Source organism: Podarcis gaigeae (assembly GCF_964106915.1).
Source record: "Podarcis gaigeae genome assembly, chromosome: 9".
NCBI classification, from domain to species: domain Eukaryota; kingdom Metazoa; phylum Chordata; class Lepidosauria; order Squamata; family Lacertidae; genus Podarcis; species Podarcis gaigeae.
In genome coordinates, this window is record NC_139685.1 from 41738064 (window position 1) to 42026421 (window position 288358).

Sequence of the window (288358 nt, forward strand, 5' to 3'; positions counted from 1 at the left end):
AATTTTATAACTGTAGCAAATAATTATTTGTCATGGTCTTCACTGCAATTTCAAAAATACCCTTAGGAGATTGCCATTTGTGAAATGAGCAAAAAATGGATATTGATTTTGCTTATAATGAATAATCTTTTTAGTAATTGTATTTGGTTTATTAGATAACGTGAGTGCAGCATTTTCTTTTAAACAATTTACTGCCTCAGCTTCATCATCCTTCCTGCTGTCTTCATTGTCATTTGTTAATGTATAATGTACCTGATGTGCTTAGATTCTAAGGGCAAGTACAGTTTCTTTCTTAGGTGAAAAATATGTAGCACGTATTTGGGACTTGTCATAAGAAATAACAACTACCATGATAGGTAATTTAGCCACACTGCAGTTTATACTGAGTTGAACGGTTTTGATTATTCTATTTTTAATGTGTATAGCAACGGTGCGAAAAGGTTTTATTTATGAAAAGCTAATGAAAAAATATTAGAAGCTAAATTTAGAAGTTAACAATTTCTAAAATTAATTAGAGTTAACTTAAAAGTTAAACATTTTCACTTTCAACTATTTAAAACGTAAGTGAAAAAGAGTTAATGGTTAAAAGCTAAGTTGAGCTGAAGAAGGTTCTTCACACAGAGTCTGGGAGGATGGGGCCCTAACTTCCAGCTACAAAAGCTGAGGCTGCTGAACAAACTATTGGGCTGGGGTATTGTTTTTGTTGCTGCTTTTGATATTATTTATATTTATCTTTTGTAACTTTTAGTTTTTCTTATGATTTACGTGGAAATTGTTCAATTTGGTTGTGTTCTTTTTGATATTTTATGTATTGTTTATAACTACTTTGGGTAGTAATTTTACTACCCAATACAAACTTTTTGGCTTGTACTTATGTGATTTTCATGTTGGAAGCCACCTTGAACATGGTTTGAACTATGGGAAGGCGACATACAAAATAAGATGATGCGTGATGTATAGCTCAGTTGGTAGAGCATGAGACTCAGAGTTGTGGGTTTGAGCCCCACGTTGAACAGAAGATTCCTGCATCGCAGGTGGTTGGAATAGATGGCCCTCATGGTTCCTTCCGACTGTAATTTTCAACTCATATCCCAAGGAAATAGATTCTTAACAGAGCACGAGGTGCTCCCGTGTATGAGTGTGAGGCATTAGTACTCGACTGGCAGGGCTGACATCTACCAAAAGAGAATGGCATGATGAAGGAGAAACCTATGCCAGCCTAGCTCCTGAAATGGTGCAGATAATGCTGTTTCTTTTAGCTCTCTAATTATTCCCATCTGCTTGCAGATAGATATGAGACTGGCCAAGGTTATGTTGCTGGCTGGGGTGACTATGCTGTGTAACTTGAGGAGACGGACTCCTCTGAAAGAGTGCAGCAGTTTCCCATGCAATAACCTTTGCAGTTTGGCCTTGAAACTATGTGTTGACATTGTGCCCACATAATGCACCCATAATTTAACAAGCAAATATGTTAAAAGATATCAATAGCAACTTCCAGACTCCAGTTAACATGTTGAAGGTTTTCCATTCAGGACTCCCAGCTATAACCAGGGGACAGTAAAAGTTACTCTGTGAATTTTATTTTATAGCATGTAATATGGCTTATAAGAAAATAAATGCCGCCATTGTCTGCAAGTTTGAGTTAAGTCCTCACTGTCCAAATAAGCAATAATTACAAAAATATTGACTTGTATATTTTGGAACAATTAATGGAAAGGTTGTGATCATGGTATTATGAGTTTTATCTACTCTCCGTCTGTATATGCATTTGTAATGAAAGCATTCAGCCTTGTTGGATGATAATTAACACATGGAAGAAAGAACTAAATGACTAAAGTTGTTCTTTTAACAGAAGTCTTGCCTTTTCTTTTTCTAGGCAATTCAACTGAGCCGGGATGGACAGTACCTCCTTACAGGAGGCGACAATGGGGTTGTTATGGTGTGGCAAGTGTGTGACCTCAAGCAACTTTTTGCCTATCCTGGTTGTGATGCTGGAATCCGATCCATGGCTCTTTCCTATGACCAAAGGTGAGTCAGTTCGTTTTGAGTTATTTGCTATTGGTACCACTTTGTTGTGGCTTCATTCAGCACAGATCTTATATAGCAGAAAAGGATCCATAATAATAAAAAGTAATTTATTTAGTGCATTTGTACCCTATTTTTCAGCTGAAAAGGCTCCCAGAGCAGCTTACATACAATCAAAACAGTCTTAGGAAGAAAAGAAAAGAAAACCCCAGAACAGCACAACAAATTGGGGGAAAGGGACAGGGAGGGAAGAGGAAAATAGAAATAAAAACCCAGGAACCAATTTCTAAAGAGCTGTTCCTATAATGACCATGTGACACAGTTCAGGGAATGCAAGCTGATGAAATGAGCACTTCTTCCCATCTCTCTCTCACTGAGGCAGCCCATTCAGTTCAATTTATTGTATATAGCCAGAGGCCTTACAAAGGGCAAAAAACAAGACATTCTGCTGAAATCACACAACATAAGTCTATAATTTACAACATTTTTTTTAAAATTACAGTGCATAACTGGAATAAAGTTTCATAGAGAAAATTTGGCTACCAGATTTGTAGATGTTTTCAGCTAAGAGTTCAGCTAGGAGGATCAATCTGAGAACCAATAGAGAATAGGATATATAAAAAGGGAAGTTTTTAATGTGTGACATTTTAATGTATTTTTAATCTTTGTTGGAAGCCGCCCAGAGTGGCTGGGGAAACCTGGCCAGATGGGTGGGGTACAAATAATAAATTACAATTACAATATAAAAATAATTCTCTGGGCACTGTATGTAAAGGGCAAATCAACAAATAGAGCATGCTATCCAACCTGACTTCATCCATAAATGCTTTTCTGTTCCATTTGTGCTATTCCAAAGTATCTCCTCGCTAAGTATGCTGAGGTCATCTATTGAAGCTTAAGTTCAGCAAAGGCCGTGCGTAACTCTGGAAAAGTGTCTCAAAATAGTGAGGTCTTGAGTGGTTGCACTTAATTTGAGGGTACCAAATAGAGTAACGGGCAGCGATAATGGATGCTCTGTCTTGGTTGAAGATTCAGTTTCTAAGATCACGAATTAAAGGATATTTCTCCATTCAAGGACTGTAAGTCGTAATCTTGACACTTTTGTGCCCAACCTCCTGTTCTTACTTGTTCCAACCAGCAGATCTTCATGAGAATATGGTCCTCAAAAGCATTTGGTCTATGAAAGTATCTAGCATAGTTTAGATCAATTCTGGTGCTATCAAGAGACCCAACTCACCTCTAAGATGAGCCGACAGAGTCCCAGGTGAAAGCTCCAGTATCTGCCTCATAAATTTGCTTTGTAGATCTTCTCATTCAGATTTGACACGTTCCACCGGGGCAGTCCGATGGAATATTCGCCTTCCTCCAGATTACAGTAGGCCTCATGGAGCTAGCCTTTTCACAGCTGGAGTGAGCTCTGCTTCCCAGCTCTCCCACTGCTGGAACAACTATCCCCATTAGAAGAAATGAGTGATCCATGCCATTCTGTTGGCTAACGTTGTACAGATAAGAGGTTTAGTTCCATTACAACTGGGGTGGCCAAGATGGTGCCCTCCAGATGTTCGACTCCAATCCCCATCAGCCCCAAGCAGGATGGCCAATTGTGAGGGATGATGGGAGTTGCACAGGTTTCCCAACCCAACTTAAACCAGTGCCAAGGTAGAGTGTGCTTCTTTGTCTGAAGCCTTTTATCCCACTCATCCCAGCTGTGTACACTGACAGATACCCAGTGGCAATCTGCGTAAGTTCCAGGCATTCTTTGCCATCATTCAGCTAAGTAGGCATGTGGCTAAATGTGGCTCCCCCCCCCCGCCTCAATTTTCTTCTGTCTTTTCTTCATAGGTGTATAATGACAGGCATGGCTTCTGGCAGCATAGTGCTTTTCTACAACGATTTCAACAGGTGGCATCATGAATACCAGACTAGGTACTGATGTTGAAACTTGCCGGATGGCATAGGTAGGCCTACTGCTAAATGGAGACTTGAAGCATAGGAGTCTCGCTTGGGTAGCTTGCCAGAGCCTCCGTTCTTATAAATAATTAATATAACATCTGAATGTAACTAAAAATTTGCTGGGAGACACTATTTTTTAAAGCTAATTGCTATTTTTGTAGACTTTGCTTGACTTTTTTGTGGGGAAAGGGGAAAGAAGCAGAAAATGGCTGCTGGGGTTCTGTAGCTTAAAAAGAAAATCTATATTTTTAGTCATAGTAAGTCTATTTTGATCCATGTATGGGGAGAGAGACCTAATTAAGATGGCTAAAATTCTTGTACTAGCTATATTATGAAACATGTTTCATGTAAATCTTTATAATATTGAGGAATATTTGATTAATAATGGAAGCTGGTTATAATACTGTAAGTTGGTTATAATACTGCTGTTTTAAACTGGGCTAACCCACACCACATTTTGTCTCTTGTACCTTTCCAATGATTATACTATTTCAAGCACTGAATTTCTGGGAATCGAGAATATTTAAATTATGATAAATGTAATTTTGTTTCCATCAATGATCAAGCATGCTTCTAAGTCAGGAGAATTAGTTTTTTGATTTTTTTTTTAAGTTTGCTGTTTTTGTTGTGCAGTTGAAAAAGAAATCAGCAATAGAGTTGTTATATGAAGTGCAAATCTATACGTTTTCCTCCTCCTCTTCCTTTTAATGCATATCCAAAATGTGGCTTGTTCCTCAAAACTGAGGTATCCTCTATTAGCAAACTGCATAACTTTTAAAATCATGTGGAGATCTTAAAGTACACTTCTGCTAGCTGCCTATAAGCACTACTAGGCTGCAAGCAGAAGATAATTCCAGCTCTGCCTACAGAATCTCTGGTGGCAAGAGTTTTAATTTCCATTGTAACATGGCTTGTGAGAGCAGTGTAGCACAAGCCATACCATATACGAAAATGAGGCATATATGGCATCAGTCCTTGTCCAATCATGTTGAAAACCACAGAATAGCCCCCGCCTCTTAGGTAATGAATTAAAAATTTATACTAAGGAACAATGTTATTTTGGTGTTGCATAAATTCTACTTTTTCTACAAGATTGCTGTGCAGAATTCTGTGAAAATATTTGTGAAAGGGATTGTATTGTTTTGTAGGTCTGTATTGCATAAATTACTTTGTATGTTGTGCTTTATTAAGATTTGAAACTTACATTCCATATCTATATTGGTATATAATTTTCTTCAGCTGCTAACTTGAAGCAGTTCACATTGTTGGTTTTTTTTCTAGCATTCAACTACTCTCTCTCTTTAAGGTAAAAATCTGAAAGGGGAAAACTCAGTTTAGAAAAAATAAAAATAAAAAAGCATTTGTAATTTATGTGTAATGAATCTCTTCTTTTTTTGCTAAGAAAAAAAAACTTGGATAAGTGTGTTCAGTTCTATGAAGAAAGGCTTTTTTTAAAAAAAATGCTACTGTAGTACTCACATTAAATTTCGAAAAGCTCCTGGATGGCTGTAGCAGTGACTTGGAAGCGATTCACACTGGATTGGGGCTTTCTCCCAGGTAAGGATGCATATGATTGCAGCCTCAATCTGAGTGTACAGAAGAAGGCCCAGTCTAATTTCAAAGCCTCTATTCCGATAATGTAAATGGCATGCAAGACAAAAGGAAATCAAGTTTAACACACACATCGGATAGACTTTCTAAAAGAAAAATTGCCAGTGTGTTCTTTTCAAGAATGTTTATTGCAGATCTTAACAGTTCTAAGGTAAAGGCTAATAGAAAATGATTCAGAATTGTTAAAAAGGAGCAAAAGGGAAGTAAGCAAGAGTACATACAATATTGAAACAAGCATTAAGATAAAAGATCATTAAGATAAAAGATCCATCTACCTTGACTGCACATTTAGCATAACTGCTCCCAAATAGTTCCGCTTTTCCTGAAGTTATACAGAGTGGGCTAATGAAAAAAACAAAACGGCCAAAGTATTCTGTGTCGTTGGCCAAGTAGATCATTGTTTTAGTTGGCTTGCTTTGAATATATGGCTCCGTTTAGGTTATGCGACATGCAGCAGCATTCTATTCCAGACAATTTGTGGTAAGTGTTTAACAATGCCAGGAGGGAATTGGTGCAGAACCAACAACAACGGCTTAAAAATGCTTTGTTGGCTGCAGTCTTCATACCAAAAAAATAATGGGAGAAAAATGATTTGCCCCATGATTGCGTTACTTTTGTATTCAATGCCACACAGTTTAAGTTCATGTTTTCTAAACTTTAGTTTCAATATTTTGAAAACAAGTCCCCTCACCCTGCACACATTCACTCAGGTTGTCTTTCAATAATGTACAGATTGCCCACTAGGACCAGTCTTGCCTTTCCAGAATAACTCTGGAACTGAACTTCGTAAGGTCACACAAACAAATTACAGATTTTCAATTGTTGACCCCTGGCAATTTTATATTTAATAAAGACCAGAGTTTGGTGGGCAAGGCTTTTTAGTGGTTCTTCCTATGTAGAAGTTTGTATATCAACATGTGATTACCATGAGATAGTAGATCAATTCATTCACATCCCAAAATGTTCAAAATTATATTTAACACTAATTATTATTATTTTTGGGGAAAAAGAAAGTCCAAATATAATGGTCAAAGTACTAAAAGCTAACATACATACTACCTACCTCTCTTTCAGACAGATGTGAACAAACTACAGTAGTGAGGGCATGTGAATAGTAGTGGATAAATTCCTGACCTAGCAATGGACTTCAGTAGAATTTGTCTCAAAATCCTGCAGTATCATCATGACATGATGAGACAGAGTGCGTAGAGAGTGGCTCAGAAGCAGCAGGAAATAAAGTTTTGAGCCCGACCACAGGAAGATCACGAGCTGCAGCATTTATCATAGTGGTTTGATCCACAACAGCTTGGCCAGAGTCCTGACAGCGCTTGTTGCAGAAAATTTGTCTTTCTTTATCTAGAGCTGTGTTCTAAAATACAAATAAATGAAGAAATAAAAAACAAAAACCTCACATCACTAAACCGTTACAGCTCTCATATTCGACAGCACACAATAAACCCATCTTTCAATGCATGCATTAGTCTGAAGAAAAGGAGAAGTAACATTGGAAGGCTTTTGTAAATTTGCGGTTAGTGTGGATGGTTTCGGAGACTAGCTTCACACATGCATCACACCCAGCGCATTAGGAACAAGCACTGCATGAAAACAACATTCCATTGCAATGCCAGTGAGATAATTTTAATGAGCTGCTTTAAACACCCCCCCCCCAAACAAAAAAACAACCACTTCTCCTTTGCAAGTCTGGTGAGGAAAAAACATGTATGTGTGGCCGGTGTGTGTGTGTGTTTAAAAACACCTGTTAAGCACTCAGACCCTGATTTAGCTGTACTAGCAAGTAACTGGCAGCCCTGATGTTGATTTGAATCAAGGCACTTCTATGTGGATAAACATTAAATTGCAAGGGGACTGGGTATGTAGGTATCTAGGCATGTAACCATTACCAGCATTGTTTTCTCATATAGTTCAGGGCATATTGACCAGAATTGGTTAACATGCTGTTAGGACAAGATATAAAAGTAACAGGAGTTGTTAATGCTAGACTTATTTCTACTTCAAAGACTACATATGCATGCTTGCAAAGATGTTGTGTTCTTCTACATACTATACTCCCCCCCCCCCATGTGAGCAGCTCCAACCATCCACAGGTTAAAGCTCACATAGTCTCCACCAAATCCTGAAATCACAGTGGTGCAGAATGAGCAACAGGGATATCAGGAATGGCTACTGACCATGCCAGTGTTTGCACAGAAATTAGGCAGAAGAAGCAGCTGGGGATAATTGAGAATACTTGTTGTACAGAAAACACTGCATCCTATGAATACACCCTAAATCAATAAGGCAGTAAGTAGGACACTCTGAGTTAAATCCATGCTTAGAGGAGAAACAGAAATCAATGGGGCATTAGTTTTAATGCCACCACTCCACACAATGTGGAGCTGTGGTTATCATCTAAGGAGGTCACCAGAACCTAACTCTAAAGCTTTTCATAAACTCTTCCACTTCAGGCTTCTGATGCGAGAGTAGTTATTCCCACAAATAGAAGAATTCCTGCACATCAGGGTGAAAGCTAAGACGAATCTTTTCCCCATGATATACAAATTTCATATGACCATCAAGGTCCCAGATGAAATGGGGCGGGGGAGGGGGAGGGCAGAGATATTTCAAATATACAATCTTGCCCCACACACTTGCAGCCTAAAATGGTACCACCTGGGAAAGCTTTCATTCTCATGAGTGTGTTAAACAGCCTCAAAATACAAGTTTAGTTATTTCTATCTGCTTTATGAGGGTGACCACAGAAATGCACATTCCACGAGACCATGTTGGCAGTGGTAGTGATGCAGTTTGAGGATTATGGATCAGTAATCCAACAAATAGCATCCCAGGAGAGCCGTTATCTTCCCTTTCTGCAGACAGTTCAAGTTCTAGAATCTGTACCCAAAGACACAGGACACAAAACACCATGCATGGCTGAAATGGTACAAATGGTGCAAACATATAAATGCAATGAAAGCTTGCCATGTGCCTCTTCTGCATCACTTAGCAGACATCCCCACTTCAGACTGCTATCTGGTTACTTCTCCTTTTCTTTCAAACTAAAAAAAGAACATATTTTTAATGTAGCGAGAAAGCATCGTAATTAGTACATACCATTGCCTTGGACCTACTCAGAGGAAAGCAATGCAGGCATTGGGAGAGGAAGCAAAAGAAGAAAGCAAGGGACAGACACTAGACTTACTTGAAGCAGAACCAATAGTATTGCAACATTTATAAACGTAAAGAACCCTATTCTGAAATTAAAAGTAGCACTAGAACTAAATGGCTTTAATGCAATGATAGTCCCTACTCAGAATGTGCCCACTGAAATTAATGGACCCAATGTAGTCATTAGTCATGTCTATCAGTTTAAATGGGTCTACCCCGAGTCAGACTGACATTGGATACAACCCATTATATCTCAAGATTCCAAGGGGGAAACAGCATATTGTATTTTTAAAAGATGCAATTTCATTATTCTACCACATGAGGGCCATGTCTGCTTTAACTCAAAATCTCAGTGAAAGAACTGTTTTGTGAGGCAAAACTGAAAATAAATTGGAATTAAGAAAATTCTGTATACAGCAGAACACAGGAAATGAATGCTTGCTGAATAGATGTGGAGATGATTTTATCACATTCCCTAAACATATATTTTCTTAGGGCTCAATAACAAATAAAAATAGATACTAAAAGTAAAAAGCGAGGATGACTTTGTTATGGCATCTCTCCTCATCTCTGTTTGTCCCCTGTATGCTGTGATTTCTTATATAAATATACAGAAATGGCTCATTCACAGTATACAATGGGACCAAGTTGCTAGAATACTGGCAATAGGTACTGGGGGGATCTTTGCATGTAGCTGGGAAGCCCAAAAGAAAATGTCTGTCAGAATCAAAAACAGATATCCTTCTAGTTGTGTTCACCTCTGCAGTTGTGTGATAAAAAATATTTTACGTATGCCTTCACCACCACTACCACCTCTCGTGCGAAGATGAGCAAGCTGCCCTTGAGCTAAGTGCACACATGCTTCACCACACAGGAGATGCCAAATTCCTCTTACAAATCTTGCCACAGAAGCATGAACAGAAGAAATGCACCTAGTAATGTACAAGCCAACCTGTGATTACAGGTTGGCTATTTAGTTCAGAAGAGGAGCCAAACAGGTAGGCTTTGAACATCTACGGAAATTATTGTATATGTTCTACACCTCAATACTAAAATCATCCTGGCTTTTCCCTTCCCATTTAATTAATGAAGCAAGTGACTATAGTCAGCACTACACATCTCCATATTCTTCTCACTACCCTATACATATTTACTCAGTTGTATTGCAGCAGTTTAATCAGCAGGGAAGGAGTAAAGGCAACAAAAACCCATAAGTAGTGTTCGCAGTGTGTTTCACTGGCTAGAAACAAAACCATCAGGCCAGAAACTCCACACCAATAAGAAGCCAGAAACTGCATTATACTGGAGGCAAGCTTAAAGGCGTGCAGACTAAGCAGCTAAGAGTTAGAATTTAAAATCACTCTGTTAAATAATATATTTTATACCAGGCTTCTGCTTCAGGTTTATCCATAAGTCTCAAAAATACAAAGTATGAAGTTCTGGGGCCCCTCAGACTGTCAAGTCAAACTGTCAAATGAAATGCAAGCAACAGCATCAGTCTAAAGTATTTCCCCCCTTCTACTGCTGTATTTCAATCTAAAATAAAATGCTACTTTTTGAACTGTCATTCATAAGCTGATATAGATAGCTACAAATGTACAATGACAGACAGTGCAACCTCATACTTCTTGCATACCCATGACAGGATTTCACCTAGAGGTAAGTGAGTATAGGGCCATAGGCTAAGGCACCACCATAATTCTTTCCAGAAATCTTAGGATTTTCCCCAAACCTAAAATGACTTTGGTTTCCTACTGCATAACAATGTCTATTGGTGCTGCATATTTGTGTAGCAGTGCAAACAAAAGCCGCTAACATAAGGTAGCATCTTTAAGAACATCATTGCCAAAATGCTTTATTTTATGAAATAAAAATTCTTTAGAGCACAGGTGGAATAGCTGAAAGCTATCTGTGACTGGACACAAAGATAACAGATGACTTAAATAGGTCTGAACTGTTTGTTTAAAGTGAAATTACACAATTATAAAACAAAAAATATGAAACACAAAAAACGTCAGCAGCTCCTTTTAAAGTGTTGTTCTTAAAAATGCATCCACAGCACGGGGGGAAACAGACACAACCAAAAATATTCACTGCTCTTTTTCAATGGAAGGATTTCATAATGGCATTTCTGAGGGCAGGTGGTATGGGGGAGCTGGCAGGTGACTGATAGTAGATTAGTAAAGTAATAAAAATGATGCATTTGCTTACCATGATGACAGAAACCCCTGCGGTTGGGTTATTCTGTTTTGGTAGTGTGTTGTTAAAGTGCTGCTTTAATTTACCTGTTACTTCAGCTTGCATATTATTTTCCTGGGAGGCATCATCCTTTGTAAAGAAAAAAAGAGAACCGCATTTTAGTATGCAGAAAAGCATTGCAATCCCCCGCTCTTTCTTTCTTTCTTTCTTTCTTTCTTTCTTTCTTTCTTTCTTTCTTTCTTTCTTTCCTTCCTTCCTTCCTTCCTTCCTTCCTTCCTTCCTTCCTTCCTTCCTTCCTTCTTTCTTTTCTTTTCTTTTCTTTTCTTTTCTTTTCTTTGGAGAGGGATGACAAATTAGCCTGGACATGAAATAGCCTGGACACAAACTTTTCCACTAAATGAGCCTTGTGCCACATAAAACCAAGAAGGAAAAATCTCTGGGCGTGATATATAACTGTAACCAAACAGTTCTAAATCCCAGTGGCTGCTAAGGGACAGAGATAAGCACTTTTTAGTCTTATGATGTTAATCCAATGCAAAGCTTATCTTTAGATGCCTTCTGCCTTGTGATTGTATCAAAATTGTTGGACTTCTGGCGAACATCATGAATTCATGCTATGATAACATGCAGGCTATGAAAACATTCTCTACAGTATATGCTACTGCCACCACTGGGCTCCTTTGAGAGGACAGGCAGGATATAAATAAAATAAAATAACTACAAAATGAAAGGTAACAAACTGTGAAAACACAGTGGAACGAAGAGTTTTCAAATGAAGCACAATAAATTTATTTCCCAGATACCTATGCCTCTTTTCAGGGGTTCACTAAAATGTCAACACACAATAGGCATGTTCAGGGACTTAGTGAAATCTGAACATATGGAGGAGGGCAGAGGCATGCAGGCAAGCCCTGCCCTTACCATCATGACATGCAACGCCCGCCCCTCATCAGAAAAGTCCAGCCTTTCCCATGTTGTAAAATGAAGGTTTACAGAGGTTTCTACTCTACTTCAGGCAATCGAAGGTAGTCGCCCCTGCAGTGCTTCTTCATGTAGCCAGGCTTTCTGCCACCCACATTTGACACATAAGGTGTGTTCAGGTATTTGCCTGAACATGTGAATGCTCAAAGTAGTTTTGAAACCTGTACAGCAGTGGTAGAAAACCTGTGGCCTTCTGTATATTATTGGTTTCTAACTCCCAGTCAGCATGGCCAATGGCCATGGCTTGTGAGAGCTGTGTAGTTAAACAACCTCTGGAAAACCACAGATTCCTCATGCTACTGCAATCATCCCAATGTAGGCAGAGAGCTCAACAAAATCAGGCACCAGCTCCCAGGCTCCAGTGCTCTTTCACTGCTTGTATACTGCTAAACATTCTGTCCATTCTGGTTATGCATTGTGCAGACCAGAAATTGAGCCTCTTTCCCCTCCTCTCACCCAACATGTCAGAGGCACTGTCGGGACTGACTCTGCTGATCAAGTAGCCAGCCACAAAAATGTCTCCTTCTACCAGAAAACTGACATGGAAGTAGAATTCTGTCATAATCACAACACTGATAGCAGGCCCGTGCAGAGCTTGTCTGAGGCCAGGGGCAGGACTCTTCTTAGAAAAAACCCTCAAAAAAGCAGCTGATTCCTGATGGGGCCCCTGGTCAGTTTAGCCGTCTGAGGCCTGGGGCAACTGTACCCAAGCTGCCCTCTCCCTCTGCCCAGGCCTGACTGAGAGAAACTTCAGTTGTTTTGAAAACAAGGGCCGCCAAGTACCCATGTGAAGCCTTCAAATACAGACCATGCAACTAGATGGAAGATTTTTGGGGGCATTAAAAAACAACAGACATGTCAGACTATGCAAGCACTTTGGAGTAACAGCGTAAAGGTAGAACTTAGCTGGCAGATGTGCCAAACTGCATTTCAGAAGATTAGGACTTAACACAGGGTGGGCTTCTTTAGAATTAATTTTGCATAAACATGCAACATAAGAAAGTAGTTACTCACTGACACCCAGGGGTGGTTTAGAATCTGAGCGGCTGTGTATCGCGCTTCCACATTTACTTGTAGCATCAGACTAATTAACTCCTGGAAAGGGAGGGGGAAGGAAACATGAGGAAAGGAATGAGCACAATTTATAGTCGTATTAAAAATGGGAGACTGCTTTTGTCACAATTTTTGCTTTCGATCTTCATGCTCACGTTTACGTTCTCTTGGTAAATAGTCTCTAATGAAGTACAGTAAGTAAGTATGTGTCCCAATTAAGATTTTTCTTCAGCAGCTTTATTTCTGGCTGTGCAGAAGCAATAAAGTGCACAGATGCTGGGGAAAGGATGCTAAGCAGACCGCAAAAGGAAGCCTCAAGTGCATCCTCACCTTCCGTTTAAAAGCATATTGACGGCTGTGGTTACACTCTAAAATGGGGAAGCACTCATCCCACAAAGCTGTAGCAAGAGGGTTGTGTCAGAGGTTAGCCATATTTTTGAGATAAGAGAATTGCACCAGGAATTCCCTCCTGGGAGGCAAAGCCCATGATATTCACAGTAACACGTTCCATCTAAAAACCACACTGCCATTGACGGCACACACTGCAGGTGGAATTGCTTTTGCCCAGGAACAAATATTGCTGTTTCACTAGTGCAGAATTCATTATTCTTACAATATAGGCCCATGCCCAAAGGAAGGGGTCCTGATCCCCTACAGCAAATGAAAAACATCTATTTCTTATTTAGAAAATAGGAGTCTAGTACCTGTGTTTCATTTTACTTTACAAAAGTGGAAACAAAAATGGGAACATTTCAACCGTGTCATAAATCAAAATAGGCATGAAACGTGAACTTAATCACATTCTCCTCAATGTCACATGATTACAGTCAATTGTTGCCCACATCTAGGCATAAATATTGTACTGACCTATTTTACTGAACTTTGATGTGGATAAGTTCGTACTCTGATTTAGCAGAGCACCTGTCAGCATATTACCTAAAACCTATTAATTTGTCCAATAATTTTCAAGTATGAAACTCCACCACTCATTTGACTTTCAGAAAAGAATGTGAACTTGAGTGTTTTCCTTAATCACTTCACTGAACTGGTCCCACTGCAGTGGCTGATGTTTTAATATCCAAATGAAAGAATAGCTGTCAAGCTAGCCGCATTACCATGGGAGCCCCTATTGAAACTATTTGTCTTGGTGTGTTCTCCCAGCAATGGCTCTGGTGTCTTTCGTACTCTGCAACCAGTTTGGGTAGCAAAGACCAAACCAAAACCCAAAACATAGCTTCATCTTTAATATCATTAATACAGCCTGATACCTTAGCAGAGTCAGTGATATTATCCCAGTATGGAGAGGGAAATTCTAGCTTTCCAACCAAGATCTGATCAAAGAGATCTTCTTGCACATTGTTCTCACTGTGGATCAAAACCAAGAAGAAAAAGCATGTCAATTTAAAAATCATTTATGAAAGCTAAAAAACAACAAAGTTATGTTTATTTATTTTTATTGATTAGTTCAGAATTTGCAAACTGCTCTCTTCAGAGAATACCCAAGAAGAAATATAATACACTGTTCAGAATATAAAACATAATAGAGATCATTAAACAAACAATTAGTCAGATCTGCATCACTCTACCCTAATTTTCATTCTTATACAACTGTGGGCTCAATTTATTTAAGCCATACAAGTAAAGAAAACAGGTTTCTGGCTGCTTCTTGTCAGTGAAAGACTTCAGAACACCTCAGTGGCTCTAATGTGTCACAATTCTCCCTACACATCAAACAGTCTGTTACTATGGGCAATTATACAGAACAGAGAAGAGATGCTAGCCTGTTCTAGCTGCTCCCATCCTGAGCAGTGAAGGAATGTATCATTTTCTCACACTTGGATTCAAATTATATGTTGTGCAGGATTTTATAAAGTAGTATTTATATTTATTTATAAAAGTATTTATATACTGCCGTATCATAAAGTAGCAGGGCAGTGTATGTATAAAATGAAACATAAAACAGCATTCTGTGATTAAAAAGAGCACAAACAGTCATCTGAATTAAATTGTGCAGAAACTGAAGCCTGCCCTCACAGCTCAAGGCAGGAACAGCTAGAAGAGGTTTGCAGTTGTGGGGATACAACTCTGAAATGTTTGGGTGCTTTTCAACTAAGTTTGTTTGGAGGAGACTTATTAAAATTAATGGACCTAAGTTAGTCATTAATTTCAATAGCTCTACCCTGTATATAACTTGGTTGAATACCACCTTTTACTTCTAACATTTCAGTTTCCTTTGTATTGGTATACTGATTTATGGAAGCTGCTTTGCTCACCAGAACTGATTACCTCTTCCTATTGCCATGTCCCATGGCAGAGGTGGCTAACTTGTGGCCCTCTGGATGTTGCTGAACTCCCATCAGTCAGAGCCAGCATGGCCAATGAACAGTGATGATAGGAACTGTCAACAACATCTGGAGGGCCACAGGTTGCCCACTACTGCCCTACAGGATCTGAGCAAACATTTCATTATGCTGTGTGGGCTGTGAATGCCTTTCATGAGGCTAAGGACCATTTCTGCAAAAGGACCTTAGAGATGAGCCAAGATGTAAGAAAGAAATGTTCAAGAAATGTAAGAAAGGGAAAATCAATAAGGAAAATTATACATGAGTTCTGGGCGCCACAGTTTAAGAAGGATGTTGGCAAACTGGAATGGGTGCAGAGGAGGGTGACTAAGAAGATCAAGGGTCTGGAAGCCAAGCATTATGAGGAATGATTGATGAAATTGGGTATGTTTAACTTCGTACACAGGCAACTTAGAGGAGATATGATATCCATCTTCAAATATCTAAAGGGCTGTCACATGGTGGACAGATCAAGCTTGTTTTCTCCTACTCTAGACAAGGACCAAAAGATTCCAGAAAGAAGATTCCGACTAAACATCAAGTAGAATTTTCTGACGGTAAGAGCTGTTTGACAGTGGAACACTGGAACAGACTCCCATGGGAGGTGGTGGAATCTCCTTCCTTGGAGGTTTTACAGCAAAGGCTGGATGGCCATCTGTCATGGATGCTTTAGTTGAGGTTCTTTCATTGTAGGGAAAGGTACTGGTGATCCTCAGAGTCCTTTCCAACTCCACAATTCTATGATTCTAATATAAATATTTTTTGCACTCCTGGAAGCCCCGATATTTGATGAATATATGAAGTGGCTCAAGAACCAGCTACCTTGACCACCAAAAGGCTAATAAATTGTAATAAATGAAAATTGGGAATCTAAAGACACCAGATACGTGAATGTTCTAACACCATATGCTGATTATAGTTATAAGGTGTCCAAGTCCAAGTTCTAACACTAGAGGGCAAGCTCTGCATGCTTAATACAACAGAGGGGTTCTGAAGAAAGAGACTCAAGGACAAGGTGACAAAGATGTTGGGAGCCTTGCCTGCCTACCTTAGACAAACAATATAGCCTATTCATTTCTTCCTGTAACGAATATTGCTCTTCTTTCTGAATATTCTGATGGCAGATAAACTGAATGCATTATACTTAACAGAATAAGGAAGGAAGGAAGGAAGGAAGGAAGGAAGGAAGGAAGGAAGGAAGGACGATATATAGCCTGTGAAATATGAGAGAAGAAACAGTATTTATAATATTTACAATTTAAAGATTGAAAGTGATGTAGCGTAGGGAGAAACAGATCATCCATTTTAAATGTCACTTCATACTACTTACCTACGAAATGGTGGAAATCCACATAACAGTATGAATGTGATGACACCTGCAGCCCAAATGTCGACCTTTAAGCCATAACTGTAAAAGAAGAGGGGGGCGGGTAATGACATCTTTAAGATACTTCCTCTATATGCACTACAAGATTCTGCACAGAAGGTTCTCGGGTTTATTCAAATTTACTGGTTCGTGCCATTTTAATTTCTAATTTTAGCAGCACACTAACACCAAATTTCCAAGCAAAGCTTGACAAAGCTTGCTATTGACCTAGAAGTAAGTAAAGATCAGGCTGAAATTAATTTGTTCATATTCTGCTACCAGATATTATTATATAGAATACATGTACATATTATTATATGGAATATAATAAAATGTCTATTGTCTGTATCTCATGGTATTCCATATATTATCCAATGTGAAAATAATATTTGGCTTTGTTCAGATGTAATGTCAAATGATGGTTTGGTGTTCACAAACTCCTTTCTTCCTATCCCTCTCCTTTCACATCTTCAGCTTGATTAGTAACTTGTGTGGTTTTGCCAAACCAAAGTTTTCCATTTCAGCTGAAGCCTATGGCTTCCATTTAATCAGAAGACTATGGCTTCTGCAAGCCTCGGAAAAACCCCAATACCTGAATCAAGCCTACATAAGCACATACCTGTTTATACAGCGCCTTAGGATAAATGGGTTCGTATCAAACATTAGTTGTACTTAGAGTAGACCTACCAAAATCAGCAGACATTGCTAACTTAGGTCTATAAATTTCAATGTATCTACTCCAAGTAAAGCTTAATTGGATACAACCCACTGATTTCAAATATATTTCCTGTTCAAACAACTATACACAACCACTCTATAACTATTCCTAAAACATATTAAAAGGTGCGCACACACTTTCTTACACCAAACACAATAATAAGAAACCCCATTTTAATAATGCATGTTCACCCTGTCTCTGCAATGATTTCAGGAGCTACGTATGTTGGCGTGCCACAGACTGTATAGAGGGGTCCTTCAACCACAGTGGCTAGTCCAAAATCTCCTAGTTTCAGCGATTTTGTCCCATCTGGATACTCACAAACCTGGGGTGGAGGGGTGAAGGGAGGAGAAAACAGAGAAGGAATAATAACTTGTTAGTGGAGAAACATAGGGACAATACCTTACAGGACTGCTGCTAAGAATTATTGCATGCAAAGTGTATTGAGGGGAAAAGTGCAATATAAATGCTACCCTGCCCTATAAAAGTAGATAAACACACTCCAGTCATTCCAAGTGGAAAATGCATTCTAATGTTCATCATAGGTGGCAACAAGTTTGTAGAAAGCAAGTGATATAAATACTTAAGACCTAATAGCAATACAGTGGTACCTCGGGTTAAGAACTTAATTCGTTCTGGAGGTCTGTTCTTAACCTGAAACTGTTCTTAACCTGAAGCACCACTTTAAATATTGGGGCCTCCCGCTGCCGTTGCACTGCTGCTGCATGATTTCTGTTCTCATCCTGAAGCAAAGTTCTTAACCCGAGGTACTATTTCTGGGTTAGTAGAGTCTGTAACCTGAAGCGTCTGTAACCTGAAATGTCTGTAACCCAAGGTACCACTGTAATATTGTAGTAGACAAGAATGAGACAGACACTGGTCTTGGCATATGAAGGCTACCATTTTATTTAAACCTGCATTCATGTCAATCAAATCCAAAATCAGTAAGACAGAATAACACAGGAACCTAAGCAGTTATCCCACCAATATATTGGCCTGGCTTTCCACGCTGCTCTCACCTGAGTGCACTTCCTGAGGGAAAACCCTGTGCTGGGTGTCATGAGTCAGTAAAAGCAGGTTTCCACCTTGCAGTTGCCCCCACATTGCAGGTAACAACCAGGGCTATGTGACTGTTTACAAGCACCTCCCATTGCAACTCTATGTTGGTGCCCTGTTCCATGGCTAGTTTGTTAGGACACTTGTCCTTTCACCCCAAACATGCCATGAACACATACATACTCTCTCATGAACACATGCACTATTCCACCCACCATCAAACTTGTGACAAAAAAAATATTCTGTCCAGAACAAAGGGCTGCTATATACTATCCTTTAAAGCTGAAACTCCAAGGAAGGTGAAAAAGATGCTTCTCCCCAGCCAATCTAGATGCCATGGGGGAAAAAATGTTTCGTGGCCCTCAGAGCAATCAGTTATCACGTGGGCTAACTCAAAAACCAAGGGAGGGAAGATGGGTCACCCAGTCTGAGTGAGACTGAGATGTGTACTGGCCCTTAATACACTGCAGACATACCAGCTCTTATCTTCAACACACCATTATCAAGGAATTTCAATAGGTAACTGTAAAAGCAAATCAATTGTTTTTTTTTTTGTGGAGAGTCTCAATTAGAAACCATGGGTGGGTGGGTGGAATTAGCAAAGTCTGTGGATAAGTCTAATTAAAGCAGCTGCCTACTTAAGCATGTAAATAGTCTAACAGTCAAATTTGGTTACAAAATCGATGACTAAGAATCAAATGGTGGGGAAGATATTCTGAGCAAAGTGTTAGAAGGCCTTACAGAGCTTCTTATATTCTTATATTACTTACTTCTGAGCTATACTGTCAGGGAACTCTTTGAAGAAGTAAAAGAAAGTACATAAAACGATTGGCGTATAGTTCCAATGGGCATACCATAGATCAACTACATCTCTAAAATATGCCTGTTTAATTGCCCAGTGTGCCTTTTTTCTTAGTTAGCAACATAATAAACATATACTTCTAAGCAGCTCTCTACAAGAGATGCTTTTCCTGACGGTGCTATTCAAATGTATTGGTCTACATCTCTGACCATTCGCCGTGATTGCTGGGGTTGAAGTCAGGAAACTTCAGGAAGGCACCAGGTTGGGAAAAGCTAGCTTATGTATTGAAAAATCTCCCTAGCTCTGTGTGTTATATAGAAAGATTGCTAAAACTATTCCTTTGAGTCATGGCAAAATATGAATGACTTTCCTTTGTTGAAAAACTTCAGAAATTCTGATAGTGCAAATAGATAAGAGATAATCATGCAGGTGCAACAGAGACAACAGTGTGATGTAGCTGCTAAAAAAAGCTAATGCTATTCTAGGCTGCATCAACAGAAGTATAGTGCTCAAATCAAGGGAAGTAATAGCCCTGCTCTATTCTGTCTTGGTCAGACCACACCTAGAGTACTGTGTTCTCTTCTGGGTGCCACAATTTAAGAAGGATGTTGACAAGCTGCAACATGTGCAGAAGGGGGCAACCAAGGTGATCAAGGGTCTGGAAACCAGGCCTTATGAAAAACGATTGGCGTTTACCCAGGGTTCATGTTTCCTTCTGGAAATGAGGCACAGAGGAGACTGTGGTGTCTTTATGATATATGGTTAATTTACACATATATAGAACCTGAGTCTGCGATGGAGGGGTTTCCATCATCAACAAAACTGACAAATTCAAAGCTGGATAGCTCAGTTGCTTAGAACATGGTGCTGATAATGTCAGGGTCACAGGTTTGATCCCCATATGGGACAACTGCATATTCCTACATTGCAGGAGTTTGGATTAGATTATCCTTAGGGTCCCTTCCAACTCTACGCTTCTACCTCAAAAGGGCCTTGTTTCTCCCATAGTCATGGCCTCTCTCTCTCTCTCTGCCTTTCCAGCCTGCAGCTTTTTGAATCCAGCTTCTAGTCCACATGACTTTCTAAACTCTGGCTTTATCTGTTGAGGGAGGGGCCCCCCACCCTGTTGTCATCTCACACAAGCCGCCTGAGCCCCTTTGATTCTTGTAACGGCCCATCACCCAGGAGGTGAGCCTTGATTGGTTAGCTTTTAACACTTGCTAGATCCAGGGATTAGAAGTCTGGCACCCATCTTAACACCCCGAACCTTGATAAAATTCTAACACTTAATGGATCGAGAAATTTAGAGGAGTCTGACACTCTCAAACTCATGACAATGCCCTTTTCCCACATAACAGAAGGACATTCTCCCAAGACCCAAAGACCCCTGCTAAAACAGCTGCAGGAACTAAACAATGTTTACTTAGCTTTAGAAGATTAGTTTAAACTTTTTACTGCATATTTTTAAGATGATTTCTTATAAGAATAATTCTTATAATTTCTTATGTTGTGATTTACCGTATTTTTCGCCCCATAGGACGCACCAGCCTATAAGGTGCACCTAGTTTTTTGGGGGGAAAATAAAGGGGGGGAATTATTTTTTTCCCAGGCGTAGGCCTGGGGCGGGGGAAGCCCGAGCTTCCCCGGACCCCAGCCCCCAGAACAGGCACCTCTCCGCAAGCCATGGGAGCCCAGTGCCGGGAGCTGTGCGAAGCCTGGGGAGTCCGAGAGTGATGGCGAAGTTGCGTGCAGCTTCGCCATTGCTCCCGGAGCTTGTGGGGCTGGGGGCGGGGGAAGCCCGAGCTTCCCCTGACCCCAGCCCCCAGAACGGGTCCGAGAGCGATGGCGAGGTTATGCGCAACCTCACCATCACTCCTGGAGCTTGTCGGGCTGGGGGGATAGCTTCCTGAAGCCTGGAGAACAAGAGGGCTCGGTGCGCACTGACCCCTCTCGCTCTCCAGGCTTCAGCAAAAGCCTGCATTTGCCCCATAGGACGCACACACATTTCCCCTTCATTTTTGGAGGGGGAAAAGTGCGTCCTATAGGGCGAAAAATACGGTATGTATAGCTGAATTATATCATATCGTTTTATTGGGTGAGTTCTTATTGTTGATTTTTCTGATTGTTTATCACTCTTGGGAACAATTATTAGCAAAAAGCCTTTTTCATTAAATAAACAAAAATGTAATGCGCTGCAGTACCTCACAGCCATAAAAGAAAGTCTCATGATTCCCGACAAAACATCACATATAACATCCATTATTTTATATGCATATAGCAATGAAGAACTGGTAAAGTTGAATGCAAATCAGACAAGTGGCTGACATTATATCTAGCAACTAAATGTATTTCAATGATGAGAAATAATTTACATTAAGAAGTATTATGTCATTCCAACCTGCAAATCAATGCCAATCATGGCATCTGCCAAGTAATCTCTTTAGGCTTTCTAAGTGAAAAGTGCATCTGTGCCTATTTATACCTGATTTGATTACTAATGAGAGCTTAAAGTGTCAGATTAGCCCAAGAGCTTCAACTCACTTAAGTGCCTGATGTCATTGTTATTATTGTAAAGCACACAGGATCAACAATCGTGAATCACAGCATGTACCAGTAAGTGAGCACTCAGTTCTTGCATGCTGCAGTTTCCACACAGAGAAACAAATCAAGCATAAGCATTAAAACGGTCACACTAAATTTGCTTTAAGTTATTATTAAAGATATTTTTGTACTGGAAACATTATTAAAGAGATAAAATATTTCACAAAATAGATACTGGTTTTACCACTTTCACTATTCATATATGAAAACTTGCTTACAAAAAAGGTCTGTCTGTCTGTATCTCTCTCTCTCTCCCTGTATATCTCTCTTAATATCCCTCTCCTGGCAAAACAAAATAGAAATCCCTCATATATGATATAGTCTAATGTCTGGATTTAATGTCAAGTCATTCCAGAGTTTGTTGGAAACACTGCCAGTGATTCCATCCCCTAAACATAGCTTTGCTTAGGATGGTTCCAGCTGTGAAAAGAGAAGGGGAGGCATGTCCCCTGATTTCCCTTTCCCTGTGCTGCATCCAGCATTCCCCAACCTCCCAAGGCAGATTTATTTGTTAGAGAACAAGTCCCATTAAAACCAGCTTCCTTTTGAGCAAACAGTGCTTAGGACTGCACTGTCAGCTAATTTGCTACTTATTTGCTAAAAACACACACACCTTATTGAATTTAAAGTAAATACGTGCAAGAAATAGCACTTAAGTTTGTTTGTGTTCGAGTCTCGCTTTATTACTTCAGCCGTCAGGCAAGAACTAAGCTTTTTTTTAGAAGTGCATTTATTAGAAATGCTATCAAATCAAATGTATATCTTTGTGTAGGGAGATTCACATGGTGCCTTCTGATCTGGTTTCGAATGTTCTTAATGTGTGGGAAGTGGAAGCATTAACACAGATCTTCTCATGTTTTGGATTAGGTTGTTGCAATATGCTGCAGGTGTGGCTTTCTTTGAAGATGACTTGGAAACTTCAATTGGTTCAAAATTAAGCAGCCAGATTATTGGATGGGTTCTGTTTAGATGTTATATAACCAGGGCCGGATTTAGGTTTGATGAGGCCCTAAGCTATTGAAGGTAATGGGGCCCTTAATATGTCCAGCTGTCCTTTGTCAACAACAAATTGTCACTGTAATATTAACAATGTAATATTTAAACTGAAAAGTATTGTTATAGATTGTTTTCAATATTTTATGAAAGCAGATGGAATTTAGGCACACCGTTATATGTGTTTCTTTACACACACCCCTTTGCTTCTCAGCACTTAACATATAGGTATGAATTTGAATTAACATGGCAAACAGATGGGAGAATAACATGAAACAGATAACATACCAATAGATTTTCTGGCTTGATATCTCTGTGAACGATACTGAGACCATGGAGATATTTCAGTGCACTGGCTAGATTGTAGACCATTGCACTTCCATCACGCTCTGTGTATTTTGTTGAAGACGTGATAGCATCAAAAAGATCTCCTCCCTGTAATGGTCAGGAGGATCAAATAATTAAAACAAAACAAAATCCATCATATTTTATAACTGCTGAAGGAAAATCAGATTTCCCCCCATTATGCAATGTTGGGGAAATCACAATGGAAGCAATAGGGTGAAAGTTGCACATACCTAAACCTCACCAAAATGAGTGGAACTAGAATGCTCACTGTGTGCTTAACATTGCATTCCTAAACAAAAAAATTTCCTTCCAGTAGCACCTTAAAGACCAACTAAGTTAGTTCTTGGTATGAGCTTTCGTGTGCATGCACACTTCTTCAGATACACAGCACCTTAAAGACCAACTAAGTTAGTTCTTGGTATGAGCTTTCGTGTGCATGCACACTTCTTCAGATACACAGTGTATCTGAAGAAGTGTGCATGCACACAAAAGCTCATACCAAGAACTAACTTAGTTGGTCTTTAAGGTGCTACTGGAAGGAATTTTGTTTTGTTTTGACTATGGCAGACCAACACGGCTACCTATCTGTAATTGCATTCCTATGCACTTTTGCTGGTAAATGAAATATTGTTCAACTACGTAGGGCTCACTTCTTAGAAAAGCACCACAGTGCTAAACTACATGCATGATTTTAATGGAGTTTAGGAGCACCTAACTTCATTATACTAGACAGCAAATCCCTTATGCTTGATTATGAATGTTAAAAATCCCTGTGCCATGTTCACTGGGAGATATAAGAATGCCTTTAAAAGAATCAAATCTACAAAAGTCTCAACTGAAATATAAAATAATGAAATCTTAGCAGACATTTTTCATGGGCATTACATGTGTTGCAGACCTGCCTCATTGGCATAAGTCTCTAAAGTCTGACAATTCTCAACCATTAATTGCAAACAACACAGGTTTGGTTTTTTTAAATGTGCTTTCTAGCAGAGGAAAATATTAAGAAAAATAAATTGAACACAAAAATGCTCTTGTTTAACTTTAAAGGGCTACTTCTGCCAAATGTGAAGTGAAATCTGAAAGTAAGTAAGAACTGGATAAAGAATTCCTACATTTAAAAAAATTGAGGGAGAAAGGAAACCTGCAAATTTATGATGTGGTGGCTGCTTATGATATACATAGGTGGTTACATGCCAATCTAATATTAATTTTAAATTGCAATTTTAAAACAGTGCAGAAACATAACACGATTGCACAGCAAATTTCTACATCTGGATATCCATGATAACTTAGTATGTAAATGCAATGTATATAACAATCATATGTGCCAGAATCAGACTTCAGAAATAATTATCATTTTCACATGTTACAAAATTTGCAGGTTAAGGCACATAGGAACACCAGCTATCACTCTGAACAGGAATTTCAAAAGTGGGCTGGGAACTACTTTAGGATGGGAGAGGAAAGTCTCATGGTGTCACAACATTGTTTTCTGTACCATGACTATTATGCATAGGTACTGGACCCTGGAACTTTCAGTATCTTCATATTCAGTGATGGAAAGCCTCTCACCTTGACCAACTCCATCACCAGGTAGAGCTCGGTTGCAGTATCCATCTCCTCTATTAGCATGATAATATTGGGATGTTTCACTTGGCGCAGTATGGAGACTTCATTTTCAATCAAGTGTTCCTATTTATTATTGGGAAGAGGAGAGGAAGGGAAAAAACAAACCAAGACAAATCTTCCTTGTAACAATGTGGCTTTAAGATATATTTTTCACATGAGAAAGCAGCTTCCTACAGTGCAGCTTTCAACCACTATTCTTCTCTGCAACATTTACAGTGTAGTTATCGAGATATCTCTAGTGAAGCAACATAGGTATAGGCTCAACAATTTAATAAATCCTTTGTTACCAAGGGCTTCCAAAATGTTCCTCATTAAATTGATTTAAAAATGAAAAACAAGGCATGCCATTTTATTAAATCAGGTAAATCTTTAGACGTTTTCAGTTACAAGAAACCAACTGGGTATGCTCCAGGAAGGTCAGCCACTTTATTTTACAGTTAACCATGGTTGCTGTAACACTCTGGAAGACACCAAAACAACCATTCCTGAAACCTCACCTTTATCACAGTACAAACATTCTAACAACATGCACTTCATGCATTTGTGGAAAACCCTGCGGGAAGTACATGTGAGCATTCTACGACTGATGAACATGAGCAGTGCCTGAAAAATTAGATGCGATTTGTCCTACACCATAAAATACCATGGAACAAATGGCTTTGGGAAGTCAATTTGCATCAAATCTGTGAAGTTTCGATAATTTTACCCTAACTATTTAGTTACTAAAAACCCACATGCTGAGCGTGCATTTCCTCCTGTGAAGATGTGGCACATTAGACGTGGCTTAAACAGATCGCACCTTTAAAACCCAATATGTGAGAGCATCAAAAGTCTTTCTGGAACAAACATATATGTCTGCTCCAAACAACCGTGTGCTGGAGAAAAGAAAAACAAAATATGAATGGGTTTTTAAAACATGGTTTATAGTTATAAACCTTAAAAAAACAAATCAGATCAACTGAGAAAATGAGGGGATTTATTATAATTAGTTAAATTAACTGTGTATCAGGAGGAATATAAGAAATATCAAATAATTTGTGAAATTTAGAGACTAGTGATATTTAAAGTGTTACCTATTAATTAAATTTACTGTGCATGGTGCCGCTGATTTAGTGAACTATTGTTTAAGTAGTTACTGACAATTAGTAGGAAGCTTTTGAAGATAGCTTCATCAGTATTTTTGTCTGTGATTATTGGGATGGTTGGGATTTATTGTTCTTCCTCCCCTCTGGCAAAGCTTCAAGAAGTTTGGAAGCTTCTGGAACCAAACAAACGGTTGTTAGTCTTAACTATGCTGAAGAAGAGATGCGCCTTTCAGCAAATATTTTCACCTCCATGAAAATATCAAAGGCTCTTGGTTCTAACTACCTCAGTAAAGTCTCTTCACATATGAACATTTCTTCCCCATGCATCACCTCAGTAAGGTCTCTTCACATATGAACATTTCTTCCCCATGCATCACTGAGGCTGTGCTTAGAATTATCATCTTACATTAAGTTCAGGGTCTTTTCTGTCGTAGCCCCATAACTTTGGAATGTCCTCTCATGAAAGGCAGCATGACATCCTTCCTGTTATGCTTTCGTTATGACTTCAAAGTTTGGACTGTTTAAGCATTCTCAACTGTGTGTGTTTTATTCTGAAATTTGTTGTTTTACATTGTTTATGGTTTTTAATATACTGTGGCTACCATCTGGAGATTTACACTGCAGCTTGGTATACATTATTTTTAAATACATAAAACCAAGAACACTGATAAGACATCTGTTTTCTTAAAATAGGACTGATTTAAAAAGCTGGACTGGTATGTAAAAATCTCTTATTGTGGTCTGTAAGGTGCATTACAGTGCAACTCTTTAAAGGCAAATTCTGGAAACACCTTTACTCCAAAATACTTACCTTCATTCTCAAGACTCTGAAGCAAAATATATCCATATATTTAATGCATTTTCTTTATACAGAACATAAACTTCAATTCCTTTGAAGCAGCACTTTAGAATTTCCCACTGTTGTCCTAGTGATGCTGGTTTGGACCCAAACACGCATCCATTATTTTGTCTTTGTTAAATTAATGATGCAGATGAAACACATTTTCTGCTGACTTACAAATAATAAATTCACGAGCAATGTAAATGCTATCTTGATGAATGTTTTGTTACATCCGACTAAGCATAATTTTTGTGAATATCGATGCAGCTCTACAAAATTAACATACATACATGGTTGGCGAGATTTGCCCAGATGAATTGTAAATTTAAATACTTTTTGTAAGCGAAGCCAAATTTGACAAATTAACTATCTGTGAGCTTAAAACTTTATAATTCTGCCTTTACTTGAAATCAGGTAAGATTACTATGGAAGCATCTCCCCACCTTATAATGCTATAGCTCTATATTCTCTCATACCTTTCCACAACATTTTCCTTTGTCTATAATCTTCAGTGCATACTCCTTCCCAGTAGACCTACAAAGAGCGAAACAAAAGAGGAATATCAGGCAGAAATATCAGGCAAGGATTTATTCAACATGTGGGTTTTTTGTCTGAATGTACAGTGATGATAAAATTGCTTTCATCAATGTGAACAGATGACAGAAAGAAGGTATATCTGCTTTTATTTTGCTTCTCAGCAAGTCATGTCTGCTGTTGCCTTGACTACCAAACGCAGGCTTTCTACTATGATTTTCTCAAGTGTGACCTAATGTGTCGCATTTTGTCCCTGATTTAATGTTAGATGTTCTGTACCTTTCATTCAGCTCTTTTTAACTGGCAGTCATGTGGCAATTTTTACAGGATTGGTATTTCAAAGTCTCAGGGTTAGAAAGGTTCATTTTAACTTTTTTTTTATTGAGCAAAATTTGGTCAGCTATTCTGTAGTATAAAATTTATTAGACCACAAAAATCATTTGAAGACAACCTATAGGAGAAATATTCTGTGGCCATCCTACCGATTTCTGTGAAATTTTGTTTTAAGAAGTCTGCTGCCTCCGTTCTAAATATCATGTCCTGAAAACTACAATGGATAGTTATTTCCACTTATGTTTAAGTGCTACAGGCTTAAGAGGTGAAAGCATTTTAAATCTAGTATTATAGGACTTTAGCAAAAGAATAATATTAAAAATATTTTATGGTATATGGCTTTCAAAATGGTTGCAAAAGTGACCGTTAAAAAGATCAGACAGAATGAAAGACATGGACATTATGGTTCTCAGTATATGTAGTATTATCTCATCAACATGAAACCCCATTTGCAGGCATGCTCAAATGAAAATGACTCAATGGTTGGTAATTACTTTTACTACAAACTCACTGAGAATCCAATTCACCACACACTGCATTATTAAAGGTTTGCGTTGAGGATGTTTTTTTGTTTGTTTTAAGGGGCACACTTAATAAAGTAATTAGCACATGAGAGAAACTGCACATCCATTGAAAAGCAAGGTTTTACGGAATCTCTTTGCCAGGAATACAGAAGATTACACTGGTCTGCACCCACATAATGTGTGAAATGGCTCATACAGTACAGCTGTAGCACACACCCCATTCCTTCCTACTGTATAAGACTTCTTGACAGCAGCAGGATTTAAAAAATGAATAAATACTGTCAATATTGTCCAGTTAGTATGAGCAGCTAAAGCAGTAATAATGGTGAAGATATTTTGCTTCAGGTATAACCAGTTTCATGCTGTACAAGCATATAGCACTGGAATTGCATTTAGTAAGGATGGTTGTTATGGAATAATACAGTGCAGCAAAGCATCCCTGGTGTGAAAGCATAGCTGCGTCTGCTAAGTTGTCATAGTTACAACTGGATACAGATGAGGACAAAAGGGAGGTTGCAGTATCTGACTGAGCAGTATTTGGAGAAGGGAGCACAGTGGGCTGTATCCAGAAGTGTGCAAACAGAATAAATAGAATGATTAGTCTTACCTGAAGTGTAGGTTTGGGCATAGGGATGTTGGAGTCAATGGGATACGACATAGCTCATTGGCTCCAGCATCCCACGAGGTAAATTATGGTAGTGGCAGTGTTCTGTGAACTGCTGAACTAGAGGAAGACTTTGTGTAAGATAGTATTAGCACAGGTATGAGACGTTGTACAAGGCCTTGCTGAAGAGATTGTGCAACACTTTGTGCTCGTGGAAGCTTTGTGCTAAAGTTCTCTTTTCACATGAGAAGCTCTTGCAACACTCCCACTCATGAAAGCCACTTCCAGAATAACCCTATACTTTTAAAGCTGCCCTTTACTTTTAAACTGGAAGATTTTTCAGTAACAGAGCCAGTTATTATTGAATACTTGGACAATTATGCAGAAGTTAGTCGAATGACAATTTGAATTGTAGTAGCCTATAAAAACAATATTCCATTGAAAAGTAGGGCCCATTCACACGACTGAAGAACAGTACACTAGCCACGGTTGCCTTCTATGACTTGGGGGTAACTGTCTGAAGTGGGGAGTCTCCCGTACTTGTAGAGTAACTGGACAGAGTTCATGGCAACTCCTAACACTGGATGCATGAATAGTAACTTGATTATATATATTACTATCATTCATGAATACTTTTCCATTTGGTGTGAGCACCTCTTTTTTATACAGAGTTCATGGCAACTCCTAACACTGGATGCATGAATAGTAACTTGATTATATATATTACTATCATTCATGAATACTTTTCCATTTGGTGTGAGCACCTCTTTTTTATACAGGGGCTCTCCTCAAAGAGGCAACAATACAAATTGTGCCATTTCAGGTGCATTGCCTGTGCATTATATGGTACCCAACCAAAATAGAAACCCTCCTCCTTGGAAGTCTCTAGGTTCCATGTCCAAGCCTTCTGCCTTGATGGGGTCTAGACCTGATAAAAACTTAGTATTCTGTCTTTTCACTGTTTGTAATTATCACCCAATTACTTTCCTGATTTCTGGCAGGGAAAGTTTCCGTTTCCATTAGTATGTAAGTTTTTCAAGCTGTATACTGCTTAGATTTATCGTCCTGCCTGAAGGGTTTTTGGATCTGCAGAAAGCAAGAGAAATATTGTAAAAGCTCCAGGGGCATTTGCTTTTTAAAGCTTGGCTTGGGAAACATAGCGAGGTTTACATAAGCACACTGTATTGAGTGAAGGATTTTGAGAAAAAGTTGCTTAATATTTTTGTAAGTGAAGAAGTCATAAGGGATTTGATTATATTAGCTTGGAATGCTGGTGTTTTGTTTTGGTTTTTTTTTTTGACAGGGGAAAGGAACTATGAAAAATATTTAAGGGTGAACTCAAAATAGCCTCCTGAGAATTTCCAATAAATACATAAATAAGTACTTAATACATTTACATTAAAATGTGTGCAGGGCCATAAGGACTGACTGAATTGCTGGACTAAATTTATTTTCCTTATTTCCAGATTACGTGGGCTTATTTCCTTGGCCTCTGCTTCCCCCATTTGAACTTTTAAACTTCCCTTGCTTCCTCTTTTCTTACTCCCATCACAGCTGGCCCTGCCTCATCTTCCTCCATATTTCCATCCCTAAACCATCTGCTAGATCCATTCCTCCTTCACATGCCCGCTTTGCTAAATCTCCCTTTTCAGACACCTGTCTCCTTTGGCTTGGTCTCCTAAGATTGCTTACATAAGGAACTTCATGGAAAGGAAGTCTCCCATCGCCTCACCACCATGTTCCCAAATCTCCCCTTCCATATTGTTCAAGGGCCTCTCCAACTCTCAAAAGAGAGGTTTTGAGAGTTACGTACATGTGGCTGCATAGGGGAGGACTGGATGCTGCACTTTTGTTCAGTGAACTGTTTAAAGTTAGCATCCAAACCTATATTTCCATATAGATTTCCACTAGAATGTACATATGGAAACGTGATCTAGAGCAGGAGTGGCTAACTTGTGGCCTTCTCAATGTTGCTGGCCTCCAATTCCCATCAGCCCTAGCCTCAGGAATAATGGAAATGGGCATCAAAGAAAAACTTGATCAGCCACCTCTGGTCTACATTTAGATGAATGCATGGATAATGAATGCATTTCCTTTTTCATTGGCTCGGCTTTTTCTTATGCTTGACAAAAACTTGTGGAGCAATTTTAAAAATATGTATTTCCCAAGACCTGGTCCCATCACCTCCTGGCAAATAGAAGGGGAAGAAATGGAGGCAGTGAGAGATTTTACTTTCTTGGGCTCCATGATCACTGCAGATGGTGACAGCAGCCATGAAATTAAAAGACGCCTGCTTCTTGGGAGAAAAGCAATGACAAACCTAGACAGCATCTTAAAAAGCAGAGACATCACCTTGCCAACAAAGGTCCGGAAAGTTAAAGCTATGGTTTCCCAGTAGTGATGTATGGAAGTGAGAGCTGGACCATAAAGAAGGCTGATGGCCGAAGAATGGATGCTTTTGAATTATGGTGCTGGAGGAGACTCTTGAGAGTCCCATGGACTGCAAGAAGATCAAACCTATCCATTCTGAAGGAAATCAGCCCTGAGTGCTCACTGGAAGGACAGATTGTGAAGCTGAAGCTCCAATACTTTGGCCACTTCATGAGAAGAGAAGACTCCCTGGAAAAGACCCTGATGTTGGGAAAGATGGAGGGCACAAGGAGAAGGGGACGACAGAGGACGAGATGGTTGGACAGTGTTCTTGAAGATACCAGCATGAGTTTGACCAAACTGCGGGAGGCAGTGGAAGACAGGAGTGCCTGGTATGCTCTGGTCCATGGGGTCACGAAGAGTCGGACACAACTAAACAACAACAACAACAACAACATTTCCCAAGACCTTCATATTTGTTTAATTTGATATCCAACACACCAGGGTTTGCTTACTTATGGTTATTAGTTATCCTTTACACCCAGTGTAATAGCTGATGAAGTGGACATCAGGCAGAGGTGTCAAACATATGGAATAGATAGATACCTACACAAACTCTTGCATTTTACAGCAAATGATTTACCAAAAGACACCTGGTTGTCTGTGAAATACAACAATTTTCTAATATATGCTCAATGCACAGTGGAGGGGAAAGGCTCAGCTAAGTAAAAAATGAATAGCTGGGCAATTTTCTTGCTCACCGTTCTATGCACTCCTTTACCACAGCAAAATTGCCATCTCCAATCACCTTTCCCACTTTGTATTTCTCAAGAATAGTTGATGTCCCTGAGCATTTGTTTCCATTCAAACCTGCAAGATGTAAAGGGCAAAAAGTAAGCTAAGCATGGATGTGAGCAATATGGATTGTCCCTTGCTGACCTCAACCCTACAGTAGGGCTATATCTTATGCTGCAAAATCGTTTTTTAAAACAGTTATTTTAAGTATCTGTCGCTTCACATTTGCATCTAAAGCAAAAAAGAAATAGCTGGCAAGGCTTAATCCAAGCTATATGACCTTGCTGTGCAAATCAGAGGGTAAGCATCCGAACATATTTTTCATGTAAGATTTTTTTTTAACATATTCCAAAAGGCAACAACATTCCCACGTAAAGATCAACACCCAGCTACCACTTCATTTAGTTCTGTTGTTCAACAAACTGCATTGTTTCAGCTTCTGTTGCAGAGCTATTAAGTGGCAGAAATATCACAGGGTTCTGGTGAGACTGAACAATAAAATAATTTTATAATATACATGAAATATTGCATTATTATTTCCAGTCACCTGCATCACCCTAATCAAGGTGAGAATTCGTTCATGGCTATTTCTGTCACAGGGAAATTACTCAGCAGAGATAGGATGTGTATCTATCATTCTCCACATTCTCAGGCTAGGATACAATTTAGCATTAACACATAATACTGCCTAAATTTTACAAATATGTACGGTACCTTTATCTCAAGGTGTGCTTACTGAAAGTGAAATATTCTAAATTGGTTTTTATGTAAATGAAGGCTAACATTTTGTGTGTCCATTGCAAATCAAGTACAATATAAACATTAAAAAGAAAACTCAGAATACCACAAGATGTTTGGTGAGGAGGTTAAGATAACTTAAATTTTCCCTTTCAAAATGGCCAGCACATTTCCATTTAATCTTTAACTGATAAATTGCCCTGTGTGATGCAACTTTTCTGCCAGAGCAATTTGGAACAGTTCTCCCCTGTATAGTTAATAATTAGTGGTGTTAAAAATTAATGAGAAAATGGTTTCAATTCAGAGAAAAAAAATTCACATGGAAATAAAACATATTAAGTGAAATTCTCATGGATGAGGTTCAGGATATTTGGTCATGCTTATCTGTCTTTTGTGGTGGCCAAGAAGTCTTGTGGGTTTCCTTTCTTGTATTTATTCTACAAATCATGTCATGCCATCCAACATTTATCTGATAAAAATAGGGACATCCCATTCCATAATGATAATGATATTTATACCCTACACATCCTATTGGGTTGCCCCAGCCATTCTGGGCAGCTTCCAACATATATAAAAACATAATAAAACATTAAACATTAAGAAAACTTCCCTATACAGGATTTCAGACAGCTTGGGATTCGAATAACTCCATATTGGCCAACATTTCTCCAATGAAAATAGGGAAAGGAAAAGCAGGACATTCTGGGATCAAATCAGAAACTAAGACAGCTTTTCTAAATCAAGGACATCCTTGGAAAATAGGGACACTTGGAGGGTCTGTCATCTCATCAGTTGTCTGGCTTCTGCAGACTTCCTAGGTGCCCATGTTTCAACTGAAGACTAGGGGAAGACATTGTGAAGTAACTATTTCAATATTTTGGGTTTTTTAAGATCAGGAAGTGTAGACAGGGGGAGGTTGCAGAGTGCTAGAGCAATGTTTACTGGAAAGAAAAGGCATGCCTTGGATGTCTCACAATCATAAGGTAAGCTCAAAATTCTGTAACCACCAACATTCTACATAAATCCTTAAGTGGCCTGAGAATGCTGCAGAAAAATGGAGGCCTCTTTCATAGGGGTAGAAAACCTCTGAGCAAGAGAAGGCAAATTTTGGCCCAGCGCTATCAGTAAACCATTCAGTACCTGGTGACATATATTAAATACAAACCCAATCCTATCTCAATGTCTGCTAGGATTCTTTTCATTGCCACTGGCATGTGAAGGGGTGGTCAATGTCAAGACACCTTAGAGGAAAAAGCTCTAATGAGTTGAATGAATGAATGTATAGCCTCACCTCTATGGATCATCTTTGGCCTAATAGGAAAGTCCAAAGTAATACCAATACAATAGCGTGAACAAGCATATTACCAAAATAGAAAATAATAAACAGTGATTTATTTTTCTAGACTGAAATATTATCTCCAATACAGTCATTTAACATAAAAGAACTTGAAAATACACATTCTTACTTTCAGGGCTCAGGCAGGGAGATAGTTCAGGCACACCATTCACATTGCAAGTTGACCCACAATGTGGTGGAATCTGTGAAAAAATGTGAGAGTTTATGCTTCAGCAGTTCAATATGCTTCTGAATAATTACATTAGGAACAAAAACATCCAACAGCCTTCTGTGCTATAAATTAATATTACACAATCATCTGTTAAAAGCCAAACACAACTTTACTAATATTTCCAATGGCCAAAACATACAACCTCTGTAAAGTAGCTGGTTGGGTTTTTTTAATGACACGTTGCATTCAAAGCAGACTACGCAAACTCCACTTTCCCTGCACTATACAACACCAGCAGTATTTGCTTTGTGCCAAGTCTCTAATACCCTGTAACTAGATATGTGTTCTCTCTAAAAGCACCTGAAAGTAGTTGATTCCTTCTCATTTCTAATTGATTACTTCTTATGATCCATTTAGCAACAACAGAGTGTAAAGGGATGCACATGAGGTAAGTGAATGCTTCCCAAGAGATTGTCTTCCTTTTCATTTCTAACCAGAATGTCACCTGCCTATCCAGAGAATACAAAAGAAGAGCTGAAAACAAGAACAAACCATCTTTAGACAGTTCAGGGAACATATTCATGGATCTCAGTCACTGACCCAGTTTGCAACCATAGGCAGACAAAATACTGTGAATCTAGAACAAAGCTTGCTTTGTTTTGGGGAAACAAACCACGAGCCCAAGCTCAGACGACATGAGCATATTACACCGATTCTGGCTTAACTGCACGGGCTGCTAATTCAATTCAAAGTGCTGATTTTGACCTATAAAGCCTTAAACAACCCTCAACTGTGATACCACAAGGACCACCTGTCCCCATATAAACTGAGCCAGACCCTTCTTCAGGTGTCTCCCCCAGGAGAGTTCCAGAAGATGGCAACAAGTGAATGGGCCTTTTCTGCAGTGGCTCCCCATTTGTGGCATCCTCTCCCCAAGGAGGCTTGCCTGGTACCCTCATTACATATCTCTAGGCACCAGGTGAAAATGTTTCTCTTCAATAAGGCTTTTGGCCTTTAACATGTGACTGTGGGAAGGGGGTTATTGATTTGTTTTGCTTCTGCTTTTGTTTTATTATGCGTTCTGTATTTTCATTTTGTATTTTTGTGTTTTGAACCACCCTGTGATATATGGGTGAACGGAGGAATACAAATTTAATTAATAAATAAATACATAAATTTCAAGCATAATTTTCACTCTCAATTAATAGTTTCCCAAAGTGCCAACTAAGGCTTTATTACAGCTCCATGTGTTTTGCAACACAGGTCAATTTTTCAGGAACAATCTGAAAGTTTCAAATTAGGTAGCATAGCTGAAGCAGCTCACACAAACATTTCTACCTATCTGGCACCACAAGGAAGGCCAGGCAGGTAAATGATATTTACATGGGCTGCTTTTGCAGAATTTGGAAGTCTCAAGATTACTCTTTGAAGAGTATGCGTTCTGAAATTCTTTTAGCTAGCACTTTTGAAAGCAAGTTTCCCCTCTTTAAATTCTCTCCAATTTCTTTGTCTCCCTCCTGGTTTTCTTGTTTCACTTTCAGATAATGTCTTTGCCCTTTTCAGTCTTCACTGTACTCTCATTTAAAAGATTATCACACAAACTTTCATCACTTGTCACAGGGTGCTTAAAATACTTCTCTAGCCTGAGCTCAAGATCTGTCAAAATGATATTGGACAGCACAAGGGAATGCAAGGTCAGCATTTTCAGTGCCTGGTTATGCAGCAAAATATTTTAAATCATTTCGCCAGCAATAATGACAATAATTCAACTGGCAGATCAGGTTTTATTGTAAGATTTCCCAGGACACCAATATGTGCCCAAAGCAGTCAACAGAAGCTACATTATCAAGATAGCAAAAGGAACACAAACTAGCTCACTGACAGCGAGTTAAGTTTAAGAAAGACAAAAATAACACTGTCTGCCAGACAAATATGCAAGATGGCTGCAACAACATCTGTACATTTTTTGTTGATGATGATGCCCTGGATGGCTCCTGCACCAAAATAATACAGCATAGTTCTTTCAGAAGATATTTTTGTAATAGAACCAGAAACAAGACAGACAAAATAGATTACTATTTATTGCATTGACTTATTAGTTATTTTCTGCTCAGTTCAGTTGGTTTGTTTAAAAGCACAGATTTTGTTTCCTTAAAAGCAAAGAACACTTCATAAAAATTAGTATCATGGCTATGAAATTTAAAACTAGGGTGGATGAAAATAATCTTTCAGATAACAAACAACTAACAGCACAGTCTAAACCATGTCTACATAGCACTAAATTCTAATGAATTCAATGAGGTTTATGACCAAGTGTGTGGGGTTAGGATTAAAACCTAAACTATTTTAGACTTTTCAATTTCAGTCAGTTGTCACAGGACACAGAATAACAATGGTAATCTTTAGATAATGTATTATGTTGTTATCTCCTTTCCAAGTCACTAGAATTGACTACATTATTCAGCCTAATTGACAACATTTGCATTTAGGCTAAGCTATGGTTTGGCACTATATGAAAGATGCTCCGCCATATCAAGCAGGGAGTATATTTGCAGTCCCATGTGATTCTAAAATAAAGATCACGTGGTGGTGGGAATATGGCAGCATCACGGCACTTGGGACACAATGCAGCAAGGAAGCGGTGCCACTAAAAAGGCACTGCTGCCCCCTCCTCATGAGCAGTCCTTTTCAGCATGGCACCCTACATGCCTTATGATTTGAAGGGCTGAGTAGAATTATTTTGGCAGTGTTCTCTGATTGGCCTTGTGGTCCCCTCTTTTTTGCCAACTCCATGCAGTCTGTTTTATGCTGCAGTTTGGCTGATTGGTGTTGGTCATGACTTGCAGGTTGAATTAATGACAAGCACCTAGAGATACCTGCATAGATGGAGGACAGCCCCAGCTACAAGTCAACTCAAGATAGAGTTGCAAGGAGATGGTCCAGAATGCTGGCCAGCAGGAACAGGGTTGTACACAGTTTCTCCTCTCAAGAAGCTGGTGAGGAAGAGCAGGGCTCAGCCAATCAGCTGGCTTAAGTCAATTGCTCTTTTGCTCCTGCCCCTAGCTTGGTTAAGAACTCCACAGTCTGCATTCTCAGCACAGCCTAACATATTTGTGCTGCTTCTTCCTTTCACAACTCCATGGTTACTGGAGCTGACACCAAGGGTACCCAAAGCAGCTCTCAATTAGCCTCTTTGGCCAACAGTAAGGAAGGCCAAGCACTCTAATATGATATAAATTCTTCTCTTTCATCTCTAAGAGTCTATTGGGCTTAATGAAATTTTTCAGAGGAGGTTAGCTCTAAAGAATTAACATATTAGAGAATTGTTGGATGCATTTTTTGTTGTTGCTGCCGACATACGTAAATCAAGATCTATTTAAAACTAACAAGAGTAATACAATTTCTAATTGTCTTTTTTTCCCTTTCAGACCAGTCAAAAGAACATTGTCCTGTATTCTTCTGGATGCAATTATATTGGTGCGGCTGCCAAATTTTTCAATGAATCAGCAATTCAGTATTTGTGCTGAGTAGCAAAAACGAAGCTGCACAAATTATAGCCCTTGATTTCCTATCCTTGTAAGTAGACTTTCCAGTTAAGGCAGTGGGGTGGGGAGTAGGGACATTTGTTGCGGAGATGCGGTGTTTTTCTGGTAAGCAGTAGTGCTATGAAACAACAAATCTATTACTTAAATGAATAAATAAACTACATGAACGTGATGTAGATAGCCAGTCCTTTTAAGTAGTATAACCTGAATTGAGGGTCTTCTAGCAATCCAAGCCATGTAACAGGCAAAAGGAAGTACACACAAAATCAACAAGTTTAATAATCTACAGCTCACACAATTAAAAAAAAAACCCCACAGCTTTATTGCAATTCAAATGAAGTATTAGGATATAAATCCAAATAGAGATGACAAGGCAAGGTTTTCAACTGATTGTTCCTTACCAATTTTGCTAAGATGAGTACTAAGTTACAACAGAGGGAAAGACAGAAATTAAAGATGGAGACATGCATATTCTGCCATGCTTGAGCTTCAGCATCACTAAATGAAGAGACATGGCAGAATGATCCAGGCAGTGCACAGAAACCAAGTATTTCAAGGAGACCAGCCTACACATTATTTCATCCTAAGCACAGCTCAGTTGTTATAGGGATCTCTTAAGGAAAGGATAAAATAACTAAGTCACTTAAAAACAAACAAAAGTTTAATTTTACTCCTCTTCATGGACAGCACGTGAACAGAACAAAATTCAAGCAGATACATAATAAATTTTTTTCAAGAGTATCCAACTGTTCAGTGGTATGTATACTTGTAATTCTTGTATTTTAGGGGTTAAATTATTTGAACAGCATATATTCCTGTTGGACATTTTCCCAGAAGCATGGGTGTTGGGAATGCATTCCAGATGCAGACACAAGCATTGTCACAAGCCATGTTCTAATTCAGATATATCAGTTAAGATTACTCAGAACCCAAGTGAACAAAGCACAGCTGAAGTGTTCACCCAAACAGCTGCATACTGGAGAGATAAAGGATTTTAACTACCCTAATTCTCTTAATAACCAACCGTCTTTTAAGACATGCACTAAATATAAACAACTTTAGCATGCAAAACGGCATTCCTCTTTCTATGGTTTTTGTTTTTACTGTGTGTGGTTTGCTGCATGGCCTTTTTTATTAAGGTTTAGTCGATTATGGTGCTACACTGTTCTTATTTTTAAATGCTGCAAGCTGTCCACACCTGACAAAAATGTTGTGTATAAATAAACAAAATCGACAATGAAGGATGAGATGGAGCTTACTGACTGTACTGACAAATTTTACTAAACACAACTATGAGTGCAGCCCTAACCCCTGGTGCCTGATGGATTGGTAATGGAAAGGAGCTCTGTTATGGGACAGATTTCTCTACCATGGCAGATGGCTCAGCTTCACCTCCATGGGCAGTAGGCTTCCATTGTCAATTCTGCTAGTGGTAGTAGGCAGCAGCAAGCCCTGAAATGGGGAGTTTCAGGGTGCCAGAGGCTTGGGATTTGCCAGATACTACATCCCATGGATCCTTGAGGGATGGGCTTCTTAGCAATGGTAGCCTGGAGCTGGTGGAGGAGTCCCCCCCCCATACTTTCCACCCTGGCTGGTGGATCCTTTGCTGCTCCCTGTTGCTCTTTGCCCCATTTAGGGCAGCTCTCTAAGCCAGTGGATAGAGTTTGAACCAGAATAATAGATTATTTTACTCATTGCAATATTGAGTTCAGTTTACATTTTAACTATTCTGCAACTGCTTTCATGCATTGTACATTGCAATGGAATAATATTTTTTTTATCATTGCTTAATATAGCATGAAGCTGGTGTTTTCTTGCAACCACAAAGGCAATATTCCAAAGCAGAATTAGTATTTAAGCTGAAATAGGGCAAAATTTCTAAAACATACCTTGAGTCCCCGAAAGCTGCCTGGGCTTGTTGGTGAAGAACTAGAAGATTTTGTTGATTTGGGAGTTGAAAGCTGGCTACTTGGAGCTCCGTTTACTATTGGGAATAACAAGGGCAAAAGAAGGAAAAGAAGTTGTTATCGCCAATAAAACAGAAGCTGAAATTCCTGTTAAGATATGATATGTTCCTTTTAGATAATATCCTGTTAATCTTTGTTGAACAGAGCAGCTAGCAATAAAATACACATAAAGGTAAGCATTAGCTTAAAAGCAGCACGATGCAGTGACCAAGGGCTTGCTAAGACCAACAAGCACACAGCTGAGCCTTCCTTCTTAAGATCTAAGATTTCTTTCCACAGCTGTGTTCTATCATTGGTTTCCCCCCCCTCTCTCTACCTACTCAAAGACACATTTTTTTCTGGCACATTGCCTACTCTTTCCCCTTCATCTAGCCACACTATCCTTTAACTTTTCTACATCTCAGAACCTCTTCTATCAAAGCTTTATAGCATTCAGACTCTCGATCTTGTCTACATAGCTTGCCCTGTCCCTACAGCCTATTGTGATGTTTCAACCACAGCCCAAATGACTTTTCACTTGACTCAACAATGGAATTATATCAACATTCTATGGTGCTGGGTACATTCTCCCACAAATTAAAAATGTAGGTGATGGTGAACATTTCAAGGTTATCAGGTCACATCAGCCAATGGGTACTTGAAAAATAATCATGGCCACAGAGCAGTTTAATATATTACAGAGTACACTGCATCCAAATTACCAAGAAACAATTATAAAAGCAAAAAACCCAAACAAACCCATGTTTATTTTCTATGTGATCATTTCTCTTAAAAATAAAATACTTGAAAAAATTATTTGCATCTCCTTCCATGTTGAAATATGCCTTTGACAAGAACCAGCTTCCCATTAGTATGCTTTTAAATATACAAATACATTTCATATTTTAATTTTGAGGGGTTTCTATATATGTGAAAATATGTTGCTTCCCCTTCGGTTCAGTCTGAAGTGGGTTCCACCATTTCACACAACTTAAGACTCTTAATATGACCATCTGTTAGCTTATTTGCAAGGCTCTCTGATGAACAATATATTCCATGTCTCCCAAGGAAGAAGTAGTAAGAGGAAATGTTCCAAAGAGCAAGATTGATTTCAACTGCAGCTCAGTTAAGGACTGCTGCTCCTTTAAGAAAAAAAATTAGCCTGCCAGCTAGACATTCGGTTTCCATGGAAATGCTAGTTACCACCTACACTTTTTCAGCTGTGTAAAGAATATCTATAATGGGTAACAGAACATTCATTTAACAGGCACCATTGTTTTTGCTGTGTGAATGCCTGCAGTGATGAACCTCTCTGAAAACCAAGTCTTCCAAACTAGCTGCTTTTAAAAAGGAATTTACTTTTAATTCTTTAATATTTAGGAGCCAACCTGCTGATGCGACTGCACAGGGAACCGTTATTCTGTGGCATTATGTATAGGTACAGTAAATAAATAAGTAGAAGTTAGCATCTTTCCACCAAGATGTAAGAACCAGCTTCCAAGATGTTCTAGAAAGGCATGTCCAACAAGTCGATCACAATCGACAGGGACAGGTCAATCACCTCACATTAGTGGTCGACCATGGGCTAGTAGTGACCCTGCCACCCGTCCCTGGTGTTAGCTGTTTGCTTCGTCGCTGCACCAAATTGTAAGCACATATTTTTCTAGCAAAAAAGCTCCACAACTTTGGCTCCCCCCCCCCCAAAAAAAGCTTAACATTGGCAAGGACAATTGTAGATCACTGCCAGCTTTTTTGTACTGGGAGTAGATTGCATTCTCTTGGGAGTTGGACATGCCTGTTCTAGAAGAAGTTAACATTTATGGGAATAGGACAATCTTATTCTATTGCTGTTTTCACTTCATCCCCAGAATCTCTGTTTTAAAAATAGTTACCTATAGAAAACACATGTTTCTGACCTTCATATGTTCATGCATACACCTTATCCCACTTTTGTATTATTACACTCCCTAACACTAATCCTTCCAAGGTAGCATTGTCCCTTTAGCCTGAAACTATGATTGTGGTCACACTATGCCTTTTGAGCATGTTCATAGCCCATTATTTTCCACAAAAATTCTGGGCACTGTCGTTTGCTCCCTCACAGAGTTACCGTTCCCAGCAATCCATAACAACAGTGCCCAAAGTTATTTGAGGGAAAGAACGGGCTTTGAATGTGCTTTAAAGGTATTAGTGTACATTACCTGAGCCAGCCTCAGAGTCCCAAGCAGCACAGCTTCCCACCTGGCCCACAAACAAAACATTACAACATGGAAAGAGAATTTCCTCCCCCTTGGGGCTGCAAGAGGGACCTTGAAATCCTGTCACTGTCCTTATCACCCAGAAATTAGGGACATCATACAGGCGCTGCTTGATTCTGGGACTCCTTAGTTAGGGTCCACACAGAGACACTCCACCCCACAGAAAGCAAATGAAAAACTTCCTCATAACCTCCCAGTAGCTATGTTCAAGTGGGAGGAAATGGTGGACTAGCACAATATGCAACCTACCTTCCAGAAGACCACATGGGATAAAGGCAAGCAAGCAAACTCCACACACAATAAAAAAACACACGGAGACAAAATGATTTGCTTTTTCACTCTGAGCAGAAGCAAGGCAGCTTATTTCAATTACATTTTTCTATTGCAAGCTAGATAAATTCCCATTGTTAAGTCAGGTAATATCAAACTTTGATGCCACCATGGACCAAGCAACTGGTGTACATGGATCAGTCCACAAGTCCTTAGCTGAAGTTAATTAGTGTCTTAATACTCACATGCTTCTCTAAATAAGTGGACATAGTGTTTTAAAAGACACAGTACTCTGTTTCAACTTTGAGCTTTATTTGCATGCCATACCACACTTAAACTTGAATTTAAGTTTTGGGATCCATTGCTGTCAGCTAATATTGCTCATTTCATTTAAATATACTGCCCCCCCACCCCGTACTACTTGTGTACTGGCCAGATTATATCTTAATAAATTTAGCTCCACTGTATACTAACCACAGGTGTCTGATGCCTAAGTTCTTCCTTTCCAAGGTCTACCTAGAGACAGGATAAACTCACCATGTCTTAGTTTTACAAACCATAAAAACACACAGTGCAAGATAATAGGCACACAGAAGCAGATGGAAGGGTTAAAAATGAAAAGGTAGGAGACAAGTGTTGGTACACAGCCATAACTGCCATGGCTCACCTGGGGATTTTGCTGAAGAGTAAGCACTGGAGTAATGGCCACCCCTCTTTACTGTATTCATTCAATTGACACAAAGGAAAAAGACAGGATATAGGTTATTCATAGACATGAAAGGAAGAAAGATAACATAAAAAGGGGAAAAGCAAGAAGTGGTTTTCCAGAAAGGCTTACAGTGAACCTATATTTACTACTATGCACAGTCCAATTTAAGGTAATTTAAGAACTAACAGAACTGTAGATCCAGATAAACTGAGTTATTTGGAAACTGTCGAGTTGTGGGAAAGGTAGGGGTGCCATATTGGAGATGGGATGAAACCACCTGAAGCAATTAGGTCTGTGGAACCTACAGATCAAATACTAACTTTATAAATGCATCATGAATGCTCAAACCTTTCGCATCTCCCCAAACCTTGGGCCTGAGCCTATGGTGTGCGGATGCTACTTCAATAACCTGTTTGTGATAAAGTCACCTGGTAACTGCCCTCAGCTAACCTGTCAACTTTCACCTCAGGTGGTTAATTATGTGTCTCTCATTTCCAGACGCCTATTATGTTCCAAAGTCTAATTTCTCATTATGAACCGTTACGCCACACAAATGAAATATGCCATCCAAAAGCTGAAAAAGCCTAGAGGGCAAGGTAATATGCTTGGGTGGGTGGAGGGACGACTTTTAATATTTTGCCTGGGAGAGAATCTCATATGACTCTGCAGTAAGAAAACCAGCAAGTCTTTTGCTCTATGTTCAGGTCTTTAATGACAAGAACAGCCAATAGACTTATTCTGTCTTCTTCCTTATGTACACTTAAGTCCAAACTTCTGGATGGTACTGTTGGGCCACTGTACTGAGTAGCTTTTTGATTCAGCACATCAACAATCTGTTGTTCTCCGGTTGTCAGTGAACCACTTTCCCTAAAACATTGATATTTTAAAATACTGACCCTGGAGCAGGACTGAAAGACATAATCAAAAACATAACTGGGGCAACCCCCCCTAATATAAACTGAACAAGCACTGTAAAAAAAAGGGGGGACACAAAGAGATAGGAAGGAGGAAGATGCATTCTGTGTTGGCTAAGTATACCAAAGAGAAAAAAGGAGTAAGAAAGTCATGGGCCTCAAAAAGAAGAATAGAGTGGACGAAGGGAAAACACTTAAATGTGTACAACTGAATTTATTCATATTCATCCTCTGCAACCCTTGGATCTCCCTCAGGCTTGGGGAACGTGTAATTTTGCCTCACCTTTTTGGATGAGATTAAGGTGAGGGACGCGGGTGGCGCTGTGGGTTAAACCTCAGCGCCTGGGGCTTGCCGATCGCATGGTCGGCGGTTCGAATCCCCACGGTGGGGATTCCCAGCTCCTGCCCACCTAGCAGTTCGAAAGCACCCCTAAGTGCAAGATAAATAGCAGGAAGGTAAACGGCATTTCCGTGTGCTGTGCTGGTGCTGGCTCGCCAGAGCAGCTTCATCACGCTGGCCACGTGACCCGGAAATGTCTCCGGACAGCGCTGGCCCTCGGCCTCTTAAGTGAGATGGGCGCACAACCCTAGGTGCAGGGGTACCTTCAGGTGAGAAATAGGGGGTCATGGTGGGGCACAGCCATTAAGGAAGAGCACATGTCAAAAAAACACTTGTTACTACATAAACTTCCATGGGCGCCAAGGTCTTCCTCAAGAGGCCCCTCTGCAGGTTTTAACTGCTGCCAGTAGTGATGTAGGTGGTGATCTCAGACAGGGCCTTTTTAGTGGTGGTACTTTGCCATTCTTTCACTGGTGGTGCTTTTCTGCTATGGACTTTGTTATTTTTCAGTCAAGTGTCAACCTTTTTATTTGCCAAGGGTTTCTAGATGCTGTTGAACAAATGATATTTAAATAACTATTGGCTCTAATTTTATTGTTCTGCTGTTTTAAAATTATTTATTTTATTGGTAGACATACTGTGTGTGTGAACTGCTGGGGATTGATGAGCAGAAAATATATTAATTAAACAAACAAGGTTCTAAATGCACATTTCCCCCATCCACCCAGGCAGCTGTACCTGAAGCTGGTGATTTACTTCGACGTGAAGGTCCAGGGCTTTTAGATCCAGGGCTTTTAGATCCAGAATACCTTGATATCCCGCATGAACGGGAATAAGAGGATTTCATAACCCGACATTCTGTAAACAAACAGATGGATAGCAGAAGAAATATTTTTAGAGTTGCAATCACTTCCAACAAAACCACCTACCAACTAAATTTATCACCCAAACATACTCATTTCATAAACAGTTTTTCTCAAATGAACCAAAAGGAGTTTATAAATTTGTAAGCTTATAAACTTGTTGACATCTGGTCAAATGTTGGAAAATTATTTTTTTCCAGGTTGCTTTAAAACTAGATTTGGCTTTTTATCCTGTTACAATAGAAAAGTGTACATATGAATTTTATATATGTCTCATCTCTGTTGGAAAAGTAGATCATTTATTTTACAAATAAAAGAATGTTAACATATTGCATATTTCATCAAAACTGACCGGAGCAAGTCCTCTTCCACCTGTTCACACCAGTGTCTTTCCGATCCAACTGTAAGCGTCATTATTGTGCCCACTGAGACTGCAATCTGTTTGCTGATAAATAGGCAACACAATGTACACTAGAAGTTTTAAACTGAAAGTTGAACTGTCCCTTAGACGACTGTGCAGTTAGCTATTTTAATAAACAACAGTCTCTAGCAAATCTGTTTTCTTAGGTCCTTCAGCAGAACTCTATGATTCAGGTTCATATGGATCCCAGGGATTAGAATGCCTTAATGCTCCATATTGCCTCTCCAAGAACCCTTTGTGTCTTATTGCATCATCCCATCATCTTCCCATCATTGATGTGCACGGGGAATAATGCTAGTGGTATATTTTTCTAGATGGCATGGTTTCTTTAAAATGGACCACACAAGACCCTCACATTTGCAGGAATGTATGTTCTTCCCTCACAGGTCCCCTTTACAGAGTTTAGGTTTTCACAGCGGCGGAACTTGGGGTCTCAAATCTCCCACAAAAAATAGGTGCCCCCTCCCGCTTCTTGTGCTCCATTCTAAATCATAGTTGCTGCAACCCCTGTTGTGCCCCCAAGGCTCCGTGCCCAGTGCAACAAAAGCAGTTACGGTCCTCTAAACCCACCTCTGGTTTTCATCTATGCTTCCAGTATGGAGGTCCTGGGCTGCCCAGACAACAAGAACCTACTCTCAGCCTTGCTGATGTGGTCCAAAGGAAAGAAGAACAATACATTTGCCACCAGCCTATCTGCATTTGTTGTCAGAAGAGGGCATACAAGGCAGAATCAAACTGTCTTAGGGACTTGATTCTACTCTGGATTTGTGTAGCATTTATTCCTTAGCTTTTTCTTCTCCCAAAGATATCCCACAAGGCACTGAAGGTTTAGGATCAGTGTTCGCCTAGATTGGCTACCTTCCCAAATTGATGAGCCTCATCTTCCCCTCACTTCCCTCTACATCATCTGCAGAAACCACCTTCTTGACCCTTAGACCCACTATTGGTCTTGTCCACTCAATCCACCATAGCCTGTCTTCGCATGCAGTGCAAGTCCCTAACTCACCAAGGGTTTGAGACCCATTGGCTACCTTCACCTGGTTTAGCCAGCAATGCCATTTCCCAGGGTGTGGCCACTGTCGCATGCAGCTTCGAGGAGCCACAGGTGAGAACTGAGTAAAGGGTGGGGATCAAAGGTGGACAAACTACTCCAGAGGGAGCATGGCATGTCTTCTACCAGAGGTACTACTCCTCCCCTAACACCTGATACACCCCATTTACAGTCTTTATCAGTGCAATATATATGGAGGGGGATATGCAGTCGCAATGTCACTCAGTGCTTTCATAAGCACTGGAAGCTTATGGTTCAAAACAAATGTACAGACAGTACTTACCACTGTGATCTAGTACAAAATCATCTTGAGCATAACGGTATTTCTCAGGTCCACAGGCAATGAAAACATCATCATCACCAAAAAAGTCTTGCAAACAGGTAACCTTTTTTAAAAAATAAATAAATAAAAAGCAAAGAAGAATATTACTGAGTGGACCAGCTAAACTAAGAAGAGAAGTTTACATTTTGTGCTACCTTTCTGCTTTGCACATAGCAAGGGTGGGCAACCATTTTTCTGTTAAACACTGCATTTCCTGAGGAAGTAATTAGTCAGGGGTGGCAGGAATTACACCTTCAGTATCCCATCTCAAAATCAAAACATTATAGCCATTTCATTTTTTAAAAAAACAAATTCCCTGAAGATTTGTCTGTAACTTGGCAGACAATTTAATTTTGACTGCATCTACTCTGAATGAACTACTGTGCCTACAAATTTCATTCACTTCTGTTGAAAGGGGAACAAAATTGCAGCTATTTTATAAATTTCCTAGTAGTGCTAGAGAGTACAAATGAGCTCAGCTATCATCAACTGCATTGAGATATCTCGGCAGAGCTGGTCATAGAGGGAGAAGAATGGGACAAATGTGCAAAACTGGATCCTGGAGAGGGCCAAGAGATCTAGGAAATGCTGGTCTAGATGGTGGGAATGTGCCCAGTTTGTTGTTGGCAGAGATTCCCACATCAGTGTTATGCGGTGCCTTGACTGGCACAGTGGAACTACCTGACTTGACTCTGGCAGCCCACCCTGTTAGTGAAGTATCTTCTGTCCCGAAAAGGAGGAATCCAAGACTAGAGCAGACAGTGAGACAAGCCATGTCAACTACATGTCCATCACTAAGAACGCTGCAATGGCTATGCTGGTGTAAGCAGACCCAAACAACTCGTAGGTGGGCCTGCTGGCTTGCCTAGTCCCATATTTCGGGACAACTGTGCACTTTTAATTTCTGGAATACAGAGTTTAGCTGAAGGAGTGTTATTTTTAATGTAATTTAAGTTTATAGGGAATTTTTAAATTATGTCCACTTCTTCATACAGATGTTGCATATGTTGTTGTTGTTGACTTTGCTGTCTGGTCTTTCACCACAAAAAAGATTGATTGGTTGATTGATTGAACAGTGCCCACTCTGTCCTTCAAAGGGGAGCTCAGGAAGCGTGTTAAGTGTCAAGACATTTTAGCTTACTCCTAACCATGTATTTCAGAGCTCTGCTGTGAACTTCTGAACTGTGTAAACTGTGGTCTGATCTACATTTGGGCATTGCAGTGAATTTCGGAATAAAGCCTTTAACAATAACTGAGCTGGGAGTCTGAGTACTGCAACCATGAGTGGGAACCAAGGCACTAAAAGACTGAAATTGGGAAGCCTTTGATGTGCCTCAGGTCATGGTGAACTGTTTTCTGAAATGCTGAAACTGATTCCTTTTGCCTGCTCTCAATCTCGCCACCATAGTTATGAGATTACCCACCATGGGGGATGATACGCCTGGATAATGGGAGAGACTATTTTTTGTGGCTATTATTCTGACTGGCTCTGGAAACACTGATGTAACTGCAACCTGGTCGTGTATTTTAAAAATAACTTTTTTATGTGACAATTGTGTTGATTCAGAATAAATGGCAGGCCTTCTTTACACAGCTATGTTTAAAATAAAATGAAAACAAAAACAAAACAGACAAATTATGAACATGCCTGAAGACCACATGAGTTCAATATTAATTTCCCTTATCTCCCCCCCCCCACCTCATGAAATAATACCAGAATTTCAAAACAGAAGGGGGGGGGGATGAAGTAAACAGAAAAGAAAAGGAAGAAAAAGCTATTGGTGATTTGGGGGGGGAGCGTATGAAGAATTCTGTGCATGTTTACTCAGAAGTAAGCCACACTGTTTTCAGTGGGGCATATGCTCTTGCAATCCTGGTTTTATCACTTTCAGTCCAATTGTCTGATGACAAAACGTGCATTCATTACCCTCTATGATAACAGTAAATATGAGCTGGAGTACAGGGAAGGTTTGTTGCTGCCTGCAGTAGAAAAACACTCAGAATATCAATGACTTTCAGCACTCTCAAAGATCATTTGTACAAGGCATTTGAAAGCAGTGCAGTTGTCATAGCAGCTAAACCAGAGATAAAAGCTGGCTGAACTTACAGTAAGACCATCTGTAGGCTGAAACATGTAGCACTGAGCATTTGTTTGATTCTATTATCAAGCTCAATGACACAATGTTCTCTCCTCCCAGTATCCGGTTAGCTTTAGCATAACCTCATGATAAAGGATAAATGTCTACATAAGTCTGGAGAAAAAGTAATTCACCTCAACATAGTTAAGCAGTTTTGACAAGACAAATACTTAACTCTTTCCTAGCCTGCCTGATCACCAGGAATATCTATCCTCTTTACAGAAAAAATAATAATTGTTCCTCTCTTTGTAAAGGTTTAAAATTAACCATACTCTAAGAGAAATCATACCCGTCCAACTCCCGAATATCATTCAAGCCATCATTTGTTGTGTTCATTGTACAATAGCTGGAAAATGTGCATGCCCACACCACGAGACCACAAAAGAAAACCGAACACCCTAAGCTCTAAAGCAATTTTGCCCCCTTTTTGTCCATTTCTCTTTGTCTACTTATTCCATGATCTAACACAGATTGGGAAAGCCCTTTTGTGCAGTGCTAGGCATGCAGCTGATCCTTTTACAGTAGCATAATAATAACTGTAAAGAAAATACTAAGAAGGGGTGAACATCACAATGAAGAACAAAGGAGGGGGATTTGCAAATGTAGGAAAATGAGTACTTTTATTTGGAATTTGAAGAGAGGTGTATTGCAGCTATGAAGCTCTGCTTTTTTGAATGCAGTCTCCAAGTTGAATATTGAATATGGCTACCAAAATCTGCATTTTATGAATGTTATCTTTTTCAGATTATGAAGACGATAAAGTAAATATCCAAAAGGATTATGGTTTCTAATGTAAAGATTTTCTGCTGACTATCTATTACGTATAAGTGGACTCCTCCAATGAGCAGCAATTTCATTATGTTTACATTTGCACATGTGGAATATATTATTTGAAAAGTTTCTGAACAAGCAGCAAGTAAAAATGCTACTAGACACATCCCCATGGATAAAAGAGCTTCTCAGCCATGCTTTTGATCACCTTCATTAGCTTTCCATTTAATTTTATGTTTCCATCAGTTTTGGAAGTCCCAGTACTGAAGCTGATTTCTATTGTGTTCATTTCACTTTTTAAAGAAAAGCAACACAGCTCGTTTTGTTTATAAGCTAGAGCAATCCTGGTCAACTGCGCTATTCTTGCAAATCTAAAAGCTTACATCTAGGGCTTCTGAGTGGAACCATTCCAGGATAGTTACATTGCTTCCAAGGTGCAGTTAAGAATGGTCTCCTGAATTTGGCTCGCTTCCAAGTAAATGAAAACAAGCTTGAACTGTTTCAAGGCAAATAGTGGATGACATTCTTCTTTCAAAAGGAATAAAGCCTTGATGAAAAGAAAGCAGCCCTCAACCTCAGATGCAAGCTGTAGTAAAACATCAAGCTAGGGAAAGACAGTTAAATTCTCTTTTGTGCAAGATCTAAATGCCACCTATGGCCTTGGACAATATTAATGTCAAGGAAACAGGATATGGTTTTAACGTTTTGAAAGAGGAAATGCTCAGTTTAATGGACAAAGGAAAGGAAGCCTGAGTCTACAGCACACCCAATAATAATTGGCAGCGGAGTGTGTGTGTGTGTGTTTAGTTGAGAAATAATGGCAAGCAGCTCAACTAGAAATACTCAGGACTATGCTATACAGCTGCAAATAGAAACTGTTTAAGTATGCTGTAAATGTGACACTAGATGAAGACAGTGAGCTATCGCAAATTCAATGTATTTTTCAAAACGTTTTTCAAAAAAGCATTTTCACAGTGTTTTTTAATATATGTGTAGATTCAGTGCTCACTTTGCATGTATTATTGAAATATAATGGCAGTATCTTATTAGGGACAGCACCCTAGCCTTAATCACAATCTCCTCTATTGAATTCAATATTACAGGTACCAACAATCCTCCAAGCAACATGGCTATACTCCAAGCAGAATACTTTAGGTTGAAGACAACAGAAAAACCTAGTAAAACCAATGTGACTTAACTCAGTCATTACTTTCCTTTGATTTCAATTGCCCTACTTCAAGAATGACTAAGATGGGGTTCAACTTACTGTAGGAGCTTTGAACATGGTTTATTGTTCTTCTCTGATACATTTACAATTTTTTTAAGGAAGTGCATGCTTAATTGCCAATTTACACATTGTATTTCTAATCACCATTCTGTGCCTGTTCTAATTTAAAGAAGAACTCCCTCATCCTCTCGCGTTAGTACATCCCTATTAAAATTAATGTATTGTTTAGCTAAACTGTCTGAATCGATTGTGTTAATAGTTTGGGGCCTTAAAGTGCAAAATGCAAGGAAAGCTTGCTGTAGAAATAGGTCAGCAACTCATTTCCCATTTCATATCTGCCACCAACAAGCCCAGGCCTAGACTTAAAAAAATTATCTCCGCAGCCTGCAGCATATAGTAGAAGGTGAAAAGGCCACTTCAATTCCTCCCTGCTGAATAGCACTGCTTGCTCAGACTGCAGATTGTTTACTGTCAAAGCGTCACAGGCACTTTTATAAAAGGACCTGCATGGGGCAGTGGGAAGGCAAATGGATGTAAGTGTTTTAATTCTTGTCCTTAAACACTAAACCACTAGATTATCTAGGGGCTGAAACCAAGATACAAAGAAACACACAGTGTTAGCTTAAAGCAACTATAGCTTAATGAACTACATTTTAGAAATAAATTCTCCATAGCTGATGCTTTCTGCCCACAAACAACCCATTATACAGTCAGAATCTAGAGACAGCAGGGTGTTAAATGGTTCTGAAATATTAATGCATGATAAATTGGGGATTTACCAAAAGGGTTTGGCAGATCAATTTGTACGTATAAAAACAAAAGGCACCAAGCAGTTTATCTGTTGCTGAAGGTATGCTACTAAGCAAAGAAAAAAGCAAACACAAATACCTATTTGAGCTATCTAACAATACAGGTTGCACCTAAAATAAAACTCTTGCTTACAATTAGAGTATTCCCAAGAAGGGAACTGCAAGAAAAACACTTATCCCAGTATTTCTAATACATAAATGACTCACTGGCCAAATCAATTTAGTTTGGAATAAAAGATGCAAGATTAAACCAATTAAAATGTCGAAATGCAAATTTGAGTTAGTCCTGTCCTCACAGGACAGACTGCAATTACAACTCCAGCTGTGATATGAGGCTGGAAAGAAACTGTGAAATAAAGCTAGATGTGTGTGTGTGTTTTAAAAAATAGATTATTTTATTGTATTTATATTGTTTGACTGAGAGGCACAATGGAAATATTTTAATTAAACATTTCTATAAACAGGAATTCATGTTTAATACATTTAAGGTTCACATAATCATCAGGAAGAGGCCAATTCACTGGTACAGTGCATGCTTTGCATACAGATGGTCCTAGGTTTAAATCTTGACCTCTCTAGTTAAAGTGATCAGGTACCGAGTAATGTGAAAGACTGAGACCCTGGAGAACCAGTGCTACTCAGAATAGATAATGCTGGGTTAAACAGTCTAACCTAGCACAAGGGTGTTCCCTATATAGCTATCTATATTTCTTGAGTAGGCACCTTCTTTGCCATGTCTCTAACACAAATTACGATTTGCATGGACATTATCTTAGCATAAAGGTAAAGGGACCCCTCATTGTTAGGTCCAGTTGTGGACGACTCTGGAGTTGCAGCACTCATCTCGCTTTACTGGCCGAGGGAGCTGGTGTTTGTCCACAGACAGCTTCCAGGTCATGTGGCCAGCATGACAAAGCCGCTTTTGGAGAACCAGAGTAGCACACAGAAATGCCATTTACCTTCCCGCCAGAGCGGTACCTATTTATCTACTTGCACTTGATGTGCTTTTGAACTGCTAGGCTGGCAGGAGCATGGACTGAGCAACAGGAGCTCATCCGGTCGCGAGGATTCAAACCACCGACCTTCTGATCGGCAAGCCCCTCTATCTTAACATAGATGCCATCTATTCACATTTCATGTTTTATATTGTTGTGTCTAGACTTTACACTGACTGTAATCAGGAAGATAATTCATAAGAGGTTAGTTGAGAGCAGCTGAAGTCCTCCCACTTGCACAGCATAATCCTATACATGGCCTAAGTAGACATTATATTAATGGTGCAGTTAAAATACACCATGATGTGGCTGCTAAAAATCAAAGCCTCCCCAAAAATCACAAACTGCCTCCCATGCATAAGTTTCCCATACTATTTTCTACCTTTGGTCCATGCTTACTCCTGACAGGTCTCTGTCGGTGTCTGGTTATGATGTTTCTGGCTGCTGAAAGTAGGTGGGTTATGAGTTCTATGTGGTGTAAATGGGCATTATTGTCTTGGAAGATGTTTAGTAGGGCCAATTCTGGGGTGATTTCTAATACTTGCTAAGTTATTTTACATAGCAGTGGCAGTTTTAATCTGAAATCTTAGGCGCAGTACTGCACCCGGAACTCGGAAATTGCTCGCGCTAATGAAATGCCCTGTTACAAAATGCGCCTAGAAAGACAATGGGAGTTTCGAACACTGGTAACAATGAATGGGTGCCAACTGCAAATAAATATTAGGCAAGCCTGACAGTTTCAAAGTTTGTTGCTTTGCTTACTAAATATAATTAAATTAAACATGCTAATTTAGATCACTTACTAAGACACAATAAAATTCTCCAATGCGAATTAAAAATGTTCCAGTGCAAATTATCCTAAAACCCAATCTAAAATTCTGGGTGACCTCATGTAGCAGTTTCAAGTAGATGTTAAACAGCATGGGAGCTAATTCAAACTCTGAAGAACCACAATAGAGACTCCAAGGGGCTGAACAGCATCCCCTAATTGCTACCTTCTGAAGTGAAACTACTGGAAAACAAGCCCCTCTGTTCTCAACCCAGTCCCCCCAGAAAAATACCATGGTTGACTGTTTCAGAAGCTGCCAAGAGATCTTGGACAGTCAGCAAAGATACTCCTCATCCATCTCCTGAGTGTTGTGGTGTCCATGCCAAAATTGGCCCTGAACCCCAAATGGATATAGAAAATCAGTCTCTAAGCACGCCTGTATTTGGTCACCGTCCAACTGCTCAAGAACCTTGCACAACACAAAGACATTTGCAACCAGCCTATAGTTGTTCAAGTCTTCTGGGTCAAATCTAGGGTGGATACTGATTACAATCAGAAGAAAGTGGATCTATTCTAATTTCACGCAGAAAACCTAACAACTGCTTACAGTCAATGCGCATGCTGTATCATTTGAAAATGAGCCAACAACAATATTCATGATAGACAGCAAGGGAAAAGAAAGGATACAACCCCTTGCTACCAATGGAATTCTAGAATGAGTAAGAAATTGAACTGAAATCATTATTCTTGGGTTTGTTGCCTGATCATCAGACAACCCAGGCAATATGACCAAAAGCATCTAAGAGTCTGCCAGTGTCGAAAGACTGAATATCTTTCTGTACTAGTTATTATTAATCAGGCCACTACGGCATACAAAACACAGCAGAGATTACAATTTAATATTCCAGTACAAATCCAAAAAAGATTATTCATGTGCATCTATTTGAGGACAACTTACAACCTTACGGACGAATGAAAACAGTGATTTGGAAATTGGAGAGCCTAACAGGGTGGTTAATCACTGAAAACATTCGGATTACTTTCACAGCTGAAAACAGCATTCAGGAAACAAAAAATATAAAGCACACCCAACAGATGTGTCTTCATTTAACAAATTTATAAAACTTCATAATACAGTACTGAAAGAAACTCTAAAGAGAGCTGATAACTATTAAGGCTGTGCATCAGCGTCAGGCAAATCCTGGATATCAAACTTGAATGATTTGGGTTTATCTGGGATTTGCCCAGAGTGGTTTAAAGCAGCCCTGGACCAGTCCGAATCGAGCCTACCCAAAGTGATTCAGGTGGGGGGTGGTCATGTGACTGCATGTTTAATTAGGATTTTAAACCCTAATCAAACTTGGGGTCGGTGGCAAGAAAGGGGAGAAAGAGACACAGGCAAGAATCTCTGCCTGTGTCTTTTCCTCCTGACCACAGACGATGTGTAATTAGGCTTTCAAACCACAATTAAACAACTAGGGCTGCAAAAGGTCCCCAGTTTGGTTCAGGGTCTGGAATGGGTTAGGTCCAGTTCATCCTGGGTCAGACTGAACCTGACTCAAAGCACCAAATTGGGCCCCAGACTAGATCAGGTGGACATGCCCAACCCCAGTATATATCCACCACAGTATTAGCAAACATCACAAGGTGTATTGTTTATTAGTACACATACAAGTGTCTAGAGACAATGACATTTGATTATTATAAGCTAAAGATAAGCTGTGCATTTTGGCATATTTACTCAACTCGTGAACATCTCCCAAACTTATACTCTCTAAAGCAGGCACCCCCAAACTTGGCCCTCCAGATGTTTTGGGACTACAATTCCCATCATCTCTGGCCACTGGTCCTGTTAGCTAGGGATGATGGGAGTTGTAGTCCCAAAACATCTGGAGGGCCAAGTTTGGGGATGCCTGCTTTAAAGAATATACAGCAAATCGAACCTATTTAGTTACTTCTAAGGATTAGTCTCTAAACTCAACTGTATTTAGAAGCCCAGGCTCACACAAACCACTTGCCAAATGCAGGCATGGGCGTAGCCATGGTGGGGGTCAGAGGGCAGCTGCCCCTCCCCCCGATCAAATAAAATAATAGAAATACTTAACTGACCGACCAATTATGTCAGTTCTGCGCCCCCTAACAAAAGTCCTGGCTATGCCCATGAATTCAGTTATTTTATCATGCATATGCAGTATGCATGACATACATATTTAAAAAAACAGACAGCTGCTGTATAATGCTACAATATACTTTATAATAATAATAATAATAATAATAATAATAATAATAATAATAATTTAATAATAATAATTTATTATTTGTACCCTGCCCATCTGGTTGGGTTTCCCCAGCCACTCTGGGCGGCTTCCAACAAAGATAAAAGATACACTGAAATGTCACATATTAAAAACTTCCCTGAACAGGGCTGCCTTCAGATGTCTTCTGAAACTTTACATTATATATTCACAGATTCTTTCACACATATATAAAGACACTAGGCATTCCCAATCCAGTTCCTTTCAGAGCCTTTGGGCCAGAACTTCCATCAGCCAATGGCAAAACAGTGCAAGTTGCAGACAAAAAACATTTGGAGGAGAAAGCTATCGTACATTATCATTTTCATTTTATGAATGCACTGGTGATAAAAAGCCAGAGATTTAAAATGCCAACCGATAACTGTAGAGCCATCTAGATAACCAGAAGAATGTAATGGAAATAAGAGCAAATTATGAGGTCAATAGAAAGATTTATTGATTGTACCACATGTTCAATCTAATGGAGTGAACAGAATTACCAGAGAGGCAGGTGGTACAGGGAATGTTAGCTATAGAACTGTAGTAAAAAAAAGTTCCAAGCAGAATGAGAGGCAGCCCAAAGGCGGCAGATTATCATCCATCAAAGCAACCTTCACACCATGGAGGTCTGACAAATTGGCAAGGATATTATAATATACGAGCTAAAGAACAGGATGCAGCTTAAAAGAATAACAAAGAAGCCGCTTTAATGAGAGAAGATAAAGTTGGAGGTTTCAATGGAATGGCATGCAGCTGGTTAAAATTGACAGACAAGTCCAAAAGGAATAGTGCAGGCTAGCAAAACAGCTTCCCATGCACCCTGTCCCACTCTCCCTAGCTATTGTTCTTCATTATTCACTTTGTTCCTACTTCTCTCAATTATTTTTCTACTAGGTGTTGATATTATTTTTATGAGCGATCTAGTTTTCTATCATTTTTTAAAAAAAATGTAATTATTTGTTCTCTTTCAGCTTTTTTCCCAGTTGTGGAGCTAACACGTGATCTGCAGGTGCAATTTTGAGGTCAAAATAGACCTGACATTACAAGGGTCACTTCTTTGAATGACCCTCTTGGGGATGGTGTTCTATCCTAACCTGCTTGTAGTTGTATTTGAAATTATGTAAAACATAACATAGTTGTGTTTTTAAAAAGAAAAAACCCTAATGTTTTCCCATCAATTAGGACACATGCCTATAAATTCTGCAAACGAAGCAGTCTGTAAGCTAATTTTGCAGCTTCACCATATGATCTTGTGCACAGTGGAGAATAACATGGAATGAAGTGTACTGTTTTGGGAATGAAGGATAATACATTGATGTAGCACTGGGAACCAACCTTAGGCCTAGAACAGCAGTCATTTGTATTTTATTTAAAAAACAGAAAACTGTAATAGACAACTGTTAATTCAGTAACCCTTTTTAAAGTCTGCAGAGGTAGTGCAAATAAGAACAAAGCTGTATCAAAGCAAAACTTATTTACTAATTTACCTTCCAGCTAGCATGCCAGAATATAAACTAGACTGCCAAACAAGCTAGTTGATGAAAAGCATTGCATTTAGCTCCCTTCCTCCAGTTCTTAACAAATGTGTATTAACCTAGACTGGATGTGGAGCAGTCAGTTTTCTTGCAGCAGCTGAGAGAAAAATGCATCATGAACCCACATGGTAGGATGTGATTCATTCCATACCATCCTTTCCTGTTACAATCATTACTGCTTGGCTTCAGTTGTTCTGCCATATAGTTGGGTTATCATTCAAGTGGTCAAAATTTCAACTTGAAATACTTGAAGGACTGCCTTTTCCCAATCTGGGACCTGTGTTCTGCAAGGGAGGGATGGAAGATGCCTTCTTGTGATCTTGCTGATGGGCTTTTTGGGGGAATGTGGGATAGGAACCTTCTTGCTGGCAGCGTTTCAGTTATGGAACTTCCTCTCTCTGGAGATACAGCAATCACCCAGTCTAATAAAGATTTTTAGAAAGCAACTTAAAAACACATCCATTCATGTCGGCATTTGAGTGCTATTTAGGAGAACTAGGCTTAGGGTTGCATTTAACTGGACTCTGTTATAGCCTTGAAGATACAGATCATTTCATTCTGCCTAAAGGCAGCTACTGCAGCATTAATATATTTGGGCATTGCTTCTTTTGAACTTATGCCACCAAAGAAGATTGTTACAAGCCAAAATGTGTCTGTCAGCATCAGGATACATTGAACACAACCAGATTATATGGTTAACATATTCTGAATTGTGTAGAGATGTATTATCTTCACTTGTGTTTGTATAGGCAATATTAATATCTATGCAGTATTTGGTTCATGTACTTTACAACTCCAGAAATGTATTTAAGCTTCGATATATAATCTTTGTTTATGCAAATGTTATGCGTTGGATTTATGATATAATTTTAAATGAGGCACTTGTTTGTGTTATGTGCATTATGTGTCCTGGTTCTCTGATAATGCCTTTCACTTGCATGAATGGAAGACAAAGAGTGTATTTTAGCCTACTGCAAAAATATAAATGTTACATTCACTGATCTGCCTCTGGAAATCAGTAAACGTGTTAATGAATGAATTGCTGGTTGACTAGCCATCTAATTTCCAAATTATAGAGGGAAAGGTGTTGACATTTACAAAATGGAAGCCTATGGGATCACTTACATTCCAAGCTGAAAAAACACCTAGCATAATGTTGAAAACTAAATAAAACAGTAATATCCCAAGGATACGATACCCTTTCCCTCCACAATTCACAACTGGTGGGGTTTTATGGGTTGGTGTTTTTGGTTTTTGTTTTAAAGCAGCAGCCTGCAAGAGTAAAATTTTGTCCTTGACTGGTTTTCTCCTGTTTGGCTTTCATTATACCACAGAGAATCAAAGGAGAGAAAAGCTTCCGTAAATTGACAAACTATGTATAAGCTACATTGGGGTTTTGTAAAGAGTTTTCACTTGGCTCTTCCAGTTTAAATCTAGTTCTCTGTAGACTTCAGCAGTCTTTATCTGAAATGGAATTAGCTAATCTAATCAAATCACTAAAATACACATAACAAAAAAATGCAGTGGAGCACAAGTTATGAGGGGGGAAATCGAAAAATTGTCCAGTAGCACCTTAGAGACCAATTAAGTTTGTTCTGGGTATAAGCTTTTGTGTGCATGCACACTTCTTCAGATACACTGAAGCAGAAGTCACTAGACCCTTATATATAGTGGGAGGGTGGGATGGGGTACTTTTCAGAAAGGTAGTAAGAGATGGGCGATTGACTCAATGGGTTATGAGGTTTTGAGTGTAATTCAAACCATAGAATCTGGGGTTAAAGTATATAGCCTTTCACTCTAAAAATAAGTTTTCCATTAACCTTTGAAAGCATGTTTCTACTAGCTTTAGGTACTGTTTCATTACAGAAGCCTAGCATCCTTCCTCAGAGAATTATCAAATAGCAAGTGTCTCCTTCCACCTTTCTGTCACACAATCAGGATCTGTTGCCAAGCTAATATCTTTCTGATAAAATGCGAAGGTTAAGATTTAGACGCACAAATACATTATCTACTGTTTATTAACAAACTGAGCTGATTTAATTTAAAACCAGGATCCCTGCTTCAAGTGAAGTGAATGCAAAAGTGGAATTAAACTGTGCAAAATTGAAAACTATATGGAAGAGGGGACAGAATTATCCCGAAGTGGAAATATCCTAAAGGTTTCCAGCCAGCCAGTCAAGAATAAGAGCATATCACACTTTGTGGAACATTTTGTTGCTGGCCCCATTTGGGCACTGCAAACTAAAATTAGTAGTGGATTTAGATTTTGTCATGGTGAAACCCTTGGCATATTGGAGTAGGGACTTAGTGGAATCTATTAGCCGGCTTCAGTAAATTACCAGACTATGCTGTGTTGTTAATAAGTACACATGTTTCCCTACCAGAGAGATCAATAACTGCAGCTGAAACCATATTGTTTAGAGCTGCCCTAAGGGACAAAAAGACATGTTTTTGGTTTGCTTTTTTTAAAAAAACTAGTTTGTATTCCCCCCCAATCTATTCCACTCACGGTGGCAGTTTCAGCTGTGCCTCATAAAGAGCCTAGAATAAAGCTTGGAGGTTATTTCTACAATCAAGATTCTGGGGCTCAGTTATCAACAATGGTATCCCAAATCCATTATGTTTCAGTAATATTTGACTACTACCTTGGGTAATTGACACTGTGGGTGTCCATGGTACTGTGAATTCAGCACACCACAGATAACACTCCTGGTGATTATATGACCTTTTCTCACATAAGGAAAATTAAGCAATACGGGAGTCCCAGATACATGCTGAGTATTATTGAACGTCAATAGATGGTATAGCCTTGAAGAGTGCAATATATTTTAAATATATATATTTTAAAAAAAATATGTACACCTGAGTCTTTAGGGAATGACAAGGCAAAGATCTGAAATGAATTCAAGTAAATAAGTGCCACATAGGCTCAATATTTTCCTGTTTGAATAAGATTCAGTCAGTAGCTGAACAAAGGAGAAGCACTATGCTTCCATAGGCACATGATACTTGGACCCATTCTGGTTGACAAAAATTATTCCATAATCTGCTATTTATATTCTCCCACAGTAGCTTGCGGAGCAGTTTACTTATATAGTATGGGCTACAGTTTTGCCAACAGGGTCTGCGGAGAGAAAGAAGGCTATACCTTCTCATATAATAGTATATATGTTGATCTGTGGCTCCAGGCATACTGAGTGATTCAGCATAAATCATATTCTTTTACCAGAATGCATACTTTAACATTTGGGAGGAAATCTCTCTTGTTTTAAGAGCTTACTGTGTTTAAAAGTCTCATGTATGTGTAGGTGTTCAAGGTCTTATTAAATTCAAAAATCAAACCCTTTGTTTGTTTGTTTTAAATTCATCTATTTCTTATGATGTCAAGGAGGACATATCACAATATATATTTTTATAACATGCTGAACTGTGCATTTCAAAAAGAGAAAGTAGAACATGATTCACCATTTAGAATTGAGCTTCTAACAAACTCCTTTCAGTCTCTTCCAACATTACAATGATATATTTAAAAAGTGCTGCCCAAGCAGATTTGGAGGCATGAGCAATTTACCTCATTAGAAAATAAGTTCAATCAGTTGGTAATTGGAAGCAAAGTGCCTTGTCTGCCAAACTCTATAGTGTGCTTTCATCATGTTAAACTGCAGGAGGACAATACAACTAAATGAACTTTCATCTAGGCATTGCCGCAATAAAAGAAAAAGGCTATTTCAATTTCAAGAAGGCAGGAATTGTGTTATATTGTCCAGTGGAGTAAGGGGAAGATGTTTGATGAGATTAACTTGACAAGTACAGCTCAACACAGGCAAAGGTTCACTCTGGGTCACTTGAATATTTCAAGTAAATTTAAGATTGCAGTCTTGTAAATTCATCTTACCTGTTTTCCATCCAGTGTGCAAATTCTCTTGACAACTCCAGAATCTAACTTAATAGCTTCTGTTATATCAGTCAACACCTGGTCAAAGGAGTGAGCAGTCTTTTTATTCAGCAAAATCCTCACAGCTTTCCGTGGCTTCACTCCACTCCGTATAACGGTTACCAGCTTGGGTTTAATGAAGTCTTTGCTCTCCTTCAGTTCACTTCTTGCAGATGTCAAAGATGTGAGGGATCGAGATGACACAGATTTTATGTTGACAGACCAATTAGGATTAACGTTCTTAGTGTAATCAACTTTCCGAAATGGCTCGTTGGATGCACAGACATAGCTTTCACCTGGTGTAGAAGATGGGAGACAAAACGCAAACATTATTATTTCTTTCATTCCATTTATTTCATTAATTTCCTTTGTATTCACCTGATATATCCCATCTACCTCATAGGTTTGAGAATGATTTCGATTTAAACCTATCATTGCACAAAAGTTAAAAAGAAACCACCACCCCATCATCTTGATTTCAACTAGATATCTTTCAGATATCAGATACTAGATAATAATTCACCTATTAAAGCTTCTTCTTCTTCTTCTTTTTTTTTTTTTTACAAAGATGAATCTGGCTGAAAATTAAGCTCTTATTTCATTCTTTACAAATTGCACTTCATTATTTTAATATTTGCAAATTGCATTCCATCCCTCCATATACGAAACTTTACTTCATAATCCTGCTTTGACTGGAGCAGCCCTGTGCATTATAGCCACAGAACACATTCAGACCCCTTAGATCAGGGCTTCTCAAATTTCCTATCATTAGGCTCCCTTGAGAGATTTGAAAAATGCAAGTGCTAGGTAAAACTGCATACAAAGAATTAGGAACAGAACATAGGAAGCTGCCTTATACTCAGACGCCGAGGTCAATATTGCCTACTTTAAATGGCAGCAGTTCTCCAGGGTTTCATGCAGTTCTTTGAAGACACCAGGGATTGTATACCTAGCATCTTTTGTATGCAAGGCAGATCCTCTGTCACTGAGTAGTAGCGCTTGGCTGTCGCTACCTGGAACAGAAAGTCCTCCTTATAATCCTTCCTGCCCAGGAAAACAAATCACCACCCTAAGCAGATATTGCCACATGCAGTTCAGTGGCTCATGACAAGTGTCAGCCTCAAACTGCCCAGAGGTTTCCAGCTGGAGCCCCTGTAGACAGTAGTACTATTAGTGTAGTTTCTGAAATGGAACAGCTGACAGGTAGCATGCAGATATCCACACAAACACAAAACTGGAAAGGAATTAGAGTTCAGTGGTGGAGCATCTTGGTTTATTTATTATTATTGTTTTCTATATGCTAGTAGTAACACCTTGAACTTGGCCTGGTTGGCAACCAGTTCAGATCTCTGAACACAGGTATTATATGCTGACAAGGTCTCACTCCTGTAGGGTTCATGCTGCAGCACTCTGCACTCTGCACTCTTCCAGATCAAGTGCGAGGGAAGCCACACACAGAACACATTGCAATAATCAAGTCTTGAAGTAACCAGTGCATGAACTACTGTAGCAAGGCCTTTCCAGTCCAGGAATGGCTATAGCTGTTGAACCTGTTGCATTTGATAAAAAGGTACTTCTAGCTACTGAAGCTATCTGAGCCTCCAGTGACAGAGCTGGATCCAGAAGCATTTCCAAGCTGCAAACCTGTTTCTTCAGGGGGAGTGAAACCCCACCAGGATAGGCAACTGACCAATGTCTTGAACCCGGGAACTACTCACCCATAGTGCCTCCTCCCCCTTGCCAGGATTCAAGCTCATGTTGTTTTTTCCTTATCCATTGTGTCCAGGCAATAGCCCACGGACTGCACGGCCTCTCCTGATCTAGATGTTATGGAGAAATAGAGCCGAGTGCCATCAACATACTGATGGCACCTCATCCCAAAACTCCTAATCATAACTCCCAATGGCTTTCTGTAGGTATTAAATAGCAATGGCAATAAGACAGTCACCTGCGGCACCTCATAACATAGAAACGCAGTCTTCCAATGCTGCTTTCTGGATTTGGTTCTGAAGGCAGGATTGGAACCACTGTTATGCAATGCCCCCAATTCCCATTCCTAAGAGCTGGTCCAGGAGGATACCATGGTTGATGGTATCAAATGCCAATGAGAAATCAAGAAGCAGAAGCACTTCCCCAGTCCCACTCTCTGCAGAGGTTATCCATCAGGGTGATCAAGACAGACTTAGTTCCATGGCCAGGGCCTGAACCCAGAATGGGATGGATCTAAATAATCTGTGTCTTCCAAAAACACCTACTACTGTCCCACCATGGCCCTCTCCATCACCTTCGCCAAGAAAGGGGTATTGGCAACTGGCCAAATGCTGTTCAAAGGGTCCAAAGCCAGTTTCTCTAGGAGTGGTCACACCACTGCCTCTTTCAGTGCAGCACAGACCACCCCCTCGTGTACCATAGCATTAACCACATTCTGGACACAACCATACCATAGCTGTCAACCGTCCCTTATTTGGCAGGAAACTCCCTTATCCCAGCGCCGTTTCCTGCTGCTGTCCCAGATTGATGATGTCCCTTAAATTTCCCAGGTTTCAAAGGAAGCAGCTCCTCTCCCTTACTCCCTGCCGGCCAGGGAGGAGGGAGGCTCCAACTGTGTAGCTTGGCTGCGTTGCTCACCCAATAAGGAGTCTAAGAACGACTGGGGGGGTGGAGCTTGCATGCCTTGTGCCGATCAAATCGGCCGCGTTGTCTGGGGACTTGCCTTTGCTCAGCGCTTCCCAGCAGAGAGTTGATGGTGGTTTTCCTTGCTGCATGCCCTTTGCCAGGTTGCTGTGCTGTGGGAACCACAGCTTGAGGCTTCATTTGGCTGCTGGTTGACTAAAATCCCTTATTTTGGCTGCTGATCCCTTATTTTTGAGACCCTTATTTTGAAATCTGTAAGTTGACAGCTATGAACCATACCCTCTCTGTTTGATAAGCCAGGAGGGACAGGAGTTGAGGGGGCACATAGTCAGGTGCATTGTCACCAGCACCTTGTCTGCTTTGCATGCAGAATGTCCCAGGTTCAATATGCATCAACTCCAGGTTGGATTGGGAGAGTTTCCTTCCTGAAATCCAGGACAGCCACTGCCAGTCTGTGTAGAAAACTGACCTAGATGGATCAGCAATCTGACTCTGTTCTGTGCTTTCCATTCTAGAGATTTCATTCTTTTCTACCTGCTCCTTGCCTGGTGTAGCTGCAAGGCCCATAACTACTCTGAGCTCAACACCTGTATCGGCTTGAGATGTGCCTTTGGTGGAAGATTTGAGAGATACCTATCTCTCTGACCTGTTTTAATAAAGTTATTTCTTTCTATGCAATGGAAGTACATGGAAAAGTACTTGTGAAAGAAGATAAAAGGATTATGTTGAGCCATTTAAGTTTTTAAGAGTCAGTTTCCCACACTGTTTTGAAACTTATAATAGGGTAGCATATGAAAACACAGATCAGATATAGATAGTAACCTCCTCCTCTGATTGCATCATATGATTTATTTATTTCAGTCTGTATCTCTTACACTCCCTGAGGTTCATGATGTGCAGCAAGTTTAAAAACAGACTGAAAAGTACTTTTAAGATTTAGAAGTTATAGAGAAGCAAGGCCTGAAGAAATCATCATTTCCAGTACCCATTATAAAATGCAAAATACACAGACTCCAAAGATCATTTTGAGAACATTGTCCTCACATTTACCATGTTAGCTTGAATGTGATTAACTTCCAAGTTGGTCTTGAGTCTAATAGTCATGATGGGAGTTGTGAAAAGACAATGTCTACAAGGTATGAACACATTAGGGCTGCACAGTGTTTGTAAAGCTTAAAACTAGCCCTTAGCTTACACTTAAAGTACCGTAATGTAGCAGGAAAATGCAAACCTTTGGAAATTTCAGCTTTTTAATCCTCCACAAGATTACAGTGCTGCATTCTGCATCTTTTATCAGTCATGTAAGGGTAGTTCCACACACAACACATTCAGTAGCTAAGCCCAGGTGCTACAGAAATATGAATGACAGCTGCCAAGTACACATCCATAAAAACTATGTACCTCTGCATCCGGTGAAAAAGGTCGCACAGGGCTTTTGTGCAAACAACTAGTCAAGAAGTGCTTCAAGTCTACCAGCTCAATGTCACTCATAAAACTATCCCAATTCAAGGTCAAAAGTTCTTCCGATTCCATTGTAAATATGCTTACACTATATATTCATTTTTAAACTTTTTGGCAGTAAGCACTGTCAGCTGTCTTTTAGTTCTCATAGTAGTACTTCATTCCTATTTACATACATAAATGCATTGCCTCTTTTAGCTGCCTTGCCTTCCAGCTTTTCTGCTTTTGTCAATATCTATGACATCACCGGCTAAACCTGTATGTTCTCAAATAGTCGCTTCACATACTCGGCCTCCCAAGTATATAAGCCACCAATTTAGCTCCTTGTGAAATCACTGCTTCAAAATATTCTGCAGATATTATCCATACCCACAAAAAAATGTTTCAAAGAGACGTTTCCACATATAAAGGGGTGGTTCCATTTTATTTGATGTTGTCATGTATATTATCGTCACAAGGACTGTCAGGTTTCACGCACATCTTGCCAACAAGCTTTACATCCCAAAATACAGACATACAGTGGTACCTTGGGTTAAGTACTTAATTAGTTCTGGAGGTCCGTTCTTAAACTGAAACTGTTCTTAACCTGAAGCACCACTTTAGCTAATGGGGCCTCCCACTGCCGCCGCGCTGCTGCTGCACGATTTCTGTTCTCACCCCAAAGCAAAGTTCTTAACCCAAGGTACTATTTCTGGGTTAGCGGAGTCTGTAACCTGAAGCATATGTAACCTGAAGCGTATGTAACCCGAGGTACCACTGTATATTTTTGTTACCATAGCATAATGTAAACAATTGTAAAGATACAATCCTATACTTACTTGGGAGCAAGTCCCACTGAATTTGGTGAGGCTTACTTCTAAATAAATTTGTACAGGAATGTGCTAGAGAGTATTCTCTTATATTTGTGTGTGCCTGAATTTAAATTTTCCTTATGCAATCTTTTTAATGTTTTTGTTTAAATCATTGCGCCTTTTTCTTGATTTGCTTTTCTTTTATTCAAAAACCTTTGTTTAACATACAAGGTTTTGCTCAGACCTCTATGGATTGGATCCAGAGTTAGCTCTGCTTAAAGCGAAAACCACTGAAAATCAATGCAACTTAAATTACTCATACTTAAATCCCAATGATTTATAGGTATACTCAAAATGATGATGATGTCTGGATTCAACTCATTATGTTTGACATTACCAAAATAAAATAAATTAATAATAATAATAATAATAATAATAATAATAATAATAATATAGCAAGTATTTTGCATCGGCCACAAACTCCTGCTTATAAATGCTACCAAACTGAAAGTAAAGAAAAGTGTAAGGCGTAAATGAGAGAGAAGCCCTGCTAGTGAGTCTGGAGACATAATGAAAGTTTAGAAACACATCAGAATGATCCCAAGAGGGAAAAGCAGTCAAGGTGACTTGGAAGACTCTTTGGACCATGATATCACTGTATTTCCTGTGTATTTCCATTTCAAACAGCTCTGTCATTAGCAGTCCCCAAACATATCCTGAAACTACATAAGAACAGAAATGCCACTACATTGTCAGAAGCAGGGATGAATGAGAATTTCAATTTGGTATGCATTTAGAGCAGACTCTTATCAAATGTGCACGTTCTAAAACAATGTATGAACTGAAACAGAGCACATATCTAAATTTGGTGATGCAGTTCGGCAAGTGAGCAATGTTTTGCAAAACTACATATATTAGGGTGAACATGTGCAGAAAAATTAATTTATTAGTGAAAATATCATACAAAAATCTCTTTTTTAAAATAAAAAACCCACAAATAGCTGCAAAATGTGGATGATTGAGTTTAGGATTGTGCACCTGTGAAACTGAGAAAACCAAAATTGACAGATCTTTCCATCCCGAATCAGAAGAAAAAGCAAACTTGGGTATCAATAGGACAATCACCTGACTCCAGATTGCACCCAGCAGTCCATCTTACATACACACTTAGCAGGCAATGTCCCAAGAGAAGTGTATCGGAAATCTAAGCAATGACTATTTGACACATTCTGAAAACTGTATGCCAACTATGTTGAACAACTCAGCAGATGTCAGGCAAATATCTGCCAAGCATATTGACATTTCAGCAATACTTTAAGTTCAACAGTCTGAAAGATTACTAAGGTATCTAAAAGGATTAACAGTTAATATCCTCTGTCAATGTCCAACCAATATGCACATCAACAACCCTACCACAGACTTGACACTGCATTAACTGATATAGGTCTCAGAGGTGGATTTAGGGCAGTCTGACTGGTTGCACTCAGTGGCGAAGCTACCTGCTCCAGCACCGGGAGTGGCGTACATCCAGGGGCGTGGCTGGCACGCGTCCCAGGGGGCGTGGTGCACATCCTGGGGGCGTGGTGTCCCACCCGCAGGGGGCGTGGCACGTGTTGGGGGTATGCGATGAGCACTGAGTGTCCCGGGTGTGGGGGCGATGTCACCTCCCCGGATGGTACCCAGGGCGAACTGCCCCCACCTTCATCCTCCAGCACTGTACTAGGAGCCAACCCTATAGAGCACTGTGTAGTGAACTGAGCAGAATGGAAGGTGAGCGGCAGAGAGGAAATGAATTTTGGCTTCATGCAGAGCACCGTTGAAATTTGATAGACCAAAGTCTGTCCCTGTAAGTCTAGCAATCAAATAATAGACAACTGTTACCGAAGTTACAGTGATAGTTGAACAATGTAAAGGAGTTATGAAGGAAAGTCAGCACTAGTGGTAACAAAAAATCTAGGTCACAACCCTATTCCTACATATGTGGGGTTAAGCACCATTGAACTCAGTTATACTTATTTCTAAGAACAGTGCAATCCTATATGGTTTGAGCATAGTCCCCCAAACATATCCTTTGTATCTGTGGGTGAGATTAATTAAAATGCATGGGTGACAATAAAGTTGCCCAATTTTTTAAATGTAGTAATTTCTCAGTAATAATAGTTCAGATGCATAAATCTACTTGACGCCATGCATGCCAAAGCACTTTTGGACAGAATTTTACACATTCTAGGCCCTGTAGAGAAAGTAAAGTGATAATTAAGAAGGAGTGCTGAAATGATTGTCCATCATTTTATAAGCCAGAGTGCTTGGATTTAAGACAGACTGGTTCCATTAATGCTTATAGGGCTAAGTTTACAAAAATCCAAGCGTTTAAGTTTAAATGGATTGTAGCAAGTACTCAGTTAATTATATTTATTTCCAAATGGTACTTAGCTGTTATTTATATGAAAGCACCTTGGAACACGCATCTGTGAGACCTTAAAAATTTGCAACTAAGCTGAAAAATAAGATAAAAATGGGAAGAAAAAACTATAATAAGGTTTATTCAATTGTATTTATTATCACATTTGTTTCAATTAAGAGCCTTCGAATTTGCAAGGCTCTCCTAGTAGTATTCAACTCTGAAACATTGTAAACAGCTGACTTGCTTGGATAAGCTAGCAAGTCAAATCCTCATGGGACAGGTTAAGAGAAGTGCAAATTACGATAATCACATAAAGCAGGATTGCAGCCCTTTTCACCTTGGAAAAAAGGCCAGGCTGATATTTCAGACATAAGTGTAAACTATGAAAAGACATAACTATCTGAAGCTGCAATCCTATACCCAGTTCCCTGGGACTTACTTTTGAGTAGCTATACGCTGAGGACTACACCAACAATTTTATCACCTCCAAAACAGGTGACTGTGTTAGTTTATACTGTAAAGGGAAATTGCTAGCATTTGCTTCCTTTCCCCGCCCGCATACTATAGAACACAAATATTTTGTTATGCTCCAAGGGAAACCTGCTTATTCATGACCATATTTTATATATCTTGTACACATAAAAACACTGAATTTGATTATATAGTTTATTACGCAGTAGATGCTGTAGTCTGCATAAACATTCCAGTGGTTTTTAAGCATATGATTTTAATCTCAAAGGTTCTTCACTTTCAGAGCAAAAAACAAAACAAAAAACCCTGATGCTGCACTTATTAATTCCCCTCAGAAAGCTAACATCAATTTGCAGAAATAATTTCTCTCTTGGGCTATACTCAACATTTATGCTTTTGCTAATGAAATATTTTTATGCATTGGTTACACTGGGTTCAATGATGCTAAGAAATGTGTTATAGGCTTGCAAGGCAAATTTAAGCATGGCAGATGATTTAGCCATACATTTCAAATAAACAAGTGTATCTTCAAATAGGAGATGAAAGGTCCTCAGTCCAAACCTATTTAGATATTAGTTTTTTTATGGTTCCCTTTTCCAAAATCTCTCATTAAGTGATGTTTTTCTATCTACCACTCAGATACATTTACAATTTGCTGGAGAACTAGTAAGCTTTTGTATATGAGTGTTTGCAAAAGTTAGGTTTTAGATTAGGAAAGCCATTATCCACTTACATCATTATTGTGAACAATATCCAAAATTGCCACATGTAGCAATATGCTTGTAGAAAGTAAACAAACAATACTCAAATGTATCCCCTTTAAATAAGTAAAGTGCACAAATTTGACACTTACATGTCAACTATGGGTATTATATGGACTCAAATATGTACTAAGGTTCAAGACAAAACCAAGTACAGTGGTACCTTGGTTTACGAACTTAATCCATTCCAAAAGTTCATTCTTAAACCAAACTGTTCTTTCCCATAAAAGTGGGGGACTCAATTTACAAATGGAACATATTCAACAGGAAGCTGAACATTTTCTGCTTCCAAGGCAGAACAAGTTCACAAACCAAAACACCTACTTCTGGGTTTACAGCGTTCTTAATCCAAGTTGTTCATAAACTAAGCTGTTCTTAAACCAAGGTAGCACTGTTTGAGAACTACAGAACTAGTAGTGTACTAATAATACACTGTTAGTAACCATCTGAAATGAGCCAGACTATCCCGAAGGAGTGCCTGCCATTCTGTTGAAGCATTTTGGCAGAAATATGAAGATGTTGACAGTTTGATATTTACAATGCATATATATCAGCTAAAGATGTAGGATGATGCTGGCAGTTTTTGACTAACGTCTTTTTATGCAGTGATATAGCTACAGACAAATAAATCAATTCTGAGATGTTATACAATCTTTGTTCCTACCACCTGCCCCTATGATTAGAATATTTACATATTGACTCCCTTTCCTGCACCAAGAGGATTGTATTCAGTGACATGAGGTATTCCAGAGTTCCACCGTAAAGAAATTGTAAAATATATATATATTCAGGAACATTGCTGGCTTTTATTCATCCATACAATATTGCATCCTATAAAGAGTATGGATTAGAAAAGTATTGTGGTTTCTGAAAATGAGGAAGAAACAGAAACAAGTGTCTCAACAATACTGCATATGACTCGTCAGGCAAAAATTAATGTCACTAACACTAGGGAGTTTCTTGTCAAAAATATTGTTGATGCCATCTGCCACTGAATTAAACATTAGGAGCATCTTACGACAAAGAGTGAAAGTTGCCAATGGAGGTATGCTAATGTTCCAGTAACACAACCACTTTGAAACAATCCTTGCACTTCACTCCCAATATAAATCATGCACATACAAATGACTGACCCTCAACATTAGCAAGACATGACTCTATTCAGACCTGTTTTAAATTGAGCAGAATGTCAACTAGTAATTCTTGCTGGTTTCCATCTTTAGTAACACGGTGCCTCATCATAATATGCCAGCACATGAGGATGTTAAGTAGTCTAGAGAAACATACACAATACTTCTGGAAACACCATCTGAAGTAAAAATATTTTTTTTGAAACATATATCATCCCACTTTCATCATCTCATTGTCATCTCTAAAGCTTCAGGCTGTGCTTACACAATGAGTTCCTTCTGCTTAAAGAAGCCACTTCAATCGCTTAACAATCAAATTCTTATATTGTACAAGATTTAAGGAACAGGAACACACATTTCTCCTTAAATATCTTGCCTGTTCATCTCTTCATTTTCTCTCTTGAGTTTCTTTAAGATTTATTAAATGGCCAAGCTACCCTAAGCAGAAGGCTTTAACAACAACAGCAGCAGCAACAACAACAACAGCTGCAGCAGCAGCAGCAGTAGCAACAGCAACAACAACTATTAATAATATGCATATTATGCATAGACCGTAGCATCACTGTAGTCCTCAATGCCACACACTTGCTGCAGAAATGTAAAGATGTTTTGCTTTGCCATGTTAACATGATTATATTTTCCCCTCGTCAACCAGCAGAAGTACTAACATACTTCTTTTTCTCTCTATAAGTAGACTGTTTCTAACAAGAACATAAGAAAAGTAATAATAATAATAATAATAATAATAATAATAATAATAATAATTTTTATTTATATCCCGCCCTCCCCAGCTGAAGCCGGGCTCAGGGCGGCTAACAACAATAAAACAGTACAACAGTACAACACAACACAACACAACACAACACAACAATCTAAAATCATTCATTATAAAACTGGTTCAACTCAAACCAGTGGCAACCATTGGGCCAGAGCTCCGAGAAGATTGCCGAAGGAGGGAGTCAGGCTGTGCCCTGGCCAAAGGCCTGGTGGAACAGCTCTGTCTTGCAGGCCCTGCAGAAAGATGTCAAGTCCCGCAGGGCCCTAGTCTCTTGTGACAGAACGTTCCACCAGATCGGAGCCACAGCCGAAAAAGCCCTGGCTCTAGTTGAGGCCAGCCTAACCTCTCTGCGGCCTGGGACCTTCAAGATGTTTTTATTTGAAGATCGCAAGTTTCTCTGTGGGACATACCAGGAGAGGCGGTCCCGTAGGTACGAGGGTCCTAGGCCATATAGGGCTTTAAAGGTTAAAACCAGCACCTTAAACCTGATCCTGTACTCCACCGGGAGCCAGTGCAGCTGGTACAGCACCGGGTGAATGTGATCTCGCACCGAGGACCCTGTAAGGAGTCTCGCCGCGGCATTCTGCACCCGCTGGAGTTTCTGGGTCAGTCTCAAGGGCAGCCCCACGTAGAGCGAGTTACAATAATCCAGTCTGGAGGTGACCGTCGCTAGGTCAGGGCGAGAGAGGTAAGGAGCCAACTGCTTAGCTTGGTGGAGATGAAAAAATGCCGCCTTTGTTATAGCTGCAATCTGCGCCTCCATGGAAAGGGAGGTGTCGAAGATTACACCCAAACTCTTAACGAACGGTGCTGGCACTAATTGCACCCCTGCAAGAGATGGGAGTTGCCCCCCCAATCCCATATCGTCCCGTCCCAGCCACAGGACCTCTGTCTTCGAAGGATTTACTTCAACCGGCTCCCACGTAACCATCCAGCCACAGCTTCCAAACATCTGATCAGTGTGTCTGGGGCCGAGTCAGGATGGCCATCCATCAACAGATAGAGTTGGGTGTCATCGGGTGCATAAAGATGCATAAAGTATACGGGATTAGACCTATGGGTCAACCAGTATGAGTCAATACACTACTTAGTTATCAGGGTTAGAATCATCCTTAAAGCAGAAACAAGAGACTCCTGTAGCATTTTAAGGACTGATAAATTATTTATTTATTAAACTTATTAGTTGCTTTTCTTACAAAAGCAGCTCGAAGTGGCTTACAACAGCAAAGCAACGAGCACATACATTAAAAACACCATAAAACAAACCAAAACAAAAATAATATTGAAGGCAACCATGTTCGTAGAAGGTGGGATTAAAGCATTTCTTTCCTTCAAGGAGGCCGCAAAAAATTAAAAGCCTGATGGGAAATGTTGATTGGCACCTCAAGATATGTAATGATGGCATGAGCTTTTCCCACTTTATCAGATGCTACAAGATACAAGCCCTTGAACTGCCATTATCTACAATGTAGAACTCATTAGAAACAGCTCTCCCCCCACCCCCGCCAGAAAAACAGCTAGTGTTTCCTATTGAAAGCTACAATAACAGTTTTTATTGATTTCTGAGACTGTTGCAGTGTTGACTGCAGCAGTTCTGCTTTCACAGCTCTCAGAGTTCCCTTTCTATTTTCAGTACCCCAAGAGATACACCTGTCTGAGCAGTGAAGCTTTAAGGACAGTCAAAATATTTCCTTCCTTAGACTAGGAATTATGTATCAAAACATATACTGAAATTTAGTTTTCCTACAGGATACAAATATTTTTAAGATCTCATACTTTCTGAGTTTGCAGGATGCAAGAGAATGTTCCTAGAAAATAGCACTAATTTTGCTCATATGTATTTTTTTCTTGATCACCCCAAGATAATCCCCTACATGAAACTTACAACTAAGCTCCCACATTCAAAGAGTATAATAGTCAAACTTTTACTACCTTATTTGTTACTTCAGAGGCAAGTCAACTGCTGGTTTCTTTTTAAGGAGGTTATCATGTCTTTTTCACCAGTTAGAAGACAGATTCATGACAGTTTAAACTAGTGTCCAGTCATTTTAACAGGACTGAAAGCTGTTTGTGACCAACAAAGCAGCACACATTAGATCTGAATATGAATTAATGATGTGCACAAGTTGTGAGCGACAATATGCCAAATCTGCCAGTCTAATAAGTAAGTATTTAATTGGTCCCAAAGTATTTTTCCACCCTCCTCTTGACTAATGAGTATCAGAACAACCTTTTCTTGTTAAAATATGAAATAATGCTTCATAGTACTACTACTCATTAGAGAAAAGAAATTTCCCCATATGGCTTATCAATATGCCTGTTTTTAATGGCGTTCATCCATGCATTTGATGTCTCTACAGATGCCAAGTATATTGGCAGATCATAGTGAATAAAGACTGAGACATGAAATCAACATGACATTTTCTTAGGTTATCAGAAATATCTCATAACTTGGGAAATTGCCCCTTTGCCCAAAAGAACCACTTAGAGATAGGATACAAGAATAGAAGTTTAATCAAAATCTGCATATAAAGAAAATCACTAACAATCCACGTAGGAAGTGAGGGTCACAGTATCTGGAATGAAAAGGCATTGTTGCACGTATCTTTCCAACCTATTCAACTTATTATGACAATATCCAATTGCAACATGTTAAAGTTAACTATAAAAAAGATGAAGCAATTGCTTTACCATTGCAACCATTAGAGTAAAATATAAAGGAAGGTACTTTTATTGCAAATATTCTATTTGCAGATAAATATGTATATTAGATTAGGTGTGAGTTGAGTGGTTAATGTGCCTTACAAATGGCCATTGTGTACATTCAGTACACCTCATGGAATGTGACATAATCTGTCCATGAGGAGAAAATGATGCATGTTTTATTGTCAATATACATGTTCCGCAACTATTGTTGAAGAATGTGCATATTATTTTCAAGAAATACACCCTTTGCTTCTATCTCTAGCTCAGAAGTAGGGCTGGTTTTCAACATTGCAATATTTCACTATATCTGAAATAAGGAAGGAACTACACAGAGGAGAACAATGTCCTGGCAATTGCTACTACTTAGGGTATAAAACCGATAAATAAAATCATCTCATGGTCACTTTCAGCAGCAGGCAAGCCAAAATGCATCCAAATGAGACTTTTGGTTTCGGGCTTAGCTACCAAATGGTGGTATTGAGGACAAAGTACCTGCCACCATCATAAGACAGCACAGGCCACCACTACTGACAACACCATGACAAGGCCTTGCAGGCTGTCACCACTTTTGCCACTACCACAGGGTCTTATAGGCCACCACCAAGACAAGGCCTCTTAGGCTGCCGCTGCATCTGCCACCACCGCCCACTGCTGTGGGAAGGCTTCGCAGGCTGCTGATTATTGTGCCACTACTGCCAGGCTGCTACTGCTTCTGCCTCCCACCCTGGCCATTTCTGATTCTGCTGCCACCAAGCTGCTTCTGCTACCTAGCAGGCCTGCTGGCAGTCTGGCAGTCCCAGATTATTTGTATTCACTATGTCTCATCTCTGTACTTTGGACTGTCCTGAATACCACCAAGTATACAAAAAGTCCTATTCGGATGCATTTTGACTTGCCTGCTGATGAAACTGAGTGTGTGATGATTAATAATATTGTCATTTATCCATTTAGACCCCTAAGTAGTAGCAGTTGCCAGGACATTGTCCTGTTCGCCTCTGTATAGCTCCATCCTTATTTCAGACATTGTGGTAGATTGCAATATTTAGCTGGTGATATTGTGAGGTTTAGCTGCTGATAACATTGCAGTGTTTAGTTGGTAAAGGTAAAGGGACCCCTGACCATTAATTAGGTCCAGTCGTGGCGGACTCAGGGGTTGCAGCGCTCATCTCGCTTTACTGGCTGAGGGAGCCAGCGTACAGCTTCCGGGTCATGTGGCCAGCATGACTAAGCCGCTTCTGGCGAACCAGAGCAGCACACAGAAATGCCGTTTACCTTCCCGCCGGAGCGGTACCTATTTATCTACTTGCACCTTGATGTGCTTTCGAACTGCCAGGTAGGCAGGAACAGGGATTGAGCAACAGGAGCTCACCCCACCGCGGGGATTCGAACTGCCGACCTTCTGATTGGCAACTCCTAGGCTCTGTGTTTTAACCCACAGTGCCACCCGTGTCCCAGTTTAGTTGGTGAGTTATTGCAAAGTTTAGCTGGTGAGTTATTTTGATGTTGAAAACCAGATATCACCTAGCCCTTACACACATTGTGATTCGCGATATATTGCCAGCTCAAATATTATGAAACAATTAGCACGATGTGAACTTTAAACCAGTTTTGGATGATATATTGATATATTGCCCAGACCTACTCAGAAGTAGGCAACCTGTTGCTGGAAGGCAGTCAACCATCTAACTCTGTGTTACTTGTAGTGTGCCTTCCTGCTGACCTAAAACATTGTGCATCTGTTCCTGCTGAGAGAGGTGGGGAAGATTTGACCCTCCTCTCTCCTTCTAAGCAGTGATGAAAAAGAAACAGGACTGCAGATACAGTCACATCCGCATTCATAGTGGGACTCCGTTTACATGCACTTGCACATACATCTTATGTATAATAAAAATGTAACTGCACTGGAGGATTTGTAGTGCTGCATCACAATCCTTGATTTGCATGTAGTCAAGAGTGTAGTCTCCATTGGAGGATTTCTCATACCTCATCACAACCCTCAATTTGCATGAAGTTGGGGTGGGGTAGGGAAGCGAGAGAGAAGGTGTGTTGAAACAACAACAGAGGCTGTGGAATAGGAGTAAGAAGCGAGGGTCACTGAGAAGGGGAAAGTGATGGCTTAAAACGACAGTAGAAATAGAATTTCATGCATTGTATTTTACTCCTGGTATTATGTGTCATATTCAACATGAAGTTCCAGAACAGGTTTTTAACAAACACACACTCATCTAGGAACAACATCCAACAACTGAACTCGGCCTTCTCTAACTGAACAAGTCAATTGACAGGCTTGCTTTCAATATTCTGTTCATCTTAAAGATACAGTAACATGTATCACTCCAGGGTGTGTGCGCAAAGGGCTGTTACAGAAAAGGAGTACGGGGTGGACCAAGTGCAAGGGAAAGTTTAAAAGGAAGGAGGAGGTAGGTGGGTAAAAGGGGATGGATGTGATAATGGTGTTTGTGCAAAGGGGCTGCAGAATGGGGTTGGGAAGGTGGAAAGGGAGCTCAGTAGTTGCATGGAGTCAAAAGGGGAGGATCTAGGGGGTTAATGTGGAAGGAGTGGCAGGGGGAATAAGAGAGAGTAGGGGCACAGCCCCTAGTGTGCATGCGTGCATGTGTGTGTGTGTGTATACATATACACACAAACAGAGCATCCATCCATATCCAGACTGTATATGACTGTATATGAGCAAACAGCATGCTTCTTGAAGAGTATATATGTTGACTGGCGAATGACCATATCGCCCAGAGAATGCACAAAATGCTGTCACATTATGCACATTCCCCAAGGCCTGTTGGAGACTGTGTATATTGACTGGGAAATGTGCATAATTTGCTTCTAATGGACAGACTATTTGTACATTCTCCACGTGGCATGATTTATGTACACATTCCCCAATTATACACATTAACTACTCAGCTCAGCTGACCCCATATGATAGATCTACACACACCTCTTTGACTCAAGGTAACACTTCATGCATTTGATGAAAAAGACTGAAGTCCATTAAAATTCATGCTATAATAAATTGGTTAGTCTTTAAGTTTTGTAGTCATTCCTCAGAAGTATGAGTAAAATCTCCCATGCAGAAAGGGTAATCTACATTTAGTAATGCACTAAGACGACAATCCTAAATACAATTACATTTGTCTTAGTGGGTCTTACTTTTGAGTAACCATGCATGGGATTGCATTTTTTTTAAAAAAAATCTTCCCAAATTATAAAGGCTCTTAGAACACAATCAAAATTCTGACTGTCATTTCTAGAGTTGAAACAAAATGTTTTACTAGCCAATTGTTCAAGCAAACAAATACCTGTATAGTGTTTGTTTGAGCAAGCTTCCAAGGTGAGAGCTCAGCAAAAGCAAGAAAGGAAGAGAATGATGTAGGAGTTCAAGAACTGAAGAGTAGGCGGACTTTCCCACTTATTAGGCAGCAATCTTGTCACTTGCATCTGATTTCCCTTTAAAAATCTACAAACACACCTCCTTTCACCATAGTCATGCAGACTGCTTACTTGGTTACATTAGAGGAATGTTTGTCAAACAGTGGGCCAGAGACCCCCATTGGCCATCACTGTACTTCTGAGTAGGTCATAGTTCTGCAGCCCATCTCCCACATGGCCATGCCGTTGCCCTTTAATTGTTATATGCCAGCACCAACAGATTGCTGACCATTTGTCTGACCAATGGACTACGATGAAGTTATATGGGCAACATGATGAGAAAGAAACCCTACTATGAAATCCAAAAATTATTCATAGTTAAGGACCTGAGGAACATAGAGGTGGATTGCATGCCCATTGTCTGTATCCTTATTTCGACATGCCAAAATTATTTTTTTTAAATTATATTATAATTATATTTATTTATAATCATATTGTAAAAAACATAGGTGTAGCAGCTCAATAACAGCTATAAAATAGGACATGTGCACTTTACAGAGTACTATGGCAACTGAGACATCAACAATAATAAACTAACAATGTCGGTGCCAAACTGGTACAAGATAATTTGATACTGACTTTTAGTTCACCAATTCCAGGTGTTGTTTAGTTTTAAATCTGAAAGCCTTTATTCTATATGGTGCATGAGGCCCTTGAGCATACTTTCCAGAAGAAGAATCTTGCCTAGGCCAAAAGCTTGCATATTTAATTTGCCCAATAATGGTCAGTTTTAATGTCATTGGTTTCATACATGGCAAGCCTTATGGGTATATAAAAAGCTGCATAAATGTACTGCAAGGATCAACATACAAGTGTGTAGCTTTGGACTAAGTATATAAATTGGACATTACCTTCCTAATTCCCTTTGGAACCAGAATATAAACAAGGCATCCTTATGTTTTTGCTATGTTTTGCAGTTCCATATACAAAGTAGCGAAATGAGAATGAAGTACCAAATAACCATTTTACCTACGGTACTTTACGCTACATAGAATTACAATAACCTTTCCCTGCCCACCACCAAATATATTTCATATATATTTGTAGCCTCTTGCTCAACAAGCTTTCCTAAAACAGCATGTTTCTACTTGTATCGGTCCTTTAAAAAGGTCCAATGTGGACTGTGTGCAAATAAAAATAAGAAAAAATAAATGATGGTACTGGAAGGGAATGAGTTTAGGGATCAGCAGTTAATTCTGAAATTTAATTTGATTTGAAGCCTACCATTACTATTTGTGCAACATGCAAAACTAGAACGACTCAACCTGGAAGACTGAATGTTGACTATACCATGCATATATACATACACCATACACAAGATTTCCAACACTTGTTTTTTTTTAGACCCCAGCTGTTTTCACAAGTGATACTAAGCTCGTTTTTCTCCATCTCTACACACACCTGCATTGCTCTGGTGACCTTTTAAACACACAGGCACTCAAATTTTAGATCAAGGGAGTGATGTATGGGAAAGGTGGGGTTATTTTTCAGCTCTTTTATGCCTTCTCAGCTAAGGAGCCTGCTGCAGATCACCTGATGACCATTTATAGCTGCATACATCCCAGACCATTCAAGAGCAGGAGTGCCTATCCAGATCGAGTGGGTGTGTGCAAGCATGGGAACCTCTGAGCCAGAGAGCAGCCTCGTTCATTAACAGAGGCAAATGAGCATCAGCTGGAACAGGGTGACATCATCGAGAAATCGTGGGTAACAGCACGAGATCTGTTGGAGACACTTGTGAAAACGCCCCCTGACGACCGAGTAGGTCTTCCCCGTCCTACTTGGGCGCAGGTGTTTCGTGCTCCTGCTTACCGTCCACCAGCTCGTCCAGGTTGGAGAGTTTCCGGCTGCCGTCGATGGTGTAGATGGTGCGGACGCCTTGGGGAAGGTTGACATTGTCCGACAGAGACCTGGTGAGCTCGACCAGGAGGGCGTCGAAGGAGCGGAAGCGGTCGCTGGAGATGGGGTAGACCAAGCCCTTGAAGTACTTGTCTCCATTGCGGTAGAAGCGCGCCTTCTTCGCCTTCTTCTCGGAGCTAAGGGCCTGCAAGGTGCGCGTGCGGTAGAAGCTGCAGTGGGCGCTGTGCGCGGGGCTGGGGATGAGCCCGTTCCCTTTGGGGCCCGAGCTGCTGCTGCAAGTGGAGCTGCCCCCTCCGCCGCGGCGGGAGCTCGAGCGCTGCTGCCTTTTGTCCCTCTCCTCGAAATGCTCCAACTCAATGTTCCTCCGCGGGCTGGCCATTGGAGAGCCGTGTCGCCCACACCGCAGCCCAATACAATACCAACCCTCCCCTCGCAAGCGGCAACCCCTCCACACTCCCCACCTTAAGCCTCCACACGCGCCCTGCCCAAAGAGATGCCTGCCCGCGCGCGAGGGGATCCTTTACCTCAGCATCCCGCCAAAAAAAAAAGGGGGGAAAAAAAGAGGGCGGGAGACTGCGGTCCCTCAGAGGCTGGGCGTTAGGAAGAAGCAGCCGCCTTCATCCAAGCAGGAGCAGCAGCAGCTGTAGCTGTAGTAGCGCCAAGCTGTGCCGGGGACTCCGTGCCCATGAGGGGAGGGGGGAGAGAGAGAGGAGAGGCAGCAGGTCGCCCTCTTAAGTCACGCGCGCAGGCACCACCACGCATCCCTCGCGCCCTCTTGCAGAGCCCCTGCTCAGCACCTCCCGCCTCGGGGACGCCCGTCATGAGCTGCTGAGAGGCCGCCAAGCCTCCAGGCTGCTTCCATTCAGCCTTAGGCGGCGCCCGCCTCGGGAAAAGCGGTGCTGGGAGGCGGAGAGAGAGAGAGAGGATGCCGCTGGCCGCGTCCCACCCTCAGTCAGTCGGCTCGCAGCTACTGAGGAGAGGGAGGTGGGGACACGGCGCGTCTGTTCCGCTCGGGGCCAGCGCCCCCCGCCCCCCTCTCCAGAATCCCCAACTAAATACGATGCGCTAAGGGAGGGGGGGGGAACCCACCCACAAAGAGGACGCCTTTCTGCAGGGCGCCTAAGCTATCCAAATCCCTCCTGCCGCTGCTGCTGCTGCTCCAAATGCATCCGCGCGCCCGCGAAGGCGCATGCACAACCCCGCCGGCAGCCGTAGCCGGGCTGATCTCCCGGGCGGCGATAAAACAGCGCCGCACTGTAGCGTCAGGCTCTTAAGAGGGGTGCGGCGGTGCCGCCGTGCTGGAGAAAAATAAATAAAGGAAAGCAAAAGGAAACAGGCTTCCCCTCCTCGCCCCCTTCCTTTCCTGTGCCGGCAACCTCTTCGGAAGCCAAGCGCAGAGAATCCAACAGGAGGAGCAGGCGGCGGCTGCAACCCGGCCAATGTGCACTAATAGCAATGCAGTATGTGATGTGACAGGGGCAAGGGGAAGTGTCTGCTGGGTCCTAGAGCGACTCGGGTTCTCAGCCATCGCAGCTCTTCAAGGCAGGTTCTGGTTGCCCAAGCTGCATTGTGAATCCCGTTATGCACTGAGTGAGCCCGATCAGGGAGCTCAGAAAGGAACGCAGCAAGCTGGCTTCTATCGAGTCAGCCCCATTGATCCATCTTGATTGGTATTTTGCACAGTGACGGGCAGCCTGGTTTCCAGGCAGGGAATCTTTCCCAGCCCTGCCAGGGATTGACCCCCCGGACCTTCTGCAGGCAAAGCACATGCTCTACCATCTACTGCTAAGTATGCTTATAAATGCAACATCCATATGCATCTTCGGGATTTTACATAATGGTTTTTAAATATGTGCTAAGTTTAATAGCCCCTCAATCAATATTCCATTTTGATGCCACAACTAGAGACTGCCATATTTAGAGCCACAAACTACCTGCTACTTTAGCCACATTCCTTATCATAGGAGCCAATTCCTAGGAGCAGAGATCCCTTTGGCCCCAATAAAATATTTGAGGGGGCTGCCCCCTCCAAACTGATGGGCATTGCCATTCAAATGTGTGTGTGTGTGTGTGTGTGTGTGTGTGCATGCTGCATCATGTGATCCATTATGTGGGCTGGGGTTTCCTAGACCAGACCAATGCTTTATTCAAGTTGGTACCCCTGCTCCTTATTGTTTCCATTTTATTGTTTCATTGTTTCCATTTGGAAATAGACAACAGCTTGTCTAAAGAAAACAGGTGTGTTATCATTCACATAATATATTACTAGATTCCACGAACCAAGGTCTTAATCCTCTGCCACTACAGGGATGACAGACGTGAACCCTAAAAGCACTCCAAGCTTCCATCCCTTGTGCATAGTGACTGTGGAGTAAGTCCACTGAACTCACTTTGCTTCTCCGTAAAGATACCTGGGACTGGGGTGCACATTGAATGAGAATGGCATAATACTATGGATGACCTTGACTAGCACAAAGGTGGCAAGATTGGAATACTAACATTCCTAACTCATGACAAACGAATACAGATTGTATTTGTTGTTGTTTTCAAATGTGGCTAGAAACGCCCCAGGTCTGGGGGAGATTGTTACCAGAGCCCAAGTGCTAAAGGGGAAAGCACTCTGCTGATGCTCAGTGGCACTTGCCCAGCTAGCTTGCATGCATCAGGTCTGACGCTGCATTATGGGGCGGGAAGTTCTAGAATCTGAAACATTAGCATGGACCCTCTGGGTTTTTGCCACACAACTGATGGACAAACAAGTCTAGTTGTAGAAGATCCATGATGAGATAGATAGCCTATTTAATAATAATAATAATAAAGTTTTAACACAGAGGTGACAGAAAGGAGGTGAGGCAAAATTGCATTGGGAGCAACAGCTTTCTTAATTCTCCCATGTAGTGTTCCAGATTGCAAACAGCTTCTCTCAGGAGAAAAGACAAGTTTTTTTTCCAGGGATGGGGTTGACAATATCAACTGGGGAAGTGGCATGGATGCTGAACACTTTATTAAGCTTCTGGCACAAGGTTAAAACACACCTTATTTATTGTATGCCTCCCAGAGAACTTTATAGTATGGGATGACAAACAAAAGTCATAAATAAAATAAGTAGAGGGTATGCATTATGTAATGATAGGAGACTGATCTGTTTTGTTGCTGTCATGATTATATAAGAAGCAGGGTTGTTTTTGGACTTGGCACTGGTCCCGGATGCTTAAGTGGTGGCTATGGGCAGGACCATTCTCTTCTGCAATACAGGATTCATCTAGCCAATATAATTAATTCTGATAATCTGCAGACCCTTCCATCACAAGTTTATATTAGAGTGCAGGGGTAGATTTGGGATACAGTACATGATAGGGAGCAGATAACCATGCAGGTTAGAAGCTCAGTATGAATTAATCACTGCAATGTACTCAATGTAACACTACTTTTAAAGACCATTTGGAAGCTTCAGTGGATCTGCCATGTAGCAGCCATATTACCAGCCAGACTTAATACCTGGATATTTGTTAAGCTAGTTCAGAGGTCGGCAACCTAAGGCCCTGAGGTCAGATGCGGCCCAATCACCTTCTCAATCCGGCCCATGGACGGTCTGGGAATCAGTGTGTTTTTACATGAGTAGAATGTGTCCTTTTATTTAAAATGCATATCTGGGTTATTTGTGGGGCCTGCCTGGTGTTTTTACATGAATAGAACGTGTGCTTTCAGAGTTGGTTGCATTAGCCACAACTATATGAAAGACATAAAGAAGACAGCAAGAAAGGATTCAGTTATACAAGATCTAGGTTTCAAATGGAAGGGATTGAAGGGAAAGTGAAATTACTGAAGGCCCCATGCAGCATGCTATTAGAATGGGAGATAAAAGATGAAGAAGTAAAATCAGTTATGATTAAATGGGCACAAGATGTAGGTCACAACATTATGATGGAAGATTGGGAAAAATTATGGAAACCGATTTAAAATTTACAGGTTGGGGAAATAAGGATGATATGTTTCTGGATAATATGTTTTGCTTTAATTTCGAATAAAAAAGTTTTTTTAAAAAGAGTGTGTGCTTTTATTTAAAATGCATCTCTGGGTTATTTGTGGGGCATAGGAATTCGTTCATTCCTCCCCCCCCCAAAAAAAAAATAGTCCGGCTCACCACATGGTCTGAAGGACAGTGGACCAGCCGATGGCTGAAAAAGGTTGCTGACCCCTGAGCCAGTTCCTAAGGCATCCCACTGGTGACAATTTCTGGCAGAGTTCAAGGTGCTTGGTTTTAAGATCCTAAATGGCCTGGGCTCAGGATATCTTCTCCTGTTAACCTCTCCATGTGTTAACAGACTGCAGCAAAGCAGGTTGGGTCAAACTGATGCTAAGAGTATAGTTTATTTATACGTATATATACAACCTGAGCCTGGTTTAATTAGCGATGATTGGATTTTAACACTTGTTGGATCCAGGGATTAGGGGTGCCTGGCACCCACAAACTCATAACATTATGCTAGGATAACGATAAGCATCCAAAAAAACAGGCAGCAATCTGAAACCCTACTACTGCGATGATATTGGTAACAACATCTCCTCCAAAGTAAATGACGAAAGGAGCAACACATAAACACACATACACTTGGGCTGCATTTCTAACCCCACTAGTCGAATGCTGCTGCTGATATTCAGAGGAAACAGGATATTGTGCAAAGAATATAAGAGAACAACAGACACATTGGGCAAGACACCCTGCCCTCTCATTTCAACAGTAGCCCCAGAACTATCTGCCTCCCACCAATTATCAACACACATCTTTTCGGGCATAAGGGGTGGTATGCAATGCTAATTCTACTCACATTAACCTATTAAATTTAGTGGATATGATTCACTTAGGTTCATCAATTGCAATGGGTTTTCTCTTGAGAAGGATTAGTTAAACAGTCAAAACACAATTTTTAAAAAAAAGCTTTTAAAAAGTGAAGAAAATGGCATAGGATAGCTTCAATTTGCCTCCAAAATTCTCCCCCATCCAAAAAAACCCCAGGTTCTTTAGGTAAGCAAAGGCCCACCTTTTTCACAACCATTTTAGCAAAAGAACAACTCTGGGCTCTTGCATGAATTTCTCTCACTCGTTTCTCTCACCTGTGGGTTGTTGTTTACAATGTGTTTACAAGAAAGTCAATAAAACTTTCCCCACTTTCTGGCTCAGTCAAGGTGCCTAGACAAAAATCCTTCACACACACACACACACACACACACACACAGAGAGAGAGAGAGAGAGAGAGAGAGAGGCAATGAATGAAACTGCATACTCAAGAGTGCAAACAGCTTGGACCCTGTTTCTGGGGCTATGCAAGAACTGCCCCACTAGACTCCTCTTCCCTCCTCCCACCAGCTTGGAAACTTAAGCCTTCTCTTTTCAGGTTCTGGCTTCGGGAAGAAAGAGAGAAGCAGGAAGAATGAGATAGGAATCCTCCCTCCCTCTTTCTATGCCTGGTTAAAAAATAAATAAAATGAAAAAACTCCCTTCTCATTGGAGACAGAGGATGCATTTATTGCTAGTGAATTTTATGACTGGCCAAGCAGAGAAGGTGGACAGAAGCCTATTGGGCACTGGAAATGTGTTGATATTATTGTGGGTGACAGGACAAAGACTGGACCATGGCTTTCAGCGTTGGTAGGGTTCAGAATCTTGGCAGGGCCAAGCTCCAATTTGCCCATAAGAGGAGTCCCTCTTGAAAACAATGGACTGTTTTGCATGCCATGGTAAACCAAACCATGGCTTACCAGGACCTGTTCGTTCCTGGACAGGAGCTTGCATCTATTTTGCTCCTCCCTGGTCCTTTTAGGTCAGTACAGACTGGCAGATAAGGCAAGATCTGGCTTAGCATGGCATCTGAACCCAGGATCATGTTTAAGCTCCTTCTTCACTAACCATGAGCTGATCGTGGCTAAGGAGGAGATACCTCTGATTTAGTGATAAAGAGTGGGTTTTCCCGGGGAAACTGCCAGGACAAATGGAAAACTGCTTGTACTCATGCTTTCTAGGCACAGACACAAGCGGAATTTGGACGAGCCTGAACCCAAATAACTCTCCCACAGCCCTCTTTCCATTCTGATCTTTCATATCTTTTTTCCCTGAGGAGGAACCAGCACCATATATTAGTCTTATTTCAAATTTTCCCCATTGACATTCTAGCATTTTCTTTTTTTAAGCTCAGTAAACTCCCATATTTTGTCCTTCATTTTGGAATCACAGCTGTGTGCATTATCACAATTGACTGCACTGCATTTCTTTAACCACCCTTCACGTTCCCCCTTCACTCTGCTCAATTTACCCTCTAGCTTCTTCTATCTTTGGCTGCTTTCTGTTGTTCTTACTTTTGTTTATAACCTTGTATTACATAATTTCTCCCCCCTGCCCCCTGCCTTACTTTATCTGTTTGAGCTAAAATATCCTTTGCTGAGTCAGAGCAACTGTGCACCATGTTATGATGTCACACCTGTGCCAATTCATTGGCTAGCTGATGAAAACTGGACGCACCATTTTTGCAAGCAGAATTCTGTAGAAAATACACGTATTTAATGTTATTTGGTTTTACAATGAAATGACTGTAGAATGGCAAAGTTGATTGCATTTTTCTGGGTTTATGCTGGGGTAGTTCAGAGACCTAGCATTTCTATCTGTGTTTGATTTGTATGGTTTTTTTGGGGGAAAGATCTGCACTGTGGTTGACAGGCTTGCAAGAAAATGCATCCCCTAAGTGAGAGGGCTGGGAACTACTGAATATAATATCTTTCTGTGAGTCCTACAAACAAATAAAATGTTAAGACCTTACCATCACAAGTATATATTAGAGTGTGGAGGCAGATTTGGGATGCAAGATAAAAGAGGTGAAAGTTAACCAAGCAAGTAACAAGCTCAATGCAAATTACTTGTTATTCCTGTGTTTTATTGTATATTTTCAGCTGCTTTGAGCACAATCCTTTATTGACAAGCAACATACAAATTAAAATTACAGAGGTTATCAATTATTGCTTATTAATTTTACAATGCACATGCATTGATTTTCCTTTAGGGATATGTGTGATGAATATCATTCAAGTAATAATGAATCACATTTTTTTGCCTTTGATTTAAGAAAGGCCATATAGAAAATTAGGATGAGGAACTGAACTTAATTTCTCCAACCCTACAGTATATGCACTTACTTCTGAATTTACTTTTGAGTAGACATGCATATGATTGCCCTGTAAGTCCTTTATTCTTGAGAGTTACACATGACTGGTTAACAGTACAATCTTGCTCAGGTGAATAGGGCATTAATGATAACAAGCAAATGTCAGGAACTTTTTTAAAAATAAAAATAATAAAGGGGGCATGGCTTAATACAAATAGTTGCCATGGGGCATGGCATAATGCAAAACTGTTTCCCATGGGTGCACAGCATTGTAATGGGAGTAGATGTATTAATTTTGTGGCTACAGGATAGAGCTTTGACATACATACACATATATTAGCAATACGCTTGTGTAGGCATAGGAGATCATATCTAATGATTATGGTGGTTTCTCGGGACTCTGTATTAAACCTCTGTATTATATACTCTGGTTCAAGATGCTTGACTTAAGCAAGAGTCTTTTAGAAACATTTTCACTGTAACTGTCAGGTTTCTGGATCAGAAAACAGGACAGGTACAAAGAGTGAGAGAACATTCTGCGGTTAAAAAGGAGACGTCAGCCAGTTTCAGGAGGCCTTGTGGTTTTAAAAAATCACTAAATGTAGGGATGAAAACCTTCTATTGAAACAATATATTGTCATTCGGTTGGGGGGGTAGATATTATTTAACCAACTGTATCACTAGATTGAGCATAACATCCATAAAAATATTTGATGCAATAGCAAGGGTATAAAAGGAATAAGGACATGGAAATCTGGGCTTTTGGTCACATCCAGAAAGATTCCCCACCAGTCTGGGAAAATCAAGGCCATGGAAATAATCCTTTCTACTTTGCTAAAGATGTTGTAAATGTTCAGTGCTCTTGCATGAAAGGGTGCGTAAGATTTTTTTTTTAAAAAAAACACCTTTCTAGCTAGTAAATAAAGTGCCCAGTCAGCATTTAACAATTTGCTTGTTGATCATGTTTTTTACTGATCCAGTTGATGTCTTCCTAGTTCTCTTGCCTACAGGTTAGGGGTGATGCTGATTGTATGTAAGCTGTGCCCCCTTTGCAGCTCTTGAATGATAAATAATTGTTAACCCCTAATAGCATAACACAAAATGGATGCCACATGTAAAGAGCAGAAAAGAAGAGAGAGGAGCACAAAATGGTGCAGGCAAGCCACCTCCATCAGCTCCGTACCAATGGAGAAAAGCACAGGGCACTTACATCAGTGGTAGAAACAAACAGAAGCCCTTTGCACCTCATCTACGCAGAATGGAAGGGAAACTGGGCATTCAATCCTGGTATTCAATGAAATGTGGGCATGTTTAAGGAGGCATGTTCAATAAGGAGAGGTCAAACCAGTAAAAACCGGAACAGAGCAGGAAGAGCAAACAGCTGCTCATGCACTCCAAATTCTGAAGGAATATTTACTGAAACCTCCATAAGCCTTTAGTAAATTGAAGGGACACGGGTGGCGCTGTGGGTTAAACCACAGAACCTAGGGCTTGCCGATCAAAAGGTTGGCGGTTCAAATCCCTGGGATGGGGTGAGCTCCCATTGCTCGGTCCCTTGGCTAATAAAGCAAGATGAGCGCCGCAACCCCAGAGTCATCTGCGACCGGACGTAATGGTCAAGGGTCCCTTTACCTTTACCTTTAGTAAATGGAAACCATGGAAAGTACTGGCAGGTATACTGGCACACCAGGATGCCACAGTGCCACCCCTTGTCTCTCTGAGCAGTAGAAGAGTTCATCATTTTGACTTTATAAAAATAGGGTGTGATCTGCTGCTCAGTTCAACTTCTTGTGCCCAACTTAAAACTGCACAAGCAGTTTGCAGCTATGCAGAGAATAAATAAATATAGTCCAGAACCTCCTTATAGGTTCTCCAGTACCAAGTTTCCAATTTCACTTCCATTTATGGCCTTTATTATTAGTTGTACTTCTGGCTGTGTTTATGTTTGCTAGCATTACCCTTCTTACTAGGATGCTTTCAACTTATATTTAGTTTGTATGTGGGATGTATCAGGTTTCAGCTTCAATAAACGGTAATAAAAATAAAGCTCAGAAATGTTTGCTTTCTAAGCTAAAGTATTCAAACCTAGAAGGGAAAGACATCACTTTTGCATTATATATTTTAAATATCATATGATAAGTTAGACACTGATAGCTTGATTAGTATTTTTGGCTTGTGTGATTCAGCAATTTTTTGTGGTAACCAGCTTTTTGTGCAGCAGGAAAAGTCAGCATATCTAAGAATTCTTTTGTTTGTTTATGCAAGCATTAGAAGCAAACAATATTTATTGCTGAGAGGGGATTGCATTATTTTATAGTGGCAGCAAAAAAAAAAGCATTTCTATCTTTTTTGGGTGCTGGAGATTTAAGGAATATTTGTGTCACATTTCAAAAGCAAGATTTTTTTCCTTAATGCAAAAGGTTCAACTTCTCTCAGCTTCCATCTTATCTGTATAGAGAAAGTAGGTGGGTGCACACATTTATAAGCATAACACATATAGATATAGCACCCTAACCTGTATGAGGCTTGAGTGTTCTTGAGTTGAAATGCTTTTATTGCTCTTGGCATGTGAAATGAATTGAGCTGACACTCTCAACTCCTATGGGCTTGGCAAACTATAAAGTCTCAGTATTTTTTATTTATTATGTAAGCAGAATCACAGCCTTGCTCTTTTATACACTGGCAGATAACCGTGATAATCTGAAGAAGCCCTCAGGACTGTCCCACAGTTCTATCAAATTCATTTAGTTTATTTGCAAACAATCTGGATATTTTGTCACCTTCTGAAAACCAAGCATATTTAGAGAATGAATGTTATTCAGTATTGGTCAATTGCTCTTTATTTTTATTTTTTTAAACTGCCATATGAAAGCACCAGACAGATGAAATATTCTAGTGGGCAAAAGCTGCCTCAGTATCATTAATATTAACCAGAAGCCACAAATCCAACCAAAAAACATTGGATGCAATTCTGTATAATGTTTCCATAGGTCAGTAGCAAGTACAGTGGTACCTCGGGTTAAGTACTTAATTTGTTCCGGAGGTCCATTCTTAACCTGAAACTGTTCTTAACCTGAAGCACCACTTTAGCTAATGGGGGCTCCTGCTGCTGCTGCGCCACTGGGGCACGAGTTCTGTTCTCATCCTGAAGCAAAGTTCTTAACCCGAGGTAATATTTCTGGGTTAGCAGAGTCTGTAACCTGAAGCGTATGTAACCTGAAACATATGTAACCTGAGGTACCACTGTATTCGAAATTGTTTAAGATAATGGAATCAATGTTCTTTTGTTTTGTTTTGTATATTTCCATCTCATGGAAAGCAACCAATCATTCTGTATTTAATTATATTAGCTTATATTATGTGAAAATAATGCTTAAGCAGTCCCTATGAGGCAGATGATTGCTCCTCTGCCTCCCTTCATATCCTTCATATCCATTACACAGATACTTGTGTATATTACAATCCTACTAAGTGGCCTAGCAATCATGTAACTGCCCCCCTTTTGCAATAGCCATTAGGAATTGTAACGTTGGTTTCGACGATGCCCATGGGTCTAAACCAAGCCTGTGAGGCAGCATCTCTGAGATGAGGGGTTGCAGTGGAGGGAACCTGCAGACTTGGTCGAGCCAGTTGCTTTGTTTATTTGTTTTTTAAGAATAATTTTTATTAAAACATTTCTTAGGTTACAAAAGTACTTGCATTGTCTCTTTCCCCCCCCCCCCCCCAGGTCGTAGAGTTTTTTCTACAGATCAGTTACATTCGATGTGGGACATTAATGTTGTATGCATATGGAGTACCCCACCTGAATGACCAAGAATGGCATAGAGACCAATGGGTGGGCCTCACACCTCCTTACCTGGCTGGAAGAAGCACATGCACAGCTGGCGGCTTGCTTGATGTCACTAGAGCAGATATTTTGCTTTAAACAGCAACACCAATCTCTTCAGCTACGGGGCCTGCTGTGTGAATCCAACAAAGCAAGTGGGGCAGGTTTGTAAATCACAGAGCCATCCGAATTAGACGATGTCTGGCTAATTTTTGCCAGTGCAAATTACTCCTAATCCAGACTTTGTTCAGGAGCCTCTGGGAGAGACTATTGCAGATTGAGCTGCTAGCTAAGTGTGGGCCCAAATTCTGAGGATTGGACCCCCTGTATCACATGACCCATATGAACAAAGTTTGGAATACAGTGGTACCTCGGGTTACATACACTTCAGGTTACATACGCTTCAGGTTACACACTCTGCTAACCCAAAAATAGTGCTTCAGGTTAAGAACTTTGCTTCAGGATAAGAACAGAAATCGGGCTCCGGCAGCGCGGCAGCAGCAGGAGGCCCCATTAGCTAAAGTGGTGCTTCAGGTTAAGAAGCAGTTTCAGGTTAAGTACGGACCTCCGGAACGAATTAAGTACTTAACCCGAGGTACCACTGTAGCTGGAAGTTTCTCTTTGCTGCATCCTGCCACTTTGTTTTGCTTACATCAGCTTCAGTTTCACTGTGAGTCCCATCTGAACAACAATGAAGGACTTTTGTGTGTGTAGCTCAGCTGAGGTCAGGGGCTTATGCCAGTTTAGCCCTAGCTGAAACCTGGCTCAGCCAGGGAAGCCCAACTTCCACCAGATCCAAACTCTCTCACCCCAGTGGATCTTGGGTTTGGATAGCACTGCAAAGCTCCCTTCTTTGGATTGTGATCAATGTTTATATATTTAAAATGCAAAAATTGCTTACTTAAAATCAGTGGGGTTTTTCTGAGGGGGGCACAGGGGTATGCATACCCCAAAACATTTTGTGAATCTAAGTTTGGCCTTATTGAAGGGCAGTATTTCAATATGAGTAGGAAAATGAGAGTACCCCTAAACATTTTTTTTCCAGAAAAAAGCACTGCTTAAAATAAAATATCCTGTCCCCTCTCTCTAGACTGATCTTGGCTAATTCATCACAAATGCCACTTCTCTGATCCTTCAATGGCAATTTGTCTTGCGGGCGGCTCTCAATGTAGATAAATAATAATAAAATAGTAATGATTTTTCCTTAAAAGCATTGGAGTTTTATTGGTAAAAATCAGCACTGGATCAGGTGTTTCCTGGCAGTTAGTTAATTTCATGACTGGTTTAAGACCCCCTAAGCAGCACAGCCAGACCCTCTGGTCATCTCAGGGATGCAGTAATTGCCTGGAAATGGCCTCTCTGGTGGCAATTACTGCACTTACATGGTGCTTGTGAAAGCTTTACTACTGTTCCCTCCTCCTCCTCCCTGTGCTAGTCTTGTGGGGAAAACACAGCTTCCTCTGTACATGCTATAGGTTCTTATTAGATTTATTTATGGATGGTGAGGTGCCATATTATGCTTCTTGGCTATTTTTTCTTCTTCTAGATACCAGCAACCCATAACCACTTCACTTTGTTTCTTCCTTGTCTCTCCCTCTGTCTCTGTGTGTCAAACATTAATGCAGAACTTCAATATTCTCCTTAGGCTACCTTTAATAATAATAATAATAATAATAATAATAATAATAATAATAATAATAATTTATTTATACCCCACCCATCTGGCCACTCTGGGTGGCTTCCAACAAAACACTAAAATACAATAACCTATTAAACATTAAAAGGTTCCCTAAACAGGGCTGTCTTTAGATGTCTTCTAAAAGTTTGGTAGTTATTTTTCTCTTTGACATCTGGTGGGAGGGCTTTCCACAGGGAGGGCGCCACAACCGAGAAGGCCCTCTGCCTGGTTCCCTGTAACTTGGCTTCTCGCAGCGAGGGAACCACCAGAAGGCCCTCGATGCTGGACCTCAGTGTCCGGGCAGAACGACGGAGGTGGAGACGCTCCTTCAGGTATACCTTCACTTCCCTGTGCAGGAAATAATAGAAGGTTGGAAAGGGGGGGGGGGATATTTAAAATACATATATTTGAAATGTTGCTTTTTCACATTTCTGACTTCTAAAGCAGCACGTTTTTCTGGTGGAGTAGAAGTCACAGAAGATATTTAGCTTATTGGGCTGCCCCCTATGTACTACGGCAACAGGGCCCTAAATAAAACTTTAATTTTTCTAGGCTTTTGTCCTAGCTCCTGTGCTGAGAAAATGAAAGAAAAAAATAGGAAAGTGCACAATACATTTTGAGGCAGTCAGTGACTGGCTCTAGAGTTAGAAGCCTTTCTGTGTAAAGCAAAATTAAGAAGCAGAAGAGACTTTCATTGTCATGATCAAGCAGTATAATGCTGTTGTTGCTTATACGTCCCTTCTCTATAGGGTTCCTGGGGTAGTGCTACCCATGTGCTTCCTTTGGATTAGAAAACACTGGAGATTTATGGCAGCTCTGTAATATTTGCTTTATATGCAAATATATGAGCAGAACATATATGGAAGCAAGCAGGAGGCACAATTACATAGGCAAAAGCTCCCTCAGTTTTCCTCTCTGAAAACTGCCCTCTACCTTCAAGGTGCCCTTAGCCAACTGACTGCTTTCTCTCCCCCTGCCTTTGTTTGTTGTTTAGTTGTTTAGTCGTGTCCGACACTTCGTGACCCCATGGACCAGAGCACACCAGGCACTCCTGTTTTCCACTGCCTCCCGCAGTTTGGTCAAACTCATGTTGGTAGCTTCGAGAACACTGTCCAACCATCTCGTCCTCTGTCGTCCCCTTCTCCTTGTGCCCTCCATCTTTCCCAACATCAGGGTCTATTCCAGGAAGTCTTCTCTTCTCATGAGGTGGCCAAAGTATTGGAGCCTCAGCTTCATGATCTGTCCTTCCAGTGAGCACTCAGGGCTGATTTCCTTAAGAATGGAGAGGTTTGATCTTCTTGCAGTCCCTGGGACTCTCAAGAGTCTCCTCCAGCACCATAATTCAAAAGCATCAATTCTTCGGCGTTCAGCCTTCTTTATGGTCCAGCTCTCACTTCCATACATCACTACTGGGAAAAACAATGGCTTTAACTATACGGACCTTTGTTGGCAAGGTGATGTCCCTGCTTTTTAAGATGCTGTCTAGGTTTGTCATTGCTTTTCTCCCAAGAAGCATGCGTCTTTTAATTTCGTGGCTGCTGTCACCATCTGCAGTGATCATGGAGCCCAAGAAAGTAAAATCTGTCACTGCCTCCATTTCTTCCCCTTCTATTTGCCAGGAGGTGATGGGACCAGTGGCCATGATCTTCGTTTTTTTGATGTTGAGCTTCAAACCATATTTTGCGCTCTCCTCTTTCAACCTCGTTAAAAGGTTCTTTAATTCCCCCTCACTTTCTGCCATCAATGTTGTGTCATCTGCATATCTGAGGTTGTTGATATTTCTTCCGACAATCTTAATTCTTGCAAAGCAGCAATCTGTTGTTTTGCACCCAGACACACACATCTGTTTCCTTTCCTTATCTGGGCAGGTGGAGGAAGTGGGGGAGAATTTTCTCCAAGCACTAATGGTTTTCAAAGATAGAGAGAGAGAGGGAGGGAGGGAGATGTTTTAAACCCTCTTCCAACCATTAGCTCCCAACAGCTGATCATTCTGGGCTATTAACCAGCAATCTGCCTAACAAAGGGCCTAGTCTATTGGGACTAACCATAATTGTATATTAATAGTACTAGTCTATATGCATGTTTACGCCAAAGCCACTCTCATGGAGTTCAGTGGACCTTTACTCCCAACCATGTGTGTGTAGGATTCCAGCTGGTGTAACATACTTTGAATGGGATGGGAAAATACCGAACTAAATTTTATTTTGTAGATATTCCAGGCTTATGGTCATGCCGAGCTTGTAACTGTAGAAAGAGACAAAGGCTGATGCCAAATGAGATTTATTTACTGAACAAAGGTACGTACATTTGAATATGGCATGCAAACCAACCCTAGGCATGCTTACTTTAAAGTAACCCCTGTTCAATTCAGTGGTGCTAGGTCACAAGTGAGTGTAGGATTGCAGCCTTAAATCACAACAGGCTTGTAGTTGCATCTCTCCAGCAGTTGGCTTCTTAATGTTAGGTCACACAATATATTTAAAGAACTCTTGCACCATTTTAGCACTCATGACTCTCCCGCCCCCACTAAAGAATATTGGGAACTGTAGTTGGTTACGAGTGCTAGGAATTGTTGGTTAGTGAAGGAGCCCCTTAGCAACTCATAGCATCTGTAGCTGACAATAGGATTCTTTTCAGGAAGCCAGGACAGTTAAAGTAGTTTGAGAGTGGTTTAAATGTATCTTGTGGATGTGACTTTATTGTGATATTGAGAGACTAAAAGCTGGTGGAAGCATGGCTCCAGCTTTCAGGATATACACCCGGGGTGGGGGTATAGTGCTTATTGGGTTTCCTTAGCCTCTCTCCACTAGGGCCGCCCCTATCATTAGGCAGGATGAGGCAGTCACCTTAGGCAGCAGGTGCTGAAGGGACAGCAGTGACAGCCCCCTGGCTATTTTCTTCTTGGAGCTGTATGTGCCACATGGCCTGGCCTGCACCCCATAGCTACTCTGCTGTCCCCTCTGCTACCCCATTGCCAACTTTGAACTAAGATTCAGCTGCCAGCTCAGTCAGCTTCTGTACACAGAATGGAGGGTTCTATTATCATCCATGATTATTTCTATTGTTTTATTTTCCCTGTGGTTTATTTTTATGCACACTGCTTATCTATGCTAATCATTTAGGAGCCTATAGATACCACAAACAAACAAACAAACAAACAAGCTTGGGGATCAGTAAAACAGTAGGAAAATGGATTTTTAATGATCATCAACCCAGATAATGATAACTGAAGCTTATGGGGGAGCAATTATGGACTGCAATGTAAGTGGGCTGAGGAATTTACTGCTTTCCCTATTTAGCCCTCTGACATTCAATGCTTTCCCTCCTCTTCTGTCATCTCTGAATCTGCTTCTTCAGTGATAATGGGAAATATCCTAGCCTGAGTCAGCTTTGGGTGAAGTAAAAATATGTGTTTCTGGAAGTGCGTGTCATAGGCTGCTGCGAGACGGACACACAAAGATATACACACATAACCCGACACACAGAAATACAAGGGTTTAAGATGTTTTATGCGAGGCTGTGCTATATGATGCAAGCACTGCCACCTGGTGGTTTCAAATGAGTCATATATTGTTGCTGCTCTTACAATGGGACCATGTAAAATAAGGCTTTGTACACACCACCAATTTAAAACACAGCCAAGTCGTTTTTGTTCTCATTTCGGACTGAAACTGGCTTGACAGGGAAATGCACCATAAGAGAGGATTAGGTAAATACAGATTGTGGCTAATGCCATGTGTACAATGCTTCCCAAACCAGCAGTGGGAGACCACCTGATGCAAACTAAATGAGTGTGAGAACAGTCCAAGGCCAATGTATACAGGATATATAGAATGTTGTGTAAGTGCAGGGCTAGCCCACCCAGGAGGCAAGGTGAAGCAACCACTTCGGGTGGCAGGATCCACAGGGACAGCAGATCCTCAACAGCATAGCTAGCCGCTCGAGTTCATCAATCCCAAGAGAGACGTGTGGCTCAGGCATGCTGCAGGCCCCACGGTAAGTGCCGGCCCCTGCGGTGTAGCGCCCAGTGCCAGCCACATTTCGTTGTGTTTGTTGACTGAACTAAAAAGTTTGGTGAGCCCCCAAATGTTTATTTTATTTTAAAAACTCATATTTTTGCCATTTTGTCACCCCTCTCAGTGACAAACTGCACCCACCACCACCCCTTCCTACGCAACTGCAGATCCTGATGTAGACCTTTATTCCTCTTGTTCACCTTGTTCATGATGTAGATCTTCATTCACCCCTTCTTACCTGGCAGGAAGGGGGAAAGCGTTGTGTGGTTCATCTCAGCTGCCAAAATGTCTTGGGCCAGCTGTGTGTAAGTGCAAGGGAGCTTTATATCTTTCCCACTCTAACATCGGCCACTCCCACCAGTACTTATCGGTTTTTAAGACTGTATGTGATATGGCATCTGTGTGTGTTTGTGTGTGTGTATGTGTGTGTGTAATAGGAAAAAATCACAACATTTTTTAAGGCACAAACAAGCCCTTCAGTAGATCTAAAGTTGTTACTTGTCCACTGCCTGTGTGTGTGTGTGTGTGTGTGTGTGTGTGTGTGTGTGTGTAAAGTAAAAAGGTAAAGGTAAAGGTACCCCTGCCCGTACGGGCCAGTCTTGACAGACTCTGGGGTTGTGCGCCCATCTCACTCAAGAGGCCAGGGGCCAGCGCTGTCCGGAGACACTTCCGGGTCACATGGCCAGCGTGACAAAGCTGCATCTGGCGAGCCAGAGCCGCACACGGAAACGCCGTTTACCTTCCCGCTGGTAAGCAGTCCCTATTTATCTACTTGCACCCGGAGGTGCTTTCGAACTGCTAGGTTGGCAGGCGCTGGGACCGAGCAGCGGGAGCGCACCCCGCCGCAGGGATTCGAACCGCCGACCTTTCGATCGGCAAGTCCTAGGCGCTGAGGCTTTAACCCACAGCGCCACCTGCGTCCCTCGTGTGTAAAGTAAGGCTGCCTTTAAGGTTAAAGCTCTCAAGCATGGCTTAAAAAGAAAGGAGGACATAATTAAAACAGCAGAGATCAACAGTGTTACAAACAGCAAGGATGCAACAATGAAACTAGCAAGGAGAGCAGTAAGGCGAAAAGCACAGCAAGGAAAAAACACCCTTTTAATAGCCTAGGAGAATTAAGATATTTATGTACCAAATTTATTAATCGCTCTATAAAAATATTTTTAAAATTGTAGTGTTGTCCAAAAATTATTTGAGACAACAATATACAATGATAACAATATTAAAACCTATGTAAAATCTGAGCACTGATAGGAAGCATGGCTGAGGTCACCCCTCTGGGAAGGCTTGCCAAAATAAGAAAGTTTTAAGCAGGCTAAAAATTGGAAACTACAAGAAGTAACAACAGTGAAGGAATGGCAGATGATGGATTTTGGGGAGCTAGCTGACCTGACCGGAAATGTCTGTGACCAGAGGGAGGAGGAGTACCAAGAGGAGTGGAAGAAATTCAAAGACTATTTAGCTAAATATCTTAAGATAATATAAATAGAATTTCTTGTGAGTACAATAGGCCTAGGATTTGAAAATGTGATGTGTAAAATACTATGTTAAAGTTAAAAATGAAAAAGAAAGAAAGATGTTAATTAACTAAGTAAATTTTATGTGAAAATAGTTTTGGAAAACTGTTACAATGATTTATATGGAAACTCAGCCAGGGGGATTTGAGGAAGTCACCTAACAATGTTAACAAACGTGGAATTACTGTAATCAGGATAAATGTTTGTTAGTTTATTTGTATGTTTTTTGATTTCCTTTTTTCTATCTGTTTGTTATAAATTTGGAAAACTAATAAAAAAATTTGAAAAAAGAAAGAAAATTTTAAGCAGTCACCATATGATCACTGCTTATCTAATTTGTTCAGGGAGGGAATTCCATAAGAAAGACTGGTGGTGTGATGCTAAAGGCCCTGCTCTGAGCTGTCATGAAGCAGAGCTCAGATATCTTAGGCACAATCAGAAGAGCATCTCCTGATGAGTGCAGTAGCCAAAGAGGGGGTAAAGTGATCTTTCAGGTAACTGCACCCTGAGTTGCTTAGGGCCATGGACACAACTACCAAAATCTTAAACCTGCCTGGCCCAAAAGTGTTATATGCTGGCTGTACGTTGCTTCCGTCAGCAGTCTAGTCACTGCATCCTGCATCGGCTGCAGCTTCTATATCAAACTCAAGTGGAACCCCATATGGTGTGCATTGCAGTGATCCAATCATGAAGTTACCATCTGCAACCAGCACTGATAATAACAGGTTCAGCACCAGCTGAGTGTCCCTGAGTGTCCATGATGAGGGAGCCGTCACTGGAAAGGCCCCGCCTCCACTTGCCAGCTATCTCTCTTCTGCAGGTGGCAGCACATCTTAGATGGGTGCACATCTTAATAAACTGTCAGGTACCCATATGAGTAGGTGATTCTGCAGATACCCTAGTCCTAAACTGAATGGGACATTATAGGTTCAAACCAGCATTTGAGTTGTATTTAGAATAAAGCAGAGGTTAGTAAAAATCTTTTACTACTAGCGAGCTGTGTATCAGTAAGTAATCTGGTTGCACTATTCTGAGGTTTGAAGTTTCTGAATAGCTTTCAAAGGCAGCCCACACACAATGCAATATGTTATGTAATGTATTTACATAAGCTACTTTAACAATGCTTAAAGCTAATGCTGCATAAAGTTATTTTTCCTGCTCTGCTGGGGTTTTTGGAGGGTAGAGGAGAGGTAGAAGCACTCACAGTTATGAATAGTTTTTCAATGAATAGTTTTATTTGCAATGAATAGTTTTTTCACCCACACAAGTCTGTATATTATGTAATAGTTTACTTTGCAAACAAGAAGGTGACATTGTCCTCCCCTCCCCAAGTCAGTTACGGAGTGACTTGCCACAAAGTCTATGGAAACCTTCTTCAACATTTGCTGACTCAGTAACAACAACAATATAAACAATGCCAATGTGGTATAGTGGTTAGAGTGTTGGACCTAGGACCTGGGAAACCAGGGTTCAAATTCCCACACAGCCATGAAGCTTACTGGGTGATTTTGGGCCAATCACTGCCTCTCAGCCTAACCTACCTCACATGGTTTTTGTCAAGATTAACTGAGGAGAGGGAGAACTGTGCATGCTACCTTGAACTTCTTGGAGGAAAAAGGTAGGATATGAATACAATAAATAAACATCCTGATTTTCTGTCCTGAAGGAGACATGTTTATGTAAAACCAAACAAACAATAGGGCACATATTTCAACTGTAGAATCTAAGGACACTGGAACATTACTCATTTAATCATGTGGGTTCACAACGTTAAAATGCTTGGGCTTGTGAGCTACCCTACAGGGTTAATATCTTCTTTTAAACTAGAGGTTGGGGCTGTTATAAGAACCTACAAAGACTGGATTAGGAACTAGATTACCTGCATCCAATTTCAAAGCTGTAACAAAGTGTCATCATACCTTTTGTTTTGCCACCTAATCTCCACCAGTGGTTTTGAATAATTGAGGTGCAGTTAGCTACGCAAGGAAGAGAAGTCTGCTACGAAGCCCAGACAAACTATCAAGAGAACCTTTGCAGTCCTCAGCATCGCTAGCCTTATCAAAGTGAGGTGATTGGACGGCAGCAGCAAATCCATCAAAGCCAGATGCTCTTCCCCCACACAGCATTAGCTGTTCAACCCTAGGCCTGCCCTGGGGTGAACTGTTCAGTAATATACCTGGGCAGATGGTAGCTTTCAGAGACTGGAAGGTAGTTTGAGGGGCTGCCACTACCCATTTGTGCACATATTTATTTTTATCGTTGCTCTTCTGTGGTCTTTGGCCAAACCAGTGTGGCATATGTCATATTACTTTTAAGCTGCACACTGGAAAAGTTGAAGCTATTTCCCCAAATACATAACTTTTGCTTGAATAGAATAGAATTTATTATTTATACCCCACCTATCTGGCTGGGTTTCCCCAGCCACTCTGGGCAGCTTCCAACTGAGTATTAAAATACAGTGGTCTGTTAAACATTAAAAACTTCCCTAAAGAGGGCTGCCTTCAGATGTCTTCTAAAAGTTTGGTAGTTGTTGTTCTCTTTGACATCTGGTGGGAGGGCGTCCACAGGGCGGGTGCCACTACCGAGAAGGCCCTCTGCCTGGTTCCCTGTAACTTGGCTTCTCGCAGTGAGGGAACCACCAGAAGGCCCTCAGCACTGGACCTCAGTGTCCATGCAGAACGATGGGGGTGGAGACGCTCCTTCAGGTATATGCTGTTATACGCCATCCCCAATCTCTGCCGGCTGGTGACAAGATTCATTCATATATATATATATAATTTTTTTATTAAATTTTCTTTTACAAATTAATCAACACAATCTTGTTCTTATATTTCCAATTTTTGAACTTCCACCAGCTCCTCCACCAATCATCCAAATTTTCTATTCATTACGCATTTTTCATGACTTGTATTGCCAGTTAATAGTAACTTATCACTTCTGGTTTTTTTTTTACAATACATCTTTGACAGTCACAAAGCCTCTTTGAAACCGACTAACGTTGTCTGTACATCACATCTATTTTCCAGATAATCCGTAAACTTTCCCCAGTCCTCGATGAATTTGTGGTCTTTTTGATATCTAATTTTCCCAGTCATTTTATCCAATTCTGCGTATTCCATAAGTTTCATTCTCCACCCTTCAAGTGTCGGTAGATCCTCTTGTTTCCATTTTTGGGCCATTAGGATTCTTGCCGCTGTTACTGCATATTGAAAAAGTTTATAGTCCCTTCTGTTAATCTCTCTTCCTGTTATTCCTAGCAAAAAGGCTTCTGGTTTCTTTACAAATGTGTATTTAAACATCTTTTTCAGTTCATTATAGATCATTTCCCAGAAACCCTTAACCTTACATTCCCACCACATATGAAAGAATGATCCTTCTTTTTCTTTACATTTCCAACACTTATTACATGTCTTATACATTTTTGCTAACTTAATCGGTGTAATGTACCATCTATATACCATTTTCATGATATTTTCCTTTATCGCCGAACATGCAGTAAATTTCATATTTTCATTCCATACTTTTCCCCAGTCAGTCAGTTGTATATTATAACCAAAATCCCTGGTCCAGTGAATCATAACCGATTTAACCTCCTCGTCCTTCGTTTGCCATTCCAGTAAAATTTTATACATTTTTGACATTATCTTAATATCATTATTTATTATCTCTGTATGACATTTCGATTCTTTTTCTGTATATCCCCTCTCTTTTAAATCCTTTTTAAGGCTGGTGACAAGATTCCATGGGGTTCCAGGTGCTCACCCAGGGTTTGTGTTTCCATCAGAAAATTAAGGCAGAGTGGAAGCTTATTATTGACACACATTAACACCCGAGTCTACTGTGAAGAGTGTTCCCAGCATTCGCATGACAGGAGTCCTTTGTTGCTCTCCTAAGAGAAGAGGAAACCCCAAGGGAAGAAGGCTCAGAGCTCAAGGATTGGTGGTGGGGAGACAATGAGGGAGAAGAGGGAGAAGATTGGGAGGAAGTGTCGGAAGAGGCAACGGGGCTTAGTGAGCTGGGAGAGACAGAGATGAGTCTGGCTAGTGAAGAAGCATGGGTGTCTCCCAGAACCAGGAGAGGCATGAGGAGAGCAGCTGAGAAATTAATTCACACAGGTGCCGTCTCAGATTGCTTGGGGGAAACTCTGGAGAGGAGAGGACTTAGGAAGCTGTGGGGAGGCAGGCACATTCAGTCATCAACTGCCTCATGGGGGTTCTAAAAACCAACTATGCCAGGCATAGGCAAACTCTGCCCTCCAGATGTTTTGTGACTACAACTCCCATGATCCCTAGCTAACAGGACCAAAGGTCAGGGATGATGGGAATTGTGTTCCCAAAACATCTGGAGGGCCGAGTTTGCCTATGCCCAAACTATGCTTTAGGGCCAGAGCTGTATAATTTAACAGCTTGTTCCTCGCAGAAGGTTTTTTTCTGTCCTCTATGTTGAGACCACACCTTTGGCTTATTTGGATAGAACATTTGCTAAAATTGTCATATGTTGTTCATTGTGTATTACGTTGCTTATTGCATTGTTTGTAAATGGAAAGTCTTTCCTCAAAAAAATATTGCATAGGACCAAATGCATTATTACTATCAAAAAGTAAATATGTGATTTATAAGGTGATTTTATCTGTTTCCACTGCTGAGGAAAAAATAGGTAAAAGTATGAACAGGAAAATATGGTGCTATTTGAATTCTGGAAATTGTGGTAATCTCTCTATTATCCTATAGATTAAAAAAATTTAAAATCCAGCTGTGGATTTTTGACCTTATACACTTTACTGTATTCAAATATGTATGGAATTTCATTTTGTGATGACTTTTGATTTTAAGGAAATGCAACCAACATAATCCTAAGGCTCTAATTCTGTATTTACTTACTCAGAGTAGCCCCACTGAACTTACTTCTCAGTCAGCATGTACAGGATTGCACTTCGAATGTATTACGGTAATTTAAGTATGATTAAAATTGCTTTTCCTGCTGATTTGTTTTGGTATGCATTGGGTTGATTAGGTACTTCTTGGCTTCATGCTAGCAATTGTTACTTGCTTTCGTTTTCTGCTTATTGTAGCAGATAAGACATCTGGGGATGAGTCATGCGGAGAAAAAAAGAAGCATCTAGAATCCATTTGCTTTCTTAAAACTGCATGTGCATCTAGGACAAGTACGACTTGCATTTTTCTGTCAGAGCAGAGATATTTATATAAATGAAAGGTCATAAGCTCCTTGTGCTGAATTATGCCACACTGTCTTTGGGACAATGGCAAAATAAGGAGACATGAATGGCATACTTCAGCAAAAATGAACATAATATATGAGAGTGAGCGAGTGAGTGAGAGAGAGAGAGAGAGAGAGAGAGAATGCTTTATTACCACTGGTGTATATGTGTGAATTGTTTCGATCCTATTGGTTTTAAATTTTAAAGCCTGGAAAGTCTGGGATGAGCTTCATTGTTGTTAACATGTCCATGAATTAAGACCTTCATCTGAGACTCTTCTCCATTTGGCAGTTAAGTGGTGGCTACCATAGAGAGGCCTTTTCTGCAGCAACATCCTGGTGGTGGGATTCTTTTCCTAGACAAACTTGCCCCATTCTGTCATTGGCATCTTTCAGTCTGCCAGGCATATTTGCACAATTGTTTCTAATAGTACTTCCTTGTCATTGTGTCTATGGGTTGTAGACCCATGAAATTAATGGATGTGATTGACTTACTCATTTTGGGGAAAAAAATATATAAACATAATAAAATCACATGTTTTATCACATTGCATGCTAAAATTACATGTGTGGGTAGGGCTGCCTAAACAAAAAACCTCTTAGCAGGCACCCATAATGATACAGCAAAGGCACTTGCCTAATATTAATGTTCCAAAGAGCTACAATGAAAATTGTGTGGAAATTGTGGAGGGGGAAAAAAGCAGTTTCTCAGATTGAAGTGGCTGAGTGGGCACGTATTAGATAAGGCAAACCTTCAAGTAATGTGGTCCAAAGTGGTTGAGGACAATTTCACTTCAATCATCAAATAATAATAATAATAATAATAATAATAATAATAATAATAATAATAATTTATTTATTATTTATACCCCGCCTATCTGGCTGGGTTTCCCCAGCCACTCTGGGTGGCTTCCAACAGAATATTAAAATACAATACCCTTACCCCTTATGTGCCACAACCACTTCAATCTACAATTGTTAATCTGTGACCTTGAAGGCTTTTAAAAGGAACTAGATGAGTAAAAAAATAAAATACAAATATCTCAAATCTCTAAATACATAACAGATATTTGGAATCTTTGGAACCAGTCTGATTTGAGAGCTACTGTGATACACCCAGGAATAGCTCAGTCGGTAGAGCATGAGACTCTTCATCTCAGGGTTGTGGGTTCGAACCTCACGTTGGGCAAAAGAGAATCCTGTGTTGCAAGGGGCTGGACTAGATGATCCTTGTTGCCCCTTCCAACTCTACAATTCTATAGTCTAACATGGTGCCCTCCAGATGTTGTTGCTGTACCATGGTTTTATTTGCTATGAAATTGTTGGCAGTGAAATGGCTGCGCTGCCACCATTGGCACAGTTTGCCCTACCCATCCCTGGCATAGAGGCAGGGAGATCATGTCATTTCTGTGACCCAGGTGGGAGGGTGACTGCTCCCCTTATAGTGACCTGCCCACCTACACTGTGAGCAGTTGCCTTCCAGGGCTGAGTGGGAATATTTTTGATTACCTTTAGTTGATCTTGGTGTGCCCCTTTTCATCTGATCTGCACTGTTCTGGTTTGGGGTGTGTGGCTCTAATTGGCTTAAGCTTACTGTCACAACTTAGCATTTAGGGTGGGCTGGGAATTAATTTTAATATGAGATGTCACCGCAGGAGCCTCCTTGGCAGTAGGCATAAGACAGGGAATCAGGGCACCTCCCTCAGCTTATCTTCATGGTGAGTTGAGTTAGGAATGAGAACCTTGCCTAGGTTTAAAACAGATGATGTGGTTCGAGCTAGAGGTTATTGCCCAAGACCAGAGACAAGGGCCACTGTATGCCCTTCATGGTCTGTGCCAATTCCCTGTCTACAGTTATTCATTCTGCCCTGCTGCAATATCTTTAATAAAGTTGTGATCTTCACACCAAATGCCAGTCTTGTGAGTCTTTACTCCAGACAGGGGTATGCAGGCAATGCTAGCTGTATTATCTGATTTTTAGAAAAGGGAGGATGTTGCCAGACTTTGCTCCTGGTCAGAGAACATGGCCAAATGGAATCATTGCTACTTGGTTCAGAAAGCAAGCCTGACTATAGAGCTCAGTGAGCTTAACCAGTTACAGTCCCCTTCAATCCCCTGGAAGATGGGCTACTGAGTTGCAAACTGGGAATCCTTGAGCCCTGGGGCGGCAATCCCCCTTATGTTGGTGTGAAGGGGTGGTGGTGGACAGGTACACACATATTTTTCCTTGGCCTGATGCAAAAAGGCTGGCTTGGGCTCATGACCAATTCATGCATAAAAGGTAAAGGGACCCCTGACCATTAGGTCCAGTTGCGGCCGACTCTGGGGTTGTGTCGCTCATCTCGCTTTATTGGCGGAGGGAGCCAGCGTACAGCTTCCGGGTCATGTGGCCAGCATGACTAAGCCGCCTCTGGCGAATCAGAGCAGCGCACGGAAACGCCGTTTACCTTTCTGCCGGAGTGGTACCTATTTATCTACTTGCACTCTGACATGCTTTCGAACTGCTAGGTTGGCAGGAGCAGGGACCGAGCAATGGGAGCTCACCCTGTTGCTGGGATTTGAACCGCCAATCTTCTGATTGGCAAGTCCTAGGCTCTGTGGTGTAACCCACAGCGTCACCCGCATCCCTAATTCATGCATACTTGGATATTTATGTTTTGCCCTTATAAATCAGTGCATATTCTGACAATGTCTTTATTGCTTTCTGTGTAACCTGCCTTGTAACTTCCTTAGCTGAAGCCATTTTAAGAAAGGAGTTGAGAATCTCAATTGAACACATCCTCCGTTCAATTGAATATGCTTTGTGGATTTCATTACTTTCTCAATTTATTAAAGGGATGACTTTATCTTCATTTCCGCCTTTCTGATATATTTGTTATAGCCCATCTCCTTAATAACTTTGGCTGAACAATTCACTCTGCCTTTGGCTGCCCTTCTCCTTTTGCCTGCAGCACTAATTCACACTCCACTGCGTATATTTTTTTATTGCTCGCTTCGCCTCAATTTCTTTTGCAGCTTAAAAAAAACACCACCCTCTCAAATCCTTGACCCGTCCATTATTGTTCCACGTTTTTATGATTCACTTCACTGTTCATGTTCAACACTCTTCTGGAATGCCATTCAAGAAAATTAATCTTGATTTTTGTTGTTGATATTACAATTAAAGTTATATAGGAAGCATTTTCACCCGTGAGGTCTTGCTAATGACTTAGGAGGCGGAAGACGAAAAACTATTGGTCTTAGCTAACTATATCATAATTGGACTGGTCAAATTAAATAATGTCAAGCAAGGAAAAGCAGCCGATTGAAAGTAGCTAATTGAAAGTGCCCATAATTTTACATATCTGTGAAAGACATTGCATTTTTGAGAAATGATGGATTGTGGTCAAGAAGACAAGTTTCAAGTGTCACCTAAGCCATGAATGCATCAGTGCTCTGAGATTTTGTGATGAGCAGCTAGAGATGGAAAAGGAATTTTATTAATAAATAAATGTAACAATTAAATAGTTGAATAATTAAGTAAGTTGTCTTGCAGGCTCATTTCCCCATGTATAAAAGGATAATCTACACACTTTCACCCCAGAGTGTTTGAAGCTAGACATAAAACTGGACACTCTCTCTCTCTCTCTCTCTCTCTCTCTCTCTCTCTCTCTCTCTCTCTCTCGTATACAAACTGCAATGTCTGCTATCAAGCCCATTTAACCATTCTTCATATCTTGAATTCTAGATGCTAAAACTTGCTGTGTCAACATGTAAGTGTGTAGCCCAAGCTTAATGCCCCCAAAGGTGGTGTTATGACATATTTTGCAGTAATATTAAAATCAGGGAGACATGTAAGAAAAAGGCAAAATAACTGGGGCTGATTGCCCTTTCACTTCTTTTCTCAGGCATATTAATGAAACACGCAGTTGACATTATCATCACATTATACATCAACATGTATTCAACTTGTGAACTGCTGTGGCTTTCAGATTACTACTTACCATGATTCCTGCTTTATATTGTATGCTGTACTTGCTTTGCATTCAGATATGAAAAACTGATGCAGGTACAAGGTAGGGGGAAGAGATATAATAGTCCAAGTATGGATATTGCCAACCAGTATAGGAAAAGGAATAAGGCTTGCACTGCCTGTTCATCTCCTCCATCTTCAGCATCACAAGGGAGTGAAAAGACACATATATTAGAATATATCATTTCTGAGAACTCAAACACAATATGATGGAGCCTTAGGCTGCAATCATAACCCTACTTATCTGAGGTGCAGCAGGACTGAATTCAATAGCACTTACTTCTAAGTAGACATGACTAGTCTTACACTGTTAGGGCTGCATGTCAAAGCATGGAAATCAGTTGACTTAGTCAGGGCTGTCAGTGCTATCCCCAACCATGTCTACTCAGCAGTAAGTCCCACTGAGGCATAGTCCCAGGTAAGGAGGCTAGGACTGCAGTCTATGGGTTGTATCTGGTGGTGTCTGCTATAGGCTCTGCTACAGCAATGCCTCCATAGACAAACATTGGGATACTATCCATCCCCCATACCTACTGAAGCTTTCTGCACCATGTCTCATTTTTTTCTCGAGAGCCCCCGAACCTTGAGAAGCAGCTTTTCAGGGTGGGCGTAAGTGGGAAAATATTTGACACAAGTGCAATGCCCAGACTTGCCAAAGGGTGGGCCCTTCAGAAATGCAGTTCTGCTCACTTCCTGCTCCTTCTTTCTGCCCACTTCACTTGCTCCCAAAGTCTCTGCTATAAAACGCCCCTGTTACCCTGACAACCTCTTCCTCCAAATTCTTCTGTTTCTGTCCAGTCCTCAGCTGGGGGAAAGGACAATGGTCAATTGTGCTTCATGGCCCTGTATTTAGTTCTCCTTGTGTTCTTAATGGCATCAATATTGGAAGTCTCCTGAACAGGAAAATAGGTTCAGTCTGTATTTTTCACTGGCCTGGCATCTTCCCATCATACTCTTAAAAAAGAGCTAAATTCTACCCCTTTACTAAACTTAGGATTTGGTGTGTCTGCCCTGCCCCCATTCATAACAATACACTGGACTGCATTGATAGCAATCTCTTAAGAGTATAAAATAAAATTTTATAATGGTTATAATAACCAGGGTTAAGACGACTGAATATTTAAGCTGTCAAAATACTTTGTTATGGCAGCAGTCCTGGAAGCATTTGGCAAGTGCTTACCCCATAATAAGCTGATAGTCATGTGCCTTTGGGATCTCAATCCACACAGCACTGATTAATTTATTTATGCATTTATTTCACAGCATTTTTAGCCCACCCATCATCAACAGATCTCAGGCCAGGTTGTTACCAGGTCATTTCAAAGCAACGGGGATACATCCTCATTAAATGAGAGCTGATAAAAATACAGAGTTAAAACCACCAACACCCCCTTTTAATAAGCATCCTCAAACCTGTTACTGGCAGTGCTGCTGAGAAATGATATTTACAAACAGGTACTGCAAAAAGCAACTTAAAAGAACATCAGACAGTTTTCCAGCCAAGAGTTAACTCAAGAAGAGGGATCAATAAAATGGTGTGTTTGTGAGATGAGGAACCATGCCCAGAAAGATTTTGCTCCAGCTGCTTAGGAAACCAGACCTCAAACCAAGAAGAAGCAGATATAGCTACAATATCTAAAACAGAAAGAAAAAAGTGCTAAACACCAGCAAAATGTATTAAATGTACGGACCGGAAGACTTTAATTTATTAAACAACATACAAAAGTTAAATAAAACCAACAAGATAAAGGCATTCAAATGACAACCATAAAAAACAACCTCAGGGCAGGAAATAACTGGATTTGAGTTAATCTCTAGACCAAGGTAAGAGTGCTTACAATAGATTTTGCTATTTAAAGGTAAACTTCCCCCAATCATGCATAGTGTATGAGGTTTGTTCATGGTTTATTTTTAGTAGCAAAAAGGATGCACAGGTGAGGTTGCTGAACTGGACTCCCAACCTGCTGCTTGTTTCCCCTCCAAGGACTTTTGCCCAGATACTTCCTGTATCAGAGTTAGTGGGGAAGGGCTATAGCGCAGTGGTAAAGCATGTGCTTTGCATGCAGAAGGCCGCAGGTTCAATTCTGGTATCTCCAGGTATAGCTGGGGATATTCCCTGACTGAAACATGGCCCAGCCTGTGCTGGGAGGTGCCATTTGCTGTTCTGAAGCAGGCCAGTCCTGGCATCCAGACATTGATCAGGTGCAAATCTGCTGAGTTCTCAAGGCTGCATTGAGTGCTCTCAGCTTACCTGATAGAAGACACCATTCCTCAGCTTTTCCAGACAAACCTGTTATCAAACTGAAGTTTTGCTTATATACCAATGAATGAGATTAATCACATATAATTACATATATGATTTCCATTGGACTTTATTAATTTTTCTTTTTGGTTTTATGTCTTCACTGCATCCTGATTTTTGTAACTTACCTTGAGGTGCCTTTCAGAACATTTTGAATTAAATATAATCAGGAGAATAAAGGCATTTCTCATGCAGTATTTACTAAGTTGCGGGCAATTCTACCAACTTGCAAGCTTCCTCTTTCTGGTCTCCTATCAATTGCAGGTCACTTGGATTAAAGTGGTCCAGACTAAGTAGTGTCTTATCCAGAAAAACATTGCTATTTTTAACCAGGTAATTAAATTAGCTGGTCATCCATTGAGAAGTAAAAGAAGATTATCTTTGTCTGTGATGGTTCCAGGCTTCTATTTTGTCCAGTGCTGCCATTTCACTTGAAAAATGAATTCTGCAATATTTTTCACGTTTTAGTTTCAAAAAATAATAATGCTTGATTTCAATGCTTAGCTGTACATTATCTGTATTTTCTAAAACATATATAAAACCCACTATTTCCTCCATGCTTTACCTGCAAGTTCACAGGGCTTTGTGTAACAAGGATTCTGTTAAGTCCATCTCACTGACTCTCTGATGGGCATCAAGCCATTTAGGATTGGGAATACAAAAAAACAGCCCAGCCATTTCTGATCAAGGGATTGAGATGAACTGATTGGCTATATCCAGTGTTTGCTTTGCCTTAGTAAAAAGTGTTTATGACTGTGCAAGTTATAGGAACACAGGAAGTTGTTTTATGCTGAGTGAGATCATTGGTCCCTATAGTCCAGTGCTGTTCACACCAGGGGCCCAATAGGCACACGAGACTGGCCCATTTGGCCTGCATGACGGCTTTCAGCTACCCACACCCACCTGTCATTTCAAGTGCTATCACGTGACTTCAGATGTGTGACATATATGCCCTGTTGAGGGCAGCCGGAGCTACCAAGTGCATTCCTGATTGTTCCTTGTCAGTCTGGTTTGCATGTGACACTGTTTGAATTCCAAGCTTGAGTGCAAGCCCTGCTGCAGTTGGCTCTGCTTTGGAGCTCTCAGTCAGAGCTTGCCGCTGGAGCTGATCCATGTATAAGGCAAGTCCCACTTTCAGCAGGAATCTTCAGCAGGAATAGGCCTGGCTTGAATTCAAGGAAAGGAAGAATCTTGCATCCCTGTTTCCTTTGCAACCATCACTTCAAAGCCAGGGCTGGAAAGAAGAAAGGAAGAAGATACTTTCTTTGAAGTTCAATCACATGCCAACCTGTCAAAAAAAATGACCCATGGAAGATGGGCTAATTCTGGATTTCATCCAGTTCCCTATTCCTGGTTTAAACTGTCTGACAGCAGCTCTCCATGCTTTCAAGAAGGGAAATTCCCAGTCCTAACTGGTGATGCCAGGGACTGAATCTCAGGATGTTCTGCATGCAAAGCAGAAGCTCTACTACTGAGCTGCAATGATAGAAGTGTACAAATCTCCTGTGGTAGGGAGGGTAATCAATCTTCCCTAGCTATTTAAGTCTCCTTCCTCCCTGATAAGCTGTTGCCGAGGGTTGGGAGGACTCTTTGGGCAGAACAGCATATGATGCAGAGCTTGGTGTGCTGTGGCTTGTGTGATCAGCGGCACTTCCTCCTGTGTCATCATTGGATACAACTTAATGACGTCTCCTTCCCAGGACCCTGGCATACACATTCCTTCCACAAATAGCACTGGTTGTCTACACAGCTGTGGCACAGATAGAAAGTGTTTTCATCTCTTCTTTGGAACTGGGTGCCTCACTTTTATAATAACAGAGAGTTACAAATATCTGTATTTTTTTTAATGAGCCCCTCCCTTCTAAAATCTATGGTAAATCTTATTTTAGAATTCTGCTATCAGAAATGAGTAATTACACCAATGCATAGGGGAAAGAAATCTCTGTAACCCTGTTCCTGAAAACAGGGATGAAAATATCATTTGGTATTGCACTGTTAGGAAACCATTTTAAAGTGATTACAAAGCGGTATCTCATGGCATGAACTTTTAAAGACCAATATATCATTGCAGATGTTGGGTGTGTGGTTATCAAAGAAGTTATTTATTTATGGCATCCCTGGAAACGTACAGCCAGGGGCTGGGTTATTGTCCTCTGAGGAGATCTAAAACAATATGATAGAAACTGCAGCTGGAGTTAATCTTCCTTTTCCTGGGCAGGACAAAGATGTTGTTCCATGATAGTGGAAAGAAGGAACAGTCTAAATAAATAAAAGAAAAATCTATATTAGTTGCCTGTTACATTTAACATTATGTTATATTTGATATATGATAGCTGTTAAAGATTACTCATTGTGTCTTGAAATCTCCCCTCGTTTCTTGATGTGTATACTTGTTCATATTGGATATTTAGAGTTCATGTTTGGAAGCAATAATATTGTTGGCATCCATTTGTCTCGAAAAACAATGGAGTGCACCTCCAGGGTTGAAGTCAAACTGCTGCTTTAGTAGTACCAAGGTGACCTCCCCTGGGCACAAACCTGGGCAGTGTATATGGAGGTCCTGGGCTGTCGAGACAACAATCCCATCCCCTCTCAGCCTCGCTGATGTGTCCAAAGGAAAGCAGAGCAACACGTTTGGTACCAGTTTGGCTGCAGCAGTTGCCAGAAGAAGAAACACAGGACACCATCCAACCATCTTAGGGACTCCACTCTGGATTTGTGTAGGGTTTACTCCTTAGCCTTTTCGTCTCCCAAAGGTATCCCACAAGGCAGTTGAAGAAGCAAATAACCAAGATGTAACAAATAATGCATGACCTTAGTTGAAGTTTTGCTTGCAGGTAAGGTTCAAGCACCCTGAAAGTAGACAAAGAGGCAAGAATTTACATTCTGCCTCTTTGGTTCTTTTCTTCTTAGCAGTTAGTCCTTGTCCTTCCTAGCATCCTATGATGTAGAGGCCTGTTCAACTGCAGGACACGGAAGGATAAAGTGGGAGAAAGGTCACCTACATAAGCAATACTGTGGCAGAAAGAGCAGAGCAGTGTGATGTATTCTGTGTTTCAAGAGAAACAGATTATACATATTTCCAAGGTATATTCTATGTCTAGTTATTATTGCTATGCAAGCTAAGGCTTCACTAAGACAGCTAGACTAGATGGACCATTGGCTCAGTCCAACAGGCTTTTCTTATGTTTTTGTGAAGTTGCTCCTCCCCATTGTTCTTTCAACATATAAGCCTGCTAAGGCTTCCTTTTATTGTTTATTCTTTAAAAGCTGAATTGTACATGTGACAGATGAACAGAACTGGTCCCTCCAAGGTTTCATATTCCCAAACATCTTCTGGCAACTTCTCCTCATGGGTCCTTGGCATTTTTTTTTTGCAGCCAGGTATTTGGCACAATGTTGCATTCAAAGTATATATAGCTTAAATATACTACAGAACTTTATCTGACGACGGGGAAAAATATTATATGTAAGGCAACAGGTGGGTGGAGCAGCTGGTATGAGAAGTGAGCAGCCTGATCACACACACACACACACACACACACACACACACGGGGGGAAAAACCCAGAGTAGGTTGCGACACAATAATTTCCCTAGGAAATTGCAAATCTCACAATCTGTTAATCAGAGCTGATGGTGTAAGTGAGTGTGCCAGGCAGCAAGTCTGGGAGATACTAGACTTTGCAATAAGTGCTCCGTTTGAGACCTTCAAAGATCTTGTTGGTTTTCGCTCCAACCTATTGGCATCTCTAATGCAATCCCACTCATTTAGGAAGGTAATTCATGGTCAAAGTGCATGACGAGATTTGAAATGTCACTGTAACTTCCACTGTTAACCGATTTGCTGAAGTGTGTTAACTGGCATGGTAATGCTCTGCAGCACAGATGGCCTCCTTAAAAGTTTTGAAGGTGTTCAAATAGTTGCTAATAGTTAGCATCATATTTAGTTTAGCATTTGGCCCCATTCCATAGACAGCTTGGGCTGGTTTTGTGTCAGAAAAAACCTAAGGAGCTGCCCTTCTTTCTTTCTTTCTTTTTCTTGGAAAGCTGGTGAAACTGAGTAGCTAAAATGCAATGTGCTCACATTTTATCACGCTCATGAGCTCAATGGAAGCATGACCTGGGAGATGCATGGATGCCTTGCCTGCTGTTTTTTTCTTTTTCTAAAATCAACCCTGAACCTCCTCCCCTAGTCTGAATGGTGCTATGGTGCTGGGGGAAGGAAATCCAACCCTTTCATATCTGGGCCAAGATCCTGATACAGCTCACTCCTCCTGAAGCTGCTCTTATTTTTATATTCTGCCCTGATGTTTCCTCTGCATGGCTAACAACTTTAGCGGAAGGCATTTGGGTCTGGAACCATAGAACAGGAAGAAAGGGTGTGGCCTCCTTTGTCTTCACCACAGCCCCAAATGAAATCGCCCTTCCTATGGTTACTTTCAGCAGAAGAAAAAAGACATTGGGAAATGCATCCATGCAATTCCTGAATCACTTTTAGTTTGGCCCTGGAGTCCCAGCCATCACCTTTCATCTGCCTTGTGGGATGACACAAGCTTCCTTAAAAGGATTGATGGCTTAGTATATATGAAACCCCCCAAAATGAACAACATCATCATCACCGCCATCTATTCTTCTAGGAAAAAAAGCACTGTTTAGGACCGGGGGGGGGGGAATCCCTGAGTAGCCCCTATATTACTCATGGGTTCTCTAGTCCAATTTCTATCCATAGTTGGATCACTTGGATCAATTATTTGATATTGTGTTTTAATGTTGTAACTCATCCAGGGACCTTAGCATGAAGGGCAAGTTCCTATTACTATATATTTTGTTTGCACAGATGAACTCTCATTGCTGTTAGTGCAAATCATGTGTATTCGGAACAGTAATATCCTTTCTGTAGATAAGAGGCTGTGATTCATGAGACATCAGGAAGATCCTTTTTCCCCCTTTCTGACAGCACTTATGAAAATGATTCACAATAGATACATTCACCTAGAACTCTCCCTGTGTGCTGAATATACTATTCTCCCCCTTCCCACACTGTGAGTAGCAAGTGGGAAGCTCAACCCAGCCATCTCTTTGATGTTCATCCATTTCATCATGCCCCTTAAAAATTCTGAAACACTTCTTCCTTCAGAGCTTATCAAACGACTCTCCCTTTAGACCTCCTCAAATACCTGTACCTCATCTTTTCAAGTTACTCAAGCTGCTTCCTTTTTCCCTTGCCATAACAGCAGAAGCTATTAAGAGCTTCCCTGTCAATCACCCAAAAGCCTCCCAGGAGATCGGATTAGTATTTGAAGTCCAAGCTGAGAACCAGACAGAGTGCGCTGTAGCAACACACCGGGCGGGGGGGGGGAGAGGGGAGGGAAATGCGTTAGAGAGAAATTCTTATTTCATGACAAGTGAAACAGAAGTTTTAGGTGGAATTGGGGGAAATAATCCTGTGCAGGTTCTGAGATTATTATCTCCCAAATAATACTTTACCCAACATATTACAGAAACTTTTGTAAGTGGATGAATATTCAACTTTTGTGATCCTAATACTACAGAGAGGTTGGCAATTATACTTGCATTTAAAGCTTTGAGGTCTAGTCAGGGTCCCTGATGTGATGCCGGATGAGTGAAGAGGCAAGCAAGTTTGCAGTGATTATTTTAAAAGGTATTTCCACCCCCCCAAAAAAAAATCTGTTGGACTAGGATAGATAGTGTATGTGTAAGCTTGGGAAGTTATTCCATATAATTATGATTATATGTGCAAAAACATATCATCTTATTATTAATAATAAAATGTATTTATACCCCATTTTTACCTGACAGGACTCAAGGCGGCTTACAAATAAAAACAGGAAACAATAAAAACCCAGGAAAATGTCATATTGAAAATGTTAGTGTCTTGATGTAAGACAAAAGTGATGAAATAGCAGCTGTATTTAAATTAAGGCTGTGGATGCACTGTATATTTAAAGCACACCCTCGCCAAGAATCCCGGGAACTGTAGTTTGCTAAAATGGTTGGGAAATATAGCTCTGTGAGGGTTTGAAGCAGGAGTTTAACATGGAGTTTTATGGGTTCTCTCCTGGACTGGTTTATGATTATAGGCTCCTAGGGAATCTGGGATGAACCCCAAGGGATTGTTTTCACACGCTCCAAGATGTCCCACCACCCATGAATTTCCCCGGACATATGAAAGGAAGCAATGTCTTTGAAGAGAACTCCATGGTCATCATATGGCCTCACAATACAGGCCCCAGCACCAATGCAAGCAAATGCTGAGGGCTCCCACAACCAGTGGAAAGCATGATTCAGTTGCAGGAATGAATACATTCACTTGAATACATTCCGAAATAGTTGGAGACTGTTTTGAGGACCAGTCGCTGCATTTTTAGAAGCAATAGAGGTGCAAGGTGAAATTTACAAGTGAACACAAAAGAAATTTTGCTTGTAAATGTAGGATATGAGTCCCCTGTCTCTTCAAATCCTGCATTTGTTTAAAGTGCTTTGCTTTGCTACCCCGTCATTTGCTATCCTGGGCTCCTTGGAGAAAAAACTTGGTATTGGAATGTAATAAGCAGGCTTATAAAATTAGGAACCCCTGTTTCCACTGACAAGCCTTAAGGGGGGAGTGGTTGCTGGAAGGGGTTGGACTGAAATATCAATGTTATGTCTTGAACTAGCCTCTTGACATCAGAGGCTTGGCCTTGAGGCCCTCTGACTGGTTTGGCCTCATCCACTTCTCAGTTCTGTCCATTGTGCAATATGTCACTGCCCTCAGAGTGCACAAAGTAGGAGGTTTGTTGGCCCTTAGTTTGGCTGAGAAGGAAAGAAGATTGTCAGCGCATGGATGGTCAGTGCATGAACACAATATATGTACTGAGTCACCTGCAGACACCAGGGATTCAAAGTGGGATTTCTTGCATGCAAAGCAGCTGTTCTATAATTGACAGATCCATCTATCCCTAGTCATAGCTCAGTTTTAGTTCTCTTAAGTTTCTCATTTTTCCAGTCTTAAAATTGGTTCGCCACATTTCCGCAGCATGTTGCAATTAAAATAAAAATCATGAAAAATCCTCAGCAGATTTCTCTCACAAAAATACATTTTTTTGTAAGTAGTTTTCACTGATATACACATTTTTGTAAGGAGGTTTCCAGAAAATAATGCATTTTGAATGCCATTTTAATTTCCCCCTAATATATCCATTTTTGTAAAATTGGTTGGCTGGACAACTGTATCACAAAATTCAGAGAAGTGCACACTTTGAAGAATGAATCCATTTCAGTTCTTGTACTGTTCACCTTTAACTGTGGACAGAGTCAAATTCCCTGTCCCCATCTCTAGCTACGATTCTTTCCCTACATTAAAGACCAGTGGCACCACACATTCACACTATTATTGTGGCTGCAGGGGGCCACAGCTGGGGGGGGGGAGCTGTCATAACTCATCAAAAATCCACACTCCTTCAATAGAAATACCACCCAGTGCATGTACACAATTTGCTTCCCTTTCCTCCTCTGAAAACCTCTTGCACCATCTCTGAAATGGTGCTGACGGATGGGACTTGCAGTCAAAAACATGGAGGGCACAAGGTTAGGGAAAGCTGCCGTAATTGCATTTTGAAAGCGTGGGAATTCAAAGAGCTATTTTAGGATTCTAAGGGGGGGAATTCTAAGAGAGATAGTTAAAGAGAAATCTAGGTGTTACTGCAATGCTGTGGACCACAGCCAGCATCTTTGAATGTGCAGCAGCTGTATAAAGAATTCAGCCCCAATAAAGAATACTCTGAACTCGAAATGAAATGCAGGCATCTCAGTTTTGTTGTCCTTAGCAAAGCCCTTTCACACAGATGGCACGCAGCAGGCTCACCCACACATTTCCACTACCACAGAGAAAAGTGAGTGACACACTGGCAATTTAGGAAGAGAGGAAGTACTTGGTATAAAATAATTTAGTCATATGTTTGTTGTTACTTCTTAACTATTTAAAGTTATACCCTGCCTTTCCACACTAGGTGGTCAACAAGAGCGATGTAAAAAGACAGGGAGTGGTATCTAACATTCTTGGTCCACTAGTGCAATGTTTCCATGTTATGTAACAATGGAAAGCAATGCAACAGTTTGCATTAGGGGAAACTTGTTGCACGACAGATGGTGCAACGAAGTTACAAGCAAGCTGCTTATGCACGACCTTCTGCAACAGTGTCCTGCCGGTGCTGAACATTTCCTCAGTGGAACAAGAATACAGTGGTACCTCAGGTTACATATGCTTCAGGTTACATACGCTTCAGGTTACAGACTCCGCTAACCCAGAAATAGTGCTTCAGGTTAAGAACTTTGCTTCAGGATGAGAAAAGAAACCGGGCTCCGGTGGCGCGGCAGCAGCAGGAGGCCCCATTAGCTAAAGTGGTGCTTCCGGTTAAGAACAGTTTCAGGTTAAGTACGGACCTCCGGAACGAATTAAGTACTTAACCTGAGGTACCACTGTAGAATGCTAAGGGACTTCAGTGTTTTAAGATTTTCAAAATATATTTTTATTGTTTCCCACCCTAGAATCCTTTGGGAGGAAGACAGGGATATAAATTTTATAAACAAAACAACTAACTTAGCAGCACATCATTGGACGCAACTCCATGCAAAAGCACATTAAAATATATTTTTAAAAAAAAAAAAACTAAAAAAAACTGAAGTCAAGGAGTTATTTAAAGGAGTTATTTTGCTATCAAAATGACAGCAAAAGCAGACAGAAACAGCATAGCAAAAATATTCTCTTTAATTTCTGTTTATTTGACCTATAGACCATAAACTTCAAATACAGTATAGGGTTATCAGGACAGGAATAGCAGAAAAGAAACAAAGCAAATGCACACATGTTGTGCCTTTTAAAACGGGAGTGTAACAAAACCCACAAACCACCAGAAATCCTAGAATATTTATTATAAACAGATTGATTTGATTGTATTTTTACTGAGAAAGATGAAGTTAAACATGGCATCTTCCAGGAGGTGGCAGCATTGCTAAAGGAAACAAGCGTGGCATTACCACTACAGTTAATGGAACCCAGCTGCTGCAAACTGGTGAAGAAGGCTGGCAAAAGAAGTTACATTTTGCCTTTTCCTCCTGATGGACTGAATGATTCTTTGCATGTCATCAGTCAACACAGAGGTCTCATATGTGGTCAACATCCATTGTCTTGGGCTTACACCTAGGGATTCTTGAGGAACTTGACACTTGCAAATTCCTGGTATGAACTTATTTGATCCATACCCCTCAAAGTAATGCACCAGTCGAAATTTAATAATAATGATCCCCAAATGTCCCAATGCACTTGTCAGCGGACATAAGTATAAAGCAACTGTTGGAAATGCATATTTTGAGAGATGATACATTTAGGTGTGAATAGTTGGGTGGATCTATTCCCCCTGCCAAAAAAGAATAACATAAAAATGAGACCAAACATATTTATGGGTGAGTACACATGGAATATATTTATCTGTTCTGTTAGTTTTATGCCAGGCTTCCTCAACCTCGGCCCTCCAGATGTTTTGAGACTACAGTTCCCATCACCCCTGATCATTGGTCCTGCTAGCTCGGGATCATGGGAATTGTAGGCCAAAAACATCTGGAGGGCCGAGGTTGAGGAAGCTTGTTCTATACCATCTGTCCACCTAGTGCTCTCTAGGTGGCTCATGGCATGTTAAATCTGATAAACCAATAAAGCAATATTAACAATACAAACTATTTATAGCAGTAAAGTGGTACCTCTGGTTACGTACTTAATTCGTTCCAGAGGTCCGTTCTTAACCTGAAACTGTTCTTAACCTGAAGCACCACTTTAGCTAATGGGGCCTCCCGCTGCCGCTGTGCTGCCGGAGCATGATTTCTGTTCTTATCCTGAAGCAAAGTTCTTAACCTGAAGCACTATTTCTGGCTTAGTGGAGTCTGTAACCTGAGGTACCACTGTAGCAGCTAAACACTTTGCACCAGCAGAAACACAAAGGGACAAATATAATAGAAGATTGGGGGGACGGACACTAGTATAAAGGCTATTTAAAATGATAGTAACACAGACCAGAAACAGACCGATCAATGTGCACTTTGCAAGTTGTATGACTGAAGAACAAGCACTCCAGTTCTTAAAGTCCTGATGAAACTAATGTTAACTTAAAGCGAGTTTTCACCTGATGCCACATTCTGGCATTTACATACAGCTATTCTGAGAATACTTCTCAGCACCTTCCATGAAACACTTCCCACCCTTTCATGCTGGGTGCCATATTGCATCGGTGCCAATAAGCATCCCATTAGCTGTCAATATAATGATGACAAATTTGTATTGCCCATTGGAATATGATGAATAGTACACTAGGAAGCTGCTTGAGGGCTGCTGGCTTGCTCCATTATCAGGAAATGATCTCTTCTTAGTACTGGTTGAAGTACATTTTCATAACTTTAAAAAAACAGGCATCGCCCCCCCCCCACCACTCCATATATAACATTCAGCCTTTGAAGTCATATATCACACATTTATCTGCAATACTATTTCTTCCAAGCTGCATCTGAGGACAGACTCTAGTCCTTGAAAACTCGTGCTAGAAGAAATCTGATAATCTTCTTTGAGGTGCTGCAGGACCCTGTATACGTATAGAATGAGCATGAATTCAATTTGTATCTGAGTGGTTATGTCTGCATTATGTTCAGCAAGGAGGTGGTAGATCAGAATTGAAGTTTCTATGTGGCACATAGAAATTTTAAGGACATGAGCCCCCATTCCTTATTTGTAGCTTTGACCCATTCATTTGTCACAGGGTTGGGCTTCCCACCATGTAATGGTTGTGCAAGATTACAAGTCTTAAGTTAAAGGAGGTTTTAAATTTTTTTGGGGGGTTGCTTTTATCTAGCAGCATGTCAGTCAAGCGGCTGGACACCCCTCCACTCAAACCATGGTCCAGTTTACCTTGGGGCATGTATACAAAACACACAGAGAATGCAGCACACAACACACAAGGGGGATAACACACAGTTCCCTTTATGCATTGATCAAATGAACATGCAGAGAGGGCAGGATGCTCTGTGCACCTCCAACACCATGCCTTTGAGTGTCAGTTTCTAGAAATCACAAATGGGGAGACTGCTGTTGTGCTCAGTCCCTGCTTTTGGGCTTCCCATATGCATCTGGTTGGCCACTGGAGAACAGGATTCTGGAATGTCCCATTGCACTAGCAGGACTCATTGTGTTGCCTTCTGGTGGTGTATCCCTTCCAGTGTGTACAATTAAAAGCAAATGTCTATGGACTTCATATGAGATGATTCTGAAAATGTAGTGGCAAAAGTACTACGTGCTTTGAATGAAACAAATAAATGCCCCCCCCCCCCCCAATTTCATTAATGGCTAAATTCATATGATGAAAGCTTCCCCCCATGCAAAGACTGTGCCTTTCTCATTTACAAACAATGATTTTGAAGGAAGACTATTGCAAAGCAAGCGTCACATCCTTGCCAAGTATTGTTTAGTTCCCATCACCATGCTCATAAAAAAATATATGGAAAATATCTGTACTACAAAATAGAAACATACAAATTAATTGCGCCCTCGAGCTTACAAAGTATTTCCATTTTGACCCTTAAGCATTTTGCACTTAGGTTGGCACACTATTACATTTCTTCAGCACTAAAGAAGCAATAGAATGCTGCTTGGAAAATGCTAATTTTCTCACAAATGCCATTATGAATGCTGTGAGAAATGTGATTGTATGAGTGTCAGGAACATCTGTTGGTCTCTATTGGACAGTGCCTGTGATGTCACTAACAAACATATTCTCCCCTGGTTTTGAGACCAAAAGTCCTACTATGAAATAAACAAAAACTGTTGAGAGCAAGTGTGCTACTGTTGCTTGACTGTAGCCAACACAGTATAGCATTAAAATTATTTCTTTTATAAGCATTTGGAAAGGATCTTTGGGAAACAAGGGCTTAACTCTGCTTGGGAACGCCTTCCCAGATGTTCTCCCTAGCTGGTCATATGAGAAAGAACTTCCCTTATTTGCTTCTCTGATGTCATTGCCTTCCATACATTTCCCCCATCCTTATCAACAACGCATAAATGTACCAGCGGCACTTCCAAACTCCTGCTTGCTATAGTCATGCTTCAGCCTGGCTCTCCCCACACCCCACCTCCAGTTTAATATTACGTTCAGTCCCTCTGAACCTGACTTTCAAAGCAGAATGCAAGCTTGGATTTGAATTCTGGATTAACAAGATTGGTTTCACATGAACTTGATGCCTAAACCTGACACCCAAGTAAGTAAAAATAAAATAAAAATCTGTTATCTTTTCTATGGGACCAGAAGGACTAAAATAGTATTTCTGTACTGGGGGGAAAGTATTCACTCAGCTCTGGCATGGTGGGTTGTTGTGTTTTGGTTGAAGTCTTTCACACATGTAGGCTGATTAAGTCCCACTGAAGTAAACAAGGTTTCAGCAGCCTTCTTGTACAAAATTGCAGCTGTTTTTCAAAAATTGTCCACAAAATGTATTTGATTCACATCACAAGAACATCAGAAGAGGCTGCTGGATCAGACCAATGGCTCATCTACTTCAGCATCCCGTTGTTACAGTCACCACCCAGATGCCTATGGGCACTCTTTCCTCCTGTGGTTACCAGCAACTGGTGTTCAGAAACATAACTGCTCCCAGTTATGGAGATAGAGCATAGCCATCAGGTCTAGGAGCCTTTGAAAGATGTATCTTCCATGAATTTGTCCAATCCTCTTTTAAATCCAACCCAAGTTAGTGGTCTTTGCTGCCTCCTGCGGGAGCAAGTTCCATCATTTTACTATGTGCTACGTGAAGAAGTACTTTTTAAAACCTGTCCTGAATCTCCCACCACTTTCTTACCAGGTCCTCTTCTCTTAACTTCACCCATTGTCCCCTACAGAATAGTGGGACAATGTTCTTGACACTATCAAAACTGTTGGGCTATTTGATGCTCAAAGATTGCTTTCATGCACTGTATTCTTGTCTCAACAAATCACTTCCCCTCTTGTAGTTCTCCCCCCTGCAGTACTCTCCTCTTTTAATTTTAAACTGGTATCCAATTGTTTCTTTAACCAGTTTGACTCGTTTTGTTTCTGTTCCTAAATCAAATTCTCCTCTGCTCTCCTGGTTATCAAAATTCTTCATGAAGTTGCTCCACCTTTTCTCCTCTTCATATCCAAATGATCTGTTCCTTGCCTTATTCATTCACAGCTCACATCTCAGTCATCTCTGGAGACTCGCTTGCCATCCTTTAATTTATTATCTACTGGAGATATATACTTCCAGTACATTTTTGTGCCTACTATTCAAAATGATGAAAGAACTGAACTCCAAACTTTGTTTCGTGCTTAAATAGAATTTTAGGCTGTGATCTTGTCAACAGTTTTATTGCAGGCTTCAAAAGGACCAGAGCTGATTTTTTTTAGTGTTTTATAATTAACAGAGCCTCTTCAGTTATTCCCAACATCTCCTGAGCAGATGGCGTGTTTTCTCCTCGTTATTTATTTAGAAAATTTATAATCCACTTTTCAATCAAGAGATTCTCAAAGCAGAGAACAGTAAAACAGAGCAATAAAACCAATAATAAAACAACAACATAATCATGATGAAAAATGGGGTGGGGCGGGAACTGCAGCAGCAGAAATTAAAATGATGCTAAAATCTACCCTGGAGATCTGAAACTGCACCTGGGAGCATTTCTGTAAGCTCAGATAGGGGGACTGTTAGCCAGTGGAGTGGGGGTTGGGGTTGGGGGAGCACACTACAGCCCTTTTCGCATGTACAATTTCATGCAAATGATATAATTTGAGCAAGGACAGTGGGTTTGCACATGTTCACCCTATTGCCACAGTCACACACCTTGCTAGCCCTCCCCAATGCTACTGGTGCTTTTGGATGTCTGCAATGGGGCAGCTTGGGTTGCCCCCATAAGCTGGAACCCTGAGCACTCAGAAGATTGAAAAGTGTGTGTGTGTGTGTGTGTGTGTGTGTGTAACTGACAAATTGTAGCATTTCTTAGCAAAGGTTTCTCAGGTTGCTATCAGCCAAGTATTCTGTTTTCCTCGGAAATATGGAACGGTATTCAACTAAGTTTTATTCAGAGTAGACCTACTGCAATTAATGGACCTAACATAGACATGTTCATTGATTTTACTCTGAGTAAAAATTAGTTGACTACCACCTGCAATGTGGGAGATGAATAACCCCATATATATCCAGAGCTATCTAACCTCAATTTTAAGTGACGTTTAGCAGAGAATACATGTATTTTTGTTCCTCTGTGTAAAATGAGTACCAGAAGGTGATTATGCCCATCATGCTAGATATTTGCGGCATCCTGGATTTTATGATGACATGAGTGACAAATCCACTCTCTTACTGTTTCTTCTTTGGCAAATTATTCCATTTTGATGGAATCTTGTAGGGCTTTCTGCATATCTAGCTTTGCACAGAAGTTCATTATGGACAGCTTTCAGCCAATAAGCTCTTAAACACCCTATTTCCACTAACTTGAGCTTGGCTTGTGCTGCTACACCATCTTCTGTACTGAATCCAAGAGAGAGCTGAAATGTTCTTTGCTGCACAGCACTGTCACATTAAGAAGCAGTAACAGAATTTGAAAATAACATTTTTATAGGAATAGTGTTCACTGGTAGGTAGCATTGGGAGTACAGAAGGGCCAAATAATTTTCCAACAATTGTAAATACTTGGCTTTTCATTTTGAATCCCTGTTTTGTTCGCCTGATCAGATTTCTATGGATTTCTTTCAGATATTGAGTTCACAACTGCATCAGAGCATTGCATTGTGTCATTTTAAGTGGTTGTTATGGACTCTATGTTATGTAAAAGGGTTTCCTGTAAAGGTTTCATTATCTAGAGAGAATATGTATAAATTGATACACTCTGTACATAGCTAAATTCTATAACGCTAAATCAGTGTTTGAAAATGCTGGTTGCAGAACAGTCATATCTGAAAGATTGTTGTGGGGGATGTATGTGTTCAATAACTGCTTTTGGGTGACTAAATTGCTCTCCTTATCATTTCAATTGTTTTACAAACTTTTACTGCATTAACCGTGAAAGCCTAAGTTTATTCAGAAGTTAGCCCCACTGCGTTCAATAGGACTGTATTTCTAGGACTGTAGACTGACATTGTTGAGATTCATAGTTTTCTTTTTTATGACATTAGCAGTGTCGGCAGTGAGAAGGAAGTTTGTTTCCTGCTTTAACTAAGTGTTGATTCCCTAGGGGTGAGTAGGAGTGACATAGATATTAATGAAACATAGATTAATTTTTTTGCCACAGAAGCCTTCACACTCTTGCTTAAGGATTCTTATTGTGGCATCTTGTGCTTTCTTGAACCTCATAAGGCTCCTGCTGTAAACAGCCTGCTTGTTAATCTGCCTTATTATTGCTCCCCATTTCTTGTAAATAATACATGCCAATGGAGGCATCCAAGGCAAAGATGAAATAATCTTAATCTCATTGGAAGCTTGATCCAATCCCACTTTGTTTTTAGCTAAGAGTTTCAGAGTCATAAAACAAGGTTACAGCTTTTGTCTACATAATCCTGAGACACATTCCTAAACTTAAGAAAATAACATATGGTACAGATTCGAAGTTCAGAAGATGACTAGCTGATTAGCTGGTAAAGCATTGTTGGTGTTTACTGCTTATGCTATAAAGGAATGGAAATATAATATTGTGGCAGTGTCTTCACTGGCAGAAGGTTCATAGTTTGACATGCTACAACCTTTTATTGAATTTACCTCTGGTGTTTAGCCAGGTGTTTTTAACCTAAGGCAGGGGTGGGGAGCCTCTTTCAGGCGGGGGGGCTAGATTTTAATGAGGCCACCCTTACAAGGGCCACATGCCAAGGCTGTATGGGGCCAAAGGCAGAAGTGAATTGGTGAAAGACAAAACAATAATTAACAAGCATAACAAACACTTACACACACAGAGGTATCCCTTTTTCTGATCTTTAAGGGTTAACCCCACACCCTACACTTTCATCTACCTGAGCACTGGGGGTGGGCATGGATGGAAATGCTGACTTTGACTATTAAAGACCAGGCAGCATATCTCTTATCTCTAATATCAGCACTGGAGGTTCCAGATTTCTTTTGCTGCAGGGGCAAGGTGTCCCTCCTAGTCACTCCACAACGAACGGCAGGGAGTGTCGGTATGACCTTAATGGCAGCTGATAGCATCATAAAATGGAAGTGGGTGACCCTAAAAGTGGCCGTTGGGCAGCGAATGCAGATCTGCCACCTTTCCCAATCCACCACCTGAGACTCACTTTGGCTCACGGGAGGGTTGCATTGGTAAATACTAATCTAGATCATAATGATAAGACCGCTAACTTGATAACGCTTCTAGTTGTTTGTAGTTGGGTTATTGAGGACAAAGACAGCAGTATAGTATCAATGAATAATGTGTGGCTCCAGTACCTTAAAGAAATGGATGAGACGGGCAAAGCATGAAAAGGGGTCAGCTTTCAAATGAGCCAGTTTTTAAGGGGTGCTGTCTCCTTTTAACATTTCCGAAGGTCTTGTCTCAAATCCCCCTTAAGAAATACGTCACGCACATCCCCATCTGCTCATAGCAGGTGCAGTTAGGATGCAGAAACAAAAACATTATCTAATTTTCATGATTTCATTCCCTTTCCTAGGAATTTGGCAGATCACTTAATCTGCCTGTGTGCCTCAGTGTCAATCTGTGAAATGGAGAAAATGTTTTATTCCTTGCTTCCCAGACATGTTATCAGGTTAAGTATATGATGATTACCATAAAAGGGCACATTAAAGATGGAAGGTGTTTAATGTTGTAATCCTAAGAACTGTTGCTTTGATTCAACCCCCCATGAGGCACTGATTTGGACTGCCCCATTTCTTTTCAGTGTCAGAAAGCTTGCTGGATTTGGGCCAGTGTTTCATCCTTGGGAAGTGCATCCCTATCTGGTGCAGAGCTATCTAATTCCGTGTTTACACCACATCTATAGTCACTTGTGCAACACTTGTGCCCCAATCTAGCTAAGGAGAAGCACACTTCCACGATCATATCCCTCACTGGCTAAAGAACCATATGCACAAATGAATTCTATGAGGTTATCCTCCATAAACCAGCAGATGGGACTGTGCAAGCAGAGCCCTAAAAAAGAAAGAAAGAAAGAAAGAATTTCAGTCATGGACTGGAATCAGCAGTAGAGTGGGGCATGGATCAGTCTCCTTATCACCCTTGCTTACCAGACAGTTGAGTGGCTCAATTTTGGGTTTTAAAAAAGGGTTAAGTGTGATTAAACCCTGCTGCCCTGTGCTCACTGTTTTATATCAAAGCCCTAGGAAGTATAGTTATAGCAACAGACCTATCAAGTTCCTGTATGGATTCTTTGGCTTGGAATAACAGAGGGGCACAGATTTCAAAGGCTGTTTGTGCCCTGGCCTAAAGCCTATAATGAATCTCTTTGGGTGCTTATTTATATATTTATGACACTGGCTATCCTACTCTGCAGTCTTTGGATTTGCACAGCAGTTTGCAATGAAACAAGTAACATCAAACACAACAAAATCTTCAACAGGAAAACAGCAAAACCAAGAAAAGCAGAGTTAAAAACCAATGGTTCTAAAATGCCTGGGGAAATCAAATAGCTTGCTGGTGGGCTCTTTAAGAGATACAGCTATGACCTATGATCTGAGTCAGAGGTGTGGCCTAGCTGGAGAGGTTGGTCCCTACTCTATGTAAGCTCCCAGACCTCACCAGAAACAAATTTTGTTAGCCACTAACTCAGCTTGCCAACCTAGCAGTTCCTGCCAACCTAGCAGTTCGAAAGCACGTCAAAGTGCAAGTAGATAAACGGCACTGCTCTGGTTTGCCAGAAGTGGCTTAGTCCTGCTGGCCACATGACCCAGAAGCTGTTTGTGGACAAACGCCGGCTCCCTCGGTCAATAAAGTGAGATGAGCGCCGCAACCCCAGAGTCGGCCATGACTGGACCTAATGGTCAGGGGTCCCTTTACCTTTACCTTTAACTCAGTTTGCAGTGAATGTCTACAGAAGAAACTGAAGACAACACCCAGAGAGCCTACTTGGAAACATAATTCTCATACATATACATCTTCCATAAGGTGTAGTGTACCAATGTTTGCCTTTGCCAACCTTGTGCATTAGTCATGCTACCTAGGGCTGATGGGAGTTGTAGTCTAGCATATTCAGGTTAGGAATAAGGAGCAAGGCACATTGAACTCAGAGCTAAATTGTTTTACCTTCAAGGAGCCTGCAGATGCCAGTTTGTACTTGAACCACATTTTTTTTTGTACACTGGATGATAACTCTCATTTATAGCAAATACTGTAAAACTTTTTCTTTCCATCTTGAGATGCTTTTAGACTTTGCTAAGGTAGGAACACACCTGAGAATGCATTCCAACCCGAGGCTATTTTAAGGCACAGGAAGTAATCTTACTGGATCAATCTAACATTTTTCTCTCTACAGAAATCAACTAATCTAGTAAATGCAATAGTTGTAAAAGAGATTAATTTGCATACTTTCTCAAATTCTTCACTGGGATGACACAAATAAAAAACATCTATCTACAGGTATATAACCCTTTTATCAGGTGACACCTGGTGATGTGTTCAGTGTAAAATTGTAAGGCAAGCTGTTACTGAATTATAGTCAAGGTCAGGGAAAACACATTTATTTTACTTGTAGCTGTATCATTATCAGTGGCCTCTGATGATAGATCCACTTGAAGTAAAAACACAGCTTACCCTGGTGAATTTGATTTATTAACATTGCAACTGACAAGGTTGCCCGTTTGTTAGTGCTTATTTTATATTTGAATAGCTTTCAGCACATAAATTTGAGGTATTGCTGCAAGTTACTTAGCATGTTTCATATATCATATGGAAAGGCAGATCTGTACAATAATTCTCTTGATATTTCTATTTGGGATACTACCCTCTTTTTTAAAAAATGGGCACAATTTCTAGGATGACATCTGAACTCATAATTCAGAGTGATTCCATTTAGACTACACTACGAAATGATGGCTTCACCTTTTGGTCTCCCATTTTGATTTTTGGGTTGAAAGTATTAGAGGGAGCATATGTTGAAAACCACCCTCTTATTGTGCAAATAGTCAGTTCTTATCAGTCTTGTTTGTTGACATTCGTTTGATTGTTTCTCTTATTTGCTGCTGATTCGGAACCATTTTTTTCTGGGACTCTTCTGAGGCAATCCATCAGGAATCATGCAGTGAAATGTGGATGCTCTAACGTTACAGAGGAAATCAAATTTGACTATGTACGGACTTCACTGAGATCAGACTAAGTTCATTCAGAGGGAAGGCAATGCTGATTGAATAGGCAAACATCCTGCCACCCTCCTCCCCATTTCAAAGCAGGCATGAAAAATCATAAATAGAGGGTTGCCCCCTTTTCTTTGTTAGGCTGTATATGAATCTTGTAGTGCGTAAAGTAAATATGACATATCATAGAGAACAATAGGAAGCTACATAATTGTTTTCCTCTTTAGTTTTGTAGCACATTGGCTCATGGGGAACTCTGTTCTTTGATTCTTCTTAGAAATGAAAAATACAGCTTGTATTATCACAGCTTCTTATTCTATTCAAGTTGTATCCTGAATAGTAATAATGGCCAGCAAATATTATTTTTTGAACAAAAAGGGCCAAGTTAATTTGCTTTTTATGAACTTTGCACAGGGATTGGATCCAAAGGCTGCATGGCAATCCATCCACACTGTACCTTTAAAGCACATTTTATACACATGTTTACCCACAAAGAACTCTGGGAACTGTAGTTTGCAAGTCACAGAACTACATTCCCCAGCACCCTTAACACTACAGTTTCCATGATTCTTTTGGGGGGAAACCACGTGCATTAAATGTATGTTAAATGTATGGTTGAATGTGACTTCCAAAAGCTCTTTGTGCAATCAATTTCCACTTGTACTAATCCCCTCTGCCAAACTGGAGCCCCTCCGCAGCACAGCCCACGTTATTCAAGAGGGCACCAAATCCACTGGAAAGGCTTTTGAGGGACACAGGGGGCTTGAGTGGAGCAGAGAGGAAGAAAAAGATGACTTGTATGGGTGGTTTTCCAGTCACTCAACCCTTGAGTTCAGCCCATAGATCTTAACCGATAGACTGACATATCTGAGACAAAATTTTACTTTCTTTATTTTCTTACTTCTCTATCCCACCTTTCTGCCAAGGTAGAGTACATGTGGTTCCTAAGAGACCTTCCATGTGGGAGAATAGTCTGATAGAATATGATTAAATGTCACCCATTTAGATTAGTTGTCTCTGGAAAAGAGGCCACTAATAAATTCTGCGCTTAAATCAAATCATAGTTGCTGCATATATTTTCAAGCTAAATTGTTCATTTATAGACCTTTGTATTAGCTTTATTTGTGATGACGAGACAGTCATTGTATAATTACCGCATCCTAATACAGAACATGCCCAGTGTACTTTATATGTAATACAAATTCTGTAGAATTACAGTGAATTATAAATAGACTTTCAACATCGAAAGTAGGTTAAGATATACAAATTTGTTGTTTTAACCATTACAGTTATTCTCTAGTGAATCAAAGTTACCTCAAGTAATTTTAATATTGCATTTTAGTTTGTGTTAATCTTATTGAAGAATAAATATGGGTTTCCTCTTATGCAATTAGTGGAGCCAAACTATTATGAAAAGCACCGACATGTTGAATCATACATAGAAATTAGCTAGGGGTATTTCATTAACAAACTAATTCAGTTATTTCTACAGACTTATGGAAAATGATATTCACCTCTTGGGGATAACTTTTGGCAGGAGAAGACAGTTTTTCTTGGCATCTACTGTACATCACTTCAATCTTTGGTTAGTCAGTTCTCTCCTTCGTGATGGATGTTGGGCACACGCTTGTTAAGAAAGTATTCAGCAGTTTATAATGCTAGAGCTTCACTGATCAGACGTTCCAAAGGGCATCCAAAACATTTGCGTAATGAATGTGTTTGGATGAATAGGAGAGCTGTGAGCTGAAAGAACACAAGTAGGACACATTTAATATCAATAACCAATGGTTCATATAATGACAGCTCTCCTGTATTTCCTGAGTTAGGCAGAATCTATGCCAAAAATCTATATTGTTCATCAAAGAAACTAAAGTCAAATGTTAAGAACAAACTGTGCATAACCCAATTGCTTGAGCATACCAGGAAAAGCATGTACATCTAAAAACCCAATTAATGGTGTGTTGGGTTTCACTCTGTGGAATGATGAAATGTGTACTAGGGTAGGGATGGGCAAATATGTCATTTTCGGTTTCTCTTGGTTTCTTCTTTTTCCAACCTTAACCAGCTCTCCACATTTCTACATCAGTTTGCAAGGGAGGGGGAGTCAATGATTTGCATGATTTCCCCCTCCAATATATATTTTTATATGCAATTTTGCCTCAAACACACATTACTTGGCTGGAGACCTGCATTGCAAAGGTCGGATAATTGTAGATTTTGAAGGACAGCTGTGTTTCAATTCACATATTGTTTTGGAAAATGTGAATTTCATAAAATCACTTTTACATGTAAATGCAACCAAATTTCTACCCCATCTCTAATTGGGGCACATGTGGGATGAATGGGTGAGACTAGAGCTCCATTCACCTTTGTTGCAGGACATAACGTATTGGCCTGAATATAAGCTGCAGTCCCCCCCCCCCCCAATTCCGAGCGTGAAAAGTTAAAGTGTGGCTTAAATTCACGACCTTACAAAAATTGACTTTTACGATATTGCTGCTGAAACAGACATATGGTAAAACGGAACAGGTGTGAGTGCTTGCGGAATTTTAAGGGAGTGGCTTATATTCGGGTATTGTGTTTTTTCCTTCTCTCCCCCCCCCCCCCCAATTTTAAAGGTGCGGCATATATTCATGTGTGGCTTATATTCAGGCTAATATGGTAAGTATGCAGATGGAGGAGTGGGGCCATACTTTTAACCCCACCCCTGACATTGCATTCAAAATACAGATGCTGCCCCATGCCTGCTATTGGTTCCAGGAAGGAAACCTCCATTGATACCACTCCATTGAGGCTTCCCTCTCAGGACCAGTAGCAGGTGGTTGGTCAACACCAGGGTAGAAGAGGAAAGGGTTAAACCTCCTTCCCTGTGTGTTATGGAAATCCCCCACATGCCTGCTATTTTTATTTCTTAAGTGGACGTGATTTCAAGTCATGCTTACTGTCACATCAAATTTGGTTCTCAGTTGGTGAGAACTCTGTGCAGTGTGATGTCTGGGGCACATCAAGCTGAGGATGTGCTTCCTAGAATGTACTCAGCACTCTTTTGTGGTCATGTTGGGCATTTCCCCCCTGTATAGTGGTACCTCAGGTTAAGTACTTAATTCGTCCCGGAGGTCCGTTCTTAACCTGAAACTGTTCTTAACCTGAAGCACCACTTTAGCTAATGGGGCCTCCTGCTGCCGCTGTGCCGCTGGAGCACAATTTCTGTTCTCATCCTGAAGCAAAGTTCTTAACCTGAAGCACTATTTCTGGGTTAGCGGGGTCTGTAACCTGAAGCGTCTGTAACCTGAAGCGTATCACTGTAATTCTCTCTTTCTCCTTGTCATGGAAATCCAGAATTTTGTGACATACAGATTTTAAAACAAATCGTAGTTCCAGTGCAGATTTCCCAATCCTACTTATTAGTATTGGAGCTTTACCTGCTATTAATATTGGAGGAAAAACTTCCGTTGGCACAAATAGAACCTCCCCCCCCAAAAAAATCTGGAGTAGGACTGCAGCAGGGGGCAAAGGCCTTACAACCCAACACCCACCCACCTCTCCAGTGCCAGGATCTTGTCCCAGAATACATTCCCCACACATGCTATTTAAAAGCCATTCGTGCCATTGCTAATTGTGAGAATGGTGCCAGAGGTTACTTTAGGGGAGTGCAACCAGTTTGCCCACACTGGGTGCTGAGTTGAGAGGACACCACAACAATGACTTGGAACAAAAGGTGAGAGGTGGCAGCGGGGGACAGGGGAGGAATTTTGGCGTCGCACAGGGCGCAGTTGAAATTCAAAAGCCCAAAGTCCACCACTGACGACACTGGCATTGTAGAAAAAGTGACATTAATGTCCTATGTGTAACTGTAGCCCATTTCCCCTAAAAAAAAATAGACATGTTTTCAAACAGAACAATAATGTTAACATCTTGTCCAAATATTATACATTTCATTGGCAATGTAAGTAGATTTCTTGAGTGGAGATTGCACTGCTTCAGTGTCAGATGTAATGTTTTAAGTCCTAATTTTTAAAATAATTGTTTGCTGTTATGTGATTGCAATTTATTATGCCTTAAGCAACCTGAGGACACTTTGGAAATTGAGATGATTCGTTTTAAGTGTTTTATCCTAGTGAGCAAAATTTTAATCATCTGGTTTTCTAATCCCAGCTCTGTTACTGGCACAGTCTGTAAACTTGGCAAGGTCAGTTCATCTGCTCTGGCTTCAGTTATTCCAGCTACAAAATCATTAAGAAGGACTCTCTGGTAGATGTGTTTACTTATGTGCTTTGTGGATATTATAAAGAAGTAAGAGACAGCTATAAATTGTTGAAACCAATTTTCTTTTTAGGATTCTGCATGCCAGTATCTAGTATGCAATATTTTATCATAATTAATTATGACCAGCAGAGGAATGAGTTATAAAATGGATAATTTACAAACCTCTTGGCCACATCTGTATCAAAGCTCTATAATTTCGCTTTCCCTCGAAACCTCAAGTCCCAATGAAAAGTAATTGTCTCTTTACATGTAGGATTGATTCAATGACCTCTTACAATGCAATCAGTCCCACTAGTAGTAGATGTTGTTGTTGTTAATTAAATTTCTATACCACTATTCATCCGAGGATCACAGGGTGGTTAAAAAACACAGCAATACATAATACAGTGTGTATATATACCAAATCTTGCCTCATTACTTGTTGCAATATTCTGCTTCATCAGGTGACTAGTGACAATATAGTTGATATTAATAGCATATTTTTAGTAGAGTGCATTTGCTTCAGGAACATTATATCCACACCTCTGTGTTTCCATGACACCACATTCAGGAGTACAATCACTGTGCAGTATTGGAGCAGCCATAGCTCAGTAGTAGATCACTTGTGCTGCAAGCAAATTATATTTGGTTTGATCCCTAGTAGCTAGGATTAAAGGGATATCAAGATTGTAGGGCTAGGCAATACCTCTCTGCTTGCCATATTGGATTGCTGCTGTCAGTCAGTTTAGAGTGGACTAGACTTGGTTGAAAGGCAGATTCATAGGTACATAAGCACAGTGGTGCCTCGCAAGACGAAAAACCCGCTAGACGAAAGGGGTTTCCGTTTTTCGATGTGCTTCGCAAGATGAATTTCCCTATGGGCTTGCTTCGCAAGACGTTTTCGTCTTGCGAGTCTTGTGATTTTTTTCGCTCCCCCCCCCTTTTCTAAGCCACTAAGCCGCTAATAGCCTTTTAGCCGCTAAGCCACTAAGCCTTTAATAGCCGCTAAGCCGCTAAACCGCTAATAGCGCTAATCCGCTAATCCGCAAGACGAAAAAACCGCTAGACGAAGAGACTCGCGGAATGGATTATTTTCGTCTTGCGAGGCACCACTGCATTCTGTTTCCATATGTGGATGATCCTTTTGGCATTATTTTCTTGTCAAATAACACACTCGGAAGCTTCTACTTATTGAAGTTATCTCGAATTATATATTCTACATACCCTAAAATGTACATATTCTTAGCTTTAAGTGGTGTTAAATACATACCGGTACTTCTCAGAATAGCAGACACTTATTTCTAGTAATCTTAATCTTCTTTCAGTCCAATTATACAATTGGGTGTAAAACAATACTGATTTTATTATGTCTTTCCAGGATAAATTACAGCTTGCATAAATTGTAGCGGTTTTCTCTTAGATTATTTGAGATGGAGTGCTGCAATTAATTCAAGAAGGTGAATAAATGTCACTTATATTCTGATATCTCCTCAGTAAAATTCAGTGCTTGGAATGAACTAGCTGAGTTGAACAAAGTTCACTAAAATAGTTCAAAAAACTACACCTGAAAGTAGTTCCCATATTACCAGGTGAACTAAAGGTGAATTAAGTTCATTTTGGAGCACAACTCTGAATGATTTCGGATTGATCTTCACATTCAGTCTCTCCCTATCCACCCCCACCCCGGCAGGAGGCATTTTAATGCTTATTAGGCAGATATTGAGGCATTGCTGTTTCTAAGAATGCCTAGTCACTTAATCCTTGTTGTTAAGCAATGAGAAGGAAGGGATATGAGGCATTTCCTGTATCTTTCTTGCTGAAGTGATGCACTCTCTTCCAACAGTAGCAGCTTACAGTGAGAAGTATTGGTACATAAACAAAGCAAATGTTTTGTATACAGATTCTATACAGTATTTGTGTAAATTATTCACTGATCTATTTTAAAATATATATATATATATTATGTATTTCACATATGATTTATATCATAAATTATCAATTTGCAATTCACATAAAGCTGATAGGATTAACGTTGTGATATATTTTGACATCACAAAATGCATTAAGACTGATAGGCGATAACTATGATTCAACATGAAATGACTATCATACAGTTAGTTATCTGTGCATCTTCTAAACAATATATCAGTTTGGCAAATAATCTATTGTTCAGTTAGGAAAATAAAAACTTATTGCAATGGCTGAAACCTTCACTCAAAATTAATGAGATGCAAGGATACACAAGGTCAATTTATTATGGGATTTAAAACCATGCAATGTATGGCACATATCTTAATGGCTCTTCTAAACAATTATTGACGATAATGATCAAGAACTAAGCTGGATGGAGTTGATTCTCCATATGCCAGCTGTGATCAGAGACACAATAACCCAATTTTGGAGGGATCTAGCCAGAGCAGATATTTCATACTGGTACACAAAGGTGTGGGAATCATCTCTGCTAGAAAAAAAATGACATATAAACTGAGATTCTCTAGAGGTTAAAAAGTAAGGACCAATTTATTTTGGTATGGTATGATTTTATTGTTGATGATAATAATAATATAGTACACAACCAATCTCTCCTCCCCCACCTGACCTATAAATGGCTGTGGACAATACAATAAAATAGGAATACTTCACAAACAATGGTTTGCTGAAAATGCAACTCATCATCCTGGAAAATAAGGGATAGCCATGTTAATAGTGTTTTTATTTTTATTAAGTATTGATTATGCAGAATCCTCAAATCTGAATTAGAACCAAGCTATAGTGGGCTTTGAACTGGCATCCTAAAGCACATCGGGCAAAGATTCAACCTCTTTGTACTGTTTATTGTACAGTCGCAGCAGCATGGACAATTCTTTACCCTTATAAATAAAGATTTCTTCACCTCGCAGGGGGTTGACCTGGCTTGTGTGACGGAGACCTGGGTGCACGAAGGGGAAACTGTTACCTTACGAGAGATGGCACCCCCGGGTTTCTCCGTCCTCCACCAGTCACGGACTGTGGGCCGGGGGGGAGGGGTGGCATTATTAATCCGGGAAGATTGTTCTTTCAAATCTCTACCATCACCATCGATCCCTGGCATTGAATGTGTTGGCCTAGTGTGGGGCTCCGAGGTGAGCTTGGCTGTCTGGCTGGTGTACCGGCCACCTAGCACACCAGCAGCCACCCTGTTAGGCCTGCTGGAGGCGGTGGCCGGCTGGGCCTTGGAGTTCCCTAACCTATTGGTATCGGGGGACTTCAACATCCATGCTGATGCCACTCCCTCCTCATAGGCTCTGGACCTGGTGTCTTCCATGGCAACACTAGGGCTCTCCCAGTTTGTTTCGGGTCCCACACATCAAGCAGGCCACACGCTGGATTTGATCTTTGGCATCAGTATAGATGTGATCATGTCTCTTTCGATGAAGGTGCCATGGTCTGATCACTATGCTCTGAAAGCCAGGATTGATTTTCCACCCCCACCCTGCTTAGGTGGTGAGCCAATTTGGGCTCGCCCACAGAGGCTGATGGACCCTGATAGATTCCGTCAGGCCTTGCGGGACCTTGCTCCCCCTGGCGACTCATTGACTGAGCTTGTTGAGGGCTGGAATATCCAGCTCCTAGCAGCCATCGATGAGATCGCACCTAGGCGCCCTCTGCGAGCCCGCAGAAACCGAGCTCCCTGGTTTACCGAGGAGCTTTGGAAAATGAAGCGGGACCTCAGATGGCTAGAGCGAGTATGGCGGGGTGCCCGTGACGGAGCCTCAAGAACATCTTATAGGGTTTTTATGAAAACCTACGAGATGGCAGTGAAGGCCGCTAATAAGTCCTACTTCTCGGCCTCCATTGCCTCTGCTAGCTCTTGCCCGGCACAATTATTTAGTATAATTAGGTCTTGAACGTCCCTTGAAGGACAGCCAAATTTAAATAACAATTTGACACACAGCTGTGAGGCATTTGCGAGCTTTTTTGCGAAGAAGGTCCTGTTGCTCCGCCATAACCTCCCTGCCAATTTGGATACAATAAAGGAACTGGAGGCCCCTCGACTGCCCTCGGGTCCAGTATTGGACCACTTTGACCGGATATCCCCAGCCGATGTGGACAGACTCCTCCGAGCTGGAAAGCCCACCACCTGTCCTCTTGACCCGTGCCCGTCTTGGCTGATTAGAGCATGTCCAGACGAGGTGTGGGCCCCCCTCGGTGATATCATCAATTTGTCCCTTGGCACCGGGATATTCCCAGGGGAACTGAAGGAGGCAGTGGTGCGCCCGCTCTTAAAGAAAACATCATTAGTTCCCTTAGATCAATCCAATTAGCGCCCGGTTTCGAATCTTTCATTCCTGGGTAAGGTGATTGAGAGAGCGGTTGCTGAACAGCTTGGTAGGTTTCTGGATGAAACATCGGCTCTCGATCCATTCCAGTCCGGCTTCCGCGCTGGTCATGGGACCGAGACGGCTCTGGTCGCCCAAACAGATGATCTCCGCAGGCAGCTGGATCGAGGCGGGTCGGGGCTGCTGATTCTTCTAGACCTGTCAACAGCCTTCGACATGGTCGATCACGAACTCCTGGACCACCGCCATGCCGACGTGGGGATCCAGGGCACAGTCCTTCAATGGCTGCACTCGTTTCTCTCTGGTCGGGGACAGAGGGTGGCGCTTGGGGGGGAATTGTCATCGCGCCACTCCTTGGTGTGTGGAGTGCCTCAGGGTGCGATTCTCTGCTCTCCACCCTCAGCTTCATCAGAAGTGAGTCTTATAAATACTTTGGTAATGAAGAAATTTAAGTGGTTTAACAATTTAAATAGCTTGCATACATATCTATCTGATGTCTTCAGTATCTGATGTGTTGACTCTGCGGCAAGGATGAATATCCTCTCTGGTTCACAGATAAAACTGCACACTGGGAAATCTCCCAACTTGCCCAAAGTCTGGCAGACTCTCTGTGACACGTAGTGAAGTATGAATCATATGCTTTAGATCATGTACTCTCAAGACAGCCTACGTTGACATAATAGGATTCAATTAGCATAACATGACCTCTCATTTAGTTCCAATTTTCCAAAGTTAAAGCACTTCAAAAAGCAGTCAAGAGTGAATATAATTGTATTTTTTTTTAATGACCAGGTCATGGCCAGAAATCCTTTTCTTGAATAGCTCTGTTCTTCTGTCATTGATTCTATGCAAAGAATCAGTGCCCACATTCCATCAGTATCGGAGGAAGAAAGTTCTATTTTCCTCTGCTCTTCTGGTGATGTCACAGAGCACAGATGCTTTCTAGTAGAACGCTAGGATGGGTTAGTAGAGTACCAACATGTGAGTGTGTTTCAATCTATTTCTGGTTTTTTCCATGTATTTTTAACTGCTTCTCTCGGACTCTATTTTTATATATGTTATTTTAAAGAGCTGGAAGACCAGCCCTCCTCCCATTTCTTATATGAGCCTTTGGCTTCTGAGTGAAAGCCCCACCCTAAAAACATTAGCTTGGAGCTACGTTTGACTAAATGTATTGCCAGGTAAGTGGCTTAGGATCACAGCCACTCCAAATTCAGTACAATACAAATGACTTAGTTAGAACTTTCATTTTGGCTCTGAAGCAAAGCTTTTGCAATAAGTTCATGCATTGTGCAGTGAGTCATGTGCCATGAGATCGTAAGTGTGCTTACTAGAAATCCGGGAGATGTAGGTCCAAAAAAATTTGCTTAGCGTTACAGCTTAAAGTCGTGCTCACTCATTCCCTTCAGGTGTACACAGAACACATGGCTAGGGTTCTGACCTCTGCACATTCAACATATGCATGAAAAAGCTATGTCATATGTTTAGAAACTCTGAATGTGAATGGTTCCAGACAGCATGGGAATCTTGTCGTGGACTGGTTGGACACAGAGGAATGGTGGGAAGAACCATCTGGGGAACCCCCAAGGGAAGAAGGCTCAGAGCCCAAGGACAATGATGAGTGGTCAGAGGGAGAAGACTGGGAAGACGAGGTGTTGGAAGCTGAAGAGGTAACAGGGCTTGGTGAGCTGGGAGAGTCTGTGGCAGAGAGAAGTCCAGAATCAGAGGCAGAAACTGGAGCAGGAGAGGAGAGAGGCCAAGAGGCAGAGACGAGTTAGGCTGGTGAAGAGTCAGGGATGTCTCCCTCTCCTGCTACAACAGGCTCCACCCCCCGCTTGTCTCCCAGAGCCAGAAGAGGCATGAAAAGGGCACAGGAGAGATTAGTACACCCACACATAGTCTCTGATTGTTTGGGAAAAAACCCTGGAGAGGAGGGGACCTAGGCAGCTATGGAAAGTTGGGGACCTTCAGACTCAGCAACTGCTTCATGGGGCCAAGACCTACTGGACATGAGTTGCTGTGCTAATTAGGCCTGACACTCCTATGCACATCTTGCTTTTGCTGATAAAGAGTTAACTCCAACTTACACAGTGTGATTTACTGTTGGCTTGTTGACAAGTCTACATGCACTGAGTCATTCTTACACATCTGCTGAACATGTAAACGTTGAGGTAGGGGGAACCAGTGTGCATGATCCTGCTCCCCTGCCACATGTCTACATGGAGAGAAAGAATGAACTTAAGAACTGAGCAATCAAGTGATGAGAAATCAAGTATTTTACATGCAAGTATGAACGGTTCCAAAATCTTAAGGGCACCCACCCAGAGCTGCGACTGTAATCCTGGTCTAATTAGTTATAATCAGGCTTGAAAACAAAAAAACAACCTGCCTGCAACCTAATAATAAGAATTTTATTTTCATCTTTACTTTTCTAAAATGTCCCTACATTTGATCTACTGATATAGTGAAGAGGCAACTGCAGTTAATTCATAATATATTTTATATTTCCAAAAATGCTGTTTTGATCTACAATAGCCTGTAAATAAAGTGTCTTCATGCTACGTTCTCAGCTCTGTAGAATTCTGAAATCTCTGTTCGTAAATAAGTGGTCTCTTGCATGTTTTTGGATTTGTGATAACATAACATAATGTCGGCCCCTTGAGAAGAAGGGGTGTTTGGTAAGTGGATGCCATTTATACTTTGCGTGTCCGATATGTCATGTACTTAATACAAAAAAATCCCCAGTTTTGATTGAGGCCTCGAAGGGGGATTATAATTCAATAATAGGAACTGAATTTCCAGCAAAAGGCTGTGATATCATTCAACATGACTTGATTGCACTGGGATTTGGGTATGTCTGAAGGAAACAAACTCTTCTTTCCTCATTGCTATGATCTGTGAAAATGTGTCAACAAGAGCAGAAGTTATTCTAAGTATTCATTTTCTGAATCCCTGCTCTAAAAACACACGTTATCCCCAGTTCCCCAAAAGCCTGTCATCATTTCCCTTAGTGACACTTAGGATGCGGATTCTCTCAAAGCAAAGTTATTAGTGACAATCAATCTCTTAAAAAGCACTTTTATTCATGATGACAGGAACTTTACTACACCACTTCAGTTGAGCAGTGTGTTCCTTTGATCTGGTAGAAAATCATCCTATGGGCCAATAACACTGGGCGTTGAAGGTAGTGAGAATGCTGATTTATTCAGGGGGAAAATGGAATTGTGTTCTCTTTCCATGAACAAGAGCCTTTTGCACTATCCACATAAAACAAAGAATGTTTAATTGATTGATCATCTATCTTTCACCCAATTAAACTTAAATACACTCACATATTACCGAAAAGGCCCTCAATATGTGCCTTTTCAAGAAGGAAGTGAAAGATAACTTAATAATCAAGACCTATTCTTTTTTTAAAGAAGGAAACCAAACCTTCCATATACCAGAATCACATTTATCAGTCCAACTGACTGAACATTGGTTCCAGTGATTACAGTTGAAGCACCACTAATACAGCAACAAAGGCTTTAATAAGTTGATTAATCTATTTTAAAAATGTTGGTTAAATGCCTGCTCCCTTGGACAGCTCCCTCCACCTTCTATAAAAAATGAAAATGAAAGGCAAAGCTGCCTTAACAGGAGAAATTTGAGGAGCAAATTGACATGGTACTTTAGCTGTTCCCCATTAAAAATGTGGGGAGAGACAGCTGGTCAGATCTGGACTTTCTAGTATGTACCTCAGTCGTCAGAGTACTTCTCTCTCTCTCTCTCTCTCTCTCTCTCTCTCTCTCTCTCTCTCTCTCTGGCTACAGTTGAGGTTGGGCAGGATCATGGCTCTTTCCCATGTGCCCCCTGTCTAAGCTTCAAAATATTTGCCTGAAAGTCTTTTTGTTAATATTACACCAGAACAAATGCATGCAAATGTTAGTGAGGCAATTTCTACAGAAAGGGATTGGTGAAATGAAAATTTATGACAGCTATTGAATATGCAGGTGAACCAAAACTGATTGAGAGTGTCAAACCACTGGGCTGTTTTATCATAATTTGCAATTACTGGGTAACACCCCCTGCTCCAAAAAACATAGTTTCATCTATTATCAGCTGACGAAAACTGACCTACTTTCTAGCCTAGAGTACAAAGGTAATTGTGCTCAAGACTATTTTCCATGGTTAACCTTGACATTTCAAATGCAGAAGGAAATTTGTCATTAAATCTTAAAGATCTGTGTTCTGACGAGCATAAAAAGGAATTATTCTAATCTATTCTCCTTCATTTTCAGATTACAATATAGGCATCACCATGTTGCAGTATGCCATACTCCTCTTAAGGTGAACTTGGAAGAAGTAATTATTTTCAGTATTGGTCAGGAAAGGGAACAACAGGTAAGGAAAAGTGTAACTATACAGCTGAATTAAACCTATTGTTACTTTACAAATTATTAGAACAAGAATTGCGAAAGCAATCAAGTTTGTGAAGCATATGTTTCTTATTTGGTGAAATCAAAAGAAAACAGAATCAAACCTGACTTGCGACAAACAACAGTAGCTGTGCCGCAACCAGCTCCTGTTTCAATAAACTAGGAGAGCCCTGCCAAGATGCTGAAGACTTACGCCAGGCATCTTTGCTTTTGAATTTTTCAAATTAGGCCATGCAAATTCTGTTGCCAAAATGGGAATACAAAAGATTGCACGAGACGGTTAAAATCTAATCAGATATTTTCTATAGGTTGCCTGTATTTAAGACAATAATCTTTACTGTAGAGGTTAATTTGTCAAAAGATATTAAGCTGGGGAGGCAACCTGCAGCCCTCCAGATGTTGCTTGACTACAACTTCCATCATTCCTGACCAGTAGTTATACTGGCTGGGCTGATGGGAGCCGGAGTCAAACAATAACTGGAGAGCCACAGATTCCCACCACTGATATACAGGGTGTAGTCAAGAGGGATAGCAAGAAGGAAAATGTGTCCAAAAGTGGATAAACATACACATTCTATTTATCAGTCTAAGCTATGGTGTTAGGCATTTAAAACACACTTGTTTTAATATGAACAAAGACAGCACTGTCAGCTGTAGTATTACAAGAAAAATAATGGAGACAAGAAATACTCAAAATTCCAATTTGTCAACTGTTGACTCATAGCTGTGGTGTTTTTAGAGTGAAAAAAAAATCAATAATGTAATTGCAACTGATTGCTCTTGCTGGGCTACTTCAGTTTAATTACTTACAGTGCAATCTTACGTATGTCTGCTCAGAAGTAAGTCCTTTTGATTTCAGTGAAGTTTATTCCCAGGTAAGTGGGCATAGGAATGCACTCTCAGACTGTAATCCAAATCACAATGATCTGGGAAAACGTAATGGGACTTACCTCTGAGCAGGATTTTATTCTGAACAGTTTCCAGTTCTTTATTTTCCTGTGGAAAATAAAATTAAGGAACAGTGAAAGGTGACTAATATAACGTTAGGAAAAATGAAATATGACTGCTACAAACCTACTTGCCTCTGAGATAAAAATATAGGGTTGGTTCCAGACTGCAATTATAAGTGTGTAATAAAAATGTGACATCAGATGGCACTGTAGCGCTCAATGGCAAATTGCATATATATATATATATATATATATATATATATATATATATATATATATGTGTGTGTGTGTGTGTGTGTGTGTATATATGTATGTTAGCATTTTCATAGTTTTTTTTAAATATCTGTGTATATCCAGCCCTAGTTAAATGAATGGGGCTTAAGCTATGATTTACTTGCTGCATAATCTTAACCATTTCTACTCAGAAGTAAGTCCTATTGAATAATCACAGGTGTGTGGGGTTAAGAGCACAGCCTTAGTCATAACTTAATTGCCATTTATTTTGGCAGGTCCAGTTTAAGCAAGAATGAGTCTAGATCCAACCCATATGTCATATCTCTGAGTTTATAGTAAGGGATAGAGTTTAAACCAGAGATGGGAAACTGTGGTTCTCCAGATCTTGTTGCACTACAACTCCCATCATTTCTGACCATTGAACATGCTAGTTAGAGCTGATGGGTCACAGGTCCCCATCCTTGGTTTAAGCAGTGCCCTGCTCAAAATTGAAATGTTGGCAGAGTACCCATGATTAAAAGATGACGACATGGAAAGTCAGTGGTGTAAAAGCAGGTTTTTGTGGTGAAGAGACACCAGTGGAAACAATAAAATACTCTTTCATACTGTAGGCAGATAATATTCACTCTTCTCACTATAAGATTTCAGATTGCATCCTTAAGGTTCCTCCTAATCTTCTGAAGTGTTGAATTCAAGAGAAACTATGGCTACTCTTGTAGCAGGGTATTTTAATGTAGTTTGTGTGTGTCTCCAACAATTATAAAGACTTTCTAGATCTGTACATAACCAATGTAATTAATATATTTGAAAGAAAGAACTTGGAAAGGGAAATGATGAATACTTATTCAATTTTTCCCTTTTCTGTATCGCTGCAAAGTTATAATTTATTTTTAACATATAATTATTAAACTAGGACAGATGAATAAAGATGTAAAATAAGCATGCAGAAGGAAACCTAATACATCACATAGGTATTTATAGCCCACAGACACTAGCATTATTCTTAATGAAGATTAATGACCCTTGCTTCTTACACATGTAGATTCCAAAAAGTGTACACAGGGCTGATTAAGCAATCCAAGGTTATTGCAAATCATGTAATGGTAGTCTATAAGATAATATGTGTCCTCAATGGATGTGACTGAGATTTGTCTGTAACATTTCCATTGAACATTGAGAGGGATACCTTCCAAGGCCTATGCCAAGGTTCCTACACCTGAATTTCAACAAAGTTGTGGCCTAATTAAAACCCATATACTGTTGTCATGTCTCATTTCTGGGGGGGGGGGGGGGGGGAAGGCTTCAGGGACAGGATTTAGTGCATGGACTCGCAAATACAGTGGTACCTCAGGTTAAGTATTTAATTCATTCTGGAGGTCCGTTCTTAACCTGAAACTGTTCTTAACCTGAAGCACCACTTTAGCTAATGGGGTCTCCTGCTGCCACCGCCGCAACACGATTTCTGTTCTCATCCTGAAGCAAAGTTCTTAACCCGAGGTACTATTTCTGGGTTAGCAGAGTCTGTAACCTGAAACATATGTAACCTGAAGCGTATGGAACCCGAGGTACCACTGTACCCTACAAAATTGGATGAAAGTTAAGAGAGAAGATGCTTGCACTCTTTTCTTTCAAAGCATGTAGGAGATAATCCAAATCACCAAGTACTTTTGCAACAGTTGAATTTTTTGTTGTTACATCAAATGTGCTTGTGAGCTTCTTACTGTTGGGCAAAGAAACTATGTTATCTTGTATGTTTCTTTGTTTTCATTGGCTGCCAGGAAATTGAGAGCCAAATGTGTGGCTTAACTCTGAATGTCTCCCCCCCCCCCTTCCTGGTTTATAGCTAAATAAAACTGTTCCGTACTTAAACTTTAGAAGAGTAATGGCTTTGAAAGTAGCACAGAGCAAGAGGGATGATTTCAGACTAAAATTCGTGATGGTGTTATTCATTTGTTTTGTCAACAGAAAACATGGCGATGCACCCAATTCTTAGTGATATCCTCGAGGAGCCCACAGAAAATATGAGTGACCAGAATTTTCATAGCAAAATCATTGGGGAGTCAGAAAGAGCTACTAGTGCACCACCTAAATTATCATCTTATGTGGGCATTAAACCCACCCAGTCAGCAAAAACTCTTAACAAGACCTCTCTGGAAGAAATATTAGACATGTTGCCATTAAGACCACACTCTGAAACATGGAGGTCTCTGAGCGGTATAAAATCCTGTCCTACGAAGATGGAGTATGGATGGGGAAAAGGTGAGATATATATTTGTGAATATACTTAATATGGTTTCATATAGAATGACATACCACTCTTGACCAAGTTTGATGTTCTTCCTACTGTGAGATAATTCAGCTAGGCTGAATTCGAACCTCAGTGAAAGTCAATAAAATTGTCTTCATTTGCTGCAACTGTTCATATATGCCTCAAAGGTGGTCATCACACTATTTCTACCCTATTTAACAATTCTATATCTGTATGTTTGTATGTGTTGTTGGTGCACATGAGTGCCCCAGAAAGCACTAACTGAGGCTTAACTTTCTTTAGAAGGGGAGCTCACTGCAAAGATATGGTACTTTTGTTATTTTTTATTCATTTAGAAATGAACCTAAGGCTGGTCAAGCTATGCTGATGAAGAAATTCCCAAAAGCACAATTTCCTGGAAGTAAAAATACAAGAATAATAAATCATTAATAATTTGTTGCTTTTTCATGACACTCCAAATCATGAGGTACTGCCTGAGGTGACTACCTCACTTTACCTCAAAGCTGGCCCTACCTTTAGGCAGACTCCTATTCATAACAAGTGATTTCATGGTTCCTTCCAGCAGCTCAGAATTTATTTTGAGGGATTCCCTGATATATTATGAGACATTATTTTCCATAGCTTGTTTATGGCTTATAGCCCACCCTTAAATGTTTTTACTCAGGAGTAATTCCTGAACTCAATAGGACAAAGGGCCAAACTAGATATGGCCATTGTCAGGTTATTTGCCCTAGTGTGCCTGATTAACAAAAGAGAAAAGTTGGTGTAGCCCACTCCCAACCCAAATGGCACGGAGAAAGATACATGAAAAATACTTTCTGGGTGGAGTTGAAAAAGACAATAAAGCCCTTTTCTCTTCACGGTGTATTAAAAATATACTAGCACTTTAGGTCAAAGAGAGACATTTTTTATCTTCTTGCTCTACATGTGAGCAATTCAATTGATGTCTACCCCAGCAAGTCACAGGTGTGGAAACAGGAAATCTATATGACAAAATGAAAAAGGCTGGCTATGAATAGTTGAGAAAGGGTATGTGTGTTTTTACAGACATTTTTTCATAGAGTATGCATAATTCTTGAAACTCAAATACAGAACTGAGAAGAAAAGTTGACACAACCATATTCCACAGAGGCCTTTCTGCTCTTTCTTCTCTCCATGCTGTCTTCATATTTCAAAAAATAAAATCCTTTTAATTTATTTATGTGTGTGTATATATGTGTGTTTGTGTATAAAAGTTGAGCTCTGAGAAATTCTCAGGGGTTTTTTAATGCTCAAAGATTGCTATACTTTTATTGAGTCTGTATGCAGCTGTTAAAAATCTTGTTTTAGAGGTTGTGAAATGACCAAAGGATTTTAGTTGTAAACTGATGTATTTACAAATGGAATGTTTATATCCAAGTATTTCATAAATCTATATCTTTGGTTGATGCAAAGTAATCCAAAAAGTTAATTTCCATGTCTGCATATGTAATATGCTGTGTAGAACCTTTTCAGCAGCAGTCCCCTAACTGCAGAATTGAAAGCAAGAAAGAGTCTTGTGCACCTTAAAGACCAACAAATTGATTATAGCACAAGCTTTCATGGAATAGTATCTACTTCATCAGGAGCATCAAGTGTAATACTCAGCTGGTAGCTGGATAGCTCTTCTTAATTCATGACTGTGGCCAACTCAGCTTCATTTGCCTCTCTCTCATCTGTCCTTCTGGCCAGCATTGCCTCCACTTTTCTGACACTCCTTCACCTCAGAAATTTCAGCTTTGCTTTTGCAAGGCAGCTGAGACTTGAACAAAAACACGATGACAGGCAGGGATTATGAGTGCAGCCCATAGTGGACATAGGAATGGCATCTGTGGCACTCTGCCCTTTATGGTAATGGTTTTTATAGAAGCAATTAGCTTCCTTTTCAGGCTGTCCTGTGTATAAGCAGTGTATAAGTATAAACAGGCTGTCCTGTAGAAGTATAGAAATTTTTTGTCTGGAGCCTTTGATAAAAACTGGAGTGGTTTATATGTAAGAATGTTGGGATAACGTGCACACTACACAGTTACTGGGCAACTAACCCTGTTGAACTAAGTGGGGCTTACTTCTGAGTCAACATGGGCAATGTTGAACTGCAATGCCCTTTTCACGGAGTATTCAAATGATACACATTTTTTATGTGGCTTGGGTATATGGTAACTTGATTTTCAGTGAATGCCATAAATATAATGAAACAGAAGTTCATGGTAGTTTTGGTGTAATTTTCCATCCAGAATTCTTTCCTCTCTGTGTGGGAAGAGAACAGAAGGAGTTCTTTTCACGTATGCATGTTGTTGAAGTCTCCAGAATTTTTTTCCCACGGTCTTGCATATTTAAAAACAAGAATTTTGTGCATACGTCCCTTGTAAGCCCAGCTTCTGAAGCTGTTTACGTTTAAAAATGGTTTGCTTTACAAATATATAATAAAGAAATTTTGTGTGTGTGTGTGTGTGTGTGTGTGTGTGTGACCTACTTGACTAGTGGGTCTGAATCCATAATTAATTGTACATCTACATATGTGAATTGCCTGAGTTGGCAGTTTGTTCTTATGTCGGTAGCTTCTTTCTGAAATGTATTAAACTCTTTCCAACTTGGAATAACAATATCAACTATTGCTTTTGGTGCAACTCTCCTATTATTGTTAATTATTTTAAAAAACATTTCCCCTTTCTACTTTTGATAGAGAAAATGTGGCTAAGTGATGTATTTACCGAGGTTGGATCACTGAGTAGAGCCATGGAACGTGAGAAAGATAAACAAAAGCTATCCATTGGGTAATGTATTGAAATGGTTGGAATAGCAATTCATATTTATCTCTACTGCAATTCATTTTGAAAGGGCACAAAGAATAATCTTGAGCTCTTATTGTGCTTTAAGTCAGGCTAATAATAATAATAATAATAATAATAATAATAATAATAATAATTTATTTATTTATTTATACCCCGCCCATCTGGCTGGGTTTCCCCAGCCACTCTGGGCAACTTCCAACATAAGATTAAAATACATTAAAAATTACAATTTTATATAACCAATGCAACTTTTCAATTTGCTGACAATAGAATTCCACTACAATTTAGAAAAGGAAACCTCACTTGCTATGTATCCATAATTTAAATGAAACTATTCTGATGGTGAATGTGTTCATTTAATTATTTAACAGCACAATTCTATATATCAGAAGTCCCCTTGAAGTCAGCAGGCCTGTCAAATCTACAAGTTTAATTGTACATAAATGCTGTATTTAATTGCATTGTATTGTAAAATAATCTTTAGGCATATAGCAAGTAAATTTTCGCTAGGTATGGTAGGCTATCTTGCAACTAAGCCTTGTGACTAGATCACAAATATTAGACTCAACAGAAAAGTTGTAATTTGACTACTTGCTTGTGTGCTTAGATGTAGATGAGAGAGCTTGCAACACAGAGATGCACAAAGGCAGCTACTCAGCATGCAGGATGAGAGAGACACAGTTAGTGGTGCTGCATCCTTTGCTGGTGCCCGGGGCATACAAGCACATGAGCTGGGTGGAACCAGAGGTGGAGCATGAAGAGCGAACAAAACCTGCTGCCCCAGCCCAACCCTCACCGGAGGGCACAGAGGATTCATGAGGACGCGTTGCGCTGCCTGCCTGCACATCCCCTCCAACATTGGCCAGGTGGCCATTTAGTGAGGGGGGCAAGGACGCAGTGGCAAGGCAGCGCAGGATGGGACACATTTTAGAAAAAATGTCTTCAAAACACTGTGTTCTTAGTGCTCTACATCTACATGTGGATGTTGTATCCCAGTTGAACAAATGCTTTCAACTTTTCCTCCGGACATTATTGGCCCAGTAATATTTATGACAGCAATAACACATGCAGTGCAAACTTGGAAGTCTAGTCAGAAATAAGGCCCATTGAGCACAATTGGACCTCCTCCCAGTAGAGTAAATATAGAATCACAGCCTTGGTATGAAAATAATTCAATTCCTAAATGTTTGGAGTCCATTGCCTCATTGTCACTATGATTTAATATAGGCAAATATTATTTGCAAATGGTTATTGCCTAGCCATTTAAGTTTTGTAACCCCATATTTCAGGGGAGGGAGGGAAATTGTATAGTCTTTACTGAGGGTACTCAGTAAATTTATAGCTGTGTAAATATTTCAGCTGTGACACATAGCTCATGCTGGTAACCACTACTTATGATGATGCTAAGACAGTTCTAATGCTGCTGCTGTCAATCAGCAGCGCCGCCCTATGATATAACAAGCCATTGCATAGTTTCATCCAATGAAGTTATATTGCCATAGGCAACTGGCAATTTGCTTTAAGGCTGCTGTTTCTGCTTGTGATCTCACACATGGGGGTCATCTCAGAACCTTTGTTCCACAATTTGAAATGTGATAGAGGTACTGTAATCTACTTCTACTTCTGCACAGTTTTGGAGGGTGTTCTGAGCTGCTAATCTTTCAATGGTTTAATGAACTCCAAGCATTCTGTCATGAAGATCATTTTTTAAAAACAACAATAACTCCCAGTTGAGCCATGTTGCTTCTAACATATCTCTTTATTAATGTCTAATACTGACTGACAATAAAATGGTGTATTCTAGAAATTCTGAAAGTCTCTTTTGAAAAATAAATGCTGAAATATAGAGAGATGAATGCATTTTTGCATTCTTCACTTCTGTTTTGTGGGATAATTATATTCTCTTGAAAAGAATACTGTGCAAATGAATGATCACAGTGAACAGTGTAGTTGTGCATATAGGCTTTTGGCAGTTTCACATACATACTCAAAGGATAACAAAATTATAACTTGTATACAATTTCTTTTCTGTATGCTTGCATTGATTCTTTTTGCTCAAGTTGGTGTACTTTGTATAAAGCCAATTCACACATCCAGTTTAAAATTAACTGATAAAAACATATTTTCCATCCGTAAGAATGCCTGTTTGAATTTGTCAGCTTTGATGATTTTCTTACAGCCCAATTCTATGCATGTTTACTCAGAATTAGATCCAAAAGTCCAATGGGGAGTTATTCTGATTGAATGAAGCCACCCAACTACTGTAGGGGCCAGGCAGCTGGAACAAATTACACCACTATCTCACCAGTTACATTTTCTGGCCAAGTACAAAGTGCTGGTTATGACCTTTAAAGCCCTGAATGGTTTGAGACTTGGTTATCTTAAGGACTGTTTGCACTGTCAGTCTGGCCATATCATAATATCAAATTTGAAGACCCTTTTGAAATGCCTCCCTGTAAAAACAATCAGGTTGGTGAACACCCAGAACAAGGCCTTTTCAGTAGCAGCCCCTCAATTAGAGAATTTGATTCCAAGTGAGATCAGGCTTACCTTGCTAATTTTAAGGTCCATTTAAAGACCCACTTTTTCATCACGGCTCTTGGGGGCTAATCTAGGTTATTGGATTTTATTCTTTAGAGCTAAAGGCTTAATTGCTGATGGAGCTAAATTAATGCAATAAGCTAAATTAACGCAGTAAGCAGGACTCCCAAGCTCAGGCTTTTATGTTCCTAGGATGGAACTGGATATTTTAATTGTTTCAACTGGTTTTCCTGTTGGATTTTATCCATTTACAGTTTTGCATGGTTGTAAACAACTTTGAGACAAAGGTGGTCTGTAAAAGTGTTGGGGACAGGACGATGAACAATCGTAATGAACAATAATTACGATGATTGTTTTATTATTAGGCCATTCATCTGTATGCTTTTTACTTTGTTTTTATTACGTTTTTATCATTGATATTCTGTTATGTGTTTTTAAGGTTGTACACTGCCCTGGGATGTTTTGACAAAGGGTGTTATATAAATTAAAGTAATAATAATAATTATTATTTCTTTAACTCAAATTGGTAGTATTTCATTTTGGGTGGGTTCTGCCCAGTACATATAAGCATATTATAATAAAACAAACTAGCACCTTATAACTGATTCCAGAGAAGATAGTCTCTGAAAACTTTCCTTCCTTCCTTTCTCATTATGCCCTGCATGACACCTCACACACTTCAGTCTCAAGAAAATCTGAATGAAAAATTAATATTTCATGAAAACATAAGTGCTTTAGTTTGACATTTAGCTTTTCCCCTCCCCACCCAGACAGCATTTTCATGTGAAGTTGCTGCCATGTTTCAACGGTGGCTTTTGCCTTCAATCCTAAGCAAATGGGAAAGTGTTGATGTGCTGTTTCTGGAACAGATCACAAAGCAGATTGGCATTGTGCTGGTTATGGGCTTAGCCCAATTCCACCCACTTGTACAGAAGGGAATGTCAGCGACGGCTCAGGCGGCTTTCCTTCTTGTAGAGTTATCTGCATTACAGATAGCTAGAGAATGGACAGATGCTATTAAACTTTATTTCCGAGCATAAACCACAGTTCAGACTTGGAACACAGTATGTTTGCAAAAATCAATACCAAGTTTTATTTATTTTTATTTTATTTTTAAAATGTATTGCTTGCCTTTCAATTCCATTAGAGCACTGAAAGTGGTTGCAGGGCACATGCTTTCTCAAGCAATTCCTCACTGTTCATGAAATGTTTCGATTTTTGAGATTATATAAAAGGCATGTACTTGTACCACTGTTTCTACAAAACACATTGCTTTGTTCCTTTAAAAAAAAATTAAAAAAATGTACAAGAGTTATTTAAGTAGAAAGATAAAAAAGAAAAAAAGAAATAATGGCTGTTTGTTTTGTGCATGTTTGTTTTTGTGTTTAAGCAGCCGTAGCAATTTGCTTGGATTATCCTCAAATGAACAAAATCAGACTGCCTGGATTCCAAAACTTCAGAAGGGTAAATCTTTATTGTTATTTAGCAGTTTCATTTCATTTTAAATAACTGCCAGTTACTGTAAAAGTGTTATACTGCATTTGTACATTTAAGACTATTTCTACCTAGGGGTGGAAGTGACATATTTTTGAAGGAATGAGTTATGGATAATGATCGTAGGGAAAGAGTTTTTTGTTGAAATACATTTTGAAAGTTTCATGTTTGTGTGTATAGATAAAGACACACACACGAGAGAGAGAGAGAGAGAGAGAGAGAGAGAGAGAGAGAGAGAAATATTTCTGAATACAGAGTGACACCTAATGTTAGCCATATTCAGAGCTGACCCGTTGAAATAAATGGACTCAGGTCCATTTCAATGGATCTATCAGTTTGTCCATTGAGTTCAATAAACTAACTCTGAGTATGATTTAGTTGGCTATTACCTATACTTTATTGAGATTTGTTATCTAAACTATGATTTTCCCTCAAAAAAGAAGTATTTTAACTTCACTTCTGCCCATTGATGACCAAACAGTATCTGCTATTTTATAGATTATACCAGATCTTCCTTCATCAATCCTCAGCTGCTTGCTTTACTCTTATATACTTCTTCCCAGATTTGAAAATGCTCATGGGCATGTCTTCCTATATATTATCTTGTCTCTGTCTCTATACACACCAGTGGCTAGATCTCTCGAGCTTGCTACAGTTTCTCATGTCCTAGTTTGTGTAGATGGTGAAAAGTTAGGACTGGAAAAACTGGCAAGAAGATGAGCAAGGTTTTTGTTTTGCCGTTCAGGTACCGAGGAGCATGATTGCCCTCATTCAGTTGGAGGCAAAGCTGAAATAGCATGAACCACATATCCAGTAGCCTCCAGTGTGACCCAAGCTTGAATGTGCACCCAATTGCAAGGAAGCCCTTATTCACATGGTTTTCATCTTTTCTGGGAAGAAAAGAATAATGCAAATCAGGTCTCTGTGTAATCTGGTGCTCCCACGGGAGGCTGGCTCCATACAGTCGAGGCTACTCTCTCATGCCACTCCTTCGCAATGCTTGTTCAGTGCAATCAAAATGTACGAACCATGCTAGCCTTTGTGTGGCAGAGCTAGGTAATGGTTTTATCCTCTTTATGCAGCTTCATGTTGATTTTGTATGGAGTGGAGGCAATTGACCCACTAACCAGTATGGCCTCAGCCAGCCCCCCCCCCACCTGCCTGCCTGCAATTGGCAAGCCCCCAGCTGGCTCCAGCCCACTGGCCGGTGTGCCGGGCGAACTCCAGGCCTTGGTGCAGCATGAATCTGCGACCTGAGCTTCAGAAGCTAGGGCACGCTACTCAGCAGAGTAAACCCTGCTCAAACAGCAGGAGAGGCTGTGTGAGCATATTTACAAGCAGTTTATTCAGCGTACATCAGGACAAAAGGAAACATGTCTGATCTCCTTTGTGTCCAAAGCAAAAAAAACAGCATAAGCAAAAGCTATACACAAAACGGAAGTTCCCAGCATACTGTGCTGGAGTGTAAACAGACATGTGACACACAACAATCATGCCTGTTCCTTAAGGTGGAATGGAATATCCCAACACGTCATACTCTATCCAGGGGGTGCCCCTGCCTGTCAGCTTCCTCCTCCTCAGTCTCTGGGATGTGCCTGCAGAGCCTAGCAGGCAGGAGGATGGTGACAAAACTAAAATCAGTTGGCTCTTCCTGTCATTGGCTCTGGCTCCACCTGATGCTTGGACCTTCTCTCCTAATGGTCCCAGAGTGAACCTGCCACCACTTGCATTTATTTGTATGCAAGACTACGTCTGACCACATGCATTCTGTAATTGGAGAGCCCTTTCCTCTAGATCAGGAGTAGTCAACCATTTTATACCTACTGCTCACTAATGCATCTTTCTTGATGGTAAAATTTTCTTACCACCCACCAATGCTCGATGGAAGGAGGATTCAGCTTGTGCCACAGAACCCCCTAACGCCCACCTAGAATCCTGAAACACCCACTAGTAGGCTGTAGTGTAGGGACCAGGTTGACAACCCCTGCTCTAGATGGTTCCCACTGAAGTATTTGTGTCACAAAATACACATATTCCTCTTAGAAGTCTGGAGATAGTTCTGAGTTTGGTCATTCTTAGTGCTGAACAGGAGGAATGACAGCCATCATCTTGGTGTGTGTGATTTAATCTACTTGTCAGATCCTCAACAGTTGGAGAGCCACAAGTTAACAATATCAGCAAATCCACATTATCCCACATGATACAATGCTCTTCATATTTTTGGTGTGAAGGCAACATTTCTCAACACACTTCCCACAGTGTAACTAAATATTCTATCTTTATTAATTACATCTTTATGTAAGAAAATTGTGTCTCTTTTCATTACTTGACTTATGCTTTGAAAAAATTGCATTAATTTAAGTAAGGATCAATTTGTTATTGCTCGGTGAGCCCAGTTATTTGCAGTAAATGCATACAAATTAATTTGGATATGGAAATACATTTCCTGTTTTATGGCAAGTCATCTCTTCAACACTTTCATTAAGTAGAGAACACCGTAATTTGGATGTATACAAAGGCTGTTTATTCCAAATATTTCATCCACATAAATGTTTTAAACATGAGTTGGCACAGACGTTTTGCATAAAATGTGCTACAATGCAACTGCCTTTTGAAACAAAACAAGGTTGTTCTGTTTGCCTGTTAAGTCAGCTCTAGCAGTTCTTAGAAATGTCATTTATTAAATGTCACGCTAATTGCTTGTAATATCAACCCCTGAAAAGCAAACCTTTGTGAGTGATCTTTCAGAAGCTTTATTTTTCTCTGTTCTGTCTGTCTGGTACATTTTGAAGAGAATAAACAAACAAGATTTACCTTTGATACAGCACCACTCACTAAAAATATAAGGCTGACTGACTGGTGCATTTAAGGATATTTCATCTCTGCGAATAAAAATGATGCACCCATTCTAAATTAATCAAATGCTTTAAAATTAATTTGATGAAATTAATATTCTAAGATTGATGCCATCATTTATCATCAATATGCTATACTCTGAGTCAGGTTAATGAGTTAGAGGGAAAGTCCATTCTTCATTTGGTTTCTCTGCTGTAATAGATGGCCAATAATGAAAAAAAGAAAGAAAGAATAAGAAGTAAGAAGTACCTGCTAGATCAGAGGAAAGCTCCACCTGGTTCAGCCTCCTCCTCCTTACAGGGGCCAGCCGGATGCTTCGGAGCATCCCAAATGCAGGGCATGGAGGCGATAGTTCTCTAAGATCATAAGATCAGCCCCAAAGCCTATCTAGTCCTGCATCCTGTTTCCCATAGTGCTCCACCAGATGCCTATTGGAAGCTTACAAGCAGGACACAAGTGCAGTCACCCATTCCCTGCTGTTGTTTTCCCAGCAGCCAATATTCAATGTACACTCAGGTAAGTAACATGACAGTGGGCTAAGGCAGAAGGGTATTCTGGGCCTATGTTGTATGGTAAGGGTTAATATTTGTTTTTTTGATGAACAGAAGCCAGCTTTACAATCAGATGCTGCTGATTGCTTCTAATGCTATTTATATCTCCTCCAGACTTATTATCTATATTTCCTGGAGGCTTATTTTGAAATGGTTTTTATGTGCCACTGTAGCTATTGGATTATTCAGTGTAACTCACTGTACATGTGGCTATTCTTGAAGATGGCTTGGAAACTGCAGGTGGTTCTGATGGCATTTCCACTCCCCCATAACATTAGTTCTTGAACACTTGCCCTGGCTGTTTATCCGTGAATGAACCTAATTCAAAGCATTCACCTTAACATAAAAAAACCCTGAATGGCTTGTGACCTGAGGAGGTGTCCTCCCATCACAACAATGTGCATTCAGTGTGGGATGCCAGTGCTCTCCCGCCATATTTTAAATTGCTGTTACCCACCTCAAGGTTACCTCTGATGAAGGGCAGGGTATAAATCCTGTAAGTAAAGAAATGAGCAAATGTTGGTATATGTTTTTGAGCTATTAAAAGTAACCATTCCTATCAGCAGTGCCAAGTTTATCATAACGTGGTCACTTAGTCGCTAGGCCCCCAAAATGAGAATCATTCAATAATTATAATGTTAGGAAGTACTTGTATTGCAGGCTGGCACTTGTCCTTGTTCTGGCAGGTATCTCAGATACTATGGTATCAGCCTAATTAAGAGAACAAAATGGAAATGGAGTGAAATCTTCTGTTGAAATGAACTGATGGAAGGTACCTGTCCTGCCTCAGTAGAGACTCATTCCTTTTAGTATAATTGACTTCACTTGTTGACATTTCCTTGGACAGATCAGGGTGGGTTTTCTTTCCATGCTCAACGGATACAGATATAGCTACCTACGAGTAGGATGGAATTTATCATGGCACTGGATTGACTGCTTCGATTGGCACATAATTTGTCCCTTTCGTTATAAAATAGGTCTTGGCTCCACTCCCTGCAATTTTGAATGTTTTGGTCTGTATGCACTTTAGGGTGGTATAACTTGATTGTTCCTTTTCTCTGCTTGTGGTGCACTGGACTGCATAAATAATTCTGAGGCTGATGGTAACTGGATATTAGCTTGATAAATTGAGCTGTACTTGGTAAACTGTTGATTCTTTTTAGTACCATAACTCACTGCCACTGTGAGTCTTGCACAAATTGGCTGGTTTTAAGATGAAACAATTCTGAAAATTCTTAACTTTGCGGGCCAGGTGTTTTCTTGTTTTCTGTGTGTGTGTGTGTGTGTGTGTGTGTGTGAATGAATAGACAGAAATATTCTCATTTGTATGTTTTCAGCTGCAACATTTAGTTGACTAAGCAATGAAATACCTTTTGGTTGATTAAAAAGCTGCCCCAATTATTCGGGAGAAAGATAGCTATATCTATGTAGTCAATTAGGTTGCAATTAATTTATTTGTTGCAATTAACCTGGTAGTAAATAATTTCAAAACATTTGTTTGTAAGAATGTCTCAATTTATAAGAAATAAATTCACAAATAAGTAAATTTATAGGAAATAAATACAATAATTGTTCATGCAAGTACTCCACAAATTCATGACTGGCATGTACCTTCTTTGAACAGGCATTCTTACTTTTTTCTTACACAAATAGAATGCCTCTTTTAAGATAGTGACACTTAAGTAGATCATATAGAATCCAAGAAAATGCTCCCCCCCCCTTGTTTGGCACTCCTCATTCAATAAGTCAAACTGTGTGATGTTTCCTGTACAGTATGTCTTGTGCAGGGGCTGGGAGACACTGAGCAAACCAGATCACAAATGCCTTGCAATGAAATAGACCCTGCAGACAGTAGCTGGCCATGCATGCTGGCAGAACAGGCAGACACTGGGGATATTCAGAGTACTCTGCCAAAAGAAAACAGATATGCACTCATGTGATTGTTTGCCTGGTACAAGGAAAGGAATCCTCTAGGCATACATTAAGTGCAATATAACTGTGAATGCAAACTGTGATACTGGACTTGTGGTATATCAGTAAATTCACAGGGAAAACAGTTTTAAAAGGAATGCAGTAGGTGTTGAAAGGGCATACAGAGAGCACTTTTTTGGGGGGGGGGGGAGGTGAAATGTAGTCATAAAGTTGCCTGCATAGCACAAGGGAAGGAAGTGTTGGGGCATATACTGAGTGCGATATAGCCAATTGCACCTACACAGCCTGTGCTTTGGAATTCACAGCCAATTGCACTTGTGCAGCCTGTGCTGTTGGAATTAGCTGACTTGCTTCATGACCTGAGATGAGAACTTGTGCCTTGCACACCCAGTGCATGTGATGGGCCATAATAGCAGAAGCACGGCATCTTGGGTGGACTGACAGCAGGCACTAGAACATGTGTTTGGAACGCATGCAGTTTATGCTTCTTCTCCCTTCCAACTTCTTAAGCTCCGTGGAATTAGAAGACAACTCTCCTTGCCTGAGTGCTTCCGTATTTATTTCCCTTCTGCTCTAGCCCAACTGACTGAATTTCTCTGTTCATTTATGTGCTGCTAGAATTGAAAGAGGGCTTGGTTAGGGACTTAGAACATGGTCTGCAACTCCCATGAGCCCCAGCTAGTACGGTTAATGGTCAGAATTTATGTGAGCTGTAGTCCAGCAACATCTGGATAGCATCACATTTGCTGGCCCTGGGATAGAAGGAGGGAATTCCTTCTGCACTCTCCACCTGCCTTCTGGGCCCCTTACATTGCTGACAAGAGCTGGGCTGAATTCTGCAGGTCTGTTGCTACCCTTTATTCACCATGTGGAAGTGGCACCCAGAGATGGGATGTTCCTACTCACAGTTTGATTCTTACTTCTTCAGCTAAAATCCAGTTTCTCAGATACCATAATCCTCCTGGAAATAAATGCCATTTAAAAACATGACACATTACCATACCATTGATAGCTATATTGCATCTTATATTATCAATTGCAATGCTTTTTGGAATTCTGATCACTTTCACAGTCTGTTACATTTAGTAGCTTCTTAGATCCAGTGTTTATCAAGTTTTCTTTGTTATAGATGATCTCTGTTTTGCAAGAACTTATGCATGAAATGGGTTCTTATAAATGACTTAGTGATTTGACATCATAGCCATGTTTGTGCAAAAATGGAATTATTTTCCTTTATTTACAGTTCAAAAGAAAATGAACACAAGTTCAGCCCTGTATACAAGTTATTTAGAAATACAGTATTTTGATCTATTCAATTATATTCTTTCGTTTTAGACAACTCGATTAGGTGAAATCTAAACTGTCCAAATCAACCCTTCAAGACACCGCAATTCAAATAATTAGGATTTGAACTGACATAAGATCCTCCCTCCTCATTTTTCTAATTATACAGATAAACTGGTAGCTGCTAATTCTATCTTCCAGCACTTAATTGTTTGTAAGTGCCTAAAGATTAAGGCTAAATGTCCAATTAAAAAGGTATTAAACTATTGTGAGAGTTTATGGAAAGATAACAAAAATTTTGAATTAAATGGTCACCGAGGAATAGGGCTGCTGAAATTGGTTGGTTCTTCCCAGTTCTTTATTGCTTTGCCGGAAGTAAGACTCTGAAGGATTAGATTACTGTTATAACCATGCAAGCGTTTAACTTGAGGAAGGGAATTAGACAAGTATGGAATGATTGCAGTTGAGCTTTTGACTGGCAGTGACAAGATAAGGATATAGTATTTATCTTTTTAAAAACATCACAAGAAAATAACACTTGTGTTGTTGCTTTGACACAGTAAAGCATATAGGCCTTGTAATTCAACCCAACTGGGCCTGCCACAACCCTATAATTTCTGATTTTCGTAGAGCAGGTATGAGGAACCGTTTTCAAATCAGGGTATACATTCTCTTTTGGGCAAGCTTTTGAGGGCCATGTGCCAAGGGTAGGTGAAGCCAGAGGCAAAGATGTGTGGAGCAGCAAATCCTAATTTTACAACAGTTTACACATAAACAGCTTTCTGTTTTATCCACCTAGGCAAGCAAGAAGTACTACCAGAGTTCAAGGACACACTCAAAGACACTCAAAGAGGGGGGCATTAAAGCAGGTCTGGTGAGCGGTGTGGCCTGGGGAGAGGGGCATAGTTGATGAGAGCCCTAAAGGCTAGACAGAGAGAGTTGAAGGGCCATCTTTGGCCCCTGGTCCACCACCACTACATGAACAGGACACAGCACACGCAGCCTCCACCATCCTGTGAAAACCCCTTAATCCCGATTTTATTTTATTCTCTGGTAGATTTACAAAAAGAAAAACACACAGCAATAAATACATTTTAGAAAGCGGCATTATTAGACATAGACACACATAGCATTTTTGCTATCTCTGCAAAAGGAAAGGCCATGGAGAACCAATAGGATTCTCCCTCACAGCTGTCGCGAACTATGTCACCACCACCACTGCGTGGGATAAGCATTGGCTCATCCTTTTGCGTGGACAGGCGGAGTCCCCAGATCCCGAGCGGTCCCCCCCGTCATGTGGAATAGCGACACAAGACAACGTGCTATGGGATTAAATTGGCCACAACTTTATTAAATTTCAAATGCTCAGGCATTGGGCGTTCTCCCTCCCCAGTCCCCAGCCGGGGACCTAGGGAGCATCAGGGTTATCCAGTGTGTGTGTGGGGGGGGATGAGCCGGCTCTGGAGAACATATGTTCAAGCAGAGATAGCCGCCCCCGTTATGCCGCCGCCGCAGGGGAGAGCAATGATGACCTTTCGGCGTACGGTCAAAGCCTCCCTTCAGAAACCCCTTTAACGGGGAACCCTGGTATCGCCGCCGCAAAGAGGAAGATGGACTAAAGGATTCCGCCCAAGGCCTGATACTGCCAAAGTTGTGACGTTTTGCTACGGGAAAGGCGAAACCTGCCAATGCAGGGAAATTCCTTTCCAGCCCTTTAACAGCGACCTTAATGTAGCAGCGTCCGCATACCTGTGAAGAAAAGTTAACCTGCAAAATAAGACATTAACTGAGGGTGGGTAGGGTGGGAGAAGCTCTGGAGCCAAGTGAGGATTCCCAGGTAAGATCCTCCCTCTATTGTGTTAGGCAGGTAATCCCTCCCCTACCTGGCCTGGTTTCCTTGGCAACACTTCCCCCAGGTGGGATTGGACAATTGACTGAGGTAGGCGGAGACCTCCAGGTATCCCACCTGAGGGAAGGCAAAGCCAAGCCTATGCTGATGGAGCCGCTCCAGATCCAGGGGCTGCACGCATCCACGCAAAGGGCGCCCCCTGCTTTAAGCGGGGAGCGGTCATTCCCTGAGCTTGATGGTGGCAGCACTGATGGGGGAAATAGGGACATTACAGGATCAGATCATGAGCTGGGACAATTTTCATAATTCCAGGACTGTCTCTGGGAAATTGGGGCACTTGGAGGCTATGTGGTGGCATGGTCAGGTTCTGTTAGGATAACAAAACATTTGAATAGGACCTGATGTCTTTCCCAGTAATGGTTCTAATTGGTGTTTAATTCTATTGAAACCTGGGTCAGCTGACTGGCCATTCTCATGCTTCTGGGCTCAGCATTTCTGAAGCTATAGATATAGCTCATGTTGCATAAAGCCCTCCAATGCCTTTTACTTGCCAGTTTTATAGATGTCAATGCTGGATTCCTAGGGTTGGTTTAACAATTTTGCCTTCAGCAGCCAAGAAAGAACAGATGAGGTGCATAAAGATGGAAATATGAACGTGGTTGTTTTTTGTTTGCTTTTTTGGAGGGGGGGGGGTTGTGTCAGACTGGCAGAAGAAATGTATTCCAAAGTATCCACTGTCTGTTTTAGAAGCTCTGAAGGTCACAGAATATCCACAGGTGTGTTACGATGAAAACTGCTGAAAATTGACCTCTTTCAGAGCTCTGGCAGAGGCATGTGGCTCATCTTCCACAGATTCTCCTCCTTATAGCATCAGACAGAAAGACTGGAAATATTTTAAAAATAAAAGTCCAGTTATGCTTTTACTCAGTTTGTATCATTTGGGGGTGGTTTTGCCCCCACACATCTTGCTGCTAAGTTGTGTTGTCTTGATTATTACGGCATTGATGTATGGTAAATTTCAGTGATCTTCCCAATAGGAAGAACATACCAAGACTGGAGAGGGGTAGTATTATCAGATACTATGCCTCCATACTCATCGCTCACTAGTAAGGAACATCAAGAAAGACTGAAAGCAATAACGAAAAGGCAAAGGCACAAGATGGTAAGTCATAGTTGGATTTCTCTGCAGCTTCTGAAGTGTCCCATAGAGTTTAGGAAGTATGCTCTGACACCATGGAGCAGGTTTATAAAGAACAGAAGTTTATTGAGTGGTCTTAATCTGTGTATGCTTGTGGAGAGCATTCTTAAGTCTTCAGAGTTCATATTAAAGAATAGAGGAGTTCATATATGTGAACCTAGTGAGCTTTAGCTGTATGTTTTCAAACCTCAGGCCATACTTGATGTGCATAGTATATGCATATATGTTTTTCCTAGTGGGGCAAATAAAAAACAGAGCAAAGGTGGAGATTTTCTCAGGGAAAATTATGTGGGGTGGAGATTTAACTCCCTCACCCTATGCTACTGTTCCATTCTGCGTTGCTGCCCTCTTCCTCCCCTACACCCCTGCTACACTATGAAATTTCACAAACATCCAACTCTACACAAGCCTTCACCACAATTAAATTTTACTTATAAACATAATCTCCTCTCATACACCAACCCTCTCCTATATATACAATCCCTCACTGAACACCTCCACACACTCCACCCTGTGATGAAAGCCCCCTTGCACACACTGCTTCACACTGACCCTGATCCAACAAACAAGCACAGGCCAACTCATACAAGGAAAGAATTCACTTGCAGTACAGTAAGACCCAGCTGCTTCATAAGGACCACAGCATGAGGCATCTTTGCTGTTCCCAGGCATATCTTCATCCCAATCTGGATTTGAGCCTGAAAAACTAGGGGAAAGTGGGTGTGTGGAGTGTAAATTGTAAGTACCGGTAAGTACAATTTGTGACATTTGCACAACATCATTCCTAATTACGGGACATGTCTCTTAAGGCATTTGCCTTGGCTTCCAATTTCTTGGCTTGTAGAGCTTGAGCCAACATGAGAGCCTTGGCTTTGGTCTTTATACCGGCAGGTTTTTGGTCACTGAATATTGTTAGGTACAATATACCGTACTTAAGTTCCCTATATTATGTGGTGCTCAATTTACCAGTTCCACAATCAATGAGACGATATCTTCAGAACATCAGAGCAGTTCCATCAATGTTAACACTAGTTAAGGGGCACACCACTTCACTGGAGGAAAATCAGAATACTATATTCCTTCAATTAAAGTCATAATAATAATTAGAGAAGCAAATTGCTAGCACTGTGCTGTTTAATTTGAGAGAAGCACCTCATTTAGAGTAGTTAACTTCTGAGTCCTTAAGTAATTATTTAAACAAACTCACTTTAAGAGATAACAGCAAATCTCATGTAGAAACAAAGCCAATTCATTTATTGAACTTTGCTACTGAGCATTTAACATGTTATCTTTCTGAGGCTGTTATCTCTGTAGCTGAATTTGTGGAAATAGAACCTAATCATTCAGCTGCGAAAGGCTATTCACTGAGGTTTATTTACAGAAGTATCGTATATAGCTTCATTTACAGAAGGGATCCCTTCATTTAAAGGGATTTATTGTATAGTGGAATACACAGGGATCATACTCTAACTAGCAATTATTAGAGGGGTGGCGCCTGAATTAATATTGCTTTTGGTTTGTCCTATTTTTCTTAGACTGATAAACAGTTTCTTCTTCTTCAAGGTAGTCTTTTTTATGCCCTTAACCTGGCCATCCAAAGATATTTCATTGCAAATTCAATGCTGTACAACAGGGGTGGAAAACCCCTGGCTCGTGGGCTTTAGGTCTCTGAATTTTATTGTTAACCTTTTGCCCAACCCCCTTAGCCGAATGGACACAGAAAGCACAGCCGCTGACATGCATCTTAATGTAAATCTATCATATTTATTAATGTAGCCAAAAATGGACTTTACTTGCTTGATGTGAGTGTTAAAATGTGAGTTTGGTGCATATATTTTCTAATTAGATTAATTACATTGTTTATTGCAATGTTTATAAGAAGTCCCATTATGACTGAGCATGTTATTACCAAGGTATCCTAAAATATTGATGATGAATGAGTGTGTGAAAATACACAATTGTGATTCGAACTAATGTGACCTTGGCTCAGCTCAGAATACTTCAGGTGTCTTTCTCAAGGAGGAGTCAATCTCTTTGCAGTGGGAGGGTGGTGTGTGATGTGGGAGGGATTTTTCCCTTTGCAAAATCCAAACCTACAACCATTGAAACGGGTCACTCATTTGCTTGGCAATATGTTGTTAATATGCCAGCCAGCTGACAATAAAAAATGTCAAAAAACAGTACGTACGTACGTGTGTGTGTGTGTGTGTGTGTGTGTGTGTGAGAGAGAGAGAGAGAGAGAGAGAGCGCTCCTCCTCCTCATCACTTGAACACACAGTACTCCTTAGGCAATATGCATACTTCAGTTAGCAATTACCAGCTCACTGAGTTTGCAGCCAACTCTGAAATAATTATCAAAAAATGTAAACAATAATGATATTTTTAAAAAAACAACAACTGAAGGACAGAACAGTACAGGTGATGAGTCTGTATAATTGTAATCAGAACTGGTACCTAGAATCAGATTGCATCCCTAGGCCTGACAAATATAATTAAAAGCCAGGCAATTGGTGAATGGGGCAATTGCCCCATTCACCAATTCTTGCCATCTGCTTCCTCTTCTACATGACTTCTTTCCCCCATTCTTATATAACTTCCTCTTCCTGCATGAACAGGGAAGTGAGTGTGTGACAGCAGTACTGCAATTACTACTACATCCTCGTCGCATTGATCTCATTCTGGCACAATTTCCTTCACCCAGCATTAGCCATGCTTTAAAATAATATTTATTTATGTGTGGTTAGGTAGCTGTCTCATATATATTTGAAGGGTACCCCTTCCTTTGTGACCATTTTGTTCCATGAAAGATCTGTCGCAGTGAATACTCATGCATGTCTCCTGAACAATTCTGTTAATCAGTCCTTTTCTTCATAGCGGCGCCGTCGAGAAACTAAAGTGAAAATATGCTCTGAAGAGCCTCCAAAGCCTTCAAGAAAATCTTACAGGTGCTTTCAATTATTTTTCTGAAACAGGACACAACCTAGTTTGCTATTGGATTGTTTGCCGTGTGTGTGTGTGTGTGTGTGTGTGTGTGTGTTTTAAATGTCAGGTATCTTAAATTTCCAAAAGCAAAAGAAAGGAACAGGTTCAAATTATTTTTGGTAACGATTTAAGGCGCACTTCAACTCTGCAGGATATAGAGGTTCTGCACTGGTAAGTGGATCCTAGGGCTGTTAGACAGTGCTGCTAAGTATTGGAATCAAGCATGCAAACAGAAGCTGTGCTGGAAGGTCAAGCTACTTGCCACCCAAGCCGCTGAATATGTGGGGTGCTTGGAGGCCAAATGAGTCATAATGTGAAATGGTGAGAATTGCATCAAGGGCTGGGGCAAGAGATTCTAACCCCTGCCTCCCCAAGTCCTCTTCCTTCTATTACTCCATGACTCCATGCCTATGACTCCATGCCTTCTATGGCTCCTTTTTCTTTCCACCCCTCTTTACGTTTATTTTGCCATAGTGGCAGTCTCTATGCCTCCCCTCCTCCCCTCAGCCCCTTACACTGAGAAATGGCAAAGGGAAAGTCCTTTCTCAGGGTGAACCACCGGGAGAGTGCCTGGGAGTTGCTGCTGCTCTAATACCTAGCTATTCTCTTTAAACTGAGGGCTCATCTGCACTACACCTTTAAAGCAGTATCACACCACTTTAAACCATCATGGCTTCCCCCAGAGAATCCTGGGTACTGTAGTTTCTTAGGGGTCCTGAGAGTTGTTGGGAGAAACCTATTCCCCTCAGAATTCCCAGAGTTCCCTGGGAAGAGAAATTGATTGTTAAGCCACTCTGGGCATTGTAGTTCTGTGAGGGGAATAGCAACCTTGATGACTTACAGTTCCCAATTGGGTTTGGGGAGAATAAAGGAAGGAATTTATACAGATGCCTTCTGTTTCCTATGACCAGAAGGCTCCTATAAAGTCAACCTATCCAAAGGGTAAAACCAAATAAAAAATAAATCCAATAAATTCAGGGGAACACTGGGATGGTGTGCAGAACTCCACTCTGGAATGAGTTTATTCTCCCCCTTCCCAATAGTCTGTGAAGGGCATGCATACCATATGGAGAGCATTAGTGGACAAGGACTGGGTTGGATTGGGCTATGCCATTACCTGGCACTAAAACAGAGACAGACATTATCAGTGGTTGGTACTATCCTCTGCTGTGTCATGCCATTAACATTTTGCAAGCTGGTTGTGTTAAAAGAATCGAAATGTCACGTTTTTCACCCAACCTTCTGACACAATGTTTATCAGAAAAGTTGGAACGACCCTTTAATGCTCCTGTTTAGTATTCTTAAATTCAGCTGCCGTTCAGGAACGCATTACAAAATGTAACAAATGAAAACAGAAGAAAGTGCATTTCCCCCTAATGTGCCTAAGCCTATTTTATATCAGTTTGACACACATAAGCTTCAAGCTTTGCATTTTCAATTATATGCCTTCCTTAATTACCGGTAGTCTGTCTTGAAACCCCGTTTACTGAAATATTTATTTGTAGGAAGGACAGGGAACTCTTCCCTCTACAGATGTGGGTGCTCTGTACCTCCCACCATCCCTGACCATGCTGGCTGGGGTTCCTGTGAGTTGAAGGCCAACAAAATGTGGAGGGATACAAGTTTCCCATCCCTGGTTTATATGATCAGATCTATCATTGTGCAACTACAGCATATTGCACCATGGTTTCTGTTTATTTCTTTTGCGGAGGCCGTTAAAACATCTGATCTAATTAAAAAAAAACACTATTTTTTCTGATTATGATGTATATGTGATACATAATTTACATGAGATATAATAATTAGTGACCTAGTTGTCCCACAAGCATGACATAGTAGAAACTGTAATAAGTTAGATTCTTTATTCTGTTAGTGATCTTTTTGTAATGTTATGTGTGTCTGTATTTTTAACCCTTAAAGCTAAGTAATGGAATGTCTATGATAATAAATTCCTCTCCAAAAAGTTCTTAAACTAAGATTAGAAATCTCCAGAGCTTAGTTTTACTCAAGTGTCACAATGACTTAACCTTTGAAAAGAACTGTTAATGTGATCATTCAATCCCATAAGATATGGAGTGTGATATTAATGCATCTTCACAGGGAACTCTGGCTAAACAAAAGCCATCTCTTAGTTCATTCTGTCATTTATCTGTTTGAAGAATTTTTATTCCACTCTTCAGCCAAAAAAACACATGGCACAAGAGGAAAACAGATTGGAAGGGAGAAGGAATAAAGCTAACTCTGGTAATGCTACTCTTGTTGATTATTACTATATTGGAATATACTGTTATTGCACAACGTTCCTCAACATTAATGTGGTAAGGGGGCATTTTGAACTTACCATCTATTGTGGTATAGTTATTGCCCCCCATCAACTTTTTTTGTATGCTTCTCCACACCATCATCATTATTCAAGCACACCAGTACAAGTAGATAAATAAGGTACCACTGTGGTGGGAAGGTAAATGGCATTTCCTTGCACTCTTGTTTCCGTCATGGAGTTCCGTTGCACCAGAAGCGGTTTAGTCATGCTGGCCACATGACCCAGAAAGCTGTCTGTGGACAAATGCCGGCTCCCTTGGCTTGAAAACGCGATGAATGCCACAACCCCATAGTCGCCTTTGACTGGACTTAACCGTCATGGGGCCCTTTACCTTTTACCTTTACTGGAATTATGTAACCCCCTTTTCTATCACAAAATTGCAACTTTTCTGAAAGATGTGGGACTCAGCAGTACAGCTGCAAATAAAACGTTTTAAATGTGTTGTAAAGTGCAATATAAAAATGTGAGACTAGATGGTGACAGTGAGTTATGCCAAATTCGATGTATTTTTCAAAACACTTTTTCAAAAAGCATTTTCACAGTGGTTATTTTTAATATGTGTGTAGATTCCACCCTGGAGTGGATCCTTGATATTTTCATTTGTGTGGCATCATCCTGGTTTCTGTTTGTTTAGCTGGTAGCCCCAAGAGATCTACATACCTTTTGTACTCAGTTCCTTCCCCCAAACCACGTTTGGATTGATTCTTTATTTCAACAGTTGCTTCTTGATGAAATTGTGAAGCTACCATTCAAAGCAGATAAATAAAATAGCCCCACCTTCACAACTGCAGGAAGCAGGAGAGAGTGGGACAAAGGGAGGTAGAAGACATAAGCTTGGGCCCTGTGACAGTCTGGAAAGCCATATCATCCTCTCATAAAAAGACTGGGCTGCCTGGGTCCATCATAAATATATATGGTATAGCTCACGTACATTGTTCATATGTTGGTTTCTGTCTCTTTCAGCTTTAGTGCTCCAAATGTTGCATTCTTGTTCAGCACAAATTGTATGAATTTTTTTGCTACCCTATTGCAGTTTATAAATAAACCATTTATTCTCTGTTCAAGTCCTCCAACAGTTTGCTGCTAATCCTCAGCAGATTAATATGCTTTCAGTGATAATCCTTTCATCTGCTGAAGTTCAAAGATGCTGAATCACTAAAGTTAGTAGGCTGACAGAACTTCCAGTAAAATGGTACCAAGAAAGTGACGATCCTTTGATGGATTTCTTTTAATTTTTAAGGTTAAAATTGTAGGTGGCATAAAAATATCTGGCATTCACAAACCGTCTTTCAGCACCGATAGAACACTTGAAATTTCAGCGCAAAATATTATTTGCCATTTGTCTGCCTCCTCATAGCTTTACATGTGGGCAACCTGCTCTATAAGATCTTACACTAAGAGATGTTGGTGAATAAAGAGCGGGGAATGTATGGATGGTTAATGCTTTGTATAGATTCCAGAAAATTGCACAAGAAGCTCTGAATGCGGATGTGCTCAGTTAGGTTCTGCTGTTGTGTTTCCCACAGGCATCTGGTTGGCTACTGTGAGACAGGATGCTGGACTAGATTGGCTATTGGCTGGATCCAGCCAGCTCTCCTTATGTTCCTATTTGAGATACACTTTCCATGTCATCACAATAAATTGAAATTACTGGTTTACTGTGGATGAACAACATGCTGGCGCATACAATCCATTCACTCACCCCTTTTTCAAAACAATCCAGTTATAGTTAGATTGAGATCTATGTTTGCTACTCTTAAGCAAACCAGGAGTGCAAATCAGGATTTGAAGTTGGCTTATGAATTCTGACTGGCTTGAGAACAACTGGGGCAGGATCCTGGCTTTTCATGCCACAACAAGCTAGCCTCATTTGGGTTTACCTGTGCACATGAAAGGAAGATGCTCATTCACAGTAAGTCCAGGAAAGCCAGGAATCCTGGCTTATTGTGATGTGAAAACATGGCTACTGGACAGCGACAGAAAGAGCTGCAGGCCTTATGATAGGAGAGCTAGGCCTGTACAACCTGCCGGCTCTCCACTGCTGCCTACTTCTCCAGGTCATTGGGCAAGACAACATCACACAAGGGACACTATAACCTTGGGATGAGGCAGGGAAACTGCACAGGTACTCCACACATATTGCAGTGGCACTAACTCATACTTTGAACCTGACTTGTGACACACAGTTGGCACGAAAGGTAGGCCATCAGTGATTTAATACATCCAAATTGTCTTATGTGGCATAAATTCAATCTACCACTTAAATACTTAAGAAAGGTTTTAGAACTATATAATGAATGTGTATGATGTCATACTCTGTTGGCTGGCAGTGTTTTGTATATTCTTGGAGGCCTGCATAACCTCTTTTTCTCCCCTTCATTCTCCTTATCTGTTTAGTCCCACTCCAAAAGAGTGAGTGGGTCGGATGGAAGAGAGAGAATGGTTGCAAAGCAATGCAGATATTGAGAGTGCATGTATCTTTGGGATGGAAAGAAATGTGCGGTGCAATCCTATGCATATATACTCAAAAGTAAATCCCACTGTGTTCTACTGAACAAAGTTATGATGGTTATTGGTTTTATGGTTTTAACATTTATGTTCTGGTATCTTGCATTTGATTGGAATATTTATATACTGCTCTGCAGTCCCTTGGGATAAAAGGGTTTATACATGTAAATGATGATGATAACAACAACAAATCATTTGAGGAAAAGTGATAATTTGTTGTTTTTCCTTTTGAGCTTTCTTACGTTCAGAATATAGGAGGCAATTCTTCCCTTCTATATGATGTTTCTGGTTTAAGCATTTATGTTGTGAACTTCTGCGGGATACCATTTTGAACACGAATAACAGGTTATAAATATTTTAAACAAACCAATCATTTAATGAAAGTAATAAGTGTCTAGTAGTACAAATACACACACACACACTCTCACAATCAATTCTTAGCTAAAAATGAGCATGCCTAAGCCAAATCTGTCTGTGTTTTGTCTAAAAGTAGATGGCAACTTAGTCAGCAGAACATGGTACTCTTAATCTCAAGGTTGTGGGTTCGAGCCACATGTTGGGTGACAGATTCCTGCGTTGTAGGGGGTTAGACTAGATAACCCTTGTGGTCCCTTCCAACTGTAGAGTTCTATGATTCTATGAGCTGTTGCGGGGGGCAGTAGGCCTGTTGCTGGAATTTGTAGGTGGGGAGTGTGCTGTCTTGTTGGCCACTGTGGGAACAGAAAGTTGAACTAGATAAACATCTGGCCTGATGCAGCAGCTGAGCCCTTGCTGTGTTCTTCTCGATAACATCATGTTTTCTCTTCATATCGCTTTTAGGTATGTTCTTTATGCTGTGGTTTGTTTTTAAACCTTGCATTCTTTGTATAACCCCCCAACTGTTCCATTTTAGAAGAAAAGACCACCAAAAGATGAATGCCATCTTCAAAAAAAATGCAATTGTTCCCAGTAGGCCTACAACCCATATGTGACGGAAGGTCCTCACAATTTCAGTGAATGTAGCAGAAGTTCTACTTCAAGGTCACTGTGCAGCAAGTGGAAGCCTCTTGGCTCAGTTTAACAGGACATCAGCCAACTCAAAGCAAATTGCAATTACACTAGAAATTACATTTGGACAAAACAGGAAGGCTGGGCCTGTTAAAGGAGGCAGAATATTTGCTTTGAGAGAATGTGGGTTGGTAGGTGATTGGAGAGGGAGGAGGCAGACATCTGATTTTGAACTTGGCAACCCCTCCAGCTGCTTTAGTCACATATTTTCAGCTCAAAATCCATTTGGCCTTTACAACAGCCAAAATAAATGTCCCTTAATCACTTCCAACCTATTAACAGATGGGTAAACAGCTTTTATAAATGGGGCATACAAAATACTTCACAATCAGCCAAAACTAATTAGTGGCAATAGCTGAACCAAAATGTTTAATTCAAGTAATATATATATATCAATGTAGATGAAAGTACAGTTTATTTTTTTATTTTTTTTTAAAGTCATTTCAAATATTATGCCTTAGAAAAATCACAATGGGCTTCATTTAAACGTGATGAATTTAGAATTCTAATTTGTTTCAGCTTTTCTTCTACATTAAGGCACAATCCAGTGGTGAAGATCTGCCAGCTGAAGGACTACTGTATAGTAAGGGCAAGGGCCACCATTTGAGGGCCACATGCCGATGGTGGGGAGGGCCAGAGGCAATAGTTGGCAAAACAACAAATGTGCATTTGAACAGGAGGCTGGTTTCTGTATTCACCCTTCCCCATCCTCCTTCCAGACATGCAAGAGGCATTATCAGAGTATAAGGACACATTCCAGCCAGCAAGAAACACTTGAGGTTTGAGGCAGGACCAGTCTTTGCATTATGCTTATTAAAACAGCTAATAAAAAGTTACAGATAGGTAGCCGTGTTGGTCTGCCATAGTCAAAACAAAAAAAATTCCTTCCAGTAGCACCTTAAAGACCAACTAAGTTAGTTCTTGGTATGAGCTTTCGTGTGCATGCACACTTCTTCAGATACACAGTGTGTATCTGAAGAAGTGTGCATGCACACGAAAGCTCATACCAAGAACTAACTTAGTTGGTCTTTAAGGTGCTACTGGAAGGAATTTTTTTTGTTTTAGCTAATAAAAAGTTATTAAAAACAACAACAATGACTGAGCACTAACTGAGTTTTACAGAGGCAGTCTGTGGGCTGACATTTCTGATCTCTATAAGTTGCTCTGGGAACCTATTTTGGCTGAAGAGTGGTGTAAAACTGCTTTAGAAAAACTATTACTCTGTTGTTCTCCTGAATTATCAGTCTACTGCTTCCAACACATGTCTGTCTGTCTGTGTATGTATGTATGTATGTATGTATGTCTTTTTATGCAGTCACTAAAAGGGTTTGTGTGAAGAAAGGCATGAAAAATAATATAGATTAAAGGATGACCCATGTATTCAAATTAGTCACATAAATTTGGTGGATGTTGGGGTTGTTTTAGAGTCTCAACTTTAAAAAGATTGATTCAGAGGAAATGGGTATAAATTGCAACTTTGCAATTTATACAGATGGATGCAATTAATACAGATGATTTTCTGTATTTCAGTGGAAATGTGCATTTTGTTAACATTTGCATTCATCCTTGTTTCCATACATGTTAAACTCCCCCCCCTGTTTTTTAACAAAATATTTTGTAGGAGAAGGCGTACGCTCAGTATAGTTCATGAGAAAGTCAAAAGGATTGGGCCACACTTGGATATATTTGAAGCTTTCAAACACCTCCGAAAAAGACAAACCAAGGATAAATATATTTCATCTGCCATTATTATACAGAAAACAATCAGAGGATGGCTTGTTCGTTGCAAAATGCACAGATTGAGGCTGAAGGTATTGTATCAGAAGCTAGGTGACATGCCATGTCTAGGATTGCTATGATTAGGCTTAACTATGAACCCTTTGCATTAGGTAGATCAGCTGACCATGATGCTTTTTATGCATTAATACTATCCGGGGCTGGCACTGCCATGAGACAAGGCAAGGCAGTTGCCTTGGTGCGGGAGTCTCTGGCTCTGTGGACTGTGCCCTGTGCTTCTTGGCTTTCTCTTTCTCCGCTATGCACGTGCTGCCTGTGCCCAAATGCCCACCTCCCAGCAGTGGTGGGTGGCATTGGGCACCTGGGCAGATGTGGTATGGCTGGTACACAGCAGGGGTGGCAGTGGCAGGAGGCAGCATTTTTGTTTTGCCTCTAGGGGCAAAATGTCCTGGACTGGGGCCCTTATATCATTCCAGCAATTTGATAGGCAGGAATCTGATACTGCCTGAAACCACAATTTCAGTTAGATATACTGAAGGCCCACAGGCTGTGCCCTTTATTTAAACATTGGTGCAGGTATATAATGGTTTGCATATAATGATAAGTATGGCTTAGTGTGAATGATCAAGTGTGCAGTTATAGAAAATGAAAATAACATATGCTTCCTTCTTCCCCAGTCCTACTGCTGCCATGCTGTCCAGACGTAAGCAATGGTTTGCGTTAGCATTATGTGTGAACCCAAGGTCATAGTATTTCTCACTCTAAACAAACCATGTGTTCTTGGCTTGTTTGTTTGGGGAAGAGAAGTCACAAACCCTGGTTCGCACATAACCCTAAGCCAAACCATGACTTCTGGGTAGTGTGATGGCAGCAAGGCTGGGGGAGAGGCAAGGCAGATATGATTTTTCAATTTGTGTGTCTCCATTCTTACTTGTTCATGCTTAATTGTAGCTTGGCTTACTATTGCATGAGAAATGCATAGCACCCCATATCTGGTTGTAGTTAACGGTAATTTTTAATCCACCTGCATTGCTTTTGAAGTTTTTTCTAATGTTGCTTTACATTGTCTTGAAGTTTTATGAGAGGGCAGTATATAAATACTTTTATAATTAAATAAAATACATATAATATTTCCTTGTGTTCTCCTGTATCACAGTATCTGCTGTTGCACATTGGTAATATTTCCCCCCACCAACAAAACACTAACACATGTTGCTTCTCATTTTATTTTTTCACTTTTGCTTTGTAGAACTTCTACAATAGTTTGAACATACTTTGATACTTGCCTCATCACATTCATTTATGTGTGTGTATCCTGGTTGTGGTTGTACATACTTGCAGGGGATTTGTCTCTGTTCACCACCTCTAAGAGTTTTTTATTTTACACACTAATAATTTATAATCCTTTCCCTTTGAAATAAATGAAAACAAAATATTTGTGTAATTGTAGGCTAGGAGCCATGGACCAAGTTTACTAGCTGTCGTAAAGGAATATCGCAAAGTGATGTTTCGCATTAAACGCCGATGTGGAATCTTGGATCCAACTACACCCCTAATATTTGATCAACTAGAAGACTATCTTGACCACAAAAGATGTATGTATTGGTTATATTATATTATAATTTCAGAGCAAACCATTATTGAAATTGCAGTACCTCTTGCTTTTTAAAATGCTGTCTATATTACAATATTTCAGAATTCCAGAAAATGCAACCATCTCTTGTGCTTTCCAAACTTACAGTATTGTTTCAAAGACCTTTCCACCATAGATGAAATACAGGCTTATGTATTAACATTATAAGACTCTTATGTGGAGGTACCATAACTCACTGGTATAGAGCACAGATACACTGTCCCAAGTTTCCTGTTAAAAGGATCAGGTAGCAGATGATGGGGAAAACCCAGTCTGAGACCCTGGGAAGCACCTGCTGGCCAGTTTAGACTGGTGTAGTCAACCTGCTGCCCTCCAGACATTGCTGGACTACAACTCCCATAATCCCCAACCACTGGCTATATTGGCTGGGGTTGATGAGAGTCCCAACAACTTCTGGAGGACACCATGTTGGCCACCCCTGATTTAGGCAACACTAGGAGCTTCTAGTTAATTGAGCACTGAGATGCACAACTGTGTGTTGTTTTGTCAGGTTCTATGGTTAGAACTGCATGGGATGGTGGGAGTCCTATATCTTCCAATGCAGTTCACCACCAAACAGTAATAAAGCACAGGGGGCGGGGGTGGATTTAGTGATTTCCATTAGAGGGCAGAAGAGCTTTACTAAAAATGCTGTCCATTGTTTTATTGCCTGCCCTGCCCCCCCAACTCATTTCTCCATATGTTTCTCCCACTCCAGTCTGGTATCCAAAATGGGAAATAAGTCCAGCTGGAGGGAAGTTTTGGGGAAGGGACTCAGGGAGGGGATAGGGAGTGACAGGTAGAGGAAATATTCAGCATCCACTTTGCCCTCAGCTTCTTCATTGGAAATTACTATGCACTGCTGTTTGGTGGCATTCCTAGGTTCACCACAGTCTTCTGTAGTCCTGTGCTACCTCAGCTCCAATCTGAATGTTATATCTCCCCTATGGAAGCTGCCTGTAAAGTCTTTCCACATGAAAGGTGATGGTCACAGCATGCAAAGGCAACTTACTGAGTGCCAAGGGATGCCACGTTTGCATATCAGTGTGGCATGTCCTTGGCAGGAATGGCACTGGCACACAGGAACTACATGTGACTCAGTCCTGACACATGCATTAGCAAATGCTGAAACATGATGTGTACTGTGTGGAGTGCTGCCAAGGTCTTCTTGGCAGTCTCCACGAGGAGGCTGTAATGTTTACATTGACCCTGAGATAGGAAATGATGGAGCAAACTGGCAAGCGATAGGAAGCGATGGAGCAAATTGGCAAGTCACTCAATCTGAGTATTCGCAGTGAGATAGCTTGAGAAACAGGCAGGTCCATCTACAGAGGAAAACGAGGCGCTTGGCAGGCATTTTCCAACACAGAATATGGAGTGAACATATGGCCAATGTGGCAAAGCAACAGTCTATGCTTGATATAGCAGCATCTATCACACTAGCGATGCTAAATGTTGAAAAGGGGGTAATAGATAAATATAAAGTATTACTTTGAAGTTAAGCAGTGGAACTAGTAAAGTAGCTGAAGTAGCAGTGATCATACCATTCTATGTTGACAGTGAATATATCTAGTGACAGCGAGGAGATCTAGTGCTGGGCTGAAATCTGTACCCCAGCAATTTTCATACAATTTTCTGAATTGTATGTATGTGTATGTTTTCCAATGATTGGGTTAGTCCTTGATGTGGGTGGGTGTAGGCAAATTCTATTTGGTGTTGGTGTTACCTTTAATATGAGTTGGCTGCTGATGAATTAAAGAGCAGGTTGGCTACCCTCAGCATCCTGGTAGAAAGCTTGTCCTGTAAAATGAAATGAAAATAATAATAATAATAAAACCCAGCGACTACTTCTTATTTAATGATATGATTACCAAGCCTCCCTGCCCCCCAGCCCAATTCTTAGAATTTGCCTACATCTTCAAAATATTAATGGGTACAGTTACACATAAAAAGGATGAAGTTAACCATTGAATATCTTATATCAGTACATGCATATCCAAGGGGGTGTGTGTGTGTGAGAGAGAGAGAGAGAGAGAGAGAGAGACAGACAGACAGACAGACAGACAGAACTGGAGCGGCACTCTCTGAATGCAGACTGCAATAGTGGAGGAATCAACATAGTGAAAATGGAAATATTATTACTATTAATAATAATAATAATAATAATAATAATAATAATAATAATAATAATAATAGAATATTTATACCTTGTCCATCTGGCTGGGTTACCCCAGCCACTCTGGGTGGCCCCAACAAGAATATTAAACAGAATAAAACTTCAAACATTAAAAACTTCCCTAAACATGGCTGCCTTCAGATGTCTTCTAAAAGTCAGATAGTTTGTTTTCTTGACATCTGGTGGGAGGGCATTCCACAGGGTGGGCGCCACCACTGAGAAGGCCCTCTGTCTTATATAGAAACAGTAGCAAGAAATATATAGTTTGACAAGGCATGAAATATTACTTGTCAGGGATTGGATGAATACTGAGGGGTGGGGTTGGAGACTGACTTGGAAGAAGGGATCAGTGAATAAGGGGAACCTGTAACAGCCAGAAGACAAGAGGCAGAGGCAGGAGAACATGCAGGATTGGAGAGTGAAGGAAGCAAAGATAAGTCAGGCTGGTGGAGAGTCAAGGGCTTCTGCACCCCTCCTCCTTCCCCCTCGTCTCCTGCCCCACTGTCTCCCTGGACCATAAGAGGATTAAAGCGGGAGGAGCAGAAGGTTACACAGAGGCAGAGTCTTCACCTGCTTTTGTGCAGCCCAAATAGGGAGGATACACAAGCCAAGTTTGGGGGCAGGGCCTCTTTGTTGCGGCAACTGCCTCATCAGGTGCACACCTAGGACTATCTGAGAGAAGTAGGATTGATGGACATATCTCCCCCTGACTTGTAAGTGTACTTTTGACAATGACAAGTTGATTTCTCACTCTGGACATTCCATGCCTGACAGCACTGTGACATTATTGGGAGCAGGTGGACTGGCACTCTACCTGGGCAGAGAGTTGTAGTCTGTAACACAGTTTACCCAAAATGTTCCCATCCTCACTATTAGAAATTGGGTTAGACGGAGCAAATTTAGCTGCCTCAGGTATGGATATATGACAACATTATCCAAGTCAGGTGTAGGAGCAGCTTTAAATGCCTCAGGTGAAAGTGTGGCAGCTTGGTCGGAAGCCACTGCCAACCCTGTAGCACCTGAATCAAATACTGCAAAAGGATTACTAACAGGAATGTTAAAACTCAAAGGGGATTGTTGGAGAAACGGGGGGCCAGACTCAATTCTGCTCTCTTTAGATTTAGACACAGAGAGATAAGTCCGGGACTACCCGAGTGTTTGGTATTACCCATTATAAAACACAAATAGTTTAAAAGTATTGCACCCCTCACTTTTTAAAGCAATATCACAAATCCACTGTTAAAACTTACATAAAACAAGCACACTGTTGATAAAAAAATGTAAAATATTATATCCAGAAAGACTGTTCTTTTAACAAGGCACCCACTTTTATACCCTTCAGCTTGTTCTTCTATTACTTGATGGCCAGAAGAAATGCACAGCCTTCAGAAACAGACCTTGGTGACTCAATTCACTTCCACCTAGTAGTCATATCATTCCTCTGCAACGCTTTCATGCATGGTGTCCAAAATGTTTTCAAAAGTCCTGAAAGCTCTGAAACTCCACAAGGGTGTCTACCAGGCACCAGAGTTTGGAGATGAGATGAAAGAAGAATTTTATACATTCAGTTTTGATGAGCTAACAGCCTTGTTGGCCTAAGTGTAAACAGAGTTTGATTTCACCTATGGAGATGGCGTCAGACCTAAGTTTCCAGCGTCTTCTCATAAACACTATAATTGAACCTATATCTCATCTGGAGATAATTCTGTATAACAACAGAATGCATTTATTTTATTTTGCTCTGAGCACTTATGGCTGTTGAATAAAAACCACTCAGCTTTAGCTTTAGAAAAATCTTTTTGAGTAGCTAAAGCTGATCCATAAAATAAAATAAAAAATGCATCCTGTTCTTGAATTTGTGTTCACACTGACAAACACATGGAGTGCTCTGAAGAAGCAGGCTTTCCTATTCCTTTTAATTAGGGATATTGTGGGAGTTCACCTGAGCCTGACTTGGATATGACATTTCAGGGTTCAAAAACCCCACCTCAAATTTCCCTGCTCCAGTTAGATTAAAAAAAAAACACCTGAGAAAAAAACACCTCTAAACAAAAGAGAGGAACTCCTATACTCTCCTTCTTGCTTCTTCTACTTCCTTGGCCCCCCCAAAGCCACCACCTACCCCCGGCCCTCCAAAGCACTTCCCTGTTCCTTCTCTTGTCCATTGGTAGGGAATAGGAGCAGCAGTGGAATCAATGAAAGATGAGAAAGGAGAATTGTCTCTCTCTCCAGTTTTCTCTCCCTCCACTCTCCCATTTATGCAATGAGTTATAGTCTATGGGAGGGTTAAGACCTGCAATTGCAAGAGCTCCTGAAAGACCACCGTATAAAGGAAAAGGTAAAGGGACCCCTGACCATTAGGTCCAGTCGTGACCGACTCTGGGGTTGCGGCGCTCATCTCGCTTTATTGGCCAGGGGAGCCGGCATGCAGCTTCCGGGTCATGTGGCCAGCACAGCCAAGCCGCTTCTGGTGAACCAGAGCAGCGCACGGAAACACCATTTACCTTCCTGCCGGAGTGGTATCTATTTACCTACTTGCACTTTGATGTGCTTTCGAACTGCTAGGTTGGCAGGAGCAGGGACCGAGCAACGGGAGCTCACCCCGTCACAGGGAGACCACCGTATACTCCACCCCTATACCATGCTATGTGTGGATGACTCCTTCTCTCACTCATTCTTTGCTTTGTATAATTTGTTTTGCATTCTAGTTTACGAAACAATGTTTACCAAGAGAGACTTCTTGAAAGAGATGGATAGAAATGAGCTACCTAAATTCTTCAGAGATTGTGGCCTTTTCCCAACCCTGGCTGAAATAAACAATACAGTGAAATTGGTATTAGAAGGTAAGAGATTTTCTGGATGTTTTTGTTCAGAGGCAGTAGAGAATGCTATTCTTAGGCAAAGGGGGGTTTAAATTGTTGAAGGAATGTGCACTTCGTTTATTTAAGTAATCTGTAGAAGCTACATTATGCTGCTGAGTAATTCAAATGAGCCAGTGGTTGTTAGAGCTGTATAAAAAACAAAAATGGGCTTGGAACCTGACTCACTTGGACAGCCGGGTCACCTTGCCCTCAGAGGCTTGGACAGACATTGTGCTTCATCTTGGAGCTGAGGGCACCTCATTTTCTGAAGACTTGGATGGCTTCTTTATTGACTAGAATGAGAACATCAATAAATGCCTTCCCCACCATTTGAAGGAAACTGCAGGCAATGTACGCTCTTCTCAGGGGATGAAGCCTGCTATATTTCAGAGAGATAAGTGTAGATGTTTCTGACCAAAGAGAGCATTGATTTATTTATTTATCATTCTCTCCCCCCCCCCATAGTTTTGTGGGCAATTTGTTGTGTTCTATGTCGTGAGTGTTGTGTGGCTGTGCAACATTTTCACATGCATTGTTAAGTGCAGTGCTTTCTGCGCTCTATAAAACCATATGTGTTAGTAAAAACCCTCAGAGGACAAGCCACCTTAATCTTCCAGGCATTCTAGGTTTTTTGTATCTTATTGTTGTGGCTTTACCTTAAGAGTAGTGGATAAGAGCTATGATGCCAAGACTAGTCAGAAGTGCAAGATGGTGAGGCCCAAGGCTAAACCAGTTGCAGGTAGTTCTAAGGGTGGAACGGGTGCTACAGGGGTATACTGTGTGTATGACATCTGTATGAAAAAAATTCCTTCCAGTAGCACCTTAAAGACCAACTAAGTCAGTTCTTGGTATGAGCTTTCGTGTGCATGCACACTTCTTCAGATACCAGAAGTGTGCATGCACACGAAAGCTCATACCAAGAACTGACTTAGTTGGTCTTTAAGGTGCTACTGGAAGGATTTTTTTTTGTTTTGACTATGGCAGACCAACACGGCTACCTATCTGTAACTGGACATCTGTATGGTTGTTGCAGTTACACAGATGACTGCAGCACAGATCATGAATTGGGGGAGGATGTTAGAATTCCTGCTCCATGATTGCAGTCATGGGATTGTTGTCTATCACATGACGGTATATGTTTTGACTCCACAGAGTGGGAAGTGACGGAGACAGGATGTTTGTGTTACTGTGTTCCATGAAGTGGGACTATTGTCCTTTATTCCTTTTCTCTTTGTCGTCTGATGCTAGAGAGAAGGAAGGAGCCATGCTGCAGTGCTCCGTGTGTGTTTATATGTAATTAAATTAAAAGATTAGCCAAAATGCTGAGTTGCTGAGGTCTGTCACACAAGTTGTGAAGACTCTGCAGATCCCTAAGTGTGCCAGTGTCTGTTGACATTGGTTGCTGTGATGTTCGGGCAGAAGAAAGCTTTTGAAGCTCCTCAACCAGGAGGGAGATAACATGCCAGTCAGGCATGTGTCTCTGCCAGGCTCCTACTCAAGTGTAGGCTGAACTCCTAACAGGATGAAGATAGATGAAGTGGAAATACCATATTCTGTTCCCCACCTCAAATAATGCTGCCTGGTTGATGGAGCTCATGGTTTGCTATAAGCTGCCTGAACACACCATCTTGAGTCTAGAGTGTGATTGGTGCTGAGAAACTCTTAGGTGGGCAGTTTTGTGTGGCAAAAGGTGGCCTATTATATATCCTGGTCCCAAATCCTATAGGTCTTTAAACATCATAACCAATAGATTGAATTGTGTTTTGAAACAAACAAGCTACCTATTCAGCCAGTTGTTTTTCATGTGTCCCTTCTGAGCCCGTAAATGTGTAAATAAGCAAATATTCACAAAAGACAGTAAGACAGTAAGACAAAAGACAGCATTGGAAAAAGTAACTCAGGAAGAGTAACTTGAAGAAGATTCACAGTAACCCCCTTCACACACAAAGCCATGTGAAAATTGCTCTCCCATTGCAATCATGAATGATATGCCTTGCAGCTTTCAAGGGAAGGGGGCTGTATACCAACAGACAGGAAAATCCACAAACTTCTTGACAAGGTCTGATCAAGGAAAAAGGTGTGACAGGCTTCTTCTGTTTGTATTCTGTATTGCTGGTCAGTTGACTGTAATAACTATCTGACCGGGGCAGAGAGGACATGCAAGACCCTTTAGGAATGCATCCAAAATACTCCTCATCCCAATTTCTCCCCAAATTTTTGGAATTTTGATTTGTGAATATGTTCCAACTGCGTGTGTGTTTTTTCAATTCCTTGACCATGTAATCTGTCCTGATAATGTGTTAAAGGGTGGGATATAAATATCAAAACATTTTTCAAAGTTTTCTTTTTTTAAAAAAAACCTTTAAATATTCATCACCATTTGCTGTCTTGAAAAAGCTTCTGCTGAAAAGGGCATGGAGGGATAATAGCTACTGAGGCTGTGCAAAAGCTTTAGACAAGGCACAAATTTAAGGTAAATAGTACTGCTTCACCGGGCCACATTGAAAGTAATATTCATAGTGATTCACAATATAGACTCCCCCACCTCCCAAAGTTTTGGAAGTGCCTTGGAGCTCTGAAAGTGTGTTTTTGTTTTTTTACTTTTTCAGGCCAGCACCTCCAAGCTCTCCATAAATTAAAAACAAACAAACAAAAAAAACCCCATCAGAGTGGGGGAGGCAGAGAAAATGGTGTATTTCTGTGACTGGTTATTGTAGGTTCCGGAGCTCTCTGTTTACTTCTGATCATAGTGGTTTGGGGCATGAGACAGGCCCTTTTCGGTGGTGGCACTTAGGCTATGCAACTGTCTCTCCTTAGAATTCCAAATGGCCCCCAAATGACAAGCATTTTAAATGTTCCTTGGAAACAATTTTGATTTGTCAGGTTTATAAATCAGGATGTTTCGTTTGTTTGTTCCCCTGGTTTTCCGCTCAAATTTTTGTTGCTGTGTTTCCTTTTTTTCTGGTTGGTCTTGTTTACTCTTTATATGAATATTGTTTTTAAGTTGGATTTCTGATCTTCATCTTTTGATGGGCAAGTGGCTTAAAATATTAATATAAAAATGCATGGTTCCAACAAAAATAATGTTACTTTAGCCACATGCACTTAAGTCTTTGGATGAAATTCATGAGCCATGCAGCCCAATCCTGTTCATGTTTATTTACAGATAAGTTACCCAAGTGTTCATAGGACTACAGTCCTCAAAGTATAAAATTTTACCTGTACAGTTGATATCCAATGATACCAGCACAAAACCATTCTTGTTTTCTTTTTAAAAAAAGGTTGGGTAAATTATTATTTGGACAAAGGGAACTCAAATCAAGTGTTCTTCTGCTCTTTTGGGAATGTTTTAACACATGCTTTATTGTTTCCAGCCATAGCTTCAAAGGCCATAGATGAGCTTTAACTTGAATTTCTAGCAGCCTTGGTTGGTTTATATCACAATTTCTGTGTAGTTAAAATGTTTTTTTAATGCCAGGCAAATCTCTGGGGGGGCCTCTTTAAAAGAGCTAATGTTCCCTTTGGCACTGAAATCCACTTACCTTAACTGACTTCAGTTATATTTCAACCTGATTCCTGGTGTCACAACGGTAATGTTAATTGTAGCATCCCAAAGGCTCTTAGTATTCATCAAATATTTGATTTACATTTTCTAATAAGGCTTTTGGAATGCATGAACAGGAAACCTGTCCTCTACCATGATTCCTACTACTGTCTCCTTCATTAACATTGCGAGTTGTTTTTTCTAAAGTAATTAAAATATGTAATTGAATACACTAGAATAATTTTGGAAAATTAGTTTAATTATTCCACAGGTTCTACTGGGAAACATTGCATCTTTTATTATAACTGAATGGGTAAATGTGGCTTTTTAAAATCCCACTTGTATTTCACTAGATTATTATTTTTAATCATTTAAGCAAATCCTGTGGATAGGCAGGATTGTCTCATGGTTGTCCATAAAAGTACAAAAGTGCTGTTGGATAACTTTCCATCTATACCTAAAACCAATAGCCACCCAAATTATTCACTCACTCCTGCCCTTGACACAACGCTCGTAAGGTAAGTCTAGGACTGATTTCAGCATTGTATATTAGAGAACGTGACTATGTACTTTTTCTGAGGTAATGGCAGTGAGTCTTTCATTTTCAACTGAAGCTACAGCAACTTAATTCTTAAAAACAAAACAAATGCCTCATCCTTCTAAGGAGACCTGTGTGCTTAATCAAGCATCTATGTCATGGGTAGGCAAATTAAGGCCCAGGGGCTGGATCCGGCCCGCGGACAGTCCGGGAATCAGCGTGTTTTTACATGAGTAGAATGTGTCCTTTTATTTAAAATGCACCTCTGGGTTATTTGTGGGGCATAGGAATTCATTCATTCCCCCCCAAAAAACAATATAGTCTGGCCCCCACAAGGACCCCCCACAAGGTCTTAGGGACAGTGGACTGGCCCCCTGCTGAAAAAGTTTGCTGACCCCTGATCTATGTGCAACAAGCATCCAAGTATCACCAGCATAAATTATATAAATATCAAAATATGCATCCAATGTACATCTGAGTGTGGATGATACCTATTTGCATTGCATTGCTTTCTTTGAAATGTTAGTTTGAATGTGGATCCCTATGCACACAGATGCTTATACATTCAAATGTGTGATTCTCATGCACACAGAGGGCTGTATGTGTGGAAGCATGTTTATTCTCTCTTTTCTTGCAAGGGGATAATTATGCAGCTTGGACCTCTCTACAGAGTTTGTATTATAGTCTACAAAGTGGAATATGTATTATACTTATGGTGGAGAGGGCATGCTTGAAGCTCCTTGGGGAAAATAATTAAACAGCCAGATAAACATTCTCTTACTTTATCTTTCCAAGAGACAAGCCAAAATGTAGATCTTCATAACTACTATATAGAACTTTGTACTCAAAATTCTTTCTAAGTGAATGGCTCCCTTAAGCAAACTATATTAGGGAGGTAATTTATGTGAGAAAAATGGATGCCAGCTCCTCTTGCTGGGCAACAGCCACAGCTTGAGTCATCTTCCTCTTTTGGCACAACTCCTATACCTTTCACAGTTGTCTGACCTGTAGAAATTTAGCGGGTGAAACTTTTGAAGGCTTGGAGCTAGACTGATGAGGAAATTTCTCTATATGCCAAACTGCTATTAAGGGCACTGCGCTGGAGCACTGTCAAAAGAAAAAAGTTAGCAACCCTATCCATAGCCTTTTGAATTATAACATGTTTTGTCACAGTCTTGAGTTATCAACAGTGGTGCTGAGAAACCTAATGGAAAAAGCATAACATTAAAGGCTGTAGCCCAATTCCAGTCCTTGTCTCATGTAACATCCCCCTCCCCCAGCAAGTTGCTTTGGGAGGGCAATGGGGCAGGATTTACCATTAAGCAAAATAAGCTCGTGTTTAGGCAAACCCTCCAAGTGTCCCTATTTTCCAGGGACATCCCTGATTTAGAGAAGCCATCACAGTTTCTGATTTGATCCTGGAGTGTCCCACTTTTCCTTAGAATGTTCCTATTTTCATTGGAGAAATGTTTGAGGGTATGGAGTTATCCAACCCCCGAGCTGCCTGAAGGCAATCCTGTATAGGGAAGGTTTTTTATGTTTTTACATATGTTGTTTTTTTAAATTAATATTTATTAAAAATTTTGTTTAGACAATAAAAGACTTACATAGTAACATTGTATTTTCTGTTATCCACATTTCATTCTCATCTTTGGACTTCCTCACATCTCTTGTTCCTGCCTTCTAAACTCATATATTTGCTAGCAAATTGCTAACTTGTTTCAATTCATATAGTGTAGTTTTCCAGTATTGAATCTCAAATTTTAGAATTTAACTCACTTTTTTAAAACTTTAATTTTAACATACTATTTATCCAAAATTTATCTTTTCTTTCAATTACTTATAGATTTCTTTTCATTATAACTAATTTGTTGGAGCCATCTTATTACCGATCTTACATCTTTCTTAACATTCATACAATTTACAATATTTTTCTAGATAGTCCTTAAATTTCTTCCAGTCCTCCTCCACCAGTTCTTCTCCCAGGTCTCGGATTCTGCCAGTCATCTCCGCCAGTTCCATATAGTCCATCAGTTGCATCTGCCATTCTTCCAGTGTGGGCAAATCTTGAGTTTTCCAGCATTTAGCGATGAGTATCCTTGCTGCTGTTGTAGCATACATAAAAAAAGTTCGATCCTTCTTTTGCACACTCTGGCCGACAATGCCTAAAAGAAAGGCCTCTGGTTTCTTAGGGAAGGTATACTTAACTACCTTTTCCAGCTCATTATATATCATTTCCCAGAAAGCCTTCACTCTAGGACAAGTCCACCAGAGGTGAAAGAATGTTCCTTCAGCTTCTTTACACTTCCAACATTTATTATCAGACAAATCTTTGCAAGCTTGACTGGAGTCATGTACCACCTGTATATCATTTTCATAATGTTTTCTTTCAAGGCATTACATGCCGTAAATCTCAGACCTGTGGTCCATAACTTTTCCCAGTCAGCAAACATAATGTTGTACCCTATGTCCTGTGCCCATTTTATCATAGCTGATTTGACCGTTTCATCCTGTGTGTTCCATTTTAGCAGCAAGTTATACATTCTTGAAAGTATCTTAGAGCTGGGTTCTAACAATTCTGTTTCTAACTTCGATTTTTCCACCTGGAATCCTAACTTTTTATCTGACTTAAAAGCTTCTTTGATCTGAGCATAATGTAACCAATCTCGCACTTTCCCCTTTAGTTTCTCCAAACTCTGCAACCTCCAGTTGTCTCCATCTTTTTCTATTATTTCCCAATATTTCGGCCATTTGGCCTCCATATTGAGTCTTTTCGGGGCCTTAGCTTCCATTGGTGATAACCACCTTGGGGTCTTATTTTCCAGTAATTCTTTATATTTTGTCCAGACATTGAACACTGCTTTTCTGACAACATGGTTCTTGAAAGCCTTATGTATTTTGACCTTGTCATACCACAGATATGCATGCCATCCAAAAGCATTGTTAAATCCTTCCAAATCTAAAACATCAGTGTTTTCAAGAAGCAGCCAATCTTTCAACCAGCAGAAAGCTGCTGATTCATAATACAACTTTAAGTCTGGCAGGGCGAAGCCCCCTCTTTCTTTAGCATCAGTTAATATCTTAAACTTAATTCTGGGATTTTTGCCCTGCCAGACAAATTTAGAGATATCTCTCTGCCACCTCCCAAAACACTCCATTTTATCCACAATCTGCAAAGTTTGAAACAAAAACAGCATTTTTGGCAATACATTCATCTTAATAGCAGCAATACGTCCTGACAAGGAGAGTTTCAGTCTTGACCAAACTTCTAGATCCCTTTTAATTTCAGACCAACATTTTTCATAGTTATCTTTAAATAAATTCATGTTCTTCGCTGTTATGTTTACCCCTAGGTATTTTACTTTTTTAACCACATTTAATTCTGTCTCTTTCTGAAACCTTTCTGATTCTAAAGAGGTCAATTTTTTTTCCAAAACCTTGGTTTTTTGCTTATTAAGTTTAAATCCCGCCACCCGACCAAACTCATAAATCAGTTGCAATACCCTTTTGGTACTAGGCTCTGGCTCCTGTAAAGTCAATACTAGGTCATCTGCAAATGCTTTGAGTTTATACTGTTTGGCTCCGACCTGAATACCTTCCACCAACCGGTCTCCTCTGATCATATTTAAAAGCACTTCCAGGACCGATATAAATAACAGGGTGGAAATAGGACATCCTTGTCGTGTTCCTTTTTCAATTTTAAACTCTTCCGTCACCACATTGTTCACTATCAGTTTTGCCTTTTGCTCCGAATAAATTGCCTCTATCCCATTCTCAAACCCCCGCCCCACTCCCATTCCTTCCAAGTTTTTCTTCATAAACTTCCAAGAAATATTGTCAAAGGCCTTCTCCGCATCTATAAATATCAGGACTGCTTTTGTATTGATATTTGTTTGCAAGAGTTCCAAAATATCAATAATGTTCCTTGTATTAGCAAACAAATGTCTACCTGGGAGAAAGCCTGCTTGGTCCTTATGAATCACTTCATTTAACACTTTTTTAAGTCTACTTGCTAAAATGTCTGCAAATATTTTATAATCCACATTCAGGAGGGAGATGGGGCGGTAGTTCTTAAGTTGTGTCTTTTCAGCTTCTAATTTGGGTATCAATGTGATGAAAGCCTCTTTCCATGACTCCAGTGCCTTCTTCCCTTCCATGATTTCATTGCAAACCTCCATTAATGGATGTATCAAATAGTCTTTCAATGTCTTATAATATTTGGAGGTGAGTCCGTCTGGCCCTGGAGATTTGCCTAGTTGCATGTTCTGAATGGCTTCTTCCATCTCTTGTTGTGTTATTTTATAGTTCAGAATTGTTCTATTTCGCAGAGACAACCTTGGTAAACCATTCTTCTTTAAAAATTGTTCTATCTCCAAATCGTTTTGCGGCCCTTGTGTAGTCTGCCTTCTTTTGTTACGTTTTGGCTGTGCGATTTGTCCATGTTGGTTGATACCACCCCGTTCATATCTCCCATCATAATGATGTTATCATAGTTCAGATAGTCCAGCATTATCTCATGCAGCTTCTTATAAAATTCTGATTTCCCCTCATTTGGTGCATTATGTTTTTACATATGTTGGAAGCTGCTCGGAGTACTGGGGCAACCCAATAAGATGTGTGGTGTATAAATAGTAAAATTATCTTTATGGAATGGGAGGTCCCTATTTTCATGGAAGAAATGTAAGAGGTTATGGTTTAGGGAATTAAGGGAAGTGGGGCACAACATAAATTTTCCATTGCCAGATTGGCATAAACACATGGTTCTTCCTTGGTGGATCATAGCAAATGCTTTATACCAGTTTATAGTGTATAGCAGTGCCAGCACCTCAATGGTTTGCTTGTTCTATTAGATGTAACAAAGGGATTAGGACAATGAATAACTTAGTAGCTTAGTAGTGTATTACATGTCTTCAAACAGAATTTTGCTTTTGCAGAAAAAGCAATACTTCTCAAAAAGCTATTCAGAAGTTATTCAGAAATAAATTATTAGTTTTTCTAAACTGCTCAGTAAAGAAAAAGAGTATGCCTGATTGAAACATGCTCAACATACACTGTATACGCTGTGTGGCTTGTCCTTTAAAACACTCTGAGTGACTTACACGGCACTAAAAAACAACTGTCCTTCTCCTCAAGTTTACAATAATATATGTACGTGTGTGTGTGTGCCTGTATTACACACAAATGAGAGTGCTCTAAAGGAATGAAAACTGGCTGAGTGCTTCTAAGCACCTCTAGTCTCCCATTCTGTGTTCTGACAGCTGGGGCCCTGTGTGTAGACTGAACATGTAACATCACTCGGATAAAGATTGACCTTTGCCATCTCCTGTCATATTATTGCCGGCGAGGAAATTCTCTGTAACCTGAGCCTCCCACGTCTACTTAGCACTTACTCTGCTTATGACAGAAGGAAAGATGTTTAACTTAGAGGGTAGAATAAAGGATTTTTTTGAATTAAACTTTTCCTTACAGATTATCAGACGAGGAACTGGGGATCTTGAAACGGGAACTCCAGTGTCAGCATCCAGGCACCTTACTGCTGCTACCACTATATTACTCTGTAAGCAAAGGGAACAGCTGGCTGGATCTTTGCAGGTCTTAGGGGGTATAGTGTACCTTTCTGCCCTTGGGGAATCAAGTGACTTGAGGAGCCAGTAGGGTCCCTTACATAGCCGGGCTGAGCTGTTCCACCATCCCTGATGGGGAATCTCTGTGTTGGCACAACTGAGGACATGAGTGCTTTCTGCAATTCTTTTTTCCATGCTCTAGGATAAAACAGGAGGTGCAGGAGGCAGTGACTAGAAAAACATGCACACTAAGGAGTGTGCCATGGTACTGCCTCTACAAAGCTTATGATCTGCCACTTCTGCTTCAGGCAGGCAGGCAGGCAGGCAGGCAGGCAGGCAGGCAGGCAAGAGATTGGTGTCTGGGAGTGCCCTTGCTGATTGCTGTAAGGCTCATATCTGCTGGTCGTTGTTTTCTGCTAAATCCAATTTTATTAGACAAGAAAAAATCCATTGACAATGTAGTTATGAGCATTGCCTGTGGGATGGCATTAAATGGACAATGAACAGCCCATCATTGGTGATTCCTTCTGTTTCCCCAAATGGAAAGAGATAGCCTAGAGTGCCCTTATGAAACACTGCTTCATCTCAGTGTAGCATGAGCGAGTCCTTTACTGTGTGGATGACAGTGAAAAGGTAATGGATTGCATCTGGAGCAACATAAAGTGTGGACCTACAAGAAAAGCAAGGTAGCTGCCACAGATATTACCACGATCAATTCTAAGTTATCTTTGGAAAGTGAGAATGCAAAAGACACTGTAGTATGGTTGTTTCCAAATCCTGAAAGTGGAGGAGAAGGGAACAATTTTTTATCCTCAGCAAGAAAGGCAGAATTGGACCTTCCACGTGGCTCATAGCTTCATAAGCTTTTGTGTGAAGTATGAAGAGACAGACATTTTAAGTGTTTCATTAGTTACTGCCTGCAGTGTACACAGCTGTGAACTTGGAAAAGAAATAAGGATTATTTTCACGAAGGAACCTTCAGTAGCACTTTTGTGTGCGTGTGCAGTGGTGGATTACTGAAGTAAGCTATTAGTCACCTGCAACCAAATGATAATTAGCTGGATCTTAAATATTGCTGTGTCTCTCAGTTTTTACTGTAGATTCGACTAGTCAGTAAATATGTGCTCTGTATTGTAACAGAGCCATGCATACACTTGTATGGATGCAAGTTACTGCAAGAGAAATAACACACACCAGCTGTTGCACTTGCAGTGAGAAAAGCACTTCAAGAATACAAAATTATCTTCATTATGTGCATTATCAAAATCTGATCATGCTCTAACAAGGGTATAAAGGTGCACAGCATCTTCAACAGCAGTTCTTGTGAATCAAGTTTATGTATTTATTTATTTAAAACATTTTTATTCTGACCTTCATAAAATCATTCCAGGGTGTCTTACAACAGAAAAATAATGATGCAAGAAATGTAATCCATTAAAGGTAAAGGTAAAGGTACCCCTGCCCGTACGGGCCAGTCTTGACAGACTCTGGGGTTGTGCGCCCATCTCACTTAAGAGGCCAGGGGCCAGCGCTGTCCGGAGACACTTCCGCGTCACGTGGCCAGCGTGACAAAGCTGCATCTGGCGAGCCAGAGCCGCACACGGAAACGCCGTTTACCTTCCCGCTGGTAAGCGGTCCCTATTTATCTACTTGCACCCGGAGGTGCTTTCGAACTGCTAGGTTGGCAGGCGCTGGGACCGAGCAGCGGGAGCGCACCCCGCCGCAGGGATTCAAACCGCCGACCTTTCGATCGGCAAGTCCTAGGCGCTGAGGCTTTAACCCACAGCGCCACCTGCGTCCCGAATCCATTACAATCCATTACCAGTCAACAAATATAGCAAAAATAGCAACAGCTGACCAGTTCTTAATAATTGCCAATAGTGCAGTCAATTGCTACAGAGCAGTCTTGCTGGTGCTGTGCTAGGCACGTTGCAATGCTCCTTGTATTTCCTAAACACCTGTCAGCCTGCTGGCACTGAAGCTCTTAGAAGGTGCTGCACGAGGGACTTTGACAGGGGGTTGGGACAACCCAGCAGTCAGTCATCTGCCAGGAGATTGGCAGGTGGGTTGTCCTGTCCACCTGTTAAAATTGGCCCAAAGGGGTGGGGACAGGTGGGGTGGGGACCTGGTCTGCTTAGCCAAAAAGGTCTGATCTAAATGGAAGGTGCTGCCTTTTTGAGACTATACCAATGGCCCTAAGGATAGGACATAACCTAATCTGCTGCAGCTCCACACTGCACTCCTGTGCAAGTCTCAAACACTGTTCAAGACTATTGGGCAGTTTACACTAATGCTCAGTTATGACTGATGCAGATGGGCAGAGCCTCATGGTCACACTCCTGACACCAGTGTGGCAGCATCTCACCTAAATGGGACAGGGCAGCAGTGAGATTAGGGCTGTACGAATGTACTAGTGGGTGCACCTGTTGGTTTCTGCTCTCTTCACTGCGCAGCGAAATGCTTGTCACAAGACAATGTTTACATTCCATAGTCAATTGCTGTTGGAGTTTCTCACGGGAAAGGAGACTGGATGTGACGTACACTGGTTTCCTGTTTTTCACTGTTCTTTGCAGTTCAGCTGTTCTCTCCGTGCTTTAGAGGAGAGAGGATGCTTTCTCTGCTCCGGCAGAGGCAAGATGTTTTTCTGTAATCTACCAGCTTTGAAATGTAAATAAAGCAATATAGAGTATGTTGGCACGTACTCCTCATCATTCCGCTGTGCACGGGACACTGCACTTATCAACAGCACCAGGTTGGCTCTGTGTAGCCCCAACCTCACCACAACTGTGCTCAGCCCCATTCTCATCCAGGTAGATTGAAGGTTTCTCCCCAGTGTCAGGAGGGCAACTCTGTGGCTCTGCTCCACCACACCAACCACTGCTGCTAATTCCAGTGTATGGTGTACAAGTTGAACACGCATTTGTGAACACTCATGCATAGTGGTTCATGACTAAAGAATCTATGAAAATGAAAGAAGTGGTGAAAGTCTTAAGGTATTTTTAAAAATGTATCCACTCTTTCATCCCTGCTAATAGTTTGCAATATTATCTGTCAATTTTATACAAATAACAGTTTGGATACAATGGCTCCATTTAAGCTTAGTTCTTGGGGAATAAGCCCTATTGAATATACCAGGGCTTAATTCTGAATAGGTGGGCTGTTAATTTAACATGTTCTTTCAGCCATATAGCATAATTAGCAATATCTAAATCAATGGGTGTACTCTGACTTGGTTGGATATCGCTCATTGTCTAGTGGGTTGGGGGTTTTTGTGAGGTTAAAAAAGTGTATTCATTCTGAAAGACAATTACATGTAAAAATATATATATTACCTTGCTTAGTTGAAAAATGATTTCAAAACTCCCAAGGGCTATGTTATATTTACATGAACTTGCAAGCTAATCAAATAGGTCATTTTATTCATTGTTACTCAGAAAACCCCAAAGCAAAAGCAAGCTTGAAAGTCTTTAAAAGATATTCAAATCCTCGACAGTTGGAGCACTTCTGTTACAGTATAGCCAAAGCAATGAGTCAGAAATTCTTTGAAAGAGGGTTAAGAGCTAAAACAGCTGGATTGCTGAATGGATGGCAGGAGGCAAAGGTTGAGGCAGCTTGAATCTTATTTTCCACTGTGATTTTGTACTGGTAGGAAGTCTACTAGACGGGGGAGGAAATAATATGCTGCAAAATGCCGAAACTGCCCTGTGGCATCTTCTGTACAAATATATACATTTAGTTTCTTCCATGCTCACAAAGAAAAAGTCAAGCCACTGCTGAGTTTGTATGGCGTAATGCATGCTATTCCTTCTAAAGCTACATTAAAGATTGCATTCTATTTCAAGGAAGTGTTTACAGTTAAATATTGGTAGAGATAATGAGTGTTATCTGACACTTAACTCCTCAGAGATCCCTGCACTCCTCTGTAGCCAAGGGCACCTGAAAATAATAATGTCACTCAAGGACAGTTAGGGGAGGCCAGCTGGAAGGCGATGGGGATAGAAAAACATGTGTCAAGGATATGGACATGCCTTCACTAAAGTACAATGGGGTCCACAAATGCCTTTGCTCATATCATTCCTTTTACTTGAAATGGAAGGCCATTCCTTGTTCACTGACAAGTAGAAGGCTGAAAAGAGGTATATAAATAAACAGCAGTATTAGTAGTAAAAAAAAATTGAGGAGGAGAAGGAATTGGGAACCAGTCTCCCAAAGACTTAAGAGAGACTTAACTGTATCCTTCCCATTAAGGAAACACATCTTGTTTCTTTCTTTATGCACTCAACTAATTATGGTCAAGAATTATATAGTGAAAGCCTGTTTCTAAACTAGATAACAAGGTGTATTTGCAAGTTATTCTAGCTGTGATAACTTGCAACATGATTTTATATCTAGGAAGTCTGCTTGTTAGTAGAAACAGTTATCAGGGTTTGTAAAAAGAGTTTTATTGCAATCATGCACAAAATGCAAACAACAAGACAAAAATTAGTAAAAATGCGAATAAAGGGCCTTACATCACTTTCTTTGCTATCCATGAGGTGAGAAAACATGAGGGTACACCGGCAAATGAAAGCTTTTAAGACAGCCATATATCCCATATTAGTGGTGACAAAGAGTCTATGAGATGAATAGTACCAGCATGCGAAATGAAACCCCACCATACCACATAGGTTTTTATACCACAAATATACTTGTAGGCCTTGAAGAATCTTCCATGGTTGTGCTATAGACATCCTAGCTGCCACCAATCGCCATGTGATATGTTTTTTGGAATTTAGTTGTTGAGTATGTTTTTCCCATAGATTCAGGGATGAGCAGTGTCATAGGCACAGAAGTCTTCAATATCTTAAATTTCTAGACTTCCCTTCATCCGAGGGCAGTTTACAATGCAAAAACACACACAAAAAATACCATAGTAACAAACGGAAACAATACCCCCCCACACACATTTTAAAGGGTCATAGATAGTTTACTTAGCCAAAGGTCTGGGGATAGAGGAATGTTTTCCCCCGGCTCCTAAAGTAAGGTTACCAGATTTTTTTCAATGAATCCAGAGACCCTATACACACATACATATATACATACTACATTTTCGGGACGTTGATGCTGCAGCAATGGTGGTGGCAGAGGACCGGCTGCCACCTTGACCTCAACCGCCACGCTTCCCCTTCCTCCGAGGCTTCTATCTCCTTTCTCCATGAGGCTGGGCAGCCCAAGTTCTTGGTTCTTCGGTGGTAGTGGTGGGGAAGCAGTGTGCGGTGGGTTAGGAATGGAAGGTGGAGAAGGAGGGCCGAGAGCGGAAGCGGCAGCAAGGCTTGGGCAGCGCGATGCCTCCCTTCGCATCGGAGCAGCCCCAATCCCATTCCTACTTGTGTGCAAGCAGGAGGGGGTGGGAATCCCTCAACTGAGAGATCCCTGCCTCCTTCTTGCACGCAAGCTCTGATAGGCAGCATGAAGCCTCCCTTCACAGCTTAGTTGCTGGCGTCAGGGAAGGTGGAGGCAGCCTGGAAGCTGCATCTTATTTTTTTTTTTAATAATATTTTATTAGATTTTACAAAAGATTAACAACCAGCAAAAATCAACAAAAGTCACTAAAACAACAAACATCAAAAATACAAACAAAACAGAAAAAACAGAAAAAAGGAAAACATAAAGAAAGAAAACTTAGCATGAAAAAAGAAAAACTCTCTTTCAACTTAATAACCTTCAAAACCTTATTTTTCTTTCTTCCACCCGCCTTCCTTTCTTGTATTCCACTTTAAAAATTAGTTCAGCAAGATCATTCATTATTCATTTTCATCCTTTATCCCTCCCATTTATACTCTTATTTATCTTAATCACTAGAACCCCTTCATTTCATTTTCAATGCCCTCAACATTCATAAATTTTACAATGTTTTTGTAGATAAGCTTTAAACTTCTTCCAGTCCTCTTCCACCTGCTCTTCTCCTTGATCTCGGATTCTGCCAGTCATTTCTGCCAGTTCCATATAGTCTATTACTTGCATCTGCCATTCTTCCAAGGTGGGTAGATCTTGTGTCTTCCAGTACTTTGCAATGAGTATTCTTGCTGCTGCTGTAGCATACATAAAGAATGTTCTATCTTTCTTTGGCACCAATTGGCCGACAATGCCCAGGAGAAAGGCCTCTGGTTTCTTAACTGGAAGCTGCATCTTAGAGCCCACCTGTACCACCATCATATGGGGACTTCTGAGTAGCTCCTGAAGCCAGCCAGAGGCAACTACTCCAAGCTGCTGAGACTGCCACTGCTGCGTTTCCCAGGGACATTAGATGAAATCTGGGGACATTCCAGGGATAGAATTTGTTCGGGGACTTATTCACAAATCCGGGGATTGTCCCCGGGAAACGGCGACGTCTGGTAACCCTATCCTAAAGATATTCTCTCCCTGGGGAGAGCATTTGACAAGCAGGGAGTCACCACAGAAAAGAACTTCTTGTGTTGCTGCCCTTCATAAAGAAGGGCACCAAATGATGACTGGAGGTCCAGGTCAGTTCATATGGAATCATAATGGTGCTGCCTTAGATATTACAAAGGGCAACTGTGTCAATATGTGATGCCACCTGTGAATATTCTGTTATACATTCAAACATAGATTTATATGGCTTAGAATACTACAGTACATGTTATTCCATTTACTGTCCAGTATGGTAATACTGAAATATGTTTTCCAGAGTTTTAAGACCTGTGAGGTATCTGGTTGATAAATTCAGTAATTCCCTCTATGCAGCAGAAACTTATCCCTTTCCTGAGGCAACCTCATTCTACAACATTAATTCAAATTTAGTGAGATCCCTCTTGGCATGTGCCCTCAAGTATTGATTCACCAATATGTTTGTGAGCTTCTAGTCATCTACTTATTTTCTATAACTTTAATTCTATGGGCAATTATTTGCTTACTTACACAGCCTCAGTCACAGCAGACAATACAATGCTTCCATTCTTTTATTCCTGAAACAATTGATAAATTAGTAAATTTGAATGGTTGACTTTCAATCTGGTGTAATTTTTGATACATTTTTTAAAAAATGAAATTTGGTACCCACTAATATAGACCCCTACTCTTGGCCTCCAGCTCTCCAGTACCTAAAACCAAAAAATCAACTTTATTTTTAAAAATGAAGTTTTTATTGGTTTTTATATTTGGAAAAATAACCTAGAAGCTATTTTACCTGCTAATCTTCTGGTTTGGTGAATAGGTAAATGAAGGCAGGAATAATTAAACTAGTCTCCTACAAGTCCATTTTATGGGTAGGGATAAAAAATTCCCTTTCCATTCAGTACCCTACTGGTGGGTAATTAACATTTCTGTTAAGTTCTAATTATAGTCCTTGTATCTCAGCCATTATGCTAATAGTGTTATTCAGTAGTATGTGAGATTGCATTCATTATCACTGGTGAGTTAAACCTTTATTAAAGAAGAACTCCCTCAGGCCCCATTCTGGAGTTAAGTAATTATTCATTTGGTTTTATCCTTGCAATTAGCTTATATACTGTAGAGCTCATTATTGAGCTTCTATACCTCCCTGAACAAGATTAACCCACCATGGTAAATAAATGCCTAACAGCTCCAAAAGTGCTGCTTTTGAAGTATTTTATTATGTAATGAAATAAGGAATTTCAATGCATTGGTGCAACATCCTACTTCCCCACACAGTCAAAGTGAAGGAAATTACAGTTCTGTGGGACATTTTCGACTCAAGTTAAGCTGCAGAAAAAATAGATCAGATCACAGCCATGGTGAATCCAACTGTTAAGATGATTGAGCTCTGCTTTCCGTCAGTGGCTCCTTATATTCCATTAGGTGGGTGGAGGTGTGGGCTAGGAAAATGAAGCAGAAGTAACCCAGAACAGTCTATATTCTTGTTTAAAATATTTCTTTGTTTTATGGACCATCCCATCATGGTCTTCTCCTTGTTGCAATTTAACAATACAAAAATACTGTTTCAAAATGGAAGTCTGTTAATGGTTCCTACAGAATCATTACAAAAATTATGGCATTTAGTTGGATGATGAAACTAACAAATTTTGTGTGCTGTAGACGAAACCCACCAGCAAAAGAAAATATTTATGTAATGCGGTTTCTGACAGTATTGGATATCAGCGTAATGCTAATATCATGATTATTATATCACAGAACCCATAATTTGTAGACATATAAATCCTATTTAATGGAGCTTACTCCTAGGTAAGTAGAGGTTCACAGTCCTAAAGTCTCAGCTTCCTGGTAATTTTCTTCTATGCTTTTTTAAGAACACAAATGCTTTTATTCATTGCTTTTCTTCTGGGGGTACGCATACCCTTAAACATTTTGCGAATCTAAGTTTGGCCTCATTGAGGGGCAGTATTTCAATATTAGGAAAATGAGAGTACCCCCTAAACTTTTTTTATATAGAAAAAGAAGCAGTGCTTTTATTAGTGGGGGGAAATCCAAGCTTATAAATTCTTTGGAATCCCAGTACCAAATTGTTCAGGGAATGATTCCCATGCACATTTCTGTTTTCCAACAATTTGCTTCAGAAAGCTTCTTCAGTCTTTCCTCAAGCAACATCTTCAGAGTTCATGTAGCTCCATTGCATTCTCCTTTTCTTTCGTGAAATCTTAAATGAAAGTAGTCCTCTTTCTCGATAAGCATTATAGAAGTAGTAGTAAAGGAACTGATGATTCACAGGTTGGAGATGAGCAGTATCCAGTGCACAGCGGAATGATGAAAAGTACGTGCCAACATGCTCTATATTACTTTATTTACACTTCAAAGCTGGTAATTTACAGAAAAACATCTTCCCTCTGCCGGAGCAGAGAAAGGCATCCTCTCTCCTCTAAAGCACGGAGAGAATCACACTGAACTGCAAAGAACAGTGAAAAACAGGAAACCAGTGTACGTCACATCCAGTCTCCTTTCCCGTGAGAAAACCCAACAGCACTTGACTGTGGAATGTAAACATTGTCTTGTGACAAGCACTTCGCTGCTCAGTGAAGGAAGCAGAAACCAACATCCTCCCCCTTTCTGTGAACATCACTGGGCAGCGTGTTCGTACAATATCAGTACAAACCCAACTTCTGCACATAGGTACAGTGTTGATCCCTTGATACAATCTTGGACAATACATCAGCAGGAATTTCATTACCTGGCATATAGGACACAGTTACGAGTCCCTTCTGAATACGCTCCCTAGCATGTTGCAACTTCAATTGCAAGTGCTTCGTGCTTTGCTTACAACCTTCAGAATTCAGCAAAGCCAAACATGCTTTGTTGTCCTGGTAAACCTGGATTGGACATTTGACAGGAATTTTCATGTCTTTGCACAATTGTAACAACCATTCACAATCCTTAAGTGAATAAGACAGTGCATTCAGTTCAGCTTCACAAGTACTTAAGCTAACTGTTGTTTGCTTCTTGCATGACCAATCAAATAGACCCTGATTGTACTTATAGCAAACTCCAGACGTACTTTTCCTGTCTGTAGTGTCACTTCCAAAACTTGCATCTGCAAATATCTCAAGACCACCAGACTTTTGATTGTTAAATCTCAGTCTGTAATGCATAGTGCCTTTCAAATACCGCGCTATGCGTTTCAGAGCTTTCCAATCCTTAACAGTAGGATTGTTGACTTGTCTGCTTAGCAAATTACAGCTAACAGCAATGTCAGGTCTTGAACATCTGGCAATGAAGTTTAGCTTGCCTAGCACACTTCTGTACAGTGTAGTATCAGAAAATGCTTCTCCAGTGTCATCTACCTGATAACCTGTTGTCATCGGTGTGTCTACAGGGTTAGCATCCATCAGGTTTAGTTTGCTTAACACATCAGCAATTTTACGTGACTGGTGTACTAGAATGTTACCATCTTGATCTCTCTCTATTTCCAGAGATAGGTAGTTGTTTACCTCATCAAGATCTTTCATGTCAAAGTGCTCTTTCAATTGAGCTAGGGCATTATTGTACATTGTGACATCCTTCCAAAAGAATAAAAGATCATCAACATAAAACAAACAATACAGTTTCTTTTGCCCCTCCTCTTTGACAAATACGCATGGATCAGCTTTCCCTTGCTTAAAACCTAGAGAAAACAATACTTCAGTGAGTTTTGTGTGCCAACACCGTGCACTTTGTTTGAGACCATAAAGGGACTTCTTCAGAGCACAAACAAATCCCTGTTTTACCTGTACGCCATCAGGTGGAAGCATATAAAGTGATTCATCTAGAGATCCGTACAGAAAAGCTGTATTCACATCATGGTGACTAATGTGTAGATTCTCTTCTGCAGCTAGCTTGAGCATAAGCCTAATGCTCTCATACCTCACGGTGGGTGAGTAGGTCTCGTGATAGTCTTCACCTGGTACCTGTGCAAAACCTCTGGCTACCAATCTGGCTTTGTGTCTGACTATCTTGCCATTTTGATCTGTCTTCGCTTTGAAGACCCATTTGCTTCCAAGCAGTTTCATTCCTGGAACTACTGGAACAAGGTCCCATGTTTTGTTCCTTTCCAAGGAATCAAGCTCAGCCTTCATGGCATTTAACCATGGCTCAGCTTCCTTTGAATCCAAATCCTGGATTTCTTGGAAACTTGAAGGTTCAAACACCTTCTTGGAGCTTTTAACAGCTGTTACTGCTATCTTAGCAAACTCATCAGCAAATCTCTTTGGAGGTCTGCCTTTTGTCGCTCTCTGTGACCTACGAATTAGCCTTAAGTCTTCAATACTCTCCTCTTCCTTCTTGGGAGAAAAGTGACCTATTGTGAACAATGGTTCCTCTAATTCTTGATCAGAGCTTTCAGAGGGTCGCATAGAGGCTTTCGCACTCTTGAAATCCTCTGAATCACCCGATTCAGTTTCAGACTCAGAATCAGAACCTTCATCAGTGGGTGTGGGTTGTTGCGGTTGCTTTTGACTATCCTCAGTTTCATCACTGTCATCAGGATAACATTGGAAAATTCCCACATTCTCCCCCCACTTGGCATTGTACTCAACACTTCTTGTGAGCTTAATTGCCTTAGAGTCAGTCATCATTATTCTGTAAGACCCTTTCTGATAACCTAGAAAGATACCATGCAATCCACGCTTGTCTAACTTGGAGTTTTGTGGTGAGTGAACCCACATGTCAGAACCAAAAATTTTCATGTGTTTGATGTATGGCTTCTTGCCAAACATCTTCTCATAGGGGGTACAACCAATCGCTGAAGATAACCTGCGATTATAACTGTAAGTGAAACATGAGAGAGCTTCGGCCCAATAACTCTCTGGAAGATTGGCATCATGCAGCAAGGTTTTTAACCCTTGAAGCAATGTCTGATTTGCTCGTTCCGCAAGTCCATTCTGCCATGGCGAGCGAGGACTAGACAAATCGTGTTGAATTCCTTTCTCAGTCAGAAAAGCTTCAAACTGCTGAGAAGTGAATTCTCCCCCGCGATCACTGAAAAGAGTCTTTACCTTCTTACCATGCACATTTCCCAACCAAGCACAGAATTCCTTGAACCTTGGAAAAGCCTCTGATTTCTGCTTGAGATTGTACACATAAATATACCTGGAAAATGCATCAATGAGAACCATGAAGTACCTGTTTCCACCCAAAGAGGGCGCTAGTGGTCCAACCAAATCAGCATGAACAACCTGGTATGGTTCTGTAGCTTGCCTACTAGATACCTTACCTTTCGCAGCCATTTTTACTTTGTTTGCTGCGCATGCCTTGCACTTCATGTGGTACCTGCAGGGTTTAATAGTCATACCTTCAACCAAGGCAGGCATTTTAGATACTGCCTCAAAATGCAAATGACCAAATTTTCGATGAAAATCGTGAATACATTCTGCATGCAAACTTTTGTTAGAACCTGCAATGCAACAAGTGTCATCCTGCACAACATCATCAAAATACAAAACATACAAACGATCAACATATTCAGCATGCAATACATAATCATTTTTCTTTGTGATGATGCACCTTTTGTTCTTAAAGGAAACGTCAATTTTCCGCTCATTCAGCTGTCCAACGCTGAGCAGATTATGCTTGGCATCTGGCACATAAAGCACATCCTGTATCGATAAGTCCAAACTGTGAAGAACAACAGTTCCGTAGCCTTTACTGGGAATTGTGTGGTCATCCGCCTGGTGAATCGCACCTTCCTGCGGTGTAAAAGACACGAACAGTCGCTTATCGTTGCACATGTGGTGGGTCGCCGCTGAATCAACAACGAAGAAAGATCTAGACGTCTTCTGGACCTCTGCAACTTTTGGAGTGAAGCGTGAGACCATTGCCTTGTGCTGAGTTGTCCTGGACACTGGACCTTTGCCTTTGCCTCGGCCTTTTCCACGCGATGAGCTTTCGCTGCGCTGCTCTGTCTTGGCCCTGGGATATCTGCATTCCCTCTTCATATGGCCTAGACGTCCACACGTGTAGCATTTCACTGCCTTCAAAGCTTTGGCGCCATCTGGTGGTTCCACTGCACTATGGGATGACGTCTGTGAAGTCTCCCCCTTGCCCATGCAGCTATCACCCTGGCGGTCTGCTCCATTCAGAATCATGGCAGTATCACTGGCTACTGTGAGTTGAGCATTTGGCTGATTGGCATCAAATTCCCCACTTGCCTCATCCAGCCTTCTGCAGCTAGCCATCATGACTTTGGCATTAGCCTTCTGCGTCATCTTCGCTGCTTTAAATCAGGCTGCTTTATACATGCTGCGTCTGTGTACAGCTGCTTCAATCCAAAAGCAAATTCAAAAACAGCCTCTGCCTGTGAACCTGTGCCTTTCTGCTTAACTGCTTTGCTTATCTGCAGCTGCTTCAAACCGCATTCCAAAGGCAAGTTCAAAAGTGAAAGTTCTCTCTGCTGTCTTAAATTCATGCTGCGACACTGCTGCAGCTGCTTTACTTTCGATTTCCCCCAGCATAGGAAAAATTTATCCTTCTAGCCTTTTGCCTGTGCCACGGCAAAACCGGCTATAAAAGTTCAAAGTCCAGCCATAAAGCCATTAATTAGAAGCTGGCAGGCTGCCCGGAGCTGTATCACATACCTCATCAAATCATCTTGACGCGCAGAGATATCGTCCGATCCGGCCCTCTGCATTCCGATCCTTTGCCGGCACTCCAATTCTTTGCTCCTTTGTTCCTTTGCCAGGAGCCCGACTTCTGGAGTCCATTCTCAAAACACTGCGTTTTTCTGGGCCCGGAACCATATGTTGGAGATGAGCAGTATCCAGTGCACAGCGGAATGATGAAAAGTACGTGCCAACATGCTCTATATTACTTTATTTACACTTCAAAGCTGGTAATTTACAGAAAAACATCTTCCCTCTGCCGGAGCAGAGAAAGGCATCCTCTCTCCTATAGAGCACGGAGAGAATCACACTGAACTGCAAAGAACAGTGAAAAACAGGAAACCAGTGTACGTCACATCCAGTCTCCTTTCCCGTGAGAAAACCCAACAGCACTTGACTGTGGAATGTAAACATTGTCTTGTGACAAGCACTTCGCTGCTCAGTGAAGGAAGCAGAAACCAACAATTCTGTGGAGTTTGTTTCAGGTTTTTTGTAGCTTAGCATGACCACAACATATGGTGACAAATATAGTTAGAGAGAACACTGTATTGAAAAGGCGATTTTCAACACTTTCATAAAACTAGAGCTATTGTAGACTTGGATACTTAGCCATCCATATTTCATAACCATTTTTTTTCAACCCTTAGGGATTCAAAAATTTTCGTTCCCATGGTAATCTTGGATTCTGAAAATACTCATACTTTCCATAAATGGATGGTAAAATAGTTTAAATAAATAAATGACCAGCTGTCTGGTAGTTAGGCATATATTTGATTTCCATAAGACATAGAAACCTACTGCGTCTGCCAATCAGAGGAAATGAAAGTAAATCAGTCATCAAAGGTATAATATGTTAAACATTTGCATGGTCATGACCTCTCTGTCATTAGCTGATCCTTTTCTTTTTATCATCTTTACTTTCTGCTGCTGTTCCCCAGTTACCTATAGTACTGCTTGAGGTGTTGGTCTGACATAGTTGAAATATATATAAAAATAAAAAATTGTCCAGTAGCACTTTAGAGACCAACTAAGTTTGTTCTTGGTATAAGCTTTCGTGTGCATGCACACTTCTTCCGATACCAGGCATGCACACAAAAGCTTATACCAAGAACAAACTTAGTTGGTCTCTAAAGTGCTACTGGACAATTTTTTATTTTTATATACAGTGGTACCTTAGGTTACATACGCTACAGGTTACATACGCTTCGGGTTACAGACTCCGCTAACCCAGAAATAGTGCTTCAGGTTAAGAACTTTGCTTCAGGATGAGAACAGAAATCGTGCTCTGGCGGCGCGGCAGCAGCAGGAGGCCCCATTAGCTAAAGTGGTGCTTCAGGTTAAGAACAGTTTTGGGTTAAGTACGGGCCTCCGGGTACCACTGTATATTTCAACTACAGAACTGCTAGCAATATATATATATATATATATATATATATATATATATATATATATATATAGGTTTTGGTGTCCTCGGGTGTCTTCCCGTGTAAAAGTTTTACACTTTTACACGGGAAGACACCCGAGGACACCAAAACCTGCATTCCTGTACCCGTGAAAATCTACGAAAGCATATATATATATATATATATATATATATATGACTTCAACTGGGAGTCTCTCTCTCTCTCTCTCTTTGGCTAAGCCCCAGTAACATACTATCTGTGTGCAGTCCCATAGTAGCTATACAGAGCCTGAAGAGGATGTCAGTGGGGGCCGAGGAAGCCCCAAAGAGGCCAAAGGCACAGCAGGCCTTTGTTTAAAATCCCAGTGGTTTAAATACATTTCTTTATTATAGGGAGGTCTTTGGTTCTTCCATACATACCTTTGGCAGTACAGTACTATAGTTGCTGTCTTTCTTCCCCTGGATTTTTCTAGATGCTTCCACATGGCATCGTTTTCACTCCAACACTATTATGGAATATTACAGTCATAATTCAAAGTGCTGTTTTCTGTCACAGAAATTCTGACATTTGTGAAATATATGGACTGGTTCAGCAACATGTTCATTGTTTTGCACAATTTACTGCTTTTATGTGTGGCAGGTAGAGTGAGTGGTGCGTATGCTGAGTGACAGCCACTTTGAGCCATTATGTTGTCTTTTTTGACAGGTGGCCTGTCACTGTGGTCTCTAACATGACAGATGGTTCAGACCAACACAGTTACCTCACGTAGTTCTTTAGGTACAAGGCGAGAACGTTCCTCTGTAACCAGGCCTTTGGCTGATTAGCATTCTATAGCCTTTTAAATGTGTTTGTGGGGGGGGGGGGGTGAGAGTTTTTGATTTATTTTTGTTTTCATTTTATTATGTATTTTGTGTTCTCACTTTGTATTTTTAGGTTGTGAACCACCCTGTGATCTTTGGATGAAGGACATTAAAATGAATGAATGAATGAATGAATGAATGTTCCTGCTATCTATTCTCCTAATCTCCCTCAGGGTCCACTTTCCAGAATACCAGATATTATATGGCCTGCCCCCATTCCCCCCTCCCAAAGGGGTTGTGAGTGACCTGTACACATACTCATAAGTCCAGCATTTACTGGTTAGTGGAATGTAGGAATGGAAGGGGTGTGAATAAAGGCACAGAACATTTTTCAATCTGAAAAAATCTCACCCTTGGCATGGATGGAAGAAAGCACAGACAGCCTCCAGAAAACAGAATTGTGATTGGTTGTGTTGCTAGTCTGCCACAATTTTCCTTCATAGGAAAGCAATTTTGCTTAATAGGAAAGCTATAGCACTATAATTGCTGCTCATGGGTAGGTCCTAATTCAAAGACTGAGATGCATGAAGCTTTGTGATCTTTATGCAGAACTGCAGCATCTATTTGACATTTATCTCGAATTGAAGCAATAGCCGCTTCTTCATTCATGGATTTTTGTACGGTAATTCATTCATGGATTCTCTTGTGCTTTTACCCTTCCTACGTTTTGCTCTCTCCCCTCCCCCATAAGACTCATGTTCTTTTGCATAATGGGAAGATTAACAGATGTCCTAGGCAACAGCTTTCAGAAGAATGAGAAAATCACTCTCATGTCATCCATCTTTTGCTGCAGTCCAAACAACTGAAGGGAGCAGAATACTTTGGTCATTTGATTTATTGCCAAGTTTGCAGTCATCAAACATGTGTAGCTTCTGTGTATAACAAACGATCAATGTCATTCTAAAGTAAGGAAAATAGGGACAGAACTGGCATGTTCTTTAATATTCAGTTTATTTGAACATGTACAATTAGAACATACATAGAGGCCCTGCACTCTCAAGGTGTCTTCAGCCAACTCACAGCATTCCCTCTCTATGTAAATGCACACATTTACACCTGCTCCTTCCTCAGCTGCAGCTGTCACTTGGACCAAGTTCTGTTTCCTAGCTAACAATTAGCTCCTGTTAGCTGACTATTCAGTGCTACTAACCAGCAGTCAGCCAGGAGCCTTGACACTAATGCCTTTGAACTTATTTGGTTATACATCCCATGAGACAAGGGTGAGGGGAGAACAACATTGAGAAATTTTTAGAGAAATCTATATCTGAGCTGAAATTTCCTAGAAGGCACTTTCCCCCTGACATTTTTCTTTTTTCCTCACCTACCAAAGGAAGTCATTTTTCAGAATGCTCTCTAAATACTTCCCGCCATTTTGTTGACTTAGTGTTTATTTGTTCATGTGTTATGGATTGTGCATTTAAATAATAATAATAATAATTACTATTTATACCCCGCCCATCTGGCTGGGTTTCCCCAGCCACTCTAGGTGGCTTCCAACCGAATATTAAAAATTTCCCTAAATTCCTTCAGTTGTCGTTTAAAAGTAAAATAGTTGTTTATTGCCTTGACATCTGCTGGGAGGGCGTTCCACAGGGCAGGTGCCACTACCGAGAAAGCCCTCTGCCTGGTTCCCTGTAACCTCACTTCTGGCAGCGAGGGAACCGCCAGAAGGCCCTTGGCACTGGACCTCAGTGTCTGGGCTGAACGATGGGGGTGGAGACTCTCCTTCAGGTATACAGGACCCAGGCCGTTTAGGGCTTTAAAGGTCAGCACCAATACTTTGAATTGTGCTCGGAAATGTACTGGAAGCCAATGAAGATCTTTCAGGACCAGTGTTATATGGTCTCACCCGCCGCTCCCAGTCACCATTCTAGCTGTATTAATTGCAGTTTCCGAGTCACCTTGAAAGGTAGCCCCACGTAGAATGCATTGCAGTAGTCCAAGCGGGAGATAACTAGAGCATGCACCACTCTGGCAAGACAGTCCGCAGGCAGGTAGGGTCTCAGGCTGCGTACCAGATGGAGCTGGTAAACAGCTGCCCTGGCCACAGAATTAACATTTGTGGGAGATTTTCTTGATTTTCTCTTATGTTTGCTATAACCAAACCAAATGTTTAGGTGCATATTCTTCATGTCCACAAATGACATGAAGAATTATGAGACGCCATTTGCTCACAGCTCTAGAAATGACTTAGCAGTCATGATTTTGGGAGGACAATATATTATTATGGATTATGTAACTAGGATTAGCTAATCAGTGGGATTTTAGCTAAGCAAAAATCTTTGAGTATGTCATCTTCGCTATGGTGCTTTGGATTGGGGCTCCTGTTTGCAAGAGGAATCACCACAATTTAATTTGAAAGACTTCCGACATTAACATGAATATAAATTCCTGGCTGTCATGTGGAGACAGAGTTGTCAGACTGGGCATTTAGAAAAGCATTCCCCCCCTTCTGGTAAGCTTTAGTTCATGTGTCAACTATCTTTCATCATGATTCCTATATACTGCTTTATAGATCAGGCAGTTTGTGCATTTTCATTCTGTTTTGGGCTTATTTCAGATAGATTATATTATTTATCTTCCTACCCCCACCCCAGGACTCTTAGCTGTGCTTTAGTAGTTTCAGAATTTTAGCTAGTGATTTTGGTAGTTCGGCTGCTCCTAGATATTAGAACCTGGAATTAAATTCCCCCTTAATTTTGTCTATTTTCTTGTGACTATCACATGACTTACTCAAGCATGGCAAGGTAATTCAGTTTTTACTCAAAACTCAAAGTTCATGTGGTTTGGAGAGAGAGTTGAAAATTGATCACTGGATTGGATTGATTATTGCATTGATTAACTGCAATAGGAACACACACACACACACACAGGTGATTGGGAACATGGGTCGAAATAGTAATGTATTACTTCTCTTAATTTCAACAGAATTTAAAACTCTCCACATGCAGGTCACCCACAGCTATTTTTACTGAATATTTTTTATTGATTTTTCAATATCGTTCCAATAACAGACTCATTATAACAATGCCATTTTTAAAAAATAATTTAAAACAAATGATTTTCCAATATCGCTCACCCACATCTATCTTATCCCATTGCTTAGAAAATAAAAAGGCTGATCCTATGGGACAGATAACACCTTCCTTGCACTAGTACTGTATGGGAAAATATATTTTGTGCTTGGTGTTCTGCAGAGGGGAGGCAACCATTTTTAACATGACAGAGATGGCCCACTTACTTCCATCCAAGACTTACAGGGTGTTATTCCATATACTGTCCTCAAGCTGCCACATTCTCTCCTGGTTTCTCTCTGCATCTCAGAAGGTGGGTGCTCCTCACTGAAAGGAGGAAGTACCTAAGGTGGCTCCATAGCAGTCAGGCTTAATGTCATTTGGATGGCCACTCCTCTGCCAACCCACTTGGTCACTCCCTTGGGTCCAGCTCTCAGCCCTCTGGACTGCTGTCTCCCTCTCCAAGATCAGATGCTTCTTGGGGTCCTGAGTTCACTTCTTGTACCCTGCTAGGACCCTTCCTAAGGTGGTCCACCTGTAACTCCCCAATCTCCTACAGTTCTTCCTCAGGATCTAACTACCCCTCCACCCAACGACCTCTCCATGAGACTCATGACACTTGGCACATGGTCATCAAGCCCTCCTGAGTGGGAACCAATCCCAGCAGGTCTTGCAATCAACACCAGATTTAAAAGACACCAAATATAATCCCCACTTGCCAAGAAAAAAAAAGAGGGAGTACATTATAAGTCTCCTATATGTGATGTCTGGTTTGGGGCGGAAGAGTGTGGGTTGCAGAAAATGTACTCATGGTCCAAATAAGAACACCTCCTGCCACCTAATTAGGCCTATGAGCTAGAGGTTCCTCAGGTGCTAGAGGAGCCGTTCAGTTATTCAGTTCAGCCCAAATTGCAATGCTATGAAGTTACAGCAGCTTCACTGACACTTCACAGAGTTTGGGAGGAGCAGCTATTGCATAACATGCTCACATATTGCTATATCATCCCTTCCCTTCTGTTACAGGAACATAAAGGGGATTATATTGTGACAGAAGAATAGGGCTTCATGAATGGCATTTCCAAATTGGAAGTTCTAACTTTTTATTTATTTTCTTAAATCACAACCCCTTGCTGACCTGCATTTGAATTTTTTTTGTTGCTAGCATTTTCACCTTTCAGCTGTTAATGCTGACCTTCTGAGTCTTCATTAATACACTTGCAGTTATTATATCCCTGCTTAAGTAGAAAACATTGTAACCAAGCAACAGATGCTCCATTAATTTAGGAATTAGGACAGTCTATTTTGGCTCCCCTTTTCTTGGTATACGAGCACAAAATTTTTCACTTTGATGAATGAATTGCTCTGTTTATAATTTTTATTACTAATGAACAGAAGTGTTCAATAAAAATGACATGACAAAAATGCATGACATTCACTTTTTTCATGTCGAAGTAAATGAACCCTCTGTTTTAGTGATAACAAATTTTCAAAGTTTATATTTCGGAGTTCTTAAAACTAGTTTGACTACCAATTGAGACCAAAACTTTTGGTCATAAATTCCAAAACAGCTTAGTTTTGTTAAAACAGAGAAGGAATCTGAGAAGCAAAGGATAAGTCAGAAGTTCATATTTATGAATAGAGCTGATTGCATGGCATGGCACATTTAGGGTAGATCCACACCATACATTTAAAACACATCCAACCCACATTTAATGCACATGACTTTCACCAGAGAATCATGGGAACTGGTGCTGGTAACTGTAGCTATGTGTTCCCCTAGCATCTTTGGGGAAAGTCATGAGTTTTAAATGTGGGTTGTACGTACTTTAAATGTATGGTTTGGAACTGACTATATTGTCTCTGGAAATTATTCCTAAGGCAATTCTGATTAGTCATAGTGGAATGGCCAAAAATCTTTTTAGTATACGGCCTCGGTCGTGTATACCTAAAGGAGCGTCTCCACCCCCATCGTTCAGCCCGGACACTGAGATCCAGCGCCGAGGGCCTTCTGGCAGTTCCCTCATTGCGAGAAGTGAGGTTACAGGAAACCAGACAGAGGGCATTCTTGGTAGTGGCGCCTGCCCTGTGGAATGCCCTCCCTTCAGATTTGAAGGAAATAAACAGCTTTGTTGCTGTTGTTTAGTTATCTTCTCTTTAAAAGACATCTGAAGGCAGCCCTGTTTAGGGAAGTTTTTAATACTTGATGCTGTATTGTTTTTAACACTTGGTTGGAAGCCACCCAGAGTGGCTGGGGAAACTCAGCCAGATGGGTGGGGTATTAATTATTATTATTATTATTATTATTATTATTATTATTATTATTTAGGGTTGGCCCAATGTATTTTGATGCTTGAAGCAGGGGACAAAATGCTGCCCCATTCCACAGACAGACTGGAGTAGCAGTTAAATCTTACTCCATCAGTCATGATGAGACATCTGCCTAAGGACAGCAAGCTATGTTAGGGGGCACAGGGCAAGTCACATAGTTCACGTAACACTGTCCTTCAACACCTCACTGCTGTCTGCTTCTCTGTCTTATGGTACAGTGTACAAAGCAGCAATGGGGTATTGCTGGTGTATATTTGAGTCCCCTGTAATCTGCACAATAGTAAGGGTGGTGACGCATCTTCTCAATTTTGTCATTGCATCCCACTAGTTTACATGCAATGACACCTTCCCCTCCTCTGAAAATTGTCTATGATACAAATGTTCTGTGAGGGTCAGTGTGGCGTTTGCCCGTTCTTTTGGAAATGTCTGTACAGGGGGAGAGAAAGAGTTAATAGGTAGACCAATAGAAAAGCCAGAGGCAGAGCCTACTTGTTTATAAAAAGGGCTTAGCCCGAGGTTTAAATAGTTGGTTTGTTGGGAAGAAGCAGTTGGGAAAGCAGTTGGCAGACAGATGGAAATAAAGAGGCAGTTAGTGCAGTTGGTTCTTGTGTGAGGGGAGGCAGAAGACTTAGAGACAGGATAAAATAAGACTAAGAGGGTAACAGTGTTTCGAATGCATTTGAAGTTTCTTTGTGTTTGCAATAAAATACAATCTTCATTGTTAACTTGAGAACCTGACTGAGACTAAGTGATTTACTGGGGAGAACCTGGTATGGTGGCAGCGGATTAGTGGTGTATGGGTCAATAGTCTGTGAGATGACCCGGGGGCTCCATACGAATGCCACAGTTGGGAACATCCTATTCCATGAAAAATGGTTTCTGGAATAATGCGAGGAGTAGAAATCACAGTTACAGAATGTCGTGCCTCAGTTTACCTCGCTATCTGCTGCTGACACTTAGCCATGATTTCTGGCTCACAGATGGGGCTGGAGGTGAGCAGGAAGATGGGAAAAGCACCAGGGTTGGTAGACTAGAGAGCAGACAGGTTCTGGTGCTTAATGTAATGGGGTGCTTGTTTGGCTCACACATTGCAGAGTTAGTTGAAGCTCCTTCACCAGGAGCTATAAACAAAGATAAGAATAACAATAATTGGACAACATTGTTATCGTCTCTTGAAACTACCAAACCATATAATATGTAAAGAAAAGTGCATTGAGGAAATCTAAAAATGCAAATCAGGGAAAGAAATTGTTATACATGCTGTCAAACTATGGAAACACATGGAATGTTCATTAACAGATGGTCAAGGTTTTACTCAAAAAAAGTTTAAAACCTCAGCGCTTTTACATTTTACAAGCCATTATCTCCACTGTGAACACGCACTCTGTCTGAAGCCCCATGCAACCAAGGAGACACCCATTAGAAGAACAAAACTGCTACTGACCATTAGTGGCAAACATACTAACCAGTGAACATGAACCTCAGAAAACCATATTATTTCAGCAAGCACCAGAGCCTGTCTATTCAACTCACACATCAGCTACAAACTTTAAATAACAGACTTTATCCCAGATCAGACCCTTAAAACATCTTCTGCTCTTTTAAATAAGCTATATTTATTTATCTATGTAATTTATATTTAGCTTTTTATAAGGCCCAGGCTAATTATTTTCTTGCTTCCATAGGACAATACAGATTTTGTTGCCCTTCATCCTGTCTTCTTAATGCAATATTATTGTGGAGTTGTTGTTGTTGTTGTTTTTAATTATTGCATGTTAATTATTGTTAGTTGCTGTTTAGAACTTGCTGTGTCTGCTCTGAGCAGTTTTTGAACTGCAAAAAGTGGTATAAACAAAATCTCCTCTGCCTGAGATGCAAGTTTAGTGCCATCAATGCTGGAATTTGAGGATGTGATTTTGGGTGTCAGTGATGCCTCTGTCACCATCATCCCAACTAGATCCTGAATTACTGCCATGTCAAGCACATGGAAGGAGAACAGTACATTTAGTTTTGCAAATAAACAAAATGGCAATAGCTCCCTTCTGCTATTTCTCCCTAGCAGCTAGTATTAGGAGCTTTAAATCGAAGGGTGGTATCCAATTGCCATCAGTGCAAGGGGTTTTGCTCTCCTCCTCCACTGCATGCTCTGCATCCCACCCTCAATCTTCTCCAGAGCACTGGGGGAATGCTCATAAAACAGATTTAGGAAATGTGCAACAGGAGGAGAGGGAGCAAAAAATGCCACTGAGCAAGAGGAAATCCTTGTATTGATGGAATGTTCACATAGTACTATGTTAGATACGACCCTATAGCTTTAAATCTGGAATATCCTTGTAGCCAGTCAGGACTAAGAGTTAGCTATTCCTTGACCTATTCTCCACGAACATGCCTAACCATTTATGCTACTCCCATTTTCAAACCCATGTAGCTAATAGCTGATGCCATCTATTGCGTCAGTGCATTTTAAAAATTAATTATGCTTTGAACACTCTGAAAATACTGCTTTCACAAAGTAGCCATTTACACTTTTCAGGTGCTGATTCAAAAATAAAGAGCATCAGTAAGTCTCAAGCAGTTGAAATGACCTTCATGTTGTATCCACCTCGTGGTCTCAAGCTTATAACTGCAGCTGCTCCCAGGTCAACCTGGCTGAAGCCAATAGTCGATGGGGAAGATGGTTACAAATATTTAGGTAAGATTTTATATATAAAATCTGGCTCTGAATATTCAAAGGTTTTTCCAGTAGTGTTGTATGTACATCTGTATTCATACCTCTGTTTTGATTAGAAATTGATGTAGTCTATTTAGATGCAGTTAGTATTTTACAGGCTTTTCAGCAAAATCACGTCCTGGAGACAGAAGGGAACAAGCAGTTTCTTGAATTTGTTTAAAGGATAGTATATCTTTATAAATATTTGAATTTCAGTTAGCAGAGGAATTGGGGCAAACTTTTAAATTTTCACTGTAAGAGGGAATCATGCAGAAGAGCATTTGTTCTGAAGATCTTCACACCTTCCATGTATGATGCATAAAGCTGGATTTTAGAAGGCGGCCAGGGTACAAAAGAGCATATCACTGTGGTGGCTAGTCGCCTGTGTACAGGTCATGCTTTGTAGTGCAGCAAAACCCTAATTCCTTTGCAATATGTTTTGGTGGTCTAAAACATGCAATGGGTGAGTTACTTATTGTTTTATGCAAGTATTTCTGTGCCACTTTCAGAACCCACAAAGCATCTCACAAGAAAGCAATGTAAAACAACAATAATTAAAACAATGAAAGGTTGTTGTTGCTTGTGGGGTTTTTTAAAGGACCCTCCCCTTAAATTTTCAGTAAGTATGCACCCTTGTATGGAGATCTGGCCTTTTATCACACATTCTTTGCTAACATGACAATCCATGTTGGGCTTTTGCAAGGTGTCCTTGATGCCACTGCATTTTGAAGAATGCTTGGAAACTATAGGTACTTTCAAATGCTGCTGCTAGGCTGTAGGTGAGGGCCTACAGTTCAGAGAAAATGACAGAGAATAGCAGTATCATAATAAACGCAGGCAAGCCTGCATTAAGAGCTGCATGGCTGGCGCTGACCTGTGACAGGCCTTTCTCAGTGTGGCTCCTCACTCATGGAGATGCATCTGTCACAGCCTTACAATTTCATTTCATGTTAAAGGCATTCTAAACTAGGACTGCACTATATGTTTTCTTCCACCTCATTCCATTAATTTAATGTTTGTATTTCTTTTCATAAGAGTGATGATATAGCAGTTACAAGTTTGTTGTGCGATGCGAGTTAATATTGGGAGGAGATAGGTATTATAGTACCTCAGGGGCAACTAATTTGCTGGAAGTGTTTTGCTGCATTTTCTTTACATAATTTAAACAATTAAAATTATAAAATGAGCTTTATTTGAAGCAAATTCCTCATTAGGGATGCTTCTGAACTGCATAATTTCCTACCTTGGAATACAGATTCTGAAATGACAGCAATCCCTCCCAATAGTTCTCTGGCTCCCATTGTAAGTCTTATTATGGATGGCAGGCATTTTGGGAAAACAACAGATCCCAGACCCCTTGAGACCACTTGTTGTAGCAATGTCACAAACATTAGAAAAGCGTTCCCCAACTTGGTGCCCTTCAGATTTTGCTAACTAGAACCCCCTCCTTTCCTGAACATTGACTATGCTGGTTGAGCTTATCAGAGTTGTTGTCTAAATCTGGAGAGTACCAGGTTGGGGGAAGCAGCATTAGTGGAAGTGGAGGGGAGAATCCTTTCTTCCCATAGGCATCAAGTTGGCCATTGTGAGAACAGGATTGTGGACTAGATGGACGACTGGCCTGATCCGACAGGCCTCTTCTTATAGTCTTTTGTCTCTCAAAACAAGAGTCATGAACCTTCTCTGCTTTCTCTCTCACCCTTAAACTTGGCCTGGTGGGCTTTTACTAACACTATTTGTGGACAGCAAGGTTTTCTTCAGAAAGTAGTTATAGATAATTCCACCCTAGATGACTGGATAGTGTATCTTTTTGAGTTACAGTGGTTATTAAACTAGTTGACAAGAGAACTGCAGGAGTTGCCTTGAAAAGAGATTAGTCTATTAAAGAAAGTCTTTCTGTAGCACAGCAACTGCTCTCCCTGTAAACATTTTTTGAAAGATAGCACTGGACATTTGCTATATGATCCACTCTTGATACTTAAAAAATGCTGGCACAAGTTCCAGACTTTCTTTTTGTGTTTCTTGAATCTGCTCTGATGACTTCAGTAAACTTTCATCAGTTGTGTGTACAACAAATAATTGGATTTTATTTACAGATTTCTATTTTGTATTTACAGAGAGAGCATTGGTCTGATTACTTGAAATGCAAGTCTCAGGCAGGGATTAGACATTGCAAGAACTGTGTTTTCTCTTCCTCTGTAATATCCAGTATTACAAAACTAGTGTTGCATTATCAGTACACTGTGGGTGGAATCCAGAATTGCCCTTGTCCATATGAAAGGGCTCCTCCCATTTGCAGAAGGGACTGAGCTCCTGTGGACATTCCTACTGGATGAAGGAGAAGGGAGGAGATTTTTTTCCTGGTCTCCTTTTTCCTCTTGAGGCCTGCTGTACCACCTACCACACTGTTTTGCAAGGTCCCACCACTATCCAGAGCAGACTTTGGGCAGGCTCAGGCACCTGGAGGGGGAGGGGAAAATGGTCTCAGTAAAAAAAAATGGCCTCCTATTCTTCTGTCAGCAGTGTCCCCTGAGTGGAGTTTCTCTTACAGGAACTCTGAATATAACCGTGTGAGATTTTTGCCTGGTTACCATTCATTGATTGCCACTTGTGGGGAGAGTGGAGGAGCAATTTGACAGGTATTATGAAGGGAATGATGAGGAGCAAACATGAAGCTGCTGCTTATAAAGCCCAATTCTGATTTCAGTGTGTTTGCCAGTAACATACACTCAGAATTATGTCTTGTTTCTATCGTGCTAAAGATACTGCTTGTATATTTACTCTGCTGTATACGGTGGCACTTCTGTTTAGATTTATTTTTTATTTGTAATACAGTATGTGGATTTCCTTGTCAATTACACATGGCATTTGGCTGTTAATGATTTTCACTATAAACCATAAAAACCATGTTGCAGCCATACATTTATCAGATTTGCTCCGGTAATCAGTCTTTGAGGCAAACTCAAAGCGGAATCCTGCAATGCCAATCTCAGAGGTAGTTTTAAGGGAAGAATATGAATTCCTTTAGTTCCTGGCTTTCTTTGTTGAGAATGACTTGTGAAGACAAATATTGATTATCTTGCTGGGAGAAAGAAGTAAAGTTATAATAAGATTAGAAAAATAATTGAGCTATTTTTCTAGAAATGAATTAAACATCATAAACTAAGCATTGTAGAGCTTTCCCCTAAATCAAATTTAGCTTTTAAAACATCTTAGCAAATGCAACGATGTTCAACATCCCAGATTCAACATTATACTTTTATTAAAATTAATACAGCTTTAAGAAGGGGATTACCTAAACAGAATAATTCATTACTTTCCTTTGTTATCCTATTTCCAGTGGATTGCTGGAAAGGAGGGAAGGCACTTGCTAAGAATGTGTTAGAGGTCACTTTTATGAATACTAAAAATGGGTGCTAGAGGCTAACAGCCTAAACCCACTTTCCCTCAAGTTATAGGTGATCTAGATAGGGGAAATCCCCTTAATATTAGCATTACTAATCAGCAGAAAAAAGAAGGCAGTTTTGCAGTTTGAATTTGGGCAGAGACAGAGCCCTGAGACGTTTTTTCTGGAGTTGGCAAAAACATACATGCTAGAAGTGCCGTTGATCTTCGAGGAGCTAATGTGGTGTGTGTTGCCTAGAATGCGAAGCTGCTTGTTTCAGATTGGTTCTGAATCAAATTTGATTTGAGTGGGCCTCTGGGCAAGGTTGAAAAGGTTGAAAATACCCAACCCAGAGCCACCTATCCTGAACACCAAGGACGTAGAAAGGGGTGTGGGGGTGCAGTCCACCCTGGGTGTCACCTTGATGGGGTGACAAAATGGTGGCACTGCTTTCCCCCGCAGCTGTAGGGCAGCTGAGGCCAGGAACCCCATCCTTCCCTAAGGGCGCCGATAATCCCGTCCCTGGATGGGGTGCGCTGTGGGGCCTCAGCCACCCTATAGCTGGGGGTGGGGGGAGGCAGCGGGCAGACAGCGATCCCTCCCTATGGGCACCGAGCACCCCATACTTCCCCTATGGGCGGTTCACCCCACCCCTGGGCGTGCAGCCCCAGGTGCCCAAGAGCCTTCCTCTGCCGCTGCCGAGCACTTCTTCAATTTCTGCCAAAATGTGCTGGATCAGAGTCCAGGTGTATAGATCTGCACTCTTACACCCAAATCTTTCATCTGTGATTCTAACAATCGGAACCGCCATGCATTACATGACAACAAAAGACTGATGAAACTCTACATCAATACTGGCAAAAGCTAGACAAACATCCTGGTCCAGAGAAACATAAGGGCACCAGAGGTCTGAACCTGATATCTCCTCTGTGATGAAGTGAGTGGGGCAAGAACAACCACTAAATCAAATTTCAGAACTACCAGCAATCCTGAGACTTAAAAAATAATAATTAGTATTTTCTATTTTTTTCAAGCACTGAGAAAAACATATTCATTTGTGAAAGTATGCCATTATGATTCTGGTGAAATAAGAGTAGTATGTCTCTCCCCCTTCTGAGACAACTGTTTCCTGACTAATCAGACAGAAGAACAGCTTCAAAATTGCAGTCAATTCAATAAATTTAGGAATGTCAAATCTGTGATTCATTCTTGTAGTCTTTGGAACAGAAAAACAACTGATAAGATTGATTTCCACCACTCTGCTATTCATTTGATGGAACTGCCGTTTAATTTGAGCTTGGAAATATATTTAGTATTTACTGCAGGGCTATATAATGATAGCCTATATATCTGAAGAGAAAAAGTTGCTGGGTTCCTTGCACCTGATAAACACATCTATAAATATAGATGTGACATCCTTGCCTCTTCCCTCTTTCTCTGAGACGGAAGCATGCAAATAACCTTGTATATTCCTCAAAGTGAAATGCATGTTACATTTGTGGTACCATGGAGAATACCAATGCCTCCCATTTTCAGTTGTTATCTCTGCCTTGTTCTTTCCTAAGGATCTTACAGCTTTGCCAGAGATTAATTTCAACATTATCATGACCAGAAAATTATGTACTTTTCAGTATATTAGTGCATTCCATTTTGGTGTTTTTTTTAAATAAATAACAGGCAAGTTTGTCTACTGGACATTTACCTATCTTGAATTCCAAAGGTAGGAGGAGCAAACAATAAAGATCACCTTGCCTGTCCTGCAGATTTTGAAGGTTCATACAATGAGGAAACAGGTGGTTCTGCTTCCAGCTCCACAGTAGTTTTTTTTGTTTTTTGTTTTGCAAGGGGGGGGGGGCGGATTCAGTGACTAGAGCTATCTATATATAGTATATTTAAAGCACAGTTGCCCCATATATTTGTATAATGGAAATATGATCTTGGTGGTTTTATTTCTAACCCCTTTTCTAACAATGGAATCCACCATTTTCACAGCTGCTGTACACTGGGTCAACATTTCCACCAAGCTATCCACCACAATCCCAAGATCTCTTTAATGGCCACTTCAGTCCTGATTAGTGTATATGTGAAGTTTGTGGCTTTAGCATTTTGCTGTTTGGTATCTTAGAAACAGGATATTGGAGCACTTGTGTGATTCCAAGATTAGAATGCTGGATTTTGACTTTGCTCCACTGTTGGCTTTGTTAAGCATAAATGTATCAGTTTTAAATACAGCACTATTAAATATCACACTTCTTAACAAATAATAAGGTAGCTTGCTACTATTAACACTTTTTTTTGAAAGAGAAGACGACTTGACACTGAAAAATTACAAGTTGCCTTCAGGTAAAGAGCTGACGTTCTGAATCAGTTTTTTGGCCAAACCTAGCACTACACTTGATCATGCTGACCAACTTTCTGGCTATATTATTTCAGAAAAGTCATAGTATTTCAGCCACATTCCTCCCATTTAAGAGAGGAGCAACAAAAATTATGCCGCAGTTTCCGCCTCTTTGTTGAACATACTAGTAGCCTCAAACCCAAAGTCAGCTGTTAAAAGTAGTAGTTTTGAAAGGCTGAGTCCACCAGTGTTATTGCTTGAAGGATTGTGTCATTTGGAGGAGCTACAGCTGAACTGCATCGCCCCCCACTTACTTTCAGAATCATTCACCCTCCATGAAAAGTGAGAGGGGTATCTTTCAGGAGGGTGGTCTTACCTTTAAAAATGAAGTGGTTGAGGGTTTTCCCTTTTTCTCTCTCTTTTGCATTAAATAAGGAAAAGACAAAGCCCTGGGCCTCCTTGTCTTTAGAAGCAGAACCATTTCCTCCAGATTCTGAGAATTTGCTGAATTGCTGGAGGTTAATCAAATCTTGGGGTTGGAGTGGTGATTTGCAGCCCCATCAAAACTTCTTTGCAGAATACTTCAGTCGAGCACTAGAAGGAACATCTGTCACATGACACTTTTCCTGCACCCTGAATTGATATGACTCAGGGACTGGTTTACCATCCAAGAGAGAATTTTACCTTGATACTCATCTGTTAAAGAAACAGGAGTTTAATAGTTTTTCTGGGCCCATGCAACCACTAGATAATCTAAGGAAAACTTTGGACTCTTGTTATGAATCTTAGGTTTAGTGGGATTTGTGTTCAAATGACATGTTTTGGACTAATTTGTAAAATCACCAGTCTTCCAAAGCATATATCCAAAGTTTAGAACTGTTTTGGAATAAATAATACCTGGATGTATCTTTCTATTTCTGGATACTCCTGCCACATGTGCTGATATGTTCTTATAATGGAACATCCCCTCTTACACATGTGAGAACAGTTTGGTTTTATATTAGCTAGGCATCTAGGTGTTAAGTACCAGCTGTGTACAATTTTAAGAGCTCCTTCTCTTGTTGTTGTCGATATTTATATGGCGCTTTTACCGACAGATTTTTCCATGCCTCTTCTTCAAAATGGAGTTTAATTCTAAGTAGCCAAGTATAGTCTTGAACTGTAATCAACTAATCATTTGCTGCCCTTTCATGACACCCCAAATCAACTTCATGAGGTGGATGGCTCACTCTACCTAATGGTAGGGCCATAAATATGACATTACAAGGGCTGATTTCATCAACATATGGTATAATACTGCTTTCCATGACTCTAGAAGTTCAACTATATTGTATAACTAACAGGGCTTTTAATCAGTAATGGAGGCCTAACTAAATAAATTTGCACTAACTTCTTTTTAAATGTTGAAATTCCTAATGATAAAATCTGTGGCATGGTATGGTATTTGCTCCTGCATGGGTTGAATGGGAAATGTTCTGTCATTACAAGCTGAACTATACAGTGTTTTAAAAGGTGAGTTACAAAAAATAGCAATGGCAGACCATTTACATTAATATGTATGTGTGGCAGAATATATGCCAGAGTCCTTGTCACTCTGCTTTTCAAGGCTACATCTGATATTTTTCTGTTACAGTAATAAAAACTGCAGCTGTTGCTAAGCAAATGGAATGAATTACATTTACAAGAAAGTTTTTCTGAGTGAAAAAGAAGATAGCTCAGAGGAGCTGTATTGTAAGCTCATGAATGACTTTATCATTTTTATTTTCATTCCCCAACTGGACTAAGACAAGGTGATCCTTGGGCTCTTCAAAATGGTGGAATTTAGTCCAAAAGAAGGGGAGCTGGAAAGCAGTTCTCTTTTAAAGCTTGAACAATGCTGTGTCCAAACAAACCAGCCTCTTGCTAAGTTTCCAGTTCCTTGGGCTGGGAAATGGTCTGTTAATCATATAGCCATCTTATAAAAATAGCCCTGTGATCTTGCTGTTGCCACTGTTCCTTAGCAATTGTGTTTGCCTAAGGAAATTTAATTTTTATATAGGTAATTAACACTGTTGATTCTCTTGCTGGCACCACAGATTTTGCACAGGAAACAGCTTGTTTTGTTTCATTTTTCCCCTTTAAAAAATATATCAGATTCCAGTGTTACAGCAGACATTTGTTAGCTCCCATGCAGCCCCAACAGTGCCACCAAATTATTAGGAGGCTTAGGAAAGAATAGATCCAGTCAGTATTAATGATGAGTGAGTTTCCCTTAGCATTTTTCATAATTCATTATTCCCCCTCCCTTAACCCCCCCACCAAGCTTTCTTGGGGGGAAATGGGGTCCTAGGATATGGAAGCACCTGTAGTTCATTAGTACAGCACATGGTTTGTGCAGAAGGTCTTAGGTTCAGTCACTTGTACAGTATTCCTAGGACAGAAGTCTGCCTGAGCCTTGGAGAGGTGCTGCCAGTCAGAGAAGATAGTATTAGCTTAGCTCAGCCTTCTCCAGATGTTTTGGACCAGAACTCCAATTAGCTGCAAACAGTGTGATCAACGGTTGGAGATGATAGCAGTTCAAAAGGGTGGTTGTGGGGCCTGGGCAAATGGTTTGACTTATTTCTGTAGCAGTTAAACTATTTTCTGTAATCTGAATCCAGATTCCAGGTATGAATCGATCTGTGGGTTGTGTGATTTGCCTGCAGAAGCTGTGGGAAGCTCAGGGAATTAAAGTCTCCATCTACATTTTGAAACAAGATTACAAGCTGACACTTTCAAAGCACTGATTTTAACCACTGGTTTCAAAATTGCACTGATTTTTGTTGTTGTTGTTTCTTAGAATTCCCAAACAACTCCATGTACAAAGCTTCTAGTATTTTATATGTGGATAACTTTCAGTCATAACATTTTTATCATACCATGGCCACAAATTCACACGAATTCACATTTTTATCATACCATGGCCACAAATTCACACGAAAGGCTTTGGAGACTTTAATTCCAGTGTTGACAAAGTCTAAATGACAACATTGTGAGTGGCTGATTGTCATTTTGAATTCCTTGGATCAAAATAGACACATTTTCTTCATTAAGAACATTACAGTCTAAAACTTTACGGGAAGATTTATAATCACTGAAAGGAGAAAGTAATCTTCCTTTTGTCAGCGTATACAACCAGAGAGACTCATTAGAAAGTTTGTGTTAATGGATGCTCACTGCAAATATTGCAGTAGTTTGTTTCTGTTACGACAAGTCACCCCAAAGGAAGCATGAAATTCTTATCAATGCCACCATATAAATACTAATTCTGATGCACTTTACATTTATATAAGGGTTTCTGTTTGTGCAGAGCATCATAATGTAAGAAACAATCAAGATCAGCCCTCCCCTGCTTTGTGTCACCAGCTGAGTGCCTTGATAATAATGCCATTTGAGATTGTTGTTCTTTTCCCCCCAATGCTAATATTAGCACAAAATGTAATCACAATTATTTCAGATACTAATTGCATGCTCTCTCTTTTGGCAATTGAAAGTTGTCTTCGAAACATGCTTTATATAGGTTTGGATAACGCCTGTTAATAAATGGTTTGGGTCAGCAAGTAGTCTTTGCATGTTCTTCTGGTACAGTAGGTTATGATGCTCACCACCCTTCTGAATCTCCTTTGTTCCTGGGGATGTGGATACCAGCTTGGGATCAGCCTGAGCCACAGAATGGCCAAAAGAATAGGGCTGGCAAGAAATTATTGGTTAGCTGCTTGGCAGATGTCAAGGCAGTACAAACTACTGGAACTAGGGCAGCTTTGCAGGATGGACAGAAGGCCTCAGTACTTCAGAGTTATGTGCAAACTTGTCCATAGAGATTAGCCATGTTCTTTCATTTGCTGTACTTCCTATTGGATTGCACCAGAATCTTAGCACCCAAAACTATATAGTAATAAATTAGGTAAAGGTAAAGGGACCCCTGATTATTAGGTCCAGTCATGACCGACTCTGGGGTTGCGGCGCTCATCTCACTTTATTGGCCAAGGGAGCCGGCGTACAGCTTTCGGGTCATGTGGCCAGCATGACTAAGCCGCTTCTGGCAAACCAGAGCAGCGCATGGAAATGCCATTTACCTTCCCGCCGGAGCGGTACCTATTTATCTACTTGCACTTTGACGTCCTTTCGAACTGCTAGGCTGGCAGGAGCAGGGACTGAGCAACGGGAGCTCACCCCGTCACGGGGATTCGAACTGCCGACCTTCTGATTGGCAAGTCCTAGACTCTGTGGTTTAACCCACAGCACCACCCATGTCCCGTGCGCCACCCGAAAATCTCAAAATGTGAAGGTGGTTAAAAAATGGCCACCAACATCACAGCTTCAAACTCTTATTCAGAGATCCAGAAATATCATTTGAATTTTTTTTTTTAAAAAAAAGGCTGACATAGAATTTATGATCTACTCAGTGCTAAAGTTTATCACTGGGGAAACAGATGAAAATGGGAGATGCAACACCCAACATATGGGAGACACATCTACTCAATGGCAAAGTTTCTCATTGGGAAAATATAGAAATTAGTGTATTTATGTATGCATGCCTGAACTGGCCTAAATTTTTTGTTGACTTTGTGCTAGAACAAGTGATAATATATACAAGATACTTTGGCATAAGAACTGCACTGGAGCCAAAGTCATGCCTTGCTATTCTGTTCCAAATTATTTGCTAATTAGTGCTACACAACCTATCACCTTATTTCTTAATAAATAGAGATCGTATCTTGCCTTTGAGTTGCTTAAAGAATAACAAGTCTTTACTTTTTTTCTCGTCTTGCTAATACATTCTATTTTTTTTTAATAAATTTTTATTAGGGGTTTTTACAAAATAAAGTACAAAGATAAACAACCTTTCTTTTATCTCAACAGAGTTTTCATGACTTCTTTGGACTTCCTCACATCTCCCGCTGCCATTTTCATCATCATAAATTTTTCCCAGCAATTTATCATCTAATTTGCAAATTTTATAACCACTTATTTAAATATAATCCTCTGTAAATTAATTTCTCTTAATCTCACTTTACATCCCATTTCGATCCGATTTTGTGGTGGCCAATTATTTATGATCAAACATCCTACTTAACTTTCCACCAAATCACAATATTTTTGTAAATAAGTCTTAAATTTCCTCCAATCTTCTTCAACCCTCTCTTCTCCCAGGTCTCGAATTCTGCCAGTCATCTCAGCCAGTTGCATATAGTCCATCAGCTGCATCTGCCATTCTTCCAGAGTGGGTAGATCTTGAGTTTTCCACTTCTTGGCAATAAGTATCCTTGCTGCTGCTGTTGCGTACAAAAAGAATGTTCAATCCTTCTTTGGCACCATCTGGCCGACAATGCCCAGGAGGAAGGCCTCTGGTTTCTTAAGGAAGGTATACTTAAATACCTTTTTCAGCTCATTATATATCATTTCCCAGAAGACCTTCACCCTGGGACAAGTCCACCAGAGGTGAAAGAATGTTCCTTCATTTTCCTTACATTTCCAACATTTGTTGTCTGGCACATGGCATATTTTGGCTAGTTTAACTGGGGTCATGTACCACCTATATATCATTTTCATTACATTTTCCTTCAGAGCATTACATGCCGTGAAGTTCATCCCCGTGGTCCACAACCTTTCCCAATCCTCAAACATAATATTATGCCCAATATCCTGTGCCCACTTTATCATGGCCGACTTAACCATTTCATCTTGTGTATTCCATTTCAACAGCAAGTTATACATTCTTGAGAGTACTTTAGTCTTAGGTTCTAACAATTCTGTTTCCAACTTCGATTTCTCCACCTGGAATCCTAGCTTTTTATCCTTTTTAAAAATTTCTTGAATCTGAGCGTAATGTAACCAGTCTCGCACTTTGTCTTTCATTTTTTCCAAACTCTGCAATTTCCAATTGTTGCCCTCTTTCTCTATTATTTCCCAATATTTCGGCCATTTGGCCTCCATATTGGGTCTTTTTCGGGCCTTAGCCTCCAGAGGTGATAGCCATCTTGGAGTTTTATTTTCCAATAGGTCTTTGTATTTTGTCCAGACATTAAACACTGCTTTCCTGACAATATGGTTCTTAAAGGCCTTATTGATCTTAACTTTGTCATACCATAAGTATGCATGCCAGCCAAATGCATTGTTAAAACCTTCTAAATCTAACACATCAGTGTCCTCTAGAAGTAGCCAGTCTTTTAGCCAGCAAAAAGCTGCGGCTTCGTAGTACAACCTTAAGTCTGGCAGGGCAAAGCCCCCTCTTTCTTTCGCATCAGTTAATATCTTAAACTTAATTCTGGGCTTTTTGCTAATACATTCTTTGCTAATTTTTTGCTAATACATTCTAAATGCTGTGTTGTGTCCTTACTAAGTGTTGAATTTCCTTGTAGATATCCTATTAAGATTAATAGAATTTTAGCATTTTTACCATTAATACATTTTCAAATGGATTACCTTTTCAACTATATAAAACAGCTGCTTTTTTTAGCTTAAGGATCAACTCACTCTTCCCAAATGGGGTGGCTAGTTATGGATTGTCACAAAAGTGGATGTGGTTTAAATAATACTGCAATATACCTCACCACAGTGGAGGAGACAATATTAGAGATGTGTGTCTGGACTCTTTCTTTGTTATTTAAGTGACTATGCTAACACATGAGAAGGGAGTTTGATCATACCTGCCATATGCAAGAAACCCTAAGTGTTTGGTGGTGCCTGCCTTGTGTCCCAGAGGTGGGTGGTAGGTTATTGCTTTGTTGTTTCTCTTTATTTGTGCCTTTATCTTGTGAACCACCCTGAGATCTGTTGATGAAGGGTGGAATATAAATCAAGCAAGCAAGCAAACCAACAACCAACCAACCAAGAAGAAGAAGATAGACAGTAGCTGGCATTGAAAACTGAGTGTGTGAATCCCAGCAGAAGTTCTAAGGCATCTCAACCATCTCATGGGCTTACATATCCCATGTCACAGAAGGCTAAGAATATACATTAGCTGCACATTTTATGTTGTAAACCACCCTGTGATTTTCAGGTGAAATATATACATTTCCTGATCGCCTCTCTTAAGCAAGAACAGAATAGCAACAGGTAACTTCTGATTCTAGCAGATAAACTAAGTCCAGTGCCATCTAGTGATGAAACCATATAATAACACTATAGGTAAACGTACACCTAAAGGTAAAGGGTAAAGGGACCCCTGACCATTAGGTCTAGTCGTGGCCGACTCTGGGGTTGCGGTGCTCATCTCGCTTTACTGGCCGAGGGAGCCGGCGTACAGCTTCCGGGTCATGTGGCCAGCATGACTAAGCTGCTTCTGGTGAACCAGAGCAGCACACGGAAATGCCGTTTACCTTCCCACTGGAGTGGTACCTATTTATCTACTTGTACTTTGACGTGCTTTCGAACTGCTAGGTTGGCATGTACACCTACACACACACAAATGATGTATGTGGAATTGCCATGGTGTGTTGTGGAAGTGAGGCTCACCTAGGAGAGCTGGTGAGAGAGGAGCAGTCAATGGATGCCCTCTGCACTGGAGATGGGGTGAGGGAATAGCTATTGTAGATGGTTCTCTTGGGATCTGGAAAGAGGATCTTTATATATTTATTTTATATCCTGCCTTTCTTCCCGAAGAAGCCCAGGGCCACACATAACAATTGATAAAACAATTAAAAATCAATTGCATACCAGATGCGGATTTGGAAATATCTCCACTTGACAGGCTTGTAGAAAGAGGAAGGTCTTCTGTAGGCATCAAAAAGACCACAGAGATGGCTCCAGTTTCATATTAAAAGGGAAGGAATACCAAAGGGGAGGTGCCGCACCACCAAAGGCCTGAATCCTACATTGTGATAAGATGATATCTGCTAGAGAATTGTTTTCTCATAGAACAGTGACCTGTTGTATATATAAGGGGAAGAGACAATCTTTCAGATATCTTGGTCCAAAGCTGTACAGAAATAGTTTTGTAGCCTCTGTGAGTAGAGGCTGTTATAAGCAGTGGGCATATGTATATGCCAATGGCATCCAAGAGTTCAAAGTGGGGAATTGGCTGATGGAGTCTTTGACAGAGAACCCGAAGGCTGCACACTGCCTTGTTGTGCATGGTGTGTGGGAAGCAAGGCCAAAATCTGATGCCTCACCAGCACTCACCCATTGCCTAGGCTTTGAGAAGGAGGTGGGTGGACTTTAGGATCCTGTCAAAGTCCTCACGCCTCCTTGCCAAAGACCAGCGCCTTGCTTACCCGGCTTTGGGAAGGCATCAAAAATTTTGGGGGAGAGCATCAAATATTGTTGAGGGCCACCAGGAAAGGCATGAAGGGCAGCATGTGTACTGGACTGGCCCTGGTATAGGAAGAATATTGGTGTAAGAGAGAGAGAATCCCCTCTTTCTCCTACTGCTGCTAGCACATTTTCTGCCTTAATTTTGAGGGGAAGAGTTTGGGGAAAAGATTGGACCCCCTTTTTGTTGTTGTTGAAAATTGATCTTTAGATCCTATTCAGCACTTACAGCAAGCTGTTTTCCACTTCATTGGAAAAACATCTTAGTATGTGAATCCCAATTAGAAATTGAAACGTCTTTGTATTCTTGCATCAAACCCTAAATACCTAAATTGTATTCTTGCATCAAACCCTAAATACCTGGTAAGAATTTTAACTAATTTCTTCACAAAGTAAATTTTGCTTCTCACATATCTCAAGTCTCTCTCTCTCTCCCTCCCTCCCCCCCCTCTAAAAAAGAGAGAATAGAAGGTGGTAACAGATTATAACTTCATAATTGTAACTAGAATCTTTTATGCAGTTCTGTTAGGTTTTCCACACATACTGCCAAAAGAGGTTTTTCAGTCTGTGGCTTCTTCCAGTTATGTCTTCCATCTGTTTCCTTTCCTTTATTCTTTCATCATTCTGGTTTCTAACTTCCCCCTTTGGCTTAGGGTGCTTTTTACAGAGACTTTTTTGTGTTAGAAAACTGCTAGCTTGGGCCAAGATCCCACATAGTCCAGCACTTTACCCCATGACACTCTTCAAACAAATGTCCCTGGAAATTTGCAAATCAGATATAATTTGCAAATCAGATCTGCTAAACGGGGGGGGGGGGGGGGATTGCTCCAGAATGTGAAGGTTCCATTTTTTAGATATCGTTATGAATCTGCACTGATTAGACCCCTCTTGCATAAATGTGTCGTTCCTTTTTAAACCCATCTAACCTACTGCCTATCACAGCAACCGGGGGGAGGGGAGGGGTGCGTCAACCATATTATTAATGTATTGCATGAAGAAATGCTTCTATTTTGTATGTTTAATCAGTCTCATTGGATGGTTGTGGTGTAGTGTTTTGAAGGACGTGTGGTTCCAGAATTGGCCTCCACCGTCACTTACAGACTCATTGTTAAAACTGTGTTTTATGGAAGACAATCTTACTAGGCTACGAAGATCGCCAAAGAAGAAGAAGAAGATTGTTTTGAAGCACTGAACACTGAATATTCCTTATTCACTTTCCCATGCCATTCTTATCAAAAATATTTTAAAATGGTGCATCCTCCTCGTTTCTTTCCTTATAAAGTAAAATGGCACCAATCCCACTTAATATTATTGGGGAAACTGCTGCGTCTTTGAATTCAAATGTTATCTTCTTAGTCCAATCTAAATGCTTAATGACACATCAAAGAATTCTAAAAGATTAGTGAGGAAACAGCCACCTTTACAGAAGCCATGCTGATTCTTCCTAAGCAAGGCTTGTTCTTCTGTACTGCTGCAGGACCAATCTGATTGCTTTGGCCCATAAGCCACATTAGTTTCACTTCAGAGCCTTAACACAGTGTGCATTCCTGGGATGACCTTAAAATGACACTTCAAATGTACTGGTAAATCACAACCATCTGGACATATCTGCAATTTTATTTCACAATTTTCTTTTTGTGAAGAACAAATTGACTGCAGACTTACATATCCACAGTTCAAATTTGCTTTTGTTTGAGAGCTTTATCATCAGCAAGAATGTACAGGGGGAACATATTCATAGCCACTCACAATATTTGGACGCTCAGTTTCTGAAAGCTGCAATTTTATGTTGCTACATCTTCATTTCTGCTGAGATGATTACTTCCTCACCAAGATAAAGGATGTCTGGCCTTTTAGCAGTTAGATGGAATATTTCCTTTTCTGGTGGATAGCCACATTTAAATGATTGTAGAATGGTTCTATGACTTCCTCTTCTGCTTTACATCTTCATGGGAGTATTCCTGAAGCATTTGAAGTGAGGACAACCAAACTCTCTTTCTGTTCCAACTGTGCCTGTGCATGGTTTTTGCTCTGCTCGACTCAGGTCAATTTTAATTATTTAGAGTTTGCCGTCACAACATGGGCTCACTAGTTTTCTATGTCTGGAGAATCTCTCCTGCCCTCTAGTTGTCAGCTTTTCTGCTGCATCATTTGCTTTCTCAAGTTTCCTAAAAAGTTATATTCAAAATAGCTCATGGAAAAATCAAGGATAACAAGTTACTTTAAGATGCATCTTACATTGACTATGGGGACTAAAGTTTGTATATTCTCTCTCTCTCTCTCTCTCTCTCTCTCTCTCTCTCTCTCTCTCTCACACACACACACACACACACACACAGGGCTAGTGGTGGCATAGTGGGTTGTGGGTTAGGCTAGGACATGGGAGACCAGGGTTTTCATCCCTGCCCAGCCAGCAAGCTCACTGGATTACGTTGGGAGAGTAAACCTGTCCTCACAGGATTGTCAAGAAGGTAAAGTGGCCAAGGGACTGATACTGATGAATTGGAAGAATAAAGATAATCAATGGATCAACAATATGGCAACACTCACAACTTTTGAATGGACTTCTTACAGACATAGACTTTGTTTGGATAAATATGACAACATTTGGAATGAGTTTATACAGAATGTATCTACATCTGTAACCCCCTTTGTGCTCTTAATGGCCCATCACCTCAAGAGGAAGCCAGCTTGGCTTATATTTTATATTTATTGGATCCAGGGCTTCAGGAAGGAATAGGCTGGTTTGACTAGCTTTTAAGGCTTGCTGGATCCAGGGATCAAATGCGAGTTTGGCACCCACAAACTCAAAACAACACACCACAGTAACCTTTGTCCGCATTGTCCTCAATTGAGATGGAACTTCATTTGTATGCTCTTAATATACCAATAAATCTATTGATTTTGTGTTACAGTGGGTGGACATCCAATATTAAAGGCAGCTGATATTCGAGTTGCTGGAGCTTTAGTAGCTGCATCAATGCGAGAAAGGAAGATGAAAGAACAGGAAGCAAACCAAGCTGCTGCTGTAACAGAGAACAGTGTCTAACATAGGATGCAATTCATGCCCAGTTGTAATAAATAGCATCATCAATTTGATTATAAAGATACTGGATTGTAAACAAACTTCAGTTTCCTCTGATGAAAATTCCCAGTATACAATGGAAAGCATTTCATGTTTAAATTATCAGATGTAGACAGAAGATAACAGAAACATCGCTCTTGAGCCCATACTATACACTAGATTCCTATACGGTTTGAAACAATTTCAGTAGGATTTAGAAACCTAATGTGTAAAAAAAATAAAATTAAAAAATCCCATGCTTATTTGTTTGGATCATAATAGGCACTGTTCTTTTGTTTTTGTCTTTCTGTATTCTGTATGGCATCGTCTAACATCAAATAAATGTGTCAGTGTTTTTTGCCCGAGAAATTTTACAGCCTTTCTGGTGCCTTTTGATCTCAAAGTTGTTCTGTGTGCTTTTCAAAACAAACTAACTTGCATCAAGCGCTTTAACAATATATTCCCCAAATCTGCAAAAAGACGGTGTAAGGTCAGTAAAGGAAAGCCTTTACCTTTCAATAGTCACTTTTCTATAAATAAATTGGCACTTGATCCTCATCAAAGAGCAAAAAATATTGGATATGCTCTCTGAGTGTCCATTGTAGTTTTTTGAGCCAACTACCTGATGGAAGTCATCACTTATATGTAAATGAACTGTCAATGGTTTGCCACTGTTGGCAATCACTGGACTGTGAAGGGTATGTCTTAATAAGAACCAAAGCTCTTCACAGACTTTGATTTACTGGAAATAAAATAGAAAAGTCCTCTGGGATTACGAAGGACACTTGTTTCAGATAAAATGTCTAGACAGTAGCAATATATCTGGGGCTTTTATTATAGCAAAACTGCAAATTAGAATGGAGTGCAGAGAAAGTTCCAGTGACCCAACTGAGTTCAAAAACACTGCTTCCCGCTGATCTTTCCCCCCAAAGCCTAAAGACATAGTAAGATCACAAGCAAGCCCCTCCAAACAAAAAATAAAGCAAAGCATTATGTCCAAGGTTTCGAAGAGCAATGTTTATTGAGCATTCATTTGATTTGTATGCAGGGAGGTTAGACAATGTTGGCTGTTTAGTGAGCACTTGTCCTGACTTGTTTGTGGGGAGGTTAGATACTGTTACATCAAGCAAGTGTTCTCCCACACTTCCCAGCGCATGTTCCTGTCGCGATCCTTATCGCAAAAAATCAGGTCTTTGGGGGAAGCGAGTTTGTTGTGCCAGACCTCCCAATCAATTGCAACTGTGCGACCTGAATTTGATGGTATGTGATTAGATCCTGCCCAAAGATAGCAACAGCCTGGAAGCACCCAAAGTTGCAGTTCACCAATATTTTTTCTGATCAATACTAAAAAAAAAAAAGAGATTGTATCAACATAAAAAGGCCATGGTTGGCAGGCAGCTTGAATAATTTTCCAGTTTAAGAGCTTCTCCTTTCAAAATTCCAAGTCGACTTTTCTACAAATACTTCTGATGGGAGAGGGGATGAAATCATACTGAATCAAATTCCATTAACATAGAAATGTGAATGGAATGCTCTTCAATAGAAAAAAAAGAGCCAGCTATGTATTCTAAAGCAGGAATGGGTGAATATATCAATTTTATTTCTCCCAGTTCCTCATTTTTCCAATCTTAAGTTCTGTTCTCCATATTTCTACATTGTTTTGTGTGTTTTTTTAAAAGCCCTCATGAAAATTTACCAATCTTTTTCTGTGTGTTTCTACTATACACATTTTTATTTTATGTTGCCTTACAAAGCAATTTCCCCCAACGTAATGCATTTTTGAATGTTATCTTCACTAATACACACATTTATTTACACATTTTATCCCAGAATACATATTTTTATATGTATTACTTGCTGAAGAACTGCATCTCAAGTGCAGATTTTGAAGGAAGGCAGTGTTTTGTCCCAAGTATGGTTTTGGAAAATGCAAATTTGATAGGCTTGCCTTCAGATGTGAACAGAATCAAATTTCAACCCTATCCATATTCTAGAGTTAAATTACTGCTCATTTAAAATGATCTTATCAGGATCAACCCATGCATTTTTAAATGGATTATTCAACCTACTCATTTAAAAAAGCCACCCCCCCAAAAAAAAACCACAACTGGAATTGGATCAGGAGCTGCATCAGAGACCATTCGTTCATTTAGCCCAGAACTATTTGCTATGACTCTTCAGGGATTCTGCAGAGGTCTAATAGAGCCCTGCTGAGATCCTCATGACTGGAGGTGTGAAAAATTCACCCAAGGAACATTTATGTGCAAAGCATCTTCTTTACTTCTGAGCTATAGTCCCCTCTCCACACATCCTTCACCCACCAGGCTGCCCTCCTGCTGCACACACAGGCACACTCCTGGGATATACTGACTGCCCACAGAGATTCTCTCCACAGTTTGTGATTGAGTTCTGCTACAGAGTATTTTTGGAAACAGTACAACATACTGTAGTGAAGATGATTAGAATTGTGCTACCTTTTAAACTGAACGGTTGGTTTTCTTCTGCATGGTTGCTTCATCATTTTTTATTATTAATGAAATTGCTATACCGTCCGCCATCCAAAGATCATAGGGTGGTTCACAATATAAAAACGCAGAAATACATGACATAATAACAAAAGAAAACAATGACCTTCTGAGATTTTAGTGCCTCTGCTAATCTAGATCCGAAATAGGAGACAGGACTGAGTAAGAAAACTGATACCAAAATGATGGTTTATGGTATCAGTTTGATTCTTTTGGTCTTATGTATAATGTTAATTTTGTTGCATGGTCATATGTATGCTTAAGTTGCCTCTTTAGGCCTTTGGCTAATTAAACAATCCAAGGACTTTTAAACTGGGTAGGGAGTATAATTGTTTTGTTTGTTATTATGCTACATATTTTTGTGTTTTTATATAGCAAACCACCCTGTGATCCTCAAATGAGGGTGGTATATATAAGTTTAATAATTAAAATAATAAAATATCAGGTATCATAGGTGGGATGTACTACCCATCTGTCAAAGTGGCCAATGGGTGGGTGTGGGGTGTTCAAGATACTTTTCCTTCCTCCTGTTTTAGGAAGAATATGTCTTCTCTGTTATTTTCTTCCTGCTTTTCAGATTTCATAATTACAAGTGACTTTATATAATTATTTGAATATTTGCATGATTTCCTTTTTTTAAAAAAAGTTAAATGTGATGTTAAATACGTTCAGTTTTCATAAGGTACTTTAATGTTCCTCCCCCCCCAGTGTGTGGAGTTTTTTAAAAAAACCAAGAAGTTTAAGTCTGTAGTATCTCTGAAATTAAGTTTGTGTGTATTATATGAGGCAGAATTAAGCAGTGTGTCTATGTGTGACTTTCATCTAGTTTTTTATTTGTGTATTTATAGTACCATAGTGTACATGTCGACTCCAAAATGTTGCACTGATGAATTTAGTGAAACTTACTCTCAGCTAAGCAGATACAGGGTGGAATTCAACTAAATAGATCCATTAACTCATGAATTCCCACTTGCACAATGGAACTCCCTGTCCTTCTACCCTCCCTGCATTTCCCCTAAATCTGTTCTAGAGGACTGGAGGGACCTGCAGACAATATTTAGGGAGGCATAGGATACCCAAAGAGAGGAAGGAGAAGTTCCTTTGTTCAGCCAAGATTCTTTGCACCAGCAGATCTATTTAATTGGAAGCTACCTTTAGTAAGTATTGTCTTCATTGAGTTGGATCCAAAGTTCAGTTCCGCCAGCTGGATCATCCTCTGAGTGGATTTCCCCTAATTGGACACTCCAGAACAGTGTGGCTGGTGGTGCTGGGAGTTGTGGAGGGAAGGAGAATTTCAAATATCACCACCCCACACATTGATGGGATCTTCCCTCTGTATCCAAAGCCATCCATGCAAAGAAAACGACTTTCCATCTGTATAAGGTAAAGTCTGGATCCACCACAATGTTCTCCCCCCCACACACACATTGTGAGTTTTTTGCGTATGCACTGCTAACATTTTTTAAATAAATAAACAGGAACAGGTGTGCAAGCAATACATTTTTTTCAAAGACAAAAGTTTGTTTTCAAAGCTATATTTAAAAAAGAACGATCCACTACACCACCACCACAAAAAGCCAGGCAAATATATTGAAAACATTATATGTTGAATTTGGAAACCAATCCCATCATTGCTGTTATCAGTATGAATGATCTTTTAACACACCAAGGACAGAAATATGAGTACCTACATAATAAAAAAGAGCAAAGAAAAGCACCAATGGATGGAAGGGAAGGAGTATATATATAAAATGAACAGCTTCACTCTATTGCAACGGAACATGCTAACAGGATTGGAATAGAAAAACCAGGAAATAATATTACAACCATGGTTATCTGTCTTCAGAGGTATTGCTTGGTTGTTAAAAGACTTGATTCACTCTGCTCCTAATGCACTGGCACGTAGTACGGAGCTGAGCTTTTGCTAAGGTGATATTTCAGAGGAAAGCAGGGAGGCACATTTCTCCTGAAACCTCCAGCTGTGCCTTTAATTTGTTTCTGTGCTGTTTACAAACATTACAGCCACAGAAGAAGTGAGTCGTGGCATAACTGAGAATATTCCAATAGCTTAGACAGCCAGAGACTCTTCCTATATTCCTACGGCATGTTGTGGTGGCCCATAGGCTGTAGCACAGGGGAGGGTGAGTTGCCCAAGCGCCTTGGACCAGGTGACTCTTCTTATCTTGCTGTGCTGCAATATGGTGGCTCCCAAGACAGCTGTATGATGCAGGAAGAAATGGAAGTGTCCCTCACGTTGCAGAAACCAGGTGTGAGGAACCAGATTTGTCTGGTAGACTGGGTCCTTATCTCCCCCATCCCCTGCAGGCCAAGTTCAGCAGGTGGCTGGGACACAACAATAATATCGGGTGGCCCATTTTAGCCTGGTTTGTGTCACCTTGAAGCCCAGACAATCAGCTGATCATCAAGGCTTCCAGGCACTGCTCACAGCTCTCTCGCTCATGGTGCCATGCTCAGGGCTTTGCAGGTACTCTGATCAGATCGGCCCAGCCATATCTTGTACCTGCCTCACACCTAATATCACATGGGCAGTTGAGTGACTCTTTGTCTCTTCTAGCACTGTGCTGGAAGGAAAGAAGGAAGCACTCCCTAGTTTCCTAGTCAACACAGGAATGCATTCACTTCCCTCTACTCACAGTGCAATGGCTGGACTTCATGTATTCTCAAAGTGCTGCTATAGAATTGATAAAAAGGGTCCCCAACTTTGCAGTGAATGTATGAAACACAAAGCTTGGATTGGTGGTTGTGCTCCGTTCTATTGGCACGGATACTTGCGAATCTCAATAATAGGGTTGTTATATTGTGTATTAAGGATGTTTATATTTCAATGTTTGTAGAATTGGTTTTTATACTTCATAAAGGGGTTAGAAGCCTATTTGGACATTAAGTGGAATCTAAATTAATTACTTAATCAATAATAATGGTAATGGTAATAATAATAAAAATATTGCTGTGCTAGGAAAAACAATATTGTTGTGCACCAGTGATAAATTGTATTATTATTATTGTTGTTGCTGTTGTTGTTGTTGTTGTTAATATACTATGAAAAACAGTTCCCCAAGATACATTCACAAGTGAACTTTATGTGACAACCTCTTTGTCCATGCAAAATCAGCTGCAATCTCTTCATAGACTCTTTAGTTCTTTTTGCTACTGCTTCAGCATGAATTACAGTTTTGGAAGAGATTATGTTACATGTATTGTACATTTTCCTCTTGTTTGTGTTTCCTACCAATATTGCAGCTCAGCTTATGAGAAACCACCATAAGACCCTCGTTACATAAATTTGCCAAGTGCTGTTAGTTTATTTCAGCCTGTGGGCCAGAAACCCAGTTTAATCTTTCAGTGATTTCACCGAGTTGTACACACTCATGTTCCACAGCAGTATATTATCCTTTTATAAAATACCTATAAAATATATTTTCTTCCATGCTGCCTGTTGCAGAATTCTGTTCTTGTTTTGAGATATCCCTTGAGCTATTTATACTCCCCTGTACAGATGGTATCATTATTTTGAGATATTCCTTGAGCTGTTTGCTTTTCTGTGCAGATGTAATTCTATTTCCCCCCCCAAGATATCATCTCCCAATATTCTCTTCACTTGCCCATTGTTTAGTTTCTCAGCAAAGCTGTTATTTTTCTGCTGTGAAGGACTCAAACAGTCTCAAAAACAAAACAAGAACCCCTTTAAGCTATTTTTAGCTTAAGATTCCATGAACTATACCGACAGAAGAACTCCTGGGTTTGTTTTTATAGTGGAGCTGCTCAAGTCTTACCCCTGCAGCTGAGAGAAATATAACTGTATCATAATATTGGATGTCGCTAGTGGTATAAATACCCATACTATGAGTAAGGCAAAAGACTTCCTAAAATGAATTTATTGCATGAACTGAAACTGAACTGAAACTGGTGGTTTATGCAAATTATCTATAGTCACATTTCTTTTTTATGGTACAGTTAATAACAAAACTCCGAACCTGCTTCCTTAACTTACAGGACCTCCTGGACCACATACCATTGGGCCTATCCCTCTCCCCATTTCTCATGCAACATGGATTACATGTTTAACATGTAACCGCTGAGTGGGATCATCCAGAGATTTGGAGTATCTTGTCAGCAATATGCTGATGACACACAGCTCTACATCTGCATGAACAGCAGTAGATGTGCTATATTGATGTATTCTCCCAGTAATGGATGAGAGCCTATTAACTGAAGCTTAATCGAGCTAAGATTGAAGAACTGTTGGTGAAACTAGATTGGAAACATGAAAGTGTTTGCATTTCGTTTCCATGCAAACCACTTCACACTATTGGAGCAAGTCCCTCTGCAAGTGCACTCCCACTGCCAATCAACTGATCAGTGCTGGGACCCTGCCTTCAAAGGTGCTTGCATACAACACGTGGGCAGGTAGATGTGGTATGTGAGGAATGGCCATTAGCAAGAAGCAGTTTGCATTGAAGGCACTTGCTAAATTGAAATTTTCAGCTGGTGGTTTCAAGGTAAACCACTTGAAAAGACAGCCCCCTCAGCTGCACTTCAGAGTTCTCAAGGGGCTGATTGCCATGGGTCTCCCTGTTAGTGCCAATCAGCTGATTGGTGTTGTCAGAAAGCCTCCTTTGCAAAAGAAAAACTGAAACAGCGTTGTCCTTCTCCACACTTGAGGCCCATGTAAAGTCTAATTAGGCCTGTGGGCTGAAGATTTCCCACTGCTACCCTAAGCAGCTGATCCAGATAGGTCAGAACAGGAAGGCAATATAGCTCTTTCATTGTTATTCCCAGCAGTTGACACTGAGATTAGATTATATAACTTATATATATTAAGTGGTGTACATAAAACTGAAGTAGCAATAGGCAACTTAAACAAAATAGTACAAAGCACACAGTTACATGTAAAAATGTTACATTAATATATAATTTAATGGATCCACTAATATATAAAAAAATCAATATCAAGCTGCCTCTGAAGCCAGAAGACTTACTACAAAAAGTTAGTAATCAAGTATAGCATGTTGCAGTGCACTATTCTCTGAACAGGAATATCATCTAATGGAAAGTGTGCTTTTATGCAGAACATTGTATATTAGTTATAGTGCCAGTGACTCATTTTACACTCTTCATGCATACAAGCTTTTTACCAGCATCAGTCTTGATAACAATAGCAAATGCTTTAGTAAGCTCTATGGATCAGGATGGCACCTTTAGTGTCGTCTTATAGAAAACAGGCACAGAGCAGTCTTCATTTTAAAATAAGCAGATTTGTATCGTTTCGGTTCTTTAAGACAAAAGGTGAACCTGCATGAATAACAGCACACGTTTCTATTTACAATCCTATCTCAGTACCCTTAACGTTTTAATCTGTTGTCAGAAAAATTGCATCAAGAGATTTTCCCACTGATTCCTTGACACCGTGCCTCCAAGCTCTACACTCTTCTGCAACATCTATCTTGTGTTCAAGTAGGTACTATATTTAGAACATCTAGTACTCTGCTCAAAGCGCACAGTACACTAAACCTTATTGTGTCCTTTACGTACACGCTACAGAAACAACAACAAAAATATTCTAAGTTTAATTAGACACTGTTTTTTTCTTGTTCTTTAAAAATCTGAAGTTAGTATTTACAAGTGATTAGCTTGTACACTGTCTCAGCTTGCCAGCAACAATTACCATATTGTATTTGTTGAAATAAAAATGTATCTTGATGGATGCACCTTGCACCCTGTTTGTACATAGCAGTTTGCAGTGTATTTATTAGTTTTTTCTTCCCGTGCTGATTTTGTTCAGCTGACTTTACCAAGGCCTCCTCTGTAACATGCATGGTGAGCTGCAACACCTGCAATGACTGCTGGAAACTGCTGTTGCATGAAACCACTGTTGTGTGTCTATGTGTGTTTAAGTTCTTCACAATAATGTAATACATCAGACATTCTAGCACATAGAGAGCCATTTCATGTATGTCACCAGGCAAGCCACTGGCATGCATCTCCAGTGTTGGGAAATGTTTCTAATACTAGAGTAGAATGAGCAGAGTGTCAGGAACTGGTATGTTGTTCATAACGCAAAACAAACTTCTCCTGCCTATATGAATATGCCCATAATGTCAAAGGGAAGGATCCTGACTTGCCAACTGCATGAAAGGAAGGTCTCCTTTTATGCATGTAAAGAATCTAGTAGAAGCTCCTCTTAGAGGAATGGGAGGAGAGGTGATTTTTGCCAATTCTCTCTCCCTACTCTAGGGTCATCTATAAAAGTTTTTTTTTTTAATTTTTAAAAAATTCAGAGGCTCCCCCCAACCCACTAAATATTTTTTTTCCAGCTGCAGGGGGAATTGGCAAAAATCCCAGCTTCCTCCAGTGAAGATCCAATGGATCTCATCCACGGTTTGCAACATTAGACTAGTGCAACAGTTAGTACAACTCATCCTAAGCTATTTCTTGTTGCCACAAGTCTCAGGTTCCTACAAAATCCTGCTACCTGATTTGTTATTCACATCAAAAACTTCCACATATTAAAATTTCTTGTGGAAGAAGAAGAAGAGTTTGGATTTGATATCCCGCTTTATCACTACCCGAAGGAGTCTCAAAGCGGCTAACATTCTCCTTTCCCTTCCTCCCCCACAACAAACACTCTGTGAGGTGAGTGGGACTGAGAGACTTCAGAGAAGTGGGACTGGCCCAAGGTCACCCAGCAGCTGAATGTGGAGGAGCGGAGACGTGAACCTGGTTCCCCAGATTACGAGACTACCGCTCTTAACCACTACACCACACTGGTTCACCATTGCATTGAGTGTTTTTGCATGCACTCAAGTATGCATAGGTTCTTGTACATGGGATGTTATGTACTTCAGTTTTCAGGGATTGTGTATAGAGAAGTCTATGCATTTAGGCGCAGCCTCCATGTAAACAAGCCCCTTGAACATCTGGAGGTGAGTGACAGGATTAGCCATTGCAACTTTCATCACCTGAACAGGGCTTTAGGATTAGTTTGGATAATATTTTTCTGCAGTGATCATTTGTAGTTGACAAAAGTTTGGACCCAAGCTGAGGATTCAACCCAATCTTGTGTATTTGCTCAGATGTAAACCCCACAAAATTCAATGGGACTTACTCCCTTAAGAAAATATGCATAGGATTGCAGCCAAAGGGAGTTCAATGGTCAATTAACTTTACAGCCACTACTCTTGGCTTTGTCTCTGATATTTGGAATGGAAGGGGTGATAGGTCCAGTTCCGAAGCCAATGTTATACAGTTCCTTCAGACAACTAAATAATATCAGCATTCCCTTAGGATTTTGCATGCTTGTATGTTAAAATTTTGCCACAGTTTAAACTTAACTTCAAAAAGGCGGCTAATTACCATACAGTTTTCTTCATGATGCTGCCCACAGACCACCCAACAAAGAATATTTTATGATGTCATAAAATGGTGTCACTTTGTGGGCAATTGCTACATCACATGGTTGCAATTTCAAGTGGCTTCCATGTGGCAGCAAGTGTGTGTGTGTGTGTGTGTGTGAGAGAGAGAGAGAGAGAGAGAGAGAGAGAGAGAGAGAGAGAGAAGCAGACCTTAGATCAAAAATCGCTTTTGGTGGCGAACCTATATACCATTCATTAAGGGTTTTCACCAACATATATTATATGGTAAAATAAGAATTTGTAATAATCTCACTGCCAGCTATTTTTCTATCTATGGATAAAATTTATTAACTTGAGGAAACATAGTGCTGAGATAACTTGAAAATAGGTCATTGTGTAAATCAGGAATAATAATAATAATAATAATAATAATAATAATAATAATAATAATAATTTATTTGTACCCCGCCCATCTGGCTGGGCTTCCACAGCTACTCTGAGCGGCTTCCAAAAAAGACCAAAATACACTAAAAATGTCACACATTAAAAACTTCCCTGAACAGGGCTGCCTTCAGATGTCTTCTGAATGTCAGGTAGTTGTTTATCTCTTTGACATCTGATGGGAGCGTGTTCCACAGGGCAGGCGCCACTACCGAGAAGGCCCTCTGCCTGGTTCCCTGTAGCTTTGCTTCTTGCAATGAAGGAACCACCAGAAGGCCCTCGGCGCTGGACCTCAGCGTCCGGGCAGAATGATGGGGGTGGAGACGAATAGGCAATGTGTGCCCGCCCTAAAATTTAGGAGGGGGAGAACCCTAAGGGAAGAGAACTCCAAAAATAACCCAGTGGCCCAGATCATGCTCAGTGGCCATGGAATGCTCTCTAAATGTGGGAGTAGGGAGAAAACCAAGAGGGAGGGGGAATGTAAGCAGCTGCCTGGAATTTTGAACCTGGAGCACCATCACCCTGCCACATTTTTAAAGTGTCTCACTTCTAGATTTCTGATAAGTTTCAGCAGGATTGTTGCTTTTCTGGGCTGGATTTTCATCAGCCCTAATGTGTTTTTCTAGCTTGCAGAGAACTTCAATGAAAATTGTGTTATTTTCTGATTAAGGCCAACTGAAAATCGTTGGCATACCGAAACTGCAGATTTTACAGTTTCAGTGCAGCTGCTCCATGACTTTTAAGCAACTGTGAGAGCACATTGTTTCAAGTGTGTTTGTGAGGGCTGATGTCTGGCTGTATCTCTTCTCATCACTTTCTCTCACAACAGCCTCCCAAAATAGTCCTCCTAAGATCGTTAACAAAGGAAAGGTAACCATCCTAATAAAATGCAAGCTGGCTCTTCTTCATGAACTGCTTGTTTTTCTTTGATTTTAAGAAAAGGTATTAAAAAGCAATGGGGGTTGATGGGGTAATAGTACATCACTAAAAATACCTAAATAATAACCATTTCTGTGTATTTCATAGAGATAAAGTACAGCACTCTGCTGTTGTTAATAGCATAAGAGCATTTATGAGTTCTGTGTGACTTATAAAACTAAAACATCATGTTATCTATGAAGCTATTGTTGTGGGCTATATATATGGTACTGATTGTAGGTGAGTAATAGGACAAAGTATAAAGCCACTTTTTCTTTAGAACTACTGACTGAAATCTCACTCACTGGTGTCCCTAGAAAATTTGCCCCACATTCACCTCACTTTACTGAGCTTTCGGTTTTGTAGAAGTGGTGAATTGTCTATAACATACCTTTCCAATGGTTTATTCACATAGCTTGTGACTTATGGCCCAACTAGTAGATTGAAGTGAGTGTTGGCTGCCATGTTGGAGGGAGACGATACTCCCATAGGATCTTGTTGGGGCTCAGCATTGTGGTAGAGTGGCAGGTCCTTTAAATGGACTGGGCACCATTCTGCTCAGCCTCCTTCTCCTCCTTCGTCTGCTTGGACAGACTTCAGCTCTTCCCTCATCTAATGTGCTGATGGCCAGAAGGCTAGTGCTGACAGCAAAAATGGGTGGGAAATTGGAAATTGCCCCACCAGAGAGTAGTATTTATGTCCGCCTACTGGTTTGTGGGCCCTTTTAAAGGAAGGGGGAGAGACATGATGTGACTCCTTGAAATTATTATTTCTGTGTATGGAGAAGGTGACCAAGCTTCTGTGGCAGACAGGTGCAGGAAGTTATGAGGTAAAGTTGAACTTCAGGAAGGTTACAGCGCCTGATGTGACTGCTGAGACTAATAAGGGAGAGACATGTTTTGTTGCAGTGAAGACGTCCACTTGTGGTGAAGCAGATGCACCATAGCATTTCTTCTCTCTGTGCTCCTCCTAGCACCTTTAAAGAGGAAGGATGTAGACCCAAGACCTGCCTCCAGGGCTGTTGGGCTGTGTGACATGGTTAGGGAGCCCTTTGAGGCCAAGCTGTAAACACCTGCTTAGAGTTATGGGGCCCCAGAAGGAGGAAGTGTAGCAGGAAGGCCTCCCTACTCAGCTGAAAGAGTGGGGCTTAAGGGAGGGTGAGCTTGCCAAAGTTTGGTTGTTAAATATAGATCCCACACCTTGTACCCACAATGCAGATCTGTTTGGGGTTTAAATATTTAAATAAATATGACCCAGTGACCTAACCTATTGTGTCCATGTGTGGTCACAATGCGTATCAGACCATTTGCTAAGGGGGAAGCTACACGATTAAAATGTTTCATAACCACTGGTTTAAGGAGTTTGATTCTGCAAATAAATTAAGTATATATTACATAATGTTCAGGCTATACTGGTGCAGCAAGTTTCAGAATCAGGGCATATGGGATTTGGTCATACACTAAGAAAAACACAGTGCTAGATATTGTAGGTGGATGGGTAAGAAATCTTCTATGTTCTGTACTGAAAATTTCCAGCATGTATGCACAGGATTTTTTAAAATAAAAATATTGTCCAGTACACTTCCATTAAGTATTATATTGCAGCCCTCAGTTATTGACTGAAACTAGAAAACAGTCAGCATGGTAAAGATGGCAAAAAGTTTCAGGAGTACAGTATAAATATTCACAGATCACAAACACCAGAGGGCCTCACTCTCTTCTGCTCCCATAAAAATCCAGCCCTGCATAACAAAGGTGCTTGTAAAGAATTATGCTTAAAGTGCTGAAATGGATACATGTGTGCGCCAGGGTAGGTTTTCTTTTTTTTTTTTCTTTCTTTCTTTCTTTCTTTCTTTCTTTCTTTCTTTCTTTCTTTCTCTTTCTTTCTTTCACTCTGCTTTCAGAGAAACTTGTTTGCTGTAAGGAAAAATACTGACAACATTAAACCAGGCAAATAACTATTACTCATTTAGCACCAGCAACATATGAGTTTTAAATTTTACTGAGCCACATGAACAAAGAAAGGCAAATTACTGCTCCAAGGAGCAAAGAGTCTGAAGCTAGAGAGTGGGGGTGATAGCAAATGAAAAGGAGCCAAAAAGCAGGCAAACATAGCGATTAATACCAGCAAACACACTCACTCTAGGCTTTAGGTCTAAACGCATGGGCATGGGTATCTGAGCCAGCTAATGCTGTCTTTAATGAAAAGCAACTCCAGCAGTGGAAAATTCAGAGCAGAGAAGTGATGGAGGGTCAAGCTGCTTGGCCCCTTCCCCACCTGCTATTTCCCTCTTTCATATTGCCACTCCAAAGTGATTTCTTTCTCTACAAAGTTCCCAAAATGTGTTTGCTCCTGCTAATTCCTGCATTTTAAGCATACCAAGCTGCCACATGAGAGCAGCAGTTCTGGCTTACTTTTTCAGCACAGTTATGCCAGATTATGGAAATCTCAACATGGTGTTTGCTTCCATAAAGCTAGCATGATTAATTTAATGATATGTTTCCAATAACAATGAAGCATGGATATGTCTACAAGCCAGAGAAGCTACTTAAAGTTATGATTATTTTGAAAGCTTTGAAGGACATAAACATGTTAAATGTAAATTCAGAAGAAGGAAATTGCTAAAAATGAGTCAATTAAATGCACATTTTCTTGAAAGATAATGCAATGAGAGTTTACAAAATTTAATTTTATGGGTGGTATTCAAGTAAGTTTTACTCATATTAGAGCCACAGAAATTAATAAACATGACTAAGTATGGCCTCTTAATTTTAATCGGTCTAATCTGCGTTAAACGTAGTGGAATACTACTCTGTACCTATGACAATATTATTTCCTTCCTTGGAAATGGTGATATTTTTGAGCAGCTCGATCCGGTAAGGGGAATCCATGGTGAAAAGTCTTCAGCAATCCCCTTCTAGACTGGGTGGTTTCCCTTGCTAGTTCCATGAGCACAAGGATCTTTGAAAGAAAGACATTAATGTACTCCTTATAATTCATGTACTCGCAAGTAGCATTATTGTTCAGTACAATGAAAGGCATCTCTTTGCAGTATGCTGCCTTGTTGCAATACAAATAATGGCAGATAAGACTAACAAGAACTGAGAAATTATAAGCAATGATTAAAAGACCGACCTCTATGGCTTAGGGGAAAAAGGAGTTAGAGAAGTTATGCCAACACTGTGCAAATGAAGTCACATCTTTTTGGTTTCCAGTTTGTGGGGCCGTAGTCCCTTCCTCTCCCACATAGCACATTCAGTAGTAAATACTGAAGTAAGCTTGTATATGTGTTCATTTGAACATGAATATACACCTTCATGCAACCAGGAACTTTGTCTACTGGAATACCTTTTGTTATGTTGTAGGCAGGTGAGTAGGACCATCCTGCCTGGCCTCATTATTCCCACCCAGTTTTTCTAGTCAGGCTTATAAGGTGTGAAGAAGGCTAAGACAGCAGGAGAGTAAAGAGGCATTCAAATCACCCTTCTAATGTGTTCACCAAATGCAGGAGAGGGAAGCTGGCCATAATTCCAAATGCCATTGTGCCCACTAACTGTGCCTACTAACTATGGGCATTCAATATATGCTACTCTTTCACCCACGTGCCACCAATAGGTGGTCCAAGGCTCCTGTTGTGCTGTCAAACCGCAATGTGTTGAAAGTTACAATAAATTTGTGGCCTATTTTTCTTCCATCTAGTCAGTAATTTTTCTTATTCTCTCCTTTGCTGCACTATGGGCACAAAGTACTGATTTATAGCTTATCTTGGTATGTTTCTTTTCCCATGGGAAATATCTTTGGGTTTTGAGTGTGACTTAAAACCTTATATGCTGAATCATGTTTGTAAGAAACGTATCTTAAAGACAAGCAAAGGCCAAAATCAAAACGAAAACAAGTGATTTTTTAAAAAATAAAATAAAACCCAAAATATTCTTAATAGTATCCTGCTTAACCTGTGACCTTTGATCGTTAGAAAAAACACCCACACATTCTTTTAATAAAGCTTCAATAGATGCATTAAAATATAATCCACCCAAGTTGTTTTTAGTTCCCTAATTAAAATCCAGACAAGCAGCTTTTACAGCAATAGTATCTCCAAATGAATACAGTATAGTCCTTTCATTGACATCAGATTAGCTCCTGGAGCCAATCCAGACTCAATTGAGGACATGAAAACCTGATTTGCTCTGAGCCTTCCATTCATATCTGATCAGTTTCCAGATTGGTTTGTCAATGGAAGTACTGTATATGCAAAAACCACCTATTCTACATTTTCGCCATTCACACACTGTATTCTTTACAAAAGCTTAATGTTTGTATTCAGTTGCATCAGAGACTCTTAAGGACAAGCAAATGAGAACGAGATCGTTCTGTTAGCAAATCAAATTTGGTATTTCTTAGGAGAACTTGTATGCAGGTTCATTGCAAACTGAGACAAGGCTAAATGTTTTTAACATACAAATTTCTGGTCTAAAGGTTCCCGGTCTACTGTATCACATTTTGTTTGAGGTATGTACACAGTCAGTCACTGCCTCACGTTGCTGCCATGGTGTGATGTGCCTGCATGTGTGAACTCACCTAAAAGTGCCCCATTAATTGTACCAAACTACTGAATACCAAAAACATCATCTCATTTGCTATGAAATCTCAGAATATTTGGGATTACCTATATCACTAAGGGTTTATCCACACTTCCTCTTGTCTTGCTGCTTCCCCCTGTTGCTCCCATCAATCAGAGCAAACATCAATTCACTGTTTTGTGTCAAATCTGCTTGGATCTGTGTCTAGAAAGTGTGGGTCAAGTGCAAAACCGCTTGGACCTGCGCTTTTGAGGCACAGGAAAAGCTGAAGTGTGGATGAGTTCTTGCTCTAGAAGAAGTCTATGAAGTAATTACACAGGAGAAATTGTGCCAAAGCAAGAACAGAGAGACAAAATAATGGCAATTATCAGGATTTTCATTTTAAAAATGTGAACATGCCCCACAATTAAAGAAGTTAGAAAGAACATTTCTGCCTCCCTAAAGCACTTGAGTTTCACATGAAAATTGAAACAGGAGGACACTGGGCAGAGTCCCAGTAAAAACCCCTAATGTAAATTGCAATTAAGGCTCCTCTCCTATACATACTTGGACTAAGCCCCATTAAACGTCATGGGGTTTACTTCTGTGTAGGCATTCATAAGATTGGCTGGTAAACCTATTGGCTTCAATGGGGTAAACACATTTAAGTCTCGGGTGGATTATTGTTTGCTAGCCACGTCAAGTAGGAAAACTACATTGATCTCCATGCTTGTTAGACTAATGATTCTAACATGATGGTGTAACGATATGGATGCAATGTAGCTGCAAACTGCTAGCTTGAAAACATCACATGGTGGAATGTTGGGACTGTTCCGTGGGAAACAGAGGGACAGTCAGTTCACAGGGCAATGCACCGGAATTTGCTCAGAGTGTAATTTGAGCTTTTCCTCTTGCGTATGTACAGGAAGTACAGGAAGTCTTTGTCCCTTGACTGCTGGAGTTTGAAGAGAGCAGTCATGTTTTCTGTAATGCTGCAAAGACAGAAATAAAAGCATGTAAATACGTTTCTGTCTATCTCCTTTTCCCTGCCGGGGAGCAGGAGGGAGGGGGTGTGTTCTTCCCACGTTTGGGAAGAATTGCCTATCGTGACCTAGCCTGGATTTTGCTGGGGAATGCAGCCAGGGAGGTCAACAGGAGACCAAGCCGGGTGCCTGGGAGAGTTGTCAATTTCTCCCGATAAAGGCTTGATTTCCGACAGATGGATCATTTTGTCTCTCAGCTGGCTGTGGGCAAATGGATCTTGTCAATGGTAGAACAAGGAATAAAATGTTTTGGAACCAATGTGTGGGTAGCCTATGAAGTAAGATCACCAGATTTTTTTTTCAGTGAATCTGGGGACACTTTTCAGCTTCAATGGATTTTGTATGGGGACTGATTTGTAAATCCGGGAAAGATCTGGTAATCTTACTATGAAGGCAAAATACCAAACACCCCAAAGCAAAAAATAAAATGAAAATGAAAATAAGTGAAATAGTCTCCATGTTCAAACTGGGAATTAAATTGAGCATGCTGCTGCTATGTTAGTTTTTCTTTCTTAGCTCTAAACCCCATTTTCTTATTTTCTTCCTCTCTTTAATTTCCAATAAAATGTTTTCAGCTTTTCAGAGGCATATTCACACATTCCTACATATTTAAAGGTGTGTTTTAATGGACGGTGATGCTAAATAAACTCTAGTAACAGAGAAATCAGAAAATGAAGCTGAAAATTAACATTTCAGACATCTCTGAAATTTCATAGTTCTGTGGTTCTGATCTTTTGAATGTCCATCAGAGAACACCTTCCCTTCTGTTGATGTTCCGCTTGTTGTCTAAGTACTCCTGCAGGGTTGGTAACAAGTTTATTTAAGTAAATCTTGCTTGTAGAAAACACATGGTACCTTATTATTAAAAGCCTTGCATAAAAAATTGTGCAGCTGTTATTATGTTATACCTTGGAAGAAGCATCATAAGGCTTTTGTGAACAGATTGCAGTTTGCAGTTCTTTTAAGACATCTCCTAGCTCTGATAGTTTTCATAGTGTGATAATTGTAAATCCTTCGTTTGATAGAGCAGCCAATCCATGTTTGAGCAAGCAGATTGTTTGCTGCTCTTCACTAAATATTTTTATGTTTGTAATTTATATTAATGCATTATTTCCTGTTCATATTTCACTGCACTATTTTCAGAGACAGCCTGGCATGGTTTCCTGTACAGCTGATAATAAACTATTGTTGCTTTACATCAGAGTGTCCAAAGTTGTGGTTTTATCTCATCAGCATGTGAGTTTCAATTTTAAATAGAGATGTTGCAGAACTGGGCTTTGGGTTCCGGTGAGATAGTAAGGCGAGACTGAAATATGGATTTTGTACATCTAGATTCTCACTTTCTCTAGTACTCTCAGCTTAAAAGAGAATTGTCTCACGGGAAGCATCTGTACTCTGATTTAAATGTGTTGCTGTCCTGTGTTGTATGTGACTGTTGTCTCACTTAATCCAGGCCTTCTGTTACCAGTGAGGAAGCTAGCAAAGAAGTTTATTATCTCTCTTGGCTCCAACTCATGACATGAAGTTGGGTGGAAACAGTTCTCTGGTCATTATAGTTCCCTGGAGGCTTCTATGTAACATACCCAGTGCTTTTTTCTAAAAAAATGTTTAGGGTTACTCTCATTTTCCTGCTCATATTGAAATAGGGGTATGCATACCCCTGTGTCCCCCCACAAAAAAGCACTGAACATACCCATCTTAAAGAAAGCAAGTTCATTTCCACCCATTTACAATGCTGCAAAATAGCTCCTGTTCTGCAAGTCTTTACACCCCAAAATGCATGCCCATCATGCAAAATGTTTGGAAGGAAAATGTCATTGTTTCAAAAGGAGTTCAGCAAATGCCTTTCATTTTGCAGGAGTTAAGGAAGCCACTGGGGGCACCTTGGTTTCCAAATCTGGCTCAGATGTCTTCTCTTGTTACTAACACTGTCTTTGATTTAATATCTGGGAAACTGTAGAAATCTAATCCAGATGCCATATGACTGAAAGTCAAAGTGATCAGCATAAAATTACATGCTTAATTTAATAGGAGAAATAATCTCATGAGTGAAGTTTCTATACCCTGAATAAAATTACAAAGGGCAGTGATGGTCCTGCAGACTCCTGGGGGAATAGATGCAGTTTAGTTGGGAAAAGGCTGTGGTTTATTGGTAGAACATCTCCTTTGGATGTAGAAGGTCAATGGTTCAATCCCCAGCAGCTCTAAGTAGGGTTGGAAGAGAACCCTGCCAAAAATCCTTGGCCAGTCGGTGTGGACAACACTGAGCTAGATGGGTCAGTAGTATAAGGCAGCTTCCTATGTTCCTGTGCTTTGTGTTTGAACTAACTAGTTAAACATAAAATAATTGCACAAACTAGAGCACCTGCTGTTTCAACTTATTCATTGCGCAATAATTGGACTTTTTCACATACCGGTAGTTAAAATATGGCATTTGCTCCCATAGGAGGTAGTGAAGGCCACCAACTTGGATGGCTTCAAAAGACGATTCAACAAATTCATGGAAGATATGACTCTCAATGGCTACTAGGCAATATGCCTCTGGGTGTCTATTACTGGGAGTCACAAGTAAGGAGAGTGGTGTTGCTATCTGGTCCTGCTTTGGGTCTGTCTTAAGGCATCTGGTTGGCCACTCTGAGAACAGGGTGCTGGGCTAAAATGGGCAATTGGACTCATCCAGCAGACCTTGTATTTTTTCAACAAAATATTGCCTTAATTTGATCTCACACATGCATTTGCATACATTTCATGTATGAAATTGATGATCTCTGATACAAAACAAGAAAGTGTGCTATATCTGAGGGACTCATTGACTGACTAGGGAATTTGGCTTCATGAGCAACAGGACTTCAAGTTAGTTGAGAAAGGAGGTATTTTTTATTCATTTCAGGATTTATACACTTTCAAACATTCAAAGAATCTCCATCCGAGAATAGTATATAAAACATAACTCTACTCTTTACACCTAATATGCCTCTCATCAGTCCCTCACAGCTCACCCCAACCCAACCCAACCTTAGCGGTTTTCTGACATGCTGCTTACTTACTCACCTGCCCATCTGCCATTCATCACCTAGAGTTGGCATAGCAGCCTATTGATGTCCAAACAAACCAGTATGGTGACAGCCTTATATTTTTATTATATATGAAGACATTGAGAAAACATGTTCCAATGTTTGGCCACCCAAAAGAGCAATCATGCTGTGCCATTTTAACAATCTACGTACTTACACCCTGGGACCATCTAGTAAAGGGCAGTAAACCTCATGAGTAAGTAAGTAAGTAAGTAAGTAAGTAAGTAAGTATTACATCTCACATTTTAAAATTCAGAATTCCCATTTTTGCAAAGTAAATAATACATTTGAGTTCCAACCCATTTTTTTCTTAAGCTATGTCACCAAAAGCTGAGCACTGATATGAACACTTTTACCCACCATAAGCTCAAATCTCTGTCAAAAACATTCATTTAATATTCTGAAAATTGGCTTTAAAAGTGCAGTGTTCTTACAGTTTGGATTTTATGCATACTTTAGACAGCTGAGAATCTGAATACACTTTTCCCAGTAAAATTGGTGTTCTCTCTACTCACAGCTGGTTTACCACTTTCAGTGGAAAGACCATGAAAACAGTAAAACAAGGAGCATTAGAGCCAGTTTAAATAAAACACTATGTGCACATAAATAACTTCCATGCAGTCCAGCATTATATTTGGTGAGTTCTTAACCCATGCACTGACCTCTGCTTGTGCATCATTCACCACCAGTGATCTATGGCTTGATGGAAACCACCCTGATGTGTCTGAATGGCTTACGTTAAGAGGCCTTTAAAAGAAATGCTAGATCATATGGATTATTTTTTATTTGCCCCAAGTTCCGTGCCTTTCAACTGCATTTGAATCTGTGTTAATAATGCAAATTCTCAGCATAAGAATGTAGTTTGCTAGGATCAGACCATGGCTATAGAAAGAAAAAGAAGTGTCCCCCCCCCCCCCCCAGTGCTGATCTGTAAAGGAATACACAGCACCCTCCCTATTTTTGGCAAGGGTTTTACTGGAAGTTGCAACCAGCTGTTCCAGAATGCTACTGCATAGCCAAAGAGTTTCAGCAGTTGTGACATCCTGAAAGCTCTTTCCTGAATGCACATAGACATGTATTCAATTGCATTGGCTCCTGGCTTACCACCTGCCTACCTTTTTCTCATGTAAAACACTGATCGCAAACTATCCTCTGCTCTGGGTCTGCAGATGAGGACAGAATCAATGCACAAATCTGACTCAGTCAGTTGAGTTAGTGACACATAATTTGGTTGCTATTAGAGATGCAAATGTTTCCTTAAGAAGAAATAAAACCTCCAGTTTTTCAAATAATTTCAAGAGGGCCAGACAAATGTTGTTGTCATCAGCTTTTGTCATCGTCTCCAACTTCTCTATAACGTTTTAACTAATCTACTGAATGAATCTCAGAGAGCTGTAAGGATTGGCAAGAACTTGAAAGTCCTGGCAGTTCCATAACGTTTATTGCATTGTAATTGCTAATATGACTGGGGATACATAGATCAAAGATTTGTACTGGGTCTGAGCAGACGCATAGCATACTGTGTCTTCCAGTACATCTAGGGTGATCCCCACCTAAATTGGAGTAGACCATTCATACTGATGGGTCTTCTCTGAGGATAACAGTGGATAACACCCCTAACAGCTGAGACATATCAAACAGTTTACTTACTTATATACTATATAATGCGTTTTCATGAATAAAAATGTCTTTGCCCCAAGGAACCTTGGGTCTAAATTTTGACAGAAGAGTAGATGAACATAGGGAGAAGAGGGAAGAGAAAGACAAGAGGACATAAAGAGGGGAAGAACAAAGATAGCAAGGGAGCAAATTCAGTTATAGTTAGACTTCAAGAGAACATTACGTCTGCGCTAAACCATACATAATGCTAAATGGATCACTTGAAGTTGCATTTGTGTGGCACTGTTAGTAGTCAGTGCTGGAGGTGGGACTTGTATCAGGACAACAGCATGTGGGGAACAGGGGAATGAGCCTTTGCTTCCCTGCCAGGGTCCTGATGAAGTCCATGACCTTTCGAAAGCTGCTATTAGTCCTAGGAGAGCCCTCTTCCATTGCCACCAATGGACGCTCCTTTCTGAGACAAGCAGCAGCTTTGGAGGGGAAAATTTTAATGAGGACTGGTGCAAAAATCCCTTCACCCAACAGCTAAAAACAGCACAAAACAAATGCACCTTCAAGAGACACATTCCATATTGCATCTGCTTGTCCCTGTGTTGCTTCTTCATCCCAAAGCCCACATCCTACGTTGTGGGCCAAAGATATAGAGAAGAAACCTGACCCAGCAAAACTTCCTATTTTACCATGAATATCTCTTTTCACAGATAACTGCAGCATCCTTAGCCAGAGGCTAGCGGCTTCATTTTCCCACCATGCCTTTGGACCAGACAGTGGCATAGCGTGGGGGCTGCAGGGGGGGCCCGGCCACACTGGACGCAACATCTGGGGGTTAGGGTTAGGGGGCGCAAGTCCACGGGTTAGGGGGTGCAAATTACTTGCCTTGCCCCGGGTGCTGACAACCCACGCTACGCCACTGGGACCAGATAAGTATCTTTCTTTCCTCTGCTATGTGGCAATCTCTTTCGACAGGCTAAAGATGTAGCACTGGGTTATTTCAGGAATTTCTTACTGTTATATCCAACCATGATCAGGTTTGTCATTCCGTTTTGCATGATTGCATGTATGTTTCAAAAGCATTTTCTTTTCATGATATTTCATTTGCTGTTGTATTGCAGCTTTGCCCATTTATTAAAAAACAATGCTGAGGATTTAATATATTATGCACCACAAGGATAAGAGGAATAATCAGTTTATGCACTTTCAGCTAACCAACATCTGGATTTAATAGCAAATGGAGTTTAAGATTTTCATTCCCTGGATGTGTGACAAGCCCACTGAGGTTTCTATAATCTGGGTTTGTAGCCAGAGACAACAAATTTAACCACTCTCAGAAATGTCTATATTTCAGTTAAACCACTTAGTGTTATATTCTATATTGGAACACTATAGTAAAAATGTGCCTGATAGGTTTGTTTAGGTCAACCTTCTAACACTTTTTTTAGGGGCTATTGTGCAGCAGTAGAGCATATGGCCAGCATGACAACATAGGAGAGTTATACTATATTTGTTTTAATGGGATCTTATTTTCTGTTTCATTGTAGCTTAAATTTTCTTACATGCCCTATGATGAAGGACAGGATATGTGTTTGCGTGGCGAGTTCCCGCCCCCCACCAGGATAAATAAAGACACGAGACACCATAATTTAAGGTTAAATGGGCGAATTAGGCCACAACTTTATTGAATTCAGGAATGAGAGGCATTGGCTTAGGCATTGGTCCTAACGACTATCTGGCTCCAGCCCATTTGCTGGAGACACGGGGAAGGGTTAACACTATATCGGGGGAGTCTCCTGCCGAGGCACGTCGACTAGGAGCTCCCCTGGGTCACCGCTCTGGGGCGTGCCTTTGGCCCACACCTCCATAGGCTTCGGACAGGGCCACGCCCCCCGGAGTCCTTTAACGGACCACCCTTCGCTCGCTGGGGGGAGGTGATGGCGTTCCTCCCCCCCACATCCTCTTAATCCCTTCTTACCAATGCCTAACTGCCACATGAGCAATCGCTCGCCGCCAATACTCTCATGCCTGAAACCAATCCCTTATCCCATTTGCTATATCCATCAGCCAATATCATTTCCAGCATCCAAGAGATGCACGCCATCAGCGAGATATCATTTCCCGCATCCGAAAGATGCACGCCATCAAGCCGGTAGAGGGCCTCACAGTTGAAACGTATGCCCGGGTGGTCAATGACCCTTCCACCCAGGGCTGCCACTCTATGCACCACCGCCCAATCCAAGGCTTTCCTAGCCCTATTCATGGCTATCGGGCACCTGCAATCTCTCCAAACCTGCCTCTCCATCACTGAGGCCCAAATAAAAATAACAGTGACGTTTGGGTAAGAGGCCTTAAGTTCCTCAAAGTCACTAAAGATATGCCACATCGTCGACTGCCTTTCTGTAAGCTAACTCATTTTCACCTAATTGGATAACTAAAGCATCTGGGGGGCCCTCCGCTGCCGCTCTGGCCCTAATAGCGGGCAACATTTTGGTCCAGCGCATTTCCCTCCGAGAGATCCAAGATAGATTGATGTAGTTAAGGTGCAGCCCGAGACCGGAATTGATGGCGCGGACCGTGGCCCAAAGCACAATGCTGTGCCTGATTATCCAGATGCGCGCCCTCATAGCTCCTGCACCCTAGGTCCCCATTAATGGCATGGTTTCTATCCCAGTGGATGGTGCAGGGCCTATACTCCAAATGCGCACCACGTAAGTCACTTTGAGTTCATCTCCTTTTTAAAGTAATATAACAACAACAACAACAACAACTTTTTAAAAATGCTTTGCATGCAAAATATATCAGATTCAGTCCATAGCATCACAGGCAGGACTGGGGAAGACATCTGCCTGAATGACACTGTGAAATTCTCTACCACAAAATGTTGGAATGTTTATGGCTTCAACTTGGATAGCTTTAAGAGATTAGACAAATTCATGAAGAGTAAGATTATCCATGGCTACTAGCTTCTGTACACCAGTTGCTGGCGAACACAAGTGGGGAGAGTGCTGTTGCACTTAGGTCATGTTTCTGGGCTTCCCAGAATCATCTGGTTGATCATTGTGAGAACAGGATTTTGGACTTGATGGCTGTTTTGTCCACTCTAGCAGGGCTCACCTTTGTTGCAGTTTCTAACATCAACCAGAACTGTAGTAGATATTTAGAAGGAAACTGAAAGAGACATTTGCACTGCAATTCTGTGTGTACTTTCTAGGGAATAAGCCCCACTGAATGCAGTAGTATTTACATGGGTAGAGTTTGGCTACAGAAACAAAGAAGAATATTTCTAAGTACTAAGTAGCATCCCCCCCCCCCCCCGTAGCCAATGCATTGCATATAAAACAGAGGATAGTGGTACTTTGTTCCATGTAATTGCAACACATCATAAGGTTTGAGAGCATGTTGTATGAACTGAGTGTACTATCTTTTATCAGTTGTAAACTGGAGTGCTGTCGATGCTTGCATCCATTCTGCAGGGTGGAAAGGAAGTCCCTCCCCTTTAAGACCTGATCCAGTTGTGCATGGGTCTCTGGACCAACTTGAAATGAGAACAGCTTTCTGAGGTCTCCCTTTCAAAAGACCGCTCCATCCCTGTCCAGTATAGAGCAAGCAATGCACAGCTAGAACAAAATATTTGACTCACGGAAAGTAAAAAGCCTCGGGCTGATAGAATGGGATTTCCTGGGGTAGTCTGAAACATAGGTAGTTGAAATTAGGTGGTCTATACATGCACCACATTTCTCCGTTAAGGTGTTTTTAGAGCAATTTTACAGCAGAAGGGGGATTTACAATGGTAGACAGGACTTACCTAAGATTGGATAAGGCAGTTTATTTGTATTATGTGTTTCATGTTCATATATAGTCACAAAAACCACAAAATGAGGAATTATATCACGTGATGTCATGTACTGTAGGCAACAGTTGTCCTTGGCACTTGTATTTAAAGGTGGTTCACAAGCTATCAAATAAGTCCCTTATTTGGTGGGGGGCGGGGGCGGAATCGGAATCAGAACAACATACTGTGTTTGGTTTTTGGGAAAGTGTAATTTCTCTGCAAGAACAGCACACCCTTGAAGTAAAACCACTGGGTTCCTGAATCAGCTGTGTGCTTTTCCGACACAAAAACAATATTCAAGTCCCTGGTAGAACTCATTGAGTTCACTGTGGGGAAGAATTTCTACTGCTAGGGGGAACATGGTGTTGACTATGCTATGTAGGGCTTCAATTAATAGGCCTGTGCATATTAAGAAGCACAAGGCAACAGCATGCTTTGCTCACACTTTTATACTTCCTTCAATACCTTTTGTTTTTATTTCCAAAGGGTTTAAAAAAACAAAAAGCAAATGATACTTAGGTTCTATGCGCTATTTAATATTTGTGTTTTAAGTTCAGATTTAATATTACCCCTTTCCCCCAAAAGACTCTTGTAGGTTCTTTACAAGTGGTGTTTCTGCTTGTTCTTTTAATGTTCCTTATTTTGCAGTGTGAATAATAATAACTTGAGCTTCAAGTGGACTTCATTCAGGTTCATGTGATGGGAGAAGAACAATCAGGCCAACCTTCAGTTTGGATCTCTGGCCTGGCCTCTCAAACAGTCAGTCTTACTGGTGCTATGTTTGTCGTAAAGGGAGAAGACAACATCATTGCATTGGTACAATGTGTTGGGATGTGTCCAAGGGAACGGGGGCAATTTGCAGGCCCCCAGCTGGCTCCAGCCCACCAGCCGGCAGCCAGGCGAACTCTGGTCCTTGGAACAGCATCAAAACAGCGGCACACAGCTTCAGAAGCCTTTAGAAACTTGAGCACACCTTAATCAGCAGAGCGAATAACACATAACAGAAGTGGCGGATAGAGGCATATGTAAAGCATATTTACAAGCAGTTTATTCAGCATAGTTCAGGACAAAGAAAACATGTCTGCTCTCTTGCATGTCCAAGAGCAGGAAACAAAAAGCAAAAGCTATACACAAATGGAAGTTCCCAGCAAGCTGTGCTGGAGAGTAAACAGACATGTGACATACAACAATCATGTCTGTTCCTTTTAAGGTGGAACGGAACACCAATATCCTAACACAACGTTCTTCAGCCTTGGGTCCTCAGATGTTGATGGATTAGTAAAAACTCCCATCAACCCTAGCCACCTAGTTGAACCCCTAGACATTACCACAGGAAGTGAAGGGTACAGAAAAACCAGAACTATGACAAAAAATGGGGTTATGACTGCATGTTTGAACATGCAGAACATTATTTCCTACACTCCACTGCCAAATGATATTTAGGTTGGACAGGTTGAGATGAAAACCTTTGTTTACAGATGAAACCAATTTTTGTCTGCGCTGTCTATTAATATAATCATTACTCTGACTGTGTGCTATGCACTTAACTCAATGTACCACTGCTTAATGTCAATGTCAAATTCAGCTAAAACAAATGTAGCAATCTTTCCCCCCTCACATTAGCCATTTAATCACACAGTCAAATAGGCACCTCTAACACCATGTTCCAATTGCACTGTGCATTGCAGCCACATTTTGGAACCACCTTTGGGAGCAGCTGGCTGGCCAGTTAGGAAATTAGGTGGGGAAAATGTTTGTTTCTGGAGCAACACCATAACATGAAAACTTGTTGAAAGTTTAACTGAATTTTTTTTATAGCAAAAATGGAACAATCATTTAAACAGCTTTGACAACAGCAACATTTTGTTCCCCCAGAAGCCCTTTTCAGTTCAGCCATTCATCTTAGTAAAGTGGGCAAGCTTTCAGCAATGTACCTGGTGTAAACGAATTGCATTGTGTTGAAATGAAAAAAGAATAAGCACCTCTGTTTCAGCATCATTCACATTGACTTGTCCTAGTGCTGACCCTCTTCTGACATCCCTCCTCTGGTGGTGCATGTGGGGAGGCCAGAAGAAAGTACAACATGGCTGCTGGCACTGAACAGTGTAAAGAAGATGAGTGAAGTTCCTGTGGATGCTGCTGGCCACCAGTGGAGGAAGTAGAGGCAGATTATAGCTGCATGCTGCAGATGCAACAGAACCTGTAGATCAATGATCTTACTGGTCTCCAGCCATGTTGGGCACAGTAGTCACTCCCCTGTGTCATAGTGTGGGAACTGCACTATGAAGCCCTAACACAACCCTTCCTCCATTCACTCTTAGCAATACCATCAACATCTGCTAGTAAGCTATAGGAATAACTGTTAAGTGTTGGTGCACAAGTGTTGCCATTCAAAATCTCAGTGCCACACATATAAGAACTCCATGCTTTTTTCCCTAAAAAAAATGTCTAGGGGTACTCTCATTTTCCTACACGTACTGAAATACTTCCCCTCAATGAGGCCAAACTTAGATTCACAAAATGTTTAGGAGTATGCGTACCTCTGCGTTCCCCCCAGGAAAAACAACAACACTGTACGTATTTGTGCTGCCAAATTCATAAGACAATATGGTAAGTGCTGGAGATTCTGCTTTTAATTTGTGCTGCAGCTTCTTGCCAGTGGCCAGCCAGTTGTGAACCACCATGTTATCATGTGCCACCAGTTTTTTTGTTCTGGAACCAGACAAGATTTTGGAGAAGGAAGGGGATTTCTTTGTTAGCCCAGCATAATTGAGGCTCAAGAGGGAAAAAGCAGGGGCAGCTGACTTGCAGCTCTCCAGATGCCACTTGCTTCTATCAGCCCTACCTGAAGTCCAGCAACATTATGAAGGCACCCAGCTCCCTGCCCCCTGTTATAAAGTGACCTTGCTTTGTTTTGCTATTTCTTGAAGCAGGAAAAAAATACATAGCAACATCAATTTGTTTGTTTATTCACTTATTAAGAGTACACCTTTTTTATCCAAATGGGAAAAGTATATTAAGTAAATTAACTAGATGGCATTGTGAGATTTCATAGATATTTAGGATAACGATAAAAAACTGCAACAATGAAATTAGATGAGTGATTCCTGTTAGCCCCCCCCCCAAGACGTTGACACATGAGATTCATGATCCTAATGTCTTAATTTCGTAACATAGACACACAAACTTAAAAGCTCCTATGAGATTCTAATTTTAGAGCAACAGTTATGGGGAAGGTTGTGTGTTTATGTGTGGGGGGGGGGGGAGTGATTGCAACTATTTCAGACAAGCTCCCTGCCCAGGAGGTGAACCTCAAAAGGAGCTAAAGAAAAAATATGTTATTTGCAGATGTATTCCAGTTTATTTGCTACCCAACCCTTCAGCTTCATAACTCCCAGGGTAGCCTGCAATCCAACATTAAAAGTAGTCAAGGATAAAGCATAATAGAACACAACTAAAAGCAGCAGAACAAATAATCAACAGCAGCACATATAGTACATTTAGCAGGCATTAAAGGCTGGTATTAAAAAGCCTGGGTGAATAAAAATGTCTTCAAGTGTTGCTGGAATGATTCAAAGTTTGGCCCCAGCCCAGTCTCCAGCCTTTCTCAAGTGGAGTGCTACAGCTGGGAATGATTCTTTCTCTGGTTGCCATTTCCTAACCTCATGGCCATCAAATATGATCATTACTTTCCGGAAGGTTTGCATGGGAATCTGCTCTACAAGCCCACTCTTCATCAAAGGTAGCAGCAGGGTTGGTGCTATCATTAGGCCAACTAGGCAGCTGCCAAGGACTCAGACCTCGGAGGAGCACAGTATTGACATTTGAGGTGCACAGTTTATACAGATTAGTTTTTGTTATAGCTTATAAATTTCAGATTATATTTTATTTTCAGTTTATATTTTATCCTTTTTGAGATAACTCATATATTATATTTTTTATGTATATATGAAATAGACTGTAGAGTTGTTTGGAGGTTATGTAATACATACACATAAAAGTAAAGGTAAAGGTACCCCTGCCATTACGGGCCAGTCGTGACCAACTCTGGGGCTGCGCGCCCATCTCGCTTAAGAGGCCGGGGGCCAGCACTGTCCGGAGACACTTCCGGGTCATGTGGCCAGCGTGACGAAGCTGCTCTGGCGAGCCTGCACCAGTGCAGCACACGGAAACACTGCTTACCTTCCTGCTATAAAACAGTACCTATTTGTCAGGGAACTGCCGTCGGAGCTAGAGGCGGAGGGAAGGTTCCAGAGGGATGCCGGAGAGGGTCCCAGTAGGGAGAGAGGCAGCCCATCTGCTGGGGAAGGAAATCAACGTAACACCAGTGGAGAAGGGGGGCAGATGGGGGAATCGGAGAGGAGGCTCCAGGACTCTTCACCGGAGACCAGTGGGGAGAGCACGGGTCCTCCGCTGCCCACACCCACCCTGCGCAGAAGACTTCCGCGCAGGGAGAGTAGGAGGAGACTTGGCGTCAAAGAACTTCTTTGCTGGAAGAAGTTCAAGAAACGGCCACTGACGGATTCTGCCAGCGACTGAGACAGCCACGAAGTGAAAGGCTGTCCAAACAGAACGTGTTCAACCAGGTAACCTAGCCAGGAGTGGCGGCAACTTATGCATGAGCAACCCCTAGAACCATTACACTATTTATCTACTTGCACTTAAGAGTGCTTTCGAACTGCTAGGTGGGCAGGAGCTGGGACCGAACGACGGGAGCTCACCCCGCCGCGGGGATTCGAACCGCCGACCATACGATCGGCAAGTCCAAGACGCTGAGGTTTTACCCACAGCGCCACCCGCGTCCCAATACATACACATAGTAAGTGGAAATGCACTTACAGCCACATCTTAACCTTATTTTGAAAATACATTCATTTTTCTAGTAAGCTATGGCAGATTAAAAAAACAAAAACCCGACCATCTGGAGCTCAAACGAAAGGTAGAAAACATTAAGGATCAAGCAAAGCGAGAGGGGTTCCTCCTGAAATATCTTTGTACACAGAAAGCAATGGAAGAATATGTATACACTTGTTGAAACTAACACCAAGGCAGCTGAATGTGGTGCTCTTACCGCAAATGATACAAACTATAAGACAGAAGTTTCACAAATTTGAATTTTTTCTGGAAAATACACGTAGGAAAAAGAGGACGTCAAAATAAGTAAGAGTCCTGCAAATCTGCAAAAGAAGGTGATATTTTGCCTGACTTGACAATGCTAACTGGCCTAACTACTGCAATGATAATTTGCGACAGCTTATAATATGACATGGACCACAGCTACATATCTATTATCAAAAATGCCTCATACCTCAAAGTTGCTACTATCTTTAGTGCAGGGGGGGAAATGCAGGTGTGATACAGGCATTTGCTTTTCCCTGCCTGTGAGGTTAATACCTTTGAAAGAATTGAAGAAACTGCGAATAGGGAAGTTACATGCCACTTTCCCTCAGTGCTTGTGTTTTGATCAAAATGTGAGTCACTTACATAAGCTTTTAGTTAAACCACACAGAAACATGTACATAGATTTTGGGACCCAGTTATGGATCCTGCATCTCATTGATTTGGGTCCTTAGAATGTGAGTTTATTACTTCTCTTTACCTTTCCTTGATATGCATATAACTGCAATACAGTATATCCTTTAAAAATAAAATTCTTACTAGAAGTTTCTGTTTTCAGGTGTGAAATAGCATGCTTGAAGCTTCTTATTTAGAAATGCTTTCCCCCCAGAATGTCTAATACTATTTCAAAACATCCACACTAACTGATTCAGAAAGCCATTTGAAACCCAGAGCCTTTAAGTACAGCAAACCCATTTGCTGTGACTACTGATGAATTACATCTAATAGATCTGAGGTTAAGTTCATGGAAATTATTGGTAATGGTTCTATACATTTTTTGAACAGAATAACTTTCAATTATATCAACTCTTGGCTAGACCAAAATGAAAAAGAGCCTGGCTACTTACCTACCTACTTACCTATTTATCTTCAGGTAATCCTATGTGATGGAACCAATCAACATTGTGGAGGCACCAACACTCTCTTCAGTTCCAGACCTTTTGATAAGAAAACATAATTATTTTAGAGTGCTAATAGTAAAAACTTTATGACACTTTCTAACTTTTTAGCTGCCATTTCCCAGTCCACGGTGAATTGATTTCACCCGGTGATATTAATCTATATTTCATGAAAAATGAAGGTCTTTGGACTGGACAATTTTAAATTTATGTTCTTCCCAACTTTATTTTTGAGCATGTTTCTGGTGTTGCAGCATGAACATTAGCTTTAATCAGTACGCCAGGTTTCCATGTGATTTAATAGTTGGAGATGCTGGATCTACCCATCACTTTTTTTTATTAAAAGAAATCTTGTAAAATGGATATTATATGCCCTGCCTTTTGCTGACAATGAATTATGTTTAGGATTTGAAGGGAAGAAGGCTGTGGGTGGATAGACTGCCATAATTTCTGGTATCTTATCAAATCTTCTTCTTGCTTCATATTAGCTGAAACTGTTACTAGAGTCCTTCTGGAGTTGGAATATTGACTGCAAAAGCGTTGCTTTCAAACTAAACTTTATTGCCCTTTCTGTGTGCTCTGGACTGTAGTTCATATAATCATAGAATTGTAGAGGTGGAAGTGACCCTGAGTATCATCTAGTTGAAGGCAAGAATCTCAGCTAAAGCATCCATGACAGATGACCACCCAACCTCTGCTTAAAAACCTGCAAGGAATGTCCTCCACCTTTCAAGGGAGTCTCCTCCACTGTTGAACAGCTCTTACCATCAGAAAATTATTCCTGATGCCTAATGGAAATCTCCTTCCCTGCAAGTTGAAACCATTGGTTTGGATCCTACCCTACGGAACAGGAAAAAAGCAAGCTTCTGTCTTCCATGGGACAGCCCTTTAGATATTTGACGATGGCGTCCATATCTCCTTGCAATCTCCTCTTTTCCAAATAAGCATATTTTTACATTTAGTGACACAAACTGAAGGTTGCCCATGTTCCACTTTACAAATATGGATAATGCATATGGGGAAAGTACTGTAGCTTAGTGGTAGCACACTAAGAAGAGGGATTCTAGGTGTGTTCAACTGAATACACTTCAAAGCCTTCTTTCCACCTACTCACATTTACTATATGGTTATAAAGGTTAGAACAGAAACCATCTGACAGTCTTGTGTTATAATGGCTTATGTTTAGAATTTGAAGGGAAGAAGGCCTTGGGTGCAATCCTGGAGTTCATTTCAGTCACTTCCCAGAGGAATCTCTGCAGAAATGGGAAAAAGGTTTCCGTTAGTGGGAAAATACTTACAGTATGTGCGTGGAAATTGCCATGTATGATTTTCTGTAGCAGACTGAACCAAGGCATTCCCTGATGCTTCGGTGCTGTGGTGCAGCATGGTGCTCAGGTGGGCCACAGGAGTCTGCACTTACAATTTTTGTCAGAAAGGAAACCATTCTAAAGTGACTTATGGAAACTGAATTGTGGTGTATATTTCACAGCTGACACAAATAAATGTGTGCTCTTTGATTTAAAACTCTGAAATGATTATATTTGACTTTGGATTTCAAATTTGCATATCCTACAGAAAGCATTTATTTCCTCCTGCTTTCCAGTCTACCATTATGTCACATATTTAAACCGATGAACTAGCATACAATTATATGGCCATATTGTCTCCTCCCACAGACGTATGCGAGCAATCTCACTAATGCGAACAAAGCTGTTCAAAAGCTGCTCAAATGACTAAGCTCATCTAGTGTGAGTGAGCATGGGTTGATGGGTCCTTTTGCTCTGAGACACTGTGATAGGAAAATACAAATACATTATCTAGGATTTTCAGATTCCTTCCCAAGGTTATATTTGAGCAAGCCATATTTCAACATTTCCCAAATTGCTGCAAAGCAATTTGTCACTATTGCAAAGTGCTTCTGTCCTAAAGCAGCCAAATCCAGTTTGCAGCAACGCCAATCACAAGGACACCCTTCTCTTCTTCCAAACGCCCTTAGAGGCAGCTACTTCATGACTCAACTGATCCTGCATCCTGATCTGTCTCCTATAATTTCCATGTATTCTCTGTTGATTATATAGTGAAATGTCATATCTTAAAAACAAATGTTTTTTGACATTTAATGGCCAGGGTCAAGGAGCTTTCAAAAGAAATAAGTTACTTAACTGAATTAAGAAAATAAATTGACTGTGGTCTACCTGGCTCCTAAACAAGGAAATCATGTTATTTGATTATAATTGCATCTTAGTCTTCCTTTCTTTCTTTGCTCCTCCTCCAAGTGGATCCAAAACAGAGAAGACATAGTCAACAAACTGTTGTGCATAAACATTAGTGTAGAGCAGCAAAAAAAGATGTGTGCAATTTCCCCAACCACAGTCTTTCCATATTTAAACATGGGTAGAAATAAACAATCTTTTCTCATACCATAAAGTTTTGATGCAGATAGCACTCATCTTCCGAGGTATAGGCAATTCATTGTGAACAGGAGCCCCATTTGATATTTCACATATGGATATTCCATGTTGGATCAGGCCAATTATTTGTTCAGCTTAAACCGAAATCTAAGACCACTCTGCTCCCTATCTCTAAATTAGGCTAGACTGAGAGATAGTGACCATCGAAGGTCACCCAGTGAGCTCTATGGCTGAATGGGAACTGGAACTTGGATCTTCTTAGCCCTACTCAACATTCTAACCAGTAATCCACACATGCTCTTAAATTTGATCCTATATTTCATTATTTGCTATAGACAAATGCCGCCAGGACATTCATGAATCATCTAGAGCTTACAACAGAACATAATAAATATAGTAGGTCTCACTGGACCAACACCAAAGCAAAACTGCAAGATCAGAAGCAATGTGCTCTCCCAGAGCATCTTCTGCTGTCCCAGGGTACTCCAGCGGAGGGCTAGAAGTACTGGACTGAAGTGTTATAGTTCAAAGTCAAATCCACACACAAGTCAAGCACCTACATTACTTAGGCTGGTCTGTCCGCCTTAAAACAATCTATACCTGGTTCTGACCTCTCTATTCACCAGGAGGTTGTGTCAGAGATGTAGTAAATATAAGGGATAATTATGTCTTGCTTATTCATAAATGAGAAAAGAACCCTTCTGTGACTCCTACAGATTTTCCTCCTTGCCAGCCAGCTTCCGATTGTATGTTATTAGTCATCAGAGAGTTATTGGATTGCACAGATGCTGGTGATGCATATTTCCACTTTACATATCTATCCATTGAGACTGTTTTGAAAGAGCCAGAGCCATCTGATCATTTAGTAGTGTATTTTTTTAAAAAAAAAAAACCTTCCTGTGACTGATTGATATGGGTCATCCACTGAATAAGGCAGTTTGCATGCCAGCAGACTCAGCATTGTGGACTCCACTGCTCCATACTTTATAGTCATGAGAGCTTTTTAATGCTGTGTCATTGTGGGCCTGTTTCTGCACACAAACCTCTTGTACTGAGCTGGGGTAATGAACTATCTCCCAGGTAAAAAGTCTGCAGAGTGGTTCACAACCCAAAAAGATACAAAATGAGAACAGAAAATGCACAATAAAACAAAAGGAAAAGCAAACCAAGAATCCCACTTCCACAAACACATTTTAAAGGCCATAGACTGTTGATCATTCATAGAGAAATATAGGGTTCACCCAAACTTCTGCTGAATTGAAACAAATGTCAGGGCTTATTCAAACCTCCGTTTGCCCCTCTGCTTTCCTCTGGGGGAAGCCTGATCTTTAGCGCCGAATCAGAACAAACAGTATTTGGATTTTCTGCAGATAGCTGTTATTTAGCACTGAAAAGTTGGTTTTCTGGTAGAAAGCGACAAGGCAAAGGTAAAACCACTTGGACCTGTGCTTTCTGGAAATGGGACAAGCAAACATGTGAATGAGCCTTCAGCTGGGTTTTCTGCAGATTGATGTTTTTGTTGTGGTTCAGCAGGAAACAGTGAGTTTTCCTGGGGAAACTGGAAGGAAGAAGAACTTGGACCATGCCTAGAAATCACGGGGCAAATGTGGATTAGCCCATAGAGAAGTATTCTATGAGTAAAATGGTAAAGTAAAAGACAATTAGAAACCAAAGGTTCTGCTACTGGTAATGCAACACCTTACAATGTTTGTTTAATGAATAATCAAAACAGAATTTTAAAAATTGATGCCCATAGAATACTAAAGATGGTGTAGGTGGCGGTAACTACAATGTGCTGATTTCATAGATTTCACCTATAGTTTTTGTATTGTGCATGTTTGATGATAATAATAATAATAAATAAGAGGAAGAGTCAAGGAGAAAGAAAATAAATCAGAGTACTCAGTAAATGGGTACTACAGTACTTCCAAGCCTTAGTATCTGACACTGAAGAAACAAAATTCTGAGACTGAGCTGACATCGAGCCAATTTAATGTGTGACATTAGCAACCCTGTCACCAAACCTACCAATTTGACTTTTATACAGCAGGGACCCACTTGCTTCAGATAATGGGGAAGTTTTCCACTCCCAGCTGCCTTGTTAAAATATAACCTATTATACTCCTGAGCTGTATACACATAACCCACATATTTACAACAAACACACACACAAACATGCACACATATACAAGATGCTCACCACCACTTCCTGGTTTCATTCCAGTGTAGCTGCAGTTTCTTGGTCTCTGCAGTTGAAATCATTGAGAATGCACTTTTTACTTAACTCATTGAATATGGGGCTTTGAAATATTAAAAACACCCAGCTGGGAGAGGAAATGAATTATTTTTCTTGTGATATGCAGTGGAACTTTATTAGATGGACCTCAGTGAAAAATGGTCACAGGCGTTCCTCAGTCATTGGCTTAGTTGAGCCTCATTTTTCATAATGTGGGATTATTTTGGCCTGGGTCCCATGGACATCAGTGGGAATTTCACGGTTAAAAAGTGCATGCACTGCTCAATAAATATATATTATGCTGCTCCAGCGGGGATTTTCCCAAGCCATATATTATGGATTGCCCATTGATTTTAGCACTTCCTCTTTCTTTTGCTGCATATAAAACACAGCAGAAAGTCTTTATTAATATTTAAACTTCTGGTAGATCTAAGTTTGAAGTGAATACCCCAGTAATTTCCACATAACACAGTGCTGTTTACATCCTTTCAATTTTCCAGAGAGATTACTCTAAATAAACAAAAAATGTGATGGCCACCTCGTGCTGTGTACAAATAACCACATATCAAAGTAAACAGGTGAAGGTAAAGAGATCAGGTAATGTTTTATTAAAAACCTAAAAAAAATATGAATATACCTGTGCATTATTGTTTTGCTCATTCCATACCATTCAACTGCCTCGTTTTAAGTGGGAGATCCTGGAATTACAGAAGTCAATTCTGACTTCTGACTGAATCCCAGAATGTCCTCACTCTGGTGTGAGTCAGGTGTTTTTGAGTTATTTTTAAGGGGAAATGAGACTGCCAACAGGAGTTGCCATATGTCCGGATTTTCCTGGACATTTTCCCGATTTCCTCCCAGACACTGCTTCCAATAGCAATATTAAAGATATATCTGGGAAATTCTGGACATATGGCAACCCTAGTCAGGTGGGTTGCTCCAGAGCGCCATTAGCAACAAGCAGTGTTCCCCCCCCCCCCTATAAAAATAGGTGCTGGTACTCACTATGAAGTTGTTACAGTAAGTTTCACCTTTAAAACAAAAAAAGAAAAGAAAAAAGGTCAGTACAGGATACCCTTGAGTATCCCCCCCCCAAAAAAAAGCACTGGCAATAAGCAACATAAGCCAGTGCTATTTTTTTCTAGAGAAAGAGTTGCTGGAACTCACCATGAGCTCTTAGAATGGGAAATAGGTGCTGGAACTGAATACTGGTGAGTTCTGGCTGGAAAAAAGCTCCGAACATAGCAATAAGCAAATTTGTGTGTAGTCCTCTCTGCTTTGTAGCTTTAATCCCCAGGAAAAATGAAGGCTAAGGTAAGCTCCCTTGGCCCTTTTCTCTCCTGGGATTAATCTACAAGGCAGAGAGAACAGCAGACTTATTTGCTTGTCATATCACAGTGCCCTCACTTTATGATTCAATTTGTATGTCCTTCCTTGACGGGTCTGTGTTGATTTACACAAGGAGAGTTATCCCATCTAACTCTTGCATTCTGTCTAGCTTGAGATATCTTGACCTTTCTTAGGATTTGTACCAGAAGCTCAATAATAGGCTCAGCGATTTGGTGTCTCTTTATTGTTGCATACACTTTTGCAGCAGATCATTTGCTTTCACCATCAGGCTATATTCCAGCTCCACACAGAGGAATGCTGCAAAACATACTTTCATGAAAGGCACAGTTGTCTTCATAGACAAGACATGTGGCACCAGTCTATATATTAGTGCTTGCTAGGTTGATTTGTACAAGAAGTCCCACAATTTTTAGCAACTCGATAGCTACCAAGTTCTTATTTTAAAAATACTTAACACTTATAAAGGGCAGATAATGAATTGAGCATGACATAAAGAAGCTTATCAATAGCCATGTAAGGTGGGGTGGCTAACCTTTGACCCTCCCAATGTTGTTGGACTCCAACTCCCATCAGTGCCAGCCAATGTGAATAATGACCAGGGATGGTGGGAGTTGTAGTCCGACAACACTGGTAGGGTCACAGGGACTTTGAGGTGAAGGGTGGGTAAATAATAATAATAATAATAATAATAATAATAATAAGATGAAGAAGAAGAAGAAGAAGAAGAAGAAGAAGAAGAAGTTGCTGCTGCACCCTAATTAAACTACTGCTTGTTACATAGCATGCACAGTTCTGGAAAACAATAGCAAAATAGGCTAGTTCATCCACATACAGTTTTTACTAGTTTGGTACTGACTCCAGCCTTTACTCAGCTGCAAATATTGAGCATTGCTGAGGACAGTGGTGCTTGTTTTAAACTTCAGCTTCCAACAAGCTGTTGGGAAATAGCCTATGAATTTAAAAGAAGAGGCAATTATCAGATGCATTTGTATTTTCTTATGAGGCTGGATTACAAAGTAAAATGATAGTCACAGTGCAGAAATATTGTGGAGGTTCTTAAAAAATTTCAAACCCATTTGAGTTTCTGGTTTTGGAACTATACAGGTTCTTGTTGTTTAACATTCAAAGAAATGTAGCTTCCAGAGGTGATACCTGTGATGTTCATGGAGTAAAAAGTAAAAGTATAACATAATATTTATGACTTCATAAAATGACATGCATGATAAGAAATAGAAAAGCCCTCCCTGAAAAATGTTGCTAATTAATTTTAATTATTTTAGCCATTCTTGTAATGTATTGTTGTACGCCACCCCAATCTCTGAGTGGTGTTCCAGGGGTTCTAGGCGTTCATCCAGGGTCTGCATTTCTTTTTGGAAATGAGATACAGTGGAGACTCAGGTGTCTTTATGATTTACACTTATATACCACCTGAGCTTATGATAGAGGGGTTGACAGCATAGTCTCCCCAAGAGAGTCTTGCTTCTCCCATAGCCACAGCCTTTGATTCAAACAGACATCAGCCATCATGCTTTGCATCTCAATCACATAACTCCTAACTCTCTCTACTGTAAGCTCTGATTTTATTTGTGGAGTAAGAGGGTACCCACCCCTTTGCCATCCCACACTGAGTCCTTTTGATCCTTTGTTATCTTTATGACCCAACACCCAGGCTCCAACCTCAAAAGGAAACTAGCCTGGCTTAATTAGCTCTTAACCTTTGCTGATTCCAAGGAATTAGAAGTGTCCAGCACACAACTTAGCACCCCAAGCTTAATTAAATTCTAACACCTCCTGGGTCCAAGAATTTAAGGACTCTGGTATCCACAAATTCATAACACTAAAATACTGTTTTAAAGAAAAACCCCAATGAGATTCAGGTCTTGCTATAGATGTCAGTGGATATTCACTTTCATGGTGGCAATGAGAGCAACCCTCCTGAAAAAGGTTTGCTACTCGAAATTAATCTCGAAATTCCTTCAGATGTTTTACCTGTGCAGGAACTTCCACATTCACCTTAAGTGAAACAGACAGCTACCTAGCACAGGGGTGGGAGGCTGAAGTGGTTGGAGCAATAGATGTGGTTCTTATCTTTGTAAACTAGGCAATATTCCACCCGTCCCAAAGTTAAGGCTTTCTGACATCTCTACACACTTCCTCATTTGGGCAAGCAAGAGGCATTATCATGCTTCAAGGAAGCATTCCATACAGACAAATGCATTTGAGAATGGCATGGAGTGTGCTGGGGAAAAGGAAGGCCTGGGGAGCTGTGTGGTCTGGCAAAAGTTCATGGAGAGACACATTTGGCCTTCAGGTCTGAGGTTCCTCATTCCTGAACAAGCAGATATAACTAGCATTCAAGTCCTGTCAACTTTCTGCAGTCCCTGTCAACCAATACTGTATTTATGTGTTTGATATATTGGTACCCGGCCAGTCCATGTAAATATTTCCAGGGCAGCTCACAAGAAACAAGGATATAAGAATAATGTCAGAATAACAACAATAAAAAGGGAGCAGAAGAACAGATAAACACACCCCAGAGCAGATTAAAAGCAGTACTATAACACAGAATCAGAGACACAGTGAAGTGTAGAGTTGGAACGGGCCTTGAGGGGAATAAGAGTAAGTGATTTAAAAGGTCTTTACCTGGTTCTGAAATCCTATCATAGTAGGCAGCAGGCAAGACTACTTGGGGAAAGCATGCCTTAGGCAAGTCATATCACACCTAAAAATGCCCCCTCATCCGCCACCATCTCACTTTGAAGGGCAAGGTCACTTGGAGGGTGTGTCCTTGTCAGTGCCATTCTCTACTCTCCCCCCCCAAACAATTTTAACAAATGGAGATAAAGTGAACATTGCATTTTTTAAAAAGCCATCAAAGATTTACATTTTTATAGGGTAATTTCAGGTTATGTGCCATCTGTAGCATGGCACAGAGATTAGCAAAACACAGAGTTGTCTCCTTATGGTTGAAGCACCACAATACTCCAGCACATGTTCAGTACCAACATGTCTGCAACAGCAGAAAACAGAAGTCAGATTATTACTCTGTGTTCCTGGTTCACTAAAAGCGAGACTGGCCACCCCCACATTGCTGTATTTATGCCAAATCTTTTCTTCTTCTTCTGACTTTAGAGTTCACTTTAGCTCTCATTGACATACTGATAGAATCTCCACTGTTCTTGTGTTAATTCCGTGAACAGGTGGACTGCCTGATGTAATGCACAAGATAGATAGTAATGTATGTTTTTTGCACTGTTAACAATGATACCCCTCTGTCGGCACATGCTGTTAAGTTCATATACTATAAGTTTCAGGTGGAAGTTTTTTGAATTAATGATATAGTGCTGTATACTACAAAGAAGTACTTAACTATGATGTCCTATAGGACAATCTGGCTGCAGCATTGTAGATTGGTTTAGACAGTGTAGTTCACGTGGGAACCACCAATGATTGGCAGCCATGGAGACTATAGGGGCCAAATGTGTTTTAGATGAACAGAAAGTGCATGGGATTTAATAGTGAAAGAAGTGAAAGAAGTGAATGTTTGGTGGAAGGATGTAAGGAGTATGTATTATTAAATCCCAGTGTAGCAATAATAAAAACAAGTTGAATGAATGCAACTTAAAAACAAGATTAAAATACAACATTAAAATATTAAAATAAGGTAGACAAATTGCTGCACTAGCTTGGCAGCCCCAGTGATCAAACTCACATGATGGCACTGGGATCAACTCAGGATGGAGTTCCAAAGGATCCAATGGATCCTGGGAATGCTCAGCCTCTCCTTTGCCTGCTCCCACAATGCCTTATTTCAAGGCATTCTGCTTGTCATTCACAGTGGAAAACTCACGGCTAGCAAACACTTCCACCTCCCCAACAAATTGGTGGGTAGGAGAGATTTTCTGAACTGATGAAAGGACTCTGGCATCACTTTTTTAGGTACCCTGTCATCATTGTTATTCCCCGCCCCCTCTCCCCAGCCAGCACACACACACACCCGGCCAGCCTGCTACAAAGGAGTTTTGGATCGCACCCTTGGACAGTAACTTCATAGAACTTACAGTCAGGACCTAATACATTTTTCATCCCTTTAGAAGTGGCATTTGGATTGCTCTGTGGCAGCCGATCAAGGAAAACAGTTGTATAAGTTACATTCTAAAATGTCAGCCGCAGGACTCTTTCTAAAAAGGTAGCAAGCAATACATTAGGCTGAAATATTTTCCAACTCAGAATAAATGCACCATAAAGTATTCCCTAAGTGAATGGCATCATTATTTCATATGCTCTAATTGAATGCCGGTGAGGTCATTCTGTAAATTCGGAGACTGCAACAATGATGCAAGGAAATCAGCTGATTATTTGGATAGACTGAAAAACAGACCTGTGAAGGAAAGGCCAGCTTATATTTATTACCAGCTGGCAGGGCTTCATATGAAGCTAGGGTTGCTAATGCTCAATCTCAGAACCTGACAGTGACAAGCTTTAGAACATGGGTGGGGTAACTGTGGCCAATCCAGATCTTGTTGGCCTACAACTCCCAGCATTCCTGAACATTAGTCCTGCAGCCTGGAGATGATGGGAGTTGGAGTCCAATAACATCTGAAGGGTCACAGGTTTCCCTCCATGCTCTAGCACACATGAAGCAATACATATATGTGCAAAGTACCTACCTCTTTCCTCTGAATAATGCTTCAGATTAGAGAATTTGGTTTCAAAACTTGCTTTCAAATAAGGCTTAAACCAAACTCTGCTTTTAAAAATCAAATACATCAACATACTGTATTTGGCTGGACTGTTCCCCTGAAAATTATTCTATTTTGGGACCTGATTCTTTCTTTTCCTTTTACCTTAGGAAGTGACTTGAGCCTTTGTCACAGAACTTTTAAACTGCAGTGCACTTTCTTTACCCATCTTTCTAGATTAACAGTAAACAATAGGTGAAAAAGTCATAGGCAATAAACTGCTGTGTGTGACTTATAGCACAAACCTCTACATGTCTGCTAAAAGCAAGCTTACTGCATACTACTCAAAAGGGACAAGAAACCAGGTGGATTACAAGTGAGTGATCAAGTGCCAGGTTGGAAAAATATGTAAGGAGTGGTTTACAGTTCTCAATACACCAGTGACATTAATTTTGTTGCCATTTGCGATGCCTTTCATATACAAGCATTAAATACAAGGCAGATGAAGGCTGTACCCAAGCGCATCCATAATAGGAAAAAGGTCCCAGGGAACTCAGTGGAGCTTCCTTCCAAATTAGCATGTTTAGGAGTGAGCTGTATATTATCCACAAGTCTATAAAAATGGTTTGAAATGCTATGATGTGTTTTTAGATTTAGGCTGGAATCCTATCTGGGAATAAGCCCCATTAAACTCAATTCAGCTTACTTTTAAGTAGATGTGTCTAATATTGAAAAGCCAATTATGTAGGTCATAGAATATGGTGCACAAAGGAAAAGAGAAGCACAGAAAATCCATCTAGTGCTATTTTTAGCGCAGGGAGGTCGAGTTCAGTATCTAAAATCTAATTTCATATATGTTGGGCTGGTGTTTCAGGGTGTGTGCAAAAATTAGAGGGTTTTCCATCAAGGGAAGAAGTACCAGGACCCAATGAACATGAATTACTAAGTGAATGCTTGAAGGCAAAATTAGATCATTTGCTATGCTGTGATCAAATATAAAGGAATAATGGGCATTAAAATGCAATTTCTCCATTTATTCATTTTGCAGAATATTAGCCCAAATGGACACTTGAGAGGGCACCCTAGAGGACTGGGGAGAAGACACTTTAGCTGACTAGATAACTGCCGTGAATTTCATATGATATAACTTCTGGTACTTCAACTCCAGTATCCAAAAGAGGGCAGGGAGACTGGAAGCAGGATAGTGAGGCAAGAGCACTGCAGAAGACTGTAACTCAGGGATGAGGAAGCAGATATTGTTGCTTTACAACTCCCATCATCCCTGCCCATTGGCCAAACTGGCTGGGGCTGATGGGAACGACATGAAGGGCCACCGCAGTACTGGATTTCGGGTGATGCAGGCATTTCCCCACACACAGGGCACTGAGCCAAGGGGACACAAAACTGTGACATAGTGCATGTGAGACCATGCACAGAATGGGAGGGTGAAGGGCACCAGATTGCGTGGACAGGCGGAGTCCCCAGATCCTGCGTGGTCCCCCCGTCATGTGGAATAACGACTCAAGACAACGTGCTATGGGATTAAATTGGCCACAGCTTTATTAAATTTCAAATGTGGGTAGACCTTGGCTCAGGCATTGGGCGTTCTCCCTCCCCAGTCCCCAGCCAGGGACCTAGGGAGCATCAGGGTTATCCAGTGTGCGTGTGGGGGGGGATGGGCCGGCTCTGGAGAACATATGTTCAAGCAGAGATAGCCGCCCCCGTAACGCCGCCGCCGCAGGGGAGAGCAATGACGACCTTCCGGCATACGGTCAAAGCCTCCCTTCAGAAACCCCTTTAACGGGGAACCCTGGTATCGCCGCCGCAAAGAGGAAGATGGACAAAAGGATTCCGCCCAAGGCCTGATACTGCCACAGTTGTGACGTTTTGCTATGGGAAAGGCGAAACCTGCCAATGCAGGGAAATTCCTTTCCGGCCCTTTAACAGCGACCTTAACGTAGCAGCGCCCGCATACCTGTGAAGAAAAGTTAACCTGCAAAACCTGTGAGGAAAATTAACCTGCAACATAAGACATTGACTGAGGGTTGGTAGGGTGGGAGAAGCTCTGGAGCCAAGTGAGAATTCCCAGGTAAGATCCTCCCTCCTTTGTGTGGGAAGGTAATCCCTCCCCTACCTGGCCTGGTCTCCTTGGCAACTCTTCCCCCAGGTGGGATTGGACAACTGACTGAGGTAGGCGGAGACCTCCAGGTATCCCACCTGAGGGAAGGCAAAGCCTAGCCTATGCTGTTGGAGCCGCTCCAGGTCTAGGGGCTGCTCGCGTCCACGCAAAGGGCGCCCCCCGTTTTAAGCGGGGAGCGGTCATTGTGTTCTCACTCAGGGCACTGTATTACCAAAGGCTGGCCCTGGCCACAGGTCCTATCCCCATGCTACCTATAGTTCAGCCCTTGGTTTCTGTCACTGGTTGGTTCTGCATCCCATCCTCTGGCCTGACTGAATCTGAGCCCTATGATTCTCTTGTCCTATAAGGGTATAAGAAATGCCTGCAAACACACTCATCCAGTCCAGAGTTCTGTCCTCACAGTGGCCAATCAGGTGGGCAGCCCCCAAGCAGGATTTGTCTGCAATAGCAGTAGGAGTTGAGTGGAACACAGTAACCATAGCTAGAAGCCACCAATAGCCTTATTGCATATACTTTCGCTTCACTTCCATTTTTGTCTCCTCCCTCCGTTGCATTCTCTTGTGCCAAGTTTTAGATTGTAAGCTACTCAGGGAAGAGGTCTATCTTTTTTAAATTATTTGTTCTGTAAAGTGCCAGGCCCGTTGTTTCCACTTTATGAATGGATCAAAAATTAATATCAGAAGCCCCAACAGAATGGTAAGGGCCCCCCGGGGAGCAACAGAATTCTGGGTAAAACCTCTGCTAAGAAAGAGTTGATAACCTTGCCTATTCTTCCCTTGGACTGACTTGGCCTTTTCCCCCCTCAGGCTGACCCCTCCCTTTCCTTTCTCAAATGTTGTAAGGTCACAATTTCAGAAAGCGTGGTTCGGTAAGAGGAAACACTGATGGGGGTGGCGGGGGAGGAGAAGATGCATAGTGCTTGCAAGCTGAACAGAAGGCAATGATGTAGAATATAAAACTGGAAAAGAGCAATTTTTTTTGTACCTAGCAGAGCAGATGCTATAAAGATCCTGAGGCTCAGGAGGCAACAGCAGCTGGTGTATTGGTAACATTATTCGATTTTCAGATAATCAGGCTAGCTAGACTTTTGCGGAGGCAGACCTGCCTGGCAGTTAAAAAGGCTGTGTGCTGCCCATGCTTGCTGAGAGTCAGAATTATAGAAGCAAACTCTCTCTGCTGAAAAGAACAAGAAACTCTATGAAACATGCACAGCACTCGCTGAACACGAAGAATAGGGAGAGAATGAGGGTTTAAAAAATAAATAAATGTGTACTGCTCTCTACAGCTTCCTACCTGAGGCAGGTTTCTACTTTGAGCTCTGTTCACAGAGCATAAATATTATTCCTCAGATAAATAATGGAACCTGGCCCTCTTGTGTATACAGACTCTTACCCCCATCTCCCATCCATTAAGGATGAGTTGCTCCCCTTTATACTTGGGCAGTACTTGGATTGCTTAGTGGGAATGTGCAAGCAGACTGCACTAGTGGACATTGTCTCCCACGCTGCCTGGGAAGAGCTTTTATTTCGGTCTTCAGCATGTATTCCTCTCTTCTGCAAGCAGAGTCCTTTATGGTTATACAAGTAAACCCATTGATTAGTTGGGATAGGGATATTTGTAGGGGTGTCAGTACAAGGGTTGCTAAAAAACACCCTTGCAAGACTTGATGATGAGCTTCAACTCTCAGATAACACACGGCATTACAAATATTCCTGTGCAAACATCTTGGGTTGCATGATCCAGATACACCAGATACACCAAAACAGCCTATAAATTCAGCACTAATAGCTATCAACACACATATCTTATGCAGTTTCTTGCTGTATCCAGGCTGTTACCCAATCCTTTCTCTCTCCCTCCCCCATGCAGCCTTGACCACATAGTCTTACTACCCTCCTGGCCTTTTGCAACTTTAAAATACACAATTTTTCTTGTTTTAGACTGAGTGCTGGAAGTTCCTTTCATCCCAGAATACACCATTATTTTTCCTGTGAATGTCACAATGAACTAACGAAAGATGGCAACCAAGGATATCTTTTGATATTCATAAGTCCATTCACTCCACTTTCTGAATCAATCTGCTTTTAAAAAAATCACATTATTTTTCTCTATATGTTTCACAAAAGATGCATTCTGCTTGCCCTTTCTCCTATATGTGCACTTTAAAATGTGTGTTTCAACCTGAACTATACATTTTTGTGCCTATTTTAACCTTGCATATGCACATTTTAATGCATTTTGATCTTATGTGCATTTTGAGCCAATAACTGTGCTACAAAATTCAGAGAAGTGCAAAAACCAAAGGAGAACTGTGTTCCAATCCATCTATTAACCTGGGAAATGTGGATCAGGTTGGTTCACCTACGAGATGCAGATCAAACAAAATCTTTGAGCATCCCTAGCTGAAGTCTTTGCAAATCAGCAGTGGCAATAGTATAGCATTGGTATAATTGAAGGAATGATTTGGTGCATTAATACAAATGAGACAAAAGAAATAACAGGTGTTTGAAGCAACACCTTCCTAATATTAAATGACATCCAAACAGAAAAAGATTGAGATGGAGAAATGTCATGTTATATAACACAGTCATTTTTGGTTAGGTGAGTTCCTTAATTTTGGGCTGGCTTTTTCTATGCAGTCCTGTGTACATTGTTGGTCAAATGTGATAATGTAAGCCTTTATACAAACTAAGCTAGATGAGACAGCTGGTCCATCGTGGTAAACAGCCTCACCCATTCCGCGAACATCCTAAATTGCCATATGAATTCATCAGTGTCTAAAAATATTTTTGCATAGACTATTATCAGGGTGAGTAAAGCAATTACTCATGCTTTATAGGAGGAACCAAACTTTCTGCATAATGTCAAAGTTTCACTTGGAAATATTTGGTCAACTACCAGTGGTAAATTGAACGTAGAATATTTGTGCTGGAGATTTTCATCCAGCCTCACTCCACACCCCAATTTATAGTATCCGAGCTAGTTCCACCCTGTACCTACCAGCCTATGTGAATGTAACATAATGGAAGAGGATTGCGTTGTAGTGCTTGAATCTTTCGATATAAATGTGCATCTGTAGGCACATGTAGCTTGGATGATATGCACCTGCACCCATACTTATTGCTCAGTTTGCCAATGTGCAGTCACAAAAGCCAATCCTTTGAATAAGTCCTTTCTGCCCTTATGCTGTGCTTCTGATGAGGGTCTGTGCATGCAGAATAACATTGCATGGGCAAAACAATGGTTGGATTGGCTTATTGACTTTTAGATATGGAATGTGATAAAATTAATCACTGAAGCGTACGTATTTGGTGTGTTGCATGTTTCACATTTCATTGCTTTGGAGGGTGGGAACACATGCCTTGAAACCAAGCTGTTGCTTCTCAAACGCTTCTCTCATTTGTATATGTAACTACATGTGAAGTCTTCAGTCCCATAATAATCCTAGCAGTATCATGATTTTCTTTAAATTCCCAAGAAACTGTATGGAGGTGGTGCTCTGACCAGAGGCTAGAGATGACCACACTTCTACACAGTTGCATCTGCTATGCAGTAAAAACATTTAAGCAGTATGTTCACATGATTTTCTATTACTGTTTCAGTTCTGTAAGTAAGAATTAAGCTAGATTGATACAAGAAAAGGTAATATATGTGAATATAGGCTGGTTACTGTTTGAACAGATGCTCACCTAAATGTTCTTGGAAATATAGGGTGTGATCCAGCCCCTATAAAGTCAAATGGAAATTTAGCACTAACAGAATTGGAAAAAAATGAGCTTCACCACTATCTTTGTAAAAACTCAGAACACACATTTAAAACTTGGGGTTGAATTGAGCCCAAGATCGTAAGCCAGGCTTTCCCAACTTGGTGCCCTCCAGATGTTTTAGACTACAGCTCCCATCGCTCTTGGCCAGCATAGCAATGGTCAAAACTGATGGGAGTTGTAGTCCAATAACATCTGGGAGACATCAGGTCAGGAAAGACTTTTTCTTTGAAAGAGCCAATTTAATGAATGGAAATAAGTTTCTGTGTTTAGGATAGAACTATTTTATTAAGCTTTCCATAGTCCTTATGTGGCAGATCCCAGATGTCTCAGTTGATTGCCCACCTTGCACATAGCTATTTAACAAAGAACTGAAGGATGGCTAGAGGAAAGCCAACTTGGTGTTCATTTATGAACAAGTGAACAGTGTGAAATTCATGGGAATGTTTTGGGGACTGCCAAGTCTGATTGCTATCTTGGCACCAGGTGAAGAAACCACCACCTGAACAGGGCCTTGTTAGCTAGCTAGCTTTTTTTGCATTCCTAACTGAGATGTAACCAAGTAACTAAAGTTTTCACCAAGGGAGAGAGAGAGGGAGAGAGAGAGAGAGAGAGAGAGAGAGAGAGAAAGAAGGGTTTAAGATATGAGGTTGAAAGAAGAAAGACTCTCATGTATCAGTGCTCTGTTTCTGTCTGCTAGCTTTAATGTTGACATGGGATGTTAACAAAAAAGGGAAATGAATGAATTAAACTACATGTGCATGAACTATTGACATTTGATTCATTCCTACTTTTAACCTTTTGATCCACCCTGGCTTATTAATATACAATAAATAATAATGATAATAATGATAATAATGATAATAATGATGATAATAATAATAATAATAATAATAATAATAATAATAATAATGCTAAAATAAGCCTGTTTGAGTTGGTGGTTTCAATTAGCCCTGGAAAATTGGAAGGTAGTAACTCTGCTGACTTTCCATCAACTAGGAAATGGCTGTCACTGAAGTACAAGGTCTTGGCTTCTGACCCCAATTGACTTATATAGTGCACTGCATTTGTGTACACCCAAGATGGTTTACAATTTTGCACTGCTAAATTGTTACAAAATATAAGAAGAGGCCCATCTAGTCCAGAATCCTGTTCCCACAGTAACCAGCCAGAGGCCTATGGAAAGCCCATCAGCAAAAATGCTCCCTACTTGCAAATCCCAGCAAGTGGTAAGATAGCACAGAGACATCATGGCTAGCAGCCACCGAGAGCCTTATCCTCCATGAATTTATGGAGCCGTCCAAGTTGTAGGCCACCATTATATCTTGTGGGTGTTGTTCTCTCATTGTCCCTTCAGGAGCTAATGACGTAAGTTCTCTAGCATGGATTTCCTTGCTTCTGCCATTCTTCAGGGCAGAGAGGTCTTTAAGTAGCCTCTGGGAGGGTTGAGGGAGTTACCCTAACAGTTTTCTCAGTCCACTGATGGTGGCTGCAGGGGTCGATGGTACGTGTTGCTAGGGTCTGCTCTTTTCCTATTCTGTCTTTTCCCAGGGCACACAAGAAGCCCCAGGGAACATTGAGGGAGGGAAGGCTGCCCTCATTTGTTCTCCCATCTCCCCACCAATCCCTGCTGGTTTCCATTTGACAATCATTTTCCCTTGCTCAGTGCCATGCTATTTATCTTTCAAAAGTTAATTGCTGTTCCATAGTTCTGGCTTTTATTATTCGCAACAGTAAACCATTTTTAGATGCTGTTGGCAAAAAGCGTGTTGTCTGTTATCGTCTGTTTAGTATCATGCTCCCACTTTTTTTTTTTAAGCCCATTGAAAATCGTAGGAACCATTTTGCCTGTTCAAAACACAAGGGCTAGACAAAGGCTGTAGCTGAGTAGTAGAGCACCTGGTATACATGCCACTTCTGGTAAGGCTGGGGAAGACTTCTTCTTAAAACCCTGGAGAGTGGCTGCCAGTCAGTGTAGACAAGACTGAGTTGGATGGACCAATGGTGTGACTTGGTAAAAGGCAGCTTCTTTTGTTCCCAAGTCTATTTAACACCCCACCCCTTTCTCTCTCTCCAATAGTGGCCACTGAGGTGTCCCTGGGGAACTCACAAATATTTTGATGGAAATAATAATAATAATAATTTATTATTTATACCCCGCCCATCTGGCTGGGCCTCCCCAGCCACTCTGGGCGGCTTCCATAAAAACCAAAAATACAGGGAATAGCAATTCCCTAAGTTACTTCCAGCATATGATAGGCAGGTATGTCCTGCCTCTGATCACAGGGGTTGCATTTTTAACTGTTATGTCTATTAGATAGATAGACCTATCCTCCGGGCATTTGCCTCTGTTTTCAAAGGCCATTTCCATCTGTTCCCATTTGAGTGTTTTCATTCAATATTCAATAGTGTAAATATTCTCAAAACCGTAACTAATCAGATATTTTACTATTTCCTCTTCCACCCACAGCACTGGAGAAAACATTCAAAATGTACATATTTTTAAGCTAATCTGCAAATGCTTTGCATTGCTATTCATGCTGTGCAGGTATGAAGCAGAAGAATCTATCTGCTTCTTTACACTTCAGAAAACATTTATATGCAAAGGCCATCAGTATTATTTAATGCAAATCTGTAGATTCTTGTAAGTTCAAAGGTATCAGTTTGCACTCTGGGATATACTTCACGCAACAGTTTCTAAACCTGTCATGAAACCTGCCCCAGTTATATAAGCAATGCATAATATGTGATTTAGCTTACTCTGCCATGAGTTCTATATACTGCTTCTAAAGGGAACCTGGACAGGGCTGGCCCATCCATGAGGCGACTGCTTCAGGCAGCAGGTTCCACAAGGTCAACTTGATTTAGATATTTAGTCCTCCCCTCCCCACCTTGTTCCTAATGTAGATCTTCACTTACCCTTCTTCCCTGGCTAGGAGTGGGGGGGATACCATTTTGTGGTTTGCCTCAGATGACAAAATGTCTTGGGCTGGCCCTGGCCACTTTATTCTCCAGGCAGTGGTCAGGAGCCAGGATTTTTACAGGTGCTCTAGCACTATAAATAGGCCTTCAATGGTTATAGGCAGACTCTCCACAGTTCACTTGGTTTGTGTCCTATGTATTTGTGGCTTATGTTCAAGGCTTTCATGAAAACGGCTTTCTTCTTTTTTTAACAGAGACCTCTCCTGGTTTTTCATATTGCTTTGTCATGCCCCATGTGTACACCTTTATCCTATGGCCTCTTGCATTTCGTAGGTCAGTTATTGTATTGCATGCATTCAAGGCTGGTAGCCCAGAATATTGTGTTGTTACACATGAGGCATTTCTTAAAGTGACACCAGGACTCACCTCACAATCGATTTCAAGTCTGTTTGCAATTATTAATGGAAACAAAGTGAAGCAGTGGGTGTGAGTTCTGCAGATATTTTCACCCCTTGTAAAATTAGTCTTTTAGACATTGCTGCTTGCAATGAGACAGGTGTGCCTCCAGATCATTTGAAAGCCACACGGTGTAGTGAAATGCCATCTGCATTAGGATATATGCAATTGGGTCTGCATCCAGCTGTGTGTCTGAATATGGATGTCACTCCTCAGTCTTGCATTGGCATGTTTTGGATGCTAGGGGTTGCTATTCATGCTCCACATGGTTCATGTGAACATGGTTGCCTTATCAATGGGAATGAGCTCTCTCCCCTCACCGGCAACAGAGTAATAGCAAGGCAACAAACATGTCCAGATTCTGCTTGTGGGCTTCCCATAGGCATATGGCTGGCCACTGTGACAATAAAATGCTGGACTAGGTGGACTGGCCAACTCCAGTAGGACTCTTCTTATGTACAAATGTATGCAAAAGAGGATAAGGCAGGGAAGTTGCTGTTTGATATGGCAAGTTTCATAGGGAAAACCAAGTCTCATAAAAATTAAGCAGAGAACTAAGGAAATTAAAGGAAAACATAACCTCAGCTATCAAGGGGTATGGGTGGAGGGGATTGAAGCAATTTCACGCTTTAAAAAAACTTACTGAAACAGGATGCAGTCTTAGTGAATTGTATTTTTTGTTTGTTTCTGTTTTTAAAAACCACCCAGGTAGATGAATTAAATAAAAAGTAACACTGAAAGTAACACGCGGGTGGCGCTGTGGGTAAAAGCCTCAGCACCTAGGGCTTGCCGATCGAAAGGTCGGCGGTTCGAATCCCCGCGGCGGGGTGCGCTCCCGTTGCTCGGTCCCAGCGCCTGCCAACCTAGCAGTTCGAAAGCACCCTCGGGTGCAAGTAGATAAATAGGGACCGCTTTCTAGCGGGAAGGTAAACGGCGTTTCCGTGTGCAGCTCTGGCTTGCCAGATGCAGCTTTGTCATGCTGGCCACGTGACCTGGAAGTGTCTCCGGACAGCGCTGGCCCCTGGCCTCTTAAGTGAGATGGGCGCACAACCCCAGAGTCTGGCAAGACTGGCCTGTACGGGCAGGGGTACCTTTACCTTTACCTTTTAACACTGAAATACAATGCACACCTAGTTTTTTTAAAAAACATATTTTTATAAAAGATTTCTTAGTTTAGAAAAATACGTGCATTTTCTCTTTTTTTCAAATTGCGTTTTCTCTTACTATTCACTTGTTGTATTTCTTTGGTGGTGAGAGAGGTTGGGGTGGCCTAGGGTGTGGTTGAAAACAACAAGAATCTGTCAACAATGCACACCTAGCTGAGGGAGCAAGCCCCAGGGAGCAAATGAGATTTCCCCTCCCATGTAAACATGCATAAGCTCAGATTACACACCTCATTTTAGGGAACCCCTGCTTACATATTTTGACTTCAACAATGACCTCATCTTTGAGATGTGGCATCAGAATTTTATTTTTTTTAAGGAACAGAACAGTTACTGCATATTATTCTCTTTGGAGTGAGTGGCATATCTCATGAAGAACTCACATTATGCTGTTACAAATTGGGAATTAGGTTCATTTAGCATATGCGGTACGCTTACAGGGCATGTTGAAAAACTTGGCTAAGTTGTTGAAGCACATGCATTGCAGCACAGCATGTGGAGACAACACCATTGGTGTTGCATCCCCCCCCCCCTGCTTTCTGATTGGCTGCACGTTGCTGTTTTACTTTGGGTGGCGCTAACGGCAATGTTGTTGAGGTGATGAGAGAGCTAAGATCACAAGCTATTTATTAAATAACAAAAGGATCTTAGTTGTGTGCTGTAATACATCTGTATGCCAAGCCTATGCCATTTTACTAAAAAGAAGAACTCTGCTGAACCAAAAGCCCATGCATGCAAGCACCTTGTTTCTCAGTGAGCCAGATGCCTCTGTGAAGTAGAAGATGAGGGCCATAGTTCTTTCAGTTCCCATCAACTGATATTTAGTGGCATGCTGCCTCTGAGCCAGGAAGTAGTTTTCCAGTCATAATGGAAAGCTAGGAATAGCTTAGGCTGGATTGGGGGAAAGGTAATTCATTAATTTTACCTAGCTCAGAGTATCACTGCCTATGAAACAGAGGGTAGTGGGATGCCTTGCCACATTTCACACCACTGGTCAATCAACAACCCTCCTGCCATCAGGCACGACTGTGAGCTCATTATTTTATATAATTATATTATTAGTTATTCATAACTTTTAAGATCTCTGACAAGTAGTGATGGTGCTGAATTTTGTAATTTCCTGGTTCAGCATATGAGCTTGCCCGGCTTGTGATGCCTGGATAGATTATGAGTCCCTGAGAGGTTCTTCTCAGGTTCAAACTGTGAAATGAGATTCTGCCCAAGTGCTGTCAGCTTTGCAGGCTGTTCCATCTGCACTGCAGTGACATGGACAAAAGTTCTTTAATTAGTGTTAACCCTTTGCTCTCGTCATGAAATTCTTCTCAGCTGCTGCAAAACCGATGATCAAACGACACGATCAATGTGGAAAGCTCAGAATTTGTAGCGGTACACTCAGGGATGCTGGAATGCCCCCCTATCCCACTTTAGGCCCACGTGTTCACCCTCAATGTGTGAACAGGGCAACAATAACTTCTTGTTCTTCAAGCTGAATTGGCACTTCCTTGCATTGTGAGTGCATTTTGTCACCTTTTCTTTAAGCTTGCATTAGAACATCCCTTCCCTGGGCTGCACTTTATCTCATGCAATGTATATCGTGGAAGAAATAATTGCACTAGGGAGGTAGGGGAGCTTGCCTGAGGGAAGGGGGGAAGAGGGAAGACTTCTAGGTCTTACTGACATAAACAAGAACAGAACAGTGGCTGGGGAAACCCAGCCAGATGGGCAGGCTATAAATAATAAATAATAATAACACTTGTCTGCTTTGTACTTAGATTATAATCCCTATTTAGTACTTAGATTATAACCCCCAACCCCACTGCTGATTGGTTGATCCAGGAAGGAAGTCTGCTACTGAAACCATCACAAAGGCAGTCATCCTATGGACTATTATGGAAGGAACTGGAGGGGCAGGCAGGTGACTTGACCCTCTAGTTTCCTGCCACATACAATATATCAAGCAACACAGATTAGACAAATGCATGGAGGATTAGGTTATCATTGGCTACTACTAGCCACAATGGCTATGTTGTGCTGAGAACCACAAATGAGGAAAATGCTGTTGTGTTAAGGTCCTGCTTGCAGGCTTCTCATAGGCTTGTGGTTGACCACCATAAGAACTAGATGGGCCTTTGCCTGATCCAGCAGAGCTTTTAATATTTTTTATGCTCTTACTAGTTCCATATCTTGTACTCATCTCTAGGTAATAGCTATCCACATTCATCAGTTGCTCTGAGCAGTAAGGAACAGAAAACCCTGAGACAGATGTCTTTATTTATTCTTTCCTTAACTCAAAAGCAAATCCGAAATGAACACTGTTGCTCTTTGTACTGCAACATATGATGTAAATTATAAAGCCACAAATTTCAAAAACCTCAAAATGAGAGATGTGGTTGACCTTCCCCCACCCCTGTAGAATCTGTGTTTTATTTCAAATAAGTGTTTTTTGTGGTTAGGCTCTGTATGTTGAGGGTCCCAGTTTTCTTTTTTTGTCATAAAGTTCCAGTCCACTGTCAATCTGTGTTCTGGTGGCTTCCAGAGGCACATCATTCTTAAATGGGGGTTTTTTGTTTGTTTTTTGAAATGCCTGTTATTCAATAATCTAAATGTAGATGGAATTGACAGGATTTTTATGCACAGTAAAGCTCACATCTATGCCAAATAATATAACACATCATTGCTCTTGGGTGAGCAAGAACTCAATTGTGCAAAAAGGGAACTGAACACACACCTCTCTGTGTTCTAGCAGCTTGATGTGCATTTCCAGAGCTCTCTTCCTCCATGGAGAAAAGCCACAACTTAGTGGTAAGCATCTGCTTTTCAAGTAGAAGGCTTCAGCTCAATCCCTGGAATCTTCAGGTAGGGCTGTGAACATCACCTGTCTGACACTCTGGAGAGCATCTGCTAGTCAATGTAGAAAATACTGAGGTAGATGGACCAATAATATTAATAGTAAAATGTGCAGGAGGATGGAATCCAGTGAAACCTTTAATCCATTTTACTCCCAAAGCTTTAATCCATATGGTACAGTTGACCACCCGAGCACAAGTTACGTTTCATAGACTCTAATCAAATCATTTAACATGCAGCCTATATTAGATGACTGCGGTTAGAAGAAGCCCTTCTGAAGCATTTATCAAAGGGATATGCTAGGAAGGTTGTTATGTAATCAAAGAAGGCACTTGACAAAGATGCTATCTCTTTCTCCTCTCTTCTTATTGCACTATTTAATATCTCTTACCTAATGTTTTGATCAGGTTGGTTGCATGCTTTGCGTGGTCGCTCCTTTTGCCAGTTTTTGTATCTACCTCTTCATTTGAGAAGTAAGATCTTATAATTCTTTGAAAAAGCTTTATTCATAACTTCCAGTCACATCTCAGCATATCCTTTTCGGTCTCTTTCCTCCCCTCCAGCTACTAGGTTCTGCTACAGTAAGGACAAGCTGGGTCAGATTACTCCCGGATTACTGTGTCCAGTTCTGGGCACCACCATTTAAGAGGGACATTGGCAAGTTGGAAAGTATGCAGAGGAGGGTGACCAAGATGATATAGGGTCTGTAAACTTATGAGGAATGGTTGAGGGAGTTGAGTACGTTTAGTCTGGGAAATAGGAGACTGAGGGGAGATATGATAGCCATCTTTGAATATCTAAAGCGCTATTACATGGAAGATGGAGCAAGCTGGTTTTCTCCTGCTCTGGAGGATAGGACCTGATCCATTGGATTCAACTTACAAGAAATGAGATTCTGACTAAACATGTGAGAGAACTTCCTGATGGTAGGAGCTGTTTGACAGTGGAACAGACTTCCTCAGAAGGTGGTGGACCTTCCCTCCTTGGAAGTTTTTAAGCAGAGGTTGGATGGCCATATGTCATGGATTGGGATTGTAATGAGAGACATAGAAATAATTCTTGTGCAGGGGAGGAGGGTACTTTGGATATTAATTTAAGGGCATCTTCCCCCCCCCACACACACACCTAAAATCCACCTATCTTACAAGTATCAATGATGTTGAATGTGCATGGCATAAGGCACAAGAGTTTTAAATGGATGCAAAACAGAATGGAAAAAATAGGGCAGAAGGGTAAGTGAGAATGAACAGTTCAGAAACAGAAATGTAAGTAATGGATGCTACAAGGATAAGCAGAGAGAGCTTTTATGTTCACATTATGTATCATATAACCCCAGAAGACAAAATGCAGGAAGGTGAGGCAATTTGCTGGTGATGAAGAAAAGTTTAGATGGCAGAAAGGCTGATTAGGTACAAAAGAAAAACCATTTAGTAACAGCAATGTCACATACTATTTTTTATTCTACGCAGAGATCACTGCTATATAGGAAAATATGTCCACATTAGAGAGGGGGTGTTTTTAAGCCAGAACCAAGTGTATTTCTCCACTGAGAATATGCAGTTTGGATTTTATCTGAATTTTTAATAAAAGAGGTTCTTGCCCTGATTTACAGGTTTTCCAACCCGGAGATTCTCCATATAGGAAAAAAAAAGAGTAATATTTCAATATGTCTAAAGCAGTGCTTCTCAAACTTTTTTCTCTGGGCCACACTTTTAGAACAAAAATTTGCTTGCACTACACTGATTTTTTTATTGATAAGAAATAAATTGGAAAACAAAACGAAACAACTCCTTGCACTGTTTGATTTGTCTTCACCCTTCTGCTCCACAGGGTTCCCTCAAAATACTGCTTGTTTTCTGTTCTTTGTTTAATTAAGAGATAATTTAAAGCCAGGTACCTCATTGTGGATTACAGGCTATTGGCTGAAATGCAGGACATGACTAAACGACTAAACAACAAGAAGTGGTAATATACAGAAAAATATTGTCTCACTCCCTGGCGTATGTACAAAGATCATTACAGCTTGAATCAAATTAAAAGTATCTGAGTTATAAATGTCCTGAAAGCAGGTCTATTATGGAAATGAAACTGGAGGTCTATCTGCAGCCCCATGGATGAAGAACGTCAGCCTGAAACATGTTAAATGTCCAGCCTTAGATGAGAAAGTTAACATGTGAAGGAGAGCAATTTTGGATAATAGACATTGGGTAATGGAGGAAACATTAAGTTTGCAAAAAATTGAGCACTCCTTTTAGAGCTGCTCCACTTGAGATCTTGGACCCAGGTTCCACTTTTATGACGTGCTTTCAAAAAAACATTGCATTAATATTGTTCTCTCTCTTACACGATAAGTAGCTGATTATTTGGGATGGTGATGGTGGTATAGCGGCAAGAGGGGATGGTTTAAAACAGAAGCTAGCTGGCAGAAAAACCATTTATCATCTTCAGCCTGCTCTTTATTACTGCATATCTGGGAGCACACCACACGATGACAGCAGGATAAAATGAGAGGTGGCTGTGTTTGACTTCAGTGACTATTCGCTTCAGTCCGCTTTTATAGCTTTAATCATTAACATTTGCACTTTCATGACACAGTGTACGGGAGCTGGAGTTTAAGCAAGCAAACACTTTGGGAACTGCTGGGCCTTTTTAAAATGAAGTGATTAACTAGAACATAAAAGGGAACAGAAGTGATTGTTTCTTGGTGGTGCAAGTGTATCCTTCTTCCCCTCACCCCCATATGTTACATTCTGTGATTGCTATCAGAAGATCAATAGAAGGCAATGAGGCCTGCAAATTCTGGAATTACTAGAGTTTAGAAACAAAACTATCCTAGCTGGCAAATACAATCCTCATTATCAACTGAGTCCTCCAGACCTCTTCTGAAGTTCAGGAGGGACTTATCTTCACTGTCAACCAAGTTTTATGGCTGGGCCTTCCTTCCTTTCCCAAACAAACTTATTCAAAGTGAAGAAAGAGCTTCTTTGGACTTGGTCTTCATAATCTTTCTTACTGAAATCTTAGAAAGACCGTGAGAATTCTGTGGTGGCCAAGCTACATGTTACATGAACTACCTTTCTGTGCCTTTTAGTGTTGTTGTTGAGTGTGGTTTTCTTTTGTTACACGAATAGACAACAGATAGGGACTGGACTGGATCAGGATCCTAGTATGGGGGGTGGTTTTTAAAACCCTTTATAGCTGCTGAGATCCCATTCCTGTTTTGCACTGGGGGAAAGCTGCAAGGCACTTCAGTGGGAGTTTTTGCCTGTGTGAAACAGGTTGCTGTGCATGGAAGCCAGAAATCCTGAAGGGAGCAAAAGAAAAAGAAAGTTTGGCCACTGGGGACCCAGATGAAAAAGGGCATTCATGTCAAAGGAAAAGTGACAGTAGGTGACATGTTGCAGTCAAGATCATACTTTTAATGTAACAAGCGCTTCTACAGCTAGCTTCTGCTTTGCTTACTATTTCTTCCTACATCCGTTCTAAATCTTACTGCATTTCTGAATATTTATTTTATTTATATGACTATTTATTTACTACCTTCACCTTATGGTCACAGTCTTGTCTTTCCCATGGGTGCATTCCAACATGGGGATTATTCTGTTGGTTTTCCTGGTTATAATGCTAGTGTTTCTGTTCTGATATCAAAACATTCTTCCATTACCTGTTGTGTTATGGAACTGTGACCGTTAAATCACATGTTGTGCTAAATTTCATTCACACCAGTGGGCACGATGTGACACAACAGCAGACACCATTGGAGATGTCACCACCTTTTATGTGCATGTGTGCTTCTGTTGCCACATGATGCACCCATGGAAACATGGGGGGGGGGACTGTATGCTTGAATACCATACCAAATTTCATCACATCACATGCAGAGAAAGTGCAGCACTAAGCCCCTTGATTTCCCAGGTTACTA

At 40.6% G+C, this 288358-nt stretch overlaps 3 protein-coding genes and 1 long non-coding RNA gene across 15 annotated transcripts in view; 2 read left to right on the plus strand and 2 right to left on the minus strand.

The window, feature by feature from the left end:
* LRBA (LPS responsive beige-like anchor protein) overlaps positions 1-5349 on the plus strand; it is a 356696-nt gene extending 351347 nt beyond the window's left edge. For all 4 annotated transcript variants that reach the window (XM_083755165.1, XM_083755167.1, XM_083755166.1 and 1 more), the window contains exons 56-57: positions 1877-2028; positions 3868-5349. In XM_083755165.1, the coding sequence (XP_083611291.1) occupies positions 1877-2028; positions 3868-3958 (243 nt within the window). In that variant the 3' untranslated portion in view covers positions 3959-5349. The remainder of the gene's footprint in view (positions 1-1876; positions 2029-3867) is intronic.
* Positions 5350-5698: 349 nt separating this feature from the next.
* Positions 5699-81180, minus strand: DCLK2 (doublecortin like kinase 2). Of its 5 annotated transcripts, none has more exons than XR_014568062.1 (18): positions 79682-81180; positions 61251-61585; positions 46778-46880; positions 44898-45017; positions 42864-42914; positions 39612-39706; positions 34136-34208; positions 31898-32006; positions 27248-27305; positions 24789-24908; positions 23154-23300; positions 17605-17738; positions 16660-16737; positions 14256-14352; positions 12949-13029; positions 10966-11082; positions 10140-10221; positions 5699-6958 (listed from the first exon to the last, which is right to left on the minus strand). XR_014568062.1 is itself a non-coding variant. In XM_083755643.1 (18 exons), exons 1-17 carry the CDS (start codon positions 80106-80108, stop codon positions 8616-8618), a joined length of 2175 nt encoding a protein of 724 aa, XP_083611769.1. In that variant the 5' UTR covers positions 80109-80234; the 3' UTR covers positions 6861-6958; positions 8569-8615. The 5 variants fall into 5 exon arrangements, 3 of the variants coding, with proteins under 3 accessions (XP_083611767.1, XP_083611768.1, XP_083611769.1); XM_083755643.1 differs by lacking the exon at positions 10140-10221 and adding an exon at positions 8569-8645 and having other exon boundaries at positions 6861-6958; positions 79682-80234; XR_014568063.1 differs by lacking the exon at positions 5699-6958 and adding an exon at positions 8628-8645 and having other exon boundaries at positions 79682-80233.
* A 30367-nt stretch (positions 81181-111547) lies between these two features.
* Positions 111548-138160, minus strand: LOC310852579. 2 transcript variants are annotated; one of them, XR_014568285.1, is made up of 3 exons: positions 137837-138160; positions 130305-130533; positions 111548-111710 (listed from the first exon to the last, which is right to left on the minus strand). It is a non-coding gene; the product is annotated as an uncharacterized lncRNA (long non-coding RNA). The 2 variants fall into 2 exon arrangements; XR_014568286.1 differs by lacking the exon at positions 111548-111710 and adding an exon at positions 126561-126634.
* Positions 138161-138275: 115 nt separating this feature from the next.
* On the plus strand, positions 138276-229438 carry IQCM (IQ motif containing M). 4 transcript variants are annotated; one of them, XM_083755821.1, is made up of 12 exons: positions 138276-138335; positions 141635-141737; positions 144922-145215; positions 147927-148017; positions 151967-152040; positions 161580-161704; positions 164615-164685; positions 172222-172411; positions 173788-173932; positions 178855-178989; positions 211835-211993; positions 228921-229438. In XM_083755821.1, the coding sequence occupies exons 3-12, from the start codon at positions 144927-144929 to the stop codon at positions 229052-229054; spliced, it is 1413 nt and encodes a 470-aa protein (XP_083611947.1). In that variant the 5' UTR covers positions 138276-138335; positions 141635-141737; positions 144922-144926; the 3' UTR covers positions 229055-229438. The 4 variants fall into 4 exon arrangements, with proteins under 4 accessions (XP_083611947.1, XP_083611949.1, XP_083611950.1 ...); XM_083755823.1 differs by having other exon boundaries at positions 151970-152040; XM_083755824.1 differs by having other exon boundaries at positions 138299-138535; positions 151970-152040.
* Positions 229439-288358: the final 58920 nt, after the last annotated feature.

Excerpts from the sequence above, each read along its gene's own strand:
- DCLK2 (XM_083755641.1), bottom strand. The coding sequence starts at position 80,108 with ATGGCCAGCCCGCGGAGGAACATTGAGTTGGAGCATTTCGAGGAGAGG. Across the intron at positions 39,707-42,863 it reads CTCTTCAGCAAAATCCCCAG|TAAACGGAGCTCCAAGTAGC; the intron begins GTGAGCCATGGC and ends TATTCCCAATAG. Across the intron at positions 6,959-10,965 it reads CAGGGGTTTCTGTCATCATG|AACACAGCTCTAGATAAAGA; the intron begins GTAAGCAAATGC and ends TTTGTATTTTAG.
- IQCM (XM_083755821.1), top strand. The coding sequence starts at position 144,927 with ATGGCGATGCACCCAATTCTTAGTGATATCCTCGAGGAGCCCACAGAA. Across the intron at positions 148,018-151,966 it reads AAACAAAAGCTATCCATTGG|CAGCCGTAGCAATTTGCTTG; the intron begins GTAATGTATTGA and ends TTTGTGTTTAAG. Across the intron at positions 211,994-228,920 it reads AGATGGTTACAAATATTTAG|TGGGTGGACATCCAATATTA; the intron begins GTAAGATTTTAT and ends TTTGTGTTACAG.